The sequence below is a fragment of the Lissotriton helveticus genome, chromosome 11, assembly GCF_964261635.1.
Source record: "Lissotriton helveticus chromosome 11, aLisHel1.1, whole genome shotgun sequence".
Taxonomy (NCBI): domain Eukaryota; kingdom Metazoa; phylum Chordata; class Amphibia; order Caudata; family Salamandridae; genus Lissotriton; species Lissotriton helveticus.
In genome coordinates, this window is record NC_136072.1 from 782821974 (window position 1) to 783110331 (window position 288358).

Consider the following 288358-nt stretch of genomic DNA (forward strand, 5'->3'; position numbering starts at 1 on the left):
TACCAACACCTCAAAGGAGGTGGTAACAAATTTGCAAATGAGAAGGTGTAGGCAGCCTCAAGGTTATAATATTAGACTCCCTGCCTGCAAACCCCTTGCCCACCTGTTGTTTCGTAGTTTCCCAAATTTGAACATAAATAAAACAAATGCACCATTGGTTCCTATAAAAAAAAAATGCATCATTGGTTCCTTTAAGTAACACTGGCTACTGTACGAAGAAAAAGTTGCCTGTTTGGGAATGCAAACTCAAGGCTGTTGCTTTGCTGTTATTTTGAAGCTATCGTCCCTGTGTTTGCAGGCAATCACAGATTGGGGAGGGGGGCAAATAGAGAACTGCTTATTTAACACTAGCAGCTCGTCCCGACGTTGTCCGGGTATGAAATAGAATGTGTGTAATGTGTGTATTTGGCAAGGGCAATTTATTTTAAAATCTCGCGGTAGACAAAAAATGTTGTTTCATTAGAATAGGGACGGAGAAGGCCCAGCTGCAGCCCTGGTTGATGTTAGCAGGCACGTGTAATTGGTGTAGTGATCCGCCGCCTGAGCCCGGCTACAGCCCTGGTTGATATTAGCAGGCATGTGTAATATCGTTGAATGAGAGAGTTATCAGCCGCTGGTAAATCCGTTTAATGAGAGAGTTGAGTGACAGCGAGTAGGAGAGGCTGCAGTAATTGTCCCCGCAGACACGCTCATTTGCGTGTTCCCCCGCTTGAGGCCCAGATGCAGGCCTGTTTTATGTTAGCAGGCGCATGTTCCCCCGCTTGAGGCCCAGCTGCAGCCCTGGTTGATGTTATCAGGCACGTGTAATTCGTGTACTGATCCGCCGCCTGAGCCCGGCTAGAGCCCTGGTTGATGGTAGCAGGCGCGTGTAATTTCGTTGAATGAGAGAGTTCAGTAACAGTACGCAGGAGAGGCTGCAGTAACGTTACTTACTAGGCCTCCAGGTGAAAGCGTTTGTCATGCCCCCAGCACACGGCCACAGCAGACGATCTTCTGATTAATGTACGACCCACATGGCATGAAGGGCGGAACGTAGCACACGCCCCCAGCGTGCCCCTTGATGCGGCGCAATTGCGTTCACATGGCATGAAGGCCGGACACACGCCCCCAGCGTTTCTCACGCCCCCAGCGTGTCAAGCCCCCAGCGTGCCCCTTGATGCTGCGCAGCAACGTAATTGGCGCTTGTATGTACGACTCACATGGCATGAAGGGCGGACACACACCCCCAGCGTTTGTCACGCCCCCAGCACACGCCCACAGCCCACAATGTGATGGCTGTACCACACGCCCCCAGCGTTAGTCACGCCCCCAGCCCACGCCCACAGCACAACGCAGACACGCCGACAAGGGACTACTTTGCTGGCACGGTTCTTTTATCTTTTAAATGTATAGAGGAGTTGGCCTAACGGCTAAGGCGCTCGACCTCGGACCTGGGGATCTGTGTTCGAGTCTTAGTAACAATGCCAAACATCCTGTGATTCTAGGCAAATCACTTAATCTCCCCGTGCCTAACCAAAATGAATGTGTGTCCTCATGTAATGTAACTGGTGCTATGTAAAGCGCTATGATACCTGATACCTGATCTGATACCTCCTCCTCCTCTATCCCTCATGGGAAACAGCTAAAAATCTCCCTCTCCACGCGTTTCAACGGTTACCTCACTATCTCACTCTATAACAACGGTACTGTCATGATCCAAGGCAATGACACCGGTCTTTCGCTCTTTGACCACCTCTTCCCCTCCCTATTCCCCTCCTCTGCGACCGGGTTTTCCCCCGACTCTCCTTCTAGCTCCACCCATTACTCCCTCTCTCCTCCCCTGACCCCCTACACTCCAATTGGCTGCACTCTCAAGAATCACAGGTCGGCCCTCTTCCCGTCCCCTCCCCGTGACCTCCTTTCCTATTTCTCCCCCCTCACAATATGCCCCCTCCCACTTCACTTCAGCCTCACCGCTAGCTAAAGCGCTCCTCGTGCACTCTGCATCATCCCGGTACTCCAATCTCTTCTCTTCCCCCATTTTCCTTCCAGTCACCCCCCTTTTTAGTCCACCTCTCCTCCAACCTTCTCCCCCAGTGAACTTTCCCTACGCTCCCCTTATCCCTTCTTCCATACCTCCTGTCCACCTCCCCCTCCCCTCCTTATTCACCTGGATTTCGCCTCAATCCCACTGCATCTCTCTCCTCCCTCCCACTCCTCCAGCAATGCTATGCTACTCCCTTTCTCCCCCTGGTAACCCTGTCCATTTCCCTCCCTCGGGTCCAACAGTACCACTTCCTTTCCCCAACTTCCCTTTCTCTCAACCCCCCCACTCTGCCAGATGCCCGTTCCCTCACAGCCTTCTCTCCTATCTGACATGCCCTCCACAACCACCTCACCTCTCTTCCTCCCAAACCTCCTTCATTCCCATGACTCTACACAGTCCTCCCCTCTCCTTCTTCCCTACCGCTGTGTTCCGCACCCTTCTCCCCCATAAGTTATCCCTAATTCCACTCCTTCTTGCAACACCAACAAAGGCAACTCTCCCTTAACCTCCGATTCATTAACTCCCGCTCTCAACCTCCACCTTTCCCCACTTTTAAACCTTACACCCTAACGCACCTCCTATCCCCCCACCTCTCCCTGCCTTCCACCACCAATTCCACCCCCACCTGTTTCCATCGATCCACCCAACCTTCCGTGCTCTGCATTACTCTCGCTGGAAAATAAGCTAGGTTCCCTTATCACCTCCATCTCCCAGCTTACAGCTGCAATTTCACTTCTAAGATTTCCACCTTTCCTTGCACCCCCTCTCCTTCCCAACTTCCCACGAGATGCACCTCGCCCCCTCACCTCAATTTAGCCAAGCTCAATCAGTCGTCTGCAAACTTTGTTAACTCGCACAAGCCTTTGAACGCCGCCCTTCCTCAACCTGCATACCCTAGCAACTCTACTATCTATACTATTCCAACCATCTCCTCTGTCAGAACCAAGCATCCACCTAAACCCTCCCGAGCACCCCCACATAAGCACAACATCCCGATCACCCTTCAGAGCCCAAGTGCCCCCGTCACCAAAACAGTCCTGACAGAGCTGCGCTGTCTGCTCCACAACTGCAGATCTGCAGTAAAACACAAACTTGAAATCTCAGATACCATCACCTACCACAATATTGACATGCTCTTCCTCACAGAGACCTGGTTCAAAGATACCTCGCATTCTACGTTTGATCTCCTATTACCTACAGGCTATTCTATACTTAGGAATGACAGAACTGACAACACGGGGGGAGGTGTTGCAGTCATCTTTAGAAACTCCCTTCAACTTAAGGCCTCTCCTATCAGCTCCTTCCAAACCTTTGAATGACTTTCTTTTGAGCTACAAGTGCACCACCGTTCACCCCTTAGATTCCATGTCATTTACCGCCCGCCTCGTAGTGGCCCTTCGTTTTTGGAGGAACTCACTGACTTCATCAGTGACCAATACTCGCAAAGTGACAATCAGACCTTCGTGCGTGACTTCAACCTCCACTGGGGCTCACCGCAAGACTCCTCCGCAAACTCCCTGGCCACCTTCCTCTCTGTTAACGATCTCATCCAACACTGCACAGAATCAACACACTCTAAGGGCTCAATCCTGGACCTTGTTATTTCTAAAGCAGGCATGCTTTCCATCACTACCCCTATTCACGTAGACTGGTCTGACCACCTCCTCATCCCATTCTCTATTCAACTATCACACGCTATAACACTTGGCCAACCCAAGAGGGCTATCTCCTGGTTCCGTGATGTTAAAAATATTGATATCGGTCCCCTCTGTGAATCAGCTTTGTTATCACTTCCCAGGCTAGACCCGAACCTAGATGTTGACGATCTCACCTCCCAATGCCTCACAGTTCTTGCAGATGAAATTAACAACGTCGCTCCACTCAAAAGCAAAAGGTTAAGGCCCACCCCCTCAGCACCTTGGTTCAACAAATCCCTCTATTAAGAAAGGAAGCAGCTAAGATTCCTGGAGAAACAATGGAGGCAAGTGCCCTCCACCAATAACTTGTCCACGCTTCGCTCCGCAAGATCCAAGTACCACAAACACATCTTCCTTGGGAAAGCGGCGCACTTCAAAACCCTCCTTGACTCAGCCAAAAATAGACCCAAAAAACTATTTGATCTCATCAAGAGTCCTGACTGCTCTCCCCCTTCCTCCAAGCTGGAGGATTCTGCAAAGAGAGCAGCGGATTTCGCTATATTCTTCTACGAAAAAGTGAAATCACTTGTGGATCAGGTCGCTCATCCTACCCCTCCAGAGGAGTGCAAATCCTTAGCCATTTGGCAAAACTTTGACCCCATATCTGAAGATGCCCTTCTCAAGTGCATCCGCGAAACAAAGTCCTCCAACCATCATCTGGACCCCATCCCCAGTGCCATTGCCATTGACTTTTATACCCTTTCCCTCTCCTACTGGACCACTCTGGTCAACCTCTCCCTCTATCAAGGCTCCCTTCCTGTCTCCTTCAAAACTGGGCAGGTCACCCCGCTTCTTAAAAAACCAACTGCTGATGCGTCTGACCTCAACAACTTCCGCCCCATCACTAACTTACCCTTTCTTGCGAAGATTACAGAAAGATGTGTAGCGAAACAACTCTCTCGTCATATCAAGGACAATGATCTTCTTGACAATTTCCAGTCTGGCTTCATTCAAAACTGCAGCACTGAAACAGCCCTACTGCAAGTGGTTGATGACGCGCTGGGGATCCTCGACTCGGAGGGGTCCTGTCTTCTAATTCTTCTTGACCTTTCTGCGGCCTTTGACACAGTCAATCACAACACCCTTCTCAACATTCTGAAACAGAGAATGGGCATGGAGGGCACTGTGCTTAAATGGTTTGCCTCCTTCCTCTCTGATAGATCACAAATGATCAAAATAGCGAACAGTCTTTCATCTCCTGTGGCGGTAGGTCAAGGTGTTCCTCAAGGCTCTATACTTGCACCCACATTGTTCAACCTCTATCTAGAACCACTAGGAAACCTCCTAAGTAAATCCGGGATCCACTATCATCTCTATGCTGACGACACTCAAATCTACCTCAAGGTTGCCTCCACTCACGATCTCTCTATCCTAAGCTCTACTCTCGACTCCATTCATAACTGGATGTTTACTCATCGACTGATTCTGAATCCCTCCAAAACCGAATTCCTCCTCTTCTCCTCTTCAATCTCTCCTCCCGATCAGTTGAATCTACTGAACACTAAACCCATCATTGCCGACAGCGCAAAATCCCTGGGTGTCATTCTCGACAGAAAACTCAATCTAACCCCCCACATGAATTCCATTGCAAAGTCTGCTTGATACCATCTGCGCCTTCTTTGGGGGATCCGTCGCTTCTTCCCGGAACAGGACCTTATAACCCTGGTGCAATCGCTGGTCCTCTCCAGACTTGACTGCTGCAATTCTCTTCTTACTGGCCTCCCCAAATCCCACCTGTCCCCCCTTAAATCTGTTTTCCATTCAGCAGCTCGTTTCATTTATGGGGCCAAAAGAAGCGACCACATCACACCGATGTTATCCACCCTCCGCTGGCTTCCAATCGAGGCTAGAGCTATCTACAAGACTGCTTGTATCACCCACAAAGCCTTGCACTCCTCCTCTCCTCACTACCTGGCGAATAAACTGAAACTCTCTGGAGGCTCTAGACCATCACGTAATGCGGAAAATCTTCTGCTTGAACCTCCCACTTTCAAGAAGGAAAGAACAATGGCACAATCCTTCTCAGGCAACGTGGTGAGAATCTGGAACTCCCTTCCGCCGCAGCTCCAGACCACCACCTCCTCCCAGGCCTTCAAAACTAACCTCAAAGTTCTCCTCCTTCAAAGACACTTCCAAATGTAATCCATGCCCTCTCTATTATCTGAAGGAAGCCCTTCCATTATAGAAAAATCTACTGTACATGACTATGGAAGTGTCTTCCCAGTGTGTTCTTGTGGTTTGAGAGTCTGACATTTATTGCGGTATTATCTTTCTACCTGTGTTTGGTACTCGTGTGTAACATGCACCCGTCACTTTCTCTTGTAACACACTGTTTTCTACCTCTTACATTTGTTTATTTTCGATACCTGCACAAGTGCCACCATGGCCTTTGTAACGTGTGTTCTTGTGCTTGAGGGCCCTACATATATTGCAGTATTATACCTCTGTTTACTTTGTACGCTTTTGTAACCTGCACACGTCACTTTTTCCTCCTGTAATGCACCGTTTGCTACCTCTTGTATTTTGTTGGTTCACGATTGTCACTTTTGTAATGCACCGTTTGCTACCTCTTGTATTTTGTTGGCTCACGATTGTCATTATTGCTTCATTTAATGTAACATTTGCTTTTGTATTTTGTTCACTTGTAATGTTCTCATGTATCAGTTCTGTTCCTATTGTGAAGCGCTCTGACACCTTCTGGTAAAGTCCGCGCTATATAAAAATGCACAAATAAAAATAAAATAAATAAATTCAGTTTGGGTCAAGTTTGCGCTATATAAAACTCTGCAAAAAAATATGGTGGCTGTCTGCATAACCTATGTCCTTCTGCTGCAACTGCCCTTTCCAACGCTGTATTGGTTACTGAGATTACCCGCCTCAAAGGTTTGGGCTCTCTCTTTATAATATTAGTATGGATTCATTAAACAGGTAGTTCTGCAGTCTTCTATAACTAGAGATTTTATGATGCTATCTATTAGAACATAGGTTTCATGCAACATTAAAAGATCCATCGCAAAGAGTCAGCATGCAATTTACAACCACGATTGTCTCGCTGAAATTCGAAATGGACATTTTCGGGGAGGTGGGGGGCAACAGAAACACTCCACTATTAATCACTATTCCTTGACTTCGTAATTTATTTAATTTACACGCGATCCGCACATTCAGCTGGCGTGTGCAGGGCGCCACGTCCCTCAGCCTGCCGCCTTGAGTAGGTAAATGTCTTAAAGTAGAACAGGAAAAGGAGTCCCAAACGGCGGCCAGCTTAAAGCCAGGCACAAAGTAACGATGACAACGGAGATTGGGGGTTGTTCTTATCGAAGACTCCATGTTCTGAAAATACTTAAAACCCAATCCGTAACAATCAGACTAATCTGTGTATTCCAGGACTTGTAGGAATGTTTCAGTTCATTTTCACCAATTGTCCTAACACGGCATAAAATCAATAAATTGAAAGGGAAACACCCACGGCTACAAAAACTGTGCTCCAGTGATATCCAGGAGCTAGTTACAGCGAATCCAAAAAGGGGCCTCTTTCTAGTAGCCACAACTAACTTTTCAGTAGCACGCACGGTCAGAACTGGAGTTCCTTCTACGGCGGATAGAAGATTTGCAAAAGTGTGGCTGCAACATCGAACGTTTCACATGCGAAGAACTTCAGGGATTCTTATTTTTGTCACTTTCGCAAAGCGGACGAGCCATCTACATTAAGATATGACGTTTTGCCTAACTCCATGATGGCGCTGGCAGAGACGCAATTATAAGGTGTTCTGCGCAGCCCATGACGTGACGCTCTTGGATGCCTGTTTCCGACCCACGGCGCACGCATGCGTGGTCTCCTTCCTCCCCTGCCCGCCATCTTGTGACGGTTGCCCCCCACCCCCCCTTCTCTCTGTGTCTCGCCTGTGTGTGTGTGAGGGGAGCGCGAGCGCCGCTCATTGTCTTGGAGAAGCGCCGCGGCCTACAGTATCTGCCGCCGCCTCACCTCAACGCCGCTGGGGCCGAAGTCAAGGCCTGTGGGAGTTTCGGGGACACGTTACCGACTCCTCACCTCACGCCCGGGCAGTTCCCCTCAGCCACCCCGCCATGATGGACGACGAGCTGCCCAAGACCCTGTGAGTATCCTCTGCCACCCCCACCTCTCACAGTCAAGAATAGAGGCCCTGGTGCGCGTCGCTGTTCCCCGGGAGCAAGAAACGTCCGCTTTTAAGTTTAGTTATAGCCTCATCCGACGACGAGTAAAAAACCTCAACGTAAATTGAGGCAGTGAACACCACCGATGCCGAATACCGCACTCTCAAAAGGCCACACTGGCCCTGAAGTCAGCGGTCTGACACGTATGTTACCCATATAACTCAAAGGTAGTAACCCTGATCCGTATTTCTTACGTGTACTATTTGTTTTGCTGTACCCCCACCCCCAGGATTTGACGGATAGCCAATTTTAAAGATCCATTCAAAACGACACATATGAAATGCTTTTCTTTAAATTGATTTGTTACATTTCGGAGGCATGCGTAGGTTGCTTTCATGTCAGCCAGTGTCGGTGCGTTTTACTTGCCTGATGCTATAGCATGAAAATTCACTGGGTCTACAACATTTATTTTATCTTGCCCCATTTTGGATACTTTGGGAGTTATCGTTTCCTTGTTTCTTATGGGGTAGTAGTACACGGCAGGCTTTTCTACACATTTTTTGTCTTAAGTGAGCTCGAATGCGCAAAGAATACCCACAGCGTCTCCTGGGACTACTTATTAACTATCACTGTTCCAGCTATAGTTCCATAATCTAAATCGCCATTCCCACTGTAGGGAAAGAGAACGGGAAGTGCAGCCAGATTTGTCTAGAGACTTGTTGTAGACACCCTCCCGAAATAACTCCCGTGTCCACGAGACTGATTTGTGCAATGGGCGCTGTTTCAAAAATAGTTGGTAGAATCCCACTTCGGTATATCAATAGAGACAATTCTGCCTTTTCCAACTCACTCTGCAGCATGCATCGATTGACCTTTATCATCTGATCCTCGCTAAAGAAGCCTTTATCTTATGTGTCAGGAAGGTGTTGATTATAGGGCTAGTAGTGAACAAAGAAAATCATCTGAAGACCCCACCCACCCCCCTAGCCATTTCTGTGCCAGAGCTGCTTGAACTTGTGCCTTGCAGTAATATGATATTGACACAGTCTCTCTTGGGCTTCAATTTAATGTTACCTGCGCAATGCCAGTTGTTCAAGCCCTTGATTGTTCCAGGTGTTTAAATATGCCATAATAAGCATTCTCATTCAAACCACATATCGGATTAGCCAGTGGGAGCAAACGGATGCGATCCAGTTGTAGATCATGCCATGAGCCCGCACCATACAATCTGCCCTATCAGTGGGAAGACCATCCTGAATTGAATTGATGCACCTGCTGCTGAAAATACAACAAATGGCGATTGACTGAAAGAATTCTTATTTCCTATCCACTGAAGTCTGTCAGATTCACATTCAAGTCCATGTTTTCTTGTCCACTCCAGATGGACTCAGCGCAAGCTGTCTGCCATAACTCTCCAAATGGCAAAAGAAGCAACCAAATATAGAGTTCAGCCATTTCAGCCTCATAGCTAGGCGAGGTGCAGCTTAGACTCTGTGGCAAAGTGAGTAATGGGCATGTATTGGAATAGTCTTGGCACGTGTGAATTTTTTTTCCTAAGTGAGGCACCATGTGTTCTTTAAAGTAATTTGTGTGGTAGAGTGAGATACAGCAAATATCCACACACTCTCAACTCAGTCCAACTCTGACTGATATAATGGCCTCAATTTTTAGTTGAACCAATATATATCAATAGTACATCGCTCTTACAAAAAGTTGGGTCCGCGGCATTCTAGCTCAGTGCACTGGAGGTGCACTGAGCTAGGCATAGAGGCGGAGATCACGTCAAGTCACATTCTGACCCAAGGGGGCCTACTTCCAGAACCCTCCTATGGGGCAAATTTGTCCTCATTATTGGGCTTAAGAATTTAGCCATATCACGGTGGAGTGTGATCGACATCACCCCACTGAGTAGATATCCTCTCACCATAGCGTGGTAAGAGTGGAGCCCGTTTTGTTTATCACGGTCCTGATGAATGCCACAGACCGAACTGGGCCTTCAGGCAGAAACATGTTGACCTCATTGACAGCGGTGGGGGGGGACAATAATATCCCCATTACACCGATCACCTTGTTTTAAACTACCATATTGATGCCAGCACTATTACATTTAAGCTGACATCTTTAATGGCCTTTTAACTCGCTACCTTTCCCCATGGGCCCCCACTTAGTTTAGAAGTGCATCCCTGTCGTCAGGTGTATGCCCGCCTCTATCAAACCAAGTTTTTAGAGGGCGAGGACTTTTTGTGAGATGCCTGCACTCGCAAACTAAAACTGCACTAGCGACACCCCACTGGGAGCTGCTACATTGTGATACATATTTCTCCAACAGTGCCTTATGTACACACAAGTCCTCCACGCAGGGCACAATTACCCTTTCCTCGATTCACCGGTTTAACATTCACTTCTCTTATGCAATCTTTGAGTATGACTTTTCCTAAACCGCACATTACCTGTCCTTTTACACCCCCACCCGCCAACTACGATCGTCCAATCAAGCCCTCGCCGCAATTCCACGCATCCATAGATCCACCACGGGGGGAAGATCCTTCTCCCACCTAGCGGCCAAAACCTGGAATTCTCTCCCCACCCACCTCCGCCTTACACAGAACCACCTCTCCTTCAAAAAACAACTAAAAACTTGGATATTCGATAAGTAAAGTACCCCCCTCCCTCAAGCGCCTTGAGACCCTCTGGGTGAGTAGTGCGCTATACAAATGCTAAACTTGAACTTGAAACTTGTTAACTTTCCTGGCTCCAAATCTTAGTAAAAACACACTCTTTCCTATTTTATTAAATACATCTTGACTATACCATATCACCGTTATAACCCATATTTTTATTTAGTCAGTTCGTTCTCAAACAAGGGTCTTCGTATTTCAAACAGCCTCTACTGCTATACCGCCCGTCGTAGCCATATTGGGACACGTTAACTGTACATAGACCACTGCTTGTAATCGCTCCAGATATTCCTCCATCCAAAGCCATTGCTCTTTAGATAATCTCCACAGATTCCTTCATTAGACCGGCAATATCACCGATAATTATCTAAATTGTACTTTCCAATGAAAATCGGATTTTACAGTGCCTTCTAATCCCTCCAAATATTCCACCATTTGTCCAAATCCATTGCTATTTAGATAATCTCCACTAATTTGCTCAGTAGACCGGCAGCATTGAAGAAAATTATCCAAATGGTGCTTTCAATTGAAAATCACTTGCATCTATAGTCCTTTCTTTATGTTCACCGCTGTATTGGAACCGATAAATCATTCCTCACATATTATATTGTACGCCACTCACCTATTGGAACAATTAACCCCTTTGATGCTGGTGACGGAACCGTTCCGTCATCAGTTACGGCTGAGCTGTGCTGATGACGGAACGGTTCCGTCACGACCGCGCCCTGTTCTGGAATGTCCAGCACAGGGCGCGGCTAACGCGCCGCACGGAAGCGGTTAAACCCATACATAAACCATTACATTCAAACACACACAAAATATCCACACATTCGTACAACCATTCAAAATTATTGATGACTGGTTTAGTTTTGGATGTTCAAATAAGACACATTATTGGACTCTGGGGTTGCCGTCCCTCTGTGACAAAATTTATTACTGTATAGGAGGTTTGATGGCAGTCGTTCCTCAGATTGTGTGCATCCCTTTTTCAAAATACACGATAGTCCTGTGCGGTGTAATGGTGCCACAACTGCCAGTACGCTTGTTTGTTTTCTTGCGGTTGCTTAACTGTTGGTGATATTTATCCAGTATATATTTCTTTGAATTGGCTTGTCGCGTGTGAAAGCAACATATGTGGAGTATGGCAGGTGATGCAGGGCACGAAGATCTGTGGCCTACTCACAAAGCACATATTGAACAGCAGACAGTTGAGGCTACTCAGTTGCAGCCAGAATATTGAGTGTGGTGAAAGTGATGAAAAGTATGGCTCTTGTAAGCAAGGCACTAGCCCAGTTAGGGCCCAAAAATATTTTTAAAAAAACAGTATTGGGCGTGAGAATGTAGCAGGATTTCACTTTCAATCTGCCCCCAGTTTTGCAGGGTGTATTGTTGCAGACTAGTGTCTTAGTTGCCTGGCTGGCTACCAGACATCAATCAAGAGTGGGTCCTTGTTCATGCCACAAGGGAATCCATTGAGTTGAAGTTACTTGCTATTGTGACACCTCCAGCCAGTCATCCACCCTTTTCTGTGACCTAGAATTATCTAGCATATCAGTGTCTGCACCCACATCCATCCATATTTCGAATGGGCTTAACAAGATGCAGCAAAGGAAGGCTTAGATAGTCAGTAGGTTAAGTGCTGGGCCTATGTGGTTAGAGTGGGTTGAGTGCAAGTATGCTATTGGACCCCATATATCAGGGGACACTAATATGAGTGGCACAGAAGAAACTGCAAAATCCAAGCCCAACCACTGCTGAGAATCAACCAAGCGGACAGCCGCAGCCAGAATAATCAGGAGTCATTCAATCTGAAAATATGCCCAAATAGTGTGGTCCGATCAAGGCTGTGCACCGGAAATTGGCTGCTTCAGAATATCCTGTTGCAGTAGTTTAAGTAATGAATACTTGAATCTGTTGTGCGGCGTGACAAATCACAATCCTCTTAAAATTTGTGCAAGTATTCCCATTTAATCAGTACAGGGATTACGTATAAACTGTATACATACAGTGTACACTTCAATATATTCACTCAAGAAGAGATTAAATCCTCAGCCAGTGATTATGAAGTGAGTAAAGAATTGCTGGTGAACACTAAAGCAGATATTATAAAATCATATATATATAATCTGCAATTTTTGAGAGGACAAATGTCTGGATACAGTGTAAATATTTTCGCCAGTCTCTTATTTCCTACTCCAAATGGATGGACCAAATATAATTCTCTGGGCCTGTAGCCTTAATTTTCAGATTGGTTGAGAGATCATAATCATCTTGTGTGTAGGGCCATTTGGGCGTATGTTTTCCTTGACAGAAATGGTGATGTGTTTTGACCCTGGTGATTAGTGTTTTTTTTCAGTATAGAGTCCTGGAGCAGTGATTTATGTAAGGGGCGCATGCATGTAGTTTCTTTTTAGCTCTTCCTACCAAGAAGCATATATGACTGCTTCCCTTGGTTTCGTAGAATCAAATGCAGAAGTGGTTGTTCTTGGCTCAGTTCGCAAAGTCACAGGACTGGTACTAGTGGCAACTGCCACATTACTGGGACCCTAGCCCCCGTCTCCCCTATGTATATGGTCTGACATGACTGATGTGCAGATTTCAAAGTGAGAAATTTATTTTCAAACGAATACTACCAAATCCAAGATTTTCTTATGGAGTTACGGGAGAACAACATTTACAATCTGCTCTATACGTGAAGAGGCCAACAGAAGAGGCTGTGTCCCATTGAAGAAAGGTTTGTTGGCTATGGCATGTCCTTCATAACCAGTGGATTGTTGACAGCTCATATGTCCACCTGACTGTTTTACACTATATGCTTTTTAAAAAATGATGATCATGGTTGGTTCTTGCCTGGTGAGTCAATATATTCTTCTAGCTAGTTACAGTGGAACCATGGAAGGTTTGAAACGCAACCCAACGCTTTTAAATCAGTGGTGTTTTAGCAGCTGTGTATACCTATATTGTTGCCAATAAATGAAGGCGTTTTATGGCAGCCGTAATTGTAATACTTTTCATATCCAAATCAAGGGATATTGAAGTTAGTAGACTGGATATTGGGAGTTTTCAGGATTCGTTTCCTAACCAATCTTGCATTTAATGTTCTGGTGTGTGTGTTTTCCTTTCATTTAAATCAACAATATAGAATTTTCAGAAGCCAGAGCATTTATAGAATAAATTGAATATATTTTAATTAAAAAACGCAATAAAACAGGTCATAAATCTTTTGTGCTCCACTGCCTCCTCTTTTCCTGTTAACAAGAAACCGCATGAAATAAACTCTTGGTTCTCCTATTTCTTTTGTGCTTTCTTAACAATCTATTTCATCTTCCCAACCTCCCTTGTCTGTAAAGACATCCAGAAATAATGTTTAAATGACCCCCCCCCCCCCAACTGCTGTTCTCACTTGTTTTCTTGTGAGTCTTCAGCATCTTTCGTGATACAATCAGTCTCTCATGAAATCTGGTCCCATATTGCTTCTAACAAGTATTAATCTTAGTCTGTTACATTCCACTTCATCCTCACCCTGGTACCGTCTGGTGTTTGTCATAAGGAACTGAGCATAGTTTTGTAGCAGTTGTTAACCACCTCTGCTCTTTTTTTTGTCTTGCCTAAAGAACCCTTTTACCTTGTTTTAGCTGATTGTTGTCCAAAGACCTCTAGAGGACCATACCGACACTTAAGAGGGCTTAGGCCCTTGCTTACCATTGGTTGGCTTGCTTGTTTCTCGTGCTTGATTCTTATTCAGTGGCTTTCCTTTTGCTTCTTGTGTTGGGCTATCCTGGGAGAAAACCTTCTTTACCATTATTTTGACTGGGTGACTTGTATCCGTACGCTGCTCAAATTCAGGGAACTACCTTTTAGGTCTTGTCTACCAGACCGTTCTAGATGTCTGTTGGCGAAAACACCTATTCTCAGTTTACAGTGGACACTGAGCACTCCACTGCTTACCATTGTTTAACTTTGTCTCTTTTGTTTGCTTACTTCTAATTTGTCAGCTTGTGTGGGCTTTGGTTCCTCTTCTTGTTTGTCCCTCTCTTGGAACATGGGCGAATCACTTGTGTACTGCCACTGCTTGCTTTAGATGCACTTTTATTTGTTGCGCATTCCGTGAGGGTGCACGTGTTCAGAGGTCTCGATTGTGCACTGCTTTCCACACACACCCTGTTGTGCTCACTATTTTGTACCTCCACCATATTGCTCTCTCCTTCGTGCTTCACCTCAACAGTGCCACGTTTGTGTCTAGTCCATGTGCCCTCCTACTCTCCACCTTTCCCTTTATCCTGTGTTGGTTCTCTCCTCCATATGGTGTGTATATATATATATTCACTGAAAAAACCATAGGTTTCACACCAGTTATAGTTAGGTGGAAATTTTACTCGCATAAAACCATTGAAATTCCCACGTTATAGTTAGTTGGACTCGCAGTGATGTCATGAGTGATGTCACTGACCATGTCATGAGTGATGTAATATGTGACGTCATCAGCAGTGCATTGCACGCGCAAGTTATTAGTGAGTCCAACTAACTATAACGTGGGAATTTTCAATGGTTTTATGCGAGTAAAATTTCCACCTAACTATAACTGGTGTGTAACCTATGGTTTTTTCAGTGAATATATATATATATATATATATATATATATATATATATATATATATATATATATATATATAATATTTCTATGGCAAAATGAAACCCCTCATTTTGTTCCTTTTCAAATTAAATGTATTAAGTGTTACCACTTTATTCCAATCAAGATGACTTCAGGTGTGCCATTCTTTTGTCATAAGTAAGACTGTTAGCGTTCTAGTTGTTCTTTAGAACACTCTGGGACATTCTGTCATTGGGCTATAGTTGGGCTACATCTGGCTGATATTTGGGCTACATTTGAGCTCTTTTGTCTCTGGTGGCCATCTTGGGAGACTGCATATCAGAATTTTTTTAATGAAATATAAGAGGATTTGAGAAGCCACTCAAAATGTGCCCTCATTTTTCTTTCTTCAGCACTAATCATAATTTCTATGGCAAAATATAGTTGGGCTACATCTGGCTGATATTTGGGCTACATTTGGTTTTTTTTTGTCTCTGGTGGGCGTCTTTGGGCTACATTTGGGCTCTAATATATATATATAGCCCAATATATATTTTTTCAAAGTTAATTTTCATAAAAACCACTGGAGCATATATCTTGAGACATAGCAAAGGCACATCGGGGTAACAGTCCCTACAATTTTGCCAAGTTTGGTGGAAATCCATTCAGCCGTTGGGGCTAAAAGTGAGTCCAACCGCCCTATGGAAATTAACATGGGGAAAACACGTTTTGGGACCCCCCTTTTATCTCGGCCCCCGCTTGACGGATCCCCCGAAACTTTCAGGGAAGGAGCGGAGCGAGGCAAAGTTAAGGAAAATTACAGGCAGATCCCTCATTCGGCGCCAAAGTTATTCCCAATAGAATGTTAAGGTTTTCCTATGGAAAACGATCCTAACTATCTACTGGCGACCGCCAGTAGGTTTTATTTATTTATTTATTTATTTATTTATTTATATATATATATCGGATTTTGCGAATTGGCAATCCGCAAACTTCTGTATTTATGGATTCGCAATCCTCGAACTCTTGCGTATTTTTTTTTTTTGTGTTCGCAAGGGTTTCTGCCAGTTCGCGAGGGTTGTGTACCAGTTAGCAATTGCGAACTTACTTGTCGGCTCGCAACGGCCGCGACTATGTTTCTACGTCTGGTTCATCATCACAGGTTCACAGCACCCTTTGTTTCACCACTGCCACCCTCTGGTACACCCATGCCACCCTCTGGTACATCACTGCCACCCTCTGGTTGGTTTATCACTGTAGATTATGGGGGTGAAAAAAAGCAAGCACACCTGCCCTGCTTCAACTGACATGAATTAATTTGGGGTTGATTAATGTGTCACTGAATTTAAACTTCCAGTCTGGCTGGCACCTGCTTCCTTATCTGTAATTTGCTTTCTGTTGCAGTGCACGTTTTTTTCACAGGACCTTTGTGGCCTACTTGTAGCTATTCTCTGAGCCTGCTGTGAGGGTCAGAGCAGGGTCATAGAATAGTTGCAAGTAGGCAACTGAACTCTGAAGGGGCCCCTCAGGAAGCACTAGAGGGAATGGTTACTAATGGTAAGATTGAACTTTTGCACCTGCTGAGTGCTTCAGTTTTGCAAAAATCCAAATATCCAGCAGTATCCACAAAAAGTAATCCTTCCAGGTCAAGATCCAAATCAAAGTGACCAGCACATGAAGAAAGCACTGGGAGGAGCCTGCTGGACAGGAACAGGAAGTTGGAGACTGTGGGGCACTTCCTGACTCCCCCCCCCCCCCCCCCCCCCCCCCCAAATGGACTCCTTGCAAAGAAAAAGTGCAGGCAAATGTCAACCTGAGGAGTTATTCTGATAAAAATCATAATTTTCAAGGTTTATGCTGCCTGCTGGTGGATTTCTTGTGCGAAATTGCAAATTTTGCAATCTCGTAATTGCGAGATTGTCGCTGCCCGCCGCATCTACGTGTTCGCAAGTGTTTACTCCCACGAAATTGTATAGTATACTAGTTGGCAAGTGCGACCAAGCAAAAAATCCGCTTCGCACGGATTTTACGAATTTTCGGCAAGTTCGCGGATTGCGAATTTACCGAAAATCCGCAAGCGGAACGGAGCAGTTTGCAGCAATGTTTAGCAGCTTCATTTTTTTGGGATGGTGTGCAGGAGTTTGACGTAGTTCCGTAAACATTTTTTTTTCTTTATTGTGTACATTGCAGAGCTGCCTTGCTTTCAGGTGCTTAAATGTGGAAATCTATACTCCTGCAAGAGGGGTTACTTGTGAATAGTGCCAGACGGTTGTGCTGTGTGTACAGTACAGCATACATGCGTTTGGGTAGGATTGTGCGTGCGGTGGCCGGGGCCTTGCTGTCTGGGGTCTGGCAGTTGCGTGGCATACTTATTTACATTACCGATTGCCAGTATACATGCCGGATGCTTTAGCGGGGTTAGAGCCGATGTCTGTCTGGATTGCTTTGGGTAGGTTGTTTCAGACGTCCAGTGCGCGCCTCTGGTTCTAGAGGTCACAGGGAGATGCTCTTCTGCTGAGCCTCGAGTGGGCACAGGAGTGTATTGATTTTTTTTGTTTGTTTTTTCTAACCCGTATTTGGGGTTGAGAACTGTGCCTTCACTGCATTTGAAACTTTGGCTTAGAATCTTGAATGTGATTTAGTCGTTTACTGGGAGGCAGTGTAGGCTTCTGAAATTGGGTGCAATAGGTTATATTCCTTAGCCAAAAATCAGTCTTGGTTATCCATTTTGTACCTCTTGTATACATTCAGTGATTTCGTAGACTTAATTTAAGAAGCAGCTGGTATCTTGTTTTGAGTTGATGAGGGCCTTTACTGCCAGGGGTGATGTTGGAGAAACTCAACATGTTGTTGGAGTTGGCTATTGCAAGGAAATGCCTCATTTTGTAAGGTTAGTCCCAAAATTTTGGACAGATGCTGCTGGTTTTTCGACTTCAAAAGTGCAGTGCGGCTTGCTAACCAGACCTCTGTACCAGTGCCCTAATCCTTAAACATGTATGTTCGACTGTGGCCTGATCATGGAGAGCCCTCTTCTTTGGCCTGCGCAGGTCGTGGCCCAACCTTGGAGCAAACAGTGTTTCTCAGCACCAGAAGCAGGAAGACTAGTGGTGTAAACAAGCCTGCTGCAAGTGGTGCGCGGTGCTGTGGCCGGGTGTTTCACCTTTTGGACTGTGGATATGGAGGGTGCTGTTTTTGTTAACTGAACTTTAGTCCCTGCTCAGTGAGGAACAGGGACTCTGAGCCAGGTGGCACTAGGCTGTGAGTCCACCAGCATCTTCATGCGGACAGTGCAGTCACGGAGGGAGCAAATGATGCCCCTCTGCACTGCACAACGGCTGATGGTCTGTCCTCCAGTAAAGCAGAAATACTTGTGATCCGGCCAAGCTTTCTACCTTCAATGTGTGTTGTAGTAGGGAGTGCAGTGACTGCAGAATGCTAGGGAGTGCAGAGTGACTGCCGAGATTAAGCTAATGGCAATGTAAATGACACTGCCATTTATTTATCTGTTTTCAAAACCAACACATAAATACAAATTTTGTCATTTACAATGCCAATAGCTCTAACTTTTCCAAAGGCGAAACCATTGCATTGTAAATGCTTGTTTATTTTTTGGTGTTGCTCAGTCTTTTTATTTATAAGTTTTTATCATAAGAAATGATACAACAAAAGGCAACATGAAAGTCAGACAAGCATACCTCAACAATAGATTGCAGTGGAGCAGGAAATCGCACTTGCATCAGATAGCACTATGGGCTGATCCACAATATGTGAGGCGCTCTGCCTGGTCCCTGAGGTTTCAAAGAGTTTGAAACCACAGGGACCAGGCAGAGCGCCTCACAGACCTGGGTGTTTCCCAGGTCTCGACAGAGCGTTTATATTACAGGGGTTGGGGCAGCACCATTAAGTGAGGCAGCACGCCAATTTTGTTCATAGCATTGACTCAACATTGAAAAGTTTTTTCTGTAACTTGATTAACAAGGTGTGCAGGTCTACACAACCACAGAGCTGATCCACAATATGTCATGTCACACAATACAGAAGCGAAACCATAGTAAAGCAAAAGACAACTCCTGGTTGAAGTCTTTTGGCACAGTTGAGAAAGTGACTGTGTCTCACGAGCAGTTAATGTGATGGATATATGACGTTACCACGCGTTCTTTTACCACGCAGACCATTACCACGCATTTTTTACAACGCAGGACCCTTTACCACGAATACCTTTACAACGCAATACACTACAACGCAGGTACTATTACAACGCATACCATTACAACGTAAGTATAGGTAAGTAAATAATATGGTAAAATAATGTAATTATTAATAATATTTTTTTAAATTAATAAATCATTATTTTAATATTTAATATTTTAATTATTTATATTAATATTTATTTATTAATTTTTAAATATATATGTTAATACCCCTGTACCCCAAACCCAGCCCTGAAACCTAAAAATACCCCTGTACCCCAAAACCCAAACCCAGCCCTGAACCCTAAAAATACCCCTGTACCCCAAAAACTGAAAACTGACCCTGAACCCTAAAAATACCCCTTTACCCAAAAACTGAAAACTGACCCTGAACCCTAAAAATACCCCTTTACCCAAAACTGAAAACTGACCCTGAACCCTAAAAATACCCCTTTACCCAAAAACTGAAAACTGACCCTGAACCCTAAAAATACCCCTGTACCCCAAAAACTGAAAACTGACCCTGAACCCTAAAAATACCCCTTTACCCAAAACTGAAAACTGACCCTGAACCCTAAAAATACCCCTTTACCCAAAAACTGAAAACTGACCCTGAACCCTAAAAATACCCATTTACCCAAAACCCAAACCTAAAATATTTTAAATAATATACTTACCAATACTTACGTTGTAATGGTATGCGTTGTAAAGGTATCTGCGTTGTAAATACCTGCGTTGTAATGGTATGCGTGGTAAAGGGTCCTGCATTGTAAAAGTTGCGTGGTAAAGGTAGGTAGTGGTAAAGGTTGTATACCAATGTGATACTTTAAAAAAAGGCAAACTAAGGACTAGCTACCAGGAGCAGAGTCACAAAGGGGTTCTGTGAAATAACTAACGCCCGCACCCTTGGTGGGATGAAGCAGGTAAACTCCAACCACGTCGGGTACTGGATCATGGGGCGATAGATCTTTTGGAACATGTTTGGTGTGTGTGAGAATGAGAAAGTTGTTCCATCGCCATCACCCTTCATACGAGTGAACCACTGGGCAAGGGAAGGAGCAGTAGGTTTTTTCCAAGTCCTCATAACAAGCTATCTCGCTGCATGTAGCATATAACTAATGTCCAACGTGTGTCATCGCATCTAAGGCAAGAGGCCACACCTTTAAGAATGACCACAGGGCGGGGGCGTGGCCAGCAGCATGGCTCGATAAGAAGTGACTCTTCGGAGCTGCACCTGAATCCGCTTTTCTAATTCCCCCAGAGCCACCAAATTCGCGAGAGGGACGTCTGGAAGCACTCAGACCCCCCACAGGCCACCTACGTTGCTCTTGCAGGCTGTGTGCCGGCTAAATACTGAATTGCTCGTGCCGACTCGGAAGGCCTGACGGCGGTAAGATGGCGGCCGCAAAACAAGAACCCCGAGAATGGCACTGTCACCGGGTTTCCGGGCCGAGAAGCAGTCCACAGCGACGAGAGCCCTGGCGAAGGTGCCCCCGGGTGGTGCGGCGCAATTTCCAGAGGCTCTGGTGAGGCATCGGCGGGCTCCGGTGAGACCGGCATACTGCACCAACATGGCGCCCGCAATGGTGGAGAGGCGGTAGGGCCGGTACAGAGGCTTTCCTGCGCAATACGGCCGGGCTGAGAGGTGAGAGCGCGAGGCGCAACGGTGGAGAACAGCGGGTCGAAGAGAGGACGGAGACAGGGCCCCGGGAGACCGCCTGGACTTTCCCGAAGGGACGACAACTTTACCAAGATGGCGTCCGCGATTGAAAAATAGAGCCCGAAAGTGCTCCTGCCACTACACTGGTCCCCATTGCGGTGTATCGACCCAGCAGCACCGAGACCCCTTCGGACCCCAGACTGAGGCGGAGATTGTACCCACTGACCTGGCCCTCCGCCTACACATAAGGAAATCGCCCCCGTGAGGCCCCGACAACCACCTCTCTTAATAGGGAGCCCTTCCCCCTCCTTGGGAGGGTCCTCTAGCACTGTCGGGATCAGGGGCGCAGTGAGGGAGCACTCCAGACACCAGTGGGGAGGCGGAGAAGGGCACTGGGAGTTGCGGCTGCTGCGACCTGCAGCCCTATATAGTGGCGGACATGGCAGCGTGACCTGGGCCCTGCTTTCGGCTGGCCAATCGACCCTGGCCCTCGAGGAGCGGGAAACCAACGAAAGGCTTCACAACGTCTTTATCGTAAGGAAGTGGAACTGCAATACGTTGCACCGGACACCGAAAGACATTGGCATCTGACTCCGGCCAGATAGTAAGAGACTGAGGGGAACGCGCGTGGCCCACGGGCTTAAAGTAGACATTGTAAAACATGGGGAAGAAAGACGTGCTCCTCAAGTCCGCTAGGCAAGGGCCAATGGACAACTTTGCCGCCCCTAAACACGCAGTGGACACCCTCCACACCACTTCTGGAACACGGTCGGACACTGATCTCCTGATGGAAGCCATACAGGTGTCACGAGCCAACATCCAGGCATCCAGAGTGGCTCTAGAAGTTAAGATCGGCGAGGTGGGCTCCGAAGTAACACTGCTGAGGCAAGACTTCCGGAACTTATCGACAGGGTGACAACAGCGGAGACACGTTTGGGTGAGGCCGAAGATTCGATCACAACCCTGAGGAAGAACATGGCGGAACTCAAAGCATTCCATCGCCAACTGATGTGGAAGGTGGACGATGCCGAAAATAGGGCGAGACGCAATAACCTGTGCTTCGTAGGATTTAGAGAGGGAATTGAAGGAACAAATATGGCAGCATTCCTCCACGCCTGGCTAACCAAAACCTTCCTGACGGTGCGGGTCTCGTCCTGCTTCATCATCGAAAGGGTGCACAGGGCCCTCCTGGTAAGGCCGCCGGAGGGTGCGAGACCCAGACCGGTAAATCGCAAGGTTCCTTAACTTCGCAGATCGGGACTTGATCCTGCTGGAAAAATGGGAGATATCCGACTGGAAAATGCGACCATTATGATTTTTCCAGACTATAGCCAAGAGGTCCAGAAGCAGCGCCGCTCCTTTGACGCTGTGGAGACGAAATTGCGGGAACTTCATATCTCTTACATGCTCCTATTCCCAGCAAAGTTAAAGGTCATCTACAAAGAGAAGTCACTTTTCTTCACCCACCCAGAGGAAGCCTGGCAATGGTTGGAGGAACGCCCTATACTCCACCACAGAGAGCCCACTTGTCGCGAAAGGATGGACAAGTCACCGCTGCACGGATCCCGATGGGAAGTACCGAAAGCACAGAGATTGAAGTCCCGGCAGGCAAGGAGACAAACCCCAGCTACACCCTACCAGGGACACTGTTCAGGAGGCGCACGACATGGGCGATCGGCATCACCGAGAGGTTACGCCCAGGTGGGATCCAGATACGACTGTCTGCGGAGCAAAGCTCGATCGGAAGGCGATGAGGACGAGATTGGGAATCGGACTTCTGGTGGGGAAGAAGTGGGGTCGCGCTCGATTCACCCGTTGGTAACGGCGATCCGAGACATGGAGCAAGATGATTCAGGGCGAAGCAGTGTCCCTGAACCTGACACTCAAGACTCTCGCTCGTAGACGATGGTGGAACTTATTCTATTATCTGCAGTTCGTCACCGGGGAACACGCAAGTTGACACGCCCCTTTATATCTTCACTTTTTTTCCGTCCTGGTTCTGTACTTAGCCACTTCACGAGACTTTACAGGTTAACTGTGTTTGCTCAGGGAAAGCAGTGTTGCAACTCTAAGGGAGAATTGGTTAGAACAGAATATAGGGTGGGAAATCGGGAGGGCAACACGCCTTCTCCTCTTACCGGTTCTTCCTTGTGAGGAGATGGGACTGGAAGGGGTGGGAGGTGGGGTGGGGGAGGGGAGGGGTTCAACAGAAGTTGGGGATTGCTGTCCGGTTGGGGGTTGGACATGGGAGAGGGTGGGTGGAATTTCTGTTTGTACGAGAGAAACAATCATGAGACTAGCAGTTCACACCGTGAGACTCCACAAGCTGCCTCCTACCGGGAGACTGACTGCTTGAACACAAAGGCCCCACAGTATGATAGGTGATCACAAGACACATGGGGAAGGCAGAGGAGGGCTTAGCGTCCTGTCCTGGGATGTCAATGGCCTGGGTAACAGGATCAAGAGGGGGCTGGTCAATTCCTACCTTAAACGCTTAGGCCCAGACATCGCATTGTTACAGGAAACTCACCTCAAAGGCCTTCCTAGCCAGGGGTCGCTTTAAGCTCCTAGCGCATGCGGGTTATACAACAGATTCTAGAGGGGTGGCCATCATTCTAAAAAAGACCGTTCCATTTACTATAACCCAGTCGTGGACGGACCCCCAGGGAATATACGTGGGTATCAAGGGGACGTGGAACAGGCGCACTTACACCATAATCTCGGTCTATGCCCCCCCGAAACTCCAGGCACTCACATTGAAAAAGGTAGCAGATATAATACTAGAAACGGCTGACACTATACAGATTGTTGGGGCGGACTTCAATGACGTTTTGAATGTAACACAGAACAGGTACGTCACACAGAGAAGGGACCCAGACTCCCCTGTCCCAATGGTCGGTTAACCTGGGTCTTACTGACGTCTGGAGGTGGCTGCATCCACAACTGGCGGTTTATTCATACTTCTCGGGCGCCCATAAGGTATTCTCGAGGTTGGATTATATCTTTGTCTAGACAATACCTGACAGTGCAGGATGTAGCAAAATATAAAGCGAGAGGCGTGTCGGATCACTCACCATTGCTGGTCAAAGTGGGCGGGAAACGTCAAGGTGAAACACGACTGTTGCGTCTGACGGCTTGGGACCTGCAGAATCCGAACGTCCTGAGAGCTGACGTAAAAGTCTATATTGCCGAAAACGAGGGCACGGTCGCCTCGAAAGTGATATTTTGGGAAGCATTGAAGGCGGTTATGAGAGATAGGGCTAAAAGTAGACTGGCGGAGGAACGAAGAAAGCTCCACTGACCTGATAGAACAGGACATACTAGCCCTGGAAAGGGGGTACCAGACTTCAAGGGATCCAGTAGCCCTTAGGAGACTGACGGATAGGCAGACGCAGTACCGGGAACAAGTGACTGGGGAGGCGAAAACCAAAGCCTTGGCCACCCTCCGTCGCCTGTATGACGTAGGGGACAAATCAGGTAAACTATTGGCATGGCTCAGTAAAAAGGAGCGCGCAGAGAGGTGGGTGGAGCAGATCAGGGCCCCTCAGGGCGTGATTCTCAGATCGGATGCACGCATCGCAGAGGCGTTCGCGGACCACTATGAAAGCTTTTATGGAGCTAGGAACTTAGGGACTTGTGACGAGGCCATACACTATATGGACCAAACCGAACTGCCGACTCTGTCCGCTGATGACGTTAACGCCCTGGACTCTGATATTACTCTAGATGACATCTTTGAGTCCCTGGCCAGACTGCAACCGGGGGAAAACGCCGGGACCCAACGGTTTCCCAGCGGAATTCTTTAAACGTACCGCGGACCTCTTAGCGAGACACTTGAAGGGATTATATGAGGGTGCCCTGCAGGAAGGGAGGCTCCCCCCAGACCTGGTCATGGCAACCATAATCCCAATCTTTAAGGAGGGTAAACCGCAGGAGGACTGCGCGTCCTACCGCCCCATCTCGTTATTGAACACTGAAACGAAACTACTAGCAACTATCCTGGCGCTGCGGCTCCGCTCGGTGATATCCCGTCTGATCCATTTGGACCAGACGGGATCCTTCCTGGACAGGGCCACTAGAATGAACCTCCGGCGCGCACACAACTGGCTGCAGGAGGTCTGGGACTGAGAGGACCCACACTGGTTCCTGTCCCTCGACGTGGAAAAAGCCTTTTTATGCAGTTCATTGGCCGTTCCTTGAAGGGGTGCTACAGAAAGTCGGTTTCGGGCCAAAGTTCCGGCAATGGGTGCGGCTTTTGTACGCCGAGCGCCAGAGTACGGGTGAATGGTGTCTTGTCGCGTGAATTCCAGGTGCACAGAGGGACCAGACAAGGCTGCCCACTGTCCCCTCTTTTGTTTGCCCTAACTATCGAGATCTTGGCGGCTAGGATTCGCCAAAACACAGGCATTAGGGGTTTTAGAATGAGTGAGGGAGACCTGATCGAGGAAAAAATTTCGCTATACGCAGACGACGTTCTTCTGTAGGTCACATCGCCGGAGACGTCGATCCCGGAGTTGTTCCTTGAACTGGAGCAGTATGGTAGTTATGCTGGCTACCAAATAAATTGGCACTAATCGGTTCTATACGACCCCACGGGGCGGGACGCCTGGCCGGACCTCCCAAGAAGGTTATTGACGACAACTGAAGGCTTTCAATACCTCGGGTGTATCTTACCCTCGATAGCCACATAGCGTATCAACGAAACCTAGAACGCATCATGGTGAACTCAATAGTAGATATGGATTGCTGGAGGCTGCTCCCGCTCACTCTTTTGGGCCGCGTGGCTATGTACAAGATGATCATCCTCCCCAAGTACTTGTACGCCTTACAAAATGAGTACTATCTGCTGCCCCCAAAAGTTTTCACCAGAATACATGCGGATCTACGGGCCTTCCTCTGGTTGGGCAAACAGCCTAGAGTTGCGCTGACCACGCTGCAAAGGCACCAATATAGCAGGGGGATCTCACTCCCGAATCTGGAGGCTTATTACTGGGCGGAACACCTGGCCCCGATCAATGACTGGTTGCATGCGCCAGCCGACCATCCCTCTTACCCGTTAGAGCGCCACAGGTTAGCACCCCGACACATACTCTCTTATCTATATGGGGGGACTGGCCGGAGACGACTCCTACCGGCAACAGAAATCACTACATGCATGGAATGCGGCAATGAAACGCACAGGTTGGGATAGGAAGCCCACGAGACAGACGCCGATCTGGCATTGCACGTGGCTGGCGGAATTGCACAAGCTGACGGGATACCAACGGTGGGATGACATAGGAATTTCTACCCTAGGGGATATTGTTGCCACGGGCGAACTGAAATCGTTTGCGACACTGACATCAGAATTCGGACTACATCCCACACAGCGTTACAAGTACACAAGACTCAAACACGCCTGGGGGGCCCAAAATATCAGGACTGCAGAACTGGTGGACTTTGCCCCACTCGAAGGTAGGCTCCTACAGGAGCACATTCAGCAAAAGGCGGTCTCCCTAACGTATAAAACCCTCACAAATAACATGCTAGGAAATCTGGCCAAGCTTAGACAGCAGTGGGAGACGGACGTGGGTGGCATGGAGGACATTGACTGGGAGCTGGTGTTAACACATCCTAGAGAGGTGGCCGTTAAATCCCGACATCGCCTCATCCAATTTAATATTCTGCATAGAATTTACTTTGACAGGGTGCGGCTCCAGAAGATGGGGAGGGTAGACGATGCAAGGTGTTTAAGATGCCAGGACCCCATGGGGGACTTTTTCCATGTTCTGTGGACATGCAGTCTAATACAGGGATTCTGGACAGACATTTTTACGGAACTAACTGCAGTTATGGAGAGCCAAATTCAAATTGACCCTAAGCTGGCCCTATTGGGCATGACAAATGATGTAGATCGGACACGTCCTTTATTGACCTTTCTGGTGCTGGCATTGGTGGTGGCCAAAAGGGACATAGCGAAACACTGGGGTGCACCGGAGATACCGACGCTAGAAGAGTGGAGAAGAGGATTGGACTTGTATAAGCGGCTGAGAGAGTCGCATATAAAACAAGGGGATGCCCTAGGAAGTTTCGCAAGGTGTGGGGGAAATGGCGACAATACCACGGCCTGGATGTGGGGTTGTAATGGGGCAAAGGCGGGGGACACATAGTGGGTTACAAGGGGATTGTAGGATAGTTAGAAAGTCGACGACACGGGGGAGTGATGGCCTTGAGGTCCTTTTAATTTGGAAGCCGTCTGCGTCGAACTGGGCTGTGATCCCGGGGTGGCGGGTGAGGGAGGTACTGCTACTGACATGATTGTATTGTTAAGCTATAACAAAATGCAAATAAAAATGGTTATAAAAAAAAAAAGTGAGCACAGGGCAGGAAGCTGGAAATTGATACCCTATGGTAGCTTTGGTATGACCTAGTAATTCTTTGTAGTAATGAGGGTACATAACCACAATATGTCGCAAAAGTCCCCTTTCTCCAGACTGCAGCTCCAGCAGAGGGTAGATGCAGCGGGGAACATGGTGTTAAGGCGGGCCGGGTATGATACCATTGGTACATGAGCTTGTAGGCTGTCTCCTGAAGAGTATGGGTATGTCACACCAAAGGGTGTCCCATTGCTTAGGGGAGATGCCTTCTGTAGGAAATTTGGATCTGCTTCTTATGGTTACTCCCTCTTTTTGCTTGATGTTACACTGTTTTTGACTAGTATGACTGTGATCCTGCTAATCAGGATCCCAATCTGTGCTTTCGCCATAAAATGTTATGCATGTACTTGGGTACACTCCAGATTGGAATCTGGGGTACCCTTGTAAGTCCCTAGTATATGCTACACATGTACCTAGGGCATAGGTACCCCAGAGGCCTCCCATGGGCTGAAGAATGTATTATGCCACCCAAGAGAAGCCATGCAAAATGGAACTACATTCCTGCCATTGCAGCCTATGTAAGCTGGGGCTTGTACCACTTACGTTAGCTATAGGTTTACTATATCTATAGGTCACTACACTTAAAACCTATGTCACCCCTATAGCAGGCCTTGACCATCCTGAAGGCAGGGTGCTGGGTTTTATGTGAGAGGGTGCCCCTGCATGAGCAGAGCCCCTCTGCAGCCTTTGGAGAACATTCTCCCGGGTTGTCTGTGACACAGCCAGACATATAGGTAGAGGTGCATTATATGCTCACGTAGAGGTGCATTATATGCTCGCGTAAAATGCTATCTCAAAACGGGTGCACAAAACATGTTGTTTGGTATCAAACACCTTAGAATCATACCTCCACACCGGTAACCAGTGTGGGAGGTATGATTCCACCCTACAGAAGCAAGCTTTGTGGGGTCACTGGTCTTTCCGGTACCAGCCTTCTCAACCCAGGCTGCCAACCAGCGACACATTTCTGCCCTCCTGCTGCTCAGCCAAGCTCAAGCGGGGGAAGGCAGGACAATAGGCATCCTGTCACAGGGAGGTGTTACCACCTCCCAGACAGGATTTAGTGTATTGGAGCTGGGTGGGTGCACTTCCAAAGTGCCTGAAAGTCTTCATCTGGGGCACATTTGGTGTCCCTGTGCATAGTCCAGTTCGAATCGGATCTGGGAGCTAGAGGCTCCTGCTCTGGGGCGAAACTATGAAAGGACATGGGAGTATCCTCCCCACTGTCCTGACCCCCCCCCCCCCCCCCCGGGGAGGGTCCCCATAATCTTTCCAACACTCTCCAGTGGGTACAGAAGGGCTTACCTGGCTGTAGGACCCTAGATTCGACGTGGGCAAGATTCTAATTAAGAAACCACTGTACTTCGCTGGACTTTGACTGCGCCCAACTTAGTCTCCCTCTCCGTCCAAAGCATTGTCTGTGCCCTTGCACCATACAGGCTCCGTGCAGGACCTGTGGCGCATCAAGTACATCTGAAGTATCTCCCTTGGGGTGAAGGAGTCACTCCCCTGCATTCGCAGGCATCGTAACGCAACTGACCAGTCTGCTGATCCTGAGCTCCTGCGGACTCCGAATGCTCCAGCAGCACAGGAGGTGGGTTCCTATGTTCCTCGTGAGAACCCCATAACCCGAACCTCTGTGCACCGCATACTTTTGCAATTGCACATGCTTGTTGGTGTTCCCCAACTAAGTGCATTGGGCTTTTGATAGCCCCAACCTCTGCTCACATTTCGTACAAAGGACTCTTCGCACTCTGTGCCCTGCAAGCTGTTACTTTGTGAAACTGCTAGAGGTCCCCTTGTGACTCCTGTGCCATCGGCCCGTGGGTCCCCTCTGCTTTCAGGTACCTTCCTTCAAGAATCCATCTGTGGATTCCACCGGACACTTTTCTTCTTTCCAGCAGTGGCATTTCTTTGACCACTCCCACTGAGAATGATGGCGGTTTCCGACACCACCTCGACCCTATGCACCCTGCTTCCCTGGGATAGGTGACTCTGGTACTTGGGTATCCACGGGTGGGGAGGCTCTCAAACCATCTATGTTCTAAATAGTTTTTTTCGCAATCCACTGGGAAGGGTCCTTAAATACTAAAACTTCAACCGCGACTCTCCCATTGAATTGTACGTAGCACACTGTTGTGTTCTCGCACAGCACCTGTCCTCCTTGGGGGTCCCTACTTACTCCTCTTTGGTGGTTCCTTGGGGTCCCAGCGATTCTATAACCTCTAGACATTGTCTTGACTTGAGTCGTGGTTTCTTATAACACTATTAGTATATGGTTTGGTCTCCCCCTGGAGCCCACTGTGTATCAGTGCTAATTATGTTTGTTTCTGTGCTACAGTATTGTGCTTTGTGTTTATCGGCATGTAGCAGATACTGTGAGGTATTTATGGTGTGTTATAATAATAAATAGATATTTTTATAACTACTGTGTGGTTCTCCTTTCATTTAACCAATACATTAAGGTTGCATTCTGGTAAAACAAGCTGCTGAAGATTCCTCCAAGACTAAGCCTGAAGGCTTCTCTCCGCAGCTACCACTTGGATAGCTTTCTAAGGTTATCTTTAACCTCTTAATCACCACAAGGGTTGTTTGGACTGGTGCAAGGTGCCCACTTTAATTAGTGGACATCATATACCAGGACAACTTCTCACACCCTCGGTAGTGGTAGTTTCAATGACATTTCATAGGGAAGCGTGCATGGGGTGGTGTAGAATGCTGCTGTGTGTGTTGTGTTTTATATTGGCCTCCTGGAGCCATCAAAGCCTTCACCAACTGCTCAAAAGGGGTGTTGGGCCTGATTTACGCCTAGGTAATTGGAGGGGTATAGTGCCCAATGTCGCAATTGACATTATTGCAGTCCGTATATTTCAGAGCGGTGCTAATCAGCCTTGTATTGTTCAAAAGACTTCATAGGGAGACCTGCAAAAAGGTCATCTTGCGTGTGATGTTCTCTGCCTCCCAACTAGGAAAGGAATGGTGTATGAGCACAGGGGTAAAATTAGGATTACATTTTTTTTTTTTAGACGTGCTGGGGGTGGGAAGATAGTGAACACACTTCGAGTTGCCACCGTGTCCCATAAGTCACGTACTGTTTTGGTGGGGTTAGCCCAGTAGGCACTGCACGGTCGAGCATGTCTGTGCAATCAGGCTAGCTCCCACAAAGGTTGACTGCCCAATCCATATGGAACTAGTGGTCTTACGCTCTCAAACCACCCATTCGGAGATATAGCGATGGTGAGCCAATCAATAATATCAGAGGAGGTTAGGGCATGCCAGACCTCCCCGGTCTTGCAGCAACATGAGAAGAGTTGGAGATCTGCAGGCGCTTTCCTTTCCAAATGAAGGAGAAGACGTTCTGTTTTTAGACTAAGGATATCTTCCTGGGGAATCAGAGTTGGTAGGGTTTGGAAGAGGTAGAGGGCCCGTGGGAGGAAGTTAATTTTCACACCCTTTATATGGCCCAACCAAGAGATGGGAAGGACCTTCCATCTCCAAAGACCTGCCGGAATGTTCTTCCGCAGTTGTGGCCAGTAGCCTGGGCACATTGTGCTGAATTGAGCACATTAGCCCATGTCCAGAGAAACCTTTTTCTCTGTTTGAGTGGACACTCCTCCATTGTTTTTGTAATACTCATAAAATGCCTGATTGTCCCGTTCAGAAACCGGCCACCTCTCGTCTCTCAACTTTGGCAATATGAGCTCTGGCCTGTGCTTGTCTAAGCCTCCGTGCTATCAAGATGCCCACTTTGTTACCTCCCTCATAAAATTTCTGCTTCAGAGCTAAAAGGAAAGGTTCTCCTCTATTGGTTCTATCAGACCTCATTTGATCATGGAGCATAGGTAATTGCCTTTTATTATGCCGAGTAGGAGTGATCTGGTCCTGGCTTTCCAGAGCTTTTGCTGCCGCCAGGTTCCCCATCCACCAAGCTTTCCTCCCTCTTGGAATAGCTGTCGTTGTGATTGTTTCCTAATGGTAGCTTTAATGCCATCCCAGAGGGTATGCCGTGGGGTATCAGGCATGGCGTTCAGTTAAAAATATTCACTAATGCCTCTAAAAATCTCATCGACCGCTGCATTTCCCTGAAGGAGCCTCGGAGGTAATCACCAGCACGGCGAACTTCTGCTGGATGAGGCGGCGGCACCCCATATCAATACCACATGCATGTGATTAGAGAGGGAGATATCCAAGATAGTCACCAAGATTCTGAAGGGAGTGCTCACTCCCTTCTTGATGCCTTGTGCGTTTAGGGAAGACAGCGTAGTGCCCTTCATCAGTGCCATCGGTGTTAGGAGTGATAGCTGCTGAGTTGAGAGGGAACCGAGAGCAAGGAGGCATAGGAGGGCCTTATGTTGTGCCATCTCTCCTCCCCCGGTTCCCAGGGCATAGTGATTGCATATACCCCAGAGAGCAGAGTGATCTAGCAAGCCAGTTTAGGGGATGAGTGGAGTAGAGGCCCAATGAACATCAACAAGCACTTCTCATCCTGTGACATGTGCATGTTGCAGTCTTTAGAGGTATTTGACCTATAGAGGAAAACACAACTGATACAAACCAAAAGCAACGGGATAATGGGCCCAACAGTCACCTGCTTCCCACAGGAAATGGCACAAGTATGTCCAAATCCCACTTGAGGAGGAGTCACCCCCTGGGGTGTGAACCAAAAGGAGTTGGCCATTAGGAGTAGTTCATGGACAGCTAGTGGTGTGTAAGCAGGCCCAGGCCTGTCAAAGCAGCAGGTCGCCTTCGGGCCCCCAACAAGGGGCCATTGGGCAGTACCAGGAAGCGAGTGTACTAGGGGGAGCTGGCCGTAGATGGAGTTGTGAGGAATCTTTCTTCATGTGATGCTGGATGATGTCATGTTTTGTCTCCTGGGACGATCTCTTTTTGCTGCCTCTGCATGCATTGTGGTTGCACCATGGTCCAAACAAGGCACAGGTCCACTCCATGGGGTGGGCGAGACAATGATGCATCCTTGTACTGGGCATCAACAATGAGCCTCAGCAGTTGTTTCGCCTTGGTCAGGGAGTGCAAGGCTCTCTGCTTCCTATCCCAGGTGAACAGCATGGCAAAGGGATGTCCCCATTGGTATTGAATGTCCATTTCTCTGTTTTGTCAGTGATCGACTTAGTCTTGGCGATGAGGTAGTGACGGAAAGAGGTCCTGAAAACGTTGATGGTGTGGCCACAGAGCACTAGCTCAGCATTGCTTCTGGAAGCATGTAGAATAGCTTATTTCTCTATGTAAAAGTGGGCACAATGCCAAAATGTCAAGGATAGCGTTATAACTTCCAGTAGCCAATGCCACACGATCGGCCTAGTCTAGGACCGAGAGGGTAGCCTCTTTATCTCCTTGTATCATTTGTAGAAGTTTGGCGGTAGAGGCTATGATGTCATTGCCCTCTGCTCCTTTACCCGGATGCGGTTGTTATTTTGGCAAATCCTTGTTTTCAATTCCTCCTGTTTTCTTTGCAGCTGTCTGTTGATCTTCAAGTGTCATATGTTTAGTGTGTAGTGTTTATAAATGCAAACCTTATACTCTCACTTGTCGCTTATCATCTTAAGCCTTAGTGAGCACTTTCACTGTGCACAACCCCCATTTAAAGTTTCAATTCACGCCGCTGTGTGCGTTCCGATGCTGAAGGATTGTCGTCTTATTATTCCATTCTAAATTTCTATTCTGTTCCCTATTCTTTTAAATTGTTTTACGGGCGCCATGTTCTTCAGGCTTGTATAAAATTGTCCTGATGATGATCCTAATATTGTTGTAAAGGATCAAAACGTCGTCGACTAGTTGAAACAGCGTGCACACAATCTTAATTGATATTGTAGTGTAACAGGTGTTGTTTTCATATTGCCTGTTTAACTGTTTGCATTACAAACAAGCCTTTTTGCCCTGCCTGAATGTTAAATGTTTATTGTATGTTTAGTTGATTGGTTTTTGTTTGATCTCCAATTTCGCTTTACATTAAATTTGACTATCCGGCTGGACAGTAGAAATATAGCGCTGATTCTAGTCTATATTGTTCATTTACATTAGTTCCTCATCCAGGACCACTGTTCTTATAAAATACGGTCAACCAAAGGTCCTTGTTTACCTTACTGGGCCCCCTTGTCTTGTTTTAAATGCAACACAACGCAACATCATCTCTTGTTCTTCGGCGTGAGCATCCACTGTTCTTTCCAGTTCATACCCCCATCTCCATCTCGGCTACTTTGCGTCAAAGGTCTTTGAGGCAGGATTTTGAAGTTTGCCTTGGGGCGCCGCTCTCAAACCGAATTTCCTTAAAAAAATGTGCCATGTACTCCTGTGATATAACGACTACTTACGCCATAGATGAGCTTCCAGGCATGGGCGCAGAGGGATGCAGCACCTCTTCCAAATCTACAGGAGAGTACTAGTTCAAAAGGATGTCACTGGGACGTCTTTAGCTGACTAGGGACGCGGCATGGTAGTAAAGCACTAAGGCAACACATGTTGAGAAGTGAGACTGAGTTGGGACATCCTTCCCGACGAAATCTAGTCTGAGTGCCCTACAGTGTGGACAGCTGTTTCAGCACCCAAGTGGAGTATGGGCCTCGAAACGGGTATGTTGCCCTATAGAGGAGCTGTTATCCCTGTGCCTACCCCCGACGGAAGGGTGTGCAGTAAAGGTAGCAGGGATAAGTGTACAATTAGCAGGGGGCACTGAAGTTCAATGCCATCCAAAGAGTGCAGGGGTGCAGTCTACCCAGGAATGTGTACTGGTGCAGGGGTTTACCGCCATGAGCAGGCGGCCAGGAGTGAGGCCTGTTGCTAAGTCCCACTGCTCATGCGCTCTCTCAGACAAGGCAAGTTAAGATCCTCTGCTTAAATTCACCAGAAGCCATAACTGAAACAGTTCAGTGCAGACAAGGCCCAAAGTCCTAGTGCCACAGGAGGCCTCAACGTTTGACATAGGCCCTTCCAAGCTCAGAACTCTCCAGAGGGCCCAGGGAAGGATCCGGGACACCTCCGGAGCTAACGTAGACAGACTTGCCCAGAGGACCTCCATAGTGTGGCAACAGGCAAGATATCAAACCTGAGGGCAAGCAACAGCAAGGGACCTTAGCGCTGCTAGTAGGAGAGTCAGGAGAAAGCATGGCACAGGCCCTCCATTCAGTCATTGTAGGTGGCGCTGAGCAGGTAGGCAGGTGTATCGTGAAGGAGTAACCCGCCAGTGCATCTACACAGATGGCCCCTACCTCGTGTGAGGTCCTCCACAGAAACGGCCAGTCTGCCACTCTTCCCTCCGTACTTCTCTGCATGCTTTCCTCTGAAATGCCTGTTCCACTGTCACAGGACGCACCCAAACCCATCTGTAGGGATTGAAAAGCCGGCGGGCACCCAAGACTCTTGTATCAGCCAGACCCCAGGAGGAGCATGCGAGACCAAGGAGGACCCGGCCTCCACATCTGCAGCCTCCGATTCAACAGGCTGCAGAACTGAGGTTCAGACAGGAGTCTCGATTACAGGGCAAGTTCAGATCTCTGGCCCCAAAAGGTTCCCAGCAGGCAGTTTGAGCCTCTATGGCTGCTCCCAGGGCCCCCTCTTTTCAAGACTGCAGTTTCTGCATCTGGAGTCCCTGGGTCCGCAGGGCTCAAAGCTTAGTTTAGATGCGGGTAACCGGCCCAGTGCTGAGAAGATTGGGAGCGGCAGAACTGTGGGGCTGGCAGTTACGATTGCGGAGCCCAGGCGCCAAAGTGCATTGAACCCCTCCGGGCTCCCTCTTCAGCCCCTCGCAGAACTCCTGGGGCTATAGGAGCAGCCTGCTATCGGGTAACCAGGACCCAGCTCCAAAAGATGGCGGCCTGGAGTTGGAGTGGCCCCACTCCAAAGTCTGCTGTTCTGGTGCCTGGGCGTCGATCCTCCAGGAGCTCGGCTGGCTTGCACGTGGTACCGGATATGGTCTGGCTCCTGGTTTCCTGGCTCCGTAGTCCTCGAGCCATATACGGCGGCGTCAGTACTGCGCCAGCAGGAGACTCCTCGTCGGTGTCCTTAGGGTTGCAGCCCCTCCAGTTCTCGGTCTCCCTCCTCGGTTCCTGGTGCTGCTGTGACACCTGGCTTCTCTCTTTGCGCTTGGTATTCCTGGGCTTCCTGTTATAAAGACCTCCCTCTCATCTTCGACTTCCGTTGGTGCATGTGGCGGTGTAACATGGGTCAGCCTCTGCTCCAGGAAGTAAGGAGGATTAAAGGGACCGGTACAGCCCTCCGCACAGTGCCCAAAGGGAGACTGTAAACAAAGCATAGGAGACACATATGGGGGGGAAACCTCTTCGTTCTCCTCTTCCTCCTGGTCCCAGCCAGGCACATCGTGACAATACCTTAATGAGCAAATATGCCCCTGTGCTGGTCTTTTTCATTACTGCCCGTACAAGTGACCAGGGAAGCCATTTTAAAACATGTGCTGGGACCCTGGTGAAAATGAGTTTCCCCAGCTACATGATGACTTCACTGAAAATAGGGATGTTTGGTATCAAAAAGATCTTGTATTGGTGAAACCACACTAATGCCAGTGTCTGATTTGTCAATACATGCACTCTAATGGTGTCTTCTGAATACCAACCAGACTGATGTCCTTGCTGACTGGTTTCTGCCAGCCTGTCACCCGAAAAACTGTTCTGACCTCCTAGGGTGAGAGCATTTGCTCTTCGAGAACCAGAACAAAAGCCTGATTCAGAAAAGGGTGTAACACCCACTCCCACAGGATGACCTGCTGATTAGCTTGCCTCTTTTGGGCGGCAAGCCTCAAAGGACACCCACCTTAGAAATATGAATCTGGTTCCCCCTTACAGGAGAGAAAGTAGACCCCTTTTCACTCTTGGCACCTGGTCTGGCGGGAACATTTGCTAGTCAGGTAGGCGTGCCGCCTCTAGGCTAGTACCACTCCTAAGTGGGATACTGTGCGGTGGATACAAGTATTCATAAGTAGCCATCTTTGTGATGGCATACTTAGGAATTCTGGGACATGGTTATGCCCACTTCCAGCAGGAAGTGGTCATGTAGGGGAGCGTAATGACCCAAAGGGTCAGTAGCCCATTGGCTACTACCCTACACTCCCCTAACACCCCTAAATGTAGTATTCAGGGGAGTCCCTGGCCCCCAAAGAAGCAGATCCTGACTACATACGAAGAGCTACAAATTCAGAAGTCTGAAGAGAGTATCTGACTTGGGCACAGCCCAACAAACCAATCTGCCTTATTTCACTTAGGCTGCGCTAAAGGGGAGTCATCTTGCAGCTGTGGGCCTTCAGAACCTGGGAGGACTGCTTGCCTTCAGTAAAGACCAAGACCTCCAGTGAACAGTGGATCTGTTCAGAAGAAACTCCAAAGAAAAGACTCTTGAGCTTTCAGAACTGCCAAACCTAACACCTAAAGAAACCACTGCATCCGTTGCCTTCGGCCAGTGTTGAAGTGGACCACCGTTGCCAACCAGGTTCTCCAGCCCTCCAGAGCTAGAGTCCATCGTGGTTTCACCCCTTGTGAACTCCCCTATGTCGCCTGCAGCCTCTGCATGCAGGCCCCCACGTCTGCTCCCGGCAAGAGAACCAGATGCCTAAAGGCACCTCTGGATCAGTCACGTCCAGGCCATGGAGAAGAGGACCACAGGTGTCCCCACGTCCCAGTATATCGTAAGTCTTGAACCCCCCTGCTGGTTTCCCGGTCAGATCCTGCAGCCTCTTTTCGCAGAGACTGATCTCCATAGCAACCTATTGGGTTCCCAATGCTGTTTTGCACCCTGCACCTGGATGCCCTCGTACCGCTGGTGGTGGACTCGGACATTGCCTACCACTCACCTGAACTCCTGGAAATTGGTCTTGTAAGGCGATTTACTGTACCTCTTTGCAGAACTTGTTCTTCCTTCCATAGGAGAATATTGCAGAACTTGTTGTTCACTTTTTGAACTGAAAAGAAATTATATTAAACCTACTTCAACGGTTTTTCTCTGATACCGTAACATATATAAAGATACTTGCTATTTTTATAAATTTCGGTGTGGATTTCTTTCTTGAATCGTGCTGTCATTTATTGATCATTGTGTGTATTTTGACAAATGTGTTGCACTCTGTTAAGTCTAGGGCTCATCGACCACACTACCCCCTAATTGGGCACTTTGGGATAGAATAGCAAGCCCCATCCACACATAAGGGAACCCTTGGACACACTACACGGTATTTAAGATTCTTGATATATTGCATAAAGAGCCAGCTTCTTACACTATTCACTTGCGGATTAGGTCCATTTGTAAACTTGCTTCTGAAACCCTTTAAGATCGGTGTATTAGTTTTGCCCTTTGACCTATATTCAGCTAGCGCACTGATGCCTTTGGGACAGCATTGAGCAATTTGAGACTTTGTTGTTAATTTACCTTTAAATCCGCTAATGCGGTTGTAAGTAGTTAAACTGGTATCGGTGATTGAAGGCATAATTTACTTGGATTGCATGTTCTTGGATCACATTTTAAGGGAAGGAGATGTAACAAATGTGGGTACAGTTGTATCCTTGTTTTTTCTGTACCGCCATGTAATGATTTTGAGTGAATAAGTAGAATGGTAAAGCCTTTGAGGTGGCTTCTCACTAAAATCTCTGCACATTTTACCTCCGAATGATGCAAGTAAGCATCATGTAGTGTACTAATTTACCAATTTGATTTTTTTCCCCACTGGAAATAAGTGACATAGTCTGAGCAGTAAGCTACCTGGTGTATGTACATATATACATTTAAATCCGTCCTGGTCATTGCAGTTGAATCAGAAATGGCAATTCAGGTTGTCACTTTTTGACTATTGAGTGCCTCCCAATAGTGAATGCTTTCCACTTCTCTGTATACTGAGATGCTACCTGGTGGTTACCCATCATTCCAGATATTAGATGGCGTTTCTGCGCTTTGATTCTTAATCCTTCATCCCCCTTTCACTAAACCTATTCTGTAAGGGACACCTTCCCCTTACTCATAGAGACTATTCATAAAGACATACTTAAGTGTGGAATTCAGTGGTAAACTTGCGTTTAAGCTGTTCTACTTTTTCTAGTTTCGTAATTTTAATAATACTTTTTCCTCTTTGGCTTTTTATACTCCTGCCTTACGTTGTGTTCTGATAATATAAATTGTACATAATAGAAATGTTAACTGTTAGAAACTAACTGGACTCTGGTAGCGCACAGTGTCTTAACTGAAAATGCATTTCTATCTACATTTGCATTTAATATGGTTTTTTTACCAGCTGTATGTTACGGGACGTTTAAAGGCTAGAAGGAACAGTATTGCATCTGATTTTTCTCCGATTTTCTTTAAATTGAAAATTACATCTGTTAGTGTGAGTGATAGACTGCTTTTATACTGACTTTTTTTCTTGTTTACGACAGGTATGTTGGGAATCTTTCAAGAGATGTGACGGAAGCTTTGATTCTCCAACTTTTCAGTCAGATAGGGCCATGCAAAAGCTGCAAAATGATAATGGACGTACGTACTCCAATTTTTTGTTGCATAATTTCTTTATCTAAATAGGAATATTCATAAACAAAAGCTTGCCTTTGAGGCACATCACACTACTACCTGTGCTGTTTATGCCTGCTCTGCATTTGTGTTAGTCTACATAATACTGGATCTTGTGTTAACACGGCAGTTAAAGTAGTTTGGTCTTCTGTTGGCACTCAAACTTAGGTTAAAGTCTGTGGTTGTAATCATTAGCATGCATGTTTGATTGCACTATCCTTTTGAAGTACATGAATGCAGTATCCAAGCCATGGCAGGTAGCCACTACGACTTGTGGTTTTGATACTGAAAGTTTGCATCTAGCCTGGTCACTGTTGTATTGGAATTCTATTTGATAAAAAAAGATAAAGATAATTGGGAGTAAACGTCACATAGAGCTCTTCTCTCCTGTCATATGCAACAGTTTCACATAACGTCTCAAGTTAGCGTCAATGCTAAGCTAAATTCTGTGTAAATGTTGCACAGAATTACTTTACCTTTAATTTGGGCTTCAGATGGGTTAATGGTCCTGTGGCGATTTGTGATGCCATGCCAAGTGCCTTCACTGTGTAAGTAAAATGTAAATATTAACGCATACAATGGAGCTGTAGTCGTCATAAAATGTAGAAAACAAATATTGAAATGGAAGACAAAAACCAGATCATGAAACGTTGCTAGAAACAAGCTCAATATTTGTTCTTGGTTATATCCTGAACCCTTACATTCCTCCTTCTATGGTGTTGGAATCCTATTTTTCAAGGTTGTGTGACCATTTGAGGCTATGAACAGTCACTATATGCAATGCTGGCGAAATAACCATTGTTGTTTTCCACTTGTTTCCTAGGGCCACAATGGTTTATTTTAGTTGGGTAGCCAGTTTTTCTTGTAGGCACTTGTTCGTGGTACCAAGGACTATCAGTTCAAGCTTTCTCGTGTAGATGGAAATAAAAACTCTTGATTTAGTATAACAGTAACTTATACGCCACATCAGTTTCCAGTCCGTGCTTTGCTCTTATAAAAAATAATGGACTTTATTAACAAGTACTTATAATTGTATGCTTAGTAAAAATTATGGAACAAATTAGAAAAGTGATGCCAAAATGACAAACACTCAATTGGGGGAACTGAAGAAATGTGGTTTTTCAAGTTTTAAGTAAAAATGAAACAAAAAAGCACAAAGTACCAATGATAGTCAATATTTGCAGTAGACTGGGACCTAGGCGCAATTTGCCTGTTACCGCGATAAAGCATGGGTCAGGTCCCTCAGGGGCAGCACATAGTCTTGCAGGGTGTGGTGCTGAGGCAGCACAGTAGGGTTCAGTCCAGGTACACTAGCCAGCGCTCAGCTGGGCTGTTCCTAAAAATGACCTCTTGCAGCTCCTTTGTAGTTTTAATAGGAACTCAAGCAGGTCCAGTTCCCAGGGCTCTTCTCAGGTTACAGACAGTAAGTCCAGTCCTCCTCTAACCATCGTCCTGTCCAGAAGTGTTCTAAATTGGGTGCCTGGGGAGGCCATAGGCTGGCAGGAGCTAATGGGTGGGAATGACACCTAGGCACATCCTAACCAATAGGGAACAGTTTTCTGGAGCTAATACTACCTACTTTGGGCATTTTCGAGATGGCGGAAATGTTCAGCCACACTAAGCCTGGGACGGAGTATGTGTATGGCCCGTGTAGTATGGTAATCCTTAATTGCTCCCACATCTAATGCTAAAATCCAGTTTGGCAATTTGGGCAGTCACTGTTCCCCCAAAAAAAAGTTAATTTCAGGTGCAAGATTGTGGATACCCAATTATTTTTTGGGCATCCTGTAAGAAAGTGCCCTCTTTTTGCCAAACCCTGGTATATTGCCAAACAGTTATCCAGGGCCTATGTTCTTTACCTAAAACTGCATTAAGACAAAACCCAATTGGCACTCTTTGGCCACGTCAGTCTCTTGTAAATGGTACCATTGGTACCAAGGGCAGTGTGGCCAGGGAAGGCCTCTAAGGGGTGCAGCACTTTTTGTGCCACCCTTAGAGGACCTGTACCTTTACACACTCACTGCCATTTCAGGCTGCGTGTTTTGGTGACGCTGGATAAATCTTGAAGACTCTCCCTGAACGAACCCGGACCCTTAAAATAGCGAGAGCCTACCTCGCCAACGCTGCTCCCCGTGATTCTTGGTGCCTGTTGGTCTTGGTCCCCCCCCCCCCCCCGCCGCCGCAACCGTCATCCCGAAGCGGCCGCTGAGCGGAGGGGGGCACAGGACTACGTTTCCCGCCCTGCTTTGCGGCGGAAGACGGCGCTGTCATCGCGCCAGACGGCGCATAAAGAGCGCGTCACCCCGGTGGAGCGGGTGACTCTGGATAAATCTTGAAGACTCTCCCTGAACGAACCCGGACCCTTAAAATAGCGAGAGCCTACCTCGCCGACGCTGCTCCCTGTGATTCCTGGTGCCTGTTGGTCTTGGTCCCCCTCCCGCCGCCGCAACCGTCATCCCGAAGCGGCCGCCGAGCGGAGGGGGGCACAGGACTACGTTTCCCGCCCTGCTTTGCGGCGGAAGACGGCGCTGTCATCGCGCCAGGCGGCGCATAAAGAGCGCGTCACCCCCGTGTCGCGGGAGCGCGCGGGAGCGCCCGGGGCTAGGCCCGGGCAAAGGGCCGGCCCTCTACGGCCCCCTACGGCAGGGGCAGGGCCAGGGACGCTGCTCAAAACATCATTTGTGAGTTATTATTTCTTATACTCATCATTGCAATTTAAGGAAAACCATCCCGTGTATGGTACAACTAGGGTGTTATTACTGACAACCTACTATTATGTCGAAACCAAAATCGACCCAAGCTGTTAACACTATTGACAATTACATGGTCCAGGTTGTCGCAAAAATAAACAGTGATAGGAGATCCTCATTGGGGTTGAGCCCTTCCTCTGCTCTACCATTATCTGATAATATGTCTCTTGTCACGTCAGACCTTGATATTAGCAATGAGGTTTTCCAGCAACCCGAGAATAATCCATTAACCCAGCTTTTAGCAGCTATAACAGGCTCGGATCTTGAGAACATACCCGATGAAGACCTAGTATTATTAGAAGAGGAGCCCCCAGCACCGGTACCAGCCCCAAGAGCCGTTAAGGGGGGGGGGAAAGAATCTTCCAAAACGGGGCGGGCTTCGCTCAAGCATAAAACGCCCAGATGTATCCCAACTGAAAAGTACTGGAGAAGATGCAAGGGGAATCTCTGGGGGGAAGCTACTTCTGGATGAAGATCAATTTAAGAAATTGCTAAATGCCCTAGATAGTAAAATTAAGACCATAATTAAACCTCTCCTATGTAAAATAGATATCTTACCGAAGAGGTGAACAGGTTGGGGGGCCTTATGCAAAAATCATTAGAGGAAGTAGCAAAAAATGCAAAACAGGAGACACTAAGAGTCGAGTAAAAAAAAACACAGACAGCCTCTAGGGCAGAACCCCTGGAAAACGCTCCCCCTATCCCTATGCTGCCCAATGATATGGCGGGGGGGGGGGGGTCCTTGGGACTGGGTACTATTAATGGTGATTCTGAAGGACCAATACAAAGGGACAGCCTGGTAGACTGTAATATAGAGAAGGGACCAGTAGAACTAATTGTAGAGGCATCCCCCCTAGTACTGGTCCTAGCGAATGTCCCACCTCTAGAATCTGGGCAAGTAGAGAATTCATCTTCCCTTATAAATAAATCATTGCACTGGCTAGCCAGGAACATGGCTTTTTTCCCCGGGGGGGTTTGGACCAGTTGGCACAGGAAGTTGTGAAGGCTAGAAGAGTAGAATGGATCGGGGGTGGTACTAAAAAATTTAGAGGGGATTGTGTGGTGCTACATTTCTCTGATCCCGAAGTGCTTCCGAATATTCTAGCGAATATATATCCTCCCCAGCGCAGATCCAGAGATAGTTCCCCTAACGCCAGACTTTTTCTATGCAAAGAAAGGGAATACTCTAAATCCCACAGTACTTAGAACAAAATGGAATCCTGTGGTAAAGAAAAGCAAGCCCCTTGGTATAAGAAGTAATTGGGGTATGCCGATAGAAAATAGATTCTCTGCACTTTCTGATCTCAATGAGTGTGACTGACTGAATGGTCGGAAGAAAGCAGTCAAGGTTAACATAGCTGGGATTCAAGAGAGAGAAACTGGCACTATTAAAAAGCTTGCTGTCACTAATCTTAGAAATGAGAGGATACTCTGTCGTACTGGGGCTTTCTCTTGCACTAGGGGGTGCGTGGTTCCCACTCCCCGTGCCATAGAAAACACCAGGGCAACTAGCCCCCCCCACCAATTTTGGCCCAATCCTTGTATGCCCAACATGCATTACCATCGAATGCGTGGGTTAGTCCAGTGAAGGAAGGTCTTAAATTCCTATCCTGGAATCTGGCGGGAATTATTAATAAACTAGAGTCCCCAGAATGGTGCGCATTTGTTGATCTTTATGATGTAATCTTGTTCCAGGAAACTTGGGCAGTGACCCCTGTCCATCGACAGGGTTTTTTAAATTTCTTTGCCCCTGCGAAAAAGAATCCAAAAGGGCGGCCATCAAGGGGACTAACCACATGGGTACACCAATCACTAAAATGCACTATTAGAGTGAGATCTACTAATAATTGCGACCTATTGCCAATTGTGATAACCTGGGCCGATGGCCAGGAGATGGCCCTCTACAATATATACGCCAGGGGAACAATAGGGGGCAAAGCCTCAGAGGTGGTAGCAGCGCTAGATAACGATCTGGAGTATCTTCCATCGCATATTACCATCCTAGTGGGGGGAGACATGAACACCACTTTCGAACCACTAGGCCAGGAGGATAATGAGATGTCCCTAGAAGAAGATGCTAAATGGGGAATCCCTCAATTGGATTTACCCATGGTAAAGAAATGGTCTGAAGTGGCCGTACAAGTTAAGAGTTTGTGCTTGGCCAGGGGGTTGAGGGCAGCAAATGGCCGCACGCAGTCAGACCTCCAGGGTGTTCATACCTTTGACAGTACAAGGGCAAGTAGTCGGATAGATTACATCCTTGTAGATGTCAGAGTTTGGTACATGATGATAGATATGAAAGTGACACCCAGATTAGAGAGTGACCACAACCCGTTGTGCCTGTATTTCAAACTGGACCAAGGAACGATATTGCCAAACTTTGAAAGGGGCGTTATGCCATTAGATATTATTTCAACCAATAATCAGCGCCACGTTAAATGGGCAACCCTGATGGATAAGCCAGATAAAATGCATGATTTATTGGAGGCTGTGGTAAAAGAGGTCAGTAGTTTGCAGGAGCATAGTAATGAGCCCAATTTTAATAAATTAATCGAAGAGCAGCACCCCAAGTTTTTTTTTTTTTTATCCAGGGGTTCTTTTCAAAAAAAGTTCACCAGAGCAAGGGTGCTTGCCCCAATAGAAACATAGGATGGTATGACCATTCATGTAGAAAGGCACGGCAGAACCTCAGCCTAGCGTTGAGGAGCAAAGAAGGAGTGTTGAAGGCCAGGGACGAATATAGAAAAGTCCAAGCTAGGGCAAAGAGGCTGTGGGATGAAAATCAATGGCTAGACCTAAAAAAAAGCTTGCGCAGCAAAAAGAGTTTTGGGCTATCTTAAAATGGGGTAGGGGGGGAATTGCAGATTGTCCAAGAAATTATGTGGCAAAGGAAGCATGGGTGGATTTCTTCAAACCACAATATGCTGATAACTCACCTATGGGCTCCCACCTGTCCCCCAAAATGGTATTTTATAGTTATGATGTATTCACGCTGGGGGATGTAAATGTAGCATTGGACGGGGTGACCAGAGGTAGGGCTCCAGGTATTGATGGAATACCGGCAGATGTATTTTTATCAGACCGGGCCAACTGGTGCCAATATTTTGTCTGGCTTGTAAACTCCATCGCACAAGGAGCCGTGATACCAGTTTCATGGAAGGGCGCAGAGATCATTCCAGTTTTTAAAAAAGGGGACAAGGCTTTACCAAGTAACTATAGACCCATCAGCCTTATCGACTCTGCACAAAAACTGATGGGTAGAATGTTACAAAATAAAATACAAGCCTGGATAGATAAGGATATCCTTTCCCCGTACCAAGCTGGCTTCCGCCCCCCTAACTAGCTCTGTCAACCAGGTGTTCCATTTCCTAACCCTTTACTGGAAAAACGTGACTTTGACAAATGGCCCATTATATGCCGTTTTTGTCGACTTAAAGTCAGCATTTGACTTCCTCGACAAAAATTATGGATTGTTCTTAGTGAGCTTGGAATCAGCCCCGAATTGTTGACATTGGTGATGCGTATGCACGAAAATAACTACGCCAGGATCAGGTGGGGTGCACAGGGGGACGTCACTGACTCTTTCCCCGTGGAGCGTGGGGTGAGGCAGGGATGCGTCCTGGCCCCCGCCTTATTCTCTTTATATCAACGGCGTAGTAGACTACCTAAAGAAATCACCAACTGATGCCCCTGTGCTAGATGGGGAGCGGGTTCCAGTATTAATGTTTGCTGATGACACCTTACTGGTCTCGCGGACCCCTAGCGGTTTACAAAAGACAATTGATGCATTTGGAGATTTCTGTCGGGTTCGGGGCCTGGAATTGAACACTACAAAGACCAAGTTCATGAACTTGAATCCCGCTAAACAATTCAAGGGCAAAATACATTTTAATGGTTCTGTTCTGGAGGAGGTGAATGCTTTTACTTACCTTGGTATCTCCCTGCAGGGCAGTATGAATTGGAAATCCCACATTGATTCTGTGGTTTTAAAGTTCCATCAGCTGGCCGGGGCCATAGCACAAAAATATAAATCTTCACTAACAAAACCTATTCAGCCTATTATGGAGATTTATAGTATGAAAGTGCTGGGCGCCTGTCTTTATGGATCAGAGCTGTGGGGCTTTGCCAATCTGAGTGTTTTGACTATTGCAGAGAACAAATTTCTTCGCCGGTTGGTTGGTGTCACGCAGAGCACTCCATCGATCCCACTCCTTTATGATCTAGGGAGAAAAAAGATTGAAGATATCGCCCACTTTTATACTGGAGGCGCATAAGGACAACACCAGAACTAGGCCATTATGCGTCTGCTCTCATGGACATCATTAACTCTGACCGGTTCCATAAAATAACCTGGCTTAAAGAAATTAGGAACTTGTTACAAAAACTGCATTTAGACCATCTATGGACCATTACTGACCCTTCCGCCTTTCCATCGAAGGAGTTATTGAAAAAAATGTATTGGGACTTGGTCCATCAATCGGTTTTAATTTCCAATCAACCGTCTATGCTGACATCCCAGTACCTGGAGATCAAACTAACCCCAAATTGCGAGCAGTACTGGGATTTGATCACAAACCCTTGGACAGAAAGCTGTATTTCCAGTTCAGAGTTGGCTGCCTACCACTTAATGCTTTTACCTTAAAATGGTTGTCAAGTAATGCTAATATATGTTGCCACTGCAAAGTCCATGTTGAGGATATCCCACATTTTTTGTTTGTATGCCCTCTGTATGCTGCCCCAAGAAGTAGATGGCTAAAACCAGTGTGCAAGAATTTGGGGACAAGAAAATATCTAGAAGCACTAAGAATATTAAGATCGAATTGTGCCCCCAATCTTGCAATTGCCCTTGCTAAATATTTGGGATGGGCCTGGATCATCCGCACCCGCACTTTAACTGCAATTAATCATGTGTGATGAATTGTATATTTGTTTTAAATTAGATTTACTGACGCTGTATTTTTAAACTGTATAAATTCGCCAGCATTCTGTATTTAATCTGTATCTTAAATTGATCTTAACATAGTATAGTATTTATTTTTGTTTAGAATAGGGATGAAATGCTTTTATGACAATGCTGTCGAATAAAGTATTGAAATTGGAATTGGTTTTGGTGCAGAACTAAGTGAAGAGTCCACATGGCTCACATTCCTGTGTGCCGTGCCTACAACCCACTGGCCTGGCATATGTCAGCCACCCCTCTAGCTGGGTGCACAAAACCAGTGGTGAGGGTACAGGTGCATGAGCTCTGTCCCCCTACAGTGTCTAAGCCAATTCTTAGACATTGTAAAGTGCAGTAATGCCATTAAGAGTATATGGTGCTGGGAGTTTATTACAAACTCCACCGCACCATAATAGCTTTACTGAAAACTGGGTAGTTTGGTGTCCAACTTCTCAGCACATTAAACCTACAATGATGCCAGCGTGAGATTTAATGAAAAATGCCCTTGGAGGGCATCTTAGAGATTCCCCCTGAAAAACAACCTGTGTCCTGGCAGAGTGGCTGCTCGCCATCTGCCATCACCAGACATTTTTCTGGACCCCTGGGTCGAAAGCCTGCTGTTCTGTGGGGGGGGGGGGGGGGGAGTGGAGGGGGGGTCTTGAAACTGTGCACATCCCGGGGTGAGGTGCCATGACTCATCCCTCAGGATGGCCAGGGTCCACCAAGGAGAAGCTTCAAAGGCTTGCTGCCTTTGTGAGGTACCCCAAGCATTTGCTGCTTCCTGCAACTGGCCCCCACCGGTTCTGACCCCCACTTTGGCTGGGAGAATCAGTGGGAAAACCAAGTTAGGAAGGGGGGTGTGCCCACCTTTGCCAACCCCACTTCTCAGGTGGTGGAGGAGAGGTGAATCAGAACGCTCAGTCCCTGTCATCTTGCCTAAGGGGGGACCCAGCCAACCAGAAACATTCATATGTCTCCCTCCCACTGGACGGTGGCATAATAGGTGGTGTACCCATCCCAAGGAAGGGAGCCATTGGGCCTGACCTTTACTTACCTGTAACACCCCTAAATCTAGGATTAAGGGGCAACCCCGAACCTTGCGTCCTCCGACAAGAACCGACCAGAAGAAAAGAAGGACCAAAGAAGCCGTGGTGAACTAAGAGGAGGACGCCCACGGACTAGGCCCAGCCCTGCTGGTCTGTCCCCACCTTGAACCTGCTGCAGTGAAATCCCAGAGTGTCCTGCAGCCAACCACCCTCAAAAACCTGAAGACTGCCCTGCCTTCCAAAACCAAGACTTTGTCTCCTGTGAGTACTGGATTTGCTCACCCACAGACTGGCCAATACTGGGAGTCTGCACCACTCTGCACATGACGCCAGAGTTCGAGTGGCCCAACACCACGAGGAGGTCCCCCTGAGATCTGGTGATCTGACCTGCCTCGAATCGATGCCTGCAGCCCCTTTCAGGGGGATCACCCTGACCGGAGCTGGTAAGAAAACCAGACGCCTAAAGACACCCCTGCGCCCGATGTCCCACGGCCTTGGGTGGCCCAACCAACTTTGTCTCAACTTGCCTCTCCAACCGGTGGTCACTTCCAGAAGATCCCGAGCCTGCAGTGTTTGTTGCAACTGGAGAATCCCCATTTAAATCAACAGGACACATGACGATAAAACAAGGCCCTGCACCCAGCTGCCGCTGCAGGTGTACTTTAGGTACTAACTCGGATCCACCTTTGCCCTGAGCCTAACACCAGGATCTTTGCTCCCACAACGTTGTGGCCTGCTCGTAAGCAGCTACCAACCGGAGGCTCCCTCTTGGTTAACGTTGAGTTTTAGCACACTGCACCCGGCCCTAGTGCTGCTGAGGGTGCTTTGAGAGTGCATCCTTGACCCTGGCGTAATCCTAGTTTCAATCCTGGAATACCACCAACTCCTTCAAATAACTACTTACCTGTAAGCAGAAAGCCCAATTTCCTCCCATGGAATTGCATTGACTGCTTTTCTTGAAAATTGTTTTAAGTGTGGAGTTGGTTTGTATGAAAACTTAAAAAATTGCAAATGTACTAAAAGTGAATTACTTACCTTTTGTCTAGGAGATGTCTCAGTGTGATATGTAGGCATATCACACTTATTAGCAAAAGTAACGTAAAAAGTAATCTAATAAGTAATGTACACAGTAATCTGTAAAGTAACTGAAAAGTAATTTCGTATAGACTTGGCTGTAATTCAGCCAACTGCATTTGAACCTGCCTTCAACTGTACATAACTGCATAATAATTTTCAGTGTTTCAGTTAATTTCAGATAATTTATTGTGATCATTAGACCATGCAAGTACGGGTTCGAGTTAACATCGTATGCCGATGATACCCAGATTGTGGTTTCATTGCTCCCGGGAAAAAATCTAGGCGTCGCCGCTAGGTTTCAAGACTATGAAAGCAGTTAGCATCTGGATGGAAAAAAGCTGCTTAAAATTGAACTCCTCTAAGCCTGAGGTGCTAATTTTTGGGCAGAATACCAATCTTTGGGGCCCTGAATGGTGGCCGGAAGATATGGGTTCCCCCCTTCTCCCCGCGATAAAGGTGAAGAATTTAGGAGTAATCATCGATAACCAACTCTCCTATAAACCCCAAGTGAATGCACTTTCATCATCCATCCATTGGACCTTGAAAACTATCAGGAAAATCCTTCCCTTTTTACCAGTAGGGAGCAGAAAGACGGTGGTGTCAGCCCTAGTGCTTTCCCGCCTCGATTATTGTAACAGTCTATTACTTGAGGCTCACCAGGGGCTGCTTAATAAGCTGCAGATTTTACAAAACGCGGCTGCCCGTCTTATTCTTGGCCTGCCGAAAATCGCTTCCGTTTCTAGGGAGTTGGATAAGCTGCATTGGCTCCCGGTGCGGAAGCGGATCAGGTTTAAGGCCCTATGCATTGATTACAAAGCGCTCCATGGAATAGGTCCAAAATTCCTCCAGCAGCTCTTCCAATGGTATACGCCGGAAAGACAATTAAGATCGGCTAACTTGGGGCTGATCAAGATTGCCCGCATTAGGAAGGTGCGTTGGAGGGGCCGAAGCTTTGTGAGAGGGGCAGCGATGGCTTGGAATGCTCTTCCTTTAGCTTTAAAGCAAAGCGCCAACCTTTTGCCATTTCGAAAAACACTAAAAACTTGGCTATTCTCGAGTTAGATCAGAGATCATAAACCCAGGGAGCTACCACTTTAGCGCCAGGACACCGGTTGGTATTAGTGCGCTCTATAAATGGTATAAAAAATAAATACAATTAAAAAAAAATTGGCGATACATACAAGTCTAGACTCGAAGCCCCAGGGTGCTATATTACTATTGCTGCCTATTAACTCTCACCCCAATAAATAAGCAAAATACATAAAATGACAAACAAGGTGCCAAATTAATAAAATGTACAGTTAATCTAGAGAGAGAGCTGGACAAAACACTAAATAAGCAGTCTATAAAAAATTACATTAAAGAATCAAGCAAGTCCGATTGAAAATGGAGAAAAAGATTTTGTCAGCTTAGTCCTCTACATTAGCTTTCAGAAACGACTTTCGCACACCACATAGAGAGTAGGAAGCGTGATACCACAAATAGAATTGGGATAGAGTGTTGTATTTCAACAACCTAAATGACTCTACACAGTGTTTGGTCCCCAGATTTCTACATATTTGGGTCCGCCAACGGCGTTTGGATTTTCTGTAACCAGGGCTGAAAAATAATGCTTGCAGCCCTAACTCCTGCATTTTTTACAGGCCGAACAATTTAGCAAGAATGTACATGCCCATTTGTTAGAACGCACAGTGGGAGAACTCCTTGCCTAAATTGAATATACAGTTTCCTTGCTAGCGCGGGTTGTATCGCGTCCAGGTTAGTCTCTTGGATATACTGGTCTTTTATGCTCAAAAACGCAACTGTTAACGTTCCTATTGTTGGGAGCCCCTGAAAACAGGTGAGTTTGTCCTCCTTGTAACTCCAAACCAGTTCCTTTCTAGAGATTGTGGTACAGACTTCCTCAGGGTTGTGCCATAAGCTCGCTCTGCCCAACTTTAGAAATGAGTTCCTGACATGTGCTAGCCACTGTAGTTTCCCAGTGCCCTACAGGCCCAGGATCTCCTTTAACTCATCCCTATGCACAGCCAGTTACCTATATGCGACGCCAAAAAGTTAGGGGTCTAAAAGCAATTTAGTCAGCAAATGGCCTTACCACCAAGTATAAACGAAGAGGTGTAAGGGAAGAACTGAGGGAGAGACCAAATAGCTGCTTAGTAAATGTTCTTGGTGATATTTCTCAGATAACTATGCCCCCAGAATTCAGCCCCATACATTGTAGCCCCCCTTGTCTGCACTTTGTAGATTTCCAAGAGAGGCCCAAGAGGTTTATGGAGGGTTCTTAAATAGCTTAATCAACCCTCCTGTGTTCTGCGCTAGCTTCAGACTTGTTTTATCGATTTGAGCGCAGCCCCCCCCCCCCCCCCCCCAGTTCCATTTTTCCAGTTAGTGACCACAAGGTACTTCAAATACGCACACACCATCTCTAATGGAATACTGTGCAAGCTGGAATTGGTATGAGTTGAGCTGGTTGGATTAAAGACCATATATCTGGTCTTTTGGCAGTACATCTCGAGACCCCTACTATCAGAGAAGGTCTTGAAGTTGTTGAGGATCCTCTGAATGCCCATTAGTGACTTTGAGAGCAAGAGTGTCGTCTGCAAACGTCATAGCTGGTACTTTGCTGTTGGCTATCTTGGGTGCATCATTATCCTTCCCTGCATTCAGTGTGTCTAGGAGTGCATTTATGAATAAGCAAAAAAGGGATAGCACACAACCCTGTCTTGCCCCCTCTATCTATAGCTGTGGGAGTGGTAAGTTCACCATGTTCATGCAAAAGCCTGAGCATATAGCAAAGATAAGACTACACCCCCAGATTGCTTAAGACTGCCTACAGTTTGTCTTGGTACCAGATCGAACGCTGATTTTAGGTCTGCGACGATAAGATAGATGCTGCCACCCTATAGTCACCTTTTTGCAGTACAAGAGTTAAAGCTGAAATATTTGGTTTATGGTGGGTGTGTTTTTATCCATATTGGTATCTTTCATAGATTCACATGCCTGAATCATTCCCCGTCGTCAAGGCGGGAGTCCCCGTGGGACTCCCGCCTTGACGACGGGGAATGATTCAGGCATGTGAATCTATGAAAGATACCAATACTGGATAACTGAAGTTACAGGTAAGTAACTTGTTTTCTTCCTTTTCAGCTCCTGGCACTGTAAGGTTGGGGTCTGATGAAATTGCTAGGGTTTTGGCCTGAGCCACAGTTTGTGGCAGTCCCATGAGTGGACTTATGAGAGCATCATTAGGTGACAGCCCCACAATGGTTTGGCCTACATTGCTTGACCCAGCCTTGTCGAGTTGTATCTGGTGGCTTCTTCATTTTACCCAACGTACCGCTTGTAATTGACTTCCAACCATGGAATAAATTAGCCAAACAGCCATACTTTTACAAGAGAAGAAGGGTGAACATTCATCGGAATCCATTATGTCCTCGACCTCTGAATTGCTGTCCACGAGTCTGATAAAAAGACAACAAAGCAGGCTTGGTCTTGGTATTACTTGTGTCTGGAGCCGTGCCCTTGACTGAGATTCCGGTAGGAGTATTGGCTGGTAGAGCAGCGCTTGCCTCGACTCGCCCTGCAGAAAGCCAATAAGGAAAAGATCCTTTTTAGGGAAGTAGAGGTATTCACAAATTTCCCTAACTCCTTAATAAACTTCTCACCAAAAATCCCTCCTTGGGCCACCGCTACTGACTTTGAGTCTGCCAGATCCCCCAGCTTTGGGTCCACCTTAATTAGGAAAGAGTGCCTCGACTTGGTGGAAAGATCGCAATTGGCATTCACATGTTGCTCCCACCCTCTAGAGATATCAGAGGTCCCGAAGCCTTGTCGTCCTCTTCCATGTCTAGGATCCTGGTTCAGGAGTCTAGGGCGTCCAGAAGCTTAGCCTAGCATGCCCACCAGGACCGGTTGATGGCCTTCTTTGGGGTCTTTGATGAACTTAGCCAAAATGGCCGTTCTGTGGGTCCAGCCCTGATGTCCGGGCTACCTTGCTGTCTACAGTTGGGCATGGGCATGCTGCTTTTAGGCAGTTATGTGCTTTTCCCCAGCAGGGTCCGGACCGTCCTGCCACATTATTCACTACGTTTGTAGAGGGTACCCACTCGAAGGGACAAATATGTTCCTCAGGGTCCAGCATGTCTTGAAGCATCGCCATGGGCGGAGGGGCCAGTGGCCGAGTGTGTAGGAGAAAGGCGGCAAGGGAAGAAAGGCTCGACTTGGTCATCAGTGTTGCTGTGTACATCACCATTGGTGGGATGAGGTAGATTGGATCTTGGCAGTATTCTCTGGTACGGGGGCATGCTGGGCCTGGTTGACAGCATCCTTGAGGTGTGCAAAGGCATCATTGGCTACCCCTGTCTCCTGGGGGTTCATGGCTGGTATGGGTTCGGTATCAAGTAGCTTTGTTAAGGGGAGGGAGTGGGGGGGTTCTGGAGTTGCAGAACTCTGGACCTTGGCCAGTTTTGCGCATTCACACAATTTGCTGTGACGATTGCTACTCCATTGATGCCATGGCTTCTTCCATTGCCCGACTATATTGAGGCATCAGCAGCACCGTAAAATCCCAAGGAAGGGTAGCCAAGCGATCCTCCTTATACTTGGTATCTCCCTCGAATTCCATGGCGACTGACCAGGTGGGAGGTAAATTTAGAGATGGCAGGTAATGATAGTGGAGTTTTGCAGTAATGAAAATCCCAGAGCAATATCAAGCACCTTAAACTTTGAGCTCAGTGCAAAGCGCTATAAGTTTAGGTGCTCGAGGTCCAGCAGGTCAGTAGTGGGCAGATCCTCCTGTTATTAAGGGTCTAAACCCAGGAACACAATTCTCCACCTCTTTCTCCCACTGGGTATTATTGTCAGTCTGGAGTCACGAACAAGCCACCTGTGAGTTTGTTCCTTTTCCAGGCTTCTCATCCTGCCACACAGCAATACAAACCCCAGTGGGGTCGTAAGTCAACACACACTATTGGCCCTTGTGACAGGGGCATCAAATCTGTTAAAAGATTAGGCTTACAGTGTGAGAAAGTGCCCTCTTCTTGCATGGTTACCCCCACTTTTTGCTGAATTGCTGATCTACTTTGACTGGGCTCCTCCTAATCGGGTACCCAGGGCCTATGTTCTTCCCCCTAAAACTGCATTGAAGCCTAAACCCAATTGGCATCTCTGGCCACATGTCAGCCCCTGGTAAATGGTACCACAGGTACCCAGGGCACTGTGACCAGAGACGGCCTATAAGGCCCACAGCACTCATTGTGCCACCCTTGGAGGTCCTGTACCTTACACACACACTGCCTTTGCAGGCTGCTTGTTTTGGTGCAGAACAAAGTGAAAAGTCTACATGGCACACATCTGTGTGCCATGCCCCCAACCCACTGCCCTGGCATAGATCAGTCACCCCTTTAGCTGGGTGCACTATACCAGTGGTGAGGGTACAGGGCATGAGCCCTGTACCCCTACAGTGTCTAAGTCCATTCTTAGACGTTGTAAGTGCAGTGCTTCCATTAAGAGTATATGGTGCTGGGAGTTTGTCAGTACGAGCTCCACAGCACCATAATGGCTGCACTGAAGACTGAGACGTTTGGTATCAAACTTCTAAGCACATTAAACCCACACTGATGCCAGTGTGGGATTTAATGAAAAATGCACACAGAGGGCATCTTAGAGATATGCCCCCTAAAAACTAACCTACCACTAGTGTCCAGGCTGAGAGGCTGCTTTCAGCTGCCACCACCAGACATGTTTCTGGACCACTGGGTCGAGAGCCTACTGCTCTCGGGGGCCTGAAACAATGCACATCCTGGGACGGTGCCAAGCCTCCTCCCCCAGGATGGGCAGGGTTCATGAAGGTGAATCTTCAAAGGCTTGCTGCCTTTGTGAGCTTCCACAGGCCACTTGCTGCTTTCAGCAACTGGTCCCCACTGGTTCTGACCCCCTCTTTTGGCGGGAGAACCGGCGGGAAAAACAAGTGGGGAAGAGGTGTGCCCACCTTTACCAACTCAACCCCTCAGGTGGGGGAGGCTAGGTGAAGCACAATTCTCAGTTTCTGCCATCTTGCAGATGGGTCCCTCCCCAGGGAAGGGACCCATTGGTCCCAACATTTACGTACCTGTAACACCCTTAAACCTAGTATTTAGGGGCACCCCGGAAGCTTGCTGCCTCAGACCAAAAAAAAACTATGATAAAAAAAGGACCGATCAGCCGTGCCAAAGCTAACAAGAGGAAGACGCCTACTGACTTGGACCCAGCCCTACCGGCCTGTCTCCACCTCGAACCTGCTCATGCGAAATCCCGGTGTCTTGCAGCCAGCTAACTCAAACCCTGGAGGACCTTCCTGCCTTCAACCACAAAGACTGTCTCCTGTGAACACCGCATTTGTTCATCTTCAACCTCTGGCTCCGCCCAGAAACCGTGAATCCGCGCCACTCTGCACATGCCGTCCACGACCCAAGCTCGAGTGGGCAAACACCACGAGTAGGTCCCCATGGAGATCCTGACCTGCCTCAAACCTCTGGCCGATGCCTGCAGCCTAAATCTGGAAGCCCCCCGCGACAAGGAACTGCTGAGATGAGACCCTAAAAGACACCCCTGTACCAGATGCCCCATGGCCTTGGGTGGCCAAACCGACAGTGCCTAACCAGCCCTCAACATCCCAACTTACCTTTCGAAGTGGTGGTCGCACCCAGAAGACCTTTGTCCCAAGCCTGCAGTGCCTTTACAAACCAGAGGTTCCCCATTGCAAACTGGGCTCCCGATGTCGAACAGCACCCGGCCACCCTAGTGCCGCTGAGGGTACACATTTGGTGCTACTTAGTTTTCCCATTTGCCGTGAGCTGATGTCTAGGAGCTTTGCTCCCACAACCAAGTGGCCTGCTCGTCAGCAGCCACCAACCGGAGGCCCCCTGACCCCTATTGAATAACATTTGGCCTCAGCACCCGGTCACCCTAGCGCCACTGAGGGTGTAACAAGAATGCATCTCTAACCCTGGGGGACCATTGAGTCAAACCCCAGAACCTCAACTCCCACTACCGAATACATACCCTAAAACAGATAACACTATGTTCGAGGCATATGAGCTGTAGATCGTATACTGGTGCACAGATCGCCATGTGGTGTTGGCCTTGGATGTTTGCACTTTGTCTTTTGTTTTGGAAGAAGTATTTGTAGTCACGAGGAAGGTGACTCTTCCTTAGGACGATAGTGCGCATGGGCATCGACTTCATCTCCAGATTGTTTTTTCCACCATCGGGTTTGGATGTGATTTGCTGCGCTCCGGGTCGGTGTCTGTTTCTAACCCTCCTTCGACGCGCAATCCCTTTCCACTCGACGGTATTGTCTCGATCACGTTTCCCTTTCGACGCGTGTCTTTTTAAACAAACTCCTCGACCGTCGACTTGGGCCTATCTGCGCCGACCACGCCAGCAGTCAATGGAAAGGAGTCCTTTAAAATGCCCAGAGTGTGGTGCTAAGTTCCCACACACGGATTTGCATGAGGTTTGTAATCTCTGCCTCTCCCCGGAGCACGAAGACAAGAACTGCAAGGCTCGTTCAGGTCGAATAAAACCATCCGTGATCGTCGGGCTCGACGTCCCAAAATGTCTTGTGGAAGCAGCACCATTCCGGACCTCTAAGGAGCAGATACCAATGTCCAGCCGGAGCAACATGGTGATGAAGACCTCTCCGTCTCCGAGGCTGACGACTCCGACGTTTAAGAGGAGACAGTCACCCTGGCTCAGTGGTCCGTGAGTACCAAAACCCCTCTCCCAAAAACCAGACCCAAGGCTCCGGTAGCACCCTCGCGCTCAGGTTGACACCGGCAACATATCTCAGATGTCCCGTCCTCGTGTATGAAACCTAAAGACAAGCCTTCGGGCTTGAGCCAGCCTCATTCTGGTGCCGAAAAGTCACATTTGTCATTAAAGCACAAGACCAAAGATGTGCACGCCCTTCTTCGTCGGTACCGAAGTCAACCTCTGCGTCGAAACATACCAAGGACAAAAATTCGGAACCGAAAAAGTCTTCAGAGGAGTCAAGACCCCACAGAAAGCCTCAGAGATTCGGTCCAAAGAACATTCTGACCTTTAATCTTCGGCGCTGAAAGAATACATTTTACCCACATAGTTTGTACTTTGGTTCTTGGATCCAAAACAAAAAACTTTTTATTGACCCAGACTGGCAAAGTCGTCGCCAAGCCTCCAAAAAAGAAAACACTGGACACTTCAGAGGAGTCTGAAAAATACCCTTGAAACGAAAGGAAATGAGTACTAAGACCTCTCCACCTCCTTCTCCTCCTCCAGCTGATCCACATCTTTTAATTTCTCCTCCACACTCCCCACAACATACTTTTTCATTTCAAACACTAAATGATGAGGATGATCATGCCGATGGGGGTGGAAATATAGATCTAGATAGGGATGATGATGCACATACGATTCCACACGACGTAGACCCGTGGATGACTACAACACAGATCCCGACCCACATAATGACCCGGACCTCTAGCCATCTAGGCCATCGCCACCAGATGACAATATTGGGTTTGCGCAACTAATCAATAGGGCTGCCCAATACCACCGGGTACAGTTATATTCTGATCCCTTAGAGCCGTGGTTCCCAAACTGTGCGCCGCGGCACCCCGGTGCGCCGTAATGAGGTGCCAGGGGCGCCGCGCACAGTCTAGGGTGACCAACCGTCCGTAAATTTCACGGACCATTCACCTTTTGTCTGTAATTTTGGCCATCACAGGGAGCAGCGCTGCTTCCTGTGAGAGGCCTCACCCCCCCTGATGGAGCCGCCTCGCACTCCTCCTGGGGCACAAGAGCAGCCCCTCCTGCCCATTGAAATTCTGTATGGGGCTGATTGCCACATACAGAATGACAATGGGGCAGTCTGGAGTGTGGCAGCATGTAGAGGCCTCCTCCTTGCTCAGGATACAGCAGGGAATTCTGTTACAAAAAAAGTAAAACGCCCAAGCTGCAACGTTAGAGAACACTTCATTTAAAGAAGCATGAAAAACAAGTTAATAAAAAGAACGGGCTATCTTCTTTCTCTGTCTTGTCATTTTAGAACTGAAGTATTTTCAATATTAGATTCAACAAAGCCATGGTTGCAGCTTTTTTTATTTTACGGAACCAACAACCATTGACAAAGCCAATAGTCCTGGCTAGTTGTTGGTGTAATGATACTTGCTGTATTATATATCTGGATGCAATGACAGAAACCACATAATACAAGTCAGGCAAAACACTATGCTAAGCGCAGATTTTTAGCCTAGGTGTTTTAAAGTACGCTCTTAATTACATCCATCTTTGAAGAGACCCCCCCAGTTTTTTGACACCACTTAAAGCCCTGGAAACACCACCATGTTAGTCACCTCACATCCTGGCACTGCATCATGTGTGACTCGTGACTTCTACGTTTTCAGTATGCCTATGTGCAGGTGTATAGTGAACCCCCCCCCAACCCTTGCTGTAGTTTGTTCTTGATAGGCCTCTTCTGTTTGCAACCCTGCAGACAATGGCTCAGCTCATGTGAAAAAGTGGGTGAGTAAATGAGTAAATAAGTGAAGGAATGTCTGAATGGATTACTGAAAGGATGAATGAAAGGGGGAATGGATAGATAATGAAAGAAAGGATGGATGAGCGAATGAGTGAAAGTATGGATGAGAGAAAAGGTAAATAGATGGATGTATGGGTGGAAGGGTGGATGGATGGGTAAAAGGGTGGATGGGTGTGTGACCGGATGGATGGATGAGTGAAAGGGCAGCTGATGAGCGAGTAAATTGGTGGATGGGTGTGTGAAAGGATGGATGGATGGATGAATGAAAGGGTAGATGATGGGCAAGTAAATGGGTGGATGGATGAATTGATAAGTGAAATGGTGAAAGGATGGATGAGTGAAAGGGTGGATGTAAGGATTGATGAGTGAGTGAAAGGGGGTTTTATGGACAAAAGGATGGATAGATGAGTGAAGTGAAAGATGAGATTAATAATTCAAGCATTCCAACCATTATAATACCTTAATTGTGTCCCAATTACTTTAAGGAAGACAACAGGAAGTACATACCCCCACCCACCCACCGGTAAAAAAATGGTGGGGAGCCACGGCCAACTGCCGGTTAGGTCAAGGGAGCCACAGGTCAATAAAGTTTGGGAACCACTGCCTTAGAGGAAGATTTTTTTACTTGAAACCTTTGCACCCTCGTAGAAGTCCACGCACACCCTGCCAATGTTAAAAGGCATGTTCAAACATGGCCCAAACGTTTTTAAGAACCGTCGGAGCCAGGATTCTCAACACCAGGGTAGGCAGCAACCAAGTACGAGGCAGCTCCCAATGACCCAGTTTACATTAAAGGTCAGGTCCCTTTGGATTTTCTTGTGGGGTCTAATGCACGTAAGGGGGCAAACTCAGAGTACAGGTGGGTGACACCCCCCCCCACTCCTGATTGAGTCCAAACGAATACACATCTGGTAAATGTATTGCGTCACAGGCTGCAAATCATTGGAGGATTGCCAATGCCCAAGCTTTTTTGGCCAGGTACTGCAGGGCTCCCTATGAAGAGCTTCAAAAGCTCATGCAACACCTTCCTGACCAGTACAAACAAAAAGCCAATGACCTTATACAAGAAGGGAAATTGACAACAAACACCTCAATTAAATGTGTGCTCGACGTGGTTGATACTGCATCTCGTGCCATTAACACTAGCGTTTTGTTGTGCAGGCACGCTTGGCTTAGAGTCTCCGGATTCAAGCAGGAGGTGCAATCTGCTATTCTTAATCCGCCATTTGATCAAGAGCATCTTTTCGGGCCCTCGTTTGACACCTCTTCAGAAAAGATAAGTACACTGCTAAGTCTATGGGGGCCTTAAATTGCCTTCCCCTAGAGGTTCTTTCCATTGCTCCTTCTACAGAGCTGGTTCCAAAACTATTGGTTCAGAACTTCCCTCTTCTTCCTATAAGAGCCCCACTCAAACGTCTTCCAGAGGATACTTTGGCGAGGCTACAGAGGCAACAATGGTAAGGGAAGAGGTCGCAGCAACAATAACCGCAACTCCTCTACCACCAAACATTGACTTCCCTACACTCCTCCCCCACCCCCGATTATCCCACTCCTCTCTGGGGATGTCTCTCAGTTTTGCAGCGTGAATCTTTCTGGATTCACAAGGCTGTGCATTATTCCGCGGTCTAGTGGTTGGGTCAAAAATCGTAGTCTTTTCTTTCCTTTTTTTTTTCTTTTTTCGTAGCCCACCTTCTGGTGTACTTCCTGTGATGTCGGCACGCTTCCTGCAGAAGCTCCCACCTTTGGGCGCCATCTACAGATTCTTTTTTTCCGTCGTTGGGTCTGGATCGTTCTAGATAGCTTCTAGAGTTGTTGGAGAAAAGGGAAAAGCTGAAATCTACTGAAAGTTTGGAGAATACATCCAGGAACAAGACTGCCGGGACGACTAAGGAAGAGAACTTCGATGTCCAACGGAGAATGCGCACACAGGAGGCCCCCTGAGCGCAGGAATGGACAAGACCCTGTTCAAATTCTGCCGCAATTGCCACCACAAGTATGCGCACGAAAGCAAGGATTGCAACGCCTGCTCCGTCTTCACGCCGAAGACTCTCCGGATTAGAGAGAGGCAGAGGAGAGCCAACCACAGCATGCAAGGAAAAGGCCAACCTCTGTCTCTTTGGCACTTGGGCCTCGCCAGTGACGAGGACAACATCGCCGATGGACCAGATGACTTCACGGGCGTAGAGACCCATAAGAAGACTACAAAAAAGGTAGGAGAGACGTCGACCCCTAAAGCCCCGACACTCTCTAAAGCCTGAATCAGACTCTCGAAAAACAGAGTCCAAGTCCACGAAGGGAGCACTGGTGCCGAAAATTTCGAAGACCGCAGCTGCACCCAAGGACAAACAGCCCAGCAGATCCTTCGAAAAGGACTCTCAGCGAAAACACACGAACAGCCTAGGTCGTCTAAGCACGCCCCCGAAAAGGAGCACTTGACGCCGAAGGAAAAGGACCCGAAGACCCCATCGAAGTCGACTACGTCGAAGAGATCGTCCAAAACACTCGACGCTGAACAGGCCGCCAAGATGGAAAGAAAAAAAGAGAAGGCTCGAGGCCAAAATGGATAACATCATGCAAAGGAAAAGATAATTCGACGAGCGGATGAAGAGGTTCACCATCCCGTCGAAGCCGGTGACCACTATCGTCAAAGAGGAGTTCGGCACCGAAGAGCTGCCGAAAACTCCCGAGCCCCAGGGAAACCAAGAGGAAGAGGGCATACACTATTTCGAGGAAGGCTAAGAAGACAAGCGCACGAGTTTGAACTCTGCAACCTCGGTGGCGCAGGACCTGGATTGGCAGGACCTTGACGCTCAAAGGCCGGAGGAGGCCGTGGAGACGTACCCTTCGAGTCCTTCGCCGCCTGATGACATTGGGATCTACAACATGGTCATCAGGAACGCGCCAACCGCTAATGGAGTGAAGCTGGAGGAAGAAAAACCAAAAGCCTGCTTCCTCCTAGAGACCCTGCTCCCCACTCAAACCAGGAGTCCATTCCTCCCTATGCTACCAAGTGTCCTGGACCAGGGGAGAGAGGCATTCAAAGAACCAGCAAGCTGCAGGTCTGTCACGCCCACGACAGAGAAAAAATAGAAACACTCCTCTAAGGATCCTCCCTACATCCAAGGATCCGTCACAGCGGACTCCATCATAGCAGCAACAGCCAGAAAAAGGGCCAACGTTCCCACACTCAGGCCCACCACCTGACAAGGAGAGTAAGAGGATAGACCTCACTGGAAGGTAAATGGAGAGGAATGCCTCAGTACACTGGCGTATTGCCAACTCGAATGCCCTACTGAATAGGCATGCGTACCAGCATTGGGACGAGGTCGGACAACTGCTCAAACACCTCCCTGAGCAATACCAACAGAGGGCAACACATCTGGTGGAGGAAGGCAAGAATATAGCTAACTCATGCCTGAAGTAAGCCCTGGATGTGACAGACACGTCCAGCAGGCTCATGATGATCGGGGTTACAGAGAGAAGACATGCCTGGCTGAGAATATCAGGCTTCAAGCCGGAAGTACAGAATAACATCCTGAACACCCCCTTCAATGGTGAAACCCTGTTCGAAGCACCAGTGGATGAGAAACTCACCCAACTCAAAAAGGAAAATGAAACTGCAAGGTCCATGGGGGCCTTGCAATTCAGAGGAATGAGGAGAGGCACACAGACACTGAGGCCAAACTGAAGAGGGGGACACCAGCCGGGAACGTCACATCAGACATCCCAGCAGGGCTACCAGGGCAACAACCAAGCACAACAGGGCCAGCAGAAACAAACCTGGCAATACCAGCCTCGGGGGCCAGTCTTTTTGCGGGAGGCCCAATGGAGGATGCCAAACAAGAAGGGGGGGCCAGCAACCCACTTCAAAGTGACTCCGCACCACCAACCGTGCCCACCCAAACAACACCTCTAGGGGAGGGGCACAACAAAGTCAACAAGAGGGTCACAAGGACAAAAGACCAACGAACATGTAACACCTGTAGGAGGCAGACTAAAACACTTCTTCCAGGAATGGAAGAAAATAACAACTGACAAATGGATAATGAACATCGTACAGTTCGGATACTGCATAGAACTAGAAAAGATACCACCAAACAGGAAACCGAAAAGAAAAACGCACTCGGCAAAAGAACTAGTGCTACTCAGAGGAAACTCAAGAACTCCTCCACAAAGAAGCCATAGAAACAGTACCATTCAAAGAAAGAAACAAGGGAGTGTACTCTACTTCCTCGTACCAAAGGTGGACGAAACACAGGCCCATCCTGGACCTAAGGTTCCTAAACCAATACATAAGACAACAAATTCAAGATGACATCTCTTCAAGAAGTCATTCCTTAGATAAGGGACGGAGACTTTGTCCACCATAGACCTGCAGGACGCCTACCTACACATTCCCATGAACAGACAGCACAAACATCTACTGAGATTTGACATCAACAAAGCACAGTACCCGTTCACCGCCCTGGCCTTCAGACTAAAATCCGCACCAGGGGTCTTCACCAAGTGCCTCGCTGCTGTGGCAGCGCACCTAAGGAGGGAGGGGATCCATGTATACCCCTACCTCGACAAACTGGCTCATAAAGAAACGTTCCTACACACAATGCAAGGAACATGCACAACGGGTCACAAAAATGCTAACCGAACTGGGGTTCTCAATACACTGGGGGAAATCCTCAATTGAACCAGAGCAAGTGCAGATCTTCCTAGGCGCACAGATCAACACCATACAGAGCAAAGTGTTCCCCAGCGACAAGAGGACACTTGCCCTGCTGAAGGAGACACGTCAGTACCAGAAGGGGCGAGTTCTGACAGTGAGGACAGCAAGCAAGATCATGGGGATGATGGCGTCCTGCATACTAGTCCCCAATATACGGCTACACATGAGACCATTCCAGGAATGGCTGCAACAATGGTCACAAGCTACAGGGAGTTGGGAAGATCTAGTGGTTGTAACGCACGCAGTGCAAGAGGAGATAGCGTGGTGGAACAAGGAGAACATAACCAAGGGGAAGCCTTTGATACCACGAAACCCAACAGTGACCATCACCACAGACGCATCCCAGAAGGGATGGGGAGCACACATGAACAAACTCAAGGTGCGGGGCCTTTGGACTCAAACAGATGCGATCAGGCACATCAACTACCTGGAACTGAAGACGGTGTTCCTCGCCCTAAAAACCTTCCAGAAACAGCTGTACGGCCAAAGAGTGTTGATACAGACCGACAACACCACAACGATGTTCTTCATCAACAAACCGGGAGGAACACAATCAGTCGCACTATCCAACCTAGCGCAGGACATATGGAGATGGGCCATCCCACTGAAAATAGACCTCCACATACACCTACCTGGGAAGGACAACGTGGAGGCAGACTGGCTCAGCAGACAGACATCGGCAGCAGACAGCTCAACGCACAAGAAACACAAAGGCTATTCAAGAAGTGGGGGACTCCGACAATAGACCTATTTGCAACACACCAGAATGCAAAATGCCGATACTTCGCATCCAGGCAACCAGGGGAACAATCACAAGGGAATGCCCTATGGATAAGCTGGTCGAAAACATTTGCCTATGCCCCCCCCCCAAGCCCCCCCCTCCATACCACTGATGCACAGGGTACTCTGCAAATGCTGAACCAGCAACATGACTCTGATTCTGGTGGCACCACAGTGGGCCAGGCAGTCATGGTTCTCACAAATAGTGGAGATGGCGCAGGGACCGCCTCACAAATTCGGGAAAAGAATGGACTTGCTCTCCATGCAAAACAAAGAGGTACTACACTCAAGAGCCGGAGAGCCTCTGCCTAGCGGCGTGGCTCCTGAAGACATAGTTTGCACATCTGAAATTGCCGGAGAGCACACTGAGGGTGCTACGAGAGGCAAGAAGGCCTACCACACGGAGGTGCTATGTGGCAAAATGGAAAAGATTCTCACAATGGTGTATTCAGGAGAAAATGCACAAGAAGATGACAAGGGAATCAACGGTGCTAAAATATTTAATGCACCTTCTCAAATTAAACCTAAGTTCCACCTCGCTGAGGGTACACCTAGCAGCGATAGTAGCCTATACAATAGGAGAGACAGGGAACAGCTTCTTTACATCACAAGTAGTAAAAAGATTCCTGGAAGGGGCTAAAAGATTAGCACCACCAAAAAGGATGCCACCACCGGCATGGAACCTTAATTTAGTACTAACTGAGCTTATGAAGGCACCTTTCGTACCAATTCATAAGGCATCACTACCAAATGCTCGCAATGAAGACAGCCTTCCTAGTGGCAATCACCTCGTTACGCAGGGTAAGCGAACTGCAAGCGCTAACACTGCAAGAACCCTACATTCAAATACACAATGATAGGGTGGTAATGAGAACTGACCCACACTTTATGCCAAAGGTGGTGTCACTGTTTCACATGCACCAGACAATACAAATACCAAGCTTCTTTCAAAATCTATCCACAAGCGCAGAGAGGGCACTGCACACTCGAGACGCTAGAAGGGCAGTAATGCATTACATGGAAAGAACTAAAGAGCACAGGAAAACAAAACCGCTCTTTGTGTCCTTAGCAAGCAGTTTCCTGGGTTGACAAGTAACAAAGGGCACCATTGCACGATGGATCGCACAAACGATACAATTCTGCCACAAGCAGGCAGGCCAAGAACTAACAGAGGGGGCACAAGCCCACTCTACCAGGAAAAAGGGAGCAACAATAGCCTTCCTGGCTAACACACCCATTCAAGACATATGCCTGGAGGCAACATGGGCTTCAGTGCACACGTTCACTAAGCACTACTGCGTGGATATACAGATGAACAAGGAAGCACAAGTAGGACAGAGTGCTTCAACATCTATTCAACAACCAACGCTCATCTTCCACCCAGCCGCCACAAACGTAACAAACCGCTACAAAGTCTATGCACAGCATAGTGAATCCAGAAAGATTCACGCTGCAAAACGAATAGTTTCTTACCTGTCGGTGTAGTTTTGCAGCTTGAAGACCTTTCTGGATTCACTAGCGAACCCACCCACCTCCGCCGGAAAGATGAGGCAGGAGAAGAAGGTGGAAATACAAGGGATAAGATACAAACAAACTTTAAGAGACAAAGTGAAACATCATTTACATCTAAGGAAGAACTTGATAACATTGCCAAGGAATCACTAACAGAACACAAAAACAAGAAAAAAAAAATCCAAAGATGGCGCCCAAAGGTGGGCGATTCCACAGAAAGCGTGCTAACGTCACAGGAAGTACACCAGAAGGTGGGACGTCGACGCCCACCTGGGCTACAGGGGGACAAAAAAGAAATAAAAGACTACGATTCCGGACTCGACCACTAGACCGTGGAATAATGCACAGCATAGTGAATCCAGAAAGATCTTCAAGCTGCAAAACTACACAGACAGGCAAGAAACTATTTGTTCCTACCTGTTTGGAATTCAATCACAACAGACAAGTGGGTAAGACCAATTATCTAGTGTGGTTATTGCCTGGAACTCCCCTCTGCTCTCCCAAATATTCCTCCCAGACAACGTTCAATGTCCTCGGAACATCTGACAATTCTCAAACAAGAGGTTCTCTCTCTATTACAAAAACATGCAATAGAACCAGTCCCCTTGCCTCATCAAGGCACAGGGGTTTACTCATTCTATTTCCTAATTCCAAAAAAGGACGGCTCCCTCAGACTCATATTGGACCTCAGACCGCTAAACCTCTACATTCAATCTGAACACTTCCACATGGTCACTCTACAACAGGTGCTACTACTGCTTCAACGCGGCGGCCTTTCTCTCCACACTGGATTTAAAGGACGCCTAGTTTCATAATCCCATTCACCCCGCTCACAGGAAATATCTTAGGTTCGTGGTAGATGGTCAACACTACCAATTCAAAGTCCTCCCATTTGGGGTAACTCCAGAACCCAGAGTCTTCACCAAATGTCTCGCAGACAGCACATTCATGTCTGCCCTTATCAAGACGACTGGCTCATAAAAGCCAAGTCACACAGCAGCTGTGTGCAACACACACACACACCACAATACAACTGCTTCACGACTTGTGATTCACGGTAAACTTTACCAAATCCCACCTCCAACCGTCCAGCATACAACAATATCTAGGGGCTACGATACACTTCAAAAGCTCTAGCATACCCCAACCCAGTCAGGATAAGCATCATACAAGCTTTAATAGCAACATTTCAGCCTCAACACTCACTACCAGCTCAAGTGTTCATGCAGCTAATCGGGATGATGGCCTCTTGCATTCTCATCGTCCCTTATGCAAGACTTCAAATGCGTCCCTTACAGGAGTGTTTGGCACGTCAGTGGAACCAGGCCCAAGGTCAGCTAACAGATCTGGTCTTGGTGGATCGCCGTACCCATTGCTCTCTGGGGTGGTGGAACACACAACCTTTCCAAAGGGCGGCCGTTCTTCGACCCGTTTCCACAGATTGTGCTAACAGCAGATGCATAGCTCACCGGCTCGGGAGCTCCTTTTCAAACCCATACCATTCAGGGCATGTAGACACCTCGGCAAAAACAATTCCACATAAATTATCTGGAATTGTTGGCGATCTTCCTAGCGTAAAATCTTTTCACCTCCACCTCATAGGCAAAGCTGTTCTGGTCGTACAGACAAAATGACAGCAATGTATTACATACAAAAACAAGGGGGTACACACTCTCTGCAGCTTTCACACCTAGCTCAAAGCATATGTAGATGGGCCATTCCGCAAACTCTATATCTCCTTGCAGAACACCTCCCAGGAGTAAACTATCAGATTGCAGATCTGCTCAGTCGTCAAAGAGAGCAGACCCACAAATGGGAACTTCATCCTCAAGTTCTGCTTCCATTCTTTCAAATGTGGGGCCACCCAGAAATAGACCTGTTCGCTACACAACAAAACACAAAATGCCCAAGCTTCACATCCAGGTATCCACACATTTTCCAAAGGAAATGCGCTATGGATGAACTGGTCAGGCAGATTTGCTTACGCTTTTCTGCCTCTCCTGCTCATTCTGCTAGTGGTTCGGAAGCTCACAGCATTCCCTCACAGTGATCCTGATTGCTCCAACATGGGCCCGACGGCTATGGTTCGCAACCCTCTTGGAACTATCAGTAGTTCCTCATCAAAAGCTACGCCTCTCACCCAAGCTTCTCACTCAGAACCATGGAGAGATATGACATCGAGATCCCAGTCAACTCAACCTTGTGATCTGGCACCTGAAATCTTAGTTTGGCTACCTCAATCTCCCGTCAGACTGCATCAACATCATTAAAGAGGCTAAACGTCCTACCACCAGAGATTGCTATGCCGCAAAGTGGTAAAGATTTGTAATTTACTGTACAAGTAACAAAATCAACCCACTAGATGCTTCTCCTCAAAACATCATCTGTTAACTTTTGCATCTACAACAATGTAACCTAGCGTATACTTCCATTAGACGACATCTCGCTGCAATAGCATCCTATCTCCAAAACAGACAACTCTTGTCTTTGTTTAGGATACCAGCTATCAAAGCATTTATGGAAGGACGTAAAAGGATCATTCTACCTAGAGTTCCACCCTCTTCAGTATGGAACTTAAATTTGTCCCTTACCAGACCCATGGGTCCCCCAATTGAACATCTGCATAAATGCGAATTACAATTTCTCACCTGGAAAGTAGCTTTCCTGGTTGCGATCACCTCTCTCAGAAGAGTCTGTGAACTCCAGGCATTAACCATACATGAACCATTTCTTCAAATCCATCATAAAAAAGTGGTTCTTAAGACTAACCCAAAATTTCTACATAAAGTTGTCAGCTTTCCACCTTAACCAGTCTGCAGAACTCCCAGTGTTTTTCCCTCTACCAGACTCAGTAGCAGAATTAGTTTTTCACACGCTACATGTAAAAAGAGCGATACTTTACTACATTGAAATAACAAAATCCTTTAAAAAGACTAAACAACTTTTTGTGGCTTTCTCCTAACTCATAAAGGCAATCCTATCTCAAAAACAGCGATTGGAAGGTGGATTGTTAAATGCATCGAAATATGCTATGCTGAAGCCGAACGCACATTAACCATTCTCCCTAGTGCTCACTCCACATGTAAACTAGGGACATCTATGGCATTCTTGGGGAACATTCCCCTAGATGACATCTGCAAAGCAGCAACTTGGTCTACACCACACATGTTCTCAAAACACTATTGTGTAGACGTGCAAGCTTAACAACAAGCTAGTGTGGGCTAGGCTGTATTAAGAACACGTTTTCAAACCACTGTAACAGATACAGGTAGCCACTGCTAAGGAGGTAACTGCTGTATAGTCTGTGCTAAAGTATACGATTTACAGCTCATATCCCTCGAACGGAAATGCTCTTACCAGTATGCAGCTGTTCTTGACATGTAGAGCTGTAGATTCGTATACGCCCAACCGCCACCCCGGATACCTCTAGCTGTTCCAGTACTATCTTACTTCTATACATTATACAGGGCTCGACAAATCCACTCGCCCGCTCGCATTTGCGAGGGAGAATGGATGAGGACGAGCTATTTTTAGGTCCTACTCGCCCTTTCTGGCGAGTAGGAAATCAAACTAACTTTTGTCTTCTGTCTTTAAAAACAGAGCAAAAGTGACACGATTTAAAGGCATTTTTATTGCTCACAAAGGAAATGAGTAATAAACATGCCTTTGAATCTTGTCACTTTTGCTCCGTTTTCAGAGATGGAGGTCAAGTGGGTTGGAGTCAGGTCGAGGGGATTTTCCATGGTACTAGACCTGCAGGACTAGTACCATTTTTGAGATTTGTCGAGCCCTGATTATACATTGACATCCTTTTCTATTTCTTACTAACTCCATCATACCCCTTCATGGTAAAACAATCTGGAGATGGAGTCGATGCTCATGTGCACTATCGTCCTAAGGAGGAGTCACTTACCTTGTGACTACAAAGACTTCTTCCAAGACAAAAAAAAGTGCAAACATCCGAGCCCAACACCAGATGGCGATCTATGCACAAGTATACGAATCTACAGCTCTACATGCCAAAAAAAGATGCATACTGATAAGTAGCATTCTCCTTTTCTCCATAAGATAACATTGACTGTTGTTCTTGGAGTGGAGTTTGAAAACCTAAAGAAATTCTTTAACATTGTACTAACTAACAAAAACGATTTAACTTGCCTGTTTACAGGAAATGTCCCAATGTAGTATCCAGGTATGCTACAATGTGTAAGGAAAGTAATCTCAAAAGTAACTTGCCTGTAATCTTACTTAAAATCCTATACAAAGTATATGTACTATATTTACAAAGCATTGCATTTTTCAGAAACAATACTGTAAGTCAAAACAAAGTGCATATACAATTGCAATCCAAACTGTTACAATCTGTATATTTACTGCAAAGTACTTATCACTTACCTCTGCCAGACTTGCTTTGTTCTAGGAAATCAAATAACTAAAATATATATTTTCATACAAAAACAATTGGTCTGAAGTTCAGTCTTTGAGTGTGTGAATTAATTTGATGACTGAGTGTGCAACAAATGCTCAACACTGTCATCCGATACTACCTTACTGCTCGCTCACCCTACCACAAATAGAGAGGGAGGTGCTATCTAACTTAACCTCTGCCTACCTTTGGGGTTCTGATGGACTCTGTACACACTATACCTCACTTTGGTATAGTCGATGCAGAGCCAGCTTCCCACACATCTTAGTTAGCTTTGTTCCTGTTTGAAAAAGCTCTTTTGAGCAGTTTTTTGCTTTCTTTTTTGTAAAATTGGACGAATTTTCTTTAAGAATAAGGGATTTGTAAGTTGCCAGACAGAGCTCATGTTTAGTTTTCTGTGTCTCTTCATAATTAAGTCTCCAGATTTTTTCCTGCCTACGACAGTCTTGTTTTTGTGCACTTTGTTCTCCTTTAAACATGGGAGCTGATAGTCTTTCGTTTGGCATTTCTTAGCTTAGGTGGTGCTAGCAGCTTTGTCACGCCATGCCATATATTGAGTGGCTGCAATGCCGGTATTGGTGGAAAGATCCGGAGATGAATTGTTGAGTTCTTCTACCAGCCTGTCGGGCTTTATGGTATGCCAAGCTCAAGAGATATTTGAGCCTGATTTGATTGATGGCCTGTTAAGAGTAGTATTATGTCAGCTTAAAAAGAATTGCTTTATGGTCTGACCATGCAAGTCTAAAAGCATGTGAAGTATGATCCCCAAGGGAATTTGTAGTGGCAGACAAGTCCAGCTTGACAATGGCCAGTAACTGTAGCAGATGCTGCAATTTGCATCAACTAGGTGGCCGTGCTTTGATATGCTGCGCTGCATAGCGTCCCCTGACCAACCGCTGAGCTCGCCCCCAATAAGGATTGCTGCGATGCACAATAGTAATAGCATTGGTAACACTGGTGAGTGGACAGGAGTTTTTGAAATTTAAAGTTTGTGGAAGTTCCAGGGACGGTCAACACCCCCTATTCATTTTGAACTGAAAATTAATTTGTTTTACACATTTAAACTAAGTGCAGCTGCCTGTATTATCCCCTCTATGGAACTCAATACTGCATTGGAGAGGAAATCGAACAGGCTGTTCTGAGGGTGCTTTGTTTTCAAAAGGCTAAGCATTGCCATGGTCCCAAGAGCTGAGCCAGACATTTTGGTTAATATCTAGTTCGTTTCTTTGTTGGCTTAACCAAATTAACTTGATACTAGTCTTGTGAGTTTCACTGGATATTTTTTAAATTTGTACGGGTTCTTTGGAGTTGACTGAATATTTTGTCAAGTGTATAAGACAACTGTAGATGCTTGACTGACTGTTCTGTTTGTTAATGCAGACGGCAGGAAATGATCCATACTGTTTTGTGGAGTTCTACGAGCACCGACATGCAGCTGCATCATTGGCTGCAATGAATGGCCGGAAGATCATGGGTAAGGTAAGCCATCCAGTCTAAAGAGTGAGGAGGAGAACCCTGTGATAAGAGCTCAAGTCAGAGGATAAAATAGATTTTTTTTAAAAGAGGACCAAGGAAGCTGGATTTTCTCTGGTAAGCAGCTGTGGTTGAAATGAGTGCAGCATGGTAAGTGGTTCTTTGCCTATAGCTCTGTATACAGAGAACAAACCAATGCAAACACAAACTAGGTAATTTTGTAGTCTCCTCTTAAGTGTTCTGACCTCTCTATAGTTCATAACATCGTTATTGTACTTTTACCTAAAAGTGATGGTGTGAACTCCTTTATTTTAAAGAAATGTTCTTCGTCGCAATGCTTATTCAATAGAAAAAAACTTCAGTAGAAGAGATGTGTAGAGTGCTCCTGACAGCATTTTTATTTCCACCTAATCTACATTTAGGATAGACAAATCAGAAATGTTTCCTGACAAGGATTCTAAAGTTCTTGGGCTGTTCTTAGACGTTTACTTTTTCAGTTCCAGCCTGTCCTCACTGGAAGCCCTGGCGCGATCTGTTTCCACCCTCTGATTCTGTGAAAACAAACATTAGCTTTGTGCTATGTTGCCATGTCTAAATATAATTTAAATCTGAATTGCTACTCTTTTTTTTCCATTTTCTGTTTTTTTTTTTAATGTACCATCTAGTTGGTTTGGTGGACTGTATGGCAATTTAACTTTAGTAGCGGTTTTCTCACAGAAAATAAAGTTGACACAGGTATTGGTACTAGCAGATGTAGTATAAACAGAGTTAAACTTGTTGGAATTGCACTTTGCCTTTGTGTGATCTATGCTTGCAGCACTACGTTCAATCCGCGTTCATTTATCACATACAAGGCATTCTGTTTGTGACTGTATGGAAAGTGTGATCACCTCATGTTCAGAAGGCCCCTTTAGAGTTGTCTTGAATGTCTTTATGATATAGGAATTAACTGTAGGGATTGCACTTCTCTCAAATTTGACCAGTAAGTAAACCAGGTAACTATTGCCGTGAGAAACATTATTGGAAATCATTATTTTGAGAAATATTTTGATAAAGTAAAATGTTTTTAAGACCACCTATTTGAGATGAACCGCCCTCTTAAAGCAAATTCACCTTCCCAGATAGCTCCAAATGTGTAATAGTTCACACTATTCTTGAGTGACTAATTCAACATTGTTGTCTGATTAAGAATTGTAGTTATTAAATTATGCTATAATTTGTACCTGGTTTTACACGGTAAGTCTGAGAGTAGGACAGACCAGTGGCTGAATGTTGGGAATCAGTTTGAGGGCTTACACGTTGCCAAGTAAATTGTATGATGTTTTTTCTTTTCTTGAATATAACTATGGCAAATTGTTTGTAGGAGGTCAAAGTAAACTGGGCAACAACTCCCAGCAGCCAGAAGAAAGACACAAGCAGTAAGTTCATGTTATTATTTTTCTAAGATTTGAAATAATTGAACTAAATTTAAACAATCATTTCATGAGAATTCAATGTATTATCAGTAAAGCTTTGATAAGCCTAAGAATTTTTTTCATGTGTTTATGCTAATAAATTTAAGAACAAATTTAATCTTTATCATCAGGTAGTACCGTTGTCAGCACACTGCGTTCACAAGGTAATTGTCTTTTTAAACATACAAATGAAATCACAAAGGTGTTCACTAACCGGTTGCAACTAGTTTGTGTGTATGGGGTAGGCCCTCCCTTTTTCCCCAGCGAGCATGGGTATCGTCCACATCAATTTTGCTGCCAATGGCTTTGTTTAAAGCTGCTTGTAAAGACCCTTCCCTGTCATCCCCCAAACCCTGCCTGTTTGTTACTTGCCTTGGCAGTGACCTCTTCCCTTGGAGATCCATTCTGTAATCTAGAGGGTAAGGTGTGCTTCCCTCTAATAATGTGATCTTCTTCTGGTGTGGACAATTTAGAAACTTGGAATTCCTCCATCCTGGTTGCCCCAAAGTATTTTCCTGATAATAAAGCAGCATTAAAAGATGCAATGCCCAATGCTGTTGGCTGTATTTGAATGATATTTTAAAATTTCTTCTGAACAGTGGCTAGCAATGCATAGTCCTTTAAACCAGACTCCGTTCTAGCAAGCTTTTTGGGTATTTGCAATTGCATTGTACATGTTTCATTTCCCTGTCTTTGTTCACTGGTGTATGCTCTGCTTTAGGTGGCACTTTTAATACCCTGTCCAGGCATTCACTCTTATGGACTGTTTTAGTTGGGGCTTATACTACATTTTGAAGGGTCAAAGGAGCATTTGTAACAGACTGAATGACTAACCCTGACTCGAAATCTCGCTTTGGAACTTGGTTATGGTTTAGAATGCCACTGGTCTGTTTTATAGGCGATACCCATGTTAACTTGGCATCTGTGGGGTTTTATTTTTTTTTGGTTTATAAACAATGTCTCCTTGATTCAAATTAAAATGAATAGTACAGATGTGTGGGTGATTGGTTATAAGTTTCTATTAGATGTAAGTTATTATGTGTACTGATGTAAGTTATTATGTGTACTTAAGATTTGAGTGGTACAGCCATATATGCACCAGGTTATTCAAATTGTAGTTTTCTGCATTGTGGAGTAATTGTCTAGGATATTACATGAAGTGACATTTTTCTCCGTTTCTTCCCTACCCTCCTCTAAGATCACTTCCATGTCTTTGTTGGAGACCTAAGTCCAGAAATTTCAACAGAAGACATTAAAGCGGCTTTTGCACCATTTGGAAGAATATCGTAAGTTATTTCTTGAGAAGAAATAGTTGGATATTTTTTATTTGTAGCAACTGAATATTCATTTTGCTAGCTTACATCTTGAGAAGACATTTCACAGTTAGATAAGAGAGCGAGGCATTGGTGGTATCACTTAGTATTTTGAAATATGCATTAGTTTGTAGATAGTGCACTGCCACATGAACTTCTCTTGGTCTTAGTTGTTTTATAATGCATACCAAAATTAAATACTTGGGCAGTCCCACAAAATGAACCCTTCAGAGTGGGCTAAACATGTAAAAGAGTCATGTGTGTAATGTAGGAGCTGGCTTTATAGTAGGGATGGACAGTCACATGTTCTAAGAACTCAATAAGCCCTTTTTCAAATGTTTGATAGTGTGAATTGTTTCCATTAAGCTCCGATGTTGACAATATACAACCCCAGATCATGTTTACATAGTGTAGTGCTATTTAATTAAAAAAAACATGTAATTGCAGCTTTCGGTACTGTGAGATTAATTGAAGTAGGACAGTTATTAAATATACCTACGCATGTGCAGTCTAAGTAAGCAGTGTTGCATCTTGGATTTTGTTGCTCTTTATAAAATGCTTGCTTAAAACCTACATACAATAAGTAAATGTTACAAAAGAAAATTTGAAGTCATTGTATTTTGGTTAGTAATTCTAGTTCGTCATTGCATGGTTTGATAGTTTCCAAATAATGTTGGAAATATTTAAATGGTTGATATATTTCTTAGAGTAAAGTATTTTGTGCCTTGCCTTTAATTGCAGCTAGGGTATTCTTATCTGGGACTATTAGACATTAGATTAGTCACAAATCGAATCGTGGAAGCACCAGGTTTCTCACATTTTAAGTGATTTCTTTCTTCTATTCATGGGTGCAGATTAGCATGCATAGCTTGAGTCCTAGTCTTTCTCTTGATGTACAACCTCCTTGAAACATATATTTTTAGCTTTCTATACGTTTTACTGTAATGGAACCAAATTTGCAAGTATGTTTTTTTATCAGCAACTTGGAATACAAACCACAACCAGCATGTTCTTTTCGAAAGCACCAGTTTGTAAGGTGAATTATAAAAATAAAAAAAAGAATGATTAATAGTGTGGCAGCAGAATATTGTAATCTTCTCTTGGCTAGTTTTAAAGGACTGAAAATATAGTTTGCGGTTAACCCTGAAATATTCTTGGCTGGCAGCTTGATTTTTAGAGGGGTGATGCATACAGGTTTTGCGGATTTATATTTAAACCAACCATTCATTAAGCTACTGGGAATGCCACAATAAATCAGTTATAACTTGGAATATCCTAATAGTTCTACATCAGCTAAAATATCCTATTTTCCCCCGTCTTTACTCTGTACTATTCTGGTATAGCTACACAAGTCATGAACAGTGTGGGTGTTGGAAGTTACAAAATAATTTGGAATATTTGCCTTCGCTGGAATGTCTGCAAACTTTTATTGCCTTCTTTTTAGTAGGCCGTTTCCCATCTTCCACTGTGAGTGTTCAACCAGTGCCTCTATATACGTGCGTGTGTGCTTGTGTATGTATATATGTATGTATGTATAAATATATTGATAAAGGATTCTGTGAAGCCGAAACACGTCTCTCTAGCCATGGGGTCGTGTGAGACCGGAATCAATAAAGAAAGCCATACCTGACATCTTTGAGTATGTGCCATCTTCTTTGTTGGAGTAGGATGGAGTGAGTATGTGTGTGTGTAGTATGTATGTGTATATATATATATATATATATATATATATATATATATATATATATATATATATATATATATACACACACACACACACACCTCTACTAGGGAGCCGCAGGCCAGCTAAACATGCATTCTGTACACGTTTCTTTGGGTGACTAATTCACAGTAGAATACATTTGTATCCATTTATTCTTTGTTCTGACCAGTTAACTGTTTGTTTTCAAATGGTTTCCTAAAAGGAATACGAGCAGCTGATAAAAGCAAGAAACTTGCTAAACAAATTAATTGCTGTCTTAGGCTCCAGAAACATAACTCGGACTGCTGTATATTTCAAAATTTAAGATGCCTTCGGTGCATCAATGTCACTTGTGTTGCGAGTACTGTTTACAGGTGCCTAGCCAAATAAACCTATTTGCAGATTTCAAACTAGTGTACCTTTTCCATTTTAAGAAGGTACAAGGTTTCTTTTCAGAAGGGCTTTTTCCTTAAAGGATCTAGCTTAACTTGTACCTCAAGTATACAAATGAATACATGATGTAATTTGGAAAATTCCGAATTACGATCCTTCTGTCTGTCTCTGCCTTTCAATATCCTCTAAGATAAGTATTACTTACACTACTGGGTATCACACAATGTGCTTACATTCAGGGTTTTATAGTAAATTATTTATCCACATTCTTCTTCGATGGGAGATGGAGCAGGGTCTCTTGCACCATGTCATTTGGAGCACTGTGAGCCTTCCAGGTCACTCATCACCATGAATTTGACACATACTATCGTTTTTATTTATATTGTGTTTCAAGATTTGAATATAATGTTGAAGCCTCCTCTTATTTGTGTTGGCATGGTGAGCTACGTTGGAGTAGTATCTGACAAAATTATTGTCATGTAATGTTTTGCGTCCATGGTAAGGGTCAGTAAAGTTTCATTGATTTGCAGGGATAACTGAAAAATGAAATAGTGAGGGCATGTGGAAGACCATTTGATTATTTCAGCAAACTTACCCACAGCTGTTTAGGTCTCGTCTATTACATCCCGAAGGGATGATAGGCGAGATTTATAGTAAGCAAACCCAAAGTCTACCCACTGCGGATCGCATACAGTTCATGTGAGCCAGGGGCGTGCACTTCATCGCCAGCCACATCACACACCACCATTTGTCTGTGCCTCTGCATCAGACTTCAAAGGCTGCCGCTCCACCGCATCAGACTTGTTTTTATGCCTCCTGGGTCTTTGACCCACGTGACCTTCAGGATCTGCCTCATTCCTCGGTCTATTATCGCTTCATTCTGGTTCATGTGCTGCTTTCCGCGTTTGCCTCAGCTGGATTTTGCACACACACTAGTCATTCCGGTCAGGCAGTCACTGCAGTGAACTCTTTGTGTTCTCTGCTTGGGACAGAGGTCCTTCCTCCGTTGTTCCCATCGTTCTGCAAGGCCAGTGAGACCGCACACTTTTAGGGCCACACTTATCCTCAGAATGCCCGGAACTCCAAACCTCGCATTCAATCCAGGAGGTAATTTTTAAGCCCGCTATATTCTATGGGTGTTTGCAATCAAACACAAGCAGCATCATAGTGTGCACAGTTTAGCATTGATTTCTCAAACAGTGCATGTGAGCCAGGCGCGTGCATCTCGCCAGCCACATCGCACACCACCATTTGTCTGAGCCTCGGCATCAGACTTCAAAGGAATCTGCTCCAGATCCCCCCCGCCTCACACCCCTCCATACCGTCACCACTGGACTTGTGCTTTCACTTGCTCCCTTTCTCCTCTCACCCAGCATGTCTGTCTTGCTGCCCCGCCCCACACCTCTCCCCACCGTCACCGCTGGTCTTTCCCCTTCTATCCTTTAATTCCAATAAAACACTGCAGTCTGTCCCTCCCCATCTCCACTTCATTCATCACTCCCTTTCCTCCCTTTTTCTACACTCTCCCGTCCTTCCTTCTGTAGTGATCTTCATTTTCTTCCTTGTTACTGTTAAATCCTATCCCTCTTTCTCTTTGTTTCCCCCTCTCCCTGTCCTCCCTTGGTTGTGCCCAAAGAACCTCATGAAGTTTCTAATTGTCCGTTTGTCGGTTCCCCAAAGGCCTTTCATGATAAGGCGCCATACTTATTATTTCTCAAGTTTTCACACTAATAAATTACTTGGCCTTGTAGCCTTTCACGTAACAGGCTAACTTTGGTGACAAGGACAAGATGCATTTCTCTCCTCCCCCCCCCCCCCCCCCCCCCCACACCTCCCTCCACCCCCCCTTCGAATACTGCCATCTTCGCACAGAGTATTGTGCCCTATGTGGCCATACATACCCTTTTCTTTATGCCGCCTTTATGACAGTTGTTGCCATCAGACAGAGTTGCTCCACTCCACCTCCTTCAAGAGGCTACCACTGCAAGGCCAGTGAGACTGCGCACTTTTAGGGCCACATTTATCCTCAGAATGCCCGATCTCCAAACCTCACATTCGAACCAGGAGGTTATTTATAAGCCCGCTATATTTTATGGGTGGATGCAATCCAACACAAGCAGCATCATAGTGTGCACAGTTCAGCATTGACTTCTCAAACTGTGGGATTTTAGTACATATTACAAGTTCTTTTCACTGAATTATTTATTTAAAATATTTACTGTTGCCACATGTACTGAACCTCTTTCGAAGTGCAATCAAATTCAGTTCATAACTTGCAGCCTACAGTTGCACTGTTAACTCTTCCTGCATCTCTTATGTTCTTATCGGGTTTGAATCCTTGCTGTAATCAATTATCTGTAAGTCCGTGTCAGCCGTGCGCCTGCCAATACTTGCGCCAGCCCTTGCGCCCTGTCACAGGGCCCCCCCACCGTGACTAACCCCACCATCTGTCCTAGACAGGGGGTGTCTGCATATGACTGACTCTGCCCCAGAGTACTTGCTTTTCAGTTACACTGACCTTTCAGGAAAGCTCCCAGCCTACCGGTCATCACAGTTTGCCTCCAGGCCTCAGTTCTGATACATATTTGTGAGAATTCATACTCCGTGCCACATAATTACATGCCACATAATTACACTATCTATCGCCCTCACTCTATCGCCCCTCACTCTATCCATCTATCTATCGCCCTCACGCCTATCTATCGCCCTCCCTCCCTCGCCCTCCCTCCCTCCATCGCCCTCCCTCTCTCTATCGCCCTCCCTCCCTCTATCGCCCTCCCTCCCTCCCTCCCTCTATCGCCCTCCCTCCCTCCCTCTATCGCCCTCCCTCCCTCCCTCTATCGCCCTCCCTCCCTCCCTCTATCGCCCTCCCTCCCTCTATCGCCCTCCCTCCCTCTATCGCCCTCCCTCCCTCTATCGCCCTCCCTCCCTCCCTCTATCGCCCTCCCTCCCTCTATCGCCCTCCCTCCCTCGCCCTCCCTCCCTCGCCCTCCCTCCCTCCCTCCCTCTATCGCCCTCCCTCCCTCTATCGCCCTCCCTCCCTCCCTCTATCGCCCTCCCTCCCTCCCTCTATCGCCCTCCCTCCCTCCCTCTATCGCCCTCCCTCCCTCCCTCTATCGCCCTCCCTCCCTCCCTCTATCGCCCTCCCTCCCTCCCTCTATCGCCCTCCCTCCCTCCCTCTATCGCCCTCCCTCCCTCCCTCCTCCCTCTATCGCCCTCCCTCCCTCTATCGCCCTCCCTCCCTCTATCGCCCTCCCTCCCTCTATCGCCCTCCCTCCCTCTATCGCCCTCCCTCCCTCTATCGCCCTCCCTCCCTCTATCGCCCTCCCTCCCTCTATCGCCCTCCCTCCCTCTATCGCCCTCCCTCCCTCTATCGCCCTCCCTCCCTCTATCGCCCTCCCTCCCTCTATCGCCCTCCCTCCCTCTATCGCCCTCCCTCCCTCTATCGCCCTCCCTCCCTCTATCGCCCTCCCTCCCTCTATCGCCCTCCCTCCCTCTATCGCCCTCCCTCGCCCTCCCTCCCTCCCTCGCCCTCCCTCCCTCCCTCGCCCTCCCTCCCTCTATCGCTCGCCCTCCCTCCCTCCCTCGCCCTCCCTCCTTCCCACTATCGCCCTCCCTCCTTCCCTCTATCGCCCTCCCTCCTTCCCTCTATCGCCCTCCCTCCTTCCCTCTATCGCCCTCCCTCCCTTCCTCCCTCCCTTCCTCCCTTCCTCCCTCCCTCCCTTCCTCCCTCCCTCTATCGCCCTCCCTTGCCCTCCCTCTCTCTATCGGCGCCGCCACCGCATCACTCGGCACCGCCACCGCATCAATCTGTGCAACCATTCAACAACAACTGGTTCAAATATGTTCTACAATGTTTCAAGCTTTATTACAAATGTCACAGAAATGTTAGTATTTCACTTCTGTTCTTGGATTTCGACACAATAAAATACACTGAACATAATCTTCACAAGTTATTTACAAAAGTTTAAGCTATTGCCATTATACATCACAATAACTTTTATTTAAGTATTAAAAAAATTAAAAGCCATTATTTGTAATATCAATACATCTAAGTCACGTAAATACAACACATATTCCATTACAAATGCTATAGGTGTCAAATTTGCGAAAGTTATAACTATTGGCATTGTAAATGACCAAGCTATCAATTTCGCTATTTTCAAAACCAACACAAATTTAAAAAATTTTCATTTACAATACCAATAGCTCAAACTTTCCTAATGCAAGACCTATTGCATTGCAAATGCTTGTTTTATTATGGATTGCATCACACATTCTAGCTAGCCAGTGAGAACTACTCTTGGACAAAATGAATTGCGAGAGCTCCAACAATAACTTAGTGACTAATAATAAAGTACTGGGCAGTAAAGTGGGGGAAAACAAGTTCAACAATATATATAGTAGAGGCAGCTCAAAGTACTTGATGTTTCTGTGGAAGGCAAAAAGGACTGGATGGACAATTCAAATTAACTTTGCATACAATCTATTGGTTCTCAGTGTGGGAGGCGCTTTGCACATTCAATCTATAGTTTTCATTGCTTTTCTCTCATCTCTGGATATAAGTAGACATTTGTTGTGTTTGTGGTAAGTAAAGAGTAAGCGTTACTAATATTTTAGATGTTTGAAAGCAGGTATAATTGTTGTCGGAGAAGAGCAAGGTTTGTTTCTCAGGCAATTTGTAGTATATGTCCAATGTCACCCATCAATATGTAAATTATATCAGCCCTGCTGTACATAAAGGGAAAAAGGGGTGGAGTGTTGAGAGCCTTCAGAAATGTGTTAAGTCTGGTTTAACCAGGGGTGGTAGAGGTTTGGAGAACGACCTCAGACTTGAGCAACAGAATTTGTGGGTTTTTTTCCTTTGCATTTTTTCTTCTCACCAAATTTTGGTACATCTTTCTCTTGCCATTTGCTTTTTAATGCTTTAAGGTGTCAAAATAAAGCATATTGAGTGTAAACACCCTCATACCTTTGCTGTCGTCCCCATCTATGTTACCATGACATTCACAATTGTTTTACTCTATATTAGTTCATTTCGATGTTTTGGATTACAACTACAAGAAAGTAGCTGTTCATATCAAGTCTGTCTTTTCCTGGTTGGAAACTATTTTCAAATCAATTGATGGCAGAGTAGAATCTTTGAAATAATTGTTCACTAAAACTTAACTTGCCCTTTTATCCATTGATCATGTAATGGGTACTCAAGGAAATAGTTGCTTTGCTCTTAGCATTGGTTATGCAAGCCTTTCCACTCTGTTAGATCTTTCTTAATTGGAGTGCTTTTAATGATCTTCAAGGGGCGGGTAAGCTGTCTGCAGTCTTTTTACAAATAACTTATGTCATGGCAAAGTAGTTTGCATTTTTATCATGTGTTGTATTTGAATGCAATTAGTGGTCTTAAAAGAAACCCTTTTCTCATCTGGTTTCAAGAAAACATATGGTTTGTTTGTGTGTGATGTTACCTTTGCTAAATTGTGAGCAAATTGCCTGAGAAACTTTTTTTTAAAACATTCCCGTTTTCCTCAATATATGGAATGAGCTTTTAATTGGGATTTTTTTTATTCGGTCACAAATAATGGGGCTCTGGTTATTTTGCAGAGTGTCTGAAGAATGGACAGCAATTCCCTGGCTAACTACAAGCTACACATCACAGTAGATAAATGTTGTAGTTTTTCTTACTATTTTTTTTACTTCTATGAATCTGTTTTTTTTCTCTTGTAGTTTCCATTCAGACCTGTATTATTCCTGTTTTTTTAAACAGTCTTTGAAAACTCTTCCTTAGTTGATAGTTTAAAAAGCCGTAAGTGTTTCAGTGTTACTTTTATTCCATACTGCAACCATTTCTGAAAATGTCCAATTTCTCAAAATTTACAGCTGCCCAGTCCAAAATGGGGGTAACGAATTGTCCTGAGAAATTAACAGAAAAGAATTCAGTTAACAGGCGACGTATGCCTTTTCATTCCTATTTTTTATATTTTTTCTATTTTATCTTTTTAATGAGAAGGTAGAATGTGTTCGCAAATAGCAAGTTGTATTATTGCATGGTTGAAGAGCCATTCTTTTATTATGCTAGATACCTGTAAGTGGCCGTGATTCTTTTGAATAGCTGCTTTGACCATGCTTATTGTTAACATTATATAAGAGCAGTGTGGGGACTGAAAACCAACCATAGCAAAATTATTAATGTTCTGTACAAAATACAGATTGCATGTTTCCAAATATGTAATTTAAAAAAGTTGCTGCTACATAAATTCATAGTGAGCTTAAACAGTGAAACTGGCTTTAAACATTTTGCTGGTGATTCACATTAAAGGTGAGAGCAAAGTGCTGTTGTGTGTGTGTGTTTGTGTGTGAGTCCAATCACATTTTCATTGTTCTGCTGAGTATTGTGTGTTCTAGGCTAATGCGAACTTGTTTTCTTCAGCGATGCACGGGTAGTGAAAGATATGGCCACCGGGAAGTCCAAAGGATACGGCTTTGTCTCCTTCTTTAATAAATGGGTAAGTAGGTTTTTTAAAACTTGTTTATATGTGTACTTTGCAATGCTCTGACAGAAGATCCAAGTTTGCCATTATTATTCATGATATCCAGGATGCAATTTTCTTAAATACTCGAATACTAAAATATGCTTACCTATGGCTGGATTTCTGAAACATTTATTTTTTGAGTAATCCGGATAATCGCTTTCCAATATTGATATGTGCATTTATCCCGCTCATGACTTATCTTTTGCTTTATTTCTCCAATTGCGATTAGAAACAAGCACTTATAAAAAGAGAAGGGGTTGTAGAAGTGAAATTTAGGAGAATGGGTTACCAGCCTGCTCTAGAGGCCACTTTTTTTTCTTTCTGCTCTATGAAGAACTGGTCCATAAACCTTCTCCTTCGCTCACGTCCCTTTCAGAAATTGTATTGATGTGTTTATTTCTATTTTTTTAGGCGCCATGCCTTTGTTGGATTGTTCCCATGGGTGGATTCTATTATTGAGTCCCGTCCATATTTGCCATTGGCTTGACATCGTCTGTCCTGAATGCTGGCTTCTGATCAAAAATAGTGTTTAGTCTCTCCTTAGTACCACCTCCTCTTCATTTGTCCTTCCCAGGGCGACTGACCCCTTGACTTCAGTTGTTACACAGTAGGTGTTGTTTCGGCAGTGAGCACTATTTTCTTTCTTCAGTTTCTCTTACTGCAGGCACGATGTGCTTTGGTGCCTTCTTTACCTCCCTCCGCCCGCTGTCCGTGCCTTCTCCGCCCGCTGTCCGTGCCTTCTCCCTCCGCCCGCTGTCCGTGCCTTCTCCCTCCGCCCGCTGACCGTGCCTTCTCCCTCCGCCCGCTGACCGTGCCTTCTCCCTCCGCCCGCTGACCGTGCCTTCTCCCTCCGCCCGCTGACCGTGCCTTCTCCCTCCGCCCGCTGGCCGTGCCTTCTCCCTCCGCCCGCTGGCCGTGCCTTCTCCCTCCGCCCGCTGGCCGTGCCTTCTCCCTCCGCCCGCTGGCCGTGCCTTCTCCCTCCGCCCGCTGGCCGTGCCTTCTCCCTCCGCCCGCTGGCCGTGCCTTCTCCCTCCCCGCTGGCCGTGCCTTCTCCCTCCCTGTCCCCTCGCCTACCTGCTGTCAGTGCCAAATCCCCCCCCCCCCCCCCCCCCCTGTCCTTCATGTCTCATTTGCAATGCAGTAGGTCTCGCATTTAAGAGTTCAAGCTATTGGCATTGTCAATGACAATGACTTTTATGTTATGGTTTTTAAAACCTAAAACGCAAAACACATTGTCATTCACAATGCCAATAGCTTAAACACCCATAAATGCGAGACCTATTGCATTGCACATGCTTGGTTTTTCTACTTCCACCGCCCTTCCTGGCAAGCTCTCCCCTCTGAGGATATTTCAGGCGCTACCCTTGGGGTAAACCTGCATCTGTGTTGTGCCTCTTAAGCCCCTGGCACATCCACACTGCCATAGCTTTATTGCTCCTCCTCCTCTAACTTGAAGACGTGTGACTTGTGGGGTGGATTTCACCTCTCTATGGCTTTGACCTGCTTATAGGGCTCCAGGGCTGATGTGTAAACCGTCTGTTGGTGAGTTTAGCACACCCCATACAGTCTGGTCGTGCATTTTACAATTTCAAGCAAAAGGAAATTGTTTGACCCGGGTGTATACCTTAGGAATTCAAATGGTGACAAGGGCTCATGTAGCGCCCAAGATGGCCATGTGAAAGCGCAGCTTATTTTTTACCAGAAAGAGAACACCGGCAACATACACATAGTTCTATTTCACATGAGATCGAGAGGAACATGGCCCGCAGGCATATCTTCTTCTCTTCAGCAGCTGTCGTAAAGAACAAATGATAGCTCATAGTAGTTTAGCCCGATTTTTATATTGCATTTTTATACTGTACATGTGGTAGATGCACCTATCTCACCTTATCCCTATCTGTTCGCTACCTCATTTATTTGGCTCTTCGATGTAAGCTACTTCACGTTGTTGCATTGACTACTACTACCTCATTCACACCTTATCCCTATCCCTCTCTGTTCGCTACCTCATTTATGTGGTTCTTCGATGTAAGCTACTTCACGTTGTTGCATTGACTACTACTACCTCATTCACTTCGTTTAGCCTTGTAAGCTAAGCGCTAAGTTACACCCTGCCACTTTCTACACCAAGACTACACAGCTGCTACCTTTTACATTCTGATTTGTAATCTGTTTCCACCTAACCGGTCCTACCTCTCATATTTTGTGCATGGTGTAAGCTATCTACTACCACACATATAGGATACTTGATGTAAGCTGCACCTACGCACTGTTTGTTCCTGGATTGCACTGACTTCTACCTCTTACTCTTTTGGTCACACACTAGTGTCACCCCTCGCCCTGTAACTAACGGCGGACAGTCTTTACTGTCGTCCTATCTCCTACACCCAACATCACAGCCCTTCTAAAATGGAGCTCAACGGCAAGCACACTTTTAGAATCATCTACCCTTCCACCCTCACCAAAAAAGCCACTAAACGTTTTAAACATAACTTCTTGAGGTCGCACCCCGAAACACCCTTTGCCGACACCCACTTCTCACCAAGCAAGGGTGCCCTGATTACTGATATCATCTTCCACACCTCACGCAGAGCCCAATGGAGAAAAGCATTCCTAACCCTACTCACCGTCTCCACCACCAGGAAAACAACTCACGGCCTAACTCTCTCTATCACACCTTCCCACCTCCTCCCTGGCAGGGCTACCATTACTATCTACAACAACGGGATGGTCCTAATTCAATCCACGGACAAGAACTTGGAACTACTAGACAACCTGTTCCCCAAGTTTAAAGAGCACCTTTCCAAGCTGCAGACCCACACCCAGAACTCCACCAGCACTATCACCCCTGACGCCGTAGCCCCCGCCTACAACACCTCTACCCCCAGCGCCCCAGTAAATGGCCCACCTGCTGTTAAAGCCCCACACTCCCCATGCACAGTCACAAACCTCTCCACCTCAAATACTAGCCGCTCCTCTATCATGACCCCTACTACACCCACTCATACCCCCCCATCCCTCTCCCCCCTGACATAACAACACCCACCCACAACTCGCCACCACCCGAACACACCACCGCCCGGAATTTATCCACCCCCCCGTCCCACCCCCCCCACGGCAGACCCCCCTCACTCCCCAGCTCCCTCCCCACTCATACCCCAACCATCCCTCTCCCCCCTGACATAACACCCACCCACAACTCGCCACCACCTGAACACACCACCGCCCGGAATTTATCCACCTCCCCTTCCCACCCCCCCCACGGCAGACCCCTCTCACTCCCCAGCTCCCTCCCCACTCTTCTCACCCAACACGACACTCTCACACCTGACACAACAACTCTCACCCATAACACACCACCATCTGAACACACCACCACTCGGAGTTTATCCACCCCCCCCCCCTCCCAGCCCCCCACGGCTCTCTCCCACCTCCTATTCTCAGCCCCCACTTCCCTCCTATCTCCCCCACTGTATTCAGCCTCTAATCACTCTTCTACTCTCCGGCACCGTCTCCCACTGACGGCACTACCTATGCCTCCCACCCACCGCCTTCACCCTCCTCATCCACACCCTTCGCCCACAATAACTCCCATACTCTGAATGCCATCCCACTTACTAGCATCATAGAACCTTCCAACAACGCTAGTCTATCCCCCCCCTCGATACCCTGCCCGCTTTCCAGCTCACTACTCAACCATTCACCAATGGCTCTCACCACCATCCCCATCCCCAATACACCTCCTGACCTGACTATATCCACCCTCCAACAATTCAAAGAGGATATTCTTCAAATAAAAAAAGATGTCCACACAATCAAAGACCTTCTCTCCTCACAGCCCAGTCTACCTCCCACCTTCCCTCTACCCTACAAACGACGCACCTTCCCTACATACCCTCGCCTCCAACGACACCCACGCTGGCCGACTATCCCCGCTCGCAACAACTCCCCCCGCCCCCATCGTGTCCTCAACACACTGTCGGACCGCGACCTATGCTCTCTCCTACGCACTTATGGCCCAGGTCCAGTAAAACACTTACCCAACACACACACACCCCCATACCCACCATTCATACAAACCCTCTGAGGCTCCCAACGCTCAACAGAGGTTCCGTCCCTAACAACCTCAGAAAAATCACCCTCACACTAGAAAGCTCGACCACCCTTCTCGCACCCAAACTTAAATGCATCCTACTCAATTGCAGATCGGCCCAGAGACACTCCACCGACATCGCTGATCTAGTCTCAGCTAAGGATCTCGACCTAGCCATTCTAACGGAAACGTGGCTTACTGAAGCCTCTACCCCGATTATGGACATACTAGTCCCCCCCCCAATTATCACATCAGGCTGGACAGGTCTCCAGGCAAGACGGGCGGGGGAATTGCATGCATTTTTAGGAGCAACCTCTCCGTCACCAAAGTCAACTCCCTCTCCTCCTGTGAACTCCTCTGCCTCGACATCACCAGCGAGGGCAAACAAGTTTGTGCTTTACATCTCATCTACCACCCGCCTGGTGGGAACATCATATTCACCCAACAACTCATGGACTTGATCACCTCCAATGCCGGTCGGCAGACCACCCAAGTCTACCTGGGTGACTTCAATCTCCACTGGAACGACCAGAAAGACACAGTGGTGAATAGTCTCAAAACTTTCCTTAAAGCTCTTGACCTCACCCAAATATGCGAAAGACCAACACACGACAAAGGCGCGATACTCGATCTCATCATTGCCAAAGAGAACTCTACACAACTGGAAGCGATACAACCCTGCGACTGGTCAGATCACCACATTATCACCTTCTTTATCAATGAAAAAGTTAAACCTAACCCGGCTCAACCAACCAAATCCAAAACATGGAAAAGGGACATGAAGAATCTTAACCCCGCTACCCTGCCTCCCCACATAGGCAATCGCCTCCTTCCCCCTTCAGGTACCTCGAATGTTCACTCACTGATGGACCACTACCTTGACTCTATGAATACAATAGTCAATGAAGTCGCCCCACTGCAACTGAAGAGAGTCCCCACCAAAATTTCTAACCCCTGGTATGATGACAGACTCAATGACGACAGGCGTACTATGCGAATGGCAGAGCGCACATGGAGATCGGACCCCTCAGCATTGCACCTCAAAAGGCTTAAGAACAAGAGAAATGCCTACTTCAGGAAAGTAAAGCGCGCAAAATCGAACTTCTTTAGCCGCCAGTTGGACCAAGCAAAAAACAGGCCAAGAAAGCTGTTCGAACTAATCAAGACCCAAACGAAGACACAACCCTTACAATCAAACAGTGCAACAAGCGACACCCCACACTGTGAAGCCTTCTCTGCTTTCTGTAAGCTAAAGACTGACAACATTAGAAATGACCTCATCATGGATGTAAACCGCTTCCCCATTCACACCAGAATGACTAACATTCAACCTAAAAACAAGGCATCATGGCTGTACTTCGATACCTACTCGGAAGAAGCAATACACAAACTGCTCTGCACCGTGAAGCCCTCTAATCACCCCACAGACCCTCTACCTGCTAATGCTGTAAAAGAGTTCATCCCCTTGCTCCTCCCTCTCTGGACCAAAATCATCAACAGCTCCCTTCAACAAGACCTCATCCCAGACTCCCTTAAGGTGGGGCAAGTCACGCCTATACTCAAGAAACCTACAGCTGATCCTTCTGACCTAAACAATTATCGGCCCATCACCAATATCCCCACCCTGGCCAAACTGCTGGAGAAATGTGTCCAACTCCAACTAACAAAACACATTGATCAATTTGACCTCAACCCTCATCAATCTGGGTTCCGAGCGAAACATAGCACGGAAACAGCTATGACACACATAATTGATGACGCCCTCCAAATTCTTGATCGCAATGAGTCCTGCCTCCTCATCCTTCTTGACCTCTCTTCAGCATTTGACACGGTCAAACATGAGAACTTGCTGGAACTGCTAAGCACTAGAATGGGTCTATCAGGAACTGTTCTCAAATAGTTTTCGTCCTTTCTTCAAAACAGATCTCAGAAATTCAAGATCAACAATGGGCTATCTACACCCGTGCCTGCAGATCTAGGTGTTCCACAAGGAACCTCCCTCTCCCCCACACTGTTCAATCTCGTCATGGAACCGCTCGCCACCCTGCTCCAAGCCTCCAAGGTCCAGTTCCATATGTACGCCGACGACACAACTTTATCTAAAGCTACAATCCCCGGAAGATATCAAACTTCTGAATTTCACGCTTATCAACACTCAATCCTGGCTGGCCGATAATCACCTCAAACTAAATGCTCTGAAAACTGAGTTCCTACTCATCTCACCCCCGGCGAAAATTTCCACCACCCAAACGTGGCTCAATAACCTAACAGCACTTAATGTCCAACCTACCATCGTGGACTCGGCGAAATCCCTAGGCATCACACTCGACGCCAACCTCAACATGCAGCAGCACGTTAGCAAAGCCACAAAAGGAGCTAACTTCCAAATCAACACACTGAGGAAAATTAAACCCTTCCTCCCTGCCAAAGACTTCCGAACGGCTGTGCAAGCTTTAGTCATCCCTCGAATAGACTACGGAATTGTGGCCCTCAGCGGACTCCCGCTATCCACAACGGCACCATTAAGAGCCTCCCTGAACGCTGCCGCGAGACTCATTACTGGCTCAAGAAAACATTCGCATATATCCCCAGACTTAAAGTCCCTAAAATGGTTGCCTTTTGAAGCCAGAATACAGCTAAAAATTGCAGTCATGACACACGCGGCCGTGCACCACAATGCACCCAACTACCTCGCTCAAAAGTTGTCTATATCAGGAGGTTCGAGATCCAATAGAAGTGCTAAAAATCTACTCCTGAAGCCCCGTAGATTCCGGAAAGAGAAAACATACAAGCGTTCCTTCTCAGGAATGGCACCCAGGATCTGGAATGCGCTCCCTCCTGAAACCAGGCTTATCTCCTCCACCGCACTCTTCAAGAAAGAAGTGAAAACCATCCTTCTGGCCAAGATCTCCTGAACCTTACAGGTGCTGGATCAGAGACTCCATTGCTCTGTACCTCTGTTCACTTTGGCCTTTGGCACTATACTTCTACTTGGTGGGGATACCACTACATTACGCTCTCACTACCGACCAATATATGTTACACTTAGTTTACTGATTCACTCTCCCGATGCCCCCACTCAGTGTTCTCTCTTTACTAGGGTATTGGTATAAGCCTTCCACGCACCCAAGGTGTACCTGAACACCTAGGTAGTGGGGTCAATGACTTGTGCCGTCCTATATTATCCTAGATTATTCTGTTTACCTGATTGTATTTTGATATGTTCTATGTATGTTATTATTATCCTACCATGTTTGTACTATTATACTGCCCCCACTATCTCTGTTCACCCCTTCTGCCCTCTCTCCGTTGTGAAGCGCTCTGATATCTGTAAGGATCTTGTTCGCGCTATATAAAACTTTGAATAAACAAATAAATAAATAAATAGGAACAGATAAGCAGAATCAATCACGTGGGCAGCAGCGATACGAACCTGCCCCGGGAAAAACACAGGTGATATCTGCTCAAACCAGCATTCTATCAACACTCCAGTTGAACAGTACCAACTCTTTTATGTGTGTGTGTTTTTTATTTTTTTATTCTAGAATTAGTAACTACTTCAGACTTTAAATACAAAGCATGGCAAACCTCAGGCCCCAGCTTTTATGCGTTTTTCAGTTATAGTTGTGCATATGCTTTTCCAAATGTGCTGTGAACTCTTAGAAATTAAAAGAGCCAGGATCGCCTACATGGAACGGTGATAACCTGTTATTCACCACTTAACTGAGGAGGAGAAAGTGGTTTTAATCCTGGTTGCATTTTGGATTCGTTTTAGTGTCCGTTGTGGATAGTTTTTCATGGGACTCTGTGGTGTTAAAATTATATATTTTTTAACCTGTACAATTTTCCTTGTTGTGCCTCATGTGTATTAAGTTTATATTTTTTATTCAGTCAATATAGTTTCCAAGGTTGGTCTGCCTCTCCTAGGTAGTTTAGTGTCCATGAGAGACATATTCTACAAATGGCTCCAGTAAATAAAAAAAAATAAACATTTGTATCTTGTCGTCTGCAATTTCCCTAAGCAGGGGTGTGGAGTTTAATAAAATATCTACTTGTTCAAGAGGCAGGTTGCTTCATAAATCTACTTGTCCTGTAACAAAATCCACTTGTCCCTTTGGTGCCATGTAGAGCTGCAACAAATTATGGCAGCAATCTCATTATATAAGAGCTCGGATATAGCCTCTCTGATTATGCCTGGGCTCATACCATAGTAGTGTTTGAATACTTGCAATCCCCTTCTGTTGCCACATTTACGCAGATCTACATGCTGGGACTGAAGGTAGTGGTAAGCACTAGTTCCAGGGTTAGAATGCCCTTTTGAGTCTGTGCAAACCTATTAACTTGCATGTTTTAAGGGTTTTCAACAACTTCTCCCATCTGTTCCCATACTGAGAAATGTTGGCAATTTACTCCCGACACTGGCAGATGTAAACCTTCTTGCAGAGTTAGGAAAAAAGTGCTTGGAGGGTAAGTGAACTTGCAAGCACTCGTATTTTCGCATGAGCAAATCTACACATGCATATTTGCTCATGCTAAAATGCAGTTCACAAATATTTTCTAGGAGTACTATTATTTGACCTACTTCTGTAAATTCTTGGGAATTCACAAAAGCCATATAGCTGTACTTAATGCAAGAACATATAACCTAGGTCCACTTTTGAGACTTACTTTAATAATTGGCCCCTAATTTAGTCTGCCGTTGACCGTGACCTTTTGAATTTATTAAAATTCTGTCTCTCTCTCTGTACTGTCTAGCTTCACTGTGAGTGACGGCATTCTGCTCTTTCACAAGGAGCATATCTGCATACAAAGTAGTTTTGTTTGTGCGAGTAAATGTGGCAGTGTGTAGTTTTTGAGACCAAAAGCAACTTTTGCCAAAGTTTGTTATAATGGTGAGGGCCTGGCAGCTCCCACATCAATAAGGTTTTACAAAAACCACGCCAAAACAATTCACACATTGACAAAACTAAAACGCTGACCACCAATTTCAGACCTACTGGCTTTGCCAATGGTTGTTTATTTTTATTTCCCATAATCTTATTGAAACTGATTACCCTGATTTTCCATTATGAATATTTCAGGGAAATACTAGTATGCAGCAACGCGTTACTAAATGATGCTGCAAAGAAATGGTACCTAAAATTTTACAGTGGTTTAGCGAAATGTTTTTTTTTTTTTTCCTGCTTTCGTTTTTTTATCAACATTTTATTTTGAAAGCAAAGAAACATCAATCTTGCTTTCAAGCTTCTGCAAATGTGCTTCAAATCAGGGAACATTATACATAGCGTCATATTGTTAAACTTTGAAAACGTGTGTACACATTTATATACTGGAACCACTGTCAGTACTGCAGTCAGAGCTTACATTTAGAGCGCTCACCCTCATAGTCTTTCATTAATGAACCACAAATACAAGTTTGAACAGCATTAACATATGGACAAAAATATCACCTTAACTGCAGACAGTGCCCTTCCCTGATCCATAATGTGATACTGCAAACTGGCAGCCAAAGGGTTTGTGCTGCAGGGGGTTGGGCCTACTTGTCCCAAGGACAAAATACACATGAAAACTTGTTGCTCTTGACTTCAAACAATAAGTCCTGGGCATCGGGCTATAGGAATTCCACATCCCTGCTAAGGGAAAGTGGTGTCTTAGCACCTGGTCATAAGCCTCACACAAAGCTACAACAAAGCAGCAAGAAGTTGGAGCCAACAGAAGAATGAATTATTTTTTACCTAACTGTACAATTACACAGATCTTACTGCAGAACCCAAGGGCTCTCACATTTCTGCACAAATTTAGGATCTCCACCGGCTCCCAGCAGACAAGCACTTTCAGTTTAAATGTATACGCTGAGCTTTAAGTGGGATAAAAAAAAAAACGGGGGGTGGGGGGGGGGGGGGGAGTCTCAAAGGGGCATGGCCAATGTAATTAAGGGAGTGGCTTGAAACATGCAAGTGTAAAATCTGTGCCTAGCATAGCGCGCTGCTCAACTGGCATTTTGCTGCTTCTGTCATTGCATCCAGATATATAATACAAGCAACATTTCAGCTACAGCAAGCCAAAACTATTGGCTTTGTCTGTGGTTGTTAGCTGCATAAGCCACAACTATGACTTTGTTGAATATAACAAAACAGTCCTTCAGTTCTGAAATAAGACTGTGAAAGAACTTTAACAAGCCTCTTCGAAGTTACCCCAAAGGCAGTGAAGGGTGGCGCTGCTGCAGAGTTAAGATTTTTCTTTCACCCAGTGGGTGATGGCAAAAATGGAGAGCCCGATAGGGACCTGTCTTGTCAGCTGTTTTGTTATAACGGTCAGTGCTCAGCACCAGCGAGACCCGGCCCACTTAAACCCTGGCAATCCACTCTGTATGCTCAGCCCTGATGGGCCTTGGTCCTGTTTGTCTGTGCCGATCGATTTCACCATATTGCCCTGCCTAAAAATCTTTGTCCTCCCCATCACCACCTGGCACAGGTTCCGAGGTTTGTCGAAGTATGTATAACGTGCAGGTAGTGAAGCAAATTTGGCCTTTCTGGATTTTCCTCAGATCGTGTAGTCCAGCTGTTTTAATGAATTTTCTGTAGATGCTTAGGTTTACTTACTACTCATTCTATTCAGATTGTGTTAACTCAGCTGTTTATCTTTACCTGGTGGATCAGATGACTACTCTCTAGTTTGACAGTAACATTCACTGCTGCTCTAGAACATAGCTTAAAGACCCTGGCAAAGCCAATCGCCTTGGTCAACACTTGTAAAGTCCCAAAAGCGAGACCTATTGGCTATGCCAATGCTTGTTTCTCCTTCAATGTCCTCTGGGTTCAAGCCTTGAGTCCTGAGGACGACAAATGTCTGCCACGGACCCTCACTCCATTTGCCTGTGGTGCCTGGTTGAGCATCATGACTCAGTGTGACTCCTGTCACCAGCGGCAACCGAAAGCGTGCAGGAAAAGTCTTATGAAGCTCTTTGCAGTGCAGATGTCCAAGTCATCAAGGTCTTTTCTTCGTCATCTATCTCCTACATGCTCTGACCTCTCTGATGTTCAGGAGGGGAATGTAGGGGGGCCTTGCGATCGCTAAAAGGTTGTATGGCTTTCTGGGGAACGCTACCGCTACCCCTGTCTGTGGCGGGGCGCATTGCCCTACTGAGAATGATAGCCCTGCCCCGATTGCTATATTTCTTCACCACCCTACCGGTGTGGATCCCCAGGGTGTGGTTTCGCTCGCGCGACCCACTTATTACAAATTTTATCTGGGGGGTCTGGCAGAAACAGAGTGACCTTAGCTACGTTGAGAAGGGCGCAGGTAGAGGGAGGGTTAGCAGTGCCGGATATGGAGTATTATTACCTGGCTGGACAACTCCAACGCTTTACGCAATGGGTGGCAGGTAGTCTAGATCCAGAGAGGAAGAAGCCCCCATTCACCCCGAATAGGGTGGATGTCATGAGCACACTAATGGGCACCATTAAACAGCGTAAGATAAGCTCTTCGGAACACAGGGTGATACGGAACTGCTGGGCTAGGTGTCTCCAGAAGACACAAACAAAACGTCCTTACTCCGCAGAGATGCTGGTGGTGTTACTTGAGGCGCTCCCACGTGGGGGCCACTGGGGGGGGGGTTAGAGGAATGGGAGCAAGCAGGAGTCACTAAAATAGGGGACCTATATGGAGACGGTGAACTGCTCACGTTCGCGGCCTTCCGAGCAAAATGGGACATTCCGCAGGGACACTTTTTACTATATGGGGCGGTCACTGGGGCCATGCGCAGGCACTGGGGCAGGGGTCAACCGAACCACCCACACACTCCACATGTCAATACATAAGCCTAGTGGGAGGCGTCATCAAGGCAGTATCGTGCCTTTACTGAGCCATTCGGCGGGATTCCACAAGGCCATTGGAGGGGCTGAGGGGTAAATGAGAGGCGGACCGTGGGACTCCTGTAGAGGATAAGGATTGGGAAAACACACTGCTCCGGGCCACCAACGTATCCCGTAATGCACAATTCCAATTAATTCGTTTTTACACCCTGCACAGAGCGTACATCACACCTGACCGAATTAATCTCGATTTCCACTAAGATGATACGAGTTGCCCTCGCTGCCAGGAGGTGGGAGCTGACTACATCCATATGATGTGGAGTTGCCTGCAGCTGGAAGGGTACTGGCACGAAGTGGTTAGAGAGACAGCGCGCGTCATAGAGAAGGAGATCTCATGCACCCCCAGTCACGTGCTGCTCAACCAGTTCTCCCACTCCGCTAAGACTAAGGTCACGGCAAGGTTCCAGGATCTTGCATATATACTGGCGAAACGCAAACTCGCTAGCACATGGAAGGCACCAGCGGGTCCTGGGGTGGCTAGATGGAAGCGGGAATTAGAGAAGTGGACGGGCTGCGAGCATAGAAAACTGCTTCGGAATGCGCATCGGGGCATAGGCAGACTAGAGAGAGCCCAGGCTTGGGGAGTATTAGTAGATGATCTGAAGAACGTAGACAGAGTCTGCTCCCAGCACACCTCGGGCCAGGTCACGACCTGCCAGCCCTCATAGCCAGGATCAGGAGGGAAGAGAGGGGGGCGATATAAGTAGACCATAGCACCCTAACATTTACAGGCTTGAAGGTTTCCTTGAGTCCGACCTCCGGCGTAGCTTATAAAGAGTGAGACCCAGATCACACGTGCAATGAGACATAATGGCAGGTTAGTCGACAGCAGCAAGGGGTGGGGGGGAGGTGGAGGGGACAGTTGGGGGGGGGGGGGGGGGGAAGGACTGTGTGATGATCATATTGGACGGCAGTCCCTTACTCCTAGAGTTCTATAGCACGGCGGAGAGCCACGCAACAAGTAGAGGTATGACCAAGTGAACAGCTACGTAGCTAGAGACACTACTCTGAACCAGAAATGGTTGTGATTGGGGAACGAATGGAGTATGTACCGTGATACTTAAATGCTAATAAAATGTTTTTTTTAAAAATAGCTTTTTCCTACACGCTCCATGGGCCAACCACACGTCTGCAGTTGAAGCAGTTTCCATGGTTTTCCTTCTACTACAATGTCTAGAGGCGAGTCTCCGTGTCAAAATCAGGGTGCCACACTGTAGGAAGCTGGCTCTGTAGATAGTATATATCAAACTTAGGTATAGTGTGCACAGTCCAGTGGAACCTTTTACCTCTGCCTAGAGGTAAAAGTAGATAGCACCTTACTCTCTATTTGTGGTAGTGTGGGCGAGCAGGAAGGCTTTATCAGAGAATAGTGTTAAGCATTTGTTGTACACACTTCGGCAGTAAATGATGTCACACTCAGACTGAACTCAGACCACTTTGTGTGTATAAAAAAATATTAAGGTATTTTATTTCTATAACCAAGCCTAGCCTGGTGCAGGTGAGTGAAATAAATGCTTTACAAAATCTTATGCAATGTTTTACAATTGAATGCAGGTTCAAATGTAGTTTATTGAATTACAGGTAAGTCAATGTTTCGAAATTACTTTTCACATTACTATGTGTTACTTTTTAGATTACTTTTCAGATTACTTTTGCTAATCAGTGTGATATGCCTAGATATCACACTGGGACATTTCCTAGACAAAAGGGAAGTAATTCAGTACAAACTCCACACTTTGATAGTTTTTCCTTGAATTTTGTTATGTATTCCTATGGAGAAAAATGAAGCTAACGGTTTGCAGGTAAGTACAAGTTTGTGGGAGTTGGTTTTCTGGGGTTAGAACCAGGGTTCCCCTAGGGTCAAAGATACACCCTCAAAACACCCTCAGCTACAATAGGGAAGCCGGGTGCAGAGTGATGAGGCCTAATGTTATCCAATGGGAGATGGGGGGGTCTCTGGCTGGTGGCTGCTAACGAGCAGGCCACAAGGTTGTGGGAGCCAAGCTCCTGGTGTTAAGCTCAGAGCAAAGGGGGATCCGAGGTAGCACCCCAGGGTGGCTGAGTGCTGTTGATTTCAATGGGGATTCTCTGGTTGCAACAAAGACTGCAGGCCCAGGGATGAAGATCTTCTGGAGATGACCACATGTTGGAGAGGAAGTTGGGCAACCCATGGCAGTGGGATGTCTGGTGCTGGGGTGTCTTTAGGTATAGGGTTTTGTTTGCGGACAGGGGGGGGTTGTGGGGGTGGGGATTCAGAGATCATCAGATCTCAGTTCAGGCTCGCCAGGTAGACCTCGTGTTGGGCAACTCTAACTCAGGCTGTAGGCGTCGGGTGCAGAGTAGTTTTGGCTAGGGCCAGAGTCTGGTGACCAAATCCAATGTTCTCGAGAGGCAAAGTCTGTGGCTTGAAAGGCTGGGCAGGTCCTCCAGGTTCTCAAGGTTGCTGGCTGCAGGACACACCGGGATTTCACCGGGGCAGGTTCGAGGTGGGGACAGGCCGGAAGGGCTGGGGCCAAGTCAGTGGGCGTCCTCCTCTCTTTAGTTTCAGCACTGGTTCTTCAGTCCTTTCCTTGTCTGAGGCAAGGTACGAGGTTGTCCCTATATACTAGATTTAAGGGTGTTACAGGTATGTTTCAAGTCGGGACGAATGGGTCCCTTTCCTTGGGGTGGATACAACTCCTATTATGTCACCCTCTAGTGGGAGGGGGGCATAAGCCTCACTCTGGTTGGCTGGGTCCCCCCCATCTGCAAGAAGGCAGAGACAGAGTTGCGCTTCACCTCGCCTCCCCACCTGAGGGTGGGGTTGGCAATGGTGGCTACACCTCTCCTATCTACGTTTTCCCGCCGATTCTCCTGCCCAAAGTGGGGGTCTGAACTGGTGGGGGCCAGTTGCTGGGAGCAGCAAATGGCTGGAGTAGCTCACAAAGGTCGCAAGCCTTTGAAGCTTCCACTTCGTGGACCCTACCCATCCTGGGGGAGGAGGCTTGGCACCTCGTCAAAGGATGTGCTTTTTTTTTCAGGACCCCTGGAGCTCTCGACCCAGGCGTCCAGAAACATGTCTGGTGGTGGCAGCCACTCAGCCAGGACACTAGACTTTGGTCGTTTTTAATGAGGCATCTCTAAGATGCTTTCTGAGTGCATTTTTCATTAAATCCTACACAGTGGCACCAGTGTGGGTTTAACGATCAGAAGCACCCAATCCTGGCTTGCCGATAATCATCTCAAACTCAATGCTTTGAAAACCGAGTTCCTTCTGATCTCACCTCCCGCGAAGATCGCTACCACTCAAATTTGGCTTAAACACCTAACTGCACTCAATGTCCAACCAACCATCGTGGACTCAGCAAAATCTTTAGGCATAACACTCGATCATCCACACCCACCATCCCCAACACCAACACCCATCCCACCCTGGACAAGATTATGGCCACCCTCCTCCAGCTCAAAGAAGACATTCACACCATCAAAGAACTACTCTGCACACACCCCAGACACTCCTCACTCACCACAACCCCCCCTCCCAGCATGTTCTCCACCCTTCCGGATGACGCTCCCACTCTACACCCCCCACACTGGACCAAGATCCCTGTCTACAATCGCAACAATCGCCCCCGTCGCCCATGCAACCCTCTCTCGCACTCTCCCACTCTACACCCCCCACACTGGACCAAGATCCCTGTCTACAATCGCAACACTCGCCCCTGTCGCCCATGCAACCCTCTCTCGGACCTAGACATACTCGCCCTCCTCCGCTCCTACGACCCAGCTCCCCTAATCCACACATCCACCACACACCTTCATTCCCACGATACACTCAAACCCCCGCAGACCCCCCACACTAAACAGAATCTCAATCCCTAATAACCTTAGAAAAGTCCCCCTCTCTCTAGAACCCTCTACCTCCCTCGACACACCCCGTCTCAAATGCACTCTCCTCAACTGCAGATCGGCCTCTAGACACTCCTCCGCCATCGCTGATCTCATCTTGACATTGGACCTTGACCTAATCATCATGACTGAAACCTGGCTAAAAGAGTCCTCTACACCTATAATGGACATTCTGGTTCCCCCCAACTACCACATCATTAGACTTGACAGGTCTGGCAAAATAGGTGGTGGAATTGCATGCATATACAGGAACAACCTGTTTTGAAAGTCCCCTCCCCTTCCTTACCCTCCCCAACTTCCTTTGAATACATCTGCCTCGATATTATCAGTGAGGGCAAACCGATATGCCCTCTTCACGGCATTTACCACCCTCCTGGGGACAATCTCACCTTCACCCAGCAAATCATGGATATGATCTCAACCAATTCCGGACGACAGCTCACCCAAATATACCTTGGTGACTTCAATCTCCACTGGAATGATTACAATGACGCGGTGGTAAATAGTCTTAAAAACTTCCTCAACGCCCTTGACCTCACTCAAATATGCAACAGCCCGACCCACGAGAAAGGCTCTATCCTCGACCTTATCTCCAAAGAGGACTCTATCCAACTCTAGTCTATCCAACCCTGTGACTGGTCAGATCATCATATTGTCACATTCTTCATTAATGAAAAATTCAAACTCAACCCGGTCCAATCCTCCAAGCCTAAAATCTGGAAAAGAGACCTGAAAAAACTCAACCCAGGCTCCCTACCCCCTGGCAGCTGCAACCTCCTACTTCCTCCTACCGGCGTTACGGACGTCCAATCCTTGACTGACCACTATCTCAACGCCATGACCTCGATAATTAATGAGGCGGCACCCATGCAGCTAAAAAGAATCCCCGCTAAAATCTCCAATCCATGGTACGACGGGAGTCTCAATGAGGATAGACGAGCCATGCGAATGGCAGAGCGCACCTGGAGATCAGCTCCCTCTGCACTACACCTAAAAATCCTGAAGAATAAGAGAAACGCCTACTTCAGGAAAATAAAACGCTCAAAATCAGTCTTCTTTAGCCTCCCGCTCGACCAAGCAAAAAAACGTCCGAGAAAACTGTTTGAGCTAATCAGAACACAATCCAAGGAACAACCCCAACCACTCAGCACTATGCGCGAAGCACCCTCCTGTGAAGACTTCGCCGCTTTCTTTATTAAAAAAACTGACAACATAAAGAGCGATCTCCTCATTGACGCAAGCCTTTACGCTAAACCCCACTGCATAGCACACACTGAACCAAAAAACAATGCTACTTGGTCATCCTTTGGCACCTACACTGAAGAAGAAATTGGCAAACTGCTCAGCACATTGAAACCATCAAATCACCTCACGGACCCCCTCCCTGCTAACGCTGTCAAAGGCTTCACACCTCTGCTCCTTCCACTCTGGACTAAAATTATCAACAGCTCACTTCAACAAGGAACCATCTCTGACTCCCTCAAAGTAGGACAAGTCACGCCCTTACTAAAGAAACCTACAGCCGACCCCTCTGATCTAAACAATTATCGTCCCATTACCAATATTCCCACTCTCGCCAAACTGTTGGAAAAATGCGCACAACTACAATTGACTAAACACATTGATCAGTTTGATCGCCTCAACCCTCATCAATCAGGCTTCCGAGCAGGACACAGTACAGAAACTGCTATGACTCACATAATTGACGACGCCCTTCAAATCCTAGATCAAAACGATACCTGCCTACTCATCCTTCTTGATCTCTCTTCAGCATTCGACACCGTCAAACATGATAATTTACTCGAACTATTAAACACAAGAATGGGTCTATCTAGGACTGTTCTCAAATGGTTCACTTCCTTTCTACACAACAGGTCGCAGAAATTCAAGAGCAACAACTTGATGTCCTCGCCAATACCTGTTTCGCTAGGCGTCCCCCAAGGATCCTCCCTATCCCCAACTTTGTTCAACCTAGTTATGGAACCTCTCACCACCTTGCTACAAGCATCCAATGTACACTTTCACATGTACGCTGATGACACCCAACTATATCTCAAATTACAATCCCCCAAAGACATTTTGCTCCTGAACTCAACGATCAGAAGCACCCAATCCTGGCTTGCCGATAATAATCTCAAACTCAATGCTTTGAAAACCGAGTTCCTTCTGATCTCACCTCCCGCGAAGATCGCTACCACTCAAATTTGGCTTAAACACCTAACTGCACTCAATGTCCAACCCACCATCGTGGACTCAGCAAAATCTTTAGGCATAACACTCGACACCAATCTCAACATGCAGCAACATATCAGCAAGGCAACTAAGGGAGCAAACTAACAAATCAATACCCTGAGGAAACTTAAACCCTTCCTCCCAGCCAAAGACTTCCAAACTGCAGTACAAGCACTAGTCATCCCGCGAATAGAATACGGCAGCACCGCCCTCTGCGGTCTCCCCCTAACTACTACTGCACCCCTAAGAGCTTCTCTAAACGCTGCAGCGAGACTCATCACTGGGTCAAAAAAACACTCGCATATTTCCCCTGACCTGAAATCCCTGAATTGGCTGCCTTTTGAAGCCAGAATACATCTGAAAATCGCCTGCATGACACACAAGGCTGTACACTTGAGCTCACCCGGATACCTCAACCAGAAGCTGACAATTTCTGGCGGCTCTAGAAACACTAGAGGCACAAACAATCTTTTGCTAAAACCTCGAAGATTCAGGAAGGAAAAAACTTATAAACGCTCCTTCTCAGGAATGGCACCCAGGATTTGGAACTCACTCCCTCCTGAAACCAGGCTCATCTCCTCCACTACACTTTTTAAGAAAGAAGTAAAGGCTATCCTCATGGCTAAATACACTTGAACTATTACTGTGGATTTGTTAAAGACTCTGCACCGACCTGTACTATCCGCTCGATCCCTGTGATTGTTTTATTACTTGTACTGTTGTCTTACCTGACTGTCTTTGCTCCCACTTATTTGTACTATTAGCATTATTGATGTACCTGTTTTATTATGCTCCCCCATGTACCTACCTCACCCCACTTATTACCTGCAACCACGCTATGCCCAATGGACTGTTATCTACTCTCCTGTTCGTATCCATGCTTTGTAAAGCGCTCTGATATCTGCAAAGATCTTGTTCGAGCTATATAAAACTTTCAAAATAAAATAAAAATAAATAAATGTGCTGAGCAGTTTGATACCAAATTTCCCAGTTTTCAGTAAAGCTGTTATGGTGCTGTGGAGTTTGTAATGACCTACTCCCAGCACCATATACTCTTTATGGTATTACTGCACTTAGTGTCTAAGAATTGGCTTAGTCACTGTAGGGGTACAGGTTTCATGCACCTGTACCCCAACCACTGGTATAGTGCACCCAGCTAGAGGGGTGGCTTACCTATGCCAGGGTAGTGGATTGTAGGCATGGCACAGTGATGTGTGCTATGTCGACTCTTCACTTTGTTCTGCACCAAAGCACGCAGCCTGTAATGGCAGTATGTGTTAATTTTTTTAAATTTAAATAAGGGTACGGGCCTCTAAGGGTGGCAGAATAAGTGCTGCATGCAGCCCTTATAGGCCTTTCCTGGTCACAGTGCCCTTGGTACCTATGGTACCTTTTACAAGGGATTTACATGAGTTGCCAATTGGGTTTTGCAACAGTTTAGGGAAAGAACACAAGTCCTCCTGAGCAGGAACCCAGGGCATACTCTAAGTACGTCAACAGTTTGGCAAAAAGTGGGGGCAACCATGCAAAAAAGGACACTTGTCTTCCAGGGGATACTCATTAATAGTCATAAGCACTGAATTATCTCCGCCCATGAGCGGGAACCCGGAACACATAAACAATATACATATATATGTGTAAATATACCAAAAAGTACATAGTACTAAACTAAATATACACATATACATGTATAAGACCCATAATATGCAGCCCAACATATATACATAGGCTAATAAAGCCAAACTTACACATGTTCTGTAGCATGAAAATATGCTATATATCAATGCAATAAACAGGCATGAGCCTAAAATGCATTTCATAACCATGAAAACCTTTTATTTTCATCAAAGAACCTGTTGTAAACAGTTATTAGCCTAAAAGGCTGCATATGAAAAAAATTTCTGTGTACAGAAAATCAGACTGGCACCCTGCCTTTAAGGCCCCAGAGAATCTGCACACTATGCCTTTAAGGCCTCCAGGAGAACTCTGTTCCCATAATGCCCCACAGGTGACAGTTAGGCCAGTTCGTTTTTCCGGCTTGTTCTGTGAGGAACCTGGAACTTGAGCTCGGCTAACTTTTGAGTTTTTCTGTCAGAAGTTGTTTTTTTCTTGTCTTTTTTGACAATTTACTACTCTAGTGGTGGTTTAATACCTTTTTCTGACTAAACTGTTGGTGTTTTTTAGTCCGAATGCCACCTTTATTTTACAAATGTCCTTCCTGTGGGAAGATGTCAAAAACGGACCCACACTCTGTTTGTGTGGTTTGTCTTCCAGCTTCACATAAGGTGAAAGAGTGTTATCACTGCCTCAACCTTTCTAATAGGACTTTAAGAGAAAGGGAGAAAATGAGGTTGCTGGGCCTTCTGGAGAGAGAAAGCCATGGTGAGAAGGGCTCTAAGAGCTTGGTGTCATCTGCTAAGCCATCTTCTCAACCCAAACGTCGAACAGCTTCTCCTGAAGGTAGAACTAAGAAACATCGACTCCAGGGAGCGTCGCCGTCAAAAAAGGTGCGCTCAGCGTCGAGATCCAGATCACTGTCAGCCTTGTCGGCGTCGAAGAAGGCTCCATCGCCGTCGAGGGCATCGCCGGTGAGGCAAGTTTTAGCGTCTAGACAGTCGCCGTCGAAATCCCTTTCGACGTCGAGACATCTGGTGTCGATTGCAGTAAGGACGACGTCGGGGGTGCAAGGTTCGACGTCGAAGTATCGTAAGAGATCGACGTCGAGCGAAGAGATGCTTCCGACGTCGAGAGTCATCGGTCGACGTCGAAGGGGAGACTGCTGTCGAGGGAGAGACGTAAGTCGTCGTCGTCGAGAGGCGAAGGAAGATCGGCGTTGAAGAATTCGACGTCGAGACCTAAGAAGAATAGAAGGTCGAGGTCTCCATCGCGACGTAGTTCGACGTCGAAGCATGCTTCGGGCTCGAAGCATGGAGTGTCAGAGTCTAGGTCTCCCCCACCTGTTGAAAGGTCGGTTTCGAGACTATCAAGATCAGCCTCTCGGACCTCACTTAGGTCTTTGTCGAGGTCAGAAATAAGTCCACAACCTTTAGTGGCGTCTACACCGCAGGGTCAGCAGGACAGGTCTGCAGCGGGTCAAGAGGCAGGGCACCAGGACTCTTCTGTGGTGGCGCATTCTGGCTCAACCTCAGGGCACGTGTCAGATGACAGACAATTGGTGCCCAAACAACGAACTCCATCTGGCTCATCAAAGTCTGAGCGGAGTGTAGTCTCCAGAGCCTCCAAGTCTTCAGCAGAGCTGCATATTGTGCAGGTTTCACCTGAGGCTTCACCTGAGCGTGCAGAGCGGCCTCTTAACATGTCACCAAGGTGGCTGGAAAGCCTGAGACATTGGAAGATGCGTCCAGAGGCAGGACTGATGGGGATGAGGGCTCCGGTCCCTCAGACGGAGCTGCATAGAAGATCACGCTCGAAATCCCTAGTGAGAGAGAGAGAGAGATCACGTTCGAGGGAGCGTAGGAGGCAGCGATCGGCAACTCCTCAGAGGCGGCGTAGAACCCCTTCATCTTCTACGTCATCTTCGTCCTCTTCAAGGTCTTCATATAGAGACTATTCTCCCACTATATCATCTACTCCACCTTCCAGAGTGTCTCCCGTAGATGATTTGAGCACATTTAATGATGTACTATGTCGTGGGGCGAATAAGTTTAACATCAAGATGGCAGTTCCCCAAGTGACATCGTCAGTCATCTTTGAAACCCTGCATCACAAGACGTCTGGCAGGCCTCTTCTGCTGTTGGTGCCCGGTTTGATAGAACCAGCAATGAGAACATTCCTGACTCCGGCCACGGTGGGTTCAGGTCCTTCTAGGATTGCAAAAAAGTACAAGGCTCCAGAAGAAGATCCACTATTTTTGCGCTCTGACCCACCTCCAGACTCACTTATTGTGGCGGCTGTCAGAAAATCGTATTCTGCAGCATCTAACTCTTCTGCTCCACCTGAAAAGGATAGCAAGAGTATAGATTCCTTGGGGCGTAGAATGGCTAATACCTCGGGATCGGTCATGAGTGGCCAGTGCGGCAGCCTTACTGGGCCGCTATGATCGTCTGCTGTGGGACTCGGTGGCTCGTTTTGAGGATAAACTCCGTAAGGAAGATCAAAAGGATTTCCTGGAGATTGTGGAAGAAGGCGGACTGGTGGCTAACCAGAGCATTAGCGCGGCTGCTGATTCGGCGGATCTGGCAGCGCATGGCTATGCGCACGCTATTTGTGCTAGGCGTTCAGCTTGGCTGCGCCTTACTGGGCTAAAGCCTGAGGCCCAGAGGAAAATAGTGAATTTTTCAATGGTTCGACTCTGTTTGGATCTTATGCTGACGATGAGATGTCCAAGATGAAAGTGGAGTTGGACACTCCTAAGGCCGTAGGTCTTGAAAAGAAGAAAGAATTTAAACGTCAGGGTAATTTTCGTCCCTTTGACAAGAGATCTTTCCAGCAGAGGGGCCAACAGACAAATTGGTCCTCGCAAAACCAAGGCCAGAATCAACAAAGGTCGCAATTCCAACAGCGGCGACCTGGGCGAGGCAGAGGAAATGGAAATAGGCAGCAGTCATCTGCTACCAAGCAGCCTCAAAAACAATGAACGGAGGCTTCCTCCACAACCGTGTGCCACTCCGGTTGGAGGAAGTTTTGTGCGTTTTCTGGACGAGTGGAAACAGATCACAAAGGACAGATGGGTGATGGGTATCATTCAGAGCGGGTACCTTTTGAGATTCAAGAAGCCACCCCCTGTCATGCGTCCTCTAAAGATGTTACAGTGGAATGTAAAACGTTTACAACAGGAAGCGAACATCCTTCTGAAGAAGAAGGCCATAGAACTAGTTCCATCTCAGCAGAGGTATCGAGGCCTGTACTCTAGATTTTTTTTCTTGTAAAGAAAAAAGGTCCAGCTACAAAGTTCAGACCCATTCTGGATTTGAGACTGTTGAACAAATTCATTCGAAAGGAGAAGTTTCGAATGCTGGCTCTTCATCAGATCTTCCCCCAGTTACATCAGGGGGATTGGATGTGCTCCATCTATCTGAAGGATGCTTATTTTCATATTCCGGTATCAAGAAAACATCGCAAGTTTCTCAGGTTTCAAGTAGCTGCTCAACACTATCAGTACGCAGTACTCCCATTCGGCCTGAGATCAGCTCCCAGAACTTTTTCCAAATGTATGGCGGTAGTTACGGCTTGTCTTCGAAAGAGACGGATTTTCATACATCCGTACTTAGACGACTGGCTTCTGAAGAGTTCATCCCCATCTCTACTGGAAGAACATCTATCTATATGCCTTCACCTCATGTGCAAGTTGGGTCTTCAAGTCAATTACAATAAGTCCATAATGAACCCCACCCAGAAGATCCACTACCTGGGTGCTCTACTGGACACGGAAAAAGAAAACAAGTGTCCTTCGGAGGAGAGGTGGTTATCCATCAAGTTGAAGTGTATTCTTCTCCTTCAGTCTGCACATCCGACAGTTTGGCAAGTGTTCTCTCTCCTGGGGTCCATGGCATCGTGCATCTTCATCGTTCCAAACGCACGTTTGCATATGCGTCCTCTACAGCAGTGTCTGGAAGATCAGTGGAAGCAGAGGACGGGTTGCTGGGAGGATCGAATTTATCTCCAACAGTCTGCAAGAGATTCCATCCGGTGGTGGATGAAGATGACACACTTGATGAGGGGAGTTCCTTTTCATCAGGACCCACCAATGCAGACTCTGATCACAGACTCCTCTCTCCAAGGTTGGGGGGGGCGCATATGGGCCCTCTGCAGGTACAAGGGCTATGGTCAGACTTCGAGAAAGGATATCACATCAATCTGCTCGAACTTAGAGCGGTCCATCTTGCTCTCAAATCCTTGGCTCCATCTCTACAGACTCGGTCCCTCCTGGTGCAAACAGACAATACAACCACAATGTATTACTTAAACAAGCAGGGGGGTACCAGGTCCAGGACTCTGTCCATAGAAGCCCAGACCATCTGGCATTGGTTGCTAGCACGAGACCTGTCAATAACAGCGGTTCATCTGCCAGGGAGTCTCAACTCTCAGGCGGACGACCTCAGCAGAGACTTCGTCGAAGCACACGACTGGGTTCTCAACAAGGACGTCGCGCACAGCATTTTCCAAGCTTGGGGCACACCAGACATCGATCTGTTCGCAGACGCGGCAAACACAAAATGCCCCGTCTTCGCGTCCAGGTTCTCCCAGAGAGGGTCTAAAAGGGATGCCCTTTTGATAGACTGGTGTCAACTTGCTGTACGCTTTTCCACCGATTCCGTTGATACCGGCAGTGATCAACCGGATGTACAAGACCGACTCCAGAATTATACTGATTTGCCCAGAGTGGCCACGCCAGTGGTGGTTCCCAGATCTCCTCCAGTTGTCAGAAGTACCACACAGGAGATTGCCTTGTCGCCCGGATCTTCTGTCCAAACCGGAGGGGCGAGTGTTTCATCCCAATCTGCCCTCCCTGCGCTTGGCAGCATGGCTCCTGAAGTCATCCAGTACGGGCACTTGCAGCTGAATCCAGAGTGTATGAACATCCTTAAGGAGGCAAAGCGGCCTTCTACAAGACAATCCTACGGATTTAAGTGGAAACGCTTTTACCTTTGGTGTCAGAGTAAGGGTCTTGACCCTGTTTATGGTCAAGAACAGGTGATCTTACCTTATCTGCTTTACCTTGCTGAATCTGGTTTACAGTTTAGTTCCATCAAAGTCCATCTTGCTGCAATAACTGCTTATAGAAAATCGCCAACACAGATCTTTCTTTCTGATGCCTGTGGTGAAGGATTTTTTGGAAGGTTTAAGGAAGGTGTATCCTCCAGTCAGGTCTCCTTCTCCACCTTGGGAGCTTAATGTGGTGTTGACCAAGTTAATGGGTTCCCCCTTTGAACCCATACATAAAGCGTCTTTACAACACTTATCTTGGAAAGTAGCGTTCCTGGTGGCCATCACTTCTTCTCGTAGGGTGAGCGAAATCCAGGCTCTGCGTTGCAAGGAACCGTACACTATTTTTCATGGAAACAGAGTGGTGCTCAGAACTCATCCTGCTTTCCTGCCCAAGGTGGTGTCGGATTTTCATATTAATCAAACCATAACATTGCCTACTTTCTTTCCAAACCCTTCGAGCCCGGCTGAACGGGCACTACATTCGTTAGATTTGAAAAGGGTTTTGAAATTTTACTTAGACAGAACAAAGTCTTTGAGGCATACGTCTGTTTGTGAACTATAATCCTACGAATACTGGTTTGGCAGCGTCTAAGAGGTCCATTTCTAGATGGATAGTGTCATGTATCCTACTGGCTTATCAGCCAGCCCACAAGTCTTTATCAGGTAGACCTAGGGCTCATTCTACGAGAGGGAAAGCTGCTACCACAGCTCTCCTTAGGAATGTGGCTATGTCAGAGAAATGTAAAGCAGCTACTTGGCGGTCAGTGCATACCTTTACACGCCATTACTGTTTAGATTCTGATGCGCAGGTTGATGCACAAGTGGGACAAGCATCCCTCAAATTTGTTTGATAATTCTAGCTGAACACTATGGTTTAAAAGTGTGGCTATGCACTTATCTGTTCGCCCGCTTCTGGTGGGTATGAGCTTGCTACTCTATTCACTGCTTATGACTATTAATGAGTATCCCCTGGAAGAGAAGGATTAGTTACTTACCTGTAATCCTAGTTCTCTTCCAGGGGTATACTCATTAAAGTCATAAGCACACTCCCGCCTCCCCGGGCGAGCAGTAGCATTGAGTTTTCAATAGGTTATTGTTGTAAATGTTTTAAAGTGCAGATTCCTGCTAAGTCTATGGTGCCGTACAAAAGAGCTGGCCTAACTGTCACCTGTGGGGCATTATGGGAACAGAGTTCTCCTGGAGGCCTTAAAGGCAAAGTGTGCAGATTCTCTGGGGCCTTAAAGGCAGGGTGCCAGTCTGATTTTCTGTACACAGACATTTTTTCATATGCAGCGTTTTAGGCTAATAACTGTTTACAACCGGTTCTTTGATGAAAATAAAAGGTTTTCATGGTTATGAAATGTATTTTAGGCTCATGCCGGTTTATTGCATGGATATATAGCATATTTTCATGCTACAGAACATGTGTAAGTTTGGCTTTATTAGCCTATGTATATATGTTGGGCTGCATATTATGGGTCTTATACATGTATATTTAGTTTAGTACTATGTACTTTTTGGTATATTTACACATATATATGTATATTGTTTGTGTTCCGGGTTCCCGCTCATGGGCGGAGATAATTCAGTGCTTATGACTTTAATGAGTATACCCCTGGAAGAGAACTAGGATTACAGGTAAGTAACTAATCCTTTCCTACACTCCACCCCCATGCTGTCTAACTGGTTACTTTACTTTGGTGACACCAGTGGCGAGGAATCTTCTCCATCCTCCTGTCTCCTCCTGGTTGACTCTCTTCGATATCCTACTGGGTGCCTAGTCTAAACCTTAAATGGGGACACCTGTGGTTCGCTCCATTTCTCACAGACATTCACCTGGCCCTGGGGGATCCCGCCTGTCTCCTTAGACATCCCTCTATTAGGAGCTGTGTGGTTCAAGCTAGTTTGGCCTCTTAAAATATAGATTTTTTTTCCCCTCCTGTCCTTCTGGAGAGAGGGGCCAGGAAACTCAACCCTTGTGGTAGGTGTATTTTCTCTTCTGGCGCTGCCCTGCACTCGCTGAACACTTGTTTTCTCAACTGCTTCTTCCTACGCCTTGTGGGACTCAGTGGAACGCCTCCTGCCCCCACTTCTGGAGTAAGCCCGGAATGCTCTTGTTCCCCTTGTACGTGATGGGCAGGAAGCTGCCACTCTTAGCATCCGCTGGTGTATAGATTTTACCGATTCTGTTGGTCGGGCTACGACCTCTTTCATAGCTCTAGTTTGGCGTGCATGGTTGCATACTTCAGGTTTTCAGAGGCTGTGCAAACTACTTCAATTGACATACATTTTGATGGCACCTCCCTTTTTGACGCACATGCTGACTTGGCCTAGTGCTGGCTCAGAGATTGTCATGGTGGTGCATAGTCTTAGCTATTTTTTGTACTAAGGTTGTTTGGGACAGTTTGTTTCCCCTTGTTTTGACTCTGGTCAGTCTTCATAGGTTTGAGTACTCTCTCCCTTCCTGGTTTACACCCGGTGCGGTGTTCCTGCTTGCTGCATGTACTTTTCTTAGCAGTTATGCAGTCAATGACTGGTTTTGTTTCCAGCCATCTGCAACACATCATGCTTTGCGGTCTTGTGGGAGTCTGTTCTTACAGATTCTTTCTGCTGCTTGATTTTTCCTACCCGAATGCTTACTGTGTGGCAGGTGTTCCGTTACGTAGTGTGGATCACTGTAGGCTTGTTCTTTGTTTCCCGGGACCTTATTTTGTATGCCTTAGACTTGTTGTATAAGCTTTCTATACAATTAGTATCCCTTATAGGTGCTCAATTTCTTAATTTCTTTTCCCCCTCAATATAGGCGACACTAATGCCGCAGGCACGCTCTTTGCCTGATTATCCTTTTTTCCGGTCTTCAACCCCCATTGCGGTGTGGACCTTCTTTGTTCATTTTTACTTTGAGACATATGGATTTTCCCCTACTCTTAAGTTCTACTTGGTCGGGACTGGGTTTCACGACTTCTCCCTCACTGATGCCCTTCTGGTAGCGGCATCTTCTTGGCGTATTCTTTCGATTCGCAACGCGGCACTATTTTCTTGTTTGGGCCCCCCCATTTCTCCTTTGTCCCCCTAATGCTGCTCATTTTCTGCAGTCTGGTGTTCTTGACTGTTTTTACCCTTTAAGTGTTCTTTCTACATATTTGGGGTACAGTAGTTGCTGTTTCCTCCTGCAGGGGGTTTTCTAAATCTCTGCCATCGCACCCATGGAGTAGCTGTTTTGTCTGCTGTTCTTCAAGTTCTCTTCACCTGGGACACCATCCCCTTGATTGTTTGGATCCTTATCTGTTGTCCTTATTTAGCAAGAGGTTGGTTTCCCTTTCTATCCTAGCTTTTCTCAATGTTTCCCCTGCTTCTGTAAGTTGGGCCAGAGGTGATTGTCATAATCTACTATATGTTAACCTTAGTTTCAGCCAGCCCTTCGTTCCACCTGGCAGTCTACTTCTCTTTCATCGTGGTCTTTTTACATGCTGTATATTCTTTGCTGTTCCTGCTACCACCTACTTGCATCCTTCCCCAGTCAGTGGTGTTAGTTCTTGGACAGTTGCCCGTTTTTCCTGTAGTGGGAAATGCGTTCCACTTACTGCTCTATATGGCATTGTTTTGTGGTTTCCCAGCTTTGTATTTCGGTCTCCACCTCAGTTACTGTTGCAACCTCTTCTTTTACGACTGTAGGATGTTTTATCTGTCCTTCCTTGGTTACCTCCTTTCTTGGAGTGTCACTCCTTCCTCCACTTTTCGTCGTCCTGCTCTGACAGAGGACAGGACTTCCCTTCAGAAGAGCGGTTATACTTTTGCTACATTCTCTGTAACTTACGTTTCTACAGGAATTCCAGTTATTTATATGCATATTTATCCTTGTATATTATCCTTGGACGTCTCTGCATGTACATACCTATCTTTTGCATGGATCTCTTGTAGATGGCTTTTACTTTTTACTTCAGGTATGTTTGTTTTGCACAAATGGTGATCCGGTGCACGCTGCTGCGTTCTACCTACGGCCTTTGTGACCTGGTTCAACTTTCTCAGTTGTACATGTCTGTTTCCTTCCTTCTCTTCAATGAGCATCTGCATTACATTTTTCATCTATCAATGTTCTCCGTATCAAAGCAGGTTTTTTAACCGTTCTTTTTCTAGCGATGCTCTTACGCATTCATTGTTCTTTTTTCTCAACTCCATCATTCTTTTGGACCGGCTTCTCTTATTTGGGGATCAATGGTGAGGTCAGTTTGCAGCCCCTCCTCCAAGGATGGTATTGCTTGGGTATTGTTTTCTAAGATAAGGAATCTGCGTTAGTTAGTGACTTGTCCGTCAGTGTTGGAATGAAAGTCCGCTGCATGACTTGCAGAAGCTATGCCACTCTTCAATTGATTTTACTGATCAGAATTGTTTTACTTTTAGTGACTGGTGAGTCCACTGGAGGTGATCCACATTTAATATCGTCTTTATCGTACATTCAAAAAGAGGTTTGCAATCTGGGAAGGCGGTGGGTCCCAATGGTCTCCCGGTAGAAGTTTACAAATTAAAACCGGACGCCATTGCCCCCTATCTGATAGTGCATGCAAAGTCGAGACACGGGTAAACTCCCTTCAGACCAGCGAACGGACACACTGATAGTTCTACATAAAGAAGGCAAGCCCAAAAATACATGCTCCTCGTATAGACTTTCATTATTGAATACAAGAACAAATACCAATTGCACACCAAATTTCAGTAAAGAAGGAGATGCCTCAATGGACATAAAGGTACAAGTAACAGTGATCGAGGCAGAGGAGAATAGTTGTTGGATGAATCCTCTTTTATTTCATGAAGGGCCAGCCGACACGTTTTTCGTCGTCAAGCGGTAACAGTGCTTGCACGACTCATCAGGGCTGTGACGAGAAGAAGAAGGACCACAGGTCGCTTAGCCGGTGATACTTCCGACCCGGCCCTCGCTCGGGACCAGGCTACTGATGGGTAGATGGATGTGGCTCCAGAGCCCGTGGACGGCTGCGCTGAGGGAAATGCTCAACGGCGGAGGCAGTGCTCCAAAGGCAGGAAGTTCGTGGTGCCACACAATAATGACACGCATTCACATTAGGATGCAGGGGTGTCCGAGTGTTAGGTCTGGAAGTGGCAGGCGAGAAATCGCTCGTTTTCGGCGGGATCAGAAATCAGGTTAGCAGACGGCTGGGAGGGTTGCTCCCACACAGAAGTTCCGTCAGCTAACCTGATTTCTGATCCCGCCGAAAACGAGCGATTTCTCGCCTGCCACTTCCAGACCTAACACTCGGACACCCCTGCATCCTAATGTGAATGCGTGTCATTATTGTGTGGCACCACGAACTTCCTGCCTTTGGAGCACTGCCTCCGCCGTTGAGCATTTCCCTCAGCGCAGCCGTCCACGGGCTCTGGAGCCACATCCATCTACCCATCAGTAGCCTGGTCCCGAGCGAGGGCCGGGTCGGAAGTATCACCGGCTAAGCGACCTGTGGTCCTTCTTCTCGTCACAGCCCTGATGAGTCGTGCAAGCACTGTTACCGCTTAACGACGAAACACGTGTCGGCTGGCCCTTCATGAAATAAAAGAGGATTCATCCAACAACTATTCTCCTCTGCCTCGATCACTGTTACTTGTACCTTTATGTCCATTGAGGCATCTCCTTCTTTACTGAAATTTGGTGTGCAATTGGTATTTGTTCTTGCCTTGTATTGCGTGTTGTAGGAAGGTTGACCCCTGACTATGGTTGCCCCCAACTTTTTGCCTGGTGTTTTGCTGGTTTTCTGACTTAGTTGACCTGGGGCCCTGCTATTCAGGACCCCAGGCCTACTGCTCTCTCTGTAAAATGGATTCCATGTACCTTAGGTACATATCTAAATTGGATACTGAGTCACCTTACCAGTCCCTGTACAGTGTACCTTAGGTACCCAGGGCATAGGTGTACCCAGGGCCTACCAGGGGCTGCAGCATGTATTATGCCACCCCTGGCTGGCCATCCAAATCTGACACAACTGGCTGCTTGACAGCTGGGGCAAGGTGGTGTAATCACTCTTTGCTTTAGATATAGTATACCTATATCTAACCCTAAAATGGACACACAGATCTCCTATCAGTCACTCCTATGGCAGGCCTTAACAATCCTGAAGGCAGAGTGCTTGGAATCGTGTGAGATGGTGCTCTGGCATGAGCTGAGCCTGTCTGCGGCTTTCGGGATCCATCCCTTAGCCGTTTCCATGATATCGCATACCATATACTCTTAAGTGCATTATAATCCTCGCGGTTATGTGCCAACTCTGGTATCGCTTTATCAAAACATGTCGAGTAAGGTGTCATACGAATTGGAATACTAACCCCTCGCCAATTCTGGCGACGGGGTTAGCATTCCACCCTTCTAGAGGGACACGACATGCCTGTAACCTATAACCCGGTTAAAAGTCAGACAGAGCCTTAGCATCCACAAAATGGATGCTGCCACCGAGACACAAGTCTGCCCTCCTGCTGCTGGGAGTCCTCCCAGAGCAGGAGATAAGGACAAAGGGTTTCCTGCCAGGGGCGGTGCCAGCACCGTCCCAGACAGGGTTTTGTGTATTGTAGGTAGGCAGGGCTTTAGAGGAAGGTGACTGCAAGTAGCACCCCGGTGCTCACTGTGCATAGGCCGGCTTGAACCAGTTCCAGGGTCACTCCAGACCCTGTGCTGGGGAAAAGCCCGCCAAGGAAGTGGGTGTAACCACCCCCCTCCTAGTCCCACCCATAGGGCAGGACTTAGTCGCGTGCCAGCCCCTTTTTACAGGATAAAGGTAGAGACTGGCCCCCTTCCAAATCAGATCATCTTTGAATCCTGAAACTACTTTCTGCGAAAGGAACTCAAGACTTCTTCCTAAGATTTCTCCCTTGTGACTAAGGAGTAGTCACCCTGCATCCGCAGGCACCATCTAAGAACACTGCGGTCTGCTGCAAGTCCTTCCTCCGGAATCCGACTGCCCAGCTCGACGAGAACCGGCTTCCCTGGCACCTCTGACCTCTACCCACCTCTACAGCCCAGCTGAGAACCGTGGGTGCGACGAGACCTCAAGGGACCGGCCATCTGCAAGACTGCACGACTTCTTTCCAGCAAGCCCGCCGAGTGAATTCCTGGTGAGTGCTTTGGGGTCCGAGAAGCCCCCACCCTGAGCAGCTCCAGCACCGAAGAGCAGCCCCCCAGCATCTCCACGATCTGCGTGGGGCCCTTCTGCTTTCCGCTGCTCACCGCGTTGTTTGGCTACTAGCCCGTTGGCTTGTGGCCTTCCTGACGACGCCCGACGACATTTCTGCTGCTGGTCTGGTTGCTCCAGACTGGCCCTTGCTCCCTTCCAGAAGAGGAGCACCCCGGACCCTCCTGGTCCACTCAAGACGCCATTTTGAGTCCACCGCGTGGGCTTGAATTAGCCAAGGCTTGTTGCCCAATCCTGGGTAACTTCGACGCCGACGACTTCATCCTTCGTGGGACAGCTCGCACCTCCATCCTGGTCGCCGACAACGCCTCCTGGTCCGAGAGACTGCAGAGCCCAGCAGCGCCCACTCACCTGACTGCGGTGACTTCGCCCGGTGCCATCCTGGTGCCCACTTAATCACTGGCTAGTGATTCAAGAACTTGGTCCCCTCTGCTTTCAGGTTTCCTCTTCCTTGATCCAGGCTTGGATCCATCGAACTTTCCTTCACTGGTCGCCTGCCAGCAACTTCTTCCTTCCAGGCTCCTGGTCCGGCAACGAGATCCCCGACGTCTTTTCAGACCTATGCAGCTGCAGCCCCTGGGCTAGGTAACTTCGGCACTCCGGTGTCCCAGCATAGCCTCACTATCCAAGGGTCAGGATCCACTGTCGTTTTCTCCCTACCAGGTCGGGTTCGCCCGTGAACACTAACTTTGTGAATTCTAGCTTCCATAGACTTTGTCCCGCATCCCGCGTGAGAGTGCACACTCTGCACCCGAGTTCCCTAGGCCTCCTGCTAGTAATCTAAAGGTTCAGTAGTCCAGTCCTAGCGATCCCAAAGCCTCTGAGAATCGTTACTTACCTGCTAGTAATTCGCATTCCACTTTGAAAGTATATGGTTTTTCGTGCCCCTCGGGCATTTGTGTAACGTGCTAACTTAAAAGTATTTTCGTAAGAGTTTTGTTGTGTGCTTAGCACCCTGTCCTCATAAAGAGTACAGGGTTGTTGTGATTCTAATAAATACATTGTTTATTTTCATAACACTTGTGTGGTGTCCTTTCACTGGGTGTTCAAGGGGTAATGTGATGGTAAAACAGCTGGCTTAACACGCCCTCTAGAGTCTTAGCCTTAGACTGCTCGTATCCATGCTACTAGGATAGCTGGTCTATAAGGTTGACTTACAACCAATCATCAATAAGGGTTGTTTGGACTGATATATAGTGATCACTAGAATAGTGAGCACTGCACATCAGGCCAACTTCTCACACGTGTGCTCTGCACACACTCGGAGGGGTTTAGGGCCTTTTGTCCCCTCACCTATTTGCACCCGGACCTACCCTTTTTGTACACTATCGTGTGCTGTGCGCCTGGTATTTCCCTGTACCCTAAAAAACCCTTCTCTCCATAGATAGTTTCATTATTGAATGCTGAAGCCAAGATCTTGGCAAAGTTGTTGGCCTCCCGCCTGGTGGGTGTGATATCTAAACTAGTCGTCCGGACCAGTCTGGCTTCATGCCCTCTAGAAATGCATCACTTAACCACCGCCGCCTTCATGCGGTGATGGGACATATATATACACTGAGAGAATATGCAGTGGTGGTGTCTTTGAACGCCACCATGGCATTTGATACAATCGAATGGACATATTTATTCGCAATGTTGGGAAAGTTGGGGTTCCGCCCCAATTTTGTTAACTGGATTAAACTCCTATATTCTGATCCTCTAGTACAGGTAGTCGTAAACAATAAAAAATCAGCGACCTTTGGCCTGCAGAGGGGACAAGGCTGGGGTGTCCATTGTCCCCATTTCTCTTTGCATTCAACGCTTGAGCCTCTCGCGACTTTGGTCCGTAGAGATCCTATCATCGGAGGAATGGGAAGATCGCATCCCCCTTTATGTCGATAACATCCTACTATACTTGGCGCCGCCCAAGACCTCAATTCACTAGAGCTCTCAACATCATTACTAATTTTGGCAAATACTCAGGCTATACCATCAACTGTGCCAAATCACTGCTATTTGTATTAAAAGGTCGAATCCCGTCCCTCCCTGGGGACTGCAAAATGGCAGTGGCCACAATGGGGTTTAAATATGTTGATATATACATCAGTAGAGATCGAAAACTATACTACGAACATCTCCTACCACCGCTGCAAAGACTGCGACAGGACCTGGAACACTGAGACTCTCCCGCTCGCACTCCTAGGTAGAGGAGCTCTAGTTAAGATGATGTCCCTACCCCGCTTTTTGTATGTACTACACAACTCTCCGAATCCGGTCCCCGCATCCTATGTCACTGCCATAGAAAGCACACGAAGAACATTGCTCTGGGTGGGAGGGACACCCCGAATAGCATTCGGAAAACTGGTAAGGGGATGGTATGACTGGGGATAGGGCTCCCAGACATGAAGAAATACTACTGGGCAGCCCATCTGGCAGCCATCAATCAAGGTATATTCCGACTGCAAAATGATCGGGGGTACAGAATGGAAATGTGGCTTTTACCTGGGGGAATCTTACACCAAGACCCTCTACGCCAAACCGAGCAGATTACAATTAACGGTACCAACATCGCACTCGGTGCATACATGGCATACCGTTAATAAAAGTCTGGGGTGGGCCAAGAAACGTACGCAGGCCACCCCTTTGTTTGACACGGAATGGCTGGATAGCTTAAGGAAATCAAAAGGATTCGACAATTGGGATACAAAAGGACTGTCCCCCGGGTAGGAGACTTGTGGAAAGGGGGGAAGGTAGTAACATTTTCCCAACTACAGCCAGAATGAGTTGGCCAACTGGGAGAGATTCAGATACTAACAAGTGCAGCACGCCTTACTGGCAAATATTCAGGCGGGGAAGGCCTCGCCATAGGAAGATAGATTCCTGGATGAATTTAGGCTCATGAAGGCAATATCACTGACCTATAGTAAATTGATTAATCACACTCCGGACCCCCTTGCCCTACTCTACAGAAAACGGGAGATGGAGCTGGATGATGAGGATTGGATGGAGGTGCAGGCCTCACCCAGGGAAGTCGCTATTTTGTCCAGACTCCAATTGCTACAACTAAAGATATTACATAGAATTTACTATTCGGGCCAGCTCTGGTCAAAATGGCCTACAAGATAGACTCTGACTCTAGGCGAGGTTGTGGAAGTGAAGGTACATGTTTCCACTTTTTTGGGAGTGCAACTAGGTCGGTAGATATTGGATAGAAATTCACCGCACATCCTGGGAAAGAAATTGGCTCTAGAGGCTAAACACTGCCTGATAAATATTTAGGACCCAACAGATTTATGTAACAAAGAGAAAATATGGGTGACACTGGGCCAGACTGATGCCAAAAGAAATATTTCCAGGCTATGGGGCTCACAGAAAGCACCAACACTGAATGCATGGGAAACTGACATGGACTGCTGCATGGTCAGGGAAAAAACAGTGTATGTCTCAAGGTGATGCCCGAAAAAATTGATGCAAGTATGGGAGAAGTGGAATGTAAGGGAATATCTGTACTCCGCCTCTTCTGACTCCCCCCCCCCCCCCCCCATCTCAATTAAGAACTTGTTGGACAGAGATGGGGCAAAATTAACGTAATAGAGAATGGTGAGATTTCTTCTATACCTGAAAATACTGATCTATATCCCTTCTTTCAACTATGTAAAATGTGTAAATTAAATAAGTATGTTAAAATAAAAATATCTATAAAAAACTATTTATATAGTCTTTATCAGCATAGCTCCCTCCCCCTTTAGTAATTACATATTTGCCCCCGCCCTGCCAGTGGATTATTCATTTTTAACTGCTATTGGTTGTTTGAGTGTCTTGTTCCACCTCCAGTCAAGTTCTTGCATTGTAAAAGAATCGAGGGACTGTTGCCCTCGAGTGGTATCTTTTTATTTTTTATTTTCCCCTCGTGCCAATGGGAAAATCATTATTAAAATGCTCTTTATCCCATTCATTTCACAAATGCTTTCCAGGTAACGCCAATGAGATTTAAACTGGTGTCTTCCTGTCAAAGGATAGTCTTACCCGTTAGACCATGTCTATTGATTTGTTGCTGAAGCTACTCAGGCCCATATTCCGCAGTTCAAAATCGGGTTAATTTCACTATTCCTTGGCAGCCATTGTGGTCCACAATAGGGAAGTACATAGGGCATTCTACTGTTTTGGTTTCTTGTTTAGAAAGGGAGGGATGCTTCCCTGCTTTTTCGGTGCTTATTAATGAGCCACATATACCTCGGAGACCATTATGTTATATCCTCCTTGCTCTCCCATCTTTCTCATATGCTTGGTGCCATTTGGGAAACGATCCTTAACGAGATGCTTTTACACTTTTTTCCACAAATGCTTTGCAGCTTCAGATTTTTGGTGTTTATGTTGTTTTATATGGTGCAAAAGACATTTGAACCAGGGGCGTCCGTTCTAAAGTTATATTTTATGCACAAGAAAATGTCTACTGCTTTGTAATTTTAATATAGCTTTTCCGCAGCCATTATGGTCAATCTTGTTACTGTTTTGACTCTTAGTTCCTCGTGTGCTTCCTCCTGGTATTTAAGCTCTTTGTTGATTACATCACAGATGTTGATCATTCCATCTTTCCTAATGCTCTTTCCCCTGGAGTGAGTTTCACATGTTGGACTTTTTTATTTTGTATATGATGCCGTAGAGAAGATTCATTCAGTGGTCTGCTGGTCTAGGGTCAGACTAGATATACTGCCTGTAGTTCTGTGTGACACTTTGTTTATATTGTGCACACTACAAAGTTCTTGGATATGTAAGTCAATGCATTAAATTCCTAGATTATCTCAGACCGCCTGCGATCTCTTCATTAAGTTGAACCCTGGCGGTGTACCAGGCATGTTGATAGTGGACCTTGAAAGCAACTCCACCCTTTGGCTTTCTGTTTTGTCACTTTTTTCTTTCTGTTCGTTTTAATCTGTTCATCTGGTCTCATGGCAGTACACTTAGCAGGGAGAAATAATTATTAAAAGCAGGCGGGTTAAGGAGAGAAGTACTAGTTTCCAATGAGTGGGAACTGTATCATGGAGTTCTAGAGAAATTATTTGACCATATAAAGGCCACTAATACAAAATGATTTCCCCCTCTTTGGTACTGTGTAGAGTTTTGGGGCTATTGCGTGAGACTCTTTCAGACTTGTTTATAAATCCTTGATCTACAGATAAGGCTTCCATGCAACCTTGGAAAACGGCTTTTCTTGCTGTTACCTGCACATGTGAATCCATGAAAGATGGAGAGCTGTAGTTGTAGGCAAGTCACTTTTTTCATGCCTACCTTCACTTTTAGGAAGGTAATGGTGCTGCTTTTCCTTCTTTGCATACCATATGCCTTGGCAGTAAACAGATGGGGCAAGCAAAATATCAGTTCTTGCTAATCTTAGCTTTAAACATGTTCTGTATTGGTTTCACATGTGACCTTCCCAGCTCACTCTATACAGTGGAAGAGATGGGTTTTCTCTCTCGTATGGTAAAAATTAAGGGATTTGGAATACAGTTGGGACGTTGTCATGAAGCCTGCCTGAAGCTGAAATAAAATCTTAAACATAAGTAAATTGTAATCTTCTGCACCCAAAACTACATGGCAGGCAAGTACATAGAACGTGACACTGCAACACAAATCAGCAGAAAAAAATACAGGGGTTACTGTAAGAAAGTGGCTCTGTGTATATACTGCACCAAAGTAAGGTTCAGTGTGCACAGAGTCCACAGTCCCCAGAGGTATGGCAGAGGCTAAAGTTAGATATAACCTTACTCTCTATAGTGGTAGCTTGGTCGAGCAGTAAGGCAGTATCGGAGGACAGTGTAAAGCATTTGTTGTACACACTCAGTCAGCAAATGGTCTCACACACTCGAGAACTGAACTCTAGGCCAATTGTTTTGTATATAAAAATATGTAGTTTATTTTAAAACCACAGTACGTATCATAAATACTTTCTCAGAATTAGATGTTGCAATTAAATATTTTCAAATAGCAGTTTACTTTTAAATGCAATAGTTGTTGCAATATGCAAAACAAGTTTATACACAAAATAACATGGAGCTCAATGGGAAGTTTTAAGTAAATGTAATAAAATCACTGTACGAATGTTGTTCTTACTCTGGGCTGGATCCTGAATTCAGCCCTGATTCATTGCCAGTAAACTGTTGAAAGAAATCGTTTTTGTTACACAAGCGATTTTTAAGGAATATTTGTAAGTTTTGAAAATCAACTCTTTGAAGAAATTCTGGTGAAAACCAGGCAATGTATTCCTATGGTAGAGCCAGTTAAATGTAAACTCGTGCCTGAATGCCCGACAGCTTTAAAAAATATATACACACTCCGATGATAAATTACGCACTTATATGAAAAGGTGCTCATTTTAGTATCCAGGTCATGCAAATCTACTGCTGTTTAAGGCTTTTTACTAAAGTTCCATAATTTTTTTTAATCGTTTGCCTGTCAATCCGCACAACTTTTGGCCTGGCAGTCATGGTTGACAGCATTCAGAATCACTCAAAAACAACCCAATTTTTATCCACGTTTAAAATAGACAGGAAAATAAATGGGTTTCTGTCTGTATTTATCTGTAAAAACTGAAAACCGGGAGCCTTAATTATGACTTATGTCTTTATTTTTTCACATACAAAATTTACATTCTATGATGGCAGTTTTTGAGCCAAGTAATTTTTTCAGGCTGCATATGTTTTATGTATATGCATATTACCTACATATATGTATATATGTATGTAGATATATGCATATTATTGGTTATTGCTCCGGGGTCCCCGCGTGTGGGCGGGACTATTCAGTGCTTATGGCTTTGAGTATACACATGGAAGAGAACTAGGATTACAGGTAAGTAACTTATCCTTCTCCTCCACGTGAAGCTTCAGCCTTTCTAATCCATTTCCTTTTTAGGTCTCGCGACCTGTCAATGCGCATGCGCATTGAGCGGAAGCGAGACTATAGGGCTTTAACCAGACTTTAACTAACTGGCGATTTGATGCTGTGCCCGTGTGCTTTTAGGTCAATGCGCAAGCGCATTGACCTAAAATGTGCGTGCACAGCATCAAATCGTCAGCCATCTGTTCCCCAGCTTGGTGCCGCTCCACCCCCTGCGGCATCAAAGGCTTTCACGGCCGGCCGGCCGTGCTTTCACTTTCACGGCCGGCAGGCCATGTCGTCGCATTTCTCCTCCCCCCATTCCCCCCTCCCCACAGCAATGCAAAGAGCTTGTTGTCCCTACCCCCATCCTTCAATAATAATTCCTCTTGCGCATCTTATAAATATTTCCACAGACTGTTGCACTTTATTTCGGCCTCGCATGCTCAGGTGCTTCATGTTCGCTGCTTCTCTTTCTCTCCCATTCGTTACTCACCCACGCCTCTTCCTCCCATCCGTTACTCACACTGCCCCCTCTGCATCTCCCTCTGCCCCACCCGATTCTCAAACTACCCCCTCTGCCTCCTTCTGCCTCATCAGTTGCCCACTCTCCCCATGCCTCTCGTTCTGCCCCATCCGTTCCTTTTACCTCTTCTGCCTCTCTTTCTGCCCACTCGAAGTTCATACTCAGTCTCTTTCTGCCCCATCCGTTGTTCATACTCCCCCTCTGTTTTTCTGCCCATCCTTTGCTAATATTCCCCCTCCTCTCTTTCTACCCTTTCCTTTCCTCATACTCCACTCTGCCTCGCTCTCTGCCCCATTCGTTGCTCATACATCCCCGCCTCTCTTTTTGCCCCATTCATTGTTAATATTTCCCCCTCCGCCTCTCGTTTTGCCCCATCCACTGCTCATACTGCCCCCTCTGCCTCTCTTCCTGCCCCATCCACTGCTCATACTGCCCCCTCGGCCTCTCGTTCTGCCCCATAAACTTCTCATACTGCCCCCTCTGCCTCTCTTTCCGCCCCATCCACTGCTCATACTGCACCCTCTGCCTCTCTTTCTGCCCCATCCACTGCTCATACTGCCCCCTCTACCTCGCTTTCCGCCCCATCCGTTGCTCTTACCCCGCCCTCTTTCTGCCCCATCCGTTGGTCTCACCCCAGCTCTCTTCCTGTCCCATCCGTTGCTCATACCCCCGCTCTCTTTCTGCCCAATCCGTTGCTCACAGCCCCGCCTGCCTTTCTATCCCATCCCTTGCTCATCCCCCCTCTCGAATCTCTTGCAGTTCCGACCCTGCTTTAGACGCAGGGGTCTGCTTTCCTCTTTTGCACCCCTTGTCCTACGCTTCTCCTTTTATCTGATGCTGTCCCATCACTTCCTCATTCTCTATTCCCCGGTCTCGTCCTGCCTCATTTGAAGCTGATGCGCTCCTCCCGTTATCTGTTTCTGCCCAATTCCTTACTCACAACCCCTTTCTCTTTCTGTCAATCCCTTGCACACACTCTGTATCTTTCCCTTCCTGTCCCATCCCTTCCTCATACTCTCCGCCTTTTATCTGTCTACCCATCCATCGATACTACTCTGCAAAAATGTCCCTCCTTCCCTCTCTCTAAGCCCGTCCCATACTCAAGCTCTCATCCTTCGCCCTCTTTCTGTCCCATCTCTTGTTCACACTTTTCCTACTCCCCCTTCTGCCTCTTCCTGGCTCATACTACACCTCGCCTTCCTCTCACTGCCCCAGCTCACGTCTCCCGTTTCGTTCTTTTTCTCTCCCGTCCATTGATCATCCCCTCCCTCCCCGCTCTGCCCCATGCACATACACTTCACCTCCCCGTTCTATTCCTTCTTGTGCCCCATCATCACCTTTCTTTATGCCCATCCAATGCATATACTCTACCATGTCCTTAATTTCTGTTGCGCCCTCTGCTCAGTCTCCTCTTCCTCTTCCATCTCTTGTTCATACTTCCCCCCCACCTCCCTTTGCCTGCCTGTTTCTTGCACGGACTCTCGTCCTCCTCCATTCCACGTTCATTTTACCCTAGTTTCTTTTCTGCCCCATCCTAAGCCAGGCGCACTGCGACTTTCATCTGTTTATAGGCATAGTGTTATCTCTTTCTGTCCCGTCCTTCGCTCATTCTCTCCCCTCCACTCTCGTTCTGCCCCTTCCCCTGCTTACATTGTCCCTCTTTTATCTGTTTTGTCCCAAGTGAGCTTCGTTGAGGTTTTTATGCCGTGTTTTCACGGAATACGTTCTACTGGCACCGGTTACGGTAATGCTTACCAGAGTACTGACCAGGCATGAACATTGTCAATTAAACAAATGTGGTGTTCACAGTTTCACTTTTGCCCGACGCACCCATTCTAGTGCTTCCTGCCATCAGCAAATTTAAAAGCTCGACACTGAGGCATGTTATAGACTCCCCAATCGATGGGTTACATTACTTCCTTTTTAAATAAAGATTGCTAACTAAAAAATAGGTGAAATGATGACTGTTTCTGTTGGCATCCATGCCTAGAAAAACAAGCATTGGCATAGCCAATAGGTCTCGCTTTTGGGACCTTATAAGTATTTAGTTATGCAGCAGCACAATATCCCTGGTGCACCAACATTAACTGTTGCATGGTTAAACACTTATAAGGTCCCAAAGGCGAGACCTATTGGCTATGCCAATGCTTGTTTTTTATATAATTAAAAAGAAATGGTAGTATACGGAGTTTACCTAATCAGGTTTGTCATGATTTTCTTTAAATTCATCAACAAGAATTTCCAGTCCATTTCACTCTTAAGCGTTAAAATGTAACTGTCTAGCTGAACAGTTGAGCATTCTAGGACTAGGCAGTTTCTATGAACCTAAAGGCTGCAGTGTTGGATCATGTGCATAAAATGTATGTTCAAAAAATAGAAATCTCAGACGCAGGTATTTAAATTTAGAATATATTTTCAGTTTTTTAAATCTATTTAAAATGTGAATTTGGGTGTAGGTATCTTACTCGTACTAAAAAATAAAGTCCCACAGTCCTTTAAAATTGTTTTACTTCCTACCACTGTTGCAAGTGTTTTACAGATATTACTGGACATGCGTTTTGCCTATTCTCATTGATAATCAATAGGGAACACAAGTTTGCTATCAATTGCAGTAAGTTATTAATTCTTTAAAGCAAAGTGAGTAAGGGATTTTTGTTAAACAGTGACCGTGTTATGCCTTCTATAATTTAGCTTCTTTGATACTCATTCTCCTTTGTTTAATTGAAGAGAAACTAGTTCATGAAATACGTTTAGGAAAGTTTGTCAAAATGGCAGTTTTACATTCGTGATAAACTGTTTTCCCAACACTTTTTCAAATTTTTGCCTTTGGGTACTTTTTCATTTGTATTGCACACCGTTCTTGTATGAAATATTCTTGTGATTGAAGTACTCTGTTTCTGCATCTGTAATTGTGTTTTCTTGTTATGCATCTTAATGCTTTGTTTCTCTTCAGGATGCAGAAAATGCCATTCAGCAAATGGGAGGTCAGTGGCTTGGAGGCAGGCAAATTCGAACTAATTGGGCAACTCGGAAACCCCCTGCTCCCAAAAGCACATATGAAAGTGAGTCTTCATGCTTCTAATAATGATCCCTTGCCAATGATCGCTTATGTGTGTTTTACATAGGTGTATTGTAACTTGTTGGCAATATTCTGTCAGAATAAATGGTGGTCCACTTGCAAAAGCACTTAACCATTGAACACAGTCCTGTTATGCTCTTGCCCTGAACCCATGGCAACCTTTAGAGCGTGCCATACCACCTGCTGCAGTCTTTTTCCAAACTCAGTCCCGCTTTACTGCCTGCCACTATTTCATTAGTGCTCTCTACAGTGTATATTTTCAGTCTTTCGTTTTCAGTACATCTGGGGTCTCCTACTTCGCTAACCAAATTGTCAAGCTGAGACTGCCGTGGGAGCTTTTGTACTTAAGGGGTTGAAAATGTACCATACTGCATTTTTATGTGGTCCTTGTGTTTTCTCCAAGTAGAGTAAAACCAAAAATTTAAAATCCTCCTCTGCTGGAGGTGAGCTCCATTTAAACATCTGGCCAAAGCATAGTTGTACCCCATACACCAAAGTGGAGGCTGTTATCCTTTAATTCTAAGTGCATGGTGGTAGCTGGCTATAAATCTTAGGTATAGTCCTGTTCACCTGCACGTCAAGGTAGTGAGGGTCCCGGTTGACCCTCCACTTGGCCCTCACTTGTAAAATATTAATTGTGCAAATAAATGTTTTCCAGCTCCAAGAGTGTGTGGGTAGGTGTCCTATAATTATGTTTTTTCAATCCCTGAATCTTGGCTCCCTTCTGTGAATTATAGAATCGTTGCATACAGGTATCGTAGAACGTGAACACCGCTCAGCAAGCTACAAGTTCTGAGGCCCAGCATTCAAATGAAGAAACCGTGGCATCCTCAAACCCTGGTCTAAATGTGCGCAAACAAGTGCTTGTAAAGAGTTAAATGAATTGTTGCTACATGCGAAAAATACAAATTCCGCTCTGGCAAGGTTTGCCAACGTTGGCGCACGGCTGCTATAGGACTCTGCTACATGACTCTACTTCTGTGTTCCAAACCTGTGGACACAATGCCTCCCAACATGGTCGGATCTCATTCAATGTCAAGCAAACACACTTGTGTGTGGAAAGTTTATGCATTGTAAGAAAGAATCACTGCAATAGTTGGAAAGTCTTATTGAGCACAACAAAGGCCATGTCCTTCCAGTCTCTGGCAGCTTGTTTTGTGATGACAAATGCATCACTAGATGGTTGGAGTTGACCTACATGATTTTGAACCAAAATATATGGGTCTGAGGAGGAGAGTCCGCTTCACATAAACCTTCAATAGCGGGCCCGAATTTAAAAGAAAAAACTGTGAATCGGGGAGCTTTTTTCCCCTATCATCCATTTCGAGTTTGTAGACCCAAATGGCAATCTTTGAACCAGAGTTCTCGGACCAACATGGAGCATGTCAGAAAAGTCTGTTGCTGTTACATTGCGGAGTTCTCAGTCCCTATGTCCTGAAAGTGAGCGAGCCAAAAGATGGAAGGAAAGGCATGTCACTGTGTCCTCAAAGTGAGTCAGCCCTAAGGTGGCAGGGAAGGCATCCTTTACCTAAAGCTCACATAAAAGGGGAAGAAGGCAAAGTGGAGCGTTATAATGTAGGTGAATGTGCAAGTCCCATCTCTCCAAAACAAAATACTCCCTCCCGCATTTACTGGCACATGCATCAACATTGGAGTTTGCGATTCCTTAATTGCGAAAAATAAGGAATCGCAATTAAGGTATCGCCAACTGCAATGCATCAAGAAATCGCTAAATAAATTACGATTTCTTAAAATTCCTTAATTGCGATTCTCAATTTAAGAATCACAATTCAGGAATCCCTTCCCGTTCATTCCTATGGGCCTAGAGGCCCATAGAAATGAATGGGAAGACATTCTCATTTTGCGAATCGCAATTAAGGAATTGCAAAATGAGAATGCAATTTCAAGGGTGCAGGGGGGGGTCCAAAGGACACCCTGTTGCACCCCTGAAATTTGACATTAAGTACATTTTTCACACACACATGCCCCAAGGGCATGTGTGTGTGTAAAATGGCACTTTGCAAAATGCACTTTTGTTCATTTTTAAAAGTTTTTGCAAATTACCATGAAGGTCAACTTCATGGTATTTTGCATCCCTTATTTGCGAATTCGCAACTTTTAAAAGTTTGATGCATTGCATTTAAGGAATCTCAATTTGAGATTCCTTAAATGCAATCGCAATTTTGCGATTTGTTAAATTGCAAGAACAAAATGCATAATGCATCCCAAAAATGGAAATTGCATTCGCAAACGGCCGAATTTTGCGATTCAAACCGTTTGCGAATGCAACTTCCTTTGATGCATGTGCCCGTTAGTGCTTGAAAATTTGTCGGGCATGAATGTGATGCGGGGTGAAGTACAGCCCATAACAAATCTTGTATAGGTTTCCTGTCAGTCTGTGTGTGACACTAAATTATTGGACTTTTATTTATTATTTTTTATAATATCTCTTGTTTAGGTGATCAAGAATCTTGAGTTCTGGAGACTCTTTTCAGTAATTGACATATGAAGATTCCATTTTGAACTACAATTAGTTGTCTTTTTCTGCTGCACAGATGGTATCTTACATAGATGCTTATGGGTCCATTTAGTCTATCATGACACTTTTGTTGTACAGATAGTGGTGCTGTAAAAATTAGAGTTATGGCATACTAGTGGATATGGAGTACTAGGCCTCTCAACCCCATTGAGTGCCTTGCAGTTAGTTTACTGAGGTGGCGATGCTACACATTTCCACATTTAATGTGTACGTTAATTTACTACTTGTTTACCCTTCATTTTTGTGACTCCCTGTTTAGTGAACGTTAATTAACTCAAGTGAATATATAAAAAATTATTGAAATGAATTGTAGTATTTCCCGAGTTATAGTTTACAGTCCAGTAGTGTATTTGGAGCCATAAAGCTAGGACCGTTCATTGAAATTGTGTGAAAGTCCTATCATGCATTTTGACATCTGAACTGCATCCGACAAGGTATTTGCATTTCCCACTCACACATCCACAGTCCCTCTAAAAAAAAAAAGTCATGAGCAATTAAGTGATATAGTTTATCTATGTACTATAGCCTGATCTCATTCTTTTAGTTAACTTTTACTATTCTCTAAGTAAAACGATTTTGAAACGCGTTCAGGAAATGTTGAATAGGTTCTCTTCATATATGTGTGTTGAATATATATATATATATATATATATATATATATATATATATATATATATATATATATATATATTTACATATTACATCCAAACGGGAAGGCTAAGACGCTAAAATTGCAATGGATTTTTCATTTATAATCTCGTTTACAAAATATTTCTGTACATAAAACATGCACTCCTTAGTGTTTTGACATAGCCCTTTATTTTCAAGGAAAAGGGCAAGTAATAGCAGGCTACACGACCATAGGCTGCATAGAAAAAAAAAACACAACAGTAATAAAACTGGCACTGTGCCTTTAAGACCTCCCTGCTCCCATCATGCGCTACAGGTGACAGGTCAGTTCTTTTTCCGGCTCCTTCTGTGAGGATCCTGGAGCATTGAGCTCGTCCTTTTTTTATATTTTCCAGTTACAAATTGGTTTCCTGGTAGTTTTTCTACTTTCACTCTGTTTTTGGCTGCTGGGTGTCTTTTCTAGCTTTTCTCTGACAATTTTGAGAATATGTTCTGTCCGAAATGCCAGCATTATTCAATAAATGTCCTTCATGCAGAAAGATGGCAAAATCTGATCCACACTCCGTCTGTATTGTTTGCCATCCTTGCACAATCCAGAGAAGTGTTTTTATTGCCAATAGTTTTCCAAGAGGACACTTCAAGACAGAGAGGGGATCAAGCTACACGCCTTGCTGGAGAGAGGAAAGGGATTAAAAAGTGGTCTTGGGAATAGACATGCTCTTAAAGAGCCCTCCTCATGATAAATCACACAGGGGCAGATCAGTAAAGAAACTGCATCGTTCTGCTTCACCAGTGTCAAAGGTGAGAACCTGATTTTTTTCCGACGCCGAAGGGAAACACATACATGGCATGCGACGACGTCGAGCCTCCACTGACGAAAGGCAAGTAGGCGTCGAGACCCATCGCTTTAGGCTGGGAGTCCGTGAGATCTGAGAAGCACAAGTCGATGCCGAAGAACGGACTTGGGTCAAAGTCGAAGGAACTCCTGCATTGCCATTCACTCACGTCGCTGCAGCAGTCGGTGTCCAGAATGCTGCCGTCGAAGCATTGACTGTCGATGTCGACCCACCAGAGTCACATAGGTGGTTGACGTTGAATGTGTCGCAGTTGGTGTCACCAGTTCGATGTCGAGGCTTACCTCTCCGTGGTGTTCACTGGAGAAGAAGCGGAATAGACTTTCCTCCCCTTCAAAGAATCCTATGGCAGTGACGGGCTTCACAACGTCGAGGCCCTTCTCGCCGTCTATTGAGGCATTGAGAAGACTAAGATCAAAGTTGAAATCCAGACGGTCGACGTTAAGAGAAGCATCTTCTTCCCAGGGCATCAGGATCGTGCAAATCAAGCCGGGGGGGGTCTCTGGTTTCTGTAAAGCAGACACCTCCTGTTATTCAGTCTTCAAGGTGGTTGCAGAGTGTCCGGCGTTAGAGAGTTCCACCAAGAAGTCCAGGGTTAGACTTCTCACAAACTTACTCTCCTTTGAGTCTCTGCTGGTCCTCCACCTGCATCTTCTACAGGAAGATCTCCACACACATCTCCAAGGACGACATGGTCTCCTCCCGCAAGAGATTCCTATCTAGAACACCCCTCAGACGTTTGAGATCTCATCATTCCTCCATATCATGAAGCAAACTAAGATCATCGTTGTGGTCTACATCATCATGATCGTCTGAGAGATTACTCACACTCTGCCTGCTACTCCTCCGGTTATGGTGTCTCCAGTCAACAACATGATCATCTTTAATGAAGTCCTATGCAGAGATGCCAATCAGTTGAACATTGAGATGCCTGTACCGACTACCTCTGCATTGGTTATATTTGAGACTGCATCACAGGTCTTCAGCAAAGCTTCTGGGTCCAGGGCCTGCTTGAACCAGAATTGCAATTTTTTTTTTTTTTTTAACACCTAACACCTGCTGCAATGGAGTGGGCGCCCAAACGCATCACAAAGAAATACAAGGCACCAGACCAGGATCCAATGTTCCTAAGAGCAGATCTTCCACTGGATTATGTTGTGGCAGCAGCCATTAAGGCCCATCCAGGAGTGACTTCCTCTTCAGTCCTTCCTAAGAAGGAGAGTAAGCACATGGATTCCCTGGGAAAGAAAACGTGCAATACTTCTGCGTCCTTTATGAAGGTGGCTAGTGCCTCTGCACTCCTGGGGAGGCACGACAGGGCAAACAAGATTTCCATGAAATATTGCAGGAAGGTGGTCTTATTCGAACCAGGTGATCAGCGCAGCTGTGGATGCCTCGGATTTGGCAGCACATGGGTACTCCCACGGCATTTGTGCTAGGCGTTCGTCCTGGTTACGGCTCACTGGTCTCAAGTTGTAAGCACAGTGCAGAATCCTGAACCTTCCCTTCAGGGGAACCTCCTTATTCGGCACTCATGCCGATATGTCCAAGATGAAATCTGAAATGGACATGTTGAAGGCAGTCGAGTCGGCCTTGAGAAGCGTAAAGATTTTCAATGCAAATACTGACCCTATGATCGTCTGACTTTTCAACAGGGGGTACAAAACCCTCACTGGTCGAAACACAGCAACAGCAGTCCAAGTCGCATTACCACCAGCGTTGATCAGGAGGAGGAAGCGGAGCCCCCAGACCAGCACCTTCCTCAGCAATGCAACCTGCAAAGCATTAAGCACTGCCTTCAACCCATCCTAGTTGCTGACTCCGGTGGGTAGAGAGGTATCCTGTTTTACCTGGACGAGTGGAAAAACATCACAAAAGACAAGTGGGTCCTCAGTATTGTACAAAATGGTTACTTGCTCAGATTCAAGTCCCCACCTCCATCACTACCACCTCAGGGAACGTATGTACAGCAACATTACTTACTTCAGGCAGAGGGTAATACTCTACTAAAAAGACGCTATAGAGGAAGTTCCTTTACCGCAGCAACGGCAGGGAATATATTCTTATTACTTGGTCCTGAAGAAGAATACTGACTAATACTTGATCTGAGATGTTTGAACAAGTTCATCCAGAAAGAAAATGTTTTGATCTTAGCGCTGCACCAGATTTTTCCACAACTCCCATCAAGGGGACAGGATGTGTTCCATAGAACTTCAGAACACATACTTTCACGTGCCAATTTCCAGAAAACATCAGAAATTCCTGCTTTTTCAGGTAGCATCTCAACACTTCCATTACAAAGTCCTCCCGTTTGGGCTCAAATCAGTGCCCCGTAAGTTCTAAGAATGCATGGCAGTAGTCGCTGCTTTTCTTAGCAAGCAGAAGATTAGTCTATCCGTATCTGGACGACTGGTTGCTGAAAAGTTTGTCACCCACTTTGCTGCAGAAACACCTTCAATGCTGCATTAGAGTGCTAGGCTGTCTGGGCCTACAGATCAACTACAAAAAGTCGATTTTAAACCCAACTCAAAAGATTAATTACCTGGTGGCGTCTCTGGATAGCGCAAGCGATTGTCCTTATGAGGAGAGGTTATCCTCAATACGCAATAAGTGCTGCACTCGCCTCAGTCTCAACTTCCCACAGTCAGACAAGTGTCCTCACTCCTGGGCTCGATGGCATCCTGCATCTTCATTGTCCCAAATGCCAGACTGTAAATGTGTCCTCTACAGCAAGCGCTGGAGGATCAGTGGTCGCACATCTCAAACCGTTAAGAAGACACAGTGATTCTCCCTCAGTCAGCCAAGGATTCACTCATATGGTGGATGAAACGATCGTATCTGCTGAAAGGAGTTCCTTTCCATCAGAATCTTCCCAGCCAGACCATTATCACGGACGCTTCCCTCCAGGGTTGGGGGGCTCACATGAGTCCTCTCCCAAGTACAGGGACTGTGATCAGAAGCGGAGCAGGGGTATCATATCCAGTCAGTATGTTAGAACTGCTCCTGTCCATCCGCGCATGCTTCCTATTATTTCAGACGGACAGCACCACAACCATGTATTACCTGAACAAACCAGGAGAAACTAGGCTGAGACCCCTCTCACAGGAGGCTCAAACCATATGGAAGTGGCTACTCTCAAGGAAGTTGACCATTTTTCTGCAATTCACCTCCCAGGTACTCTCAATGTCCATGCAGACTCTAAGTCGGAACTTCGTCGCTCACGAGTGGGTGCTAAACAACAAAGTCGCACAGGACATCTTCCAACGATGAGGTTTTCCAGACATTGACCTGTTTGCGTGCGTGCGCATCAAACGCGAACTGCCTAGTCTTCGCATCCAGGTTCGAATGAGTTTACCCCTGTGGGTGCCTTTAAAAGTCAGCATTTAAAATGTTATGCCCAGTGGGCTATATCCATATCTATATCTCTCAATCAGCATTCCAGGTTGACTCACAGCTTCCCCTGCAAGGCCAAACGCGTTTCGGGCAGCTTCGTTTTTTTATTTATTTGCTCCTGTGTCCCCACGATTGGGCGGGGGACTATTCAGTGCTGAAGACTTTGGAGTATCACCTTGGAAGACAACTAGGATTACAGGTAACTAATTTACACTTCTGCATTTCATTCAGTATTAAACTGCTGTTAACCCCTAGGCCACTGTGAAACTAATGAATTGGTCATAGTCCTTCTTGACTCTTGACAGTTTTCTTCTAATAACAAACCTTTTCATTCCAGCAAATACCAAGCAGTTATCTTACGACGATGTTGTTAATCAATCCAGTCCAAGCAACTGCACTGTGTACTGTGGTGGTGTTACGTCGGGACTGACGGGTAAGTTTTTTGAGAGATGTCTTTTTTTAAGCACCCAATGAATTAAGTCTTTCTAACTGCTACTCTCCGTATCCCCTTTATTTCAGAACAACTTATGCGCCAGACGTTTTCACCATTTGGACAAATAATGGAAATAAGAGTTTTCCCTGACAAAGGCTATTCGTTTGTTCGGTATGATTTTTAACATTTTTTTAGAATTACTTTGTTTTACACACATTTGTTAGTTTCAGTTCAAAACTTTTACAGTAAAATTGTATTAGAGAAATCAATCAATCCACTTTATTCGATTAAAATCATAACAGTACAATACAGAACTAACAGACGATAAAAACATTTAAATAGAAAAATACTTGAGATCATCATATAAATTTACAGAATTTCCAAAATTTTGAAAATTAAAAGTTCCCATACACCCAATCGATCTTAAGCAAAATTCATGATCAGGTTTCTGTTTTTCTTGAGCCTCACGGCAGCCAGAAGAAAACACGCAATATAAAAAATGTCGCATGGGTTACTCAGCATCTATAAATAGACTAACGCTTGTCTGACCTGTAAAAAGCCCCTTCTCAAAATAGGTATCGAAAATTTCCTGCGAATATCAGTATAAAAATGACAAAACATCATAAAATGTAAGGTTTCCTGGGGTGGAAAGTTGTCACACTGACAGGGATCTGCATCTTCAGGTTTACACCACCCCGGAAAATCCCCCAGTGAGAGATGGATCAAATTGAAGCGGACCCTAGTTAGGAGCCATCGATGGAAAGGCTTATTCACCAATACCAAATAGGGTTCAATAAGAATAGTTGTTTTTATCAAAAAATGTGCCCTTGTATTAGAGAACTAATTTATGGTGCTTTAGAATAAGTTGAACACACTCTTAATTGACACCTGATTGTATAACTTTATTTCGGCACAACATACTTTTTAAAAAATTGGCACGGGCAGAATTATGACCACATTGCCATGTTGATTTTTTGAAAATGTTATGGAACTCTCCAGAGTGTGATAACATTAAAAAACCCAATCCATTGGCTTATCTACTGTCCAGCTTGGAATCTTTGCCGGACACAATCCTAGTTAGAGATTTGAGCATGTGCTGATTGACCATCACTCAACTCCAAGCGACTTTTCAAAAAAAAAAATCTGCATTTTCAACTGTATTTGTCACAATACATTACTATTTGTGTAATGCTTTTCCCTATCGAAAGGCTGCTTCAACCCTCGCCAATTGTGTGGTTTGCTTTCCAGGGTTTTAATCGGATTGTGAACTCTGAATAAAAAGGGTGTATCTGCTTTAGGAATGGGGAAGGCAGGTGTATTAGACCGTGCACAACTATAAATACCTCAAAAGGGATGTATTAAGACCACCGCCAGCGGGAATATGTAGCTTTGACTGAGTGTACCCTTTATCCCAGATGACTCCCATCAAGGGAATGGAAGAGCAGAGAGGGGTAGGAATGGAGGCATAAAACGTAATGTTCCTGCCACTCATTTTCTGCGCCCTTCGACTCTTATCTGTTTGCGATTAAGGGTATCCTCTATCTTGATGCTGAAGCATTTGGCTTCGAGGAAATACTTGTTAAATGATGGTCAGCCAGTTGAATATAGGTGGAGAAGTGTGGCTCACCGATTAGAGCAGCAGACCCTGAGGCAGAGGTCTGGCCCGGGACCAGGGTTCAATTCCCGACGCGGCAGGGTCTTGGGCTCAATGTCCACGAACTCGATAATTCTCGCCTCGGTGCCTACTCTAATCAATGGTCCCACTCTGCAACTCTGGGCAATAGCTTGCTTAATCTCCACAACGGCCTCAAGCGCTAGGATGCCTGGCTTCACCTTCGGGGTGCCCAGTAGAGGGCATCTCACAGGGAAAGCCAGGAAGGGTTCCACAGCGGTATACAGCGCCAGGATGCCTGAAAGGTGATAGTGCGCTTTACAAGTATACATACATTTACATTTAATAAACCAAAGGAATGAAAAGGATTTTTGACAGTGAAAAACCTGTTTCACAGGTCATGTGTTTTGGATAGCTGTCTTTAAAGGATTCTGGTCTGACTCGTTAAGATGCCATCTTTTTATCTAGAGTAAATCCTATGCACCAGTATCCCACCATTATCTAGTCAAACTTTTTTTCTTTTTTTTTTTAGCAACTACCCTAGCATTTTAATTGTAATGAGAACTCCAATTCATCCATCACAGGATAACATGGAGCACCGCCCTCCATTTAAAACTGTTTAGCTTTTGTGTGATGGTTCGCAGATCATGGTAGGGACTCCTGGTTTCATGTATTGATAATCATTCGAAGTATTCTATTTACTTATCTGCCATTAAGGTCCCTTTTGTCTCTTTACAAATAAAGTACTGACTAGTCATTCAAGCTATTTATTGGGGGGAAATGGGGTGTATTATAGCCCTTTCGTCTGTCAATCCCTCAGCTCTACCCTTTGTAGTTGTGGCACTGAGCAGCAAGTCTTGTACAGAGGAACAAGTGTTAAAGCATTTAAACAGCACATAAACGTTAGGAGAAATCGACATGAGACAAGACATCTGACACTAATTTATGAAAATAGATAGTATTTGCATAAGAATATAGACACTAGAATGAAATAGATCTGCAGGAGAGTTCCAGAGATATGGATTTTATAAGTAATAATCAAAGTATTTTTACTCAACTAAGAAGAGGCCATTGCAAATTCAACGAATGACACTTACCCAAGTTTTCTATGAAAATTTTCTAAGTGTCAAAGCAGTCAAGGAATAGTATTTGGAGCTAACAACTCTTCCAGGCAAGCTAGCCAGGGGACCAGCAAACACCTTGGAAACAGAAGAATCAATCCTCCAGCAATTCCAGGCACTTTATCCGTGTTGAAATGGATCCTATGGAGTGATCTTGATGCGCAAGGAATGAAAGATGCTGAAGATGCTCTATGAATGCTGTGGATGCGATGTGGTTGAAGGGCGTCTTCTGCAGGGATTCCTTTGAAGATGGTGAGGGGGGTCCTGGTTGAAGGGTCGACATCCCATGAGGTCCTCTCCAGTCTGGCCAAAGTCCAGTCACCTTTGGACTAACAGTTGTGGTCACAGGCCAATCCTTCCTGGGTTCTGAAGGTCCCAGCTGCTCTTAGACAGCACTTTGGACTCCTTGAAATGGGTGCAACTCTGTGCATCGGGTCTTGGTCCCTGGTAATGCATGGCAGCTGTGTTTCTGTCATGAAGACTTTAGGCTACCATCTTGCCCCAGCAGGCTTCTTCGACTGTTGTCTTCCCTGTGTTGCAGATCGGTCAGTTAGCTGTCCCTTGGAGTCTCCTGTCTTGACTGGGCTCTGGAGATATCTGCTTCTTGAGCAGGCTCCATCCCGCTTTGCTAGCTACCATGTGCAGCCTTCTGTGCAGCCTCTTTGCTGTCCCCTCAGTGCAGCAGTGCAGTGTTTCTGCCAGGCTGGTTGAAATCTGCGTACTGGGTGCCAGCGGTGCCCTATTAATCTTCAGAAAAGGCCCTCTGGGCTGCGTTTGGTACCCAATAGGTGACCAGGTTCCCTCCCTCCTGATGACCACTTTCTGGGAATTGGGACATTTGGCTATCCCAGGATACACCATTCTGCCCTCTCCCAAAATGACGAGACCCCCTTCTCGATACTCCAAGCTCTTAGCCCACCCACAGAGGTGCGACTACCAAGGGGCTACATGCCCCTGGAAAACTCATTTGGCAAATGGCTTCTCCTCTCCTACACCAGTGCCAGCCGGACTGCGTAAACAATAGAGCACACCTCTTCTAAATGTTAATAATTTGCACTTCAAAGGTGACTTCTCCTTTGAAGTTTGCCTTTTGGGATAACACCCCTGTGGCTTACTGCAGGAGGGAGGTAACCCATCCCTCGCATGCAGGCCTCCTTTGTGTTTTTTCCTGGGAATCGTTAGCCTAGCTTCCCAGAAGGGCAAAAAGCTGTCTGCAGACAAGCCCTGTGTACATCCGTAAACAGGTACTGGAAACCTTGGACCACTAAAGTGGCAACTTGTAAAGTTGGACTTTTCCTACCAGTGACATTAAATTCGATGTAATCATTGAATCAGATTTAATGCTCATATTCCTTTGATAACAAACACCAGCCTAACTTGTCCCATTCAGAGGTTAGCAGGGCTGGGCTGCTAGCCTATATCTGAAAGAAACAGGTTAGTATTAGATTCCTTACCTTAGAATATCCCCAGGCGTCAGACTGGATCCGGAAACTTTTGCGTAGCAGTACCCTTGCGCGTCGGTAGGGGTCGTCTGCAGCTCCAAGTCCGTCGTTGGCACCGGGATGACGCCGCCGTAGTACTTAGACGCCGCCCTCACGAGCTGACATCCGTTTCTATTTGTTCCACGCCAGCAAGCGCCGATCCGGAAAGTGGTACCCTAAGTCAATTTTTGACTAAACTTTTTCAATCATTTTTGATCTTTCTTCGAAGTCTAACGACTCCGACGGTGCCGATAGGGATGCCCGGGTTCAAGCCCTGCGTCGACTGCAACCGACTGTCGGTTACCGACCCCCATCGCCGGTTACTGACCCCCATCGCCGATGTCTTCATTGCCTGGGGCCCGACCACGATGACAATCCATGCCGGGCCATGACGTCTAAGGCTAGGCGAGAGCGGTCCCGCAAGCGACTCGAGCTCCGGCAGTCGGCCCCGCGCCGTTCGAGGTACCGGTAAGGAAGGAGGTCGAGGAACCGGTCGCGGGGCCGGAGTCATCACGGCTCGGAGGATAGTCACCACTCCTCGAGCTCCAAGTCCTCAGGTAAGAGGCACAAGAAGTCGAAGAAGCGACATCGCTCTTCCGACCCCCCCCCCCCCCCCCCCTGACGCGGCCGGGGGTTTGTGCGACACCGCCTGCTCCATACCTGCCGGTCCCTGGGCAGAATGCGACGCCGGAGGAGATAGACGCCTTCCTCACGGCCATGAGGTTCGCCTCGGTGCCGTCGAGTGCTTCGGCGCCGACTTTCGGCGCGGCAGGGCCCTGCTGGATCCGGGTCGTCGCTGGTCGACCTTACGACCTCGCCGGCCCCTAGGGTGTCGCCTCCGGCCTCCTCCGGTCCCCCCCATTACCCCCCTCCCCCTCGACCCGGTTCTGACGCCGGAGCGGCATCGCTAGACGCCGCATTCGACGCCGATGGGAGAATTTTTCTTTTATGATCCGGCCCCATCATTTGACCCAGAGTACCAGGAGATGGGTGGCGAGGTGGTTTGGGAAGGGTCTGAGGACCCTGTGGCACGTGAGTGCCAGTCTTATCAGGACTGGGCAGGTGAGCTAGGGGATGCCAGTGGTTTGGACACTTCGCCAGACACTGGTTTTGTCTCTCCTCCTACCGTGGCTACGGAGGAGGGGGCTGCCTATAGTGTGGTGTTGACGCGGGCAGCCAAGGCCTTATCCATTGAACTCCCCGTCGCGGTCTTGAGGACTAACCTCCTCACTGAGGTCTTTAAACCGCAAGCAAGCTCTTCGGAGCCTCTGTTGCCGTTTAATGAGGCCTTGTCTGACGTTCTTCTGGGCACCTGGTCCAGGCCCGCTACAGGTCCCCCTGTAGATAGGAAAGTGGCCAGACGCCACCGCTCGGTTCCGGGCGACCCTTGCTTCCTGTCCACCCACCCCACTCCCGAGAGCCTGGTCATACAGGCCTCTAACTCCCAGACGGCATTCCCGACGGCTCCCCCCCCGATCGGGAATCCAAGAAGTACGAACAGTATGCCAAAAATATGTTCTACTCACTGAGTTTCGGGTTGCGCTCCGTTAACACCGCGTGCCTCTTTGGCCATTATACCCACTCTGTGGGACACTATCGCAGACGTGCTGCCACAATGTCCGGAGGAGGCCTGAACTAAACTCGCCCAAGCCCTTGCGGAGGGTCGAGATGCGGCACGGTACTCTATCTGATGTGGGCTGGATACAACGGACTTGCTGGGTAGAGCGATTGCAACGACGGTGGCGTTTCGTCGCCACGCCTGGCTGAGGTCTGCCAACTTCTTGGCTGATGTCCAAAACACCCTTATGGACATGCCGTTTGATGGTTGTCGACTCTTTGGCGACAAGGCAGACAGTGCGCTTGAGTGCTTTAAGGACTCCAGGGCTACGGCCAAGTCCTTGGGCCTGTCGACCCGCGCCAGCAATCTGCTGCCTTTCGCGGCCAAGGAAGGGGAGCCCCCACACGTCCTGCCAGCCACGGGCCGCAAACTAACATCCAGCGTGGTGGCGGACGTGGTAACCGCCGTGTCGGTGCCCGGAGACAACGGCGAGGCCAGTCCACGTCTACCCCTGCAGCGTCCGCCTCAAAGCCCTCCTAGTCCGAGCTTTCAGGCCCACGTGACACCAGTGGGGGGGCAGGGTTCGCCATCACCTCCTCCCCTAATGCGCAACATCTCATCGGACAGGTGGGTGCTACAAATCGTCCGAAGGGGCTACTCCCTCCTCTTAGAGGCGACCCCTCCAGCCATGCCACCGCAGTACTACTGCGTGTCGGAGATCACTTGAATCTTCTGCAAGAGGAAGTTGCGGCCCTCTTGGCCAAGGGGGCAATCGAGCGCGTTCCTGGGCCAGAAGTAGGGTGTGGTTGTTGTTCCCACTACTTTCTGGTTCCCAAGAATGGCAAAGGGGGCCTACGCCCTGCCTTATCTTGGACCTGCGGAACGTCAACGGCTTCCTCCGGAAGGAGAGGTTCAAGATGATGACACTGGCTCAGGTCTTAGCTACCCTGGACCCGGGAGACTGGATGGTAGCGTTGGACTTGCAGGACACTTATTTCCACATCCCCGTCCTGCCGGCCTACCTGTTCATGGTAGGCCACGAGCACTTTCAGTTTACCGTGCTCCCCTCCGGCCTTACCACCGCCCCACGGGTGTTCACGAAATTGATGGCAGTGGTCGCAGCTCATCTGCGCAGGTTAGGGGTTTCAGTCTTCCCCTACCTCGACGACTGGTTGTCAAAGGTGGGCTCGCCCCAGACAGTCGTCAGCCACTTCCAGACTACGGCCGACCTCCTGCACCTGCTGGGGTTCTCAATGTGCCGAAGTCGCACCTGTGTCCCTCTCAGAAGCTCCTCTTCATCGGAGCGGTTCTAGACTCTGCGCAGTTTCGGGTTTATCCTCCCGAACAGCGGGTTCGGGATATTCAGGCTCTGATTCCGATCTTTCAGCCTTTATCCCGAGTCTCGGTCAGGTTGACGCTGCGGCTTCTGGGGCTAATGGCCTCCTGCATCCTTCTGGTGCATCACGCCCGGTGGTAGATGCGGGCTCTGCAGTGGGACCTGAAGTTTCAGTGGGCCCAGCATCAGGGCAACTTGTCCGACCATGTCTTGATCTTGGAGGGCACTGCAAGACCGTTGCAGTGGTGGCTCACGGACCGCGATTAGGTCAGCGGCAGATCCCTCTCCCTACCCCAACCGAAGCACGTAGTTGTGACTGACGCGTCCCTCCAGGGCTGGGGAGGCCACATGGGAGAGGCGGAGATCAGAGGCCTCTGGTCTCCGGCGGAGTCCCAGCTCCATATCAACCTTCTGGAGCTGCGGGTGATCCGGCTTGCACTGAAGGCATTCCTCCCCTCTGTCCGGGGGAGTTTAGTGCAGGTGTTCACGGACAACACCACCGCCATGTGGTACTGCAACAAACAGGGCGGGGTGGGGTCGTGGACCCTATGTCAGGAGGCTCTGCGCCTCTGGCAGTGGCTGGAACATCAGGGCATGACCCTGGTGGTTCAACACCTGGCAGGTTCCTTGAACGCCATGGCGGGCGAACTCAGCCGTCGGTGCATGATGGATCACGAATGGCGTCTGAACTCGGATGTGGCGCAAGGTCTCTTTCAGCCGTGGGGAGAGCCTTGGTTAGATCTATTCGCCACAGAAGAGAATGCACAATGTCATCAGTTCTGCGCGTTGGAATTTCCAAGGCGGCACTCGCTCGGAGACGCTTTTCGTCGCGAGTGGAGTTGCGGTCTGTTATATTCCTTTCCGCCTATAGCACCTCTGCCCAGAGTGCTGAAGAAGATCAGGCGCGACCGGGCCCAAGTCATCCTTGTGGCTCCGGACTGGGCACGGAGGTTCTGGTGTCCCGAGCTACTCAGCATGTCTGTCGATTCCCCGATTCTTCTGCCCCTTCAGGAGGACCTTCTGTCGTAGCAGGGGACGGTCCTCCACCCGAACCTGTCCAGTCTCCACTTACATGCGTGGAGATTGAGCGGCGGCAGTTAAGGCCATTTGACTTGCCTCCTGAAGTCTGTAATGTCATTCTGGCAGCCAGGCGTCCCTCCACAAAATCGGTATACGCCTGCAGGTGGAACAAATTTGTGGCATGGTGCACAGCAAAGGCTGTGGATCCCCTTTCTGCCCCTCTTTCAGAGGTTCTCTTTCTTCTTTCTCTTGCCCAGCAGGGCTCTGCTCTGGGCACTATCAAGGGCTACCTCTCGGCCATTTCCGCCTTCTGAAGGCTACCTGATCAGCCCTCTTTGTTCAAGTCCCCGGTTGTAAATAGGTTTTTGAAGGGCATCACTCGTATGTTTTCTCCAGTTCCTTTCGTGATGCCTCAGTGGGACTTGAACCTTTTTCTAACTTTTCTGATGTGCGCTCCCTTTGACCCACTTCATAACTGTCCTTCGCCTCCTTACTCTGAAGACCGCTTTCGTGGTTGCCATCACCTCTGCCAGGAGAGTGAGTGAGCTCCAGGCCCTTTCTTCTAAGCCTCCTTTCCTTTCAGACCTTCCGGACAAAGTTGTGTTGCGGACGCGACCCTCTTTCATGCCCAAGGTAGTCACAGCCTTCCACATCAGGCAGTCCATCACTTTGCCCACCTTCTTTCCACCTCTGCATCCCGCGAAAGAGGAAGAGAGTCCACCCTCTGGAACGTGCACTCTCATTCTATATGGATCGCACACGCCAGTTCTGGGTGGATGACCAACTCTTTGTTGGTTACGTGGGCGCTAAGAAGGGACGGGCGTTGCACAAACGAACCATTTCTCGATGGGTTGTCTTGTGCATCAAGGCTTGATACTCTTTGGGTCGAAAGGAGCCTTCTGTGGGGCTTTGTGCCCATTCCACACGGGCCACGGTGGCTACTACTGCCCTGGGCCGGGGAGTCCCCTTGTAGGACATCTGTCTGGCGGCTACGTGGGCCTTGCTGCACACGTTTGCAAGACACTACTGCCTGGATAGCCAAGTCCGGAGAGATGGCTTTTTCGGCCGTTCCGTTCTCCAGGACTTTCTGGTGTGATCATTGGTTCGCAGACCCACCACCGGGGTTGGTATTGCTGGGGTATCTATTCTAAGGTAAGGAATCTAATACTAACCTGTTTCTTTCAGATGCACAAGTTACTTACCTTCGGTAACGATATATCTGTAAAACAGCAGTTAGTATTTAGATTCCTTACCGCCCCACCCGTCCTCCCCGTTCTGCGAACCGATATCTAGGGTCAAGGTCATCCCCTTTCAGGGCCCTAGTTTCATGGCACCAGTGTTGGTTTTTATCATGGCTCTGCGTTTCTGTCGCGGAAAAGCTGTGTATAAGAACTGACGTCAGCATGCGAGGGCGGCGTCTAAGTACTCCGGCGTCGTCATGCCGACGACGGACACTGAGCTGCAGACGACTGCTACCGACGCGCAAGGGTACTGCTACGCAAAAGTTACCGGATCCAGTCTGACGCCTGGGGATATTCTAAGGTAAGGAATCTAATACTAACTACTGTTTCTTACAGATATAGCGTTACCGAAGGTAAGCAACTTGTGCAACTGTGCTTGCCAATGAACTAAGTCAGAATGTATTAAACATACACCATTTTAAGGGTCAGAGCATATGGTAGCCGTGCTCAAGGCATTTCTAAGCCAGTACACCAGTACGTGGTAGTCAAAGTGTGGGCAAAAGCAGGGGAGGGGGGATAAACCTGCAAAAGCATGGTTTACTTAAATGTATCTGCTCGTGTTCAACTGCATTCTGAGTTTCTAAGTGTGAGAAAGTGCACTCTTTCTGCATGGTTGCTCTCACTTTTTTGCTGGATTGCGGATGTACTTTGATTGAGTATGCCCTGGGCTCCTGCTAATCCGGTACCCAAGGCCTATGTTCTTTCCCTAAAACTGCATTGAAACCGAAACCCAATTGGCTTCGCTGGACACAGGACAGTCCCAGGTAAACGGTACCACAGGTACCCAGGGCACTGTGACCAGAGAAGGCCTTTAAGGGCTGCAGCAATTATTGTGCCACCCTTAGAGGTCCTGTACCACTACACTCACACACTGCCTCTGCAGGCTGCATGTTGTGGTGTAGAACAAAGTGAAGAGTCGACATGGCACACATCTGTGTGCCATGCCTACAACCCACTGCCCCGGCATAGGTCAGTCACCCCTCTAGCTGGGTACACTATACCAGTGGTGAGGGTCTAGGTGCATGAGCCCGGTACCCCTACAGTGTCTAAGTCCATTCTTAGACATTGTAAGTGCAGTGCTGCCATTAAGAGTATATGGTGCTGAGAGTTCGTCATTACGAACTCCACAGCACCATAATGGCTACACTGAAAACTGAGAAGTTTGGTATCAAACTTCTCAGCACAGTGTGGAATTTAATGACAAATGCACACAGATGGCATCTTAGAGATGCCCCCCTAAAACCCAACCTACCACTAGTGTCCAGGCTGAGTGGCTGCTTTCAGCTCCCACCACCAGACATGGTTCTGGACTCCTGGGTCGAGAGCCTGCTGCTCTCTGGGGGTCTGAAACCAGGCACATCCTGGGACGAGGTGCCAAGTCTCCTTCCCCAGGTTGGGCAGCGATCATGAAGGAGAACTTCAAAGGCTTGCCCCCTTTGTGAGCTTCCCCCCTTTGTGAGCTTCCCTAGGCCACTTGCTGCTTTCAGCAACCGGTCCCCACTGGTTCTGATCCCCACTTTGGGTGGGAGAACCGGCGGGAAAAACAAGTGAGGAAGAGAGGTGTGCCCACTGTAGGAAGGTAGATCCCTGACTATGGTTGCCCCCAACTTTTTGCCTGGTGTTTTGCTGGTTTTCTGACTTAGTTGACCTGGGGCCCTGCTATTCAGGACCCCAGGCCCACTGCTCTGTTAAAATGGATTCCATGTACCCTAGGTACATATCTGATTGGATACTGAGTCACCTTATTAGTCCCTGTACAGTATACCTTGGGTATCCAGGGCATAGGTGTACCCAGGGCCTACCAGGGGCTGAAGCATGTATTATGCCACCCCTGGCTGGCCATCCAAAACTGACACAACTGGCTGCTTGACAGCTGGGAGCAAGGTGGTGTAATCACCCCTTGCTTTAGATATAGTATACCTATATCTAAAACCTAGAATGGGCACACAGATCTCCTATCGGTCACTCCTATGGCAGGCCTTAACAATCCTGAAGGCAGAGTGCTTGGAATCGTGTGAGATGGTGCTCTGGCATGAGCTGGGCCTGTCTGCGGCTTTCGGGATCTATCCCTTAGCCGTTTCCATGATAGCGTCAGACCATATTCTCTTAAGTGCCTTATAATCCTCGCGGTTATGGTAACTTTGGTCTGACATTATCTAAACATGTCGTGTAAGGTTTCATACGCTTTGGAATACTACCCCCTCGCCAGTTCTGGCGACGGGGGTAGCATTCCACCCCTCTAGAGGGAGAAGACATGTTGGTAGCCTGTAACCCCGGTTAAAGTTGAACATAGCCTCAGCTCCACAAAATGGATGCTGCCACCGAGACACAAGTCTGCCCTCCTGCTGCTGGGAGTCCTTCCAGCGCGGGAGGCTTGGACAAAGGGTTTCCTGTCAGGGGCGGTGCTAGCACCATCCCAGACAGGGTTATGTGTATCCCAGGTAGGCAGGGCGTGAGAGGAAGGTGACTGCAAGTGGCACCCCAGTGCTCACTGTGCATAGGCCGGCTCAAACCAGTTCCTGGGGCACACCAGCCCCTGAGCTGGGGAGAGACCGGACAAAGAAGAGGGGTGTTACCACCCCCCTCCTAGTCCCACCCATAGGGCAGGACTTGGTCGCGTGCCAGCCCCTTTTCTTAGGATAAAGGTAGGAGCAGGCCCCCTTCCAAATTAGATCATTCTGAATCCTGACTACTTTCCACGAAAGAACTCTTGAACAACTTCTGAAGACTCTCCCTTGTGGCTAAGGAGTAGCCACCCTGCACCCGCAGGCACCATCCAAGCATCGCGGTTTGCTGTAAGTCTCTCCTCCGGATCAAGACTGCCCAGCTCGACGAGAACCGGCTTCCCTGGCACCTCTGACCTCTACCTGCATCATCAGCCCAGCTGAGATTTGTGGGTGTGACGAGACCTCGAGGGACCGGCCATCTTCAAGACTGCACGACGCTTGCCCAGCACGACCGCCGAGGGATCCTCGAGTGAGTGCTTTGGGGTTTGAGAAGCCCCGACCCTGAGCAGCTCCAGCACCGAAGTCCAGCCCCCTTGCATCCACGAGATCTGCGTGGGGCCCTTCTGCTCTTTGCTGCTCACCGCGTTGTCCAGGTCACTTGCCCGTTGGCTAGTGGCCCTTCTGACGACGAACCACGACGACAACACCGCTGGTCTGGTTGCTCCAGACTGGCCCTTGCTCCCCTCCAACAGAGGAGCACCCTGGACCCTCCTGGTCCACTCCAGACGCCATCTTGAGTCCACCGCGTGGGCTTGCATTTGCCAAGAGTTGTTGCCCCAATCCTGGGTCCAGCGACGTCGACAGCAGACACCTGCGTGGGACAGCTCGCACCTCCATCCTGGTCGCCGACAACGCCTCCTGGTCCGAGAGACTGCAGAGCCCAGCGTCGCCCACTCACCTGGTCGAGGTGACTTCGCCCGGTGCCATCCTGGTGCCCACCTAATCACTGGCTAGTGATTCAGGACTTGGTCCCCTCTGCTTACAGGTATCCATCTTCATCGATCCAGGCTTGGATCACATCGAACTTCATCACTGGTCGCCTGCCAGCAACTTCTTCTTTCAGGCTCCATAGACTGCAACGAGGATTCCCGACGTCTTTTCAGACCTATGCAGCCGCAGCCCCTGGGCTAGGTAACCTGAGCATTTCGGTGCTCCAGCATAGCTTAACTATCTTAATGTCCAGATCCTTTTTCGTTTTCAGCCTATCTAGTCGGATTCTTCCGATAACTGTAACTTTGCATTTACTAGCCTCCATAGACTTTGTCCGGCATTACGCGTGAGAGTTTCCACTCTGCACACGACGTCCCTAGGTCTCCTGCTTCTAATCTAAGGGTTCAGCATTGTAGGCCCAGCGTTTCTAAAGTCTCTGAGAGTAGTACTTACCTGCTAGTAATTCGCATTCCACTTTTGTAGTATATGGTTTTTCGTGCCCCTCGGGCATTTGTGTAAATTGTGCGACTTTCAGTATTTCTTTAAGAGTTTTGTATTGTGCTTAGCTCCCTGACTCATAAAGAGTTCAGGGTAGTCTTGTTATAAATAAATATACTTTATTTTCATAACAACTTGTGTGTGGTCCTTTCACTTGGTGTTCAAGGGGTAAATGTGATGGTAAAACAGCTGGCTTAACACGCCCTCTAGAGTTTAGCCTAAAGACTGCTCTTGTCCATGCTACTAGGATAGCTGGTCTATCAGGTTGACTTACAACCAATCATCAATAAGGGTCGTTTGGAATGATACATAGTGATCACTAGAATAGTGAGCACTGCATATCAGGCCAACTTCTCACACCCACCTCTGCCAACTCCACCCCTCAGGCTGGAGAGACGAGGTGAAGCACCACTCTCAGTCCAAGCAATTTTGGATTGGAGATGGGGGGGGGGGGGGGGGGGAAGACTCCGGCTACCAGGGACAGTCACATGTCACCCTCCCACCGGATGGTGGCATAATAGGGAGTGTACCCACCCCAGGGAAGGGACCCATTGGTCCCTGCCATTTTACCTACCTGTAACACCCCTAAATCTAGTTTTTAGGGGCACCCCTGAACCTTGCTTCCTCAGATGAGAACCTACAACAAGTACTGAACAGCTGTGCAGCAGCTAGCAAGAGGAAGACTCCTACTGACTTGGCCCCCGCCCTACCAACCTTTCTCCCCCTCGCACCTGCATCTGCGAAATCCCGGTGTGTCCTGCAGGAAGCAACCTCGAAAAACACGGAGGACCTGCCTGCCTACAACCACAAAGACTGTGTCTCCCGTGAACACTGGATTTGTTCATTTGCAACCTCTGGCCGGACACCACGTATCTGCCCCACGCTGCTCCTGCCGTCCATGGCCCGAGCTTGAGTGAGCAAACACCACGAGGAGGTTCCCCCGGCAATCCTGACCTGAGATCCGGCGACCCCAGACGTACCTCAAGCCGACGCCTGCAGCTTAAATCTAGAAGGCCCCCTTAAGCGTGACCAGGAGCTGGTAAAAAGAACAGACCCCAAAAGGCACCCCTGCACCCGACGCCCCATGGCCTTGTGTGCCCAAACCGACGGTGGCTAACCAACCCCTAACTTCCCAACTTACCTCTCGAAGCATTGGTTGCACCCAGAAGACCTTAGTCCCCAAGCCTGCAGTGTCTTTCCAAACCGGAAGTTCTCAATTGAAAATAGGGCATCCGATGTCGAAACAGCACTCTGCACCTTACTTTGTTTCCCCATTTGCCCTGAGCTAAAGTACAGGAGCTATGCTCCCACAGCCAAGTGGCCTGCTAGTCAGCCACCAACTTGAGGTCCCCTAGCCCCCATTGGATCCATTGGGCCTCCACACTCTGCACCTGGCTGCCCTAATGCAGCTGATGGTGTAACTAGAGTTTTGCAGCGTGAATCTTTCTGGATTCACTATGCTGTGCATTATTCCGCGGTCTTGTGGTTGGGTCCGGATTCGTAGTCTTTTCTTTGTTTTTTTTTTTTTTTTTTCTCTTTGCCCAGGTGGGCGTCGGCGTCACACCCCCTTTTGGGTGTATTTCCGGTGACGTCGGCATGCTTCCTGCGGAAGCTCCCACTCTTGGGCGCCATCTTCAGATTCTTTTTTTCCGCGGTCGGGTCTGGATCGTTCCCGTTTGGGCTCCAGACATTTTTGGAGAAAGAAGAAAGAAAATACAGAAAAGACGAGGAGAAGTCATCTGAAGACTCCAGGGGACTTCACCAACGAAAGACAAGCAAAGATAAGGCGTTTTCCATCCAGATCTTCGACGACCGTCGACGAACACGCGACCAGAGAGCCCCTGGACGCTCGAGGATGGACAACACGCCGTTCAAGTTCTGCCGGAACTGCCACCACAAGTACGCGCAGAAGGACCAGCACCCGGTATGCAACCTTTGCCTACCGGTGGACCACGAAAGCGGAGACTGCAACGCCTGTTCCGCCTTCACCCCGAAGACCCTTCGTGTGAGAGAGAGGCAGAGGGTAGCACACGCCACCCTGCAGGGGAAGGCCCCGACCCCGTCGCTCTACGAGCTGGGGATGTCCTCCGAGGAAGAAGACAACGCTGCCGCCGAAGACGACTGCTACACGGTCGTAGAGACCGATTACACGAAGACTTCTGACAAGGTAGGAGACTCTTCGGCCCCCAAGAACCCGAGAGACTCTGAGTCTCGAAAAATCGAGGGCAAGACCCCGAAAGCGCCGACGCCAAAAAAGGCGGCGTCCGCGACTACTCCCAGGCCCAGCGGATCCTCAGAGAAGGAGTCCCCGGCGCCGAGAGCTGCTGATCAGCAGAAGACGTCGAAAATCGTCCCCGAAAAGGATCGATCGACGAGGGAGAAAGACCCGAAACTGTCGACGACGACCAGAGACCCGATATCCGGTTCGACGTCGAAAACTTCGACTCCGAGAGGCACGGCGACGAGCCATCCGTCGAAGAGACCGGCGGAACCATCCGACGCGGAACACGCGGCCGAGATGGAAAAGAAAAGAAGGCGCCTCGAGGCAGAGATGGAGAACTTCATGCAGCGGAAAAAAGATTTCGACGCAAGGATGAAGGCCTTCACGATCCCTCACAAGACCAAGCCACCAGTGCTGGAGGCGGTCGAGGAGGAAGAAGAGGAGGTCGCCGAAGTCACCGAGCAAGACCGGGACGTCGAGGTGTTCGACGACCAGGAGGAGTACGAGAATCCCCACGAGAGCTACGGCTATGGGGAGGAAGATGAGGGCAGGACAGACACAGAGTCGGCGCCCTATGACCTTCAGGATGTGGATTACATCGATGTCGAGACCGACAGCCCGGAGGAGGTGGTCGACACCTACCCCTCGAGGCCCTCGCCGCCGGACGACATCGGGGCCTACAACGCGGTGATACAATCTGCCGCAGCAGCTTTCAAGCTCAAGCTCGACGAAGAGAAGCAGAAAGCAGACTTTCTTCTGGAAACATTGCTCCCAACACAAACGAGGAGCCAGTTCCTCCCGATGCTCGAGAGCGTCTTGGCTCAGGGGAAGGAAGCTTTCAGGGAGCCCGCAACATGCAAGGCAGTGACTCCCAGAACTGAGAAGAAGTACAAGCATGCCGCGAAGGACCCGGCCTACATTCAGGGCACGGTCTCCGCAGACTCCATTATCACGGCCACAGCAAGGAGGAGGGCTAACGTACCCACTACCTCGGGCCCGCCACCGGATAAAGAGAGCAAAAGGATGGATCTGGTGGGCAGAAGGATCGAACGGAATGCCGCGACCCACTGGCGCATGGCTAATTCCAACGCCCTGGTGAACAGACACATGTACCAAATCATGGAGGGACTGGGACAGTTGGTGAAGGACTTGCCCCAGGATGCCAAGCAGAAAGCCGAAAAGCTAATTGAAGAGGGGAAGAATGCTGCAAATTCTTGCCTTAAGACGGCTCTGGATGGGGCAGACACGGCCAGCAGGCTCATGATGATGGGCGTCACGGAAAGGAGACACGCCTGGCTCAGGATATCCGGTTTCAAACCGGAGGTGCAACACAGCATCCTGAACACCCCGTTCAACGGCAGTACGCTTTTCGGACAAACAGTTGATGAGCAACTCAGCCAACTTAAGAAGGATAACGAAACAGCAAGGTCCATGGGAGCATTGCAGTTCAGAGGGAACAAGAGGGGCACCCCGTCACGGAGGCCCGGCGGAAGAGGCGGAAACCAGCCAGGTACTTCACACCAGGCTTTCCAGCAAACGCACCAGGCAGACTCGCAGGGTCAGCAGGGCCATCAGAAACAGCCCTGGCAGTACCAACAAAGAGGCCAGTCCTTTCGAGGGAGAAATGGACGAGGACAAAATAGAAGAGGGGGCCAGCAGCCCACCTCCAAGTGACTTCGAAAAAATCCGTGTGCCCACCCACAAAAAAGATCCCAGGGGGCAGCACGTACAGATGGGTCAAGACAAACTAGACACCCACGACCACAGGACACCAGTGGGAGGGAGATTAAGATTCCACCTCCAGGAGTGGAGAGGAATCACATCAGACAAATGGATCCTCAACATTATCCAGTTCGGATACTGCATAGAGTTGGAGGCGAGGCCAACAAGCAGAAAACCAAGAAGAAAGCCGCTAGCAAGCAAGCAGCTGCAGTGCCTTCAGGAAGAAGCAAAAGAACTCCTGCGGAAGCAGGCCATAGAAAGGGTACCATTCAAGGAAAGAAACACAGGAGTATACTCAACATACTTCCTGGTACCAAAAGTAGACGAGACAATGAGGCCCATTCTCGATTTACGGTTCGTGAACCGATTCATAAGAACGCAAAAATTCAAAATGACCTCCCTGCAAGAGGTGCTCCCACAGTTGCAGACCGGGGACTTCATGGTCACGATAGACCTCAAAGACGCATACCTGCACATCCCAATGAACAGGAAGCACAAGCACATGCTCAGGTTCACCGTGGGAGAAAGCCACTACCAGTTCACGACACTGGCCTTCGGTCTAAAATCGGCACCAAGAGTTTTCACAAAGTGCCTCGCAGCAGTCGCGGCGCACCTAAGAAGGCAGGGGATACATGTATACCCTTACCTGGACGACTGGCTGGTGAAAGCAAACTCATACCAGAAATGCAAGCTGCACGCACATACAGTGACCAGCACGCTCATAAACCTGGGGTTCTCCATCCATTGGAAGAAATCATCAATGGAGCCGGAACAAGTGAAGATCTTCCTGGGAGCACAGATCAACACCTTACAGGGCAAGGTGTTCCCCAGCGAGAAGAGGGCGAGGGCGCTGGTGAAGGAAACTCGCCTCTACCGGAAGGGACAAGCTCGGACAGTGAGGACGGCGAGCAAGATCATGGGGATGATGGCATCATGCATCCACCTGGTACCGAATGTACGACTCCACATGAGACCCATTCAAGAATGGCTACAGGAGCAATGGTCACAAGCTACAGGCAGTTGGGAGGATCTAGTGGTTGTAACGCACGCAGTGCAGAAGGAGATGACATGGTGGACCATGGAGAACATAGCAAGGGGAAAGCCTCTAACGCCCCCAACGCCAACAGTGACCATCACCACAGACGCATCCCTGAAGGGATGGGGCGCTCACATGGAGGAGCTCAAGGTGAGGGGACTGTGGACACCGACGGATGCCACAAAGCACATCAATTACTTAGAATTGAAGACAATTTTCCTTGCACTGAAGGCCTTTCAAACAAGACTGTACAAGCACAAGGTATTGATACAAACAGACAACACCACTGCGATGTTCTACATCAACAAGCAGGGGGGCACACAGTCCGCACCGCTTTCAACGCTGGCGCAGGAGATATGGAGATGGGCCATCCCTCTCAAGATAGACCTGCTAGCCATACACCTACCAGGGAAGGACAACATACAAGCCGATTGGCTCAGCAGGCAGACATCGGCATCCCACGAGTGGGAGCTCAATGCTCAGGAGACAAGATACCTGTTCGACAGGTGGGGGACACCATCGGTGGACCTGTTTGCCACACGCCAGAATGCAAAATGCCAAAACTTCGCATCCAGGCGGCCCGAGGAGGGGACACTGGGGAATGCCCTATGGATAGATTGGTCAAGGACATTTGCCTACGCCTTTCCCCCGATACCACTGATGCACAGAGTACTGAGCAAGTGCAGAGCGAGCAACATGACACTGATACTGGTCGCACCGCAGTGGGCGAGACAGACCTGGTACTCGCAGATCATGGAGATGACACAGTGTGCACCCCACAGATTCAGCAGGAGGAAAGATCTACTGTCCATGCAGAACGGAGAGGTACTGCATCCAGAGCCAGAGAGCATGAGCCTAGTAGCGTGGCTCCTGAGGACATAGAGTTCGCACATTTGAGACTACCAGAAAGCACCCTGAGGGTACTTCGGGAGGCACGAAGGCCCAGCACTCGAAAGTGCTACGTTGCGAAATGGAAAAGATTCACAATATGGTGCAGACAGGAAAGACTCCACAATAAGATGAAGAGGGACTCCACAGTGCTAAGGTACCTGACGCACTTACTGGAGAAGAACCTTAGCTCATCCTCGTTAAGAGTTCACTTGGCAGCGATAGTAGCCTACACAAGGGGAGAAACGTGCAGGAGCTTCTTCACATCACAGGTGGTGAAGAGATTCCTAGAAGGAGCGAAAAGGATCGCACCACCCAAGCGGGTGCCGCCACCTGCATGGAACTTGAACACAGTCCTAACGGAACTCATGAAAGAGCCCTTTGAACCACTTCACAAGGCCTCCCTAAAGATGCTAACTATGAAAACAGCCTTCCTGGTTGCGATAACGTCCTTACGCAGAGTAAGCGAGCTTCAAGCGCTGACGCTACAAGAACCATACATACAAATACACAACGATAGAGTTGTGATGAGGACTGACCCACACTTCATGCCGAAGGTAGTATCCAATTTTCACATGAACCAGTCGATACAGATACCGAGCTTTTTCCAAAAACCCACAACCAGCGCAGAGAGAGCTCTGCACACCCTGGACGCCAGAAGGGCAGTCATGCACTACATTGAAAGGACAAAGGGGCACAGGAAAACGAAACAGTTTTTTGTCTCCTTCGCAAACAGCTTCATGGGCAAAGCAGTAACCAAAAGGACCATTGCACGATGGATCGCACAAACAATCCAACTCTGCCACAAACGGGCAGGACAGGAACTGGCTGAGGGGACGCGTGCCCACTCCACCAGGAAGAAGGGCGCTACAATAGCCTTCCTGGCTAACACACCCATAGAGGACATATGCCTGGCGGCAACATGGGCTTCGGTGCACACGTTCACGAAGCACTACTGTGTGGACATACAAATGAACAAGGAAGCTCAAGTGGGACAGAAGGTGCTACAGCACATATTCAACACCCAACGCTCATCTTCCACCCAGCCGCCACAGAGATGAGAAACCGCTACAAAATCTATGCACAGCATAGTGAATCCAGAAAGATTCACGCTGCAAAACGAATAGTTTTCTTACCTGTCGGTGTAGTTTTGCAGCTTGAAGATCTTTCTGGATTCACTAGCGAACCCACCCACCTCCGCCAGAAAGATGAGGCTGGAGAGAGAAGAGGTGGTTAACTAAAGAATAGACTTTGAAAGTACAAAGCGGTAAATACAAACTAAGATGAACATTGCCATTACTTCGGAAACGAAAGAAACACGGAAAAAAAGAACCCGAAGATGGCGCCCAAGAGTGGGAGCTTCCGCAGGAAGCATGCCGACGTCACCGGAAATACACCCAAAAGGGGGTGTGACGCCGACGCCCACCTGGGCAAAGAGAAAAAAAAAAAAAAAAAACAAAGAAAAGACTACGAATCCGGACCCAACCACAAGACCGCGGAATAATGCACAGCATAGTGAATCCAGAAAGATCTTCAAGCTGCAAAACTACACCGACAGGTAAGAAAACTATTCGTTCATCCTTGACCCTGGGGGACCCCTAAGTTTAACCCCAGAATGTCAACTCCCACTACCAAATACTTACCTCAAAACTGAAACACTATTTTCTTCCATTGGATAACATTAACTGTTTTCTGTGTAAAGTTTCTACGTGTGGAGTTTGAGAAATGAAAAATTATTTAAAATTGCATAATCTAACAAACAATTTTACTTACCTGTTTATCTTAGAGATGCCCCCTGATATAGTGTAGTTCCTATATTCCCAATAGGCTCTGCGCATTGGAATAATGTATCCTATAGATGTGACATAGGACTTATGTCTACTAGGTCTCTATCGAGTATATTAGACTTAATTGTGAGTGCCAGCTAGCTCAGAGGTCACTAGAAACTTTCTCGAGTTCACAAGAAGGGATTTAGTTTCTGACAACCGCATAAACATGACAACTTTGTTTCCCCAAGATAAAACCGATCTTCAGAGTCGTGAAAACAATAGATAGATATTTTACTCAGTCATTCGTGCATGCTTCGTTTCACCAGAGGTGCAGAGAAATAGAGAGATGGACGTTTTCAACAAAAGTATTTATTGAACAGTCTTCTTTCTCAAGCAGAAGAAATGAACTGCTACAATCGTAATACTAGTTGCAAAGTATAATGCGTACAGTAAAGAGTAGGATAAAATAATACTGTAAAAGCATTGTATGGCTCCTAGACAATAGATAAATACATATATAAATAACAGGCTAAAAAGTATTCAACTGGTGCTTCTAAAATACGCCTACCCCGATGTACCCAACCTAAGTCTAGTATGAGGGAAGAAGTAAGAGTGTAGCATAAATTTAGTATTCTTTGCCAAGAATCTGTCCAAGATTTCTCTAGGGGTCTAATCAGATCCCTACCTTTGGTTTAGAATGAAGGTCAGGCTCAGTACTCGATTTCCCAATAACCCACAAGGGTAGCTTGGAAACATGAGCTGGATTTCTCGGCAAGAGAAAAGACAGCGTCTCTCTCAGTGCGTCTGCTGGAGGGTCGGCTTCCTTCGGCACTTGCTGTAGCAGGATGCGTCGGGCAAGTAGATAGTCGAACTGCTCCAAACCACCGTGTGCTTGCTATGGCAAGTGTGGGCATATTTATACCTTGAAGGTGTAGAGTTTGACGTAAAGGTGGACATAATAATGTCATCAAAGAGTCTCACTTCTTTGAAAACTCCTTGAGTTCTTGGACAAGTCAGTATTCGAGCAATGGGAAGTCCCTAGCTGCTGAAGCAGAGTTTTCCAAGAAATCGTTGTGGATTTTCGGAACTAGTGGGAGTAGCCCTGCCGTATTTGGACTGCATGAGCTATGTCTAAATATGGTTGATTTCTATGCTTATATAAGATATGGTGATTTATACCTATATAAGGGCATGAATCAGGAAAATTACAGTAGGGTCCTAAAATGCAATACAACACTGCAACTCTACCAACTCCTAGTGTCCTGACTGCATGGCTACCGAGGCTGCCACCACCAGACATGTTTCTGGACCCCTGGGTCGAGAGCTTGCTGCTCTCGGGGGCCTGAAACATTGCACATCCTGGGACATGGTGCCAAGCCTCCCTCCCCCAGGATGGGCAGGGGAAGCTTCAAAGGCATGCCGCCTTTGTGAGCGTCTCCAGGCCACTTGCTGTACTCAGCAACTGGCCCCCACCGGTTCTGACCCCCACTCTGGCAGGAAGACAGGCGGGAAAACCCTAGGTGAGGAAATTGGGCGTGCCAGCCTCTGTCAACCCCACCCCTCAGGTGGGAGAGGCGAGGTGAAGCATAACTTTGGGCTCCTGCCATCTTGAGGATGGGGAGGCCTGCTCAATCGGAGATAGGCCCTTGCCCCCCCTCCCACAGGAGAGGAGCAAGATAGGGGGGTGTACTCACCCCAGGACAGTCTCCTGCGGACAGCAACCTTGAAAACCCTGGAGGACCTGCCTGCCTTGCTCATCTAAAGACTGGGATTCCCATGAGCAGTGGTTCTGCTCCAACAGCAACAACCCCTGGTGCCAGCCAGGAACCGTGAATCCTGCACACTCTGCACATGCCGAGCCCGGCCAGTGCCTGAGTGGACAAAGACCACGAGGACGTCTCCCTGGCGACTGTGACCAAGAATCCAGCAACCAAGGACCCTATACGACGATCCAGACGACGCCTGCAGCGTCACAACAAGAAATCCCCTCCCAACAGCGACCAGCTGAGGGTAAGTTTCCCGATGCCAAAAGACACCCCGGCGCCTCACGGCCCCCTGTGCCCAACTCCAGGGTGTCTACCTATCCTCCAAGATCCCAACTTACCTCTCGAAGTGGTGGTCACACCTGAAGAATCTCCGTCCCCGAGCCTGCAGCCTTTGTTCAACTTCCAGCTTTCCCATTGATTAACATTGGGCGCGCGAAGGCCCAAAAGCACCCTGCGCCCAGCCACCCTGAGTGCCGCTGGAATTGCAGCAACTACCCTACCCTACTCTACTTCCCCACTTGGCCTGTGTAAGTGACCAGGAGCTCAGCTCCCACAGCCGCGTGGTCTGCTTGCTAGCAGCCACCAACCAAAGGGTCCCTATTCTCCATAGGATAACATTGGGCCTACTCACGCTGCCCCTGTACCACTGAGGGTGTAACTGTACTTTCCTGATCCTAGGAGACCCCTGAGGCTACCCCCAGAACCTTAACTTTGCCATCTGAGTACTTACCCAAAGACAGATAACTTGATTTTCTCCAAAGTGTAACATTGTCTGGGTTTCTTTTAAGTGTCGATTTTTCAAACTTACAAGCATTCCTTAAAAATCGTCCAAACATAAAAAAAACAATTTACTCCCCTGCAATCAGGAGAGATCCCAGTGCTGTATCTGTGAGCCCAGCACTGAACCTAAAAAGTCATTATAACCATGATTTACTGTTAATCCAATATTCTTCCATAGGAGTACATTGCCTGGTTTTCACCAGAATTTCTTCAAAGTGTTGAATTTCAAAACTTACAAATATTCCTTAAAAATCGCCTGTATAACAAAAACGATTTCTTTCAACTGTTTACAGGAAATGCACCAGGGCTGAATCCAGGATCCAGCCCGGAGTTAGAAAAACATACGTAAAGTAATTTTATTGCATTTACTTAAAAACTCCCATTGAGCTCAATGTTATTTTCTGTTTAAACTTGTGTTGCATATTGCAACAACTGTAACTATTGCATCCCAAACAATACTGCTATTTGAAAGTTTTCAATTGCAGCATCTCTTTCTGAGAAAGTATTTGATACCTACTGTGGTTCTAAAATAAATTAACTATGTTTTAATATACAAACCAATTGGCCTAGAGTTCAGTTCTTGTGTGTCAGACCATTTGCTGACTGAGTGTACAACAAATGCTTTACACTGTCCTCTGATACTGCCTTACTGCTCGACCAAGCTACCACTTTAGAGAGTACGGTTATATCTAACTTAAGCCTCTGCCATACCTCTGGGGACTGTGGACTCTGTGTACACTGTACCTTACTTTGGTCCAGTATATACAGAGCCACTTTCTTAGTGTCCTGCAGCCAGCAGCCTCGACAAACCCGGAGGACCTGCCACCCTTCACTTCTGAAGAGTAAATCTCCCTTGAACACCGGATTTGCTCAAACTGCAGCTTCTGGTGCCAGCCAGAGACCACAAATCCAACCCACTCTGCACCTGCTGAACCCTGCCAGAGTGGAGAAACACAATGAGAAGGTCCTCCCTGGCGATCCTGACCCGAGATCCAGTGACCCCTTACCTGCCTCAAGCCTCCGATGTCTGCAGCCTAAATCCAGAAGGCCCCCCTAACTGCTACTAGGAGCTGGTAAGAAGATCTGACTCCAAAAGGCACCCCTGCACCCGACGCCCCACAGCCTTGTGTGCCCAAACCGACGGTGCCTAAGCAACCCGTAACTTCTCAACTTACCTCTCCAAGTGATGGTCACACCCAGAAGTCCTACGTCTCCCTGCCTGCAGTGCTTTTGCAAACCGGAGGTTCTCCATAGAAAACATGGTGCCCGACGTCTACACAACACTCTGCACCCGGCCGCCCCAGTGCCGCTGAGGGTGCACCTTTTGTGCTACCTTTTTTGCCATTTGCCCTGACTTTAACCCTAGAAGAGTTGCTCCCACAACTTAGTGGCCTGCTTGCCAGCAGCCACCAACCAGAGGCCCCCTATCCCCCATTGATAACATTGGGCCTAAACACTCCGCACACAGCTGCCCTAGTGCCGCTGAGGGTGCAACAACAGTGCATCACGGACCCTGGGAGACCCCGGAGTCTAACCCCAGAACGTCAACTCCCACAGTTGATTACTTACATGTGAACTGTTAACCTGTTTTCCCTCCATAGGATAACCTTGTCACTTTTTCTACAAACAGTTTCTAAGTGTGAAGTTTTGAAATATGAAAATATTCTTTAAAAATCGCACAAATAACCAAAACTTAATTACTTAACTGTTTCCAGGAAATGTCCCAGTGTGGAATCTAGGTATCAAGCACTGACTTAAGTAACTTGCCTGTAATTTACTGAACAGGCCTATTCATTTCAATGTACTGTATTTGCTCACTGTTCTATATCCACTAACTTATTAGTGAAAAGTATTCAATGCTTACCTGTGCCAGGCTTGCTTGGTTCTAAAAATAAAACCGTATATATTTTTATACAAATACAATTGGCCTATAGTTCAGTTATTGAGTGTGTGAATTAATTTGCTGACTGAGTTCATCAAATGCTTAACACTGTCCTCTGATACTGCTTTACTGCTTGACCACTCTACCACAATTAGAGAGTAAGGTTCTATCTAACTTTAACCTCTGCCTACCTTTGGGGTCTCTTGGACTCTATACACAATATACCTCTTTCTGATAGATACATCTGCCGTGTGGATTCCTCATCTTGTGAATATCCCCCTTGCGCCAGCAACGTTCGGAAATTTTCTTCGTAGTACGCCGACGTGGGCGACGTCACAGGAGCACGGCATCGCGCGCGACTCCGTCTGACGTCACCGACCCCATATCAGGCCCACGCCGGCGTGATGACGTCAGTTCCCTTTTTTCCGCGTCTTCGACGCTAACGGTTTTCGGGATCTTCTGCGATACTTAGTATCTTTCTGTTAATTAATTGCCACTGTTTCTCTCTTACGACTTGATTCTTCTCCGAAGATGTCGTCGAGGAAAACAGGCTTTAAGCCATGTAGGTCTTGTGCCCGCACGATGTCCATCACTGACCCACATAAGGATTGTTTGTGGTGTCTTGGTTCGAGTCACTACGTCAAGAACTGCAATTCCTGTTTTAAGATGAATCCAAAGGTGCTTCGAGAGCGTGAAGCTAAATTACTTTTGGCAAAAGTAAAACAGGATTCTGGTCGTTATTCGAGATCGACGTCACGAAGATCGAAGTCGAAGCAAAGGTCTCGATCGAAGTCGGGATCGACGTCGAGGTCCAGAGCGGGTTCGAGATCTGGAGAGGAGTCGAGATCTAAAGCAAAGTCAAAATCCAGAGAAAGATCTAGATCTAGATCTAAATCGGCTTCAGGTCACGCTTCGAGCTCCTCGAGGAGAAAGCATAAGAGGAGGAAGCACAGTTCGAAACATCATTCGGAGAAGGAATCCTCTGATTCGAAGAGAAGGTCTCACAAACATCGTAAAGACTTTGTCTCTCCTTCGCCTGCTTTATCAAAAGAAGGTTCTCCGGCCCCGGAGCCAGAACCGGAGCCGGATCCGATGTCCTCGGAACATGAGGAAGAAGAGGTGATTCCTCAGGAACCGGCTCCAGCGGAGACTCCTGCGGATCCGGAAGGTCAGAGTGAGAGTGTGTCGGGACGACCTCCATTGGATCCGGTAGGTCCATACCCTCCCTTTCCTGGTCCTGGACAGGATCCTTCGCATTTTCTATATGCAATGTTCGGAGTATATTCCAGGGCAATGTACCCCACTGGAGCACCTGTTGGTCCCATGGGTCCATTATCATACAATCTGGGTATTCCTCAGTCGTACGCCCCAGCTCCATTTATGCCGTTCATGCCGGCGCCTCTTCCACCATGGCTCGGTACGGCTCCACCGAGGTCTTCGACTCCGCATGCGGCTTCGCCGACTCCGGATCGACCTCGCAGTCGAGATCGAGGTACCACACCTGTTCATGACTCTCGTCCTGTTGCTCCGGCTCCTCGATCGACGTCGGAACCGGCTCCGTCGGAGTCGTTACCGGATCCGTCGACTTCGATTCGATTGGAGTGGTCGAGACGAAGAGCTCAGCGTCTTCTAGAACAAAAAGATGATGAAAGTTCTGATGTGGAAGAAGGCGAGCTTCCTGATCATGACGATGATTTCGATGAGCTTCGGGATGCTAGTGGTCTAGAACTCTCTCCCGAGTGGGTTCTGCCTTCAGCTTCTGATGCTCCGTCTAGGGACGTGGCACCCTATCACGTGGTCATTAGGAAGGCTGCTGACCTTCTTAATTTAAAGCTGCCCACAGTGGAGTACAAACCCAACATCCTCACTGAAGTCTTACATTCTTCTTCAATTGTGGAGCCTACACTGCCATTTACTGATGCCTTGACGGATCCAATAAAGGAGATTTGGAAGAAGCCTTTATCTGCTCCTGCAGTTTCAAGAGTTATTGCAAGACGCTATAGGGTGGCTCCTGATGACCCTGCATTTCTTTCTACGCATCCATCCCCGGAAAGTCTTGTGGTTCAGGCGGCTTGCTCTAATAGGGCTGCTGGCTCCTTCCCTCAAGTACCAGCTGACAAAGAGTCTAAAAAATTAGATCAGTCTGCGAAGAAGACTTTCTCTTCTGGGAGCATGGCTCTTAAATCATCAAATGCTACTTGCCTTTTAGGTAGATATGTGCATGCGCTAATGGACTCAGTGAAGCAATTATCATCAAAACTTCCTGAGGATGATAAGAAGAACTTTAATGAAGTAGTCTCTGACACTCAGGCTGCTGCCCGCATGGTCATTCAAAGCGGTATGGACACTGTGGATTCTGTTGCTAGAATTATGGGTTCATCCATTGCGACCAGGAGAGCCGCATGGCTAAAGTCTTCAGATTTCTCTGCGGATGTGCAATCTACATTGCTGGACTTACCCTTTGATGGAACTGGCCTTTTCGGTAAGAAGGCTGATGTAGCCTTGGAAAGGTTTAAGGACAGCCGTGCCACCGCGAGATCTTTGGGTCTGCAGATGAGAGGGTCGACGACTAAAAAGTTCAAAGGATTTGGCAGATCTTCTTTTCGTCCCTTCAAGCAGGGCCAACAGCAACAGCAGCAAAACCCTCTATATAGATCCTATAGAGGTAAACAGAGGGGTCGTGGACGTGGACGTCTAGTCTCCTCTTCCTCCACTTCCTCCAATAATGCCCAACCCCCACCCGCATCAGCAAAGCAGCCCTAGATCCACCATTCTGGATCATGTAGGGCCAGTAGGGGGTCGGCTTACTCATTTTCTACGAGATTGGGAATCGGTTACATCAGATCTTTGGGTTCTCAATCTCGTAGAGAATGGGTATGCACTTCCTTTTCAGGAATTCCCTCCCAATTACCCTCCTTGCCAAGGTTATTGTTCGGAGGACCACCTGCTTCTCCTGCAGGAGGAAGTCCTGGCACTGTTTCGAAAGGGTGCGATAGAGGTGGTTCCAGAGCAGGAGAGGGGTCAAGGGTGCTACTCCCGGTATTTCTTGATTCCCAAGAAGGATGGCAGGCTTCGGCCGATCCTAGATCTCAGGATTTTGAACCTCTATCTCAAACAGGAGAAGTTCAAAATGCTCACCCTTGCTCAGGTTCTTCTAGCGCTGATGGAAGAAGACTGGATGGTATCGATCGACTTGCAGGATGCGTATTTTCACATCCCAATCCTGAAGTCGCACAGGAAGTATCTCCGTTTTACGGTGGGATCGCAACACTACCAGTTTGCGGTTCTTCCCTTTGGACTTACTACTGCGCCTCGAGTCTTCACCAAGGTGATGGCAGTGGTGGCTGCGCATCTCAGAAGGTCGGGGATTCCTGTATTCCCTTATCTAGACGACTGGCTGATCAAAGCAGAGTCGCCGGAGATGGTGCTCCATCATCTGCAGGAGACAACTCAGTTGTTACACAGGTTGGGTTTTTCGATAAATGTACCCAAGTCTCACCTGGTGCCCTCCCAGCGCAACCTGTTCATAGGTGCGGTACTGGACACTTCTGTATGTCGTGCATTCCCTCCACCTCAAAGAATTCACGACATTCAGGAGATGATTCCTTTATTCTACAATGGAGCGGTTGTTCCGGTCCTGAAGGTCCTTCGTCTGCTCGGTCTGATGGCTTCTTGCATTCTGTTGGTCAGTCATGCACGCTGGCACATGAGGGCACTCCAGTGGTGCCTCCGCAGGCAGTGGTATCAGCACAACGGAGATCTCAGGGAGTCAGTGAAGATCTCCGGAGAAGCTGCAGCGGATCTGTCTTGGTGGAGCGTGGAAGGCAATCTGTCACAAGGAAAGCCTTTTCAACTACCTCCATCAGTGGCCACAGTGATTTCGGATGCATCCACTCTCGGGTGGGGTGCTCATCTGGGAGACCTGGAGGTCAAAGGTCTTTGGTCTCCGGAAGAAAGGTTATCTCACATCAACCTTCTGGAATTAAGGGCGATACGTTTGGCACTCAAGGCCTTCCTCCCTTCCCTTCGCGGTCGTTCGGTTCAAGTCCTAACGGACAACACGACTGCGATGTGGTACATCAACAAGCAGGGAGGAGTAGGGTCGCAGTGTCTCTGCAGAGAGGCTCTGCGTCTCTGGTCCTGGGTTCAGGACCATCAGATTTGTCTGGTGGCAAATCATCTGGCCGGAGTTCTGAACGTTCGTGCAGACAGTCTCAGTCGGCAGTTCTCTGCCGACCACGAGTGGAGGCTTCACCCGGAGGTTGTTCACGACATCTTTCGGATGTGGGGGACTCCTCGGGTGGATCTATTCGCCACTCGCGAGAATGCTCACTGCCTTTCGTTCTGCAGTCTCCAGTATCCGATGCAAGGAGCATTGGGGGACGCATTTCAGCTGAGTTGGGGAGATCAACTCCTTTACGCGTTTCCTCCCATACCTTTGATTCCTCGGGTTCTGAGGAAGATTCGTCAAGACCGGGCCCAAGTCATATTGGTCGCCCCGGATTGGCCAAGAAGGGTGTGGTACTCAGACCTTCTCCGCCTCTCCTCTCACCCGCCGCTCCGTCTCCCTCACAGGGCAGACCTCCTCTCTCAGATGGAGGGGCAGGTTTTACACCCCCACCTCCAGACATTACACCTTCATGCCTGGAGATTGAACGGGGCAACTTGAGTTCTTTTTCTCTCCCTCACGAGGTGGTGGATGTCATTCTTTCTGCCAGGCGTGACACCACTAAGTCCATTTACTCCTATAGGTGGTCAAAATTTGTTTCTTGGTGCAGGGAGAGAGATGTTGACCCTTTGAAGGCTCATTTGTCTAATATTTTACAATTTGCCCTTTATCTGGCGCAGCAAGGTTTGGCTGTGGCCACGGTCAAGGGGTATCTTTCTGCCTTATCGGCATTTCTATGTTTGCCGGATCAGCCATCTCTCTTTAAATCTCCGGTGGTTTTGAGATTCTTGAGGGGTCTCATAAATATGTTCCCTCCTACTCCTTTTGTTGTTCCTCATTGGGATTTGAATCGTGTGCTGACCTTTTTAATGGGTTCTCCCTTCGAGCCCTTGCATAAGTGTCCATTGAGGCTTCTCTCTTTTAAAACTATCTTCCTCGTTGCAATCACCTCGGCAAGGAGGGTAAGTGAGCTTCAAGCTCTAAGTTCCAAACCCCCATTCCTGACCATTCATGCTGAAAGGATGGTTCTCAGGACCAGGGCTGCTTTTCTGCGTAAGGTGGTGACTCCTTTCCATCTTGGGCAGTCAATTACCCTTCCTACCTTCTATCCTCCCCCTCACCCGTCTAAGGAGGAAGAGAGACTGCACCGTCTGGACCCTAAGAGGGCGGTGTCGTTCTATCTGGACAGGACTAAAGACTTCCGGATGGATGACCAGCTGTTTGTTGGTTTTGCTGGCTGCAAGAAGGGCAGAGCGGTGCACAAGCGCACACTTTCCAGGTGGATAATCCTGTGCATCAAGATCTGCTACTCTCTTGCTGGTAAGGACCCTCCTGAGGGTATTAGAGCACATTCTACTAGAGCAAAGTCTGCAACATCTGCTTTGTCTAGGGGTGTACCTGTTGAGGATATTTGCAAGGCCGCGACTTGGGCCTCCCTCCACACTTTCGCGAAGCATTACTGCTTGGATACCGAGGTGAGGAGGGATGGCCACTTCGCGCGCTCTGTCCTCCAAGACTTCCTGGTGTAGCAGAGTGGGCACCCTCCTCCGGGAGTGGGGACTGCTGTGGGAATCTATTCACAAGGTGAGGAATCCACACGGCAGATGTATCTATCAGAAGAACAAGTTACTTACCTTCGGTAACGCTTTTTCTGGTAGATACTATATCTGCCTGTGGATTCCTCACTAACCCACCCGCCTCCCAGTTGTCCACTCTGCTATACCTGGTCTTTCTGTATATATGTTTATACTATTGATTTAGTTCTATATGTACTGTGTACATTGTATATTTGCATATTTGCTGTCGTTGGTCCGTCCATGTGCCTCGAAGGCACGGAAAAAAGGGCGGAACTGACGTCATCACGCCGGCGTGGGCCTGATATGGGGTCGGTGACGTCAGACGGAGTCGCGCGCGATGCCGTGCTCCTGTGACGTCGCCCACGTCGGCGTACTACGAAGAAAATTTCCGAACGTTGCTGGCGCAAGGGGGATATTCACAAGGTGAGGAATCCACAGGCAGATATAGTATCTACCAGAAAAAGCGTTACCGAAGGTAAGTAACTTGTTCTTATGGTGTAGTATATATAAACCCAGTTTCTTACACTGAGTGTGTACAACAAATGCTTAACACTGTCCTCTGATACTGCCTTACTGCTCGACCACACTACCACAAATGGAGAGTAAGGTTCTATCTAACTTTACCTCTGCCTACCTTTAAGGTTCCACTGGACTGTGCACACTATATACCTCGCTTTGGTATATTATATACAGAGCCAGCTTCCTACACTAAGCCCCTCCGCCTCTTAGACCAACAAAGCATTGACTCCTTATCCTTGCTATCTTGACGGTCCAGAGCTAAACCGGAGTAACTGCATAATCTTGGAACCAAGCAACATGAGTGGTAGAAGGTAGTTGCCATTCCAGCTATTGCCCCGTAACCACTGACTGCCCAGAGCACCAAGCAAATACCGCTCAGCCTGCATTCTGAAGAAGCTTTTAACTAATTTATATTGTTTGTACTTGTTTTGAGCTTTCTTTGTTAGGTGGAAGTTTGTTTTTTGGCTTTCGTTCTCACTGCCCCCTCCCATGTTGTGATATTGTGTATGCTTTTCTAAATCTGATTTTGACTAGATATATTCATGTTGAATTATTTGAGTGCGAGAGAATAACTAATCTTAATGCACGATCAGTGGTTTACTTTGTTGATTTTGTTTTTGCTCAGGTTCAACTCCCATGAAAGTGCTGCACACGCCATTGTATCCGTCAATGGCACCACCATAGAAGGGCATGTTGTGAAGTGTTATTGGGGCAAAGAAACACCAGATATGCTAAATCCAGTTCAACAGGTAAATCGCATTACAAATGCAGCCCATATAGCTGCATTAATATTTGAGCTCGGTTGCTTGCCTGCACTTTCGGTTATAAACATTGTTTTTTTATGCTGCAATGCAATTCATAAATGGTGGCTGCAAGGGTCACTCACTCGCTTTCGCATACTGTGGTATTGATAAAAGAACCTTTTGAGAGAATTTATGAAGAATATACCCACTGCACTAAAAAAGCTGACTCCTAAGGCCCACACTTTCATGCATTTCTAATTGCCCTGTGAGGTTGTAGGAGATGTATTTCTGCTTAAATTGTACCATCACAATAATTGAGTAGTAAAAGACCAAGTGAAGGCCAGTGGGTACTGGTCTGATTTTACATGGCAATAGCATGATAGTTTGCTATTATATTGCAAAAGCAACACAACAAAGTTGAATTCATTGTGGATTTTGGTCATTCAGCAATATAAAGCAGACTACAAGAATAATGTAACGTAATATGGTTTGTAAAGCGCGCATGTGCAGGTGGGACATCCCAGTGCTGAAGAAAGTTACTTACCTTCAGTGACTCTTTCTGGTGGATATCTATTTTCCTCCAGATTCCCCATCTGTTGAATATTCTCTGATGCCAGACTGAATCAAGAAACTTCATGTGTCTGCCGTGCGGTCGGGAAGCACTGGCTCGTTGTCAGCACCAGAATTAACACCATGTTGACATCACTGGAGCTGGAGAACGCCAACTCTGACGCACACATTTCTAGTCTCTGCCCCTTTTTCTGTGTCCTTGGAGGCAGAAACGTGTAAACGACAATCAGTTTGAGGCAGTATAAAGGTTTTAATTGGAACCTTTTTTTAATTTGTCTTTATTGGTTTTCCAACAGAATACAAAACAAAAGCACAGAGCTAACCAGTAGCCAGTCACAGCACACATACAACACATATTATAGATTCAAATGCAATATTTCTTTTCCTAGTACAGAGTCAAGTTTTATAGTTCAATATCCCTGAATGCCAGATTCGTGGACACATTACAATGCCATTACAATACGCAACGTCAGGGTAAAATAAAGCATGTAAATCATTCACCTCTGTCTCGTTACAGCCCGCATATTACAAATACAAAACAGTATATAAATCACCAGTTAGGCATACCGGTGGTCCCGTGCAGCGCCATACATTCACAAAAATATCAGTTTCACAGTGCAGCTAACCCCACATCGCGATCTGCGGAATCCTCATCTCGTGCAGCCTGGCTAGCATTCAATCGTGTCCAGTCCAAGAATGGCCCCCATATATCAGTCGGACGGGACGCGGAGGGCATCTGATCTCAAAATAGCTCTAGTTGAGTGAGCCCATTAGTCACGTCCGTTAACCAACTCTTAAAATCCGGAACCCGTTTCCTACCCCAGAGGAGAGCAACCTGTCTACGGGCATAAAGTAGTAGAAGGGCATGTAACTTACGTCGCTTGGGTATCGTGTCACGCACATATCCTAAAAGACCCAGCCTAGGAGAAGGCGGATCTTCCCTGCCAATTATTTTATTGACTGCATGAAATATCTCACCCCAAAACAATTGTAGACGCGGACAGTCCCAAGCCACATGCAAAAAGGTAGCCTGCTCCTATCTGCATCTCCAACATCACGCATCCTCTTTTAAGCGCATACGGTGCAAGCTAACTGGCGTTCGGTAATACCTGTGTAAGAATTTGAAATGTATCAATCTCAAGCGATAGTTTGGGGACAGGACAGATAATTGACCACACCAATATTCCCATTGGTCCTCCGTTGTCTGTGGGTGTAGTTCACTATTCCAAAGCTCCATGGATTTGGGCTTCAGAATCGGACAGTCAGACTGCATAACCGTGTAGAGCCTCGTAACCAATTTCTTAGATGACACAGTTTTAAGTACATTTTCCAGTGCTAGCATCGTTGGGGGGCTTCGGGAAAGCCCGGATACAGGGCACGACATGCAGTGCGTAGCTGATAAAAAAAAAAATTCAGCAAACATCACCAGGTGGTCGTCCGCATCTAGGGGAAAGTGCCATCAGGGTAGAGATCAGCAAATGTGTTCAACTTCATTGCGGTTCGTAATGGCTTACTAACACCTCTTTCCATACATGGCAGTATAGGGTTATGCTCCAATACCATTGATGGCGCATACAGCATCTGGACACCCGCCCTCTTCTGCAATTCACGCCACATCCAGTGCAACGTTCCAGCAGTGTCCACGTCTGCCCCCGGGCGTCTCACACTCTGATACAAGGCAACATCTAGCGGCACCGGAGACACCACAGCCCTCTCAAGTGTGACATGAGGTTGAAATGGAGTCTAATGCACCCAAAGGTGGAGAAACTGAGCTTGCGCACATAAGGCATATAAGTGCATATCAGGGGCTCCCAGTCCGCCCTGCTTAAGGGGGAGGGTCAAAAGGTCCCAGGATACTCTGGCTTGCCCATTTGCGATCACAATTGAATAAAGGAATTTGAGCAGTATAACCATCTTTGCCAGTGCCACCCTACCTGCCACCGACAGAGGCAGCTTAGACCAAATAGCAACCTTTCCCTCTAGCCACGAATAAGCCCGGCCAAAATTCAGGTTACAGATGTCCTGAAGGCTTCTGCTTAGCCACACTCCCAAGTATTTAACCTCCGTGGCTTCCTGTCGTAAAGGGAACTCGGAACAAACCTTACTCGTACCATCAGTGAGCGGGAAAATCACCGACTTAGTCCAATTTTGGGATATTCCCACAAAGCCCCCAAATCTTATAAACTCTCGCAGCACTGGAGCAAGATTCATCTCCGGGTTGAGTATGTATATGGTGACATCGGCATATAGTGATATCAAGAGGTTGCGCGTGCTGAATCCTATGCCTCTGACAGTATGGTGTTGCCTTATCCTTGCTGCCAGCGCTTCCATAGCTATGGCAAATAACGGTGACAGCGGACATCCCTGCCTTGTACCCCTCGAGATTTTGAAAGAGTGACACCATACCATTCACTATGACACAGGCTGCAGGAGCCTCATATAACAACTTTATTCTCTTTATAAATAAAGGACTGAGCCCCATGCGCTGCAATACCAAGAACAAATATGGCCACTCCAAGGAGTCAAACGCCTTAGTAGCGTCGAAAGATCGCCGCTGCCTGAACACTCGGGTGCAAATAATGTATAACTGAAAACTGAAAACAAGGTATGCAGATTGTGGGACGTCGATCTCCCTGGGATAAATCCCGATTGGTCCGGGAGCGCAATCATAGGCAACATTGGTTGCAGACGATTCGCCAACAATTTCGCATAAATCTTAACATCAACGTTGATCAGAGAAATCAGTCTATATTAGTCCAATTCCATCTCTTCCTTATCTGGCTTCAGCAGGGTAATGATCATAGCCTCTCTCATGGATGGGCCTCTAAAGCCTCCTCGTATACTGCAAGGAGGCGGGGCTCCAACTCCTTAGCATATGCTTTATAAAAGGCCATCGTTAGGCCATCTGGCCCCGGGGCCTTATTCAACGGAAAGCTTTTAATTACTTGTGCCACATCCTCTTTTGTGATGGGCAGATCCATATATAATCTGTGATTGTTATTAAACCACGCAAGTGCAATAGATTCTAGGAATTCCGACATGTTTTCAGCATTCGATACCCCAGCTGTTTTGTAGAAACTAGAATAGAAGTCATGGAATGTAGTCAACACACCTCTGGACCCCTGACAACCCCTCCATCCATACCCCTGATTTCGTGCACAAATGCAACATCTCTAGTAGGCTTAATCCTAGCTTCCAATGTATGTCCTGGTCTATCGCCCTCGCCGTAGCGCCTGGCCTCCGCATATTTACCTAGGAACTTCACCTCCCTGTTATCTTCTTCAAATTCAAGTTGTTTAGTTTTCAGCAGGCCGGCCGTCCTTAGGGTCCGTCTGCAAGCATAACTGGCTCTCTAAGGTTTTGATTTCTTTCTTCAATCTAGTCTATGTCCTCTGATGGCCTTCAGCACCCCCACCTGTCTAGCAATACATTACCCCCTTATGACTACCTTAAATGCATCCCACAAAGTGGCCTCAGCGTCCACTGAACCAGTATTCGTGTCAAAGTACGACTGAATATCCGACCTTATCTCCTCCTTGAATGCCTCATCTAGCAGCGCATGCTAAGGTAGTCGCCAGTTAAAGGCACACAAAGGGGCCCCGGGCAAGGACAGTCTGAGGTCACAAGGTGCGTGATCTGACGGCGACCGTGCCATATGGGATACCTCCACCGTCCAAGTTGCCACATCCCGCGATACCAGCCAGAAGTCCAATCTCGACCAGGCGTGGTGATGGGCCGATATACACGTACCCTCTCTCAAAGTGGGATTCCGTTCTCTCCAAATGTCCAACAGGTCCCCATCTACCATTATGTCGTGCAGAGCTGTTCGTGCTTGGGGGTGTAACGATCTAGCAGTCCCTAGTCTGTCAGCCGTGTCCAAAAGTATCGCGTTAAAGTTCCCACCCCAGAACACAGTGTGACATCCTATTGCTCTAAGTCTGCACCACAATTGCCTAAAAAAATCCGGAGAGTCCGTATTTGGACCACACACCGCAGCAAAAGTCACCTCCCTACCACCCAATCTTCCATTAGCAGAACGAAGCGACCCTCCGGGTCCACAAAGGAATATGCACATTTCCAATCAGATCCCTTTTGTATCAAAACAGCAACTCCCCTAGCATAATTAGAATATATTGCGGAATATATCTCCCCCATCTACCCTGCTTAAGTTTCTGCGACGGTGTAACATTAATATGGGTTTCCTGCAAGAAACAAACATCTATAGCATGTCTCAATAGATATGCATGGACTAATCTCGCTTTGCGCCCATCATTTAACCCTCTAACGTTCCAAGTTACAACATTCAGAGTGGTGCTGTGACATTTCCCAGTTAAACAAGGTATACAATATCGTCCAATCTGGTTAAAACATGAAACCGACAATACTTTTGTGTTAGTCATGTCTGTGACATAGTGGCTCAGAAAAAAGAACAGCCTAACCCCTCCCCCCACCCACACCAACCCCCCCAATCAGGTTGTATCATATCCCACCCAAGAACAACTTCTGCAAACATCAAACAGATCCAAGGAAACCTTCCCTGGGGGGCGAGGGTAGACCGGCGTACCCCCACTTTCGCAGGGTGGCCGTGGTTACTACCACATATGTTCCTCATATGTTACGGGGTCAATTGGACATATATATCTTTACCCAAGCGAGGGACCCCACAGAAATCTATTGTGACCCCCATCAGTGCATTGTTTGTGCAGAATGCAAACCTCAAACCGATCCAAGGGAACCTTCCCGGGGGGGGGGGGGGGGGCGAGGGTAGACCGGCGTACACCCCCACTTTTGCAGGGTGGCCGTGGTTTTGCAGCGTGAATCTTTCTGGATTCACTATGCTGTGCATTATTCCGCGGTCTTGTGTTTGGGTCCAGATTCGTAGTCTTTTCTTTGTTTTTGTTTTCGTAGCCCAGGTGGGCGTCGGCGTCACACCTCCTTGGGTGCATTTCCGGTGACATCGGCATGCTTCCTGCGGAAGCTCCCACTCTTGGGCGCCATCTTCAGATTCTTTTTTTCCGCGGTCGGGTCTGGATCGTTCCCGTTTGGGATCCAGACATTTTTGGAGAAAGAAGGAATATACAGAAATTGGACAGAAAAATCATCTGAAGACTCCAGGAGACTTCATCGACCAAGAACCAGCAAAGGAGAAGGAGAATTCATTGAGATCTTCGACGAACACGCGACCAGGGAGGCCCTGAGCGCTCGATGATGGACAACACGCCGTTCAAGTTCTGCCGTAACTGCCACCACAAGTACGCGCAGAAGGACCAGCACCCGGTTTGCAACCTTTGCCTACCGGTAAATCACGGAAGCGAGGACTGAAACGCCTGCTCCGCCTTCACCAGAGAGACAGAGGGTAGCGAACGCCACCCTGCAGGGGAAGGCCCCGACTCCATCCCTCTACGACCTGGGGATGTCCTCCGAGGAAGAGGACAACGCTGCCGCCGAAGACAACAGCTACACGGTCGTAGATACCGATTACACCAAGACTTCTGATAAGGTAGACTCTCCGGCCCCCAAGAACCCGAGAGACTCCGAGTCTCGAAAAAACGAGCACAAGGCCCCGAAAGCATCTGCGCCAAGACACCTGGCGCCCGCGACTACTCACAGGCCCAGCGGACCCTCTGAGAAGGAGTCCCCGGCGCCGAGAGCTCTTGAGCAGCAAAAGTCGTCGAAAATCGTCCCCGATAAGGATCGATCGACGCCGAGGGAGAAGGACCCTAAAGCGCCGACCAGAGACCCGAAACCCGGTTCGGCGTCGAAGCCTCCGGCACCGAAAAGCACGGCGCCGAGCCAACTGCCGAAAAGAGCGGCCGAACCATCCGACGCGGAACACGCAGCCGAGATGGAGAAAAAGAGAAGGCGCCTCGAGGCCGAAATGGAAAACATCTTGCAGCGGAAGAAAGAATTTGACTCAAAGATAAAAACCTTCACGATTCCACACAAGACCAAGCCACCAGTGGTGGAGGTGGTCGAGGAGGAAGACGAGGTCGCCGAGGAACAAGACCAAGACGTCGAGGTGGTCGACGACCAGGAAGATGACGAGAGTCCCTACTATAGTTACAACTATGGGGAGAAAGAGGACAGCAGGACGGACGCAGAGTCGGCCCCCTCTGACTTACAGGAGGTGGATTACCTAGATGTCGACACCGACAGCCCAGAGGAGGCGGTCGACACATATCCCTCGAGGCCCTCGCCGCCGGACGACTTCGGGGCCTACAACTCGGTGATAAAGTCTGCCGCAGCAGCGTTCAAACTCAAGCTCGACGAAGAGAAGCAGAAAGCAGACTTCCTTCTAGAGACATTGCTCCCCACACAAACAAGGAGCCAGTACCTACCAATGCTCGACAGCGTCTTGGCTCAGGGGAAGGAAGCATTCAGGGAACCTGCAACATGCAAGGCTGTAACTCCCAGAACAGAGAAGAAATACAAGCATTCCTCAAAGGACCCACCCTACACTCAGGGCACGGTCTCCGCAGACTCTATTATCACGGCCACAGCAAGAAAGAGGGCTAACGTGCCCACTACTTCTGGACCACCACAGGATAACGAGAGCAAGAGGATGGATCTGGTGGGCAGAAGGATCGAACGGAATGCCGCGACCCACTGGCGCATGGCTAATTCCAACACCCTGATAAACAGGCACATGTACCAGATCATGGAGGAGCTGGGGCAGTTGGTGAAGGACCTGCCCCAGGATGCCAGGCAGAAGGCAGAAAAACTGGTTGAAGAAGGGAATAACGCGGCAAATTCTTGCCTCAAGACGGCCCTGGATGGAGCAGACCCCTCCAGCAGGCTCATGATGATGGGTGTCACTGAAAGAAGACACGCCTGGCTCAGGATTTCGGGTTTCAAACCCGAGGTGCAACACAGCATCCTGAACACACCGTTCAACGGCGATACGCTTTTCGGAACAACAGTTGATGAGAAGCTGAGTCAACTAAAAAAGGATAACGAAACAGCAAGGTCCATGGGAGCATTGCAGTTCAGAGGCAACAAGAGGGGCACCCCGTCACGGAGGCCTGGCGGGAGAGGTGGAAACCAGCCAGGTACATCACACCAGGCTTTTCAACAAACGCACCAGGCAGACTCTCAGGCTCAGCAGGGTCAGCAGAAGCAGTCCTGGCAGTACCAACAAAGCGGCCAGTCCTTTCGAGGGAGAGGAAATGGACGTGGACAGAATAGAAGAGGGGGACAGCAGCCCGCCTCTAAGTGACTTCAAAAAACTCCGTGTGCCCGCCCACAGAAAAGATCCCAGGGGGCAGCACGTACAGAGGGGTCAAGACAAGCTAGACATCTACGACCACAACACCAGTGGGAGGAAGATTAAAATTTTACCTCCAAGAATGGAGAGAATTCACATCAGACAAATGGATCCTCAACGTCATCCAATTCGGATACTGCATAGAGTTGGAGGGGAGGCCAACAAGCAGAAAACCAAAAAGAAAACCACTAGTAAGCAAACAGCTAGAGCGTCTTCAGGCAGAAGCAAAAGAACTCCTGCAGAAGCAGGCCATAGAACGGGTACCCTTCAAGGAATGAAACAAAGGAATATACTCAACGTACTTCCTGGTACCAAAAGTAGACGAGACAATGAGACCCATTCTGGACCTAAGGTTCCTGAACAAATTCATAAGAACGCAAAAATTCAAAATTACCTCCCTGCAAGAGGTGCTCCCGCAACTGCAGATCGGGGACTTCATGGTCACGATAGACCTCAAGGACGCCTACCTGCACATCCCAATGAACAGAAAGCACAAGCATATGCTCAGGTTCACCATCTGAGAAAGCCACTACCAGTTCACGACACTAGCCTTCGGCCTAAAATCGGCACCAAGGGTCTTCACAAAGTGCCTCGCAGCAGTCGCAGCGCACCTACGAAGGCAGGGAATACACGTATACCCCTACCTGGACGACTGGCTGGTGAAAGCAAACTCATACCAGAAATGCAAGCAGCACGCACATAGTGACGCGCACGCTCATAAGCCTGGGGTTCTCCATCCATTGGAAGAAATCATCAATGGAGCCGGAACAAGTGAAGATCTTCCTGAGGGCACAGATCAACACCTTACAGGGCAAGGTGTTCCCCAGCGAGAAGAGGGCGCTGGTGAAGAAAACTCGCCTCTACCGGAAGGGACAAGCTCGGACAGTGAGGACTGCGAGCAAGATCATGGGGATGATGGCATCATGCATCCACCTGGTACCAAATATACGTCTCCACATGAGACCCATTCAAGAATGGCTGCAGGAGCAATGGTCACAAGCTACAGGCAGTTGGGAGGATCTAGTGGTTATAACGCACGCAGTGCAGAAGGAGATGACATGGTGGACCATGGAGAACATAACAAGGGGAAAGCCTCTAACGCCGCCAACAGTGACCATCACCACAGACGCATCCCTGAAGGGATGGGGCGCTCACATGGAGGAGCTCAAGGTGAGGAGACTGTGGACGCCAGCAGATGCGACAAAGCACATCAATTACCTAGAATTGAAGACCATCTTCCTTTCACTGAAAGCTTTCCAAACAAGACTGTACAAGCACAAGGTGTTGATACAAACAGACAACACCACCGCGATGTTCTACATCAACAAGCAGGGTGGCACACAGTCAGCCCCGCTTTCAACGCTGGCGCAGGAGATATGGAGATGGGCCATCCCTCCCAAGATAGACCTGCTAGCCATACACCTACCAGGGAAGGACAACATACAGGCAGACTGGCTCAGCAGACAGACATCGGCATCCCACGAGTGGGAGCTCAATGCTCAAGAGACAAGGTGGCTGTTCGACAGATGGGGAACACCATCAGTGGACCTGTTTGCCACGCCAGGATACTATACTATTTAGTAACAGAGCGCGCTACAAAAGCCTCTATAATAATAATGGAGATGACCGTGTGCACCCCACAGATTCGGCAAGAGGAAAGACCTACTCTCCATGCAGAACGGAGAGGTGCTACACCCAGAGCCAGAGAGCCTGAGCCTAGTAGCGTGGCTCCTGAGGACATTGAGTTCGCACATTTGAGACTGCCAGAAAGCACCCTGAGGGTCCTTCGGGAGGCACGAAGGCCCAGCACTCGGAGTGCTATGTTGCGAAATGGAAAAGATTATCAATGTGGTGCAGAAAAGAATGACTTCACAATAAAATGAAGGACTCCACAGTGCTAAAGTACCTGACGCACTTGCTGGAGAAGAACCTTAGCTCATCCTCGTTAAGAGTTCACTTGGCAGCGATAGTCGCCTACACAAGGGGAGAAACGTGCAGGAGTTTCTTCACATCACAGGTGGTGAAGAGATTCCTGGAAGGAGCGAAAAGGATCGCACCACCCAAGCGGGTGCCGCCACCTGCATGGAACTTGAACATAGTCCTAACGGAACTCATGAAAGAGCCCTTTGAACCACTTCACAAGGCCTCCCTAAAGATGCTAACTATGAAAACAGCTTTCCTGGTTGCAATAACGTCCTTACGCAGAGTAAGCGAGCTTCAGGCGCTGACGCTACAAGAACCCTACATACAAATACACAACGATAGGGTTGTGATGAGACTGACCCACACTTCATGCCGAAGGTGGTGTCCAAATTCCACATGAACCAGTCTATACAGATACCGAGTTTTTTTCCAAAAACCAACCACTAGCGCAGAGCGAGCTCTGCACACCCTGGATGCCAGAAGGGCAGTCATGCACTACATTGAGAGGACGAAGGGACACAGGAAAACAAAACAGTTCTTTGTGTCATTCGCCAACAGTTTCATGGGCAAGGCAGTAACCAAAGAGACTATTGCACGATGGATCGCACAAACAAATGAACTCTGCCACAAACGTGCAAGACAAGAACTAGCAGAGGGGACACGTGCCCACTCCACTAGGAAAAAGGGTGCTACAATAGCCTTCCTGGCTAACACACCCATACAAGACATATGCCTGGCGGCAACATGGGCTTCGGTGCACACGTTCACGAAGCACTACTGTGTGGATATACAGCTGAACAAGGAAGCACAAGTCAGACAAAAGGTGCTCCAGCACATATTCAATAACCAACGCTCATCTTCCACCCAGCCGCCACAGAAATGAGAAACCGCTACAAAATCTATGCACAGCATAGTGAATCCAGAAAGATTCACGCTGCAAAATGAATAGTTTTCTTACCTGTCGGTGTAGTTTTGCAGCTTGAAGATCTTTCTGGATTCACTAGCGAACCCACCCACCTCCGCCAGAAAGATGAGGCTGGAGAGAGAAGAGGTGGTTAATAAAAAAAAAAAAGGGAAAAAAGGACTTTTAAAAGTACAAAGCGGTAAAATATCACCTAAATAGAACATTGCCATTACTTCGGAAACGAAAGAAACACGGAAAAAAAGAACCCGAAGATGGCGCCCAAGAGTGGGAGCTTCCGCAGGAAGCATGCCGACGTCACCGGAAATGCACCCAAGGAGGTGTGACGCCGACGCCCACCTGGGCTACGAAAGAAAAAAAAAACCAACAAAGAAAAGACTACGAATCCGGACCCAACCACAACACCGCAGAATAATGCACAGCATAGTGAATCCAGAAAGATCTTCAAGCTGCAAAACTACACTGACAGGTAAGAAAACTATTTGTTACTACCACATATGTTCCTCATATATTACGGGGTCAATTGGACATATATATCTTTACCCAAGCGGGGGACCCACAGAAATCTATTGTGACCCCCATCAGTGTATTGTTTGTGCAGAATGCGGGGTAGTGTATCACTGTAGTCAAATCACCATTTCCATCATGCAAAGTAAAAGAAAATACCGATCAATCATTATCACTCAGCCTGTCCGTTGAAGGCCCAGTACCGTCGCTCCTTTTTGTGGGCACTTTACCAGCAATATGTTTAGCATATTTGAGCGCAGATTTCACATCTGTGAAGTAGTGTGCTGTTCCATCATGATATTCCTTCAATTTAGCCGGATACAGCAAGGAGTATGGTATCTGCGCCTGTAGCTTGAGTCTTTTAGCTGGTAGAAATTCTCTCCGAGCAGCCTGCACCAATGGCGTGAAGTCTGGGTAGAATGATAGGGAGTTTCCCTGATGTGCGACCTGACCTCTCTCCCTGGCCAGTTTCAGAATGGTATCTCTGTCTTGGTAATTCAATAGTTTAATCAAGATAGGTCGCGGCGTACCACCCACTCGTGGCTTTGGACCCAATGTTCTGTGCGCCCTCTCCACAGTGAACACCTTTGGGAGGTGTGGATCAAACAATGCGTGGAGGAGATCTGCCATGTAGTCTTCCATTTTAGACATCGCTGTCGTCTCTGGTATGCCTGTGACGCGGAGGTTACTTCTGCGAGACCGCGCCTCCAAGTCGTCATTCTTCGCCCTTATTATTCCTAAAAGCTTATCCATATGTAAAAGCTGTTCTTTAGTCTCCTTTTGGTATTCGTGGGACTCCACCTGCCGGTTCACCAGGCAGTCCAGCCACGTCTCATGCACAGAGACTTGAGTTTTCACAGTATCTAGTTGTTGAGTTAGTGTGTCCAGCTTGGAGTCAATGCTTTTGAGACTAGTTCGCATCTCCAACAGTAGGGCCTTCACATCATCGTCTCCCACTCCAGACTGTACCTCCATGTCTGATCCACCTTGTGCTCCAGGCTCCGTGTCAACCTGTCTGGTCGAGCGCCGGGCATCAAAATTGATCTTCGGTTGCTTAGGATCTTGCTTCCCCATCACGGCACCAGTGTGGACTTCCTGACTCAGCCACCGGGGGGGGGGAAGGGGGAGTTCGGGGGTGTGTATGTTCATGCACTGGCGCAGTGTACCTCCGACGTCGCTTCTCCCAATTGCCTTCACAGTATAGCGCCACGACACATCTCAAACAGTGTCATGGCATGAGGGAGTATAGCAGCTCTATCTCAGCATTCCTGACTCACCAGTACACCACTTTCCCCCACCGGGTGGTGCCCGAGCGGTGTTAGTGTCTACAGCTTATGCCATTTATTGATCACCACTAGTATCCGCGCTTTACTTCTGTAACGAGTTTACTGACCGTGGCACAATGTAGAAATGACCCTCGCTGCATCACCAGGCGCCTTTAGTCTCTTCACGTGTCGCCGCGCCGTATATCCACGCGCCACCTTGGGCACATGCGTCAGGGATCAACCAGGTTTCGCCAGACAGTCCACGGCCTACAAACAGGCCCAACTGTGTTGAAGCTGCACCCCGTTACACAAAATGGCGGCGGCGCATTCGTCCTCGAAAGTACCCCGCAAGGAGGTGCCACGTCGGCGCCCACAATTCGTCCACCGGACACTCCAGGGCCTGGGTCATCACTCATGCAGGTAGGGCAGTCTCGCCACTGTAAACGACCAATATTCCCGGTGCAGGTCGACGCAGATCGCGCACCACGCCTCACTCTATTCCGATCGGTCAGCGTCTGTAATTATCAGCTCCCCGCACTCGTACATCAGAGCCACATAGATCTCCCCTCGGCGCCAGACTGCCTCCATGCCTGAGGTCTCCGGGGCGCTGCCATGTTGCCAAGCCATCCGCTCCAGTCACGTGCCTCCCGACTCCCGGTGTGTCCCAGCTCAACAGACCAACGTGCGGCTTATACACCCGGGGGGGGGGGGGGTGTAGTTCCGCAGCACACCCGCTCCCGGCCTCTCGCCATGTATCTTCCCGCCTCCTCCTCTCAGAGTTTGTTGACCTGCGGCCTGCAGGCAAACCAGCCGCCCTAGGCTCTAGTGCGGAGCTAGTCCGGCGGCAGGCGGGCCGGCGCTCAAGCCGCGTCCTCCCCCAGCTTCACAGCGCCGCAAATCTGCCTCCCAATAGCAACACAGATGTTAGTTTCAGGCCAGATTTGTAACGTGGCTTTACTCACACCAGATCACACCCCGCAGCACGTTTCCAACAGCACTTGGAACAGGATCAAATCAGGATTATTCCCCCGGCTGGCGGAGCTCGCTCAGAAAGCGGCCATCACGCAGCTCGGCTAGCCACGCCCCCCTAAATTGGAACCTTTTTAATGTGGTTGGTGTTTAACGTCTGAAAAGGGAGCTGGGTGGATTTACTGTAGAATTTGTAGGTAGACAAGCCTCCAGAGCGTTAATTAGCTAGTACTCTTGATGGATATTTTTACCTGCAGATGCCTTACTGGTTGAATAGATTTCACAGCAGAGATCCCTCACAGGGGATGGGTTTGAAGGAACAGTTAGGTGAGGAAATCTTGAAGTGCGCACACGCAAAATGGCCATCCTTCTCAATTTCTGAAGCCAAACAGTAATGATGTGTTGAAAGTATGGAAATATGCTTATTTTGCTGCACCAAAAATCTCAGACCTGGAAACACCCATCAGTTGCTGATGGTAAAGACTTTGAACTGGTGGAAGGAGCACTGAGTCCCTCTGGCGGCTCCTTAATTTCAAGGTCATACACATTTGTTCTTAGCATGTGTGGCTGCAGATGCACATGCTTAGCATTTTTCTGCCATCTGGTGTATTTTTTTTATTTTTAGGACTGTTGGGTGGGGCTGTTTTGTGGGACGGGTGGTGACGAGCAGAAACATACCTAAGCACTGCAGGTTAATAAAATAAAGTTTGGGGGGAGGCTATGCTCCGTGCTGGCCGAGTCATAGCACTTTTTAGGTCTCGTGCGCAGCATTACTCACGTAGCGCGAGACCTATTGTACGGCCTTCAGAAAGATACCCGCACGCATGTGGGTTTGCTTTAGACGGCTGTCATTGGCTTTAGCGTGCTTTTAAAAAAAAAAAAAAAATACAGCACTCAATTGGGCAAAGGCGGGCGCGTGTCCCGCCTTTGCTCCTCCCATTCCAGTCCGTGTCTAACACGCGCAGTAGCGCGCGTACGCCTCGCTGCCGCTCTCCCTCGCTCCTCTGTGGTGCACGCGCACCACTAGTTTCAATTCTCAGCCCTAATCCTCTGTGGTGCGCGCATACCACTGTTTTTTTTTTCCTGGGCTCGGTTTCGGAATCTCGCCTGCAGGTGTCTCTGGACGTGCAGGGAACCTTGATTCAGATTTGACAAGCAGTTTTCTGGCTGGCATTATTCAGGCAGAGTTTAGGATCCTACAAAGACGTCATAGGTGTGTTCTGTAGGTGATGAGCTTTGCCCCGTTAGAGTATCCGGGTAGCGCAGTGTCGCAGCTCTGGAGGGCTTTGTGCCAGTGCCAGGCATCACTGTGTGTGAAGATGCTTTGGGGCTCATTTCATTGCCCGATGGTAATGGCGCACCATGGGCAGCGGCTCCGCCTGAGTGCACTCTGAAGGAGCACGTTAGCTCTTGCGATGACCTCCTTACTGCCGCGCCATTGTTAAATATTTAATTTAATGCAGTATTTTTCATCTGACTTTTGTAGTCCCACGTAATGCCGCAAGGAATGTTATTTAAAGAGGTGTGCAAAATGAGCGAAAAATTCCTTTTCCTAATTATGTGAAATTTCATGAAATTTACACGTGAAATTACACAAACCGCCAAACGGGAATTTAGCACTCTTGTTAGTGCAAAAACGCAATTTCTACTAAAATAACGTCATCATAGTGTTCATTGATGTTGATCCCGTGTTACACAATAGTATTTTTCACCCCCCCAGTCCGAAAATTACAAGATGTTATGGAAAGGCATTATTTCGATGCCCGCGGGTGTCTATGGGGGTGCAGGGAACCTTGGCAGCCCCTTCCTGGCCACATCTCAAGCACCTGATGCGCTGCACTGGGACGGTGGCGCTGGGCAACATTGCAAAGGCGCTGCCGAGCTTGTTACCACAGCGTGTTCGGCGGAGCTAGGGGGGACGCCGCCGTCAGTGACACGTTAATGAGTGAGCGGGTACAACAGTGTATGTGTTTGTCAGGCTTTGATGGCTGACAAGATGGTGCTGTTTGCCAGTAGGTAACTTTTCTTAACTCTCCCTGTCTCCTAGAAGTTGCTGCATGCATGTGGCTGCGCTTGGAGTGTATCAGAGGCACATGCTTGTGTTACAACACATCTGAGCAGCGGATAGATGCGCTTTGCTGTTTGGAACAGACTAGCATCTTTGAATCAAACGTGTGGATCTGGCACCAGCAGCTCCGCTGTAATGACCAGCCATGGCGGGAAATAATTAAAGGCGGGGTATAACTTGGCCGCTTCTGGTCAGACCATTTTAATTAGAGGGAGTCTGCAGCGCGGTGTCTCCGACTCCTTGGACTGTCTCGCAGCTCATCGCAGTTGTGAGGTGGAGGTGTGGAAGCCAGGAATCCGCTTGCTGGACACACCCATGTCCACACACGCTACCAGCCTGAATCTGTTCCTTTTGTGGGCAGGCTGCTCTCGCTCGTAATACTGGTCTTAGCACAATCTGCAGCTTTCTCCCTTGTCCTAATAAATGTTGTGATTAGTGGCTCTATATATACACTGGACCAAGATAAGGTACAGTGTGTGTATAGAGTTCACCACCCCCAGAGGTATAACAGAAGTTAAAGCCAGGTGTGACCTTACTCTCTAAAGTGGTAGCTTGGTCTAGCAGTAAGGCAGTACCAGAGGACAGCGTAAAGCATTTGTTGTACACACAGTCAGCAAAAAGGTTTCACACACTCAAACTGAACTCCAGGCCAATTGTTATTATATCAAAGATAGTTATATTTTTAGAACCAACAGGTATCAAAATATACTGTTCTCAATATGAGAGGTCTCAGAAGAGTACCTTGCAGAAAGGCAATACATTTTGTAAACACAATAGGTACAGGGGTTGCAGTAGGCAACACAATTCTAAACACAAATTCAGCATTGAGCTTAATGGGTATTTCTATATAAATACAGCTGATTACCTTGTAGATTACTCTGGTAGTTCCAGGACTGGATCCTAGATTCAGTCCTGGGATCTAAGTTGAAAACAGTTTAGTAAAAACGTTTGTTATTGCAGTATTTTTTAAGAAATATAAAGCTATTTTAAAAGTTCACACTTAGAAACTTTTCAATGAAAAAATTGCAATGTTCTCCAATGGGAGAAAATTCAGGTTGCAGTTAAAGTACGATCTTGTTACTTTTGTAATCCAGTACTGGGCTCCTAGGTCCCGCACTGGGGTCTCAACTTAAAACAGGTAAGTAATTACATTTCAGTATTTGGTATGATTTTTAAAGAATATTTCACGTTTTCACAAGTAGACAGAAGAAATCTCACAGAAAAGCACACAATGGATTCCTATGGAGAAAATTCAAGTTACTAGTAAACCCGGCTAGGATTACTTTTGCGGCTCAGTACTGGGCTACAAGATGCAGTACTGGCTTCTCTCCTGATCACAGGTGAGTACTTCGGAATTCGGTTGATTTTATGGGAATATTTTAAGTTTTCAAAACTTCACACTTCGATTTTTCGAGTAAAACCAGTCCGTTATCCAATGGCAGGTAAGCGAGTTATCGGTTTCCAGGTGAGTACTCGACTGAGGAAGTTAGGGTCCTGGGCATAGACTCGGGGGACCCCCAGGGTCAGGTAGGTACAGTTGGTTCACCCTCGGCGGCACAGGGGCAGCCAGGTGCAGAGGTAGTTAGGCCCAGTGTTATCCAATGAGGGGCAGGGGGCCTCCGGTTGGTGGATGCTGGCTAGCAGGCCATGCAGCTGTGGGAGCTGGGCTCCTGGTCACTTGCTCAGGCCAAGGGGGAAGTAGGATAGGACAAAGGTTGCACAGCCAGAGGCACTCGGGCGGCTGGGTGCAGGGTGCTTTTGAGGCGTCGGGCGCTCAATGTTATTCAATGGGAAAAGTAAAAAGGTAACAGGCTACAGACTCCAAGACAGTGATTCTTCAGGTGCGACCACCACTTCAAGAGGTAAGTACCCTGAAGGCAGGCACAAGGGGCTGCAGGGGTCTTTTGGTTTCGGGAATCTTACCCTCGGCTGGTCGCGGTTTGTGGGGTCCCTGGTTCCGAGGCTGCAGGCGTGGTCTGGTTAGTCGAGGAGGGTCTTTATGCACTGGACTTCGGGTCCCAGTCGCTGGGGGGACGTCCTCGTAGTCTTGGATCACTCGGGCACGGGCTGGGCTCGGCGGGTGCAGAGTGGGCAGGTCTTGAGGTTCCTGACTGGCACCAGGGGGTGGTTGTTGAAGCAGAGCCTCTGGTTATGGGAGTCCCAGTCTTTATTAGGGTGAAGGCAGGCAGGTCCTCAGGGGGTCCCAAGGTTGCTGTCCACAGGAGTCGCCGGGATAAAGCAGGAGCAGGTTCCAGGATCGACAGGCCGGTAGGGCAGGGGCTAAGTCAGTGGGTGTCATCCTGTTGGCAGCTGCACGGCGGGTTGTCTTAGTCTTTATCTGCTTTCTTCTTTTCTTATCGGGATCTGATGAAGGAAGGTTCAGGGTGCCCCTAAAAACAAAATTTAGGGGCGTTACAGGTAGGGCAAGGGCAGAGACCAATAGGTCCCTGTCCTGGGGTGGGTACACCCCCTAGCCTGCTCGTCTCCTGTGGGAGGGGGGGCAGGAGCCTAGGTGTGATTGGGCTAGGCTCCCCATCTTCAAGATCGCCGGAGCCTGGGGTCGTGCTTCACCTGGCCTCTCCCACCTGAGGGGTGGGGTTGGCACAGGCTGGCACCACCCCCACCTTCCTGACGTAAGGTTTCCCGCCAGAGTGGGGGTTGGAACTGGTGGGGGCCAGTTGCTGAGTACAGCAAATGGTCTAGAGAAGCTCAGAGGCGGCATGCCTTTGAAGCTTCCCCCTGCCCATCATGGGGGAGGAGGCCTAGCACCTCGCCCAGGATGTGCATTGTTGCAGGCCCAGGAGAGCGGGGGGCTCTCCACCCAGGGGTCCAGCAACATGTCTGCTGTGTGGCAGCCTCTGCAGCCACTCAGACCAGACGTGGATTGTAGGTTAGGTTTTCAGGGGGCATCTCTAAGATGCCCTCTGGTGCATTTTACATTAAATTCCACACTGGCATCAGTGAGGGTTTAATGTGCTGAGAAGTTTGGTAACCAACTTGTCAGTCGTCAGTGCAGCCATTATGGTGCTGTGGAGTTCGTAATGACAACGTCCCAGCACCATATACTCAATGGGATAACTGCACTTAGTGTCCAGGAATGGCCCTGGGTACTGTAGGGGCACAGAGCTCATGCACCTGTGCTCACACCACAGGCATATTGCACCCAGCTAGAGGGGTGACTGATGGGATGCCAGGGCAGTGTGGCTGTGGGCATGGCACACAGGGATGTGTGCCATGTTGACTTTGTTTAGTTCTGCACCAAGACACTCAGCCTGCACAGGCAGTGTGCATGTCAGGGTACAGGGCCCCTAAGGGTGACACAATAAGTGCTGCAGTCCTTAGGGGTCTTCTCTGGTCACAATGCTCTGGATACCATTTACCAGGGGCTGGCAGGTGACCAGAGATGCCAATTGTGTTTTAGTTTCAACACTGTTTTAGGGAAGGAACACGGGCCCTGGGCACCTGATTGGCAGTGGCCCAGGGCACACTCAGTCAAAGCACATCAGCAATTCAGCAAAAAGTGGGGGCATAGCATGCAAGAAAGATGGCACGTTCTCACACGTAGGGATGCCCGGCTTCAAGTCCTGCTGGTCGTGCCGCCGTAGCATGTCTGTGGCGGACCCCCACGATGTGTGCCACTACTGCCTGGAGAACGACCACGACTCCGGGGGCTGTTTAGACTGTTGTGCCATGGCCCCGAAGGCCTTGCGGGAGCGGTGCCGAAAATTGCTGAAGGTCCGGCATTCCTCTCAGTGCCGCTCCGGGTCTGGGAGCTGTTTCTGAGATTCTCTTCCAGGGGATACTCATTAATAGTCATAAGCACTGAATTATCTCCGCCCATGAGCGGGAACCCGGAACACATAACAATATACATATATATGTGTAAATATATCAAAAAGTACATTGTACTAAAATAATTATACACATATACATGTATAACAACCATAATATGCAGCCTAACATATACACATAGGCTAATAAAGCCAACCTTACACACGTTCTGAAGCATGAAAATATGCTAAATATAAATGCAATAAACAGGCATGAGCCCAAAATGCATTTCATAACCATGAAAACCTTTTTATTTTCATCAAAGAACCTGTTGTAAACAGTTATTAGCCTAAAAGGCTGCATATGAAAAAATTTCTGTGTACAGAAAATCAGACTGGCACCCTGCCTTTAAGGCCCCAGAGAATCTGCACACTTTGCCTTTAAGGCCTCTAGGAGAACTCTGTTCCCATCATGCACCACAGGTGACAGTTAGGTCAGTTCTTTTTTCCGGCTTGTTCTGTGAGGAACCTGGAACTTGAGCTCTGCTCATTTGTAGTATTTTCTGTCAGAAGTTGGTTTTTTCTTACCTTTTTTTGACAAAAGAATATTTTGGTGGTGTTTTCTATCTTGTTCTGACTAACTGTTGGTATTTTTTAGTCAGAATGCCACCTTTATTTTACAAATGTCCTTCCTGTGGGAAGAAGATGTCAAAAACGGATCCACACTCTGTTTGTGTGGTGTGTCTTCCAGCTTCTCATAAGGTGGAGGATTGTTATCACTGCCTCAACCTTTCTAGTAGAACTTTAAGAGAAAGGGAGAAAATGAGGTTGCTGGGCCTCCTGGAGAGAGAAAACCGTGGTGAGAAGAGTTCCAAGGGCTTATTCTCCTCTTCCAAGCCATCTTCTCATCCTAAACGTCGAATATCAGCGTCTCCAGAAGGTAGATCTAAGAAAACTCGACTCCAGGGAGCGTCGCCGTCAAAAAAGACATTGTCGACGTCGAAGAGGGCTCCGTCGACGTCTAGGACTTCGCCGGCGAGGCAAGGTTCAGCGTCGAGGCGGTCGCCGTCGAAATCTTTTTCGTCGTCGAGACATCTGGTGTCGATTGCTGTAAAGACGACGTCGGGGGTGCCATGTCCGACGTCGAAGGCTCGTGAGAAGTCGACGTCGAGAGAAGAGAGGCGTCCGACGACGAAGGTGTCGACGTCGAAGGATGGTGTGTCGACGTCGAAGGATGGTGTGTCGACGTCGAAGGATGGTGTGTCGACGTCGAAGGATGGTGTCGACGTCGAGGAAAGTGTCGACGTCGAAGGAGAGACCGAGGTCGAGAGAGAGACTTACGATGTCTTTGAAGAAGAGGTCGACGTCGAGAGAAAGGACGACGTCGAAGGAGTCGACGTCGAGACCTAAAAAGAGAAGATCAAGGTCTCCATTGCGACATAGGTCGATGTCGAAGTCTGCTTCGGGCTCGAAGCATGGAGTGTCTAGGTCTCCCCCACCCGAACATGGGTCGGTGTCGAGACTATCCAGACCGGCCTCTCGGACCTCAATTAGGTCTTTGTCGAGGTCAGACATCAGTCCAGAACATTTGTCTTCTCCGCGTGACCAGCAAGACGACAGGTCTGCGGTGGGACAAGAGGTAGTGCACCAGGACTCGTCTGTGGTGGCTCATTCGGGCTCAACCTCAGGACAGGTGTCGGATGATAGACAATTGGTGCCCAGACAACGGACTCCATCTGGCTCATTGTTTTCTGAGCACAGTGTAGTTTCCAGAGCCTCCAAGTCTTCAACTGGACTGAATATTGTGCAGGTGTCACCTGAGGCTTCACCTGAGCGTGTAGGGCGACCTATTAACTTGTCACCGAGGTGGCTGGAAAGCCTGAGACATTGGAAAATGCGTCCAGATGCAGGACTGATGGGGATGAGGGCTCCGGTCCCTCAGACGGAGCTGCATAAAAGATCACGCTCTAGGTCCTTAGTGAGAGAGAAATCACGTTCACGGGAACGAATGAGGCAGCGATCGGCAACTCCCCCGAGGCGGAGTAGGTCTCCTTCCTCATCTTCTACGTCTTCGAAGTCTTCATTAAGATCTTCCTATAGAGACTATTCTCCCACAATCTCATCTACTCCCCCTTCCAGAGTGTCTCCAGTGGATGATTTGGGCACATTTAATGATGTGTTGTGTCGTGGGGCGAATAAGTTCAAGATCAAGATGGCAGTTCCTCAAATAGCAACGTCAGTCATCTTTGAAACCCTACATCACAAGACGACTGGTAGACCTCTTCTACCGTTAGTGCCCAGATTAATAGAACCAGCAATGAGAACTTTCTTAACTCCGGCCACGGTGGGTTCTGGTCCTTCTAGGATTGCTAAGAAGTACAGGGCTCCAGCAGAGGATCCTTTTTTTTTGCGTTCTGACCCTCCTCCGGATTCACTTATTGTGGCGGCAGTCAGAAAAGCACATTCTGCGGCATCTACCTCTTCTGCTCCACTTGAAAAGGATAGTAAGAGTATGGATTCCTTGGGGAGAAGAATGTGCAACACCTCAGGTTCGGTCATGAGAGTGGCCAGTGCGTCAGCCTTATTGGGTCGCTATGATCGTCTGCTTTGGGACTCAGTGACTCGTTTTGCAGATAAACTCCCTAAGGAGGATTAGAAAGACTTCCTGGAAATAGTGGAAGAAGGAGGATTGGTGGCGAACCAGAGTATTAGTGCGGCTGCTGATGCGGCGGATCTGTCAGCTCATGGTTATGCACATGGTGTTTGTGCTAGACGTACGGCTTGGCTTCGCCTTACGGGACTTAAGCCAGAGGCGCAGAGAAAGATGGTGAATTTACCTTTCAATGGTTCGACTCTATTTGGCTCTCACGCTGACGACGAAATGTCTAAAATGAAAGTGGAGTTGGACACCCTGAAAGCTGTCGGTCTTGAAAAGAAAAAAGAATTTCGACGTCGGGGTAATTTTCGTCCCTTTGACAAAAGATCTTTTCAGCAGAGGGGCCAACAGTCGAATTGGTCCTCGCTAAATCAAGGCCAGAATCAGCAGAGGTCGCAATTTCAACAGCAACGACCTGGGCGAGGCAGAGGCAATGGAAACAGGCAGCAATCCTCTGCTACCAAGCAGCCTCAAAAGCAATGAACGGATGCACCCTCCACAACCGTGTGCCACTCCAGTTGGAGGAAGTATTGTGTGGTATCTGGACGAGTGGAAGCAAATCACAAAGGACAGATGGGTGCTGAGTATTATTCAGAGCGGGTACCTTTTGAGATTCAAGAAGCCCCCTCCTTTCATTCGCCCCTTAAGGATGGTTCAGTGGAATATAAGGCGCTTGCAGCAGGAAGCGAACGTCCTTCTGAAGAACGCCATAGAACCAGTACCATCTCAACAGAGAGGTCAAGGCCTGTACTCTCGATTTTTTCTCGTACAGAAAAAAGGTCCAGCTACGGAGTTCAGACCCATTCTGGATCTGAGAGTATTGAACAAATTCATTCGGAAGGAGAAATTTCGAATGCTGGCTCTTCATCAGATTTTCCCTCAATTACACCAAGGGGATTGGATGTGCTCCATCGATCTGAAAGATGCGTACTTTCATATTCCGGTATCCAGAAAGCATCGCAAGTTCCTCAGGTTCCAAGTAGGGGTTCATCATTACCAGTACTCAGTACTCCCTTTTGGCCTGAGATCAGCTCCCAGAACATTTTCAAAATGTATGGCGGTAGTGGCAGCTTGTCTTCGAAAGAGACGGATTTTCATATATCCGTACTTAGACGACTGGCTTCTGAAGAGTTCATCCCCATCGCTACTAGAAGAACATCTATCGATATGCCTCCAACTCATGTGCAAGTTGGGTCTGCAAGTCAACTACAAGAAGTCCATAATGAATCCCACCCAGAAAATCCACTACCTGGGTGCGCAGCTGGACACAGAAAACGAAAACGTGTGTCCTTCGGAGGAGAGATGGTCATCTATCAAGGCGAAGTGCGTGCTTCTCCTCCAGTATGCTCGTCCGACAGTTCGGCAAGTATCCTCTCTCCTGGGGTCCATGGCATCATGCATATTCATCGTGCCAAACGCACGTTTGCAGATGCGTCCTCTGCAGCAGTGTCTGGAAGATCAGTGGAAACAGAGTACGGGACGCTGGGAGGATCGAATTCATCTCCAACAGTCGGCAAGAGATTCCATTCGGTGGTGGATGAAGAAGGCACACTTGATGAAGGGAGTTCCTTTTCATCAGGACCCACCAACGCAGACTCTCATCACAGATGCCTCTCTCCTTGGTTGGGGGGCACATATGGGCCCCCTTCAGGTACAAGGGCTATGGTCAGACTTCGAGAAAGGATATCACATCAATCTACTCGAACTCAGAGCGGTCCATCTTTCTCTCTAGTCTCTGGCTCCATCTCTACAGACTCGGTCCCTTCTGGTACAAACAGACAATACCACAATAATGTATTATCTAAACAAGCAGGGGGGTACCAGATCCAGGACTCTGTCCATAGAAGCCCAGACCATCTGGCATTGGTTACTTGCAAGGGACCTGTCCATAACAGCAGTTCACCTACCAGGAAGTCTCAACTCAGAGGCGGACGGCCTCAGCCGAGACTTCGTAGAAGCGCACGACTGGGTTCTCTACGAGGACGTCGCGCACAGCATTTTCCAAGCTTGGGGAACACCAGACATCGATCTGTTCGCAGACGCGGCAAACACAAAATGCCCCGTCTTCGCGTCCAGGTTTTCCCAGAAAGGGTCTCAAGGGAATGCCCTTTTGATAGACTGGTGTCAAAATTTGCTGTACGCCTTTCCACCGACACCGTTGATACCAGCAGTGATCAACTGGATGTACAAGACCAACTCCAGAATGATACTGATTTGCCCGGAGTGGCCACGCCAGTGGTGGTTCCCAGATCTCCTCCAGTTGTCCATCAGGCCACACAGGAGATTGCCTTGTCGCCCGGATCTTCTGTCCAAGCAGCAGGGGCGAGTGTTTCACCCGAATCTGCCCTCCCTGCGCTTGGCAGCATGGCTCCTGAAGTCATCCAGTACGGACATTTACAGCTGAATCCGGAGTGTATGAACATTCTTAAGGAGGCAAAGCGGCCTTCTACAAGACAATCCTACGGATTTAAGTGGAAACGCTTTTACCTCTGGTGTCAGAGTAAAGGTCTTGATCCTATTCAGGGTCAAGAACAGGTGATCTTGCCTTATCTTCTTTACCTTGCTGAGTCTGGTTTGCAGTTTAGTTCTATCAAGGTCCATCTTGCTGCAATAACGGCTTATAGAAAATCGCCTACACAGATATCGTTTTTTCGGATGCCTGTGGTGAAGGATTTTCTAGAAGGGTTAAGGAAGGTTTTTCCCCCAGTCAGGTCTCCTTCTCCACCTTGGGAGCTTAATGTGGTATTGACTAAGTTGATGGGTCCACCATTTGAGCCCATACATAAAGCTTCTTTGCAACACTTATCTTGGAAGGTAGCATTCCTGGTAGCCATCACTTCTGCTCGTAGAGTGAGCGAGATTCAGGCTCTGTGTTGCAAGGAACCATACACAGTTTTTCATGGAAACAGAGTGGTGCTTAGGACTCATCCTGCTTTTCTACCAAAGGTGGTGTCGGATTTTCATGTGAACCAATCCATAACATTGCCTACTTTCTTTCCAAACCCTTCGAGTCCGGCTGAGCGGACTTTGCATTCATTGGATCTAAAGAGGGTTTTGAAATTTTACTTGGATAAAACAAAGTCGTTGAGACACACGGACCGTTTGTTTGTGAACTATGGTCCTACGAATACTGGTTTGGCAGCATCCAAGAGATCCATTTCTAGATGGATAGTGTCATGTATCTTACTGGCTTATCAGCTAGCCCACAAGTCTTTATCAGGTAGACCTAGGGCTCATTCTACGAGAGGGAAAGCTGCTACCACAGCTCTCCTTAGGAATGTGGCTATGTCAGAGATATGTAAAGCAGCTACTTGGCGTTCAGTGCATACGTTTACACGTCATTACTGCTTGGATTCTGATGCGCAGGTTGATGCACAAGTGGGACAAGCATCACTCAGAAATGTGTTTGCTGTTTCTAGTTAAACACTGTGTTGTTAAAAGTGCATCTATGCATTTATCTGTTCGCCCGCTTCTAGTGGGTATGAGCTTGCTACTCTATTCAGTGCTTATGACTATTAATGAGTATCCCCTGGAAGAGAAGGATTAGTTACTTACCTGTAATCCTAGTTCTCTTCCAGGGGTATACTCATTAAAGTCATAAGCACCCTCCCGCCTCCCCGGGTGAGCAGTAGCATTGAAGTTTTTTCAATATGTATTATGAAGTTTTTAAGTGCAGATTCCTGCTAAAAGTTTACTGTACCGTACAAAAGAACTGACCTAACTGTCACCTGTGGTGCATGATGGGAACAGAGTTCTCCTAGAGGCCTTAAAGGCAAAGTGTGCAGATTCTCTGGGGCCTTAAAGGCAGGGTGCCAGTCTGATTTTCTGTACACAGACAATTTTTCATATGCAGCCTTTTAGGCTAATAACTGTTTACAACAGGTTCTTTGATGAAAATAAAAGGTTTTCATGGTTATGAAATGCATTTTGGGCTCATGCCTGTTTATTGCATTTATATTTAGCATATTTTCATGCTTCAGAACGTGTAAGGTTGGCTTTATTAGCCTATGTGTATATGTTAGGCTGCATATTATGGTTTTATACATGTATATGTGTATAATTATTTTAGTACAATGTACTTTTTGATATATTTACACATATATATGTATATTGTTATGTGTTCCGGGTTCCCGCTCATGGGCGGAGATAATTCAGTGCTTATGACTTTAATGAGTATACCCCTGGAAGAGAACTAGGATTACAGGTAAGTAACTAATCCTCGCCGTCGCTCCTCGGGCTCCAAGTCGCCGCCTTCGGATTCCTGTAAGCGACGCCATAAAAAGAATTCTATGCGTGTTCGGTCTCCGATGTCCCCCCCCCCCCGTCGCTCCCTGGAGGCGGACGAGGGGGACAGGAGCTCTACCCGCGCGGCTCCTCTGGAGCCGTGGAGTCCCGCGGCCTACCCCCTATACCCGGGTCCGTCGGCGACTCCTGAACGCATGCAAGAGTTTCTTGCTGCCATGGACCGCCTTTTTAGGCCCTGCGATTCCATGTCCAGATCCTGCTGGCCTGGCAGCTTCTTCACCTGCTCCGTCCCCGGCGCCACAGGATCCTACGCCGCTGGCTCTGACCCCGGTGCCACGAGGTGCAGTGCCTCCGGCGCCGCCCTCGGATCCACCCCCTGCGCCTCACTATGGTACTGTTTATCCTTGGCCAAGAAGGAGCCTCCTGTGGGGCTGCCTGCCCATTTGACCAGGGCAACTGCAGCCACTACTGCCTTGGGACGCGGCGTTCCCTTGCAGGACATTTGTCAGGCAGTTCCGTTGGCCTCGCTGCACACGTTTACCAAGCACTACTTCCTTGACAGTCCGGTCCAGAGAGACTGCATCTTTGGCCGTTCTGTGCTCCGTGACTTTCTGGTGTAATCCTGTTTGCAGACCCACCACCGGGGTTGGTTTTGCTGGGATATCTATTCTAAGGTAATGAATCTATGACTAATATCTGTAAGAGACATTAGTTTGTGATAGATTCCTTACCGCCACACCCATCCTCCCCGTTCTGTGAACTGATTACTAGGGTTAAGGTCATCCCCTTTTCGGGCCCTAGTTTTATGCACCAATGGTCCGTATCTTGCATGGCTCTGCGTATCTGGCGCAGAAAGTCGTGTACAGAACCGACGTCCGCGCCCATGGGTGGTGCCTAAGTACCCTCCGTGACGTCATCTCGGCGCTGACCACGCCAGTGACAGACGCGGAGCCGCAGGACGCCCCCTACTGACGCGCAGGGGTACCGCTAAGCAAAACCTTTGTGGATCCAGTCTGACGCCTGGGGATATTCTAAGGTAAGGAATCTATCACTAACTAAAGTCTCTTACAGATATATCGTTAGACAAGTAGTAACTTGTGCTTTAGGGGCACCCCTGAACCTAGCTTCCTCAGACCAGAACCTGCAAGAAGAATCACCGAACAGCCTTGCAGCAGCTAACCAGACTGCTCCCAGTGACTTGGCCCCAGTCCTACCGGCTGTTCTCCCCCTCTGCGAAATCCCAGTGTGTCCTGCAACCAGCAACCTCGAACACTCTAGAGCAGTGGTTCCCAAACTTTTGACTCCTGAGGACCCCCATTGAGTCACCACTGGAAGCCGGGGACCCCCAAGCAATTTGTATGAATTACATTTCAAATATTAAAACAGTAATTCGAAAAAAATACACACGTGTGCACACAAAACAAATACTCAAAGTACTTAGGGGCAGATTTACAATAAGTGACGCATCCATGCATATCAGCAGGGATGCGCCACTTATTGTGCGTCATGCCTCCGCCACCATTGATGCGCCGCATTTACAATGCTGCGCCTCATGGGGCAAAAAAGCAGATGCATGACGCATCTGTGCTGTAAAGGTGGCGCATTGCTGGAGTTTCATCGCAAGCGCGACACAGCTCCAGCAATGCTCTGGGGGGCCTTATCTTGTTAATGCTGCGTCAATCCTTACGCCTGCTTCAAGCAGGCGCAGGGTTTTGATGCAGCATGGGCCCCAAAGTGACTGAGTGAAATCTTGTAGATTTCACTCAGCCACTTTTAGGAGGCGTTCCAGCACCGGAACGCCTCCTTCTGGCGCATGGCTTTACAAAGTTACGCATCTCCCAGATGCGTCACGTTTTAAATACCCTGCACCATGGCGCATCTTTTGCGTCGCCGTTGCATCAAGAAAGTGACGCAACGGCGGCGTAAAAGAGGCGCAAGGGGCTCGTAAAGCTGCCCCTAAGGATTTTGGGGCCAGATGTACGACCATTTCATTTAGCGCCTCGCAATTGGCGTCACAGTGCGAGTGGCAAATTGCGAGTCGCTAAATGAAATGTACAACAGTGTGTTTAACACTGTTTCAGATTCCCAATGGGGTCGCAAATTGCGAGGTTCATTAATATTAATGAGCCTCTCGCAATTTGCAAGCCTATTGGGAATGCCAGCCCTCCTAAGTATGGTGCCTGCTGGGCTCTGCAGGCCACCATGTCTGGGGCTGCTTTTAAATAAAGCAGTTAAAAAAAAGCAGCCCATTTACCATGCATTTAAAAAAAAGAACATGAAACGTTTTCGTTTCATTTTCTAAGGACAGGCAGAGGTCCCTGGGACCACTGCCTGCCCTTAAAAAATAATTTTGCATGCATTTGCAAAGGGGAAGGGGTCCTTTGGGGACCCCTTCCCATTTGCAAATGCATTACCATCTACTTGAAGTAAGTGGTAATTGCAAGTGTTTTGCGACCGCAAAACATTTGTACATGGTTTTAAGACTCGCTATTTGGAAGGGAATGCCCCTTCCAAATAGCAAGTTGCAAACCTATTTAGCGAGTCGCAAACAATTTGCGACTCGCGAAATAGGCAATGTACATGGCCCAATACGTTTGTGCATGTGAAAGCGGGTTCACGAACCCGTTCGCGCATATAAAAATGGATCGTACATCTGGCCCTCAGTATTTTATATTGAAGTAATAGCCCCTCTGTCACATGTATTTGATTTGTTTTATAGCATCTTTCTTACCATTGTAGGATGTCAGAGCACTTTACATCACAAACATATAGAGACATTGAATCGTACATGTAAATCAGTGTGTATATAAAATGTATAAAGAGTGCTTGGTCTGGAAAAGCACAAACTCAGGATTCAGAACATAACACAGTGGCTAGCACTGACTTTAACATTAAAAATGTATTTCCACCCAAATAAATCTTTTTAGCAACATCAGGATAATGAATAACTGGAAAAAAACAAAAGTTACCAAACTGGTACCATGCAGTTTGCAAGCAGCTCTTTGATGACAGTTTAAACGGTCCCTCTGCTACATTACGATTGTCACTTATGAAGTGCACAGTAACAAAAGAATCTCTGTGACAAAAGCAGTAACCACGAACCTATGCACATAAAATGCTGCTTTTTAAAATGTATGTTACACGTTCTTTGCAGTAGGCACATTAACCCTCTGTGCTACATTAGTTAAGTCAAAGCTGCCACTAAACAGAACTCTCCTCACGCTCCAGCAGGCACATTAATCACTGGCTTTATCTTGACACTTTTATTGTTGCTGGAAAGCTGCTAATTATACAAGAAACTTTTCTGTGCTTTTAAAACTGTTGCCTGCGGACCCCCTGAGAATGTGTCACGGACCCCTGGGGGTCCGGGGACCCCAGTTTGGGAAACACTGCTCTAGAGGACCTGCCTGCATTCAAGCACAAAGACTTTGGGCCAGATGTATCAAAGGTTTTTACCCATTCTGTGTCTATGGGAAAATGTGTTCATACATATGGCCCTTCTCCCGTGAACACTGGATTTATTCACCTGCACCTCCTGGCTCCGGCCGGACACTGGGGAGCCGCCCCACAGCCTGAACTCAAGTGAGCAAACACCACGAGGAGCTCACCCGCGATCCGGCAACCTCTGACCTGCCTCCAGCAGATGCATGCAGCCTAAATCCAGAAGGCCCCCTTAACCTCGTCCAGGAGCTGGTACGAAGGTCTGATCCCAAAAGGCATCCCTGCACCCAACGCCCCATGGCCTTCTGTGTCCAAACCTGTGCCTAACCAACCCCTAACTTCCCAACTTACCTCTCAAAGTGGTAGTCTCACCAAGAAGACCTTCGTCTCCAAGCCTGCAGTGTCATTCCAAACCGGAGGTTCTCCATTGCAAACAGGGCGTCCGACGTCGAAAGCACTCTGCACCCGGCCGCCCTAGTGCCGCTGAGGGTGTAACTAGAGTGCATCCTTAACTCTGGGGGACCCCGATGTCTACCCTCAGAACCTCAACTCCCACTACCAAATACTTATCTCAAAACTCATAACACATTTTTCCTCAATAGGATAACATTGACTGTTTTTCTGTGAAAAGTTTTTAAGTGTGGCGTTTGAGAAACCAAATACATTCTTTAAAATTGCATAATCTAAAACAATTTTACTTACCTGATTTCAGGAAATGTCCCAGAGTAATATCTAGGTTTACTACTCTGTAAGCCTAGTAATCTCAAAAGTTAACTTACATGCTATTTTACTAAAAAGCCTATTCAAGTCTATGTACTGCATTTACTAAGTATTGCATTTCTCTGCATTCATACTGTAAATCAAACCAAAGTGGATGTACAATTATCTTTCAAACTGTATTTCAATTGCATTGTAAATAAAATTGTAAATTGATACTTGTATAGCGCACTACTCACCCACAAGGGTCTCAAGGCGCTTGTACGAATACCGCTGTGGAACCCATCCTGGCTTTCCCTGTGAGGTGTCCACTCCTGGGCACCCCCAAGGTGGAGGCCAGGCATCCTTAGCGTTGTGGGGGCCGTTGTGGGGATTAAGAAAGCTATTGCCCAGAGTTGCAGAGTGGGACTCCATGATTGGAATAGGCACCGAGGCGAGAATTATCAGGTCCGTGGAATTTTTGAGCCCAAGACCCGCCGAGGCGGGGAATTGAACCCTGGTCCCGGGCTAGACCTCTGCATCAGGGTCTGCCGCTCTAACCATTGAGCCACACTTCTCCACCGTACTACTGTAAATTATGTATTGGTTACCTGGGCCAGGCTTGCTCGGTTGTAGAAAATAAAATTACTTTTCTGACTGAGTGTGGACAACAAATACTTAACTCTGTCCTCTGATACTGCCTTACTGCTCGACCACTCTACAACACAGAGTAAGGTTCTATCTAACTTTACCTCTGCCTACCTTTGGGGTTCCACTGGACTCTGTGCACATATACCTCACTTTGGTATAGTATATACAGATATGCAACCCATCTATAGTCGCCGGGAAACCCACTCAGAAACCACAGTGTGGACTTATTCACAATCATGAAGAGACCTGAAGTCTCACCAAAAACCTGCATGATTTGGAGGATTCAGGGGCCTGTCCTGTGAGGTTCTTTCATGAAGAAAAGTACGTCGTCCGCATACAGGACTATTCGATCTGAAATTTCGGCGGACTACTCAATGCCCAGAATCTGAGCATCCAGCCGTACCCAGGTTGCCAGCGGCTCAATGGCCAAGGCGGACCATAATGGGGACAGAAGACAGACTTGTCGGGTGCACCGTAAGATTGGGAATGACACGCTGCCTGCTACGTGCACTGATAGAGCCAGTCCCTGGTATAACATGCATATGTACGGTATGAATTGGGGACCGAAGTTCAGGCTTCCAGGAGAATTAATAAATAGGTCCAGCTGACAATCAAACCCACTGCCAATGCCAGCTGACATTGTAGGGCATCTGGGCGGTGAAGACTATAGACTGCAGCAATGACATTATGGTTTCGCCTCCACGTTTAGGAGGGAGATTGGTGGATGGGAGGTGTGGAGCTCTGGGGGTTGACCCAGCTTCTGGAACACAACAATTTCCATGTGTCTCCAATCTGAGGGCATGCAAGTGGGCTGGGCTGCCTCTTGCACTGCAGCTAAATAATGAGGGCCTAACTGCATCATGAAGGCTTTGTAGAATTAACCGGGGAAGCCATTAGGGCCAGGTGCTTTCCCAGTGCGCAGGTCCGCCAGAGCAGCGGTCAGTTCCTCCAGCGTCAGAGGGGTGTCAAGAGATCGCCGGGCCTTCGAAAGAATGCCATCAAAGAACTGTTCGATCAAGGAGGCCTCAAGAACCTCGCGGGGTGCATATAAAGACTGATAATATGCTGCGAGTTATTGGCAAGCACCGCTGGGTCTGTCATCAGTACATCGTCGGAATCACAAATTCCTGGAAGTGGAATGCACGCCTGCGCCTGTTGGCATAACCTGTAGAGGAGTCTCCCAGACTTGTCACCCCATCGATAAATTCTACTCTGTGTAGTGTTCCATGCTCCCCGCGCCCCATCCATCAGCTCATTGTGATATTGCTGCTGTCAGGCACAACTGCTGACACACCGCGGCCCCATCCGCGTCCCAGGCACCACGCTCCAATGTCATGAGTTGCGCCTCCAGTTTAATGAACGACTGGCTCCGCCGCTTGCGCTCTGCTGCAAAGAAGCTAATGTCCACTCCCCTCTTTGTGGGCTTCATTGCTTCCCACAGGATACAGGCGGAAGACACTGTTTCTGGCATTGATATGTACACTTGAGCGCTTTGTGGATATGTGTGCGATACACCAGACTTTGCAGGTGCCACACTGAGAGCTGCCATCTCAAAGGAGGTCTACTTGGACCTATCAAGAGTTGAATTGCCACAGGAGTGGTCCGAGAGACCTCTGGGAAGTATTGACGCCATTGGCACCCTATGCTTAAAAGCATGAGGAACAAATATGTAGTCTATCCTAGAATATGAGGTGTGTGTGGGGGTAAAATGTGTAGCCGGCATATGTGGGGTTATGTACCCTCAGTGTCCACCCACCCCACCATCTCTGCCACGGTTCATAACTTGTACTCTAGGGATCTCGTGGTAATGCCAGTAGGGTGCCACGTGTCTGTCAGGGCCCATCACATCCTTCCAGTCTCCACCAACCACTGCAAGCCCATCGAATCCCCGCCAAGTGGTCTTAAAAGCTCTGGCCAAGGGGCGGAGACGCTGCCAAGCACTAGATGCTCCCCAGCGATCATCCTATGCACAAATATTTATCTACCTTGGATGTCCACCGACTTTTGCACCAGCGTAAACGCGACCCTACGGTGTATCAGGATAGCTACACCAATGTGAGCCCTGCATGAAGCCTGCATGGAATGTGTGTACCTATCTGTATCGGGCCAGACAGGGTTAATTTGTGCCCAGCATGTGTCTCTTGCAATAGGAGGACATCTGCACCAATATGCTGGACTTGACGAGGAGTCAGTTTCTTCATCGTGGATTATGTGGTTTCAGGGTCTGCTGTTCATCAGTCCATGTGAAGACTTTTTCCGGGTTGTCGAAGGAAATTGTATGGGAATTTAAGACCACCTGCAGGCGGGCGGGATATAGAAGCATATATGGCACTTTGAGGACTTCAAGCCAGACATTCACGATGGTGAAGGACTGACTCTGCTGCTGAACCATTTTTGGGTAATCTGGTAAGATCATAAGATGGGAATCCTAATATTGGTCTGATTTAAGCATCGCCTGCTGCAGGATGACATCCCGGTCATGGAAATTAAGGATTCATGCAATCATGGAGCGTGGTCTAGCGCCAGGTGGAGGACGTTACTGCAGGGCCCTGTGTGCGCGTTCAACCACAAAACATGAAGATAGTGCGTTTTCTGGGATCTAAGAGTTGAGCCATCGTGTGAGGCACTTAACAGCATCATACCTCATGCAGTTCAGTTGCTCCAGGGAGGCGACTTAATGTTGGAGCGTGGATATGGCACCTTCCACCCAGTCGTACCCACCGCTCCCCACCCCACCCCACGGGGCCTAGCCATTGTGCCTCCATGACCTAGCCATTGCGCCTCCGTGACCTAGCCATTGCGCCTCCGTGACCGGGAGCATGCTAATGGGTCCCTTTCCCCTTTCTGCATTGCCGTCACAGGATCAATGCCTATGGGGATGCTGTCCTGGTCTGCCTGCGCATCTTCATTCCGCCTCTGCTCCTCTTAATAGGTTCCTCCGGCTGAGAGGGATCAGACCGCTGGCCCTGCCCAGGCCTCTCCCGATGATGGCAGCACGTCCGTCTCCAGCAGAGCCTTCAGCAAAAAAGCAGGGCTGGGCGCGACACCACTGCAGCCCAGGGCCTTAGTACAACTCTGTGCAGCTGTGTACAACCGGGATGCGGGCACAACCCTGCCCCAGGTGCGGTCGACAGAGCACGCTGGACTGCCGCGTCACAAGCCGTGTAGCGCTCCATGGCGGTATTGCCCTAAATGCAGCCCCAGCGCCCCCCGGGGAACGCGGGTGTCAATTAGGCACAGACTGCTGTCCCTGGAAGAACAGGTTGGATTCAGGAGGATTATGGCAGGTTGAGATGGGGCCCACGGAGCTCACTCAAAGAGAGTGCCATAATGGGCCGTTTGGCCACATCTTTAGTAATTTGATTTTTTGTTTGGTGTGCACGTGTTTATTTTTTTCGAATTACTGTTTTAATGTTTGCCATTTAAATCGTACCAATTTCTTGGGGGTCCCCGGCTTCCAGTAAGTGGCTCAATGGGGGGTCCTCCTAAGTTTGGTAGCCACTGATCTACATTCTTCCCTAGCGAGAAACATTTTGTGCCTGAGCTGCTGGTCAGAGATGATCCCGTTATCCTGTCCTGTCCTGCCTCCCATCGACACCGGGTTTTCTATAGTGTTGCGACTTCCCTATCCTGTTCCTTCTTTATCCCGGCGATGTGGGCAATGAGGTGCGACCTAATCAGACTTAAAGGCCTCCCACTCAGTAGTGGCAGATTGAACCTATTGGGCATTCTACAAGAAAATAGTGGTTTGTTGCGGTCTGCAGAGACTCCCTGGTGTGCTAGTTTGTGAGATCAAAGGAATCGTGCCGCCCGCCCTGTGCAGTCCGCCGGCCCAGGGCCACCAGCTGCATGAACTTGGGGGGCGTGGATGGAGCGGTCTCACACCATGCAACACGTGGCTCCAAACCACCCTCTGTTGTCCCCTTGTGAATAAGTAATCTATACGGACATGGATCCTGCCGAGCCAGCTTCATAGAAGTATTGTCTATCCATGGGATGTTTCCCCTGCCACACCAGCACCAATCCCAGCTCCTTTACACAAGTGCGCATTCGCTCATCTCCTAGCACCCTCCTGCCCCGGATGACCCTGTCCCAGTTGCCCCACATTGTAAGATGTAAATCCCTCCGATCAGTGATGTGGACACGGGGGGTAAACGGACCATCCAGTTCGGTTATCTAAAACTACCACCACACTGTGTGAATATTCTCAAAGAGGCTAGAAAGCCTACTACTAGAACATGTTATGTAGCAAAATGGAAACGCTTGGTTATCCATTGTAACCACATCAATCTACTTGAAGTTTCTGTACAAAATAAATATCTGTTGCATTTCCAGCAATCGGGATCGGTTTACACATCCATTTGTTTACATCTAGCAGCAGTAGCTGCATACTTGCAAAACATACAACACTTCTCTCTATTCAGAGTACCAGTGATCAAAGCCTTCATGGAAGGATTAAAAAGGGTGATACACTCTGGTGCAGGAGGAACTCTTGGTGGTATCTTAAACATAGTCCTTACAAGGCTAATGGGTCCACCTTTTTAACCAATGCACAAATGTTAGTTCCTCTCATGGAAGGTTGCTTTCCTCATAGCAATAACCTCACTAAGGAGAGTTGATGAACTTCAGGCATTAACTATACAAGAGCCTTTCCTTCAACTTCACAAAGATGGGGTGGTTCTTCGAACCAATCCTAAATTTCTCCCTAAAGTAGTTTCTGCCTTTCATATAAATCAATCAGTTGAGTTACCGGTGTTCTTTCCTCAACCTGATTCTGTAGCAGAGCTAGCGCTACACACACCGTTAGACTACCTATACTATATTATGTAGAAAGAACCAAACATTTCGAAAAACAAAACAACTATTAGTTGCTTTTTCGCCACCACAGAAAGGCAATCCCATATCTAAAATGTAATGTAAATCCCATATCTGATTGTAAAATGTATCGAAACATGGTAACAACTGTAAATATACCCCCTAGAGCACATTCCATTTGCAAAATAGGGGCTACTATGGCCTTTTTGGGGAATATTCCCCTAGCTGACACCTGTAAGGCAGCAACATGGTCTACACCACACACATTCACCAAACACTGTTGTGTAGATGTGTTTGCGAGACAACAAGCAAATGTAGGCCAAGCAGTACTTAAAACACTGTTTCAAACTACAACAACTACAGGGTAGCCACCACTTTGGGAGTATACTGCTATATAGTCTATGCAAAGCATGTGATCTACAGCTCACATGCCTCGAACGAAAAATGTTGCTTACCCAGTAAGCATCTGTTCTTGGCATGTAGAGCTGTAGATTCACATGCGCCCACCCGCCTCCCCGGTCACCTGTAGTGGTTGTAGTTCTTAATCTACATTCATACGCATGGACATCTCTATTCCATTCTTCCTAACTCCATTTCTTACCCTTTGCGGGAAAACAATCTTAACAGTGGAGTCGATGCCCATGCACATTATCACCGAAAGGAGGAGTCCCCTACCTCGTGACTGGAAAGACTTCTTCGAAGAAAAACAACTTGCAAACATCCGGACCCAACACTAGATGGCAGGAGTATGCACAGCATGTGAATCTACAGTTGTACATGCCAAGAACAGATACTGGGTAAGTAACATCTTCCTTTTCGTCACTCATGCGGTCATTCAAGACTGCCAGGCCAGTGGCTATGCAGTTTGCCGGTTTAGAGGTGAAAAAAGGGAAGTGGTTTCCTAATGAAGCTCTGCAGATGTACACTTTTGTGTACCACAGTGCTTGTGTTTTGATAAGAGTATGATTATTAATCTATTATTGGTATGTACAGCACTAAAACTCATGAGATATTAAAGTATGAGTGTACCTTTAGGCAGTGGCGGCCGACACAATTAAGAGGTGGAAGGGTGCGGGATGGGTAATAAAAAAAAAATCACTTCCCATAACCTGTCGGCCACCTTTAGCCTCTCGTCAAACCTCTGAACTTCTTGTCCCAGTAGACACCGGGGCGGGGTCACAAACTCCCACCCAATCCCCTGCACTGCTCTCCTGCTTTAGAGCAGTGTGGAGATAGGTCTGAGTGTCTATAGAAGACCCTCTGGTCAAGAAGTCTGTGGGGTATGTCCAGCCTGGCTGCTTAATGCAGCCGTGTTGGAGAACACGCACACTTAAAAGTGCACATAGCACCTCATCCCCCCCCCCCTGCACAAGCTGGCTCTGAGAGCTGGCAAGTGAAAAATAACTGTAAAATATAAATTTCATTTTCACTTGCTGATTTTGAGCCAGTGGGGTGATGTGCCTCCGCCATTGCGGAGGAGCTGCCCCGGCCTTTAGGTATGTTTTACAAAGGTAACAGTGAGAGGTAAAATGGAATCAGACGTTAGATATTTTGTGGGCGTTGAGCTGTTGGTCGAAGTTCTCATGAGTCCTCTCCCTACTGTCACCATCCCAAAAGACTTAGTGCAATTGCATGTTTTTATGGGACAATCTCTGAACAGAAAAATGCGTTACAGGTTAGTATATTTTAGAGTTAACCTTTATTCTAGATTCGAATAATTAAGTTTTGAATAATGTGATGTTCTTTAAAGTAACTTTATGTGCAAATGTTTTCATCCAGCAGAGTCAAATTGGCTATCCACAAGCCTACGGTCAGTGGGGACAGTGGTATGGAAACACTCAACAGATTGGTCAGTACATGCCTAATGGCTGGCAGGTGCCTGCCTATGGAATGTATGGACAAGCGTATCAGCAGCAGTTTAGGTAGGTACCATGTAATTAAACCCTTTTTAAGAAGCAACTTGCCATGTTAATTGTTGATTTGTAAATCTACAGCCCTTTGACCTTTTTCCAGAAATGTTAGGATGTTCACTTTTTGATGCACTTGTTTGAGTGACTTGTATTTAAAATGATTACTTAAGAAATTTATAAACAAGTTGCAACTATAACCATGGTAATGTCGTATGGGGAAAAGAGAAGCCAATATTCCCCATCTCAGTGTAATGATCTGTGTATACCAAACAAACTTAGTTCTTACCTCCTTCTTTCACAACTGGTTCGGATAAGATACTTTTGTAAATTACACCTGTGCAAGGCAAACTCGCCAGGCCAACTCCATTTCTGTTTGTTTTCAACACTCATCCCAACTGCTTTCCTCTTAGCAGGACACAGAGAATGCTTTCTCCTCTCCTGCGACCCCACCTTACTTTAGGCATTTACACCATTATTTCCCTTTGCCGGTCATTGGCTACTTTGATGTCTGTTAACAGTGCAATATTTTCTATTGGATACTTATAACCATAGACTCCTCACGTTGTGAATACTCTCAGATGTCTTCGAATTTAGCTTTTTGTTCAATTACCTGACGTGTCACTAGGTGGCATCATATGGCTCCTGGTGTAGTCTGTCCTGCCCAGATTGTGACATCGGGGCCCTTAAATTGCTGCTACCTCTGCATGCTGACATACACTCCTTTCTTTCTGTGCCGTCTATTATGGATCTGGAGCTCATTCCCTCGATTCCGTTAAGGCATGACAATTTTTCCCCACCTTTTTACCAGAGTGCAAGTGACCTGTCTCCACCAGAATTGACTGGTTTCAAACTCCTGGTCAGGGCACGGCAAGGTATACTATATTGATTAGAGTCTAGACATTGCCAACTGTTTGAATAGAGCAGACGGGACCAGTGCGTTGCTTTGGCACCACACTTGGATCCACTCAGCAGGATTTTCATTCAACGTATAACAGTTATGGACATGTTATTGGACGGCACTCATCTCTTCAGAGACAAGGCGGACTTACCTCTGGAGAGCTTTAAGGAAGGCAAAGCAGCAGTGCGCTTCCTTGGATTAGCACCATCTGTACAACAATTTAGCCCCTTCCGGGCTTCCGAAGGTGATTCCAGCTGAAGAAGTGCCGGATATTGCCTCCACAGCAGCAGGCCTTGCAAGCTTTTCAAAGCCGAGGTCGGGGTTCCAACCATCAGCGTCCAGGACCCCCATGTCAACAAACTACCCAAACCTCTGCCTCCCTTCCATAGTTACTGCAAAGCTGCTTTAATTTACCCTCAATGGCTCACGATTGCCCAGTGGGAGATGGTATCACCTTTTACCTCCCCAGGTGGAGAATCATCACATCAGACCAGTGGGTGCTCCAGATTGTTTAGAATGGTTACTCCATCCCCATTGTGACCAACCCTCCCAATATGACTTGCACACTGCAATGCCTCCAGAGAATCAGCTGCCCACTCTACAAGTAGAAGTTCTCTTGGCCAAGGGAGCCTTTGGGAGAGTGCCGGCATCAGAAGTCTGAACTGGTTGCTATTCCCGTTACTTTTTAGTGCCAAAGTATGGAGGCCTCAGTCATATCCTTTATCTTCGCCCTCTAAACTCTCTCCTCCAGATAAGTTCAGGACAAGCCCTGTACGCCTTCCTGCCTCTCCTGCCCAACGTTCTGAGGGTCATCCTACTGGTTCCAAATTACGCAAGGAGAGTGTTGTACCCAGAACATCTGGTCATGAGTGTAGGAAGCTGGCTCTTTATATACTATACCAAAGGGAAGTATAGTCAATGCAGAATCCAGTGGATCCCCCAAAGGTAGGCAAAGGTAAAAGTAGATAATACCTTACTATTTGTGGTAGTGTGGGTGAGCAGTAAGGCTTTATCAGAGGATAGTGTTAAGTATTCCCCCCCCCCCCCCTCCACCCCGGTCCGTAAAAAAGCTAAGTCTCTTCCCCAATCTGAGCACACAGTGGTGACAGATGCTTCCCTCCTGGGATGGGGAGGCCACTTGGGAGAGGCGGAGATCAGAGGCCTCTGGTTTCCGTCGGAGTCCCGGCTCCACATCAATCTTTTCGAGCTTCGGGCGATCTGACTTGCACTGAGAGCATTCCTTCCCTCTGTCCGGGAAGTGTAGTGCAGGTGTTCACGGACAACACCACCGCCATGTGATACTGCAACAATAGGGCGGGTTGGGATCAAGGACTCTGTCAGGAGGCGCTGCGTCTCTGGACATGGCTGGAACATCAAGGCGGTTTTGCTCTTTAGCACCAAGTGCATGACTGCGATGCCTCGGCAGTAACGTCTCTTAGAATCTGCATTGTGTTCTGCAGCATGATTAAGATGCTTTAAAAATAGCCGCATTTTTACTATTTTACTTTTCTTTACTGTGTGCTGAGATCTTTACTCACCTGACGCTTCTTTTGCCCTGTGCCCTGGTCCACCGCGGGTGTTCCCGTTTGTGTGGAGGGCGCGACGGCATGCAACTGGTGTCCCCGCTCCCATTGGCTAATCTGGGTCACGAGGGGTTCCACCTTTAGGCTCAGCCCTATTTAGGCGTGGCGTCTGGAATCCTGCCTGTTTGCTCTTTAGCACCGAGTGCATGACTGCGATGCCTCGGCAGTAACGTCGCTCTTAGAATCTGCATTGTGTTCTGCAGCATGATTAAGATGCTTTTAAAATAGCCGCATTTTTACTATTTGACTTTTCTTTACTGTGTACTGTGCGCGGAGATCTTTACTCACCTGACGCTTCTTTTGCCCTGTGCCCCGGTCCACCGCGGGTGTTCCCGTTTGTGTGGAGGGCGCGACGGCATACAACTGGTGTCCCCGCTCCCATTGGCTAATCTGGGTCATGAGGGGTTTCACCTTTAGGCTCAGCCCTATTTAGGCGTGATGGCTTTCTCCACGCACAGCGGACGCGCGCCGAAGTCGCGCCTAAGTTAAGCCCGTCTGTGCCCGTCCGCGCTGGGGGCCAGGTGGGCTGCTCCCCGCTTCATTCTACCGGTAGGGAGTTCCCTATACTCGCCCAACTTTATACTTTCCCTTAGACCTCACTTTAAATCCTGTCACCATACTTTACACCCCACCGATACTTATTTTCCGTCCTGTGTTAGTTGTAGTCCTGTGCGTAAAAAGAGAAAACATCCGAACAGGTCGCAGGGAGCTACTAAAATCTGTAAGAGTACTGTCGTGTTTAAAAGAGCTGGGCTTCCTTATTAATGCCAGGTCACTGTGCAAGAATAATATTGCCTTTCATGACTTTGTTTCACAAAGGAAGCCGTCCCTGGTCTTTATCACTAAGACCTGGGCCTCAGATTCCTCTGGCCCTGACCTAGTTGCTGCCATTCCTTCAGGCTATGCTTTCTCTAGAATTGATAGAAAAGGGCACACAGGGGGTGGTCTAGGCATATTGCATAAGACCTCGCTCACCTGCCAATTTGACTTTCTATCTACCCCTCCGGATTCGTGTGAAGCAGCATATTTTTCCATCAACTTTACTGCTACTTCTTCTTTTTCCGGCATCTTATGCTACAGGCCTCCGGGTCCTAGACCCTCTTTTCCACAGGACCTAATGAATCTTTTTGAACCGTTCCTTGATGGACCTAATTTTACTTTGCTGGGCGATTTTAATTTTCACTTAGAAAAGGATACTTCCAGAGATGCTACTTCCTTGGTGGACTCCCTAGCCGCTTGCGGCTTGTCACAGCTCGTGGTTGGCCCCACCCATCTGGCCGGACACACACTTGATGGCTTTTTTAGTAATGATATCAGGCTTAAAACTGGAATTCCTATTCCTCTGTCCTGGTCTGACCATCTGGCAGTACCTTTTGAGTTGAACATCCTCCACTTCTCTTCGTTCCTCTCGGACTCCAAGAAAGGGGAAACCAGACGTAATTTTAAACAGATCAGTAAGGAAACTCTGGCCCCTTTCTTGACTGGACTGATATCTCGTCCTGATTACAACGTGGACTCTGCTGCAATTGCCCTGAAAAACTCTATTTCTAAAGCTGTGGATACTCTAGCCCCTGCCAAACAACACTACTTTGCCCGCAAGAGTCCCTCTATGCCCTGGTTCAATGACCGCCTCAGAACACTGAGAAGGGAGTGCAGGAAACATGAAAGGAAATGGTCTGCCCATCCTGATTCGGCTGGAAAGAATCAACATAAATTGCTCCTTAAAGTTTATAAGGCAGCAATAACTGAGGAGAAAAAGGCCCATTATAACAACTTGACGACATCATTTAAATCATCGAGAGATCTTTTTAAGATTATTGGTTCACTTTCTACTCCTAAAAACATAGATTCTATTGTAGAATCTCAGGAGCTTTGCGATAACATTTCATCTTTTTTTCATACTAAAATCACCGATATCTATGCATCCCTCAAACTCCTCAATGTTGAACTGGATATCAGTGCCCCTCCTGGTCATCAGTGCCCCTCTGTCCTCCGCTTTTAAGCCCGTCACCCCGGCGGTGAATCCAGCATCTAGTCTTTTGGATTTCCCTCTTACCTATGAGGGCTTAAATCAGCTACTAGATAACATCAAGTCAGGCTCCCCTCTCCATCCATGTCCCCTAAAAATTTTGAAATCATGTAGGGAGGTGATTGTTCCCCCCCCCCCCCCCCTCCTCGAAGTGATGAACCAGGCTATTACTGAGGGAATTTTTCCCGCCGTATGGAAACTGGCGGTGGTTAAACCGCTTTTGAAAAAGGCCTCCCTGGACCCTGGAGTTCAAAAAAAAAAAAATCCGCCCTATCTCCTTACTGCCGGCCCCCGCCAAGATACTGGAGGCCCATTTAAACTGCCATCTTACCACCTTTGTGAAAGACTCCAACCTCCTAGATATCTCCCAACATGGATTTCGTAGCACAGAATCCGCCCTCACTGTCGTGGCTAACATCCGGTCGGAAGTTGACAGAGGCCATACCACTCTTCTGGTCCTTCTCGATCTCACATCGGCCTTTGATGCCCTGTCTCCCTCGGTCCTGGTTTCCAGGCTGGTGGAGATAGGGGTGGGTGGTCGGGCACTCCAACTCCTGTCTTCCTTCCTTCATCAAAGGGAGCAACGAGTTATGCTGGGTGAATTTCTGTCAGCCTCGAGGCCTCTGCAATGTGGGGTCCCACAGGGGTCTGCCTTGAGTCCCCTGTTCAACATCTATGTGACCCCTTTGGCCTCTGTTGTAAGATCTTTTGGCTTCGAGGTGTCATACGCTGACGACACCCAAATCCTGGTCTCCCTTTCCCAGTCAGTGGCTGAGTCTGCCTCCAAGTTTAGATCATGTATGGAAGCCGTCTCTCAGTGGATGATTCGAAATTTCCTCAAACTAAAAGGAGACAAAACGGAGGTCCTGATCTTTGGAGAGAGGCATGACCCATGGTCTAACGAATGGTGGCCGTCGTCTCTTGGAGACTGTCCGGTCCCTTCCAACTCAGCCAGAAATCTGGGGGTCCTGTTTGATACCACTCTCTCATTTGACCTTCAAGTCAGTAGGACTGTGTCTACCTGTTGTGATATCATCAGGATCCTCAGAAAAATTGCACTTTATCCCTCCCTGGCGGCCTGGAAACAAGCAACAGTGGCTCTGGTCTCTTCGAGACTAGACTACTGTAATGCTTTATATGGAGGTATCAATAAATCGGCGGTCCACCGCCTTCAAATGGTCCAGAACGCGGCGGCTAGGATGGTCTTGGATGTTCCCCGGCTTGCTTCAATTTCTCAGGCCTGGAGAGACCTCCACTGGCTTCCTGTTCAGGCCAGAATTTCCTTTCAACTTCTCTGTCTTGCCCACGGGGCCTTCCATGGCTATGAAGGTACCAGTTCCCTTCTTCAGCCTTATCACCCAAGTAGAGTGCTTCGATCCTCTTCTAAAAATCTTTTTATGACTCCGAGATTCATAAAGGCCAGATGGGGAGGTAGAGCCTTTTCCACCCTGGCGCCCCGACTTTGGAACTCCCTTCCTTCTGAACTGGCTTCCCAACATCTGCCGGGTTTGTTCCGTAAACAACTGAAAACCTGGCTCTTTCGGGACTCCTATCTGTAGATTCTGCTCTTGGTGCTTAAAGATTTCTGTTGTATGCTTGTTCCTTGTGTTTAAAGACTTCCGCTGTATGTTTCTTTCCCACATTGTCATATTTGGCGCCTTGATGCCCATGGGCTAAGTTGCGCCCTATAAAACTCCCCAAAAAAAAAAAAAAATGGTAGTTCAATACCTGGCAGGTTCTCTGAACGCCAAGGCGTATGAACGCCAAGGCGTGTGAACTCTGCTGCCGGTGCATGATGGATCACGAATGGCGTCTGAACTTGGATGTGGTGCATGGTCTCTTTTTGCAGTGGGGAGATCCTTAGTTAGATCTATTCGCCACCGAAGAGCACGCGCAATGTCATCAGTTCTGCTCGTTCGAATTTCCAGGGTGGCACTCGCTCGGCGCTGCTTTTCGTCGCAAGTGGGATTGCTGTCTGTTGTACGCCTTTCCGCCTATACCACTTCTGCCCAGAATGCTGAAGAAGATTTGGCGCAACCGGGCCCAAGTCATTCTTGTGGCTCCGGATTGGGCACGAAGATAATGGTATCCTGAGCTACTCAGCATGGCGATCGATCCCCCGATCCGACTGCCTCTTCTGTCGCAGCAGCAGGGGACGGTCCTCCATCCGAACCTTTCCAGCCTCCACCTCCATGTGTGGAGATTGAGCAGTGACAGTTGACAGCTTTCGATCTTCCTCCCGTAGTCTGTGATGTCATTCTGGCAGCCAGGCGTCCCTCCACAAAAACGGTATACGCCTGCAGATGGAACAAGTTTGTGGCATGGTGCACAGCGAAGGCTGTGGATCGCCTTTCTGCCCCTCTTTCCGAGGTTCTTTTGTTCCTTCTTTCTTTGGCCCAGCAGGGCTCTGCTCTGGGCACTATCAAAGGTTATCTTTCGGCCAGTTCTGCCTTTCTACGGCTTCCTGATCAGTCTTCTCTTTTTAACCCCCCAGTTGTTAACTGTTTTCTGAAAGGCATTACGCACACGTTCCCTCCTGTGTGTGCCGTTCATCATGCCTCAATGGGACTTAAACCTTGTCTTGATGTTTCTGATGTGCACTCCCTTCGAGCCCCTTCATAACTGTCCTTTGCGTCTTCTCACCTTAAAGACTGCTTTCCTGGTTGCTATCACCTCTGCCAGAAGAGTGAGTGAGCTCCAGGCTCTTTCTTCTAAACTTCCTGTTCGAGGCATGTGGGCTGCTAAATTCATATCTTAGCATTAGATCGCCGCCTAGTGTTGGGCTCGGATGATTGCACATTGTTGTCCTGGAAGAGTCTTCGAAGTATCCTGAGATAGGTGGCTCCTCCCTGGACTACAGTGCGCATGGGCATCGGCTCCATCCCCAGATTGTTTTTTTCCGCCATTGGGTTCGGATGTGGTCTCGACGTCTTACTGTCGGAACCAAGAAACACTAACTTTTAGCGGCCAAAAGGCCTCGATTTTCTTGCGTCGGTATTGTCTGCGCACGGTCTCGAGTCTTCCGTCTCTTGGAGTCGGAATAAGCGGAGTTTTCTTCGCTCTCTGAACTTTGAGGCCTTCTCATCGCGACACGACTGCAAGCCTTTTCGGACATGGAGCGGAGCCCGTTTAAGTACTGCCCGCTCTGTGGGTCCAAGTACCCACACATTGATCTACACCCCGTCTGTAACAAGTGCCTTTCGCCGGACCACGACGACGGCAAGTGCAAGGCCTGTGCACAGTTCCGCTCAAAGAAAACTCTCAAGCTTCGGCGCGCGGTGCGCTTGGAAGCTAGGCAAGCGGCCCCGGATCCGGAGAACATCTTCAGCGACCAGGACGAAGAGGTCCAGGGTCGCCATCTACAAATCTCCCCACCTGAGACGGAGGTCGAGGCGGATCCGGGAGACGACGACAGAGTCGCGGGTCAAGACCTTGAATACGTCGAAGAGGTAGGAGACGACGAAGAGATTTATGGGGCCGCGGCAGACAGCTCGGGGGACGAGCTCTGCCCCGAAGGTTACGAAGATGCCGACCGGGACACGGGATCGCCTGTCGGCCTTACCCAAGACCCGTTGCCGCAAGCCACAGCCCCGCCTTCAGGCCCGGCTACGGACTTACTTGCTGAGCACACTGTTTCGAAATCGAAACTGAAACCATCGGGATCGACGACACCTAAAATGGCCGACCCGAAAACGAAACTGAAACCTAAGGACTCGAGTGTCCCTAAGATGGCTGCCGTGCCGGTGAAAAAGACGGTGCCCGCTACCCCATCGGCTCCGTCGACCTCCGGTCCGCAGAAGCCGAAGAAGTCTGTCGATTCCGATGCTGCAAAATCGAAACAGACGCCCGAGGATGGGTCCTCCAAGAAAGATGGTCGGCACGGGTCAACGGCTACGACGCCATCCAAGCCCGCCAAGGTCGGCTCCAAGGAGGCTACGCACAAGAAGTCTGCGCCCCGGCCTCAAGAATCGGAGGCGCCGAAGACGGGTTCCGCGCCCAAAGCGCACAAGGCCCACAAGGACGTCGGATCCGAGGGACCGAGCGGACCATCCTCGTCAGCGACGAAACCCACTGGGATTGAGCCGTCCCTCATTGCAGAGTCACTGCACAGAATCAGGGAGAAAGCCTTTGCCCCGTCGGCTCCGATACCATCGCCGCAGCCGCAAAAGGACACTCCGGCAAAGCCTTCTGGGAAACTCCTCTTTCTCTTGCCACCTAAGGAGGCGCCGAAAGCGTTTTCAACGAAATCGGCTCCGAAACAGGTTTCTTCGCCGGCTGGCCCGCTTCCACGTCGGGTACTCGAATCAGAAGACGATTCAGAGCATTTCATCGACGCTGCAACAGGCAAGCTGACCCTCTATAAGAGGAAAATCACTTCGGAGCCAGTGGACTCCTATGTCATCCCACTGAAAAAGAAGAAGGTTCCCCTTGACGCCTCAGGCCTCACGGAACCAATCCAGCCTCCTCCAAGACGGAGCCCTACTCCCTCCCCAGAACACTCTGCGGGTGAGGGGTATGATGAGGACGAGCAGTACAATTTCCCTATCGATGAACCTGATGTACAACCGGATTCATACGATGACACTGGTGACCAGAACACCCAAGGTGTGGGCCAGGACCCGCAGCTCTTTAATGCACGTGCATCCCCGACTGAGGACTCAGCAGGCTTTCATGCACTACTTGAAAGGGCGGCAGCCAATCATGATGTGGACATGCATGCCGACCCGGTTGAGGAAGACTTCCTTTTCGACACCTTTTCAGTCTCTGAAAGGACAGTAAAGACACTTCCCATGCTAAAAGGAGTCCTCAAACATGCTGGGGACATTTTTAAGGAGCCTACAAGAGCGAGAGTGGTCAACCCTCGCATTGAAAAGAAGTACAGGCCTGCACCTGCGGACCCCGCCTACATCCGGGGACAATTGCCACTGGACTCTCTTGTGGTCGCCAATGCCAGGAAACGTGCCAACTCCCAGACAACGGGTGAAGCTCCTCCCCCGGATAAGGAGTCCAAAGTGCTAGAGGCAGGGGGCAAAAGAGTAGCTGCACAGGCATCAAACTTTTGGCGCATCGCCAATACACAGGCGCTCTTGGCGCGTTACGATAGGGCGCACTACGACACCCTAGAACAGGTTGTACAACACCTGCCTCCACAGTTCCAAGAAGCCACACAACTGCTCATTAACGAGGGGAAGCTAATCTCAAACGCAGCCATCAAATGTGCGCTTGACGCTGCAGATACAGCTGCTAGGGCTGTCAACACTAGCGTTATGCTGAGACGACAGGCGTGGCTACGCATCTCAGGCTTTAAACCGGATATTCAGACAACAATTCTTAATCAGCCGGTCAATCCTGATAGTCTGTTTGGTCCAGATGTTGACACCACCCTAGAGAAAATAAAAAAGGACACGGAAACTGCTAAATCCATGGGGGCCCTGCAGTCACAACAGTTTCGTGGCAGCAATTTTCGTCGCTCAGGTGCACGTGGGGTCACCAGAGGACAAATGGGTCAACAGTCCCAGTTCTCAAAAGGTGGGGCACAATCCTCGTTCACGAAACAGAACAAGGGAGGTTACAGGAATAACAGCAACAGAGGTCGCGGCAGAGGTAACAACAACCCCCGCTCCTCTACTCCAAGCAAACAGTGACTCTCTGTCACTACCCCCTGACCACCTAACACCTGTCGGGGGGAGACTGCAGCAGTTCCTGCCCGTCTGGAAAAACATCACCACAGACAGGTGGGTGCGACAACTAGTCCAGTATGGTTATTGCCTAGAATTGAAGTCCACTCCACCCAACATCCCGCCAAGGCAAAGGCCTATGTCCGCAGAGCACTTGCTCTTATTGCAGCAGGAAGTAGTGGTGATGCTGCAAAAGGGAGCAATCGAGCAAGTGCCGGTGGGAGAGGAAGGCACAGGGGTATATTCCCTGTACTTCCTTATTCCAAAGAAGGACGGATCTCTCAGACCCATTCTAGATCTGCTCCCCCTCAACCTGTACATACTATCAGAACATTTCCACATGCTTACGCTGCAACAGATTCTTCCCTTGCTAAACCAAGGGGACTTCCTAGCAACCTTGGATCTCAAGGATGCGTATTTCCACATTCCACTACACCCGTCACACAGGAAATACCTCAGGTTCACTATTCAAGGCAGACACTACCAGTTCAAGGTCCTACCCTTCGGAGTCACAACAGCCCCGAGGGTGTTCACCAAGTGTCTGGCGACAGTAGCAGCGCACCTCAGGAGGCAGAACATCCATGTCTACCCCTACCTAGACGACTGGCTCGTACAAGCCAAGTCAGAGCAGCAGTGCGCCGCGGACATGTCAACTACAATTCACCTTCTTCACGATCTGGGCTTCTCACTAAACTACCCAAAATCGCATCTTCAGCCGGCACATGTCCGGCAGTTCCTAGGTGCAACGATCAACACCCTGACGGCCATGGCTCAGCCAAACAAAGTCAGGATAGACAGCATGCAGGCCCTGATCCAAAGGTTCAGGCCACAGCACTCGCTTCCAGCGAGGGTGTTCATGCAGTTGATAGGCATGATGGCCTCCTGCATCTTCATTGTCCCTCACGCACGGCTACACATGCGCCCGCTCCAGGAGTGCTTAGCGAATCAGTGGACACAGGCTCGTGGCCAATTGACAGACCTAGTGTTGGTTACCAGTCGGGCATACGACTCTCTGCATTGGTGGACTCCACACAACCTTTGCAAGGGCCGACTGTTCCAAGAGCCCGTGCCGCAGATTGTCCTGACAACGGACGCATCTCTCCAGGGATGGGGAGCTCATGTGCTCGACTACACGGTGCAGGGACTATGGACAACGCAGCAACAGAAGATGCACATCAACTATCTGGAACTGATGGCAATCTTCATGGCGCTCAAGTCCTTCATTGTACATCTGTGCAACAAGGTCGTGCTAGTCCGGACGGACAACATGACCGCGATGTACTACATTCAAAAGCAGGGAGGCACCCACTCGCCACAGCTGTCTCATCTGGCTCAGAGCATGTGGAAGTGGGCCATTCAGAGGAACATTTTCCTCATGGCAGAACACCTCCCAGGAAAGGACAATCAGATGGCGGATCTGCTCAGCAGGTACAGCCATCAAATGCACGAGTGGGAGTTACACCCATCTGTCCTCCACCCGTACTTCCAGCAGTGGGGTCATCCGGAGATAGACCTGTTTGCCACAAAAGAGAACGCAAAATGCCAACACTTTGCCGCCAGGTTCCCTCACCCACAGTCGCAGGGGAATGCGATATGGATGAACTGGTCAGGCAAATTTGCGTACGCTTTTCCGCCAGCCCCTCTAATACCGCTGGTCGCAAGAAAGCTAAGGCAACACGAGATGACCCTCATCCTAGTTGCTCCAACGTGGGCGCGCCAAGCTTGGTACACCACGTTCCTCGAACTCTCAGTGGTACCGCATCAAAGACTGCGCCTCACGCCCAGTCTTTTGACGCAGAACCATGGAGAAATTCAGCATCCAGATCTGCAACAGCTCAACCTGGCGATCTGGCTCCTGAAGTCCTAGAGTTTGGGTACCTTAACCTACCTCCAGAATGCATGAGCATCATCAAGGAGGCGAGGAAACCAACTACTAGAGCATGCTATGCTGCAAAATGGAAGCGTTTTGTCATCTACTGTACATCCAATGACATCAACCCACTAGATGCATCTATCCCCAACATCATCTGCTATCTGTTGCATCTTTACAAGTGCAATCTGGCGTACACTTCCATTCGGATACATCTATCCGCCATAGCGGCTTATCTTCAGAACAGGCAGCACTTCTCTGTCTTCAGAGTGCCCGCCATTAAAGCCTTCCTTGAAGGTCTGAAAAGAGTCATTCCCCCAAGGACACCGCCAGCTCCGGTGTGGAACCTCAACGTCGTTCTCACCAGACTGATGGGACCACCATTTGAGCCACTGCACTCGTGTGAACTCCAATTCCTTACGTGGAAAGTGGCTTTTCTTATAGCTATTACGTCTCTGAGGCGTGTCAGTGAGCTGCAAGCGCTCACAATCCAAGAGCCATTCATTCAAATTCACCCAAATAGGGTAGTGCTACGCACTAACCCTAAATTCCTTCCTAAGGTGGTGTCACAGTTTCATCTAAACCAGACTATTGACTTACCAGCATTCTTTCAAAACCCGCAAACGGTGGCGGAAAGGATGCTCCATACCTTAGATGTACGGAGGGCGTTGATGTACTACATAGACAGAACACAACACTTTCGAAAAACAAAACAACTCTTTGTTGCCTTCGCACCACAACACAAAGGCAACCCAATTTCCAAGGCAGGGATAGCCAGGTGGATTGTTAAGTGCATCCAGATATGTTATCAAAAAGCAAAGCGCACTTTAACAATACCCCCCAGAGCGCACTCCACACGCAAACTGGGGGCATCCATGGCTTTCCTGGGGAACATTCCTTTAGAGGACATTTGCAGAGCAGCCACGTGGGTCACACCACATACCTTTACAAAACACTACTGTGTTGATGTACATTCCAAGCAGCAAGCTGCTGTAGGACAGGCTGTTCTCAAAACACTTTTTCAGGTTTCTGCAGCTGGCACGGGCAACCGCCGCTGATGGAGGGACTGCTATGTATTCTATGCTAAGATATGAATTTAGCAGCCCACATGCCTCGAACTGAATATGCTACTTACCAGTATGCATCTGTTCTTGGCATGTAGGGCTGCTAACATTCATATCGCCCGCCCTCCTCCCCGGTGCCTGTCGCAGCTGCAGATATACTATTGTATTTATTCATTAGCATGGACATCCTTTACACTTTTCACTCCATCTTCTGCCACAATGGCGAAAAACAATCTGGGGATGGAGCCGATGCCCATGCGCACTGTAGTCCAGGGGAGGAGCCACCTATCTCAGGATACTTCGAAGACTCTTCCAGGACAACAATGTGCAATCATCCGAGCCCAACACTAGGCGGCGATCTAATGCTAAGATATGAATGTTAGCAGCCCTACATGCCAAGAACAGATGCATACTGGTAAGTAGCATATTCATTCTTTTCTGTTCATCCGGACAAGGTGGTTCTAAAGACAAGTCCTTCTTTCTTGCCAAAGGTTGTCACACCCTTCCACATCGGGCAGACCATCACTTTGCCCACCTTCTTTCTGCCTCCACATCCTAACAAGTGAAAAGAGAGGCTCCACCGTCTGGACCCACAACGTGTGCTCTCCTTCTACCTGCACCTCACACAACAGTTCCGGGTGAATAACAGTTCTTTGTTGGCTACGTGGGTGCGAAAAAAGGTTAGGCCGTGCACAAACGTACCATCTCTCGGTGAGTCGTTCTCTGCATTAAGGCCTGTTACTCGTTGGCTAAGAAGGAGCCTCCTGTGGGGCTGCGTGCCCATTCCACCAGGGCAACAGCAGCCACTACTGCCTTGGGACGTGGCGTTCCCTTGCAGGACATTTGTCAGGCAGCTACGTGGGCCTCGCTGCACAAGTTTACCAAGAGTCACTGCCTAGACAGTCAAGTCACGGAGAGACTGCTTCTTTGGCCGGTCTGTTCTCCATGACTTTCTTGTGTAATCTTATTTGCAGACCCACCACCGGGGTTGGTATTGCTGGGTTATCTATTCTAAGGTAAGGAATCTATCACTAACTAATGTCTCTTACAGATACATCGTTACACAAGTAGTAACTTGTGCGTTAAGGCGCACAAATGATTTTTTTTAAAGACCCTGTCCGTGCTATAATTCTTACTCTTAGAGTAGACAAAAAAATATAAATCTTCCCCCTCAGGACTTAGAAGCAATTGAAATTAATTTCCCTTCTTGGACTATCAGATGCGCTCTAAATGCAGCTGACACCCAGCTAGAGAAGTGAATACCAGCATCTTACTGAGACTAAATGCTTGGCTACAGATTTCAGGATTCAAGCCTGAAGTACAACAAACCATACTAAATATACCGTTTGATCAAAAGCACCTTTTTGGCCCTGAGGTCGATTTAGTGTTGGAAAAGATAAAAAAGGACACGAACGTGACAAAATCGTTGGGAGCGCTTCGATCGCCCTTAAATAGATTCATTTTGGCGCTCTTTTTTTATAGGGGAGGGTCCAACTCTACAGGAACTGAGCCGAAGACTTCCTCATACAAAGGCAATTCCCAATACTCCTTTACAAAAGGATTTTTCAGAGGCGGTTATAGGGGAAATAGTCCCAGGGGCAGAGGTATGAACACCCCACGTTGCACTTCCCCTTTCTCAAGTAAACCGTGACTTTTCAACACTTCCGTCCAACTATGCCACACCTGTCGGCGGAAGATCGCAAAACTTTATCCCCATTTGGAACTCAAAAACAACCGACAATTGGGTGCTTGGAATTATCCAACATAGCTATTGCCTGGAGCTTACCAACAATCCTCCAAACATTCCTTCTCGATCACACAGTCACCAGACCACCAGCACTTGCTTCAACAAGAAGTGCACTCTTTTGTACTCCGAGGCTATGGACCTAGTCCCACTTGAATACCACGGGCTAGGGGTCTGTTCCCTTTACTTTCTGATTCCCAAAAAGGACGGCTCTTTGAGACCTATTCTAGATGTCAGAGTTAAACAAATACTAACGCTACAAGAACCTTACATCCAAATACACAATGACGGGTGGTGATGAGAACGGACCCGCACTTTATGCCAAAGGTGGTGTCAAGGTTTCACATGAACCAGACAATACAAATACCAAGCTTCTTTCAGAAACCATCCACAAGCGAAGAGAGGGCACTGCACACTCTGGACGCTAGAAGGGCAGTAATGCATTACATGGAAAGCACTAAAGAGCACAGGAAAACAAAGCAGTTCTTTGTGTCCTTCGCAAGCATTTTCCTGGGTAGACCCGTAACAAAGGGCACCATCGCACAATGGATCGCACAAACGATACAATTTTGCCGCAGGCAGGTCAAGAACTAACAGGGGGCACAAGCCCACTCTACCAGGAAAAAGGGAGCAACAATAGCCTTCCTGGCTAACCCACCCATTCAAGACATATGTCTGGCGGCAACATGGGCTTCAGGGCACACGTTCACTAAGCACTACTGCGTGGATATACAAATGAACAAGGAAGCACAAGTAGGACAGAAAGTGCTTCAACATATATTCAACACCCAACGCTCATCTTCCACCCAGCCACCACAAACATAACAAACTGCTACAAAGTCTATGCACAGCATAGTGAATCCAGAAAGATTCACGCTGCAAAACTAATATTTTCTTACCTGTCTGTGTAGTTTAGCAGCTTGAAGATCTTTCTGGATTCACTAGCGAACCCACCCACCTCCGCCAGAAAGATGAGGCAGGAGAGGAAGGTAAAAATTCAAGGACAATATACAAACAGACGCCTTAAGAGACCAAGTGGAAATTCATTTACTTTCAAGGAAGAACTTGAAAACATCGCAAAAGGATTCAGGAACACAACACAAACCAGAAAAAAGTATCCGAAGATGGCGCCCAAGGGGGGGAGCTTCCGCAGGAAGTGTGCCGACGTCACAGGAAGGACACCAAAAGGTGGGACGTCAACGCCCACCTGAGCTACGGAAAAAAGAGAAAAGACTACGATTCCGGACCCAACCACTAGACCGCGGAATAATGCACAGCATAGTGAATCCAGAAAGCTCTTCAAGCTGCAAAACTACTCAGACAAACTATTTGTTGTCTATTGTAACCACCATATCGATCCACTTGATGCTTCATTACAGAACATCATTTGTTATCTGTTGCATTTACAGCAATGTGGATTAGACAACAAGCAAATGTAGGCCATGCAGTACTTAAAACACAATTTCAAACTACAGCCACTACAAGTTAGCCACCGCTTTGGGAGATTACTGCTATATAGTCTATGCAAAGCATGTGATCTACAGCTCACATGCCTTGAATGGAAAATGTTACTTACCCAGTAAGCTTCTGTTCTTGGCATGTAGAGCTGTAGATTCACATGCGCCCACCCGCCTCCCCGGTCACCTGTAGTAATTGTAGTTCTTAAACTACATTCATACACATGGACATCTCTATTCTACACTTCCTAACTCAATTTCTCACCCTGTGCGGGAAAACAATCAAACAATGGAGTCTATGCCCATACGCATTATCACCGAAAGGAGGAGTCCCCTTCCTCGTGACTGGAGAGACTTCTTCGAACAAAAACCTGCAAACATCCAGACCCAACACTAGATGGCAAGAGTATGCAAAGCATGTGAATCTACAGCTCTACATGCCAAGAACAGATGCTTACTGGGTAAGTAAAATTGTCCTTATTGTACACACACTGGCCAGAAATGTTGTCACACACTCAGACTGAACTCATACTTAATTTGTTTGTATAAAAATAGTTTTATTTTGTTTCTTTGTTTGTATAAAAATTAGTTGTATTTTATTTTCTTGAACCAAGCCAGGCCTGGTACAGTTAAGTCTAATAATACTTTGTAAGAATTATGCAGTGAAATACAGTTTGAATGCAGTTAAATGCACTTGGATTGGTTACAGGTAAGTCATTTGTTTATAAAACAGGTTGAGTTACTTTTCAGTTACTTTTTCTACTCGGTGTGATATGCCTAGATATCACACTGGGACATTTACTAGACAAAAGGTAAGTAAATCACGTTTTGTGTATGCGGTTTCATACAAACTAACTCCACACGTAAAACAATTTTCACAGGAAAGCAGTCAATGCAATTCTATGGGAAAAAACAATGTTATCGACTTAATGGTAAGTACTTAAATTTGAAAATTGGTTTTCTGGGGTTTTAACAAGGGTCCCCCCTCAAGGTCAAGGATGCACTCTAAGCCAAGCCTGGTGCAAGTAAGTGAAATAATGCTTTGCAAGTTGTTATGCAGTGAATTACAGTTGAATGCAGGTTCAAATGCAGTTGGTTGTGTTGTAGGTAAGTCAACAGTTCGAAATTACTTGTCAGTTCCTTTACAGATTACTGTGCTTTACTTAGATTACATTTCAAGTTACTTTTGCTAATCAGTGCGATATGCCTAGTTATCACACTGGGACATCTAGAAAAAGGTAAGTAATACAATTTTTGTATATTTGCAGTTTTTCAAGTTTTCATACAAATAAACTCCACGCTTGGAAGATTTTTAAAAATAAAGCAGTCAATGCAATCCTATGGGAGGAAATTAAGTTATCGATTTACAGGTGAGTACTTTGTTGTGGGAGTTGGTATTCTGGGGTTAGCACCAGGGTTCCTGCAGAGTCAATGATGCACTCTTCAAGCACCCTCATCGTCACTAGGGCGACCAGGTAAAGAGTGCTGAGGCCCAATGTTATCTAATGGGGGATAGGGGGCCTCCGGTTGGTGGCTGCGCATGAGCGGCCACAATGTTGTGGGAGCAAAGCTCTTAGACTTAGGCTCAGGGCACAGGTGGGGGATCTGATTTAGCGCACACGGTGCACCCACAGCGGCACAGGGGCGGCAGGGTGCTGTTTTGGTGTCTCGTGTCCGGTTTTCAATGGGGATTCTCCAGTTGTAACAAACACTGCAGGCTCGGGGCGAAGATCTTCTAGAGGCGACCAGCGGTTGGAGAGGTAAGTTGGGATGTCTTGGGATGCCGGGCCAAATCTGGTTGGGCCAACCAAAGCCGTGGGGCGTCTGGTGCAGGGGTGTATTTTGCTGTCTGGTTTTCCTTATCGGCTCCAGTCAGTCGGAGTATCCTCCAGAAAGGGGCTGGAGGAGTCTGTTGGAGGCTTGAGGTAGGTCAGGGATCACCAGATCCCTCGTCAGGATACCGGAGAGACCTCCTCGTGGTGTTGGGCTACTCGAACTCTGGCTGAAGGCGTAGGGCGCAGAGTGGTGCAGGCTTGCGGATTTGGCCTGGGCTAGAGTCTGTTCGTGAGCAAAGTCTGTGCTCACGGGAGACAGTCTGGTTCGGGAAGGCAGGGCAGGTCAGGTCCTCCGGGTTCTTGGGTGCTGCTGGCTGCAGGACACAGGGATTTCGCTGGAGCAGGTCGAGGTAGGGCTGTGACGAAGTCAGTTGGTGTCGTCGTCCTCTCCTTTCTGCACGGCGTCTTCAGTCCTTCTTGATTCTTGTTGTCTGAAGCATGGTTCAGAGTTGCCCCTAAATACTAAATTTAGGGGCATTACAGGTAGGTACAGATCTGATAATGACTACTAGCTGCAGATTCATTCACGTAGAATTATCCCCAGGCGTGAGACTGGATCCGGAAACTTTTTGGCACAGCATCCCTGCGCGCCAGGTGACATCACGCGACTCAGCCCATGTGTCGTCTGCGTACGTGACGTCAACGAGGTCCCATAATCCTTACCCACCTCCTACGTCTGTTTTTTCTTTTTCCACGTGCAACGCGGATCCTGTCTTACTGCGGGCCTGTTTGGGACCTTTTTTCTTCACCAGTTGTCTTCTGTACTGGTGGAACAGTGTGCGAATGCCTTCGAGCTTCAAAACTTGCACGTTGTGTGGGCGTCTTATGTCGGCGACGGACCCTCCTCTCAGTTGTATGTGGTGTTTGGGAGAGGATCACAGCACCGCTGATTGGGAGGCGTGTCAACAGTTGAAGCCGAAGTTGCGGCAGGAGCGCCACATGAAACTTCTATCGGCGCGTCTCTCCAGGTCGACCTCCTCACCTCGTTCAGCTTTGGCAGCCTGCTTCAGATAAGACCGCGGTCGTCGACCTCGCCCATCCCCGATGCCGCGAGAGCGTCGCTCCTCGCCCTTCCCCCGATGTCGCGAGAGAGTCTTTCCCCAGTGGGTATGTGTCTCAGTTTGTTCCCGGGGGCTGGTGTTCGGCCTTCCAGGGGCGTGGACTATCCGCGGGTGATGCGGCCCGAGTGCCGTCCTCCTATCCACCGTTTCCCGGTGAGGGGGCGTCGAGAGTCCAGATGGAGACATACGCGGCTGCTTTGCAGGTCTCGCTGGCATCGGCGGATCCCTTGCATCGGCGGATCCCTTGCCTCGCGTGGGGCCCTCCACGGCGGATGTGGTGCTGTTGGGGTGCGGTCCCTCCTTCAGGCCATGGCGCCTCTGCCTTGCCGCAAATTCCCGCAGGAGTCCCTGTGGTGTCGTGGAGGTTGCTGGGGCTCGGGTCGCATTCCCGAGCCCCGCTCGGCCTTTTGGGCAGGCGAAGGCCTCATCCAAGGTTGAGCTGGCGCTGTTCAGGCGCCAGTGTCTGCCTCGGGCAGCGCTACAAGGGTCGGTGAACTCTCCTCATCCCGCTTTGGGCCGAGGTGGGGTAGGGACTTCTCGTCCCCCTCTGGGCCTTTCTCGTTCTTCCCCGTGGGCGGCTGCCTCGTCGGAGGGCAAATGGGAGGTTTAGTCGTCCCTGGTGCCACCACATGGGTCGCCGGATCACCTCCACAACATTCTGGGCCGAGGCTGGCGGAGAACTTTGGGTCACTCCCCTGGTCCCTCTTGTCCCTCCACGCAGGCAGCTGCCTCTGCGGAGGTTGAGTCGTGTCTGTTTCGGCACCGCCATTTGGCCACTTCGGCTCCACTCCGGTCCCCGGTGCTGTGTGATTTGGAGGAGCCCTATTCAGACTCCTTCAGCACAGGATGGTGCTGGCGTCCTACCCCAGGGTGCGGGCTCCACGCAGAGGTCGTGCACTGGATTCGTCTTCGGACGCTCTCTCTTCTCCAGAGGCTGACTGCATTTTGGTGTACTCTTCCCCGGAGACTGGCCGCCACGAGGTGTCTTTTTCACCGGCGTTGAAGGATGGTTACCCTTTGAGGCCGAGATGCTAGTCTGTGGAGCGGCAGGTATCCCATTCTTCTGTGACTTCTGGCTTTCAGGTATGGCCCTTGCCCGTCCTGCTTGGCTTCGGGGGCGGCCGTCTTAGTCTATAGCAGTCACCCACGTAGGAGCTGATTTCTTCTCCGCAAGGCCCTACAGAGGCAAGTGCCTTTGCGCACGCGGTGTCCACGCTGTGGGCATTCTGCGCATGGGGGACCCCATTGCTCATTTTCCGGCCGACCATCTCTTGGAGGTCCTCCACCAGGGCTCTGGTGGGAGGGAGATCTTACTCTTCTTTGAAGGTTTGCTCCTTTCTTTCCTGGAGGGAGGTTGGAGGCGTCCTGCCTCAGGAGATCCGGTGCCTCAACACCATCTGCACAGTCACCTTAAGCCACCACATGACCCGGCGTGCCTCTCCCTCTGCTGCCAGCCCACTCTTGAGGACCGCTTTTCCTTCCCTGCCACCACTGTTGACTCTGCAGTCCCGGGAGGCCTGTTGGCTGGACTCTTGGGGGCACAACATGTTTGCCTCGACCAGCGCGGCCCTGCAGGCACTCAACACCTTGCATGTATTGGCGAGGGCCTCCTCTTGTCTGTGTGACTCGGCTGAGTCTGTGTTCCGCGGCTTCCCAGGAGACTGTTCAAGTTGACTTATTGAATCATGCTTTGGATGGCCGGGAGCTAGCGGCGTTTATTCTCCGTTCCGCTCTGGACATCTCGGAGGTGTTGGGCCGGGCTATGGCTTCCTCAGTAGCCCTCCGTCGCCATGCTTGGCTTCGGGATGGCGTGTTCCCTGAGAATATTCAGGAGCGGCTCATTGACCTTCCGTTTGATGGCAGCCTGTTCCAAGCTCTGGCGACTCTGCCGTCCAGAGGTTCCTGGCGGGACTCCGTTCTCCTACTCCTTCTCCTCCCCATTGACTGCTGAGCGGGATTTTAGGAGTGAGGGGCACAGCCCTTAACTGGCTTTCATCGTTCTTACAAGACAGAACATTCCAGGTCTGCGAAGGGAATGTGCGATCCGACACTCTCCCTCTCCAGTGTGGGGTACCCCAGGGCTCTTCACTGAGCCCTACACTTTTCAACACATACATGGCCCCCCTGGAAGATGTGGTCTCCCCTTTTGGGATAAAAGCCGTCACATATGCTGACGACACCCAAATGATCGTATCATTCTCACTTGAAGAGGATAAGCTCAAAAATCTACATGACTGTCTAGAAGGAATTCACGCTTGGATGACCACTTCAAGGCTCAAACTCAACGGCTCGAAAACTGAGCTCATGCTGCTGGGAAACAAAATTTCATCCCTTCCCTCTGCCATGTGGCCAGCCTGTTTGGGCCCTATCCCACAACCCAAGACTGAATTAAAAAGTCTGGGTTTCTGGCTTGAATATGACCTATCCCTGAAAACGCAAGCAAAAAAAACAGCTGGCACATGTGTGGGGTTACTGCGTTCCGCCAGAAAGATCCTCCCATTACTTCCAGGTCCCTCACAGAAATTGCTAATACAAGGTCTAGTCCTATCAAGACTGGACTATTGCAATGCCCTCTTTTTGGCGGCCCCAGAATCTACGATTAACATCCTTCAAAGAACACAGAATGCTGCGGCCAGGATCCTCACGGGGACCTCCCGTAGAGCTTCAGCCAAACCTGCCCTCAAGGCACTACATTGGCTGCCGATCCGCGAAAGGGTCAAGTTTAAGGCCCTGTGTACCACTCACAAAGCTATGCAAAACCAAGGGCCTTCAATGCTGAAAGCAATGATCTTCCCATATACACCCAACAGGCCCCTACGCTCAGCCCAACATCATTTGGCCACGGTCCACAGAATCAAAAAAGCCAGAACGGGAGGACGCCGCTTCTCGGTCACAGCGGCTACCATCTGGAATGCTCTGCCATCTTATCTTCGTTCTGAAACTAATCTCATGAAATTCAGGAAGCTTCTCAAAACGCATCTGTTTCCTTCATAACTTTCTTCCCTACCACCGGCCTTCCCCCCCAGAGGTTCTGCAATCTTCAGCGCTGGGACGCTCACGGGCAGCCATGCGCTATAGAAAACCCAAATTTCATTTCATTTCATTTCATTTCATTTGGACCTTTTGGTTGCCCTTGCTGTAGGTGGTGTTTGCTGGCCATTGAGTCCTCCTTGCTGGGCCTTTGGCATTGTTGGCTGCCGGACGGCCCTTGTTGCCTGTGTGTTTTTGCTGGAAATAGTTGCACAGACTTGGCCCTGAGATTCGGCCTTCTGTTTTTCTTTGGGCTGATGTCAAGCCTTCCGCTGGGCTGTTTTTTCCCGTGGCGCTTTTGCTTTCTCTCTGCTGCGGAAGTTCTTCCAAAGAGGGTTCCTGTGTTTTGGGACTTACCGTAACCTATGTGGGGTAGTGGTAGCTATTATATAGCTCTGCTCTGCTGGGGAGTGCTAGTTGCCTTCGTGTGCCCGTTCTCCATGGCGTTCTGTATGTTGCTATTGCTTCTTGAGGTTGTGTGCGCGGCCCTTTTAGTGGTAGGTCCGGCCATTCCTCTCCTTCCTGCTCTTGTGCTGAGAGCTGGGTTGCTTCAGTGCCTTTCATGCTTCTGGCGGCTTATGGTTATAGCTGCCGTTCTGGCTGACCTGCTGGGTGGGCTTGCCGCCTCTTTGGCAGCTCGGTTGCCCTGGGGGTGGAGTGGGGTGTTTCGGCCTCTCCTGCCTTGTCCTTGGTTCCACTGTTGTGAATGTATGGGCCTCCACTCTTCCTTCTCCTCCTACATCCCTTCTGGGGCTGCTGGCGTTTGACTTGTGGGGGTCCTCTTGCCTGGTAGGGACGAGATAGCCCCCCTGGTCTACAGGGCTGGTCCCCTGTGGGCCTTCTGTCCTATCCAGACTGGTAGGGTCCTTTTGCAGAACCTCCTTCCCCGTGGGTAGGGATAGGGTATCTATTCTACGTGAAGGAATCTGCGGCTAGTAGTCTCTATCTGATGTACGAGTTACTTACCTTCGGTAACGATGAATCTGGTAGACTATTCTCGCTGCAGATTCCTTCACGGCCTGTCCTTCCTCCCCGTTCTGCGAGGACCCCTGGGCTGGTCCTTGGTACTCACCTCCTGGTGGGACGGCCATGCACTCTGTTTGTACCTTCTTTTGCTCTTGATGGTGGCTCAGTCTGGTTGCTGTTCTTCCCTCTGTGGTTCTGGGAAGGTGGGGCTTCTGGTGTTCCTATGCCCCGCTGCTACGGCTGCTCGTGGTCGGAAGATTTCCTCCCATCTTTCCCTTCCTTCCTCTTGCTGCTAGGGGCTTGGCCCCTCTGACACCTCTGGGTTGGGGCTCTCTGGTCGTACCTTACCCTTGTTTCTTGGGGGGTGGATGCCCTCTAGGCTGGTATGGGTGGAGGTTAGTTGTTCCTGCCTGTTGGGGCTGTCTCCCCTTCCTTGTTTCAGAGGGTGGTTGTAGGCACTCTACATGTGACATGCCTTTTTTTAATTTGGTGGCTCCGCGTTGTGGTGCGGAAAACTTCTCTGAAGAAAACTGACGTAGGTGCGCCGGGGTGGGGCTTATGTGACCTCGCTGACGTCACGTACCTGGACGCGGAGTTTCCAGATCCAGTCTCACGCCAGGGGATAATTCTACGTGAAGGAATCTGCGACTAGAATCTTTTCTACCGGATACATCGTTTTGCAGCATGAATCTTTCTGGATTCTCTATGCTGTGCATTATTCCGCGGTCTAGTGGTTGGGTCCGGAATCGTAGTCTTTTCTCATTTTTTTTTTTCGTAGCCCAGGTGGGCGTCGACGTCCCACCTTTTGGTGTCCTTCCGTGACGTAGGCACGCTTCCTGCGCAAGCTCCCATCTTGGGCGCCATCGTCTGATTCTTTTTTCCACTGTTGGGTCTGGATCGATCCCGAGAGGCTCCAGAGTTTTGGACAGGAAAAGACTGAGAAGACGACGAAGAAGAACATATAGAAGCCGGGACGACGAAGGAGAACTTCGAGATTCTCGACATCCAACGGAGAATGCGCATACATGGGGCCCCCTGAGCGCGAGAGATGGACAACACCCCTTTCAAATTCTGCCGTAACTGCCACCACAAGTACGCGCAGAAGGACCAGCACCCGGTTTGCAACCTCTGCTTACCGCTCGACCACGAGAGCAAGGACTGCAACGCTTGCTCGGCCTTCACACCGAAGACTCTCCGCGTCTGAGAGCGACAGAGAATTGCCAACTACACCATGCAGGGGAAGGGCCAACCACCATCCCTTCGAGACCTGGGACTCTTGACAGACCAGGAAGACAACGTCACTGGAGAAGACTACTTCTAAAGAGGTAGGAGAGTCGTCGACCCCAAAAGCCCCGACAGACCATCGAAGGTCTGAATCAGACTCTCGAAAAACTGAGTTGAAGTCCTCGAAGGGAGCACTGGCGCCGAAAACCACGTCGGCCGCAGCTGCATCCAAGGACAGAGAGCCCAGCGGATCTTTCAAGAAGGACTCCCAGGCGGTGAAGACCGGCGAAAAGCCATGGTCGTCTAAGCACGTCCCCGATAAGGAACGTTCGACTTCGAAGGAGAATCCCCCAAAGTTCGCCTCGACGTCGACAAAGGAAACGAGGCCCATTTCGACGTCGAAATACTCTGCAAAGAGACCAGCCGAACAGTCCGACGCCGAACAGGCTGCCGAACTGGAAAGAAAGAAAAAACGGCTCGAGGCCGAAATGGATAGCATCTTATAAAGAAAGGAGTTCGACGAACGCCTCAAACAGTTCAAGATTCCTTCGAAAACACAGAGGAGGAGGATTTCGAGGCCGAAGAGCCGCAGAAAAGTCCCGAAACTCTAGAACATCAAGAGGATGAAGACTTCTACTATGAGGAGGAGGGTGACTAATACGAAAGGACGTGCCTCTGGTCGGCATCCTCGGGATGCAGGACCTGGAATGGCAGGACCTCGACACCGAAAGTCCAGAAGAGGGCGTAGACACGTACCCTTCGAGGCCTTCGCCGCCAGATGACATTGGGGTGTACAATATGGTGATCAATAACGCAGCAACGGCGTTTGGAGTCAAACTTGACGAAGAAAAACTTCCTATTGGAGACTCTACTCCCCACGCAGACGAGGAGCCAGTATCTCCCAATACTTGAAAGTGTCATGGCGATATGCAGGTCCGTGACGCCAAGGGTGAAGAAGAAATACAAACACTCCACGAAAGATCCCCCGTACATCAGAGGGACCGTTCTGGCGGACTCCATTATCACGGCGACCGCAAGGAAGAGGGCAAATGTGCCGACGACATCAAGGCCATCGCCAGACAAGGAAAGCAGGAGGATGGACCTAACTGGGAGAAAAATAGAAAGGAATGCAGCATTGCATTGGCGCATGGCGAACTCAAACGCCCTACATAATAGGCACCAGTACCAAATCCTGGACCAAATTGGTGAATGACAAACTCACCCAGCTTAAAAAGGAAAACGACACTGCAAGGTCCATGGGGGCCCTTTCAGTTCAGAGGGATGAAAAGGGGTACCCCGTCACGGAGACCGAACGGAAGAGGGGGGAACAAGCAAGGAACGTCGCACCAGACCTTCCAGCAGTCCAACCAGGGAGATAACCAGGCACAGCAGGGACACCAAAAACAAAACTGGCACAACCAACAAAGGGGCCACTCCTTTCGCGGGAGAGGAAAGGGACGTGGCCAGAACAAGAGAGGATGCCATCAAGCCACCTCTAAGTGACGCCATCACACAGTATGTGCCCACCGGCATGACTCATCCAGGGTGGAGCACAAAAGGACCAACACAGGGTTACACGGACCAAATACCATGAAACATGTAACACCAGTAGGAGGCAGGCTAAGTCACTTCTTCAGAGAATGCAAGAAGATAACAACGGACAAGTGGATACTGAACATCATACAGTTCGGATACTGTATAGAACTGGAAAGGACACCGCCAAACAGAAAACCAAAAAAGAGAGCACAGTCAAGAAAAGAACTGGAGCTGCTTCAAAGGGAAGCGAAGGAACTGCTCCAAAAGGCCATCGAACCAGTACCATACCGGGAAAGAAACAAGGGAGTGTATTCCACCTACTTCCTGGTACCAAAGGTGGACGAAACACTAAGGCCCATCCTGGACCTCCGGTTCCTGAAAAAATTCATAAAAACACAAAAGTTCAAAATGACGTCACTACAGGTGGTCATTCCCCAGATAGGGGACGGAGATTTCATGGCCACCATAGACCTCAGACGCCTACCGGCACATCCTGATGATCAGGCGGCACAAACATCTGCTCAGATTTACCATCAACAAACATCACTACCAGTTCACAGCCCTAGCGTTCGGACTAAAATCCGCACCAAGGGTCTTCATCAAGTGCCTCGCGGCAGTGGCAGCGCACCTGAGCAGGGAAGGGATACATGTATACCCTTACTTGGACGACTGGCTAATAAAGGCAAATTCACCAGGACATGCAAAGAACATGCCCAACGCGTGACAAGGATATTGATGAACCTGGGATTCTCCATTCACTGGGGGAAATCCTCTATGGAACCAGAGCAAGTGAAGGTCTTCCTAGGTGCTCAGATAAACACCGTACAGAGCAAGGTGTTCCCCAGCAACAACAGGACACAGGCGCTACTGAAGGAGACTAGCCTCTACCAGAAGGGCCTCATGCATACAACTAGTACCAAATGTATGCCTCCACATGAGACCATTCCAAGAATGGCTGCAAGAACAATGGTCACAAGCTACAGGGAGTTGGGAAGATCTAGTGGTTGTAACGCACGCAGTGCAGGAAGAGATGTTGCGGTGGAACATGAAGAACTGAACAAGGGGAAAACCTCTAACACCACCGACCCCAACAGTGACCATCACCACAGACTCATCCCAGAAGGGATGGGGAGCGCACATGAGCAAGCTCAGGGTGAGGGGTCTTTGGACTCCAGTGGATGCGGTCAAACACATCAACTACCCAGAACTGAAGACAGTGTTCCTTGCCCTGAAAGCCTTCCAGAAAAAATTGTACAGCCAGAGTGTTGATCCAGACAGAAAACACAACGACTGTTTTACATCAACAAGCAGGGAGGAACGCAATCTCCGCCGCTATCGAACCTAGCGCAGGAGATATGGAGATGGGCCATCCCACTAAATATAGACCTGCTAGCCATACACCTACCAGGGAAAGACAATGTGGAGGCAGACTGGCTCAGCAGACAGACATCGGCGTCCCACGAGTGGGAGCTCAATGCACAGGAAACGCTAAGGCTTTTCAGAAGGTGGGGAACACAGACTGTAGGCATATTTGCAACACACCAGAATGCAGAATGCCAAAGCTTCGCCTCCAGGCAACCAGGGGAAGGTTCCCGGGGGAATGCCCTATGGATAAGCTGGTCGAGGACATTTGCTTACGCTTTTCCCCTGATACACACGGTACTCAACAAGTGAAGGACCAGCAACATGACTCTGATCCTGGTGGCACCACAATGGGCCAGGCAGACATGGTACTCACAGATAATGGAAATGGCACAAGGTGCACCCCACAAGTTCGGGAGAAGAAAAGACCTACTGTCCATGCAAAACGGAGAGGTACTACACCCAGAACCAGAGAGCCTCAGCCTAGAAGACATAGAGTTCGCGCACCTGAGATTACCGGAGAGCACCCTGCGGGTACTGCGAGAGGCAAGGAGGCCTAGCACACGAAGGTGCTATTTGGCGAAATGGAGAAGGTTCACAGAATGGTGCAGCAAGAAGAAGCTTCACAGAAAGATGACCAGGGAGTCAACAGTGCTAAGGTACCTCACGCACCTGCTGAAAGCAAAACTAAGCTCATCTTCGCTGAGAGTACACCTGGCAGCAATTGTGGCATACACAAGAGGAGAGACTGGAAAGAGTTTCTTTACGTCACAGATAGTAAAGAGATTCATGGAAGGGGCAAAAAGGATTGCGCCTCCCTAAGAGGATGCCGCCACCAGCATGGAACCCTAATCTAGTCCTGACAGAGCTCATGAAGGCGCCTTTTGAACCGATTCATAAGGCTTCCCTACAAATACTGACAATGAAAACAGCCTTCTTGGTGGCTATCACCTCCCTGCGCAGGGTGAGCGAACTACAGGCGTTAACGCTACAAGAACCCTACATCCAAATTCACAATGATAGGGTGGTGATGCGAACGGACCCACACTTCATGCCAAAGATGGTGTCTAGATTTCACATCAACCAGACAGTTCAAATACCAAGTTTCTTTCAAAAACCAAGTGCAGAGAGGGTGCTCCACACTCTGGACGCTAGAAGGGCAGTAATGCACTACATAGAAAGAACAAAGGAACACAGGAAGACGAAACAGTTTTGTGTCTTCGCAAGCAGCTTCCTGGGTAGATCAGTAACAAAGGGGACCATTGCACGATGGATCGCACAAACTATTCAATTCTGCCACAAACAAGCAGACCAAGAGCTAGCGGAGGGGGCGAGTGCCCACTCAACTAGGAAAAAGGGAGCAACGATAGCCTTCCTGGCTAACACACCCATCCAAGACATTTGCCTGGCGGCAACATGGGCATCGGTGCACACGTTCACTAAGCACTACTGTGTGGATATACAAATGAACAAGGAAGCACAAGTAGGACAAAGTGCTTCAACATATATTCAACAGCCAACGCTCATCTTCCACCCAACCTCCACAAAAATAACAAACAGCTACAAAGTCTATGCACAGCATAGTGAATCCAGAAAGATTCATGCAGCAAAACAAATAGTTTTTTACCTGTCGGTGTCGTTTTGCAGCTTGAAGATCTTTCTGGATTCACTAGCGAACCCACCCACCTCCGCCAGAAAGATGAGGCTGGAGAATCAGGTGGTAGAAGACAAGGTCAACACTGAAACAGATACCTTGAACGACAAAGCGGATTAAAAAACTTACTTGAAAGTTGCCAAGGATTCGCAAAAACACAAAATGAGAAAAAATAATCCGAAGATGGCGCCCAAGGGTGGGAGCTTCCGCAGGAATTGTGCCGACGTCACAGAAGGACACCAAAAGGTGGGACGTAGACGCCCACCTGGGCTACGAAAAAGAAAAAAAAAGAAAAGACTACGAATCCGGACCCAACCACTAGACTGCGGAATAATGCACAGCATAGTGAATCCAGAAAGATCTTCAAGCTGCAAAACTACACCGACAGGTAAACTATTTGTTACCGAAGGTGGCTGTGGTTCCCAATACAAGGGTTGATTCAGCAACTAAACTTGAGCACACTGAGCATCCAGCACTAAAAATAGTAAAACTTCAGAGAATCCAAAACCCTACGACCCAAATATAGGTCCCACCTTTTACAGCCTTGTTGCAGATTAGGGTTCCTTTGTGAATAGAGGTACAGTAGGACACGGATTGTTAGCAGAAAAAAACAAAATCCCAAAATCTTGTCTTTCATTGGGGGGCGAATTTCTCAATTAATCACACTGTGACGTCTCCTTGGATATCTTAACTTCAAGGGCCACCACCTTGGAATCTTACCAATCGATCAAAATGTCACTTAATGGGGTCCATCCACTTACAGGATCATCCAGAGCCGGTCAGTTTCCATCTTGGATTTGGGACTATTTACCACTCTAAATGGAACTTCCTGAACTATGGGATTGGAGAGATTGTTTACATGCTTTAAGAAGCTTCAGACTCAACATTAAAATTTAAAGGCAGACAGTCGGTTTACATTGTAAATTAGAGATGAAAGGGGTGAAGGCGGCCATACAGGCCTGCTTAACTACTGGCAGATTTGAACATGCAGGCTCACCAACTAAGAATGCAGCATATCCTGCAGCTTCATGACCCAAGTCATTCTGACCTATGGTCTTGGTCTTTTCTTCCTTCTCTTGCTAGCTGACCTACTGTGATCTTGTGGACTCAGGCTGGTGAGGCATCCCAACATGAAGATTCCCACTGGGCCTTTAACATGTCTTCCTGGGATCTAGTGTTTCCCCCTAGCTAGGGCACTAGTGGTGCTTCATACAATTTTGTTTTTATTGTGGCCATGGATTACGTCCACAAAGCTTCTCAAGAGCTAAGGTTTGTGACGAGTTACATGGGAAAGGTCAGACTCTGAGGTTTAGCTCCAGGAAACTCAGCTCTACATTATTCTGCGAATGGCTGGCAACCTTAGCTGAACAAAGGTACCACCTTATTAAAAAATTGTTTTTGTGCAGGCATGGAGCAGTGCATCCAATCTTTGTGCCCTAGTTTCATCGCCTTCTGAGGTAAAGTGCCATGAGTCCGACCAGCCCCAGCCAGAAATGATCAAGTTGCAGATTTCGTTTTTAAACCTGGACAGTCTTGACAGAAGACGTTGGTTTCGAAGTGATAAATGGCACTGGAAGAAAGATGACTTTCACTAGAGCAGAAGAGTTACTCTAACTAAAGGAATGGGATTGGAAGCCTCCCTATGCAATAGTTGAGGCCCCTGTTGTGGAGGTGAGCTCTAAATATAGATATTTTTTGGCTGCCTTGCCTATCCTAGATTAAAAGCAAGACTACAAGGAACCCAGTTTTGAGAAAACAATCTATCTATCCCACTTATCACTGTTCTTTTGTTGCAGCAACACGTCCACAACATATGTAAGTGCATGCCTACAAAGGAGAATAGGCAAGAACCCCAGTTTTAAGGCCTAGTTGGACGAACTTTACACAATGCCCTCTGTGATACAGCTAAAAAAGGACTGTGCCTCTGGATGAGAATTGTGTTGCCACGACTGACAGCCTTCTAATAGCCTTCCACTGATCAGAGATTCACTTTCTTTGGGTCCGGTCAGTAGAGCTACTCTTTTCAACGAAGAGTTCTTGAAAAAATTTAGACCTCCCTCCAGTGTGCTCACAGATTGTTGGGAAAACGTGGCAGGCAGAATATGCAAAGGACAGGGTGGTGTAGCTTTTCCAAGCCATGCAGAAGAAAATGCAACACATTCTCATAGAGAAATACTGACTTTCTGGCATTGCTTTGCATTCTGAGGCAGTGTGGTTTTTGAATCCTGTAAAGGATCTATGTCAAATTCCATGATTTGCGTTATATTTCTGTGTGCCATTCCTGATAGTTTCTTTTTCTTTGAGAGCAATTAAAGGGATCCTTTTAGCTAAATGCATATTGTGATGTAAATTCTAAAGTTTAAGTGGGACTACTTTAAAACCATTCCATTCTGATTTGTTGTTGATCTACTTTAAAGTGAATGTTGGGTGCCTCTACACAGAATATGTGCTAAATGTTACTGATGTTTTATTTTGCCAGTCAAACTCCGCCCTCCTCAACAGCTTGGATAGGTGCAAATTACGGCGTTCAACCAACCCAGGGTCAGAATGGAAGCATGATGGCAAATCAAACTGGATACCGAATGGCAGGCTTCCAAACTCAATGAGAAAGGACTCTGCAAAACTAGAATCAGTGGCTTTAGGCTGCAAAGGAGTGTTGTAAAGCCTTTTGTTTACTTAGAGAAAGTATCAATCAAGTCACTGCAAATGTCGGATACAATGTATTTATTTAAAAACAATTTCATTTTTTTAATCATGAAATTACTTTGTCATCCACATTGTTAAAAGAAAAGGAACTAAGATGCTGCATTTCTGCCAATTTTTGCCTTCTTTTCTTCTTTTGATATGTAACATTTAAGGTCCTTGTTTGAAATAAAAAAACGATGCAGGGATGACTGCCACTTTGTAAAAACTGAATGCTGGCAGCAAATTGCACAACAATGTTTAAACATATTTCCCTCTCCCTTCTGATGTAGCGCGGTTTTAGTTTACATTCCTTCTGATTTGAAATTGTGTATTATAAGGATTTGTTGTACAAAAACCTAAAATTGTGCAAATGCTGAAGGTACTTGGTTTTTTTGTATAATCTTCAGTGTGCGCAACCTGTAAAGAAAAAATTGCATATTGTAAAAAAACTCTTCCACCTACACTTTTGTTGTTATGACAGGTTTCTCGAGGGTTCTCTTTTTCATTTTGTATCTAGACATTTTTCAAAACAAATTGTCTTGCCTTATTGTTATTAAAATTTTGTCGCTCCATGGAAAAGATGTGACACGTAGCGTTTTAACCAATACACATGGATCCGTTCTTGGAATCATTTGTGTTCTGCAAAAGGTGCCTAGAAAAAAATAAATCCCTGTTGGATTTCCTCTGAAGGATTTTTATCTTTAGTGAGAATTTTTTTGTGATAACCACATGGGAAACAAAAAAGTTTTTTTGCTCAAAAGTATCTTTAGAAATTGTAAATTAACGTTTATAGTTTCTTCTATCCTTCAAATTTTATTCCCTTTAGTTTTATAGAAATAGATTTTAGCAATTGTTTGCAGCGTTCAAGGACAATTTCAGTTTATTTTGCTGGAAAGGTTGCAAATAGACAGTTAACTGCATAGAATATGTGCTTGCTGGCAAGGCAAGCATCTTCAGTTTTGAAGACTGGTTTTTTTCGTTTGTTACAAAAAATGGTTTTCATTGTTCAAGTAGCTTCCTCTTGTCAAGTTCTGTCTGATATGTACATATTAGTTTGTGGGACTGGGAATTTATCATCCTTTGATAGGGCTTTTAGTGCTGAAAATGTCGGGTGCATTTTACAGCAGTTGTGTCAAAATGACAAACCCAGTTGCATATATTTTTGGAGACCAAAAAACTGCATTCTACCTCCTTTGCTTTTCCTGCTTTGACCAAGAAAAAACATTGAGAGCTTTGTAAGCATGATTGTTTTTCATTCACGTGCATTATAGTGCTGGTTACAATTTTTGGCTTTGAGACAGTGATAAGAATTTCTTTTCTTCATTGAGGTGTATAATATTTAGTAATAAAGCTGGGTAAAAAAGATAAAGGCCAGTATATAAATTTATAGAAAATAACTCATTCCTTGAACTACACTGCACAGTATAGCAAGAGTACCACCTAGAAATGGCTAACAATTTGCTAGTATCTAGAAGTGATAATGTAATCTCTTTCAATGCCAGTCTTCAGTTTTAGATATTGGATTAAATTCTGAATATACTTTGATCTAGTCAAAATAGTGGCTTATTAGCATTTCCATACACCTCATTGAAAATAAAATGTAATCCTATAATTTAAAATACCACCAAAATGACACTGTAGACCAGTTGTATTCTCAAACTACCACTTAGTCGATCATTCAGCTTTTTTTTTATTCGTACATTAATCTCTTGCAGTAACAAAATATTTTTCTAAGCATATGAAGTATAGCAGCTTGAAAAATGAGTATGCGGGTACTTTAATTCACAGGTTTACAAAAAGGGTGTTTTGAGGCCTTTACCTTTTAGTAGGTTATTCTCCCATGATCTAATTGGATGGCCTCAAGCTTTACACTTTGCAAGACTGTTTGCCTTTCATAAGAAAATGCAATGTGAGTGAGCATTTTTTCCCTCACTGTCTTTTTGGCACAGATAATCCAGTAGAACGTGCATTGATACCTCTGTGTTAAGTGAATCCTTGTGCAGCCTTTTTAATTTATAATCCAAGACAGTGTTTCAGATCCTTGGTGAGATTGTATTTCAGTGTAATATCAACAAGCGATTTAACAGAATTTCTAGTCCGGAGCAAAACGAGCTGTGTACAGACTGTAGCAAAATTGCTTACCTAATTGTAGATGACAAATTTAAATAGTAATAAGTTGTTTGGAATCATTTGAGATTCTTAAAATTAATAGGTACACCATTCATATCCTCTTTAAAGTCGTGTAGTACATAATCCCCCCTTCCTGTTTTCCCAAATGCTGCTCCTTTGTTGTTTTATTCCCATTGAAGAATTGTAATACCAAAATATATATATATTCATGTATACTGATAATTGCAGATCCCTTTGATGTCCTAAATTGACTTAATCTTTGCTGTTAAAAATTACAATAGGTATACCTGTACTTGGTGAGAACCATTGTTACAAAGAAAATATAATTGAGAGAGGGTTCCCAAAGAATCTCGTGATTATAGTTTGTGGGAGTTCTATGCAGACTTCTGCATTTTATCTTCACAGATTGGGTGAGTGGGTAATATACGTTTTTTTTGGGGGGGGGGGGGTTCGGGGGGGGGAAGTTCCCTAATCACTGTGGTGATCAGCAAGAGCCCTGCAGCCTCAGGCAGTTGCCTTTGAATCTTTCAAACTTAAATAAATTGGTCCCACAATTAAAACACATGGACTGAGTAAGGTTTTATTTGATATGCTGAAATAATTAGGTTAGACGTGTGTAAAGTAACGCATGGAAAACAGGTTAGGCTTTGCAGAGTTAAATACTTTAATGCAGTCAGATAATTCCTGTTGCTAGTAAAGTTTTTTTTGTAAGTGCAATGGTCCATAAGTTACTTTTTCCTACAAGGACTATTGATAATTATTCTTCACGGTAGTGTTCCTCAGATCCAAGTGGGTACATGTTTTGAATTATCGTTGCATTTCAGGTGTATATATTGGAGCCCTTCGTGGTGTGCATATAATTTTATTTTTCTCTGCCCCAGTAGAGCCGCATTATAACTCCAATTTTGAAACTATTGTTAATAAAACATGACTTGTGTACTGTGTATAGATAAACCATTTATTGCCCTATTTAAAGAAACAAGCTTACCTTCACACACTTATTGCAGATAGCTATTCTGCTATTACATATTTGTCTTAAACCATTCACTACTGGTGTGCTTGTTAATGCTGAACTGTTTTTGAATTTTGCGCTGACCATGTGCACATATTGCAAAGGCTCCTCCCTTGGTCCTTATTAAACAATGCCATTTATGTATATTTTCAGGGTGCCCTGAGTACATGTTTTTCACATGTCAGTGGTTTAAGGAATGGAATAACTGCCATGAGAAGAGCTGTGATAATTTCAGTCTTAACTCTGATCCTAGTAACAGTAAATTCAGTTTGATCAGGATCTTGCAGCCACATTTTGATGCACATTTCTTGGCTATTTAAGAAGCAAAGCAGAATTATGCTACCAAATCATCAAAATGTGAATCCCACTATAGGCATAGTGACTTGGTGTACCAGTCTTGTGCATTTTATTTGTAGTGTCCATACACTGCCAACTGATCCCTCTAACCACCATAGGCGCATTATACGTAGCAGTGTGATTGCAGGGTTACAAAGCCTCACAAGGACTTTGGTAAGCAAATGATAAGGATGCTAATTTTTAGGTCTCGCACTTGCGACGCAGCGTGAAGTGCTGTCGCAATGCGAGACCTATAGTTGTCAACTGCTTTCAAGGGCTTGCAAGGGAGACAGGAGATGGGCACGCGCAGGCTGCAGATCGGATCGGTGAACGTGCGCATTCACCACGTACACTCACGCGCTGTGCCCATCTCCTGTCTCCCTTGCAAGCCTCTGCAGTTACTTTCACTTTCCCTTCCCCCTCCGATTGAGAAGGTCTCACCCACCCCACCGCCCCCCAGCACCCAGATCTGTCCCATCCGCAGGGGTCGCAGCTCTCCTTACCTGTGTAGGTCTTGCGCGTCCGCTACTCCTGAGGCTCCGGCTCCCTCTCGGCTGCCCGCGTGCCCCCTGCACAACTCCTTGCTCTGCCAATAACTCTTTGCCCGTCTCGCCCTCCAGCAGCCTCCAAGCCCAGGTGGCCGCGCTGCTGACGTCAGCCGCGCGTGAGCGCTTCTCCCGCACCGGGCCACTAGAGGGCGCGTGCCAGCAACAGCTGAAGGCAGAGCGAGCTCCCGCTGGTTTGTCATTGACTACTTCTCTCTCCAAATGTTGCGCCTTGTTTGAGTTCTGAAGGGATGTTTACACTTTTGTTGCACGAGGACTTTTAATTGAAGGTGATCCTAAAGTTAAGGGGTGCAGGACACTCTTAATTACTTCCTTCAACTTTAATTAACCGTTAAAAAAATGATTGCCTGTTTAGCTCAGTTAAGTAAACAGCAGCCAAGTGCTGCTGATGACCAGGGTGCGGCATGTGAAGGTCAGTAGGGGCGCTTGCGGCTACAGGGCCATACTATATAGAGATATTGCTGGATAATGATTGATTTGTCTTACCTTATACTGGTCCTATCACACACAGCCCTTGCTGCACGCTTCCTCTTCGGTGCCATTCTGCGATGCCTCTGTGCCCGCCTGCTCTAAATTTGTAGGGCTCTGATGCAGCTGCGTCTCTTAACAGTGGGGCATAGGAAAGCCTTGAGCTCGTGATGTCTCGCGGTCGCAGCTATCACGGTCCAGTCAGTCACTCCAACACGGACTCTTTTGCTGAACAATGGCGGATGAAAAACGGGAGTGAGAGTGCACAGCTGCAAACCCGATGGGAATGGCGCGCAGTACTAAAATGCACATGCGTGTTCACAGGTAGCAGGAGGAGAGGTAGGTTTGGCATCAGGATTTTGTCAGTCCAATCGGTGTCGGATTGGGAAAGCCCAGAATGCAAAAGCGCGGTTTCCTAAAAAAGGACAGGCTGAAGGTGTCATGCATTGGGGGGGGGGGGGGGGATAGGGAACAGTTTTATTTATTCAAAGTTTTATATAGCGCGAACAAGATCCTTACAGATATCAGAGCGCTTCACAAAGACAGGGTAGGGGCAGCAGGAATGAACAGAGGTAATGGGAGCAGTGTATTAGTCACTAACATGATAGGATAATAATAACATACATAAAACATATCAATATACAATCAGGTAAACCAGTAATATAAGACGGCACAAGTCATTGCTCCCACTACAGAGGTGTTCAGGTACACCTTGGGTGTGTGGAAGGCTTATACCAATGTTTTAGTGTAGAGAGAGCACTGAGTGGGGGCATCGGGAGAGTGAATCAGTGAACCAACGTGTATCATATATTGGTCGGTAGTAAGAAAGTAGCGTAGTAGTGTCACCATCAAGTAGAAGTATAGTGCCAAAGGACAAGGTGAGCATTGATACAAAGCAGTGCAGGGTCTCTGATCCAGCACCTATAAGGTTCAGGAGATCTTGGCCAGAAGGATGGTTTTCACCTCTTTCTTGAAGAGTGCAGTGGAGGAGATACGCCTGGTTTCAGGGGGGAGCGCATTCCAGATCCTGGGTGCCATTCCTGAGAAGGAGCGCTTGTATGTTTTCTCTTTCCGGAATCTACGAGGTTTCAGGAGTTGATTTTTTGAACTTCTATTGGATCTCGAACCTCCTGATATAGACAACTTTTGAGCGAGGTAGTTGGGTGCATTGTGGTGCACGGCCGCGTGTGTCATAACTGCAATTTTTAGTTGAATTCTGGCTTCAAAAGGCAGCCATTTTAGGGACTTTAAGTCTGGGGATATATGCGAATGTTTTCTTGAGCCAGTAATGAATCTCGCGGCAGCGTTCAGGGAGGCTCTTAAGGGTGCTGCTGTGGATAGCGGGAGTCCGCTGAGGGCCACAATTCCATAGTCTATTCGAGGGATGACTAACGCTTGTACAGCAGTTTGGAAGTCTTCAGCAGGGAGGAAGGGTTTAATTTTCCTCAGTGTGTTGATTTGGAAATTAGCTGCTTTTGTGGCTTTGCTGACGTGCTGCTGCATGTTGAGCTTGGCGTCGAGTGAGATGCCTAGGGATTTCGCTGAGTCCACGATGGTGGGTTGGACATTGAGTGCTGTTAGGTTATTGAGCCATGTTTGGGTGGTGGAAATTTTCGCCGGGGGTGAGATGAGTAGGAACTCAGTTTTCAGAGCATTTAGTTTGAGGTGATTATCGGCTAGCCAAGATTGAGTGTTAATAAGCGTGGAATTCAGATGTTTGATATCTTCCGGGGATTGAAGCTTTAGGTAAAGTTGTGTGTCGTCGGCGAACATATGGAATTGGACATTGGAAGCTTGGAGCAAGGTGGCGAGCGGTTCCATGACGAGGTTGAACAATGTGGGGGAGAGGGAGGATCCTTGTGGAACACCTAGATCTGCAGGCACAGGTGAAGATAGCACATTGTCTATCTTGAACTTCTGAGACCGGTTGTGAAGGAAGGACGAAAACCATTTGAGAACAGTTCCCGATAGACCCATTCTAGTGCTTAGCAGCTCCAGCAAGTTCTCATGTTTGACCGTGTCAAATGCTGACGAGAGGTCAAGAAGGATGAGGAGGCAGGACTCATTGCGATCAAGAATTTGGAGGGCGTCATCAATTATGTGTGTCATAGCTGTTTCCGTGCTATGTTTCGCTCGGAAGCCTGATTGACGAGAGTTGAGGAGGTCAAATTGGTCAATGTGTTTTGTTAGTTGGAGTTGGACACATTTCTCCAGCAGTTTGGCCAGGGTGGGGATATTGGTGATGGGCCGGTAATTGTTTAGGTCAGACGGATCAGCAGTAGGTTTCTTGAGTATAGGCGTGACTTGCCTCACCTTGAGGGAGTCTGGAATGAGGCCTTGTTGCAGGGAGCAGTTGATGATTTTGGTCCACAGAGGGAGGAGCAAGGGGATGAAGTCTTTTACAGCATTAGCAGGTAGAGGGTCTGTGAGGTGATTAGAGGGCTTCAAGGTGCAGAGCAGTTTGTGTATTGTTTCTTCCGAGTAGGTATCGAAGTACAGCCAAGATGCCTTGTTTTTAGGTTGAGTGTTAGCCATTCTGGTGTGGTTGGGGAATCGGCTTACATCCATGATGAGGTCATTTCTTATGTTGTCAGTCTTTAGCTTAAAGAAGGCAGAGAAGGCTTCACAGTGTGGGGTGTCGCTTGTTGTGTTGTTTGATTGTAAGGGTTGTGTCTTTGTTTGGGTCTTGATTAGTTCGAACAGTTTTCTTGGCCTGTTTTTTGCTTGGTCTAACTGGCGGCTGAAGAAGTCCAACTTTGTGCGCTTTATTTTCCTGAAGTAGGCATTTCTCTTGTTCTTAAGCCTTTTGAGGTGCAGTGCTGAAGGGTCCGATCTCCAGGTGCGCTCAGCCATTCGCATAGTACGCCTGTCGTCATTGAGTCTATCGTCATACCAGGGGTTAGAAATTTTGGTGGAGACTCTCTTCAATTGCAGTGGGGCGACTTCATTGACTATTGTATTCATAGATTCAAGGTAGTGGTCAGTCAGTGATTGAACATCCGAGGCACCTGAAGGGGGAAGGAGGAGATTGTCGATGTGGGGAGGCAGGGTAGAGGGGTTAAGATTCTTCATGTCCCTTTTCCATGTTTTGGATTTGATTGGTTGAGCCGGGTTTGGTTTAACTTTTTCATTGATAAAGAAGGTGATAATGTGGTGATCTGACCAGTCGCAGGGTAGAATCGCCTCCAGTTGTGTAGAATTCTCTTTGGCAATGATGAGATCAAGTATCGAGCCTTTGTTGTGTGTTGGTCTATCGCATATTTGGGTGAGGTCAAGCGCATTAAGGAAAGTTTTGAGACTATTCACCACTATGTCTTTCTGATCGTTCCAGTGGAGATTAAAGTCACCCAGGTAGATTTGGGTGGTCTGCCGACCGGCATTGGAAGTGATCATGCCCATGAGTTGTTGGGTGAATATGAGATTGTCACCAGGCGGGTGATAGATGAGATGTAAAGCACAAACTTGTTTGCCCTCGCTGGCGAGGCAGAGGAGTTCACAGGAGGAAAGGGTGGGGGAGGTGACTTTAGTAACGGAGAGGTTTTGGTTCTGAATATCTGCTTCTAGAATAGTGTGTATATGAATCTGATGTCACTCTCAGCAGCCCGAGGTAAGGATGTCTACCACTGAGAAGGGGGTATCAAAAAATGTAAACTAGGAGCATTCGCCTCTCGACCCCCGACGATGTCTACAACTTGAAATGGGAGCGCCCGACGGCGAATTTTTTACGCAGGTAAATTAATTATTTCTCGAAGTCCTGCCCCTGGCCCACCCTAGCGCAAATTTAAACCAGGAGCTTTAGGGCGGGCTCGGGCTTTAATAAATTGACAATAACTGGAGGTGGGACAGGAAAAGGCAGAGAGACAAATTTCGATGTAATTTCCGAGACCAATTTTGCCCTTTACGTTATTTCAAGCAAATCATTTGTAAATCCACATGGAATCTGTTTTTTGAATACATGAATAGGGAAACTAGTCTCCAAATTTCTCCCGCCTGCATCGGGAAGGTTGGCATGTATGGAAAATGCCAAACGGGAGCGCTGCAGAAAAGATTCTTTTTTTGTTCAACTCACACTTGCTCCAGGGCAGACTGTTTTAAATGAATGGTGGATGCTCACACATATTGATAAAGCCATCTATTTAAATTGCGCGTACGCTGTACATTTCTCAGGGAGTTCCGATGTCTGTAAGTCCTCATCAAATATATTTTGAGTGGCAGGCATTGCATTAATAGGTGTTATTGCAGTATTTTCATGCCTAGGCAGGCAAAACAAGAATTCATGAAGGTACGGTATTTCCCCTTGAACAGTGAATTAGGCACCAGAACCTGTAAGAGCACTTGAGGTTTGAATTTGCTGTTCTTTGGACTGCTTTACTGCAACTCAGCCGAAGGGCCCAAATTTATTGAGTAACCCATCTACAAACTAGGGCAGAGGTCACACACATCAAAACCAAACTGATACATTTTATCTCAGTACGTTCCACGTGACTGCGCTGAGCTAAATGCTTTATCTTTACATGTGGTAATACTGTCAGGTAAACAATTTCACTTTACTAAAACCAGTATAACACCCAAATACAGCAGCAATAACCAACTGAACGATGACCATTCAACGTTTGGGAAGGGCCTTCCACTATGTTAGGAACATGGGCGGCCATGTTTTTAGTAACTTTAGATCTGTTTGAGCCAGAAGGACTAGAATACATTTTTTTATTAAAATATGAAGATTATGCAGGTAATGATGGATTATGTGGCAATTTGCAGAGCGATAACTATGGGGAAAACATTACTTCTGCACAATCGCATAATTCTATTGGCCCTTGATATTCGAGATGGCGATACACATGGGCTGTTCACCTTTCCAGGTAACACCGCGTGCCATATAGTTTTGAAAAGTGTCAAAGTGCTTTTTTTTAACGCAATACAAAATATAATATAAGTGATAGCAAAATAAATTATTAACAGTGTAGGGAATGGCACCATATCAGTAAATGTTTAATTGTTTTGTGAGGTTTTTATTGTTCTAAAGTTCAATATAAGTGGGTGCATACACGCTTAGTACTTTCCATGTACAAACAGGCTTGCGCCTTCGGAGACACTTTGAATGGCCTAGTCACTGAGTGTTCAGCGTCTGAGCCAACCACCATTTCTTCTGCTCATTTGCTGATTCCAGAGGAGACTGGCGCGAAAGATAACAAGGTCTTGAGACTAGGTTAGAGGTAATGAATGACACTGTGCCTGGGTCGTGCTATCAACTGCAGGACATTTGAGCAGCAAACACCCTGTCTTTCGCCTGTGCTGTCCCTTTCTGGAACTTTCTCAGAATTTAATGGTTGTAAAGACTTTTTCACCAGTCGAACGCGAAGCGCTCAAACTGCAGTGTTTTTTTATATATATATTTTTGCAGCGTGAATCTTTCTGGATTCACTATGCTGTGCATTATTCCGCGGTCTTGTGGTTGGGTCCGGATTCGTAGTCTTTTCTTTGTTTTTTTTTTTTTTTTTCTCTTTGCCCAGGTGGGCGTCGGCGTCACACCCCCTTTGGGTGTATTTCCGGTGACGTCGGCATGCTTCCTGCGGAAGCTCCCACTCTTGGGCGCCATCTTCAGATTCTTTTTTTCCGCGGTCGGGTCTGGATCGTTCCCGTTTGGGCTCCAGACATTTTTGGAGAAAGAAGAAAGAAAATACAGAAAAGACGAGGAGAAGTCATCTGAAGACTCCAGGGGACTTCACCGACGAAAGACAAGCAAAGATAAGGCGTTTTCCATCCAGATCTTCGACGACCGTCGACGAACACGCGACCAGAGAGGCCCTGGACGCTCGAGGATGGACAACACGCCGTTCAAGTTCTGCCGTAACTGCCACCACAAGTACGCGCAGAAGGACCAGCACCCGGTATGCAACCTTTGCCTACCGGTGGACCACGAAAGCGGAGACTGCAACGCCTGTTCCGCCTTCACCCCGAAGACCCTTCGTGTGAGAGAGAGGCAGAGGGTAGCACACGCCGCCCTGCAGGGGAAGGCCCCGACCCCGTCGCTCTACGAGCTGGGGATGTCCTCCGAGGAAGAAGACAACGCTGCCGCCGAAGACGACAGCTACACGGTCGTAGAGACCGATTACACGAAGACTTCTGACAAGGTAGGAGACTCTTCGGCCCCCAAGAACCCGAGAGACTCTGAGTCTCGAAAAATCGAGGGCAAGACCCCGAAAGCGCCGACGCCAAAAAAGGCGGCGTCCGCGACTACTCCCAGGCCCAGCGGATCCTCAGAGAAGGAGTCCCCGGCGCCGAGAGCTGCTGATCAGCAGAAGACGTCGAAAATCGTCCCCGAAAAGGATCGATCGACGAGGGAGAAAGACCCGAAACTGTCGACGACGACCAGAGACCCGATATCCGGTTCGACGTCGAAAACTTCGACTCCGAGAGGCACGGCGACGAGCCATCCGTCGAAGAGAGCGGCGGAACCATCCGACGCGGAACACGCGGCCGAGATGGAAAAGAAAAGAAGGCGCCTCGAGGCAGAAATGGAGAACTTCATGCAGCGGAAAAAAGATTTCGACGCAAGGATGAAGGCCTTCACGATCCCTCACAAGACCAAGCCACCAGTGCTGGAGGCGGTCGAGGAGGAAGAAGAAGAGGTCGCCGAAGTCACCGAGCAAGACCAGGACGTCGAGGTGTTCGACGACCAGGAGGAGTACGAGAATCCCCACGAGAGCTACAGCTATGGGGAGGAAGATGAGGGCAGGACAGACACAGAGTCGGCGCCCTATGACCTTCAGGAGGTAGATTACATCGATGTCGACACCGACAGCCCGGAGGAGGTGGTCGACACCTACCCCTCGAGGCCCTCGCCGCCGGACGACATCGGGGCCTACAACGCGGTGATACAATCTGCCGCAGCAGCTTTCAAGCTCAAGCTCGACGAAGAGAAGCAGAAAGCAGACTTCCTTCTGGAAACATTGCTCCCAACACAAACGAGGAGCCAGTTCCTCCCGATGCTCGAGAGCGTCTTGGCTCAGGGGAAGGAAGCTTTCAGGGAGCCCGCAACATGCAAGGCAGTAACTCCCAGAACTGAGAAGAAGTACAAGCATGCCGCAAAGGACCCGGCCTACATTCAGGGCACGGTCTCCGCAGACTCCATTATCACGGCCACAGCAAGGAGGAGGGCTAACGTACCCACTACCTCGGGCCCGCCACCGGATAAAGAGAGCAAAAGGATGGATCTGGTGGGCAGAAGGATCGAACGGAATGCCGCGACCCACTGGCGCATGGCTAATTCCAACGCCCTGGTAAACAGACACATGTACCAAATCATGGAGGGACTGGGGCAGTTGGTGAAGGACTTGCCCCAGGATGCCAAGCAGAAAGCCGAAAAGCTAATTGAAGAGGGGAAGAATGCTGCAAATTCTTGCCTTAAGACGGCCCTGGATGGGGCAGACACCGCCAGCAGGCTCATGATGATGGGCGTCACGGAAAGGAGACACGCCTGGCTCAGGATATCCGGTTTCAAACCGGAGGTGCAACACAGCATCCTGAACACACCATTCAACGGCAGTACGCTTTTCGGACAAACAGTTGATGAGCAACTCAGCCAACTTAAGAAGGATAACGAAACAGCAAGATCCATGGGAGCATTGCAGTTCAGAGGGAACAAGAGGGGCACCCCGTCACGGAGGCCCGGCGGAAGAGGCGGAAACCAGCCAGGTACATCACACCAGGCTTTCCAGCAAACGCACCAGGCAGACTCGCAGGGTCAGCAGGGCCATCAGAAACAGCCCTGGCAGTACCAACAAAGAGGCCAGTCCTTTCGAGGGAGAAATGGACGGGGACAAAATAGAAGAGGGGGCCAGCAGCCCACCTCCAAGTGACTTCAAAAAAATCCGTGTGCCCACCCACAAAAAAGATCCCAGGGGGCAGCACGTACAGATGGGTCAAGACAAACTAGACACCTACGACCACAGGACACCAGTGGGAGGAAGATTAAGATTCCACCTCCAGGAGTGGAGAGGAATCACATCAGACAAATGGATCCTCAACATTATCCAATTCGGATACTGCATAGAGTTGGAGGCGAGGCCAACAAACAGAAAACCAAGAAGAAAGCCGCTAGCAAGCAAGCAGCTGCAGTGCCTTCAGGAAGAAGCAAAAGAACTCCTGCAGAAGCAGGCCATAGAAAGGGTACCCTTCAAGGAAAGAAACACAGGAGTATACTCAACATACTTCCTGGTACCAAAAGTAGACGAGACAATGAGGCCCATTCTCGATTTACGGTTCGTGAACAAATTCATAAGAACGCAAAAATTCAAAATGACCTCCCTGCAAGAGGTGCTCCCACAGTTGCAGACCGGGGACTTCATGGTCACTATAGACCTCAAAGACGCATACCTGCACATCCCAATGAACAGGAAGCACAAGCACATGCTCAGGTTCACCGTCGGAGAAAGCCACTACCAGTTCACGACACTGGCCTTCGGTCTAAAATCGGCACCAAGAGTTTTCACAAAGTGCCTCGCAGCAGTCGCAGCGCACCTAAGAAGGCAGGGAATACATGTATACCCTTACCTGGACGACTGGCTGGTGAAAGCAAACTCATACCAGAAATGCAAGCTGCACGCACATACAGTGACCAGCACGCTCATAAACCTGGGGTTCTCCATCCATTGGAAGAAATCATCAATGGAGCCGGAACAAGTGAAGATCTTCCTGGGAGCACAGATCAACACCTTACAGGGCAAGGTGTTCCCCAGCGAGAAGAGGGCGAGGGCGCTGGTGAAGGAAACTCGCCTCTACCGGAAGGGACAAGCTCGGACAGTGAGGACGGCGAGCAAGATCATGGGGATGATGGCATCATGCATCCACCTGGTACCGAATGTACGACTCCACATGAGACCCATTCAAGAATGGCTACAGGAGCAATGGTCACAAGCTACAGGCAGTTGGGAGGATCTAGTGGTTGTAACGCACGCAGTGCAGAAGGAGATGACATGGTGGACCATGGAGAACATAGCAAGGGGAAAGCCTCTAACGCCCCCAACGCCAACAGTGACCATCACCACAGACGCATCCCTGAAGGGATGGGGCGCTCACATGGAGGAGCTCAAGGTGAGGGGACTGTGGACACCGACGGATGCCACAAAGCACATCAATTACTTAGAATTGAAGACAATCTTCCTTGCACTGAAGGCCTTTCAAACAAGACTGTACAAGCACAGGGTATTGATACAAACAGACAACACCACTGCGATGTTCTACATCAACAAGCAGGGGGGCACACAGTCCGCACCGCTTTCAACGCTGGCGCAGGAGATATGGAGATGGGCCATCCCTCTCAAGATAGACCTGCTAGCCATACACCTACCAGGGAAGGACAACATACAAGCCGATTGGCTCAGCAGGCAGACATCGGCATCCCACGAGTGGGAGCTCAATGCTCAGGAGACAAGATACCTGTTCGACAGGTGGGGGACACCATCGGTGGACCTGTTTGCCACACGCCAGAATGCAAAATGCCAAAACTTCGCATCCAGGCAGCCCGAGGAGGGGACACTGGGGAATGCCCTATGGATAGATTGGTCAAGGACATTTGCCTACGCCTTTCCCCCGATACCACTGATGCACAGAGTACTGAGCAAGTGCAGAGCGAGCAACATGACACTGATACTGGTCGCACCGCAGTGGGCGAGGCAGACCTGGTACTCGCAGATCATGGAGATGACACAGTGTGCACCCCACAGATTCAGCAGGAGGAAAGATCTACTGTCCATGCAGAACGGAGAGGTACTGCATCCAGAGCCAGAGAGCATGAGCCTAGTAGCGTGGCTCCTGAGGACATAGAGTTCGCACATTTGAGACTACCAGAAAGCACCCTGAGGGTACTTCGGGAGGCACGAAGGCCCAGCACTCGAAAGTGCTACGTTGCGAAATGGAAAAGATTCACAATATGGTGCAGACAGGAAAGACTCCACAATAAGATGAAGAGGGACTCCACAGTGCTAAGGTACCTGACGCACTTACTGGAGAAGAACCTTAGCTCATCCTCGTTAAGAGTTCACTTGGCAGCGATAGTAGCCTACACAAGGGGAGAAACGTGCAGGAGCTTCTTCACATCACAGGTGGTGAAGAGATTCCTAGAAGGAGCGAAAAGGATCGCACCACCCAAGCGGGTGCCGCCACCTGCATGGAACTTGAACACAGTCCTAACGGAACTCATGAAAGAGCCCTTTGAACCACTTCACAAGGCCTCCCTAAAGATGCTAACTATGAAAACAGCCTTCCTGGTTGCGATAACGTCCTTACGCAGAGTAAGCGAGCTTCAAGCGCTGACGCTACAAGAACCATACATACAAATACACAACGATAGAGTTGTGATGAGGACTGACCCACACTTCATGCCGAAGGTGGTATCCAATTTTCACATGAACCAGTCTATACAGATACCGAGTTTTTTCCAAAAACCCACAACCAGCGCAGAGAGAGCTCTGCACACCCTGGACGCCAGAAGGGCAGTCATGCACTACATTGAAAGGACAAAGGGGCACAGGAAAACGAAACAGTTTTTTGTGTCCTTCGCAAACAGCTTCATGGGCAAAGCAGTAACCAAAAGGACCATTGCACGATGGATCGCACAAACAATCCAACTCTGCCACAAACGGGCAGGACAGGAACTGGCTGAGGGGACACGTGCCCACTCCACCAGGAAGAAGGGCGCTACAATAGCCTTCCTGGCTAACACACCCATAGAGGACATATGCCTGGCGGCAACATGGGCTTCGGTGCACACGTTCACGAAGCACTACTGTGTGGACATACAAATGAACAAGGAAGCTCAAGTGGGACAGAAGGTGCTACAGCACATATTCAACACCCAACGCTCATCTTCCACCCAGCCGCCACAGAGATGAGAAACCGCTACAAAATCTATGCACAGCATAGTGAATCCAGAAAGATTCACGCTGCAAAACGAATAGTTTTCTTACCTGTCGGTGTAGTTTTGCAGCTTGAAGATCTTTCTGGATTCACTAGCGAACCCACCCACCTCCGCCAGAAAGATGAGGCTGGAGAGAGAAGAGGTGGTTAACTAAAGAATAGACTTTGAAAATACAAAGCGGTAAATACAAACTAAGAAGAACATTGCCATTACTTCGGAAACGAAAGAAACACGGAAAAAAAGAACCCGAAGATGGCGCCCAAGAGTGGGAGCTTCCGCAGGAAGCATGCCGACGTCACCGGAAATACACCCAAAGGGGGTGTGACGCCGACGCCCACCTGGGCAAAGAGAAAAAAAAAAAAAAAAACAAAGAAAAGACTACGAATCCGGACCCAACCACAAGACCGCGGAATAATGCACAGCATAGTGAATCCAGAAAGATCTTCAAGCTGCAAAACTACACCGACAGGTAAGAAAACTATTCGATTTTGCAGCGTGAATCTTTCTGGATTCACTATGCTGTGCATTATTCCGCGGTCTTGTGGTTGGGTCCGGATTCGTAGTCTTTTCTTTGTTTTTTTTTTTTTTTTTTTCTTTGCCCAGGTGGGCGTCGGCGTCACACCCCCTTTGGGTGTATTTCCGGTGACGTCGGCATGCTTCCTGCGGAAGCTCCCACTCTTGGGCGCCATCTTCAGATTCTTTTTTTCCGCGGTCGGGTCTGGATCGTTCCCGTTTGGGCTCCAGACATTTTTGGAGAAAGAAGAAAGAAAATACAGAAAAGACGAGGAGAAGTCATCTGAAGACTCCAGGGGACTTCACCGACGAAAGACAAGCAAAGATAAGGCGTTTTCCATCCAGATCTTCGACGAACACGCGACCAGAGAGGCCCTGGACGCTCGAGGATGGACAACACGCCGTTCAAGTTCTGCCGGAACTGCCACCACAAGTACGCGCAGAAAGACCAGCACCCGGTATGCAACCTTTGCCTACCGGTGGACCACGAAAGCGGAGACTGCAACGCCTGTTCCGCCTTCACCCCGAAGACCCTTCGTGTGAGAGAGAGGCAGAGGGTAGCACACGCCACCCTGCAGGGGAAGGCCCCGACCCCGTCGCTCTACGAGCTGGGGATGTCCTCCGAGGAAGAAGACAACGCTGCCGCCGAAGACGACTGCTACACGGTCGTAGAGACCGATTACACGAAGACTTCTGACAAGGTAGGAGACTCTTCGGCCCCCAAGAACCCGAGAGACTCTGAGTCTCGAAAAATCGAGGGCAAGACCCCGAAAGCGCCGACGCCAAAAAAGGCGGCGTCCGCGACTACTCCCAGGCCCAGCGGATCCTCAGAGAAGGAGTCCCCGGCGCCGAGAGCTGCTGATCAGCAGAAGACGTCGAAAATCGTCCCCGAAAAGGATCGATCGACGAGGGAGAAAGACCCGAAACTGTCGACGACGACCAGAGACCCGATATCCGGTTCGACGTCGAAAACTTCGACTCCGAGAGGCACGGCGACGAGCCATCCGTCGAAGAGACCGGCGGAACCATCCGACGCGGAACACGCGGCCGAGATGGAAAAGAAAAGAAGGCGCCTCGAGGCAGAAATGGAGAACTTCATGCAGCGGAAAAAAGATTTCGACGCAAGGATGAAGGCCTTCACGATCCCTCAGAAGACCAAGCCACCAGTGCTGGAGGCGGTCGAGGAGGAAGAAGAGGAGGTCGCCGAAGTCACCGAGCAAGACCGGGACGTCGAGGTGTTCGACGACCAGGAGGAGTACGAGAATCCCCACGAGAGCTACAGCTATGGGGAGGAAGATGAGGGCAGGACAGACACAGAGTCGGCGCCCTATGACCTTCAGGATGTGGATTACATCGATGTCGAGACCGACAGCCCGGAGGAGGTGGTCGACACCTACCCCTCGAGGCCCTCGCCGCCGGACGACATCGGGGCCTACAACGCGGTGATACAATCTGCCGCAGCAGCTTTCAAGCTCGACGAAGAGAAGCAGAAAGCAGACTTTCTTCTGGAAACATTGCTCCCAACACAAACGAGGAGCCAGTTCCTCCCGATGCTCGAGAGCGTCTTGGCTCAGGGGAAGGAAGCTTTCAGGGAGCCCGCAACATGCAAGGCAGTGACTCCCAGAACTGAGAAGAAGTACAAGCATGCCGCAAAGGACCCGGCCTACATTCAGGGCACGGTCTCCGCAGACTCCATTATCACGGCCACAGCAAGGAGGAGGGCTAACGTACCCACTACCTCGGGCCCGCCACCGGATAAAGAGAGCAAAAGGATGGATCTGGTGGGCAGAAGGATCGAACGGAATGCCGCGACCCACTGGCGCATGGCTAATTCCAACGCCCTGGTGAACAGACACATGTACCAAATCATGGAGGGACTGGGACAGTTGGTGAAGGACTTGCCCCAGGATGCCAAGCAGAAAGCCGAAAAGCTAATTGAAGAGGGGAAGAATGCTGCAAATTCTTGCCTTAAGACGGCTCTGGATGGGGCAGACACGGCCAGCAGGCTCATGATGATGGGCGTCACGGAAAGGAGACACGCCTGGCTCAGGATATCCGGTTTCAAACCGGAGGTGCAACACAGCATCCTGAACACCCCGTTCAACGGCAGTACGCTTTTCGGACAAACAGTTGATGAGCAACTCAGCCAACTTAAGAAGGATAACGAAACAGCAAGATCCATGGGAGCATTGCAGTTCAGAGGGAACAAGAGGGGCACCCCGTCACGGAGGCCTGGCGGGAGAGGTGGAAACCAGCCAGGTACTTCACACCAGGCTTTCCAGCAAACGCACCAGGCAGACTCGCAGGGTCAGCAGGGCCATCAGAAACAGCCCTGGCAGTACCAACAAAGAGGCCAGTCCTTTCGAGGGAGAAATGGACGAGGACAAAATAGAAGAGGGGGCCAGCAGCCCACCTCCAAGTGACTTCGAAAAAACCCGTGTGCCCACCCACAAAAAAGATCCCAGGGGGCAGCACGTACAGATGGGTCAAGACAAACTAGACACCCACGACCACAGGACACCAGTGGGAGGGAGATTAAGATTCCACCTCCAGGAGTGGAGAGGAATCACATCAGACAAATGGATCCTCAACATTATCCAATTCGGATACTGCATAGAGTTGGAGGCGAGGCCAACAAGCAGAAAACCAAGAAGAAAGCCGCAAGCAAGCAGCTGCAGTGCCTTCAGGAAGAAGCAAAAGAACTCCTGCGGAAGCAGGCCATAGAAAGGGTACCCTTCAAAGAAAGAAACACAGGAGTATACTCAACATACTTCCTGGTACCAAAAGTAGACGAGACAATGAGGCCCATTCTCGATTTACGGTTCGTGAACCGATTCATAAGAACGCAAAAATTCAAAATGACCTCCCTGCAAGAGGTGCTCCCACAGTTGCAGACCGGGGACTTCATGGTCACTATAGACCTCAAAGACGCATACCTGCACATCCCAATGAACAGGAAGCACAAGCACATGCTCAGGTTCACCGTCGGAGAAAGCCACTACCAGTTCACGACACTGGCCTTCGGTCTAAAATCGGCACCAAGAGTTTTCACAAAGTGCCTCGCAGCAGTCGCGGCGCACCTAAGAAGGCAGGGGATACATGTATACCCTTACCTGGACGACTGGCTGGTGAAAGCAAACTCATACCAGAAATGCAAGCTGCACGCACATACAGTGACCAGCACGCTCATAAACCTGGGGTTCTCCATCCATTGGAAGAAATCATCAATGGAGCCGGAACAAGTGAAGATCTTCCTGGGAGCACAGATCAACACCTTACAGGGCAAGGTGTTCCCCAGCGAGAAGAGGGCGAGGGCGCTGGTGAAGGAAACTCGCCTCTACCGGAAGGGACAAGCTCGGACAGTGAGGACGGCGAGCAAGATCATGGGGATGATGGCATCATGCATCCACCTGGTACCGAATGTACGACTCCACATGAGACCCATTCAAGAATGGCTACAGGAGCAATGGTCACAAGCTACAGGCAGTTGGGAGGATCTAGTGGTTGTAACGCACGCAGTGCAGAAGGAGATGACATGGTGGACCATGGAGAACATAGCAAGGGGAAAGCCTCTAACGCCCCCAACGCCAACAGTGACCATCACCACAGACGCATCCCTGAAGGGATGGGGCGCTCACATGGAGGAGCTCAAGGTGAGGGGACTGTGGACACCGACGGATGCCACAAAGCACATCAATTACTTAGAATTGAAGACAATCTTCCTTGCACTGAAGGCCTTTCAAACAAGACTGTACAAGCACAAGGTATTGATACAAACAGACAACACCACTGCGATGTTCTACATCAACAAGCAGGGGGGCACACAGTCCGCACCGCTTTCAACGCGGGCGCAGGAGATATGGAGATGGGCCATCCCTCTCAAGATAGACCTGCTAGCCATACACCTACCAGGGAAGGACAACATACAAGCCGATTGGCTCAGCAGGCAGACATCGGCATCCCACGAGTGGGAGCTCAATGCTCAGGAGACAAGATACCTGTTCGACAGGTGGGGGACACCATCGGTGGACCTGTTTGCCACACGCCAGAATGCAAAATGCCAAAACTTCGCATCCAGGCAGCCCGAGGAGGGGACACTGGGGAATGCCCTATGGATAGATTGGTCAAGGACATTTGCCTACGCCTTTCCCCCGATACCACTGATGCACAGAGTACTGAGCAAATGCAGAGCGAGCAACATGACACTGATACTGGTCGCACCGCAGTGGGCGAGGCAGACCTGGTACTCGCAGATCATGGAGATGACACAGTGTGCACCCCACAGATTCAGCAGGAGGAAAGATCTACTGTCCATGCAGAACGGAGAGGTACTGCATCCAGAGCCAGAGAGCATGAGCCTAGTAGCGTGGCTCCTGAGGACATAGAGTTCGCACATTTGAGACTACCAGAAAGCACCCTGAGGGTACTTCGGGAGGCACGAAGGCCCAGCACTCGAAAGTGCTACGTTGCGAAATGGAAAAGATTCACAATATGGTGCAGACAGGAAAGACTCCACAATAAGATGAAGAGGGACTCCACAGTGCTAAGGTACCTGACGCACTTACTGGAGAAGAACCTTAGCTCATCCTCGTTAAGAGTTCACTTGGCAGCGATAGTAGCCTACACAAGGGGAGAAACGTGCAGGAGCTTCTTCACATCACAGGTGGTGAAGAGATTCCTAGAAGGAGCGAAAAGGATCGCACCACCCAAACGGGTGCCGCCACCTGCATGGAACTTGAACACAGTCCTAACGGAACTCATGAAAGAGCCCTTTGAACCACTTCACAAGGCCTCCCTAAAGATGCTAACTATGAAAACAGCCTTCCTGGTTGCGATAACGTCCTTACGCAGAGTAAGCGAGCTTCAAGCGCTGACGCTACAAGAACCATACATACAAATACACAACGATAGAGTTGTGATGAGGACTGACCCACACTTCATGCCGAAGGTGGTATCCAATTTTCACATGAACCAGTCGATACAGATACCGAGTTTTTTCCAAAAACCCACAACCAGCGCAGAGAGAGCTCTGCACACCCTGGACGCCAGAAGGGCAGTCATGCACTACATTGAAAGGACAAAGGGGCACAGGAAAACGAAACAGTTTTTTGTGTCCTTCGCAAACAGCTTCATGGGCAAAGCAGTAACCAAAAGGACCATTGCACGATGGATCGCACAAACAATCCAACTCTGCCACAAACGGGCAGGACAGGAACTGGCTGAGGGGACGCGTGCCCACTCCACCAGGAAGAAGGGCGCTACAATAGCCTTCCTGGCTAACACACCCATAGAGGACATATGCCTGGCGGCAACATGGGCTTCGGTGCACACGTTCACGAAGCACTACTGTGTGGACATACAAATGAACAAGGAAGCTCAAGTGGGACAGAAGGTGCTACGGCACATATTCAACACCCAACGCTCATCTTCCACCCAGCCGCCACAGAGATGAGAAACCGCTACAAAATCTATGCACAGCATAGTGAATCCAGAAAGATTCACGCTGCAAAACGAATAGTTTTCTTACCTGTCGGTGTAGTTTTGCAGCTTGAAGATCTTTCTGGATTCACTAGCGAACCCACCCACCTCCGCCAGAAAGATGAGGCTGGAGAGAGAAGAGGTGGTTAACTAAAGAATAGACTTTGAAAGTACAAAGCGGTAAATACAAACTAAGATGAACATTGCCATTACTTCGGAAACGAAAGAAACACGGAAAAAAAGAACCCGAAGATGGCGCCCAAGAGTGGGAGCTTCCGCAGGAAGCATGCCGACGTCACCGGAAATACACCCAAAGGGGGTGTGACGCCGACGCCCACCTGGGCAAAGAAAAAAAAAAAAAAAAACAAAGAAAAGACTACGAATCCGGACCCAACCACAAGACCGCGGAATAATGCACAGCATAGTGAATCCAGAAAGATCTTCAAGCTGCAAAACTACACCGACAGGTAAAACTATTCGTTTGGGTCTCTTGAATGAATGTGTAACTTGATTCATTATTTTATCGTGGTGTTTTCTCTTTAGAATATTTGCCTCTGTCTGTGTTCCATAGTTAATCCGTTTAACTCCCTTGTGAACTGTAGGGGTCTGGGAGTTGAGCTGACAGGATTTATTTATTTATTTATTTATTTATTTATTTAAAGGTTTTATAAAGCGCGTAGTAACTCTAGAGCATCCCAGCGCTGACCTGTTTCTCCAAGGGTTTCAGCCGTCTAATGAAATTATGCGTGCGGGAAAAGGAGGGTCTTTAGGGTTTTTCTGAACTGGAGGTAGTTCGGTTCTGTCCTGAGTCTTCGTGGTAGATGGTTCCAATGTTTGGCCGTGTGAACCGAAAAACGACGGCCACCGGTCTTGGCTTTTCTGATTCTAGGGACTACGATAAGATTTTCTACGCTGGACCGGAGGTCTCTCTCCGCTTTGTATGGGATTAGGAGTTCTTTGAGAAGAGGGGGCCCGTTATTGTTGAGGGTCTTATGGGCTAGACAGAGGGCCTTGAAGACGACCCTCTCCCTGACTGGGAGCCAGTGGAGGGATTTGAGAGCCGGCCTGGCGGAGGATCTTCCTGGTGTGCCCGTGAGTAGGCGGGCGGCGGCGTTTTGGACTTTTTGCAGTGAGTTCAGGGTGGCTTCAGGGGCTCCCAGGTAGATGGCGTTACAGTAGTCTAATCTTGCCAGGATTAGACCCTGAATGAGGAGCCTCCTTGCGGTATCTGGGAGCAGGGGGAAGATCTTCCTGCAGGCTCTGAGTAGCCCAAAACAAGTCCCTGCCGTTCTTTTAGCCTGGGTTTTAAAGCTCATGTCCTTCTCAATCCACACACCAAGGCTCTTGACCTCTTCCTTGGGTACAGGAGGGTCACCTAGGCAACTGGGCCAAAGGTGAGATGGCAAAGAGGGCCCCTTGTGGCCCATCAAGAGGATCTCAGTCTTGGACCCATTCAGTTTCAGTGAGGAAAGATTCATCCAACGGTGTACTTCGGAGAGGCAGCTATGGAGATCCGATGGGGCGTGGTGGGGATGTGAGAGGGTTACAACCAGCTGCGTGTCGTCGGCGTAGTTGATAATTGACACGCCGAACGAACTGATCCTCTTCTCCAGTGGGGCCATGTATACGTTAAACAACGTGGGGCTCAGGGATGAGCCCTGTGGTACTCCGCACCGGAGGGGGATGGTGGATGAGCAGCTGTCGTTTTCCCGCACCTGGAAGGAGCGTCCTGATAAGAAGGATTCTAGCCATTTCAGGGCTGTACCCTTTAGTCCGATCTCTCCCAGTCGGTGGATTAGGGTGGGATGGTCTACAGTGTCGAAGGCCGCACTGAGATCCAGGAGGATCACTGCCACTGATCCTCCTGTGTCCAGAATGCTTCTGGCCTTCTCCACCGCTGCCAGGAGGGCGATGTCCGTGCCCTGACCTGGACGGAACCCTGTCTGGGAGACCGCTAAGAGGTTGTTGCTTTCTAGGTAAAGCGATAATTGCTTGTTTACCAGCTTCTCTGCGATCTTGCTGTTTCCAGGGAGAAGGGATATGGGCCTATAGTTGGTGAAGTCCTGCGGGTCTAAGGAGGGTTTTTTTAATAGACCTTTGACTGCTGCCGCTTTCCAGCTAGGAGGGACTATGCCCTCCGAGAGAGAGGAGTTGATCAGGGCCGTGAGAGGAGGGATGATGGTGCTCGCCACTTTTTTTAGGAAGCGGAGGGGTGCAGGGTCGAGGGGGGAGCCACTTTTAATTGAGGCTAGCGTTGCTCCTACTTCCGTTGTTACGGGGCCGAAAGCGTCCAGGGAGGGTTGGGGGTGAGCTGACAGCAGAGGAGGATGGGTAGAGGTGGTAGTGAGATCCTGCTCTGTGTGGGCCTGATCGGGGGGGGGGGTATGGTAAGAAGAATTTTATGAATCTTCTCGTCAAAGAAGGTGGCTAAGTTGTTACATTTGATTTCAGCTTCTTTGGGATCAAGGGGTTTAAGTGGGGGGTCAGGGGCGTGGAGGAGTTCTTTAAGAACTGAATAGGTTTCATGAGCCGAACAGGCAGCGTTTTTAATTCTGTTCTCGTAGAAGCTGGTTTTGGTGTTGCGGAGCTCTTATTTGTAAGTTTTTACAGAGGTACGGAATGAATCTTTTTGTTCCTTGGTTTTTTCCTTCCTCCAGATACGTTCATTCCTTTTGCAAACCTTGCGCAGAAGGTTGAGCTCCGGGGTATACCAGGGTGAGGGATTAACTCTCTTGGTGTGTTTCAGAGAGTAGGTTTTAGGCAGAATGGCGTCGAGCGATTGGGTAATCCAGGTACTGAATTCTTTGTCCCCTGCTACGATGTCGTGGGGAGGGTGGGGAGCATTTTCCCTGAGTTTGGCTGCCCAAACGTCTGGTTGCAATTTCTGCCATCGTCTGGTATACGTTCTGGTTTTGGAAGGTGGAGGGGGCGGAGTGATGATGTCCCATACTAGGGAGACCAAAAAGTGGTCCGTCCAGGGAAGGGGGATATGGTCAAGGGTTCTCAAATTGGGGATATTGGAGAGAATAGGATCAAGCAGTTGCCCTCTTTCATGAGTGGCTCGTGGGTTTTTAAGGTCAAGGCCCATTGAGGTGAGATCCTGGAGTAATTCACTGGCCTGCTTGTCATCCGGGTCCAAGAAATGTACGTTCAGGTCTCCTAATAGTAGGTAGTTAGTGGTGGACGCACATTTGATGGACGTTTGGTCGATAATTTTGTTGGGAAAGTCTCCTAGATTGCCTGGTGGGCGATATACCAGAGTCCCTGACAGCGAGGTAACTGGGGAGATTTGTATAGTGTAGTGGCAGCTTTCGTATCCCTTGATGTTGCCATCAGATGTTCTACAGGTGAGGGTGTCTTTAAGGATTATCGCTAGTCCACCTCCCCTCCCCTCTGGTCTGATCAGTGAGCACATGACGTACCCGGGGGGGAGTGCTAGAACGATGTCTGGGCCACTGCTGGGGGTAAGCCAGGTTTCTGTTAGAAACAGAATGTCTAAGGCATTGTTTGTAATTAAGAGGTTCACTTCGTGTGAGTGTTTCACGAGCGACCTGCAGTTAAGTAGGCCTAGGTGCAAGCCCTTAGGTGCCGTGTTTTGATTGGCAGGGTCGCGGAAGTCACAGCCGGAGAAATGGGTGTCTTCATTCAGGATGCGCGAGCAGGAGAGTTCTTTGTTGGGGTTTAAGGCTAATAAGTCCGCGCGAGTGTAGGTCCGGTCGTTGCGGGCTGATGAGGGCAGAATGGCTGGGTCTAGGGCCGGCTGGGCCCGGACGGGCCCAGATGGGCTTGCCTTTGGCGCGCTGCCGGCGCGCCCGCTGCGCCCGTCCGCTGCGCTCCCTGTACTGGCACATATTTATGGGGAGTTTATGGGCGTTGGAGGGGTGGGTGTGGCCAACAGGAGTGGGTGTGTCCCGTGGCTCCTCGAGGTGAGTGATGGCGGCGAGCAAGAGTTGTCTTGTTTTCAACTAATACGCTCTATCGAGATCTGTCGTCGGGACAATCAATGCGCGAGGTGCGAGTGGATTTACCGGGGGGGGGGGGGGGGCGCGCAACACAAAAAGAAACAGGATTGTGGGTTTGTTTCACCACAAGAGGGGCGAGCACGCAGGAGTGCGCAACTCTTGTTTGCCAGACTGGGGAGCCTGATTTAGACTGTGTCCGTCTTTACTTTTTGGATGAAGAGTTTACACAATGGGGATTTGGGAGTTGCATGTAACAGAGTGAGCCATAAAGGCAAACAATATGTTGCTGCCTCCTCCAGCCCACCCCACCTAGACCCCAAACAGTGCGGTAAATGGGCTGGCACACAATACCGGTGTGTGCTGATTTCCTCCCGTTTAGGACCTGCACTTCTCCTTGCTCCGGGAGAGTGTACCCGTAACCAGGAATTTGGAGCAGGGGCTGGAACAGGGTTGGAGGGAAGTGATTCTAACAATGGGACTGTCAGAGCAAAGCCTGTCTGCGCCAGTCTCTGACTGCTGAATGCCAGTATGCTCCCCCCAACTGAGCCAAAATCATTCAGTAGAGGCTTATTTTCATAATGAAAGGGTGGCTCACTTATAAGGACATTGCAGGCCCTGCACCACATTGTGACTAACCGCACAGGAACCAATCACTGTATATTTGTAAGGTGGGCGTGCTGTCTTCAACATAAGTTGACCCAGAACAAAAAAAAAACCACAAATTTGCAATGCAATAGGTCTCGCATTTACGCAAGTATGAGCTATTGACGTTGCAAATGATAATGCCTTTTATGTTTTGAAAACAAAAATAAAAGGTATTGTCATTTGCAATGTCAATAGCCCAAACTTGCGTAAATGCGAGACCTATTGCATTGAAAATGCTTGTTTAAAGGAAACATTGAGGTTAGTTGGTAGATGAAGATGCATGTCTTGATTCTTGAAACACTGAGGCATTAAGTCTAGAGTGTAGTGTGAAGGTAATTTCTGATGGATATTTCCACCTGCAAATTCCTAACCTTTGAATCTGAAAGACACGTTCGTGATAGATTCCTTACCATAGAATATCCCCAGGCGTCAGACTGGATCCAGAAACTTTTTGCGTAGCAGTACCCATGCGTGTCGGTAGGCGTCGTCCGAGTCTCCGCGTCCGTCGTCGGCGCCGCAATGATGTTGTCGGAGTACTTAGACGCCGCCTCCGCGCGCTGATGTGAGTTCTTTTTTCCGCGCCAGCAAGCGCAGATCCTGGAAAAGTTGTACCCTAGTCAATTTTTCACTAACTTTTTACGATCCTTTTTGATCTACTTCGAAGTTTCTTGACTCCGGTGCCCGTAGGGATTCCCGGGTTCAAGCCCTGTGCCGAGTGCAACCGACTGATGTCGGTTACCGACCCCCATCGCCAGTGCCTGCACTGTCTAGGCCTGGACCACGACGACAAGTCCTGCTGTGACTGCTGGGCCCTGACGTCTCAAGCTAGACGGGAGCGGTCCTGTAAGCGACTCGAGCTTTGGCAGTCCGCCCGCGCCGCTCGAGGTTTGGTTCGAAAGGAGGTCGAGGGACCGGTCGCGGGGCGGAGTCACCACAGTTCCGGGAGTATTCATCGGTCTTCGGGCTCGAATTCCTCAGGTAAGAGGCACAAGAAGTCGAAGAGGCACCATGGCTCTAATGACTAAGGCCCCCCCCACTCTTGTGTGACGCGGCCGGGGGTTCGGGTGGCTCCGCCGGAGCCGCAGGTGTCGCGGCCTGCTCCATACCCGCCGGGTCTCTGGGCAGAACGCGACTCTTGGGGAGATTGATGACTTCCTCATGGCCATGAGGTCGCTCGCTCCTCCATCGGGTTCTGCGGCGCCTTCGGGCCAAGCGGCCCCGACTGGGTCCCCACGCGGGCCGGGTGCTTCGTCGGCGACTTCAGTCCCAACGCCGCAGGGCCCCACTGGATCCGGGTCGCCGCCGGTTGACCTCACGACCTCGCCGGCGCCAACCCCAAGGGTGTCACCCCCGGCGCTGTCCCAGGACGACGCCGTCCCTGGTCCTGCCCTCGATTCGAGTCCGGTGCCGGAGCGGCGCCGCTCTCGACACCGATGGGAGATTTTCACTTCTACGACCCGGCCCCATCTTTTGAGCCTGAGTACCAGGCGATGGGTGACGGGGATTGGGAGGGGTCTGAGGACCCTCTGACACGTGAGTGCCAGTCTTATGCGGACTGGACAGGAGAGCTTGCGGATGCCAGTGGTTTGGACACTTTGCCTGACACTGGTTTTGTCTCCCCTCCTAGCGTGGCTACGGAGGAGGGGGCTGCTTATAGTGTGGTACTGATGAGGGCAGCCAAGGCCTTGAGCTCCCCGTTGCGGCCGTGAGGACTAACCTCCTCACTGAGATCCTTAAACCGCAGTCAAGCTCGGCCGAGCCTTTGCTGCCGTTTAATGAGGCCTCATCAGACGTTCTTCTGGGCACTTGGTCCAAGCCTGCTACAGGTCAGCCTGTGGCGACCCTTGCTTTCTGTCTACCCACCCCACTCCCGAGAGCCCGGTCATCTAGGCCTCTAATTCCCAGACCGCATTCCCGTCGGCTCCCCCTGACTGGGAATCCAAGAGGTACAAGCAATACGGGAAGAAAGTATTCTCCTCCTTGAGTTTAGGGTTGCGGTACGTCAACACCGCACGCCTCTTGGGACGCTACACCCACTCTCTGTGGGACACGGTCGCGGACGTGCTGCCAGAATGCCCGGTGGAGGTCCGGGCTAAACTCGGACAAGCCCTTGTGGAGGGTCGGGATGCGGCGCGTTATTCCATCCAGTGTGGGCTGGACACTACTGGGCAGAGCGATGGCAACAATGGTAGCGATTCGTCGCCACGCCTGGTTGAGATCTGCCAACTTCTCGGCTGATGTCCAAAACACACTTATGGACATGACGTTCGATGGCCGTCGCCTCTTTGGCGACAAGGCAGACCATGCGCTTGAGCGCTTTAAGGACTCCAGGGCTACGGCCTAGTCCTTCGGCCTCACGGCCCCACGCCAGCAAACAGCTGCCTTTCGCTCCTTTCGTGGCCAAGGAAGGGGTGCCCCCACACGTCCTGCCAGCCACGGGCCGCAGACTACCATCCAGCGCGGTGGTGGATGTGGAAACCACCGTGGTGGCAGTTGGGGACAACGGCGAGGCCAGTCCACACCTACCCCTGCAGCATCCACCTCAAAACCCTCCTAGTCCGTGCTTTCAGGCCAATGTGACGCCAGTGGGGGGGGGGGGTCAGGGTTCCCAATCATCACCACCACCACCACTGGCACACTGTCACTTAGGACAGGTGGGTGCTGCAAATCGTCTGAAGGGGCTACTCCCTCCCCTTCGAGGCGTCCCCTCCAGCCATGCCACCGCAGTACCACCGCGTGTCGGGGGATCACTTGAGACTTCTACAAGAGGAAGTTACGGCCCTCTTGGCGAAGGGGGCCTTCGAGCGTGTTCTTGGACCAGAAGTAGGGTGTGGTTGTTACTCCCACTACTTTCTGGTACCCAAGAAGGGCAAAGGGGGCCTACGGAACATCAACGGCTTCCACTGGAAGGAGAAGTTCAAGATGATGACATTGGCTCAGGTCTTAGCTGCCCTGGAGACTAGATGGTAGCGTTGGACTTGCAGGACGCTTATTTTCACATCCCCGTCCTGCCGGCCCACCGGCGTTACCTGCGGTTCACGGTAGGCCACGAGCACTTTCAGTTTACCGTGCTCCCCTTCGGCCTTACCAGCGCCCCAAGGGTGTTCACGAAAGTGATGGCGGTGATCGCAGCTCATCTGCGCAGGTTAGGGGTTTCAGTCTTCCCCTACCTCGACGACTGGTTGTTGAAGGCGGGCTCGCCCCAGACAGTCGTCAACCACCTCCAGACTACGGCTGACTTCCTGCACCTGCTGGAGTTCTCCATCAATGTGCCGAAGTCACACCTGTGTCCCGCTCAGAAGCTCCTCTTCATCGGAGCAGTTCTGGGCGCGGTTTCGGGTTTATCCTCCTGAACAGCGGGTTCGGGATATTCGGGCTCTGATTCTGATCTTTCAGCCTTTATCCGGAGTCTCGGTCAGGTTGACGCTGCGGTTTCTGGGGCTGATGGCCTCCCGCATCCTTCTGGTGCATCACGCCCGGTGGTAGATGCGGGCTCTGCAGTGGGACCTGAAGTTTCAGTGGGCCCAGCATCAGGGCAACTTGTCCGACCATGTCTTGATCTCGGAGGGCACTGCAAGACAATTGCAGTGGTGGCTCACGGACCGCGATTGGGTCAGCGGCAGATCCCTCTCCCTACCCCAACCGGAGCACGTAGTTGTGACTGACGCGTCCCCCAGTGCTGGGGGGGGGTCACATAGGAGAGGCGGGGATCAGAGGCCTCTGGTCTCCGGCAGAGTCCCGGCTCCACATCAACCTTCTGGAGCTGCGGGCGATCCAGCCTGCACTACACACCCCTCTGTCCGGGGGAGTGTAGTGCAGGTGTTCACGGACAACACCACTGCCATGTGGTACTGCAACAAACAGGGCGGGGTGGGGTCGTGGACCCTATGCCAGGAGGCTCTGCGTCTCTGGCAGTGGCTGGAACATCAGGGCGTGACCCTGGTGGTTCAACACCTGGCAGGTTCCTTGAAAGCCAGGGCAGGCGAACTCAGCCTTCTGTGCAAGATGGATCACGAATGGCATCTGAACTTGGACGTGGCGCAAGGCCTCTTTCAGCAGTGGGGAGAGCCTTGGTTAGATCTATTCGCCACAGAAGAGAACGCGCAATGTCATCAGTTCTGCGCGTTGGAATTTCCAAGGCGGCACTCGCTCGAGACGCTTTTCATCGCAAGTGGAGTTGCGGTCTATTGTACGCCTTTCCGCCTATACCACTTCTGCCCAGAGTGCTGAAGAAGATCAGGCGTGACCGGGCCCAGGTTATCCTTGTGGCTCCGGACTGGGCACGAAGATATTGGTATCCAGAGCTACTCAGCATGTCTGTTGATTTCCCCTGATTTGTCTGCCTCTTCAGGAGGACCTTCGGTCGCAGCAGCAGGGGACGGTCCTCCACCCGAACCTGTCCGGTCTCCACCTCCATGCTTGGAGATTGAGTGGCGACAGTTAAGGCCATTTGACTTGCCTCCTGAAGTCTGTAATGTCATTCTGGCAGCCAGGTCTCCCTCCACAAAGTCTGTATACGCCTGCAGGTGGAACAGATTTGTGGCAAGGTGCACAGCAAAGGCTGTGGATCCCCTCTCTTCCCCCCCTTTCTGAGGTTCTCCTCTTCCTTCTTTCTCTTGCCCAGCAGGCCTCTGCTCTCGCACTATCAAGGGCTACCTTTCTGCCCTTTCCGCCTTCTTAAGGCTACCTGATCAGCCTTCTTTGTTCAAGTCCCCGATTGTTAACAGATTCTTAAAGGGCATCACTCATATGTTCCCTCCTGTTCCTTTCGTGATACCCCAGTGGGACTTCAACCTGGTTTTAACTTACCCGATGTGCGCTCCTTTTGAGCCGCTTCATAACTGTCTCCGTCTTCTTACACTTAAGACTGCTTTCCTAGTTGCCATCACCTCTGCCAGGAGAGTGAGTGAGCTCCGGGCTCTTTCCTCTAAACCTCCTTTCCTTTCTGTCCATCCGGACAAGGTTGTGTTGCGGACAAGACCCTCTTTCCTGCCCAAGGTTGTCACAGCCTTCCACATCGAGCAGTCCATCCTCTTGCCCACCTTTTTTCCGCCTCCGCAACCCTCAAAAGAGGAAGAGAGGCTCCACCGTCTGGACCCAAAATGTGCGTTCTCATACTATCTGGATCGCATACGCCAGTTCCGGGTGGATGACCAACTCTTTGTTGGTTACGTGGGCGCTAAGAAGGGACGGGTGGTGCACAAACTGACCATCTCTCGGTGGCTCGTGTTGTGCATCTAGGCGTGCTACTCTTTGGCTAAAAAGGAACCTCCTGTTGTGCTGAGGGCCCATTCCACTCGGGCCACGGCGACTACTACTACTAAGTCCCCTTGCAGGACATTTGTCAGGCAGCTACGTGGGCCTCGCTGCACACGTTCGCAAGACACTACTGCCTGGACAGCCAAGTCCGGAGGGATGGCTTCTTTGGCCGTTCCGTCCTCCAAGACTTTCTGGTGTGATTATTGGTTCGCAGACCCACCACCGGGGTTGGTATTGCTGGGATATCTATTCTAAGGTAAGGAATCTATCACTAACGTGTCTCTTTCAGATGCACAAGTTACTACTTGTGTAACGATATATCTGTAAGAGACATTAGTTAGTGATAGATTCCTTACCGACCCACCCATTCTCCCCGTTCTGCGAACTGATATCTAGGGTTAAGGTCATTCCCTTTCAGGGCCCTAGTTTCATGGCACCAGTGTTGTTTTTTATCATGGCTCTGCGTTTCTGGCGCGGAAAAGTTGTGTATAAGAACTGACGTCAGTGCGCGGAGGCGGCGCCTAAGTACTCAGACGACGTCATCACGGCGCCGACGACAGACGTGTAGCCGCGGACGACGCCTACCGACGCGCATGGGTACTGCTACGCAAAAGAATTCCGGATCCAGTCTGATGCCTGGAGATATTCTATGGTAAGGAATCTATCACTAACTAATGTCTCTTACAGATATATTGTTACAAAAGTAGTAACTTGTGCAATAGTCCCAAGAATCGGACAATCTGGAAACTTCAAAGCTGTTTGAGACTTGTAGGAGACTGGCTCTTTCGGCACTAGGATGTCTTCTTTGAAGCGCTTAGGCTTTAAGCCCTGTAGCCACAATGAGGGACAGATGTCCATCACTGACCCTCTATTTGCCTGTGATCTGACGTCCTATCATGACTCAAGTAGTTTAAGTATTCCCTCACTAGGCACCCTAAGGCAATGAAAGTAAGAAATGAAAAAAACTTAATTGCAAAGGCCTGCAAAGGCAAACTTTGTAAGCATCACTCCAGAGCCTGCCTCACACTCTAGCATACCGAAGAAGCACAGAGCTTACTCGAGAGAAGAGACTGGCACCTTTTGGCTCATCCTTAATGCACACAGGATCTCCATTCTCTTAGCCAAAGTTAATATCTCTGGTGCTTTCTGAATCTGTGCCACCAGTGGATTTACAGTTGTACCCATCCCTGAAGCTTGCTGTCAAACTGGCTCAGCTCTTGCAGCCTTTACCACCTTATCTTGTGGTCAATTGTCCGATTAATGCCTAGGTTTATAAGACCTCTTCTGACTCCGGTGTCATTCGGAGTTGACCCTTTGACCTATGGTGATGGCCAAGCCTTTCAAGTGGTGGGCAGCCCTTTTGCTGCAAATAGTACCACCTCTAAAGTTGCCAATACACCCTCCTCAGTCGCTGGTGGTGTCACTTTTAACTCCTATAAATTCAGCGCTAGGGTTCCTTAGGGGAGAACTGCAGACCTATAAGTCCGGCCCATATATTACTGGAGGAGGAGAGGTATTGCCAAGAAACTGCTCTTATGACAATGCGATCTAAGATCCTTTCTGATGGATACTTCTACCTGAAGAGTTCTCATCCCAGGCATCGTGTCAGGCTGGATCTGGAAACTTCAAAGCACTCATGTTGCCGGTAGGGGGTGCTCATTCAATATCTATACAAAAAGGGGTGGTGATGGACGGAGCATCAGAACCAATCAAACACTCACACCCAGTCAAAAGATCTGGGTTTGATCCATCACCGTTCTTTAGCCCACTCTGCCACCCCAGTTCAGATTTCCATGCCTTCCCTGGACCGGAAAGAAGCTTCCGAGGACCGGTTTCTGGCATTCCAGCCGTCTTCAGCCCGGCTTGCTTGAATCCAGTGGCAAAGTGAGCAAACCTCGAAACCGGGCCGGTCCTCGGATGCTTGTTTTCGTTCTGGGAAGGACATGGCTTTTGTAGTTCGGACTGGACTGTTTCCATGGGGCACAGGGTCAGCGCTGATTTGCATATCGCCATTGTCTAACCCAGGGTGGTGTGGAGTGGAAAAACGATGGATTTGGGCCCAGATCTTTGGACTGGGGTGAATGTGTGACATTGATCCACATTCTGTCCATCACTGTTGTGTTTGCAATTACCGCTCTAAGTGTACTGGGGATGCTCAGACGTGAGTCCCAGGCACTCCACACCACTGGAATCAAGCTAGCCGGGCTGATGAGAGGTGTTACCTCGAAACCGGGCCGGTCCTCGGATGCTTGTTTCCGTTCTGGGAAGGACATGGCTTTTGTAGTTCGGACTGGACTGTTTCCATGGGGCACAGGGTCAGCGCTGATTTGCATATCGCCATTGTCTAACCCAGGGTGGTGTGGAGTGGAAAAACGATGGATTTGGGCCCAGATCTTTGGACTGGGGTGAATGTGTGACATTGATCCACATTCTGTCCATCACTGTTGTGTTTGCATTCAATATCTATGCCAGATGTGATGTTACTGAAGCCATATAGTGCTCACCCCGGCCTAATATCAGTTCCCTTTTATCTGCATCTTCGTGGATCACAGCCACATTTCAGTGCAGTGTCATGCCACCCCCTAAATGTTCAGAATTTACTCCAGTATTGGAGCTTTCATAGATTCACATGCTTGAATCATTCCCCGTCGTCATGATGGGAGTCCTCAGTAATTAAAATAGACTTAATAGAAGTAATAGTACACTGATAGGTATAGACTAGAAAGGCCTAGTCCTCTTAGTTTATTAGCATATCATTGTCATTATTAAAGAAGAACCAAAGTTCTGCTTCAGCCAATCTGCATCAGTCACTTTCTAGAACCCTCCAGAGAGGTCAGCACCTCAGATTTTTTTTTACCGCACGTTGTGCTAAGGGAGTCTCCTCTGAGCTCTGCTCAGTTTTCTTTTCTAAAGGACATTTTCAGGATTTCCTGTCAGGAAAGTACTTTAATTTCATTATATTGATATTAATAGTGGATTTACTTATTTATTGGTGGATTGCTAAGTCTAACTGGACTATGGCTGATTAGGCGAAGAAGGCTCTCTTTAGAGAATGTGCCACTGTTGAAGAAAAAGGCTTTATGTAGAGGAACCCTCATAAAAATTGCATTTTTGCAGCGTGAATCTTTCTGGATTCACTATGGTGCGCATTATTCTGCAGTCTAGTGGTTGGGTCCGGAATCGTAGTCTTTTCTTTGTTTTTTTCCTTAGCCCAGGTGGGTGTAGACGTCCCACTTTTTGGTGTCCTTCCTGTGACGTCTGCATGCTTCCTGCGGAAGCTCCCACCCTTAGGCGCCATCTTCAGATTCTTTTTTCTGCCGTTGGGTCTGGATAGCTCCTGAGAGGGCTCCAGAGGTTTGGAGAAAAAAGAGAAGCCAAAAGCCAAGTTTTTGGAAGAAAAGGGTCGAGAAGACGACGTGAGACTACATCATCGAAGGGGACGACGAAAGATGAAGATCTTCGAAGAACTTTGACGTCCAGAAGAGAATGCGCACTCAGGGGGGCCCCCTGAACGCAAGAGATGGACAACACACCGTTCAAATTCTGCCGTAACTGCCACCACAAGTACGCACAGAAAGACCAACATCCTGTGTGCAACCTCTGCCTGCCGGTCGACCACGAAAGCAGGGACTGCAACGCCTGCTCCGCCTTTATGCCGAAGGCCATTCGAGTGAGAGAAAGGCAAAAAAGACCTAACTTCGCCATGCAGGGCAAGAGCCAACCACCGTCCTTTCGAGACCTGGGACTCTCGACCGACGAGGAAGATTACGTCGCCGAAGACTACGACGGCAACACGGTCATAGAGACTGATAATAAGACTCCTGAAAAGGTAGGAGACTCGACGCCCCCAACTCTCGATAGTCTGTCCAAGACTCTTGAAAAAACAAGGGCAGGACCTCGAAAGCGCCGACGCTGAAAGTTTCAGCGTCTGCAGCGACATCCAGGCCCAGCGGATCATCACAGAAGGACTCCCAGGTGCCAAAGGACGGCGAACAGACAAGGTCGTCGAAGCGTCCTCGAAAAGGAACGCACAACGCTGAAGAAGGACCCCAGACCAGTCTCGACGCAGGCTTACCAGACAAAGAGACCGGCAGAACCAATCGACTCCGAACAGGCTGCCGAGATGGAAAGAAAGAAGAGAAGGCTCAAGGCAGAGATGGAGAACATCCTGCAACGAAAGAAAGATTTTGACGAAAGGATGAAAGCTTATGTTATTCCGTTACAACCAAAGCCACCGGTGGTAGAGTTAGTCGAGGAAGAAGAAGAGTTCGACGTTGAAGGACCGTCTGAAAGCCAGGAAGATCTGGAATATCGGGAAGAAGAGAGCCCCTACTACGAGGAGGAGGCAGATGACGACCAGAGGACAATCCAAGGCTCGACATACTCTGAGACACAGGACCTAGAGTGGCAGGACCTCGAAACCGAGAGTCCAGAAGAGGGAGTGGACACACATCCTGCGAGGCCCTCGCTGTCTGACGACGTTGGACTGTACAATGAAGTCATCAAGAACGCAGCAACAGCATTCAGGGTAAAACTCGAGGAGGAACAGCCGAAGGTGGATTTCCTCTTGGAAACACTGCTCCCAATACAAACTGGGAGCCAGTACCTCCCAATGCTCGAAAGCATCAAAGGACAAGGAAAAGAGGCCTTCAAAGAGCCTGCGCCTTGCAAACCCGTCACACCCAGGACGGAGAAAAAGTACAAGCACTCCTCCAAGGACCCACCCTACATCCAGGGATTGGTCACTGCAGACTCCATCATTGCGGCAACAGCAAGGAAAAGGGCCAATGTCCCGACAACTTCAGGCCTACCTCCAGACAAGGAGAGCAGAAGGATGGACCTGACGGAGAAAGATCGAGAGGAATGCCGCAACGCACTGGCGCATGGCTAATTCCAACGCCCTCCTGAACAGGCATCAATACCAGATCTTGGACGAACTGGCCAGTTAGTCAAACACCTTCCTCAAGAATACCAGCAAAGAACTTCGCATCTGGTAGAGGAGGGGAAGAACGTGGCAAATTCCTGCCTAAAAACCACACTGGACGGTGCAGACACATCCAGCAGACTTATGATGCTGGGCATCACGGAAAGTATACAAGCTTGGCTCAGAATCTCAGGTTTTAAACCAGAGGTGCAACACAACATCCTGAACACCCCGTTCAACGGAGAGACACTGTTCAAAGCACCAGTGGACGAAAAGCTCACCCAGCTGAAAAAAGAGGACACCGCAAGATCCATGGGGGCCTTGCAATTCAGAGGGACAAAGAGAGGGACCCCGTCACGGAGACCAAACTGGAGAGGGGGAAACCAACCGGGAACGTCGCACCAGGCATTCCACCAGTCCCACCAGGGCGAGTCCCAGACGCAACAAGGCCAGCAAATCCAACACTGGCAATACCAACAGAGGGTCCAGTCCTTTCGTGGGAGGGCGAATGGACGTGGAAACAATAGAAGGGGTGGACAACAACCCACCTCCAAGTGACTCTGCCACGCTACAAGTGCACACCTTTTCAAAAACTCCCAGGGTGGAGCACAGCTACAACAAAAAGGAGTGGCTCGGGTTAAACATCCAAGAGCACGTAACACCGGTGGGAGGAAGACTGAACCTTTGCTTCCAGGAGTGGAAGAAAATAACTACAGACAGATGGATCATCAACACCATACAGTACGGATACTGCATGGAGTTGGAAAGAACACCACCAAACAAAAAAAACTAAAATAAGAGCACTAGCAAAGAAGGAACTAGAACTACTTCAAAGGGAAGCAGAGGAACTCCTGCTGAAGGAGGCTATCGAGCCTGTACCTCCCATAGAAAGGAACAAGGGGGTGTACTCTACGTACTTCCTGGTACCAAAGGTAGACGAAACAATGAGACCCATCCTGGACCTAAGGTTCCTCAACAAATACATAAAAACACAAAAATTCAAAATGACGTCCCTGCAAGAGGACTTTCCTCAGATACGAGGTGGGGACTTCATGGTCACCATAGACCTCAAAGATGCCTACCTGCACATCCCAATGAACAGGTGGCACAAACATCTGCTAAGATTTGTCATCAACACAGATCACTACCAATTCACTGCCCTGGCATTCGGGCTGAAATTAGCACCAAGGGTATTCACAAAGTGCCTCGCAGCACACTTAAGGCGGGAAGGGATCCACGTATACCCTTACCTGGACGACTGGCTAATAAAGGCAAGGTCATACAAGACATGCAAACGGCACGCACAGCGAGTGGCAGACACACTGATGGCCCTGGGTTTCTCCATCCACTGGGGAAAATCCTCAATGAACCCAGAACAAGTAAAAATCTTCTTGGGTGCGCAGATCAGAACTGTACAGGGAAAGGTGTTCCCCAGCGGGAAGAGAACGCTGGCGCTACTGAAGGAGGCGCGCCTCTACCAGAAGGGGCGAGCTCTGACAGTGAGGATGGCGAGCAAGCTGATGGGCATGATGACCTTATGCATACACATAGTGCCAAATGTACGACTCCACGTGAGACCACTCCAGGAGTGGCTACAGGACCAATGGTCACAAGCTACAGGTTGTTGGGAAGATCTAGTGGTTGTAACGCACGCAGTGCACGAGGAGATATAATGGTGAAACAAAAGGGAAGCCTCTAACACCACCAACAGTGACCATCACCACAGACGCATCCCAGAAGGGATGGGGAGCACACATGGAAAAACTCTGAGTGACGGGTCTGTGGACACCAGCGTATGCGGTCCAAAATCAATTACCTGGAACTAAAGACCGTTTTCCTCGCAATAAAGGCCTTCCAGACAAAGCTGTGCAACCAAACAGTGTTGAACCAGACAACACAACAGTGATGTTCTACATAAACAAGCAGGGAGGAACACAATCAGCACCGCTATCAGAACTAGCGCAGGAAATATGGAGATGGGCCATCCCACTCAAAATAGACCTGCTGGCGATACACCTGCCAGGGAAGGACAACGTGGAAGCGGACTGGCTCAGCAGACAGACATCGGCTTCCCACGAATGGGAGCTCAATGCCCAAGAGACTGTTCGACAGGTGGGGAACACCATCGATAGACCTGTTTGCAACACGCCAAAATGCAAAATGCCAACACTTCGCAACCAGGGGAAGGGTCCCTGGGGAATGCCCTATGGATAAGCTGGACAAAGACATTTGCTTACGCTTTTCCGCCGATTCCCCTGATACACAAGGTACTCCGCAAGTGCAGAACAAGCAACATGACCCTGATACTAGTCGCACCCCAGTGGGCCAGGCAGACCTGGTAGTCACAAATTATGGAGATGACAGAGTGCACCGCTCAGATTCGGGAGAAGGAAAGACCTACTCTGCATGCAAAACGGAGAGGTGTTGCATCCAGAGCTGGAGAGCCTCAGCCTGGCTCTTGAAGACGTAGAGGTGGCACACCCAAAATTACCTGAGAGCACCCTGAGGTACTCCGAGAGGCAAGAAGACCAAGCACGCGAAAGTGCTACGTGGCCAAAAGGATGAGGTTCACACTATGGTGCAGAAAGAAAAATCTGCACAACAAGATGACAAAGGACTCAACAGTGCTTAAATACCTCACGCACCTGCTCGAGGCTAAGCTGAGCTCATCCTCGCAAAGAGTACAAATGTTAACTTTGAAAACAGCATTCCTAGTGGCAATCACCTCGCTGCGCAGGGTGAGTGAGCTACAGGCGTTAAAGCTACAAGAACCCTACATACAAATTCACAACGATAGAGTGGTGATGAGAACGGACCCACACTTTATGCCAAAGTTGGTGTCAGAGTTCCACATCAACCAAACAATTCAAATACCTAGTTTCTTCTAGAAACCAACGACAAACGCAGAGAGGGCACTGCACACCCTGGATGCCAAACGTGCAGTCATGCACTACATAGAGAGAACTACGGATCACAGGAAAACCAGGCAGTTTTTTGTCGTTCGCAGACAGTTTCATGGGAAAAGCAGTTACTAAGGGAACCATTGCACGATGGATCGCACAAGCAATACAATTCTGCCACAAACAAGCTGGGCAAGAATTAGCAGAGGGTCCACGGGCCCATTCGACCAGGAAAAAGGGAGAAACGATAGCCTGCCTAGCTAACACTCCCAATCAGGACATATGCCTGGCGGCAACATAAGCTTCAGTGCACACGTTCACAAAACATTACTGTGTGGACATACAAATGAACAAAGAAGCACAAGAAGGACAGAAGGTGCTTCAACACATATTCAAAAACAAAAGCTCATCTTCCACCCAGCCGCCACAATGATAACAATCCGCTACAAAGTCTATGCACACCATAGTGAATCCAGAAAGATTCACGCTGCAAAACGAATAGTTTCTTACCTGTCGGTGTAGTTTTGCAGCTTGAAGATCTTTCTGGATTCACTAGCGAACCCACCCACCTCTGCCAGAAAGATGAGGCTGGAGAAAGAGGTGGTAATAACGGACAATACTTAAACAGAGCGTTTTGAAGGAAAAAGCGGTAATTACTGAAACATTGCCATGCAATTCGGAAACCGAACACAAACGGGGAAAAAAAAATCCGAAGATGGCGCCCAAGGGTGGGAGCTTCCGTACGAAGCATGCCGACGTCACATGAAGGACACCAAAAGGTGGGACGTCGACGCCCACCTGGGCTAAGGAAAAACTACGATTCCGGACCCAACCACTAGACCGTGGAATAATGCACAGCATAGTGAATCAAGAAAGATCTTCAAGCTGCAAAACTAAACCGACAGGTAAACTATTCGTTATTATTTGTACCCTTCTCATAAGGCTACAGACTGCAAGATTTGTCATAAAGTTTCTCACAAACCCCATAGGGATCGAGAAAGAAATCTTTTGATCTGGCTTCAGAAATTAAAAACTAGGTCTGATCCTGTATCAGACTCAGTGAGCAGTCAACCTCCTCAAAAACTTCTAAATCTCCCTTAAAAAAAAAAGGGCCAGGGACCCTTCACTGTCCGATAAAGAAACAGTCAAAAAATGCGCCAAGAGGTCCTCTCACAAATCTTCCTCTGAGTGCAGTAAAGGAAACAAACAGCTACCTAAGACCGTTTGTGAGCCACATACACCTCCAGCTCAACTTACATTGACATTCTAAAGACCCTCTTCTGATAAGCCATCAGCGAGTTCTCATGTGAGGGAGTGTTGAAACCATTTAGTCGATGAGGCTGCACTGCAGGCACGTCGACAACTTGCTCTATGGCTCTCATATTGTCGGCGACATCCTTGACATTGTCGACGCCGGGTCAATTATGTCGACCATTCCTCTAAGGAGAAGGGCCCATCGTCTACGAAGCACTCGTCTGTGATATCGATGTTGGCACAGTCGAGTAAAGAACAGTCAACGAGACTACAGCTGTCGACGAGGCAGTTTTCGTCGTCGAGCATGCCTCAGACAGTATTACCGTCTATGAAGGAGCAATCACCGGCGTCGACGAGATCCCTACTGTCGACGGTACCGCAACTGTCGTTGAAGTCACGACCGAGGCGAAAACATTGGAACTGAAGACATCAACGCAGTACTCGACAATAATTGTGAAGAAAATTTCACAGGGAAAAACACAGGACGTGGAAATTACACCAGAGCACACTTTGCCCAGTAGAATTACACCTCTATTACAAACTCATCTACTGGAAGGGGATGATGAAGATTCCGAACAAGATAGTGGTCCATTTGGGGATGCTTATAGGAACTAAACATTAAGTATCAGCCATAGGATGACGAGGAGGTTGATCAGCAATACTATGATCAAGCCTGTTTCATGCGGCCTGCACAAGGACATCCACAGCCTCCTGAGGAAATGGTTACAATGCACTCTGATCTGATTTGCAGTTCATGCTACAAGATTACAGGCAACACTTTCCATGGTCAGGGGCCAGCCAATAGACCTCCAAGATCTCAGGTGACATTCCTTGTACGACTAAATACTCTTGCTGTATTATCGGTCCCGAGACCCCCACTTCAGATGAGGGGGAATTGCATGACACTGCCTCGGAATGGGACGATTACCTCTCCTGCCTCACCAACACACCCTGGGTAGATTCCCCACCAGATGATATTGGGGGATTTCACAACTTGTTGGAGTGTGCAGCGAAAAGATTTGCTATACCTATGCTATCCAAACAAGCTGACAGCTTTTTATATGATTTTAAAGAGCCTTTTTGAAAGTCATTCAGAGCTATTCCAATAATAGATTACATCTGGGATGAAGGTATTAAGATCATGAAAAACCCAGCTTCGGTGCCAGCGCTACTGCCATGTCTTGATAAAAAGTAAAAAACCACAGATGCCGCAGCATGCCTCGCAGGTCATCCAAAACCAGACTCCGTGGTAATGCATGCCGCCCAATGATGGTCCAAAAATCCAGAGGTGCCTTAATCTGCACACTGCGACGGAAAAGGCAGACGTCTGGATTCCATTGGCAAACGGATGTCTGCACTAACGATTAAAGCTGTAAATTCCCTTGCGATTCTAGGGCGCTACGATTGCCAAATGTGGTCGGACATTGCCTCATATACCGACCAGCTGCCGGATGATGAGAAGGAAGAAGCAAAAAAAGATTTTTCATGCGGTAAGAGGGCATCCAAATAGATAATTGAGTTAGCTATGGATGCCGCTGTGACAGGATTTAGGCAACTGTCTGGAGCTGCAATTTTGCGCAGACAGGAATGATTCAAAATAAGATATTGGACCTTCCATATGATGGGGAAGCTCTTTACAGCAGTCATGTAGAAGAGGTCCCAAAACAATCAAGGCAGACACAAACTGCCACAGGGGTGTGGAAATTTTACTATGGACAAAATGGTACAGAAATCTACTTGTCCTGGGAAGAAATCTGCTTGCCCTACCTATTCCATAAATCACTGTGGTGGGTCTGCACGGGGAGAACCTGCATGGCAATCAGTGCAACATACTGTGCAATATATACTTCAAATGCAAGTTCAATTGTGCAGTGCATGGTCCTACACCCTTAAATTCAACTGTTGTTCTGGCTGAATGTACAGCATGTGTGCAGATGTCAGTGTGCACTGCACTCAATTATTAACCAGTATGCATGTGACACATTTTCAAATAGTACCTAAAGGCAGAGTGCAGGCTGGTAATTGACTACATTTCTTGAAGCGAATTTGGCATAGACTGTGCCAGAATAATGAACATGTAGGGCAAAAGGGTGTTCTCCATCCTAGGGCCAACTCTTAGCTGTCCAGTTTCAAAAATACTCGCATGTGATCATGCTCTGATAAATGTGTGGATGGGAATAACCACTTCTAGGCAGAGCTTAAGGACTATTCATGTAGCAACAATAATCACTTAGCAGAGGTGTTTAGTTTACTGAAGCAGTATCCACAAGTACGAATACACAAGAGAGAATAATGGGCAGTTAAATCAATCACTCCTTTTACGCTCCTGTGCAGTTGTGTGATTATATTATGCACTCACTGCTACGTCTCCACAATCTTCTACCACACAAGGACCATATGTAACGCTGGCAGTAGCAGTTCAAGGTTCTCTTGTGCAGAGTACTGGTTAGTAATGGCACCAGCAGAGTAAGCTTCCCTAAGAGGGTGAAGGGGTGCAGATCAGCAATAGATGTGCAAGTTTGTCTCACTGAGATATGTAAAGAACTCACTTTTTTCTTTAAAATCCAAGTTCTCTGCCACTTGTCTCTCGCCTTCCAATGTCCCCAGCCCCCCACTGCCCACCGAAATGTGTGTTATCTTCCGGGAAATCCTGTAATTCTGTTGCAGGATGCATATATGAGTATTGGGAAGCCTGGTGATACGGTTTTAACGTTGCAGCATCTTGTGCAATCAGTTTCTTTATTTCAGAAGCTGAGCAACCTGAGGGTCCAAGGGATGATGCTTGGATATTTGAAAATGGGCACATGCATAAAGAAGGCACAAAGACAGGCACACAGGGGGGCACTAGAGGGCGTGCAAGCAGTATGGCCGCACTGATGTGAGGCTCCTGCTCCCTGGGACCGTTATCCTGAATTTATCCTGGGTAATTGAGCATTAAATACGCTACAAATTGTGCAAAACGCAGAGCTGCTTTACAGGAACAATCGGTGTGAAGCCGGACTGGATCGGTGGCTGGCAGCCGCCGCTACAAGTGTCTGAATCTGAGGCTGTGTCGCCCGCCGGAATTGGGAGGAGCTTTAGATCGGCTGCTGTGGCTAGGACAGACCGGGGACTCCCACGAGGCAACTAGGCCGTACGTCCGGCACCCGGCATTGTGCGTTGTCACAAGTAGGCTACCTCAAGAACAGACTTTCACAAGACCACACCAGACTCCTATGCCACCTCATCAACCAGACAACACACAGCGCAGATCAGGCAGTCATGATAGCACTAGATGTAGAGAAGGCATTCGACAGAGTCTCCTGGCCCTTCCTAGACCGGTGCTTGGAGAAATTTGGCTTAGGCACCAAATACAAAGACATGGTGATGGCTCTGTACAATCGACCCAAAGCCAAGGTGGTCGTGAACGGGGGCTCATCGGAAACACTAACACTAGAAAGGGGAACCAGGCAGGGTTGCCCACTATCTCCCGCCCTCTTCCTGCTGGCGCTAGAACCACTGCTGGCAATGATAAGGAACAACCCAGACATAAGGGGAGTCCGAATCAATGACAAGACAGTGAAACTAGCCGCGTACGCGGATGATGTACTGATAACAACAAAAGAACCAACAACCTCTATAGCAGCACTAATGGAAACCATAGACGAATACGCGCACGCCTCAGGCTACAAACTAAACAGAGACAAATCAGAGTGCAAGCCCATGAATGTCCACACAACGAAAGCAGTCCTAGGTCTCTCTGGCCTAGCCTGGCAAACCAAACCCCTTAAGTACCTAGGCATCCTCTTCAGCAGAGACCTGAAAACGACCTTTTCATGTTTCATGTACCTTGTGAGGTACATGAAACCTCTCGCAGCCATCGCACAACATCAACATCATCTCTTACGCCGACGACACCCAGCTGATCCTCTCCCTCACCAGAGACCCCGACACCGCCAGAACCTGCCTACACGAAGGGATGAAAGACGCCGCCGAGTGGATGAAGGACAGCCGCCTGAAACTGAACTCGGACAAGACGGAAGTCCTCATCCTGGGATCTTCGCCCTCCGCCTGGGACGACTCCTGGTGGCCCCCAGCCCTGGGCACCGCACCCAAGCCAACCGACCACGCATGCAACCTGGGCTTCATCCTGGACCCCTCCCTCTTGATGACCAGACAAGTCAACGCCGTCTCCTCATCGTGCTTCAACACCCTGCGTATGCTTCGCAAGATCTTCCGCTGGATCCAGACCGAGACCAGGAAGACTGTCACCCAGGCACTCGTCACCAGCCGACTGGACTACGGAAACGCCCTCTACGCCGGAACCACAGCCAAGCTACAGAAAAGACTCCAGCGCATCCAGAATGCCTCCGCCCGACTCATCCTGGATGTCCCCCAACGCAGCCACATCTCCAGCCACCTGAGGAACCTGCACTGGCTCCCCGTCGACAAGAGGATCACGTTCCGGCTCCTCACCCACGCACACAAGTCTCTCCACGACCTGGGCCCCAAGTACCTCAACGACCGCCTGACCTTCTACACTCCCACCCGCCAGCTACGGTCCACCAGCCTCGCCCTCGCAGCCGTACCACGCATCCGAAGAGCCACCGCCGGAGGAAGATCCTTCTCTTACCTGGCTGCCAAGACTTGGAACTCCCTCCCCATCCACCTTCGGCTGACCCAGGACCATCTCGCCTTCAGGAAACAACTCAAGACCTGGCTGTTCGAGCAGTAGCATACCCCTCCTCCCAAGCGCCTTGAGACCCTCCCGGGTGAGTAGTGCGTTATACAAATGGCATGATTGATTGATTTTAGAACACCACGAGGAGGCCACCCTTAAAGTGAAGGAGAGGCTTGAGTCGTGGTCCCCCAAATTCATAAGCTGGTGGGGCAGAGTAGAGACCATTAAGATGATGGTAACACCAGTGATCAACTACACCGTAAGCATGCTCCCACTAATAACCACAGACGACTTTCACAAACAACTTGACAAAATGATAAACAAATTCTTATGGAAGGGAAAGAGACCCAGGATTAGCCTACAGAAACTGCGACTAAACAAGGACATAGGCGGAGTAAACATCACGAATTTCAAAATATTCCAAAATGCCTGTCTAGTAAACTGCATATTTTAACAAAAAAATGTTGATACTAGCTCAAACAGATCAAAAGTTACTAAAAAGGGGGTAATATGTCCTGCCACACAGTGAAAAGCCCATCACAAGTAGTGACTGGTCTCTTTTACATTGCTATATTTGGGTCTTAATCTGAAAGTAATGAGGCAAAACATTTATACAGTGTTAACGTGTACAGATGTAACAATAAGGAAGTAATACTATCAACGAAAATGTGCTGCATTATGCTACATAATTCTCATTTTTGTGGCCACACAATTTAGTCAACCCTGCAGCGTAATTTAGACCTTCCCTGCGGCATAAATTAGACCTTCCCTGTCGTTCCTTACAATGGCTCTGCTTATTTAGCACAAACTGCCAGAGAACTGCATGGTAGGGGCGTTTTACAATAGGTACAGGAGCCGAGAAATGCAACCAAATAAAGGTACAGGCTAACAGAAATGAGCCCTAAATGTGGAGAAAAAACTGTTTCTTGACAGGAATAAGCCTATAAAAAATTGACACAGACGTGAGGCTTTTCCTCTGCAGGAGTGGCAAGATTGAAAAGTGTGGGCACAAATTAAGAGAGAAGCCGTGGAGTGAAGGGGGCGGTAACGGAATAAGGAGAAGGCAAAAAAAAGACTGGGGGGGGGTATTGGTAAAGGCGACCTCATCGTGGGCAAAAATGTGGACATTGCAACGTTTCAGACGCCAAGAGAGGCCCACATCTCAGCGAACAGTGTGAAATAAGCCGCACATATAGCATTGCCTGGATTACGAAGATACTTTCTGCCTTCCGCATAATGCTGTGTTTCCTTTATTCAACTTTAGCTTGATTTGTTTAATACCAGGAAAGCAATGCAATTAAAAAAAATTCTATTAACAGCGCACGCATAATCTTGCAAGGCTGAATTTTCTGTAAGCCTGCCAGGTGTTTAAAGTATTATCGTTTGCTCCATGCCCCCAAATGTGACCTCGTCCATAAAAGCAGAGACTAAGAAAATGTCAATGTCTCACTATAGTAAACTTCCTTTCATAGTGTTTCACTCCTGATCAACAATGTACTGGTTCCATTGCTAGATTGCAAAAGGAGAGGTTCCGGACTCATTGTAAATTATTAACATGCCACACATTTGACCCTGCCCCACGCTCACTGAATCCAGACCATCGCGTGCAAAGACAGTTACCATTGTTTTCTTGAAGCTCGGACCCCTGCAAAACCCATTATCAGACGGACTCACCTGCTGGGGAGGCATACAGTGTGTCAGAGACGCCGACTGTTTGCTCCCGATTCCAGGAAGTGGGCAGCAGTGCACCAAAGGGGAGCGGCCTGCCTTGGACGGACCCCACCGGACAGGGCGATCCAGCCACGCAGCAATCAGCGGCAGAGAGACAACCAGGCCACTCGACCCACATCGCTGGGACCTGGCAGGGGTAAAAGTGTTTCCTGCCTCTGGGTCAGCCCTTGCACGTTTGGCAGCTGGGTTCCAAGAGCGGGTGGGCTGCACCAGTGAGGAATACGCGCTAGAACACTGCCGTTCAGCGCAAGACTCCCCCAGCCAATTACTGGCTAGATAGAGCCCAGTCATGGGCTTCCAGACAGTCAATGGCCTCCAAAAGCTTTCTGATCGCACTTCTAATTGGCTGTGAGCCCCAGAGTGCCCACAGCTCATATATTTTCAGTGATTTAATGTCTACTTGTCCATTGGAGAAAATAGACAATAAATCTTCTTGCCCATTATAAAGATCTACTTGGTTCGGGCATCTGGCGATATGATCTCCCCTCCCCTGCTGCCAAGTCATTGGGGACGCTGCAATTCAGGAAAGTTCCTTTTCGAGGTTCTAGGGTAAGAGGACAGCCATCCTACAGAAGGGGGTATCGGCCATACTGCTACCCAGCATATTCTTCGACATCTCAATCATACCGACCTCAGTACCAACAGAGGCAGTCACCTCAGTCATCCTACATCAGAACAAATAGGTCGAAAACGCCACAAGCTGGCAAGGATATACCACAGGCTCCGGCTCCATCCCTTCCGTCCTCACATTTATGTCTAACTCATCCCACCGCCTAGGAGGCAAAATCTCCCTCAACCAATGGCAGTCCCTTACTACGGACCAGTGAGTCCTTCGCCTAGTACAATTTGGACACGCACTAGAGTTTATCCAGGAACCACCTACAACCCCTCCTCAAATCTCTGCCCCCAGGCATCTCAAAGCACTGCAGCAGGAGATCTGAAAGATTCTTCAAAAAGGATCAATAGAAAAGGTCTCATTAGCCAGCAGGGGAACCGGTTTCTATTCCTGTTTCTTCTTGGTCAAGAAGTTGAAGCAGTTGAGAGAGATTTTGGACTTCCTAAACCTAAATCTATACTTGAGGAAGCAATCGTTCCAAATGATAACAGCTGAAGCTCCTAAATCGGCGTGATTTCATGACAACTTTAGACCTTCATGATGCCTACTTCCACATTCCTATTTATCCAAAACTCAGAAAATACCTGAGATTTGTGATAGCCGGACGCCACTACCAATTAAAAATACTTACCTTTGGTCTGAAGTCGGCTCCCAGGATTTTTACCAAGTGCCTCGCTCCAGTTGCAGCGTTTCTTAGACAACAGCAACATAAAGTCTTCCCATATCTGGATGACTGACTGATCAAGGCTCCGTCCGAGACAGCAGCAAAAAAGTCCACAAAAGCATGCACTACTCTCTTCGAAATTGGATTTTTGTAGGTTGATCGTAAGACCCAATCAAATTCCGTCTCATCATCATAAATAACTTTATTCGATTCAAAAGAATCATAAAGGTATACAATTTGACGTACAAATTCACTAATGGTATTTCATATCCAAAGGTTCAAAAACAGAAACACAAAACGCAGTATATCAAAAAGCACAATATCAATAAACATTGTACTCCTATAAAAATTCTTAAAAATCAATCCAATAGAGCTAAGCATAAAAATTACATTAAAAACAATTAATAATAATCTCTATTACTCCAGACTTCCTTATATAGTAAATATCCCTCAGGAAGTGTTTAATAGCTTCTTTTAAAAGCAAGCTAAAGATGTAAAGTGCACTATGCTTTATCAAATTACTTTACTACATGTACAGGTGGGTTAGCCTCTCACACCAACCCACTTGGTTATGCACGACAACTGCCAAAACGTAGTACGTTTTAACTAAATGCATTCATATAGATCATCAATAGTATTTCATTTCTATAGGTTTCAATGGCTTTCAGTAGCAAACACAATATGTCAAATCAGAAAACATGCTATCAGTAGCGATTCCTGATTAAAAGGGCCGATCTAATGAAGCTAAGCCTAGAGCTACATATAGCAGCAGTTTGTAATTATCTTAGATGCTCAAAACCTTCCTTCAAATTACAAGGTCTAATTTCCCTTAGGAGGTGTTTAATAAAAAGATCTATTGGATCTGTGTAGAGTGTGCAAAAAAGCACAAAGTGCATTGTGCATTGTTGAGCTTCATTATCACATGGGCAAGGGGGTAGCCTCTCACACCAACCCCCTTGCTTCGGAAATGCAACTAAAAAGTGCAGTACATTTAGCCGAAATCTAGTCAAATAAAAACGCCATTGCGAATGTGTAGTAAAAGATAGGTAGAACTGTTGCTGTGGTATAACTGCTTGATATGATAGTTGTTTGTCATATTTAGACAAGCCTAATATAGTACAATATGCATTCTTAATCACCATCTTGGTGTCTGCTTTAATAGAATCTGGGTTATCATAAAAGTTACCAAGACCAATTTTAAAAAAGGTTTCCTTTACATAACACAGCCATGGAATCTGCATGGCATTATCCAAATTTACACAATCTTTTTTTTTGAGAACAACAGGTCTTCTGAGGACCATATTTTCCCCCAAAGGAGCAGTGGAGACACATGAATACTGTCACGAAGTCTAAACCCACCTCGGAATGACAGAAAATGTGTTGGGAGAACTATTTGGAACTGATAAAAGACGTTTTAAAAACTTGTTCTCCATGATTTGTATTTGTGTACTTTTGTAGTATCCCCATACCCCTTCTCCATAGGTCGCAACTGGCAAGCATTTAGATGTACACAATATCTTTAGTTCAGCAATTGGTTTTTGACCTAATTTGCTTGCAAAACGAAAAAGGGCCTCTATAGATCTAGTTGTCTTTTGTACCCGAGTTGTAATTAAAGGGTTCCAATTCAAGGTTTTATTAAAAAGATTTCCCAAATAATTAAAATGTGGAACTTTTTCAATAACCATATTATCCACAACAAATTTACGGGTTTTAGTCCTATTTGGGCCGCAAATCATTGTGAATGATTTTGTAAAGTTAACCTTTAGGTCTAATCCCAGCATAAATTCATTAAAAGCATTCAAGCATATTTGCATGCTATTTGCAGTTAAAGTCATTAGCACAGTATCGTCTGCATACCACAATAAAGGTATGTTTGCCGTTTATTTTAGGGAAGTCCAAACCTTTTTCCAACAAAGATTTTTCTAAACCATTTGTGTAAACTAAAACCAAAAATGGGGCCAAAATACAGCCCTGATGGACGCCTTCAGTTGATGGGATAGGCCCTGTTTTTTCACCCCCAGGGCGATATCGAATGGTCACAGAAGTAGCAGCATGTAATCTACGCAGCAAAGTAACCAATAATTCCTCAAACCCCATAGACTCCATTAGTAGCCACAATTTCCCCCTACACACAGTGTCGAAAGCACTGGATAAGTCCATAAAGGCCAGGTGCATAGAGACACCCCTGGCCTTTATGTACTTACCCATGATCAGGGCCAGATTGAGACACTGCTCAGTTGTCCCACTACCTTTTCTAAAACCATATTGTGTATCCACAATAAGTCCAGAGGAGTTTGCCCATGTCTCTAGGCGGGCCAATATTACTCTCCCCAATAGCTTACAGGAGCTGTCTATTAAGGAGATTGGCCTATAGCAGCAGGGGTCGCTTTTGTTACCTTTTTTAAAGATTGGCACAACTACTGCCTCTTTCTAAGATGATGGAATGTGCCCCACAATGATCCCCCTAAAAACATTAAGCAACAGGGGTACCCAAACTTCAAGATTATTTTTAAACAAATCCAAGGGTACAGCATCAGGACCTGGTGCCTTGAGTGGGATACCTCTTCTCAGGGCCTCCTCCACTTCATCCAAGGAAAGCGAGAGACTAAGCTGTTGTGCAGTCTCAATATTAAGATGGATTTCATCCTCACTTTCGCTTATCAAAGTGGTACCCTTAGGATTAAATATCTTGGAGTAATGGGACTCCCAAACCTCCCCAGTTATATGCATAATCATGGTCCTATTTTCGTTACTAAGAAAGGGGCGATTTATAACATCCCAAAATAACCTACTGTCTCTTAAATCAGAAGCTTTCTCAAGGTCATCCCAGCCTGCTTTTTCAGTTCCAATTTCCTTTTTTCAATGGTCTCTTTATAATTTCTTCTTGCTTTCTTAACCATTGCTTTATCCCGTGGGACTCCGTGTAAAGCCTTCTTCAATAATGTTTGTGCTGCGGAGCATTCAGCATCAAACCATTTGTTACCTCGGGTACTACCCTTCCTGGCAGGTTTAAACAAATATGTGGCCACACTCTTGCAGAGGACTTCAAAGTTCTATACTATCGATTCAGGCTCACAGGTGCTCGTTAGACAGGTAGTTACTTGTGATAGGTTGGGTTTAAAGATTGTTTTCTCCAATTTTTTAGGATTAACCCTATCCCATTTTAGCACAAAACCATGGTTGTGACTATATTTCATCGGTTGTTCAGTAAACTGTCCCCTGTCAGCCACAATACTCAACAATAAGACAAGTGGATTATGGTCGCTAGCAGGGTTTGGTTCTATTCTAAAATCATCAATAAGATGAACATACCTATTAGAAACTAACGCAAAATCGATTACACTCATTTGTCCCCAGTCCCTTGAAAGGTTGGAATTGGCACAGTTGAAGTGCTAGTCAACATATCTAGCATGCAGAGATCATTTACCACAATAATGTTGTTCAATGCATCGCACTGTATAGTGTGCTTAAAGTGTGCAAGTGGTTGTTCATTAATATCCAGTAAACCACAAACTTTGCTCCCACTTTGATAGCATGTGGTACAATTAAAATCCCCCAACCACATAATACACAAAGGAGAAAATCTTTCAGTCACTTTGGCTATTTCAACCTTCAAGCCGTCAATAATTGGTGCAGTCTGGGTGTTAAAAATGTTATAGTACCAATTGATTAAGAGCAAGGGGACAGGAAACAAGTTAGTAATCAAGATCAATTGGTACCATGGAGAAGCCATTATTTTATCTATATTTAATGACTTGTATTTTTACCGAAATTGAAGTCATTAGGCCACCTTTTGCCCTCCCAGCCAATAAAGGTTCAGCGTGGATGACAGATGAGTAATATCCGTCCAGGCATGGTTCAGTTCTGCTCCAAGTTTCTTGAAGACAGATGATGTCAAAGGATTTAATATATTCCATCCATGCCTCATCCAATAATCTTCGTGAGATGCCTGCCACATTCCACGAGATTAAGCGAAAGGTGCATCTATCGATTTGATTATTTACTATATCTAGGTGTTTACTAGAGCTAAGCCCTTCTACTGTTTGACCGGCGTGTGTGGTATTCTGATTATCCTCACAATCTGTAACCAAGGCCAGCGTTTTGTCTTTATTGCGAGACAGCTGAAAATCTCCATATTCTCCCAAAGGGTTACCAGATGATATAGGCTCGCTAATGTTCCCACAACATAATGGAAATACATTCTGATAGATACATCTGCCGTGTGGATTCCTCACCTTGTGAATATCCCCCTTGCGCCAGCAACGTTCGGAAATTTTCTTCGTAGTACGCCGACGTGGGCGACGTCACAGGAGCACGGCATCGCGCGCGACTCCGTCTGACGTCACCGACCCCATATCAGGCCCACGCCGGCGTGATGACGTCACTTCCCTTTTTTCCGCGTCTTCGACGCTAACGGTTTTCGGGATCTTCTGCGATACTTAGTATCTTTCTGTTAATTAATTGCCACTGTTTCTCTCTTACGACTTGATTCTTCTCCGAAGATGTCGTCGAGGAAAACAGGCTTTAAGCCATGTAGGTCTTGTGCCCGCACGATGTCCATCACTGACCCACATAAGGATTGTTTGTGGTGTCTTGGTTCGAGTCACGACGTCAAGAACTGCAATTCCTGTTTTAAGATGAATCCAAAGGCGCTTCGAGAGCGTGAAGCTAAATTACTTTTGGCAAAAGTAAAACAGGATTCTGGTCGTTATTCGAGATCGACGTCACGAAGATCGAAGTCGAAGCAAAGGTCTCGATCGAAGTCGGGATCGGCGTCGAGGTCCAGAGCGGGTTCGAGATCTGGAGAGGAGTCGAGATCCAAAGCAAAGTCAAAATCCAGAGAAAGATCTAGATCTAGATCTAAATCGGCTTCAGGTCACGCTTCGAGCTCCTCGAGGAGAAAGCATAAGAGGAGGAAGCACAGTTCGAAACATCATTCGGAGAAGAAATCCTCTGATTCGAAGAGAAGGTCTCACAAACATCGTAAAGACTTTGTCTCTCCTTCGCCTGCTTTATCAAAAGAAGGTTCTCCAGCCCCGGAGCCAGAACCGGAGCCGGATCCGATGTCCTCGGAACATGAGGAAGAAGAGGTGATTCCTCAGGAACCGGCTCCAGCGGAGACTCCTGCGGATCCGGAAGGTCAGAGTGAGAGTGTGTCGGGACGACCTCCATTGGATCCGGTAGGTCCATACCCTCCCTTTCCTGGTCCTGGACAGGATCCTTCGCATTTTCTAAATGCAATGTTCGGAGTATATTCCAGGGCAATGTACCCCACTGGAGCACCTGTTGGTCCCATGGGTCCATTATCATACAATCTGGGTATTCCTCAGTCGTACGCCCCAGCTCCATTTATGCCGTTCATGCCGGCGCCTCTTCCACCATGGCTCGGTACGGCTCCACCGAGGTCTTCGACTCCGCATGCGGCTTCGCCGACTCCGGATCGACCTCGCAGTTGAGATCGAGGTACCACACCTGTTCATGACTCTCGTCCTGTTGCTCCGGCTCCTCGATCGACGTCGGAACCGGCTCCGTCGGAGTCGTTACCGGATCCGTCGACTTCGATTCGATTGGAGTGGTCGAGACGAAGAGCTCAGCGTCTTCTAGAACAAAAAGATGATGAAAGTTCTGATGTGGAAGAAGGCGAGCTTCCTGATCATGACGATGATTTCGATGAGCTTCGGGATGCTAGTGGTCTAGAACTCTCTCCCGAGTGGGTTCTGCCTTCAGCTTCTGATGCTCCGTCTAGGGACGTGGCACCCTA

General features: G+C 48.1%; 1 protein-coding gene across 2 annotated transcripts; it reads left to right on the forward strand.

Moving 5' to 3' along the window:
- The first annotated feature begins 7551 nt into the window (after positions 1-7551).
- Positions 7552-237252, forward strand: TIA1 (TIA1 cytotoxic granule associated RNA binding protein). Of its 2 annotated transcripts, none has more exons than XM_078666720.1 (13): positions 7552-7838; positions 38777-38873; positions 71096-71194; positions 72552-72606; positions 72774-72806; positions 73841-73928; positions 82478-82553; positions 124861-124969; positions 132740-132835; positions 132922-133006; positions 165093-165216; positions 202752-202894; positions 234353-237252. In XM_078666720.1, exons 1-13 carry the CDS (start codon positions 7810-7812, stop codon positions 234477-234479), a joined length of 1161 nt encoding a protein of 386 aa, XP_078522846.1. In that variant the 5' UTR covers positions 7552-7809; the 3' UTR covers positions 234480-237252. The 2 variants fall into 2 exon arrangements, with proteins under 2 accessions (XP_078522846.1, XP_078522845.1); XM_078666719.1 differs by having other exon boundaries at positions 7584-7838; positions 202755-202894.
- The last annotated feature ends 51106 nt before the right edge of the window (positions 237253-288358 follow it).

What these genes read in the sequence shown, in the direction of transcription:
- TIA1 (XM_078666720.1), top strand. Translation starts at nt 7,810, where the DNA reads ATGATGGACGACGAGCTGCCCAAGACCCT. An exon ending in TGTTACGTCGGGACTGACGG is followed by an intron (nt 132,836 to 132,921) that starts GTAAGTTTTTTG and finishes CCTTTATTTCAG; the next exon opens with AACAACTTATGCGCCAGACG. An exon ending in AAAGGCTATTCGTTTGTTCG is followed by an intron (nt 133,007 to 165,092) that starts GTATGATTTTTA and finishes GTTTTTGCTCAG; the next exon opens with GTTCAACTCCCATGAAAGTG.